The sequence below is a fragment of the Chrysemys picta genome, chromosome 18, assembly GCF_011386835.1.
Source record: "Chrysemys picta bellii isolate R12L10 chromosome 18, ASM1138683v2, whole genome shotgun sequence".
In the NCBI taxonomy this organism is placed as follows: Eukaryota; Metazoa; Chordata; order Testudines; family Emydidae; genus Chrysemys; species Chrysemys picta.
In genome coordinates, this window is record NC_088808.1 from 20,606,605 (window position 1) to 20,894,962 (window position 288,358).

The 288,358-nt window shown below is 43.5% G+C and overlaps 5 protein-coding genes across 13 annotated transcripts; 4 read left to right on the plus strand and 1 right to left on the minus strand.

Annotated features, from left to right (window-relative positions):
- The first annotated feature begins 34,970 nt into the window (after nucleotides 1–34,970).
- On the plus strand, nucleotides 34,971–62,652 carry TMEM250 (transmembrane protein 250). Its single transcript, XM_005299476.5, has 2 exons — nucleotides 34,971–35,110; nucleotides 42,500–62,652. Exon 2 carries the CDS (start codon nucleotides 42,633–42,635, stop codon nucleotides 43,050–43,052), a length of 420 nt encoding a protein of 139 aa, XP_005299533.2. The 5' UTR covers nucleotides 34,971–35,110; nucleotides 42,500–42,632; the 3' UTR covers nucleotides 43,053–62,652.
- NACC2 (NACC family member 2) lies at nucleotides 34,976–161,956 on the plus strand. Of its 5 annotated transcripts, none has more exons than XM_008169469.4 (6): nucleotides 34,976–35,110; nucleotides 134,287–135,213; nucleotides 146,775–146,942; nucleotides 150,738–150,843; nucleotides 151,549–151,646; nucleotides 155,037–161,956. In XM_008169469.4, the coding sequence occupies exons 2-6, from the start codon at nucleotides 134,349–134,351 to the stop codon at nucleotides 155,534–155,536; spliced, it is 1,737 nt and encodes a 578-aa protein (XP_008167691.1). In that variant the 5' UTR covers nucleotides 34,976–35,110; nucleotides 134,287–134,348; the 3' UTR covers nucleotides 155,537–161,956. The 5 variants fall into 5 exon arrangements, with proteins under 5 accessions (XP_008167691.1, XP_005299534.1, XP_005299538.1 ...); XM_005299477.3 differs by lacking the exon at nucleotides 34,976–35,110 and adding an exon at nucleotides 75,916–76,412; XM_005299481.4 differs by lacking the exon at nucleotides 34,976–35,110 and adding an exon at nucleotides 125,886–125,980.
- Nucleotides 161,957–185,266: 23,310 nt separating this feature from the next.
- Nucleotides 185,267–187,935, plus strand: LOC135976465 (SRRM2 protein homolog rsr-2-like). The gene is made up of 2 exons (XM_065572124.1): nucleotides 185,267–186,193; nucleotides 187,315–187,935. Exons 1-2 carry the CDS (start codon nucleotides 185,653–185,655, stop codon nucleotides 187,827–187,829), a joined length of 1,056 nt encoding a protein of 351 aa, XP_065428196.1. The 5' UTR covers nucleotides 185,267–185,652; the 3' UTR covers nucleotides 187,830–187,935.
- Nucleotides 186,221–189,749, minus strand: LOC135976464 (uncharacterized). The gene is made up of 2 exons (XM_065572123.1): nucleotides 187,101–189,749; nucleotides 186,221–186,601 (listed from the first exon to the last, which is right to left on the minus strand). Exon 1 carries the CDS (start codon nucleotides 189,436–189,438, stop codon nucleotides 188,053–188,055), a length of 1,386 nt encoding a protein of 461 aa, XP_065428195.1. The 5' UTR covers nucleotides 189,439–189,749; the 3' UTR covers nucleotides 186,221–186,601; nucleotides 187,101–188,052.
- Nucleotides 189,750–238,821: 49,072 nt separating this feature from the next.
- Nucleotides 238,822–274,414, plus strand: UBAC1 (UBA domain containing 1). 5 transcript variants are annotated; one of them, XM_024106288.3, is made up of 11 exons: nucleotides 238,826–239,195; nucleotides 248,424–248,544; nucleotides 252,989–253,062; nucleotides 255,780–255,887; nucleotides 257,298–257,405; nucleotides 257,695–257,797; nucleotides 259,283–259,391; nucleotides 260,940–261,171; nucleotides 264,523–264,609; nucleotides 265,695–265,833; nucleotides 268,318–274,414. In XM_024106288.3, exons 1-11 carry the CDS (start codon nucleotides 239,058–239,060, stop codon nucleotides 268,431–268,433), a joined length of 1,335 nt encoding a protein of 444 aa, XP_023962056.2. In that variant the 5' UTR covers nucleotides 238,826–239,057; the 3' UTR covers nucleotides 268,434–274,414. The 5 variants fall into 5 exon arrangements, with proteins under 5 accessions (XP_042710311.2, XP_023962056.2, XP_042710310.2 ...); XM_042854377.2 differs by lacking the exon at nucleotides 265,695–265,833 and having other exon boundaries at nucleotides 238,822–239,195; XM_042854376.2 differs by lacking the exon at nucleotides 257,298–257,405 and having other exon boundaries at nucleotides 257,680–257,797.
- The last annotated feature ends 13,944 nt before the right edge of the window (nucleotides 274,415–288,358 follow it).

Below are 288,358 nucleotides of genomic sequence, written 5' to 3' on the forward strand. Positions count from 1 at the left end.
GGACAGTGACGCTGCTTCAACACACTCTGCACCTCCACCCCGCCCCGGAGACGTTGACTGGCTAGCTAGATTCCGACTGCCCAGGTCACAGCGCACTTTTCCAAATGTCCAGTTCGTAAATGCTCTTTGCCCAGGGAAATCTAGACTTTTCATGTGAGCCACACTGGGGACTGAAATAAAAGAAGTGTGAAGAAGCACAAGCGTGCAAATGTGCGGATTCACGTTGGATTGAGGCACCTTTGAAAATGTAGTGCTGGGGTTCGTTTTTCATGAATCCGAGTATTCATCCATATTGAAGGGTAAATCCTAATCTGGGCAACAGAGCATTAGAAGAAGGATGTTTCCCTCTTGTACCCATGTTTCCCGGGTCCTTTCTCATGTGGAGGCTTCCATTTGTGTGAAAACCAGCCACATCTAAGTAGGCGCAGGCCTTTGCTCTTCCACTGTGGCTGAATATTAACCCCACGCGGTCACTCTCCTCCCAACAAAGAATGAGAAGGTATTGCTCCTCCCTGAGGCCTCGTTAGAGTTCAAGTGCCCAGACTGCCAAAATAAACTGGATTACCCTGGTCCAAATAAAGCCAATAGGTTCATTTGTGCAAGAGCCATGTATATGCACAAACCTTAATTGCTCTCCAATCCTACACACAATGGCTGGGCGCCAAGGGACTTTAAGAGGCTAAAGTCTTCAAGAATTTGTGTGCTGCTGGAATATTGCTTTTTTCAGAGCTCCCGTTTGAGTTTCCCTTGTGAGAAGGATCAACAGTATGTAGAAAAGGCTGATTTGCAAAGAACAATTTCCTTGTCAAGCCCTAAGTTCAGACTTTATGGTTTTTTCCTTTCCCCTATTTGAGGTCTGCCATGGATTCTTCCATTGCCGCTCACGGTCCACACGTCTTAAAGAGAGCAAGCTATTCCTCCAGCTAACAGAAGAACTGGCATTAGCTTTCCCTTGTACTCTGGGAAATTCAAATCAGGGAGTTTCATTTTAGTTTTCAATTCCTATATGTGTTCACATTTCAAAAAGTCAATCCACCCTCACAGGGAGCAACACTGCGGGTCCGAGCTGGATCGGGCTTAGAGGCCTGCTGCAGGATGCTCGTTAATAGAACTGGACTTTGGGCCTGTGCTGAAAAATCTCAGCTTTCATATAAAAACCAACCAACCAACCAACCAAGAGTCTAGCCCTTTCCTTAGCAAGAGACAACTTGGAAAATTTAGGCAAACTGATTGCAAAGGTTGGATGCAGTTTGACTCAATTTTTGTAGCCAGAGGCTGCCGTGGAGCTAAAGAGTTTGCCAACACACATACCTGCATGCAGGCTTGTAGCATGTCCATTATTTGAGGAGTGTTTCCCAAAGAATCCTCCCCCCAATCTGTAGGCTGGCCATTCAGGTGCGGATTTTCAAAGGGGTCTAAGGAAGTTAGGCTCCTAACTCCCACTGAAAAACAATGGGAATTGGGCACCTAACTTCCTGATTCCTCTACATGGCCATGGAGCAAAACCTACTTTCCACCAGGCACTGTAAGATAGGGAGCAATGTCGTGAGCCTATAAAACACAGGGGGGTACACGGCTGGCAGCAGCTGAATTGTCACATTAGACAGGATTCCTGACTACACTTAGCAGGAACGTGATGCAGGCCATTCCATGGAGGATTTTCCACTCTGTGCTAAGCACTGCAATTTATTGGTGTTAGCCAGGTTAATGTACTATTACTTTGCATATTTATAATATTTTATTACATCTGTTCTTAAGAGTGGTATCACATTGAGGCAACTAGGATTAATGGTGCCTCTGTCATATTTACATATTTACACGATTAAAAAGCAATATATCTTTTAGACAGCCCAGTGCATGGGTTTGCATGGCAGATGCAGTTCCCAAACCAGTCTGTAGCCTTCACTTTCCAATACTTGTTCTGAGCATTGGTGTTAGTCATTGGTATTGACTAAGTTTAACCTGAATAAGGGTACTGAAGTGGGATCCTTTTTCTAGAGGAAAATCCTACCCTCCCTGAATTGCCTGGGGGTGGCATGGAGCTCATCGTCATCATGAAAAATCCTAAAGGGACCTGGTCGTCTTGTAGATTGAGTATCAATCAAGTGAGGTTCTTACCCACGAAAGCTTATGCTCCCAATACTTCTGTTAGTCTCAAAGGTGCCACAGGACCCTCTGTTGCTTTTTGTAGATTGAGGGCCACCTGGATCCATCTCTAGCTATACCTGTGAGGAGCTCTGGCTTAATATTCGGGTTATATCCATCATTGGTGATCTTATCGTGCCACCAAAGCTTTTCATGCCCACGTGATCGCTGGTCTTGTAGTGGCATCTCTTGGCAAACGCACTTCAAAACGCATTGGTCTGCCATCCTCACAATGTCCATTACCAAGAAAGCTGCCGAAACCAAACCTGTGCTGATGGAGGCGGTTGCTGGGTTCTGCTATGAATCCTCATTTCTGACTTGTCCTGTCACTGACTATGGAGCAGAGAAAGCCTCTTCAATTCCCTAGTTCTGATTTGGAACTAGCACTCAAATGAATATTAGGATGGAGACCTACTTGTCTATCACATTTTCTGGGGTACCACAGTCCCTAGATTCTTCTTTGCTCAGGATGAGGCCCTCTGCGTGCATAGATGGCTCTAGTGCTGTGCAGTACAATCATCACCGCTCCAAGCCCCTTCCCCATTCGGCCCAGCATGGCCACCCCAAATTTCTGAAGTGCAAGATTTCACTCTATGTATTTAGAAGAACTAATAACTAGGGTTTGGCAAAAGTACACCTGGCCTTTTAGGATGTTTTTAAAAGTTTTCAAGACTTTTTATCCCTTATGTTTGCACCAGAAGTAGCAATACAAAGATTTTCTCACGGCATTTCCAATTGGGCTGTAACCAGGGTTCACCAGAAGTCTTCCATGAAGACTGTTCTCCTGAGGTTGCAAGCCTGGCTTCTTAGAACGGAGTTTCTTGGACTGCATAATGTAGATTGCACCTTAACAAACGAATTTAGACCAAACAGGCTCAGATATCGGGATTAAGCCTGGGGCAGCCTCCGTTTACAATTAACTGACCCCTGGCAATTTGCCCATTGCTCACATTAATCATGGTATCATCACCACTGCTGACTGGGATTATCGTATTGCATGTGTAGGACTCCTGATGTCTTCTGAAGCAGAAGGTTTGCCAGGGAGGTAGGTTCAGCCGAATCATCTAGACATAGGCCCAAAAAACAATGACTCCAATCTGTTCCTATAATGAGCTGAACCAAATCTCTTGATCCAAAAATCTCCCCTAGCCATGAACTGTGGTGGTGGGGGTGTTTTTATAAAGGGTTGGCTGTCTGGCCCCAGGTTTTCATGGCAGATCACCATGAGGATTAGAGACAACAGAAAATGCCTGTTCTTCACTCACAGCTGTTGAAATGTTAGCACCCAAAAGAGTTGAAGCAGAAATGACAACACAGAGCAAACATAAGTGCTACTGTGTATTGCACATAGTCCTGATCCTGCTATAAAGATGAATGATCTTTAATGGAGTATTTTTGTAATTATCTAACAGTTCTCCCAAGAGAAATGAATTTCACTGCACATTTGTGCAGCAGGTGTCTAAGAAAATAGGGATTGAACAAATCTGATTTTAGCTGTAGTGTCTAAAGCACAGTGATAAGACATCATGCAAAAAGGTGAATGATGTAACCTTTGATCGGGATTTTGCTAGGGTAAGTAGTACAGGATCTGATCCCTAGTGCACTGATGTTCAGTAACTGGCATCTGAAGGCTTGAATCTCCTCTTACCCCAGTGTAACTCTGTTGTCTTAATTGGAATTACTCCTTATTTTCACCGGTGTACGGGAGATCAGAATCAGGCCCGATATCTATGACACATGAAGATCAAGTCTTCAAAGATTAATTAAACATAAATTCCAACACTCCTGAGGCTGAATTAATATTTAGCATTTATGCAGGGATTTACATGTTCAAAGCACTGTAGAGATCTTAATAAAGTACTACTGAAAACACCCCTGTGAAGTAGGTGGGTAAGTATTATTAGAGCAAAGTGAGGCAGAGCGCTGCTGTAACTTGACCAAGGTCACCTGGTGAGTTAGTGACAGAGCTCGAATTAGAACTCGTAGCTTCCTGATTCCCATCCCTGTGCCAATTCCACTCATTTTCCTTTATAATGGTCTATTCATTTATGCTCTGGACAATTCCACTGTAGACAGGGTGGGCAAAATACAGATCCCTCTTCTCACTGCATTTGTGAATGAAAGGTGCCCAAACCTCCAGCTTCCTTCTAAATCCTCAGCCCTCCTTATTGCCATGAGATGAACGTCACACAGAACGGTTTAATCTCTCAGGATCTAATGTTGCCTGGTTGATCAGGAGAGTGTTAATAATATTGGCCTAATCCAATTAGACCCGTTCCGTGGTCCAACAGAGCAAAAGGCAGCAGCCCTACTTAGTAGAGGTTTCTTTCAAGTCCTTTTGCATGCAGACGGAATGAGACGTGAAGATAATGGATGACACATTTGATCTGAGGCGGTTCTGTTCTCTGACTTTGCTAAGGCAGTTGAAGGGAAGAAATGGGCAGATCAAAGTACCTTTGTCCCTCTCCTATAACTCACTTCACTTCGCCCCGGACTTAAAAGAAAGTATAGGTTCTAAATCACCTCTACCATCCCAAACTTAATTAAAACTGCCAGCATCTAATTAAACCACTTCATTAAGTCGCACATTGATAGTAGGTAGAGAAAAGATAGAACAGACTTAATTATTTAACACGACATAGGGGAAACAGACCAAACCAAAGCATGATAGCAGAATACCAGATTTGGTAGCATTGCTTATCCGCGGGCAGGACTTTCCCAAATGTACTTCCAGTTTCCTGCTATTCCCAAGCAGGGCCAGTGTTCCAAGGGTGGAAATGAGCAGCAAAGTGGTGATGTGCTTTGGGGAAGATTTTCTCTAGGTGTTCAGTCTTTAGTCCCTGATCCAGCGAAATGCTTAGGCTGGGATTTTCAAAGAAGTGAAATTCATCAAATTTCCATGGGCTTTGGGTGCTTCACATATGCAAGCAGTCAAACTGACTTCCAGCACGCCTACGGTACCCGCCTGCTGCAAGAAGCCTAGGGCCACTGGGATGCACTGATGCACTCTGGGAAGCTGCAGGGAAGTAGAGTGTGGTAGTGTGTACAGAAGTCACAGCAAAACCAGATAATCTATTGATCTGTTTCACAAAGTACCTGGAGTTCCCATTTCAAGACAGGTGAAGCAACAATAAAGATTGTGGGAAAGAGCAGCTAATCGCAGAGCAAGTAAAACAAGAGAGGAAAAGGAAATCGGGGCAGGTCTGTTGTTCTTGGCAACGCTTGTTTATTATCTGTACAAACATTAAAGCTCCTTGAAATGGAATGTCATGAAATTCCCTCCAGCTCAGGTGGAATTTCCAAATATGTTAAAAGCAGTGCTTCTCAGCCAGGGATACGCGTACCCCTGGGGGTACCATGAACTCATCTAGAGATTTGCCTAGTATTACCACAGACTACATAAAGAGCACCAACGAAGTCAGTACAAACTAAAATTTCATACCGACAATGACTTGTTTGTACTGCTCTATGTACTACACACTGAAATGTAAGTACGATATTTATTTTCCAATTGATTTATTTTATAATTATATGGTAAAAATGAGAATGTGACTGAAAAATGGCTTACTATGAGCTGTGACACTTTTGTATTTTTATGTCTGATTTTGTCAGCGAGGTGAAACTGGGGATACACAAGACAAATCAGACTCCTGAAAGGGGGACAGTCATCTGGAAAGATTGAGAGCCATTAGTTAAAAGCATCTGAGACAGTTAGAGCACAAGTCCCAGGCCAAAGGGGCTTTGGAAAATCCTACCCACCAGTGCTAGTAACGTAGGCCATGGTTTTCTTTGCAAATCAGGCCCTTCTGAGGTCTCAAATTGGGACCCCAAAAATAGACACCCCCCCCCCCAAATTAGTGTCTTTGGAAAATCTTGGTCTTATTAATTACATCTATGGAAACTCAGTGTCTGTCTGTCTCTATCTAGCTCTTTATCTGAGGTTTGTTAGAAATGGGCTGATCCCACACTTCAGAATGGAACAAATCCCCTGACCTCTTTCAACTCCCAGAAATCCAAATTCCAATCCAGATCTGAATTTTGCAGTTGGACCCTGTATCCAATAGGGATGGCTGCATTGAAGTCAGTAGCAAAACTCCCTTGATTTCAGTGGGGCATCTCACCCCAGATGTGAACAGCCCTGAATTTTGGAGTATGGAATGTTGCTTAAACTTGTTCAGTCTATAGGTAACTAGATAGGGAGATAATAAAAAATAGAGATAATAGCTAGATGATTATAATCTGTCCTTCACGTCTATCTCTTACCTATTTTCTCAATTTTCTCTCTGTGTTTTAACTTATCTGGACAAATTCTCATGTATGAACTAGAGCTGTAGTCCTAAGTGATCCATGGGCCGGCATTCTACTAGTAAGATGAATGGCAAAGTCTTGTCAATAAATCCATGAAGACCCGAAGCCCAATGATGAACATTCAGAGGGAAAAAGCAATGGTTAATATCTTCAAAATAGGCCCCAGAGCCTTAGAGTACAGAGAGAGAGCAAAGCAACAGTGACCCTTGTTAATCTTTTTATTGGCTCGAGCAGCTATTGGCACCTTTCGTCAGCCTAGAATTTGCAAGTCTTCCGGGAGCAATGATTGCACAGTCAGGGGTCTCTTTAAAAAAACCCACAAACCTTTCACTCCTAAAATGGGACCATTCTTCCAAATGAAAATTGACATTTTCGTTTGAACTTCACGACCTCTAGTAATCACACTAATGGCCGTGGCTGGGTGGAAGAGGGGGAGTTGGCTGTCTCAGGACTGCTGGGCCTGTACAGATTCCTAAAGGCGAGGCTGGGAAGGAGGATTTGAGAGGTTGCTAACGTGCTCTAACTGGCCAAGGCAGTGTGCATTATTTCTGGATGAAGTAGAGAAGCTCCCCTAGCCTTTCTTCTGAGTCAGACTTGATCAGGGATATTGGCAAAGGGGTTGGGAAAGCCATCGCTGCAAGTTCTCTCCCTCCATCCATCCATCCATCCGTGCCGAGCCGTAAAAGCTAACGAGTAGCGCATAGATCTGTCTGGTTAGCAGAGAGGGTGTCAGGATTGGGCAGCTGGCAGCAGCCTTCTGAGGCAGATGCCCTGCATTCATTCGAAGGTGTAGGGAGGGAAAACATAGGGGTCTGGAACCTGCATTCTTATTCTCTCAGGCCAAAGGCAATACTCTGGCTAGGCAGCTCCAGTTCTGGTGCCAGCAAAGGTCCTTTTTATGGACAGGTGGATGTCAGCAAGCTCATCTTTCTCTTCAGTCTCTCTGATTAGGTCTCCAATCCCTGCTCCTCTCATCTTCTCCCCATCCAGCTCTCTGTGTTCTCCCAAACCTCTGTGAGATTGGGGCCTTGCCTGGCTGGTTCTATCTCAGACCAAACACACATACAGCAACATGCGGCCGTCCATGAATACTCCGTGTGTGCAGTGGGAACTGGGGGACGGGGCTATCCCAAATCTTTTACTCTCTACTGGTTACCAACCTGACATTGGATTGTTTGTTTTTTAATTTTTGGCCTCTGAAATTTTACACCTCAGTCCAGTCCCTCGGCACAGTGAAGCCAAAATCAGATGCTCAATTGCGGCCTCTCTGAGGGTAAAATTTGGGACTAGTGGGGAGTTTATGGGCATAGAATCCTAATGGTGGCAAAATACCCAAACCTGATAAAGCTAAATCCTTGTCTACCTAGGGGATTTGACCCAATTCCAGCTGTTGGTGGCCAGCCACTGGGTCAGCTGCAATGGTGCAAATCCTACAGCAGGGGTAGGCAACCTATGGCATGCGTGCCGAAGGCGGCACGCGAGCTGATTTTCAGTGGCACTCACACTGCCCGGGTCCTGGCCACCAGTCCAGGGGGCTCTGCATTTTAATTTAATTTTAAATGAAGCTTCTTAACCATTTTAAAAACCTTATTTACTTTAACTAAACTATTGTTGTATGTATATATTATAGTCTTATAGAAAGAGACCTTCTAAAAACGTTAAAATGTATTACTGGCAGGTGAAACCTTAAATTAGAGTGAATAAATGAAGACTTGGCACACCACTTCTGAAAGGTTGCTGACCCCTGCTCTAGAATAAGTCACTATTTGGTGCACTTTACCGTAGTTTCCAGCACGGATAAGCTCCATTCATGCAAATTGCAGTTCATATTGTTTTACCCTAACTACACTAGTGGCTGGCACTGGGGGCAGCTAGGCTAGTGGCCTTCTCATGGATGGTTGAAATCCTCAGTGTAGAGCTAGAGTGCCAATGTGGTCCAATGGACAGGGTACTAGCTTGGGATACAGGAGGACTCGCTTCTAGGTCTGGCTTTACTGATGACTTGGTAACATCGGACAAACCACTTCAGCCTGTTTCCCCATCTGTACAATGGGTACAATTGTACCTTCCTTTGTGAGATCTAGACATGAAAGGAGCTAGATATTATTACAGGGTAGATGTAAGAGCACTTTGAGAGAGAGACCGGAGACCAAAAGTCTGAGAGGTTTCTCCTTGGCTCAGAGACAAAACTCTGATAAGAAAAGGGACGTCACAGCTGCAGGTGTTGATACTGTGCAGTGCCTTACATTTAAAATATTAAAGTCTCTAAACTGGGAAGCAATATGGTCTGATAACAAGAACAGGGGACTGGAAGTCAGGACTCCTGGGTTGAATAGTCCCAATTCTGGGACTGATTAACTTTGTGACCTTGTTTGTAAAAGTACTTTGAATTCCCTGGATGAAAAGTTCTATATAAGTGCAAAGTATTATTGTTATTGGGGAGTTTATATGTTTCAAATGAGTAACCAGATGCGCTCCAAATGAAGTGAATTGTGCAACCAGTTAATAATATAACTCCTTCAATATATACTTTGCACAATGTCTGCCGTTCCAAGAATCCTCTCAACATCTTATCTTACAATAAGAGAGAAATATCCTGGGCCCAGTATTTTTACATTTTCAGAATAATCAGGTTAAAGGAAAAGTTCTTCATTCTTCCAATTTACACAAACCTACCACACATCAGAAGCCCCCGTCAATCAATCCCTTTAATACAAAGAACTGATTTTTAAGTAGTATTGAATAAATTTAAATGAAGTTGCTGCTGTCTAGAGGTGTTATGCATTGCTTCTTAAACCAGTTCCACTAAATCTCCTGATGGACAGCTGCAAAAGCACATGACTCTTTCAGGAGAACTTGCAATTAAGCTTACATGAAGGCACGTCCTTCCTTCTATTAGAGTGAGAGGAAGGAGGGTCTTGTGGGTAAAGCACTGCACTGGGATTCTGGAGATCAGGACTCAATTCCTAGCTCTGCCTTTATGTGCTGAGGAAGTCACTTAATCTCTCTATCCCTCAGTTCCCAACAGGGGCTAATAGTAAGGGCTTTCTTCTGTCTTGTCTATATAGAATGTAAGCTCTCTGGGGCAGTGACTGTCTCTCACTAGGTGCATGGAGGCTAGCTGGGGTCTTTAGGTGCTGGTGAATACAATTAAATAATAGCATCCAAAGAAAGGGAAACCAGGAGTACAGGGTTATGGAACAAATTCTCTTTTGAGGGTACTACATTCCAAACAGTGCTCTCCCGCAGGAAGCATGGCTTTAAGGATCTGGCCTAGTATTAATTATTGACCCAGTCTGAGAAAAGGACCATCACTATGGCCTGCATAGAAATGAAGCAAGGCTGACAAAACAAACCCTCCCTTCCTTGCCATTGGCCTCACCACACCGCTTGCATATTAAGTCTGGGTGGGCTGGCTGGTCTCAGGAATGCCCTGCTCAGCATGGGGTTTCCTAAAACCAATCCATTCTCCATATCACAGCAGCACAGGAGAACCTCCCTAACGGACCTTGTTAGGTTTCACCTTCTTTTATATGAGCCAGACGAATTCAGAGGAAATGGTGGTGTTTTGCTGCACTCAGAGCAAGCTAATCAGAGATGGGCCTCGGATCTGGATCGAACCTTTCCCAGAATCTGGGGCGGTCCTGATCCGGGGTTTGGATGGAGTCCATCTGAGCCTTCAACCCCATGATATGTCAATTGTTTCTGTCGACCTAATGTCATACAGAGAAATGTATTGTACAAAACCCTCTAGTTTCAGATAATGGGCAAAATTCTGGTGGTGTAAGCAGCTGGAAGGAACTCCAGTGACTTCAATGAAGCTGCATTCATGCCAGCGCTGAAGTTAGCCCCTTGTGTGGGAAGCAGGGTTGGCTAGTAGTCAGAACACACAACTGGCTCCTAAACACCCAGGTCTTAGTTGCAGACAGTTCCTCCAGGCCACTTAGGGCCAGATTCTTATGGGGGAGGGGGAACAACTCATGTAGTACAATGCTGCTAAACCAGAGTGATGGCACCAGATTCTGACCCTGAACCTCTCTCTGCTTCCTCTTCACTAGTTGTAAAATGGGGCTAACCCTTAGTTTTGTACGAGCACTTTGAGATCTTCAGACCTAAGTGCAAATGATTATGATTTTTAGTGTATTCTTGTAGATGTATCAGGAATAGGCTGTAGCGAAAGATGCAAGATGGTTATTTTATTATTTTTAAATACCTCATTTAGTAGGTTAATATTCTGTGTTATTTTAGGCAGCTTTTTCCATACATCTGCCACCCAAGCCTGTACAGATGTTTTAGGATTCTTTAATCCTGACAAAGGACTTAGTGTTAAGGAAAAATAGGTTACATAAAGATTCTTATCTCCTTAAGAAATAAAGCATGTTTTGTGCATATTGTACACAAAACAAGACTAAAATAGAGACAGAATATTCTGGGGCCACTTACCGGATGTCCACATGTGAGGGCCTTCCTTTTTTTGTTTGTATAAAGGTCTCTTTGCCAATGTTACAAACATGACTGATGCACAAATTCGGGAGAATAGTGAGTGGTCTGTCACCACTCTGAGAATAGAGAAAATGGGCCAAATGTGATAGATAAGTTGCTAGCAACAAATATTTGGATCAGTTCTACTTATTGGGCTAGATCCTTGGCTGGGATAAGTTGATACAGCTCCATTGACTTCAATGGAATTATGTTGATTTACACCCACTAAGGATCTAACCCTGAATGTTTAACAAAAGAGAAAAAATAACACTGCTATGGCACTTTTGGGGGCTTGTTTTTCACAGCAGCTGAATGTCTATTAGCTTCAATGCATGCAGTGTAGCTGTGTCAGTCCCGGGATATTAGAGAGACAAGGTGGGTGAGGGAATATCTTTTATTGGACTAACTTCTGTTGGTGAGAGAGACAAGCTTTTGAGCCACATAGAGCTCTTCTTCAGGTCTGGGTGTACCTCTCCCAAAGCTTGTGTCTCTCACCAATAGAAGTTGGTCCAATAAAAGATATTCCCTCACCCACCTTGTCTCTCTATTGGCTTCGATGGAAGTTATGGGTGTGTATTTGAGGAATGAATTTATTCCTAACTAATCAACCCCCCACAATATCTTCATAAGACAAAAGAGATTATCTCTGTGTTACTGGGGGGGGAGGGTAAACTGAGGCATGGACAGGTTGAGTGGCTTGCCCGAAGCAAACTCAGCAAGTTAACGATGGAGCTGAGAATAGAATCCCAGAGTCCTGACAACACTTCTTCCCAGCTGAATAGTTTTATCTAACAGCAGCCAGCAATATTACCAGCTGCAACACAGAATGGATGAATAATTAAGCCCATATGACAATATACCTGACAACAGATAATGTAACATTAAATGGAACCATCGGGTTTCCCCGTTCTCAGTGTTACTTTCCTCCCGCAGAACAGAACACCGTTTCAAAACATAAACCTCTTCTGCTAGCAGCTCTTACTCCCAAATTACAGCCACGCTCCCTGGGAAGAATGGCCTCTCGTTATTTCTTGCTTGTTGTGAAATATGGCAGTGAGCGCAGGCACAGAAAGGAGGAGGGGTTGATATGTAATCATAGGTGCTACCCAGCAGGCACATATTGAGACGGTTAGACAGCCGACTTATTTTAAGACTTTAATAATCAAGGATATCCAAGGCTTTGTCCCGTCCCATGATCTGCTCTGCTACAGATGCTGTGGGACATTTTAATCTAGCCAGTGACCTCGGATGCATCTCGAGTCCAGCTGAAGGAAACAATGGCAATCTTACGGGTGTGCCGCATATGAGGGAAGTATGCTTCCTGTCTGCAGCTGGGCTGCAGATGATTGGATTTTCTCTCACAGTTGAGCCATCAGAATCTCTTCAGAGAAACAACGAAGCAGGTGTTCCTTCCAGTGAGGAAACAAGCAAATGGGGAGGGAGTCAGGATTTCCCAGTCTCCGGGGAACAGGCCTGGAGAGACCAACAGAGAAGCCAAGAGAAAAAATGTGAGGGTGCTAGTGTATTAGAGTGAGAGGAAGTGAGAGGAGATCCTGAGGAATGGACATTTCCTGGCAGTGGAAGGATATCTCCAGTTCGACCATTGTGCTCAATAGAGATGAGCCTAGGCCAGAAAATTCTGGGGACCAGATTTGGAAATTCATTCCCCCGCCCCTGCAAAGTTAAAGGGTGCCCAGATTCAGGAGTGGGGTTCGTTTAGGCCCATATCTACATTCCCTGCCGTATATAAGCAACATATGAAACGCAGATCTGTGTCGCTAATGTACTCCTCTCTCTATAAATATGTCCTTATGATTTATCTTTCATTTACCCTTAACAGGCCTAGTTCTCAGAACGGGGCTTTTTAATAATAAAGTGCAGGACAGGTCTGTCGCATCTTACGCTGAGGTTAGGTTCCGTAGTCAGCGCGTAAAGCAAAAATCGCGTATATCAAAATTACATTGAGTGTAATGGCGGGCGGAATCGCCCGCACTACAGGTACAGTATTAAAATTGTTATTTTTCTCTTTTGTTTTTGTTTTTGCCGACCACGTAAAGCTGAAATCGCGCATGTTAAATGCGCAGAAGATGCGACAGACCTGTATATCAGAGGCACCCGAATTCTGCTGAGGTTTTAGTTCAAAGGCTGTGCAGGGGTGGCATATGCTAAGTCAGATCAACAGGTAACAGAGAAAGGGTTTGACAACATACTCCTTGGTGCTCCTATTCCTTCTCCCACTGGGCATATTGTATATTGAACAGAGCACCAACCCTGGAGATAAATGACAAAGAGGATAGGAGCTAGCAACTCAACAATGTTATGTTCTGGCCAAGAACGGGATTTACGTATCTCTCTAGCATCATTATATTAATAATTTATTTATTATTATTATTTATTTTATTGTTCCAGTAGTGTCTAAAGGTGCCAACTGTGTTCAGGCCTCCTTTGAGCAAGGTGCTGCACATACACATAACAAGAGATAGTCCTTGTCCCGAAGAACTTACAATTTAAATAGACGAGACAAAGGATGGAGAAGAGGAATGATTATTATCCCCATTTTACAGATGGAGAACTGAGGTCCAGAGAGAGTAAGTAGCTTGCCCAAGGTCACACAGCGAGTGAATTGAATCCAGATTCCCTGAGTCTGAGTCCAATAGCTTACCCACAAGACCATCTTTCCTCAGCTAATGGTAGTTTCAAGGCACCTATTATTCTGCTACCTAAACTTCCTCCATAAAATCAGTCACATGATTTGGATTCAGGTATTTTGCTTGGGACATGAATTTTACTTGGTAACTGCCCCGACTGATGAGTTTTATCTTGGCTTGTTGAGGGCAGCAAAGGTCACCCCAATCTATACTGCTCTTTCAACAATGAATTGTTAGCGGCCCAGGATTGACGTACAGTATTTCATCCTGTAAAATTGACAAACTCCTCACATTTTTGTGACTCCCTGATTGATCCAGCCCCGTGTAAATTACAGAAAGGAGTCACGAGCCTCCTGCGCCTGATGCAGACCATCAAACGAGCACAGGCTCTTGCTGCTTTAATTAAAACTTCGTTTAATTAAAAACCTTGAAAGCTTTATTAGACTCCGTAATTGATTTCATTTTCCTGTGGAATTCTATTACAAAATACTTCCAGCTCCCTCGCTTCTGAAGCCCAGCACCCAGAAAACTCCCCACTCTGAGCATCTACTCTTCCTTTTCGAAGGCGTGTTGTTTAGAGCAGTGGTCTCCAAACTTTTTTGATCACGCACCCCATCAGTAAAAGATTTTTGAGCAGGCACCCCCTGCTCCTGGCTGAACTGTTGAAGCAAAAAAAGACTCCCGGCTGAACTGCCGAGGGAGGGGGGGGAAAAAGCGGCACTGCTCTGGCGGCGCTCCTCCTGCTGCGCACCCCGAAGGATCCTCTTGCACACACCCCTGGGGTACGTGCACCCCACTTTGGAGACCACTGGTTTAGAGTGCAATCAAACGAATACTTGGCCAGCAAAGTCCAAGAGCCCACAAGGTACATGACAGGCGATTCCTGACTATAAAAGAGACCTGCTTCAAAACTTTCGTTCATTTAAAATCCAGAGCGTTCCCCTCATTGAGCTAGCTGTGCGTGCCACCAGAGTCCTCTCATTTTCACACATTATTCTGGCAATGTCATGGCTGATCACATATACGCACCATGGCTCTCTGAATGAATTTATCCGAATCACCTTTTGAAGTGAATGAACTCAGTCATAGGCTTATTCCCAGAACGATGAAGACCACAAAGATTACTTATCAGTTCGGAGTGGCTGGCTGGCTTCATTATTGACCTTCATGTGTTGAGCATGATGGACCAGTCTGTGCCTGGGTTGGCCAATGGAGTCAATGGACTGGAACTTGATTTGAGGTACCCCATAGATTTCAGTTTCAGTTTTCATTTCATTCATGGCTTGAGGAGTTTTATAGGATTTCCATAAAGGTGCTGAGTCTGCGTGATTTGGGCGTGCAGGGCCCTTATCTTGATGTGGAGCAACCGAGGCCTATACTCAAGGACCCTGCCAAGGATAAGAAGCCCATCTCCCCACCCTGAGAGACCCGAGATGGGTTTATCCGTGAGCTTTCCCTTTATGGGGAATGGTCCCTGAGGATGTTTCAGATGAGCCAGTGAGCTGTGCTCCTCTCTGCTGCCAGTGGATGAGCTCCTCTGTCCAGGTGGGTGAACAGCAGCCAGAAGTTTCCTTTCTGCTTTTACATGCTAAGCAGGGCTTGTGCTGGGACAATATTTGGATGGGAGCCCTCCAAAGAGCACATACTCTGGTGCTTTCACCAGAAAATGATGGTGATGTTTAGTGAGTGGCCATTTCCCTAGTGAAATAGATTCCAGTTCACCGTGTGCCTAACTTTAACTCATTAAAGTCAATGGGACTGCTCACAGAATTACAGTTAGCTTCTCCTTAAGTACCTTGCTGAATCTGGACCTTCAGGTTCAACCAGTGTCCCAGCAAGATGTTAGGTGGCTCTGTGCTGCTGAATCTAGTGTCTTTTGGATGAGATCCAGAACCACGGATTCCATAGTGCTTTCGGAAGGAGCAGAGAGGTGCATACCTTGGCATTCAAGGCAAATATTGTGATGCTTTAATCTTCTGTCTCCCTATACAATGCTGCAGTTTCAAGAGGATTTGCTGCTTGCTGCTTTAACTAATGTGTAGTGTTGCTGGGCACAGTTACAGCTGCCATACTTCACCACAGCAAAGGTTGCATTTGCATGGTAGGTAAAACGGTTCCTGAGAAGAGTTTAGAAATAAAATGCTTTGACATGCTTTAGGATGAAAGGTGCTGTGGAAAGGTCAGAGATTGCTATTCTTCATAGGGGCTGTATTAGCTGGATACTGTAAAGTCTCATTATGCCCCACCATTCAGCAAAGCACTTAAGCATATGCTTAAGTCCCATTGTCCGTGGGATTTAAGCATGTGCTTAAAGTTAAGCACATGATTAAAGCCTGGATACAGTCAGTTATTTAAGGTTGCGCATAGCTTTAAGCATGTGAGCACTCAGGGGCTTAAAGTTAAGCATGTGCTTTGCTGAACCCGTGCCTAGTTGTAAAACCTTGCCCCAGGCCCCAGCTTCCCCCTGGCACTAGCTGGCTAATGCTTTAGACTCTGTCAGCGAGATGCTTGGCAATATAAGCTTCCTGGCCAGGACGACAGGAATCAAACGGGTAAAATAAGAATAATAAAAATAAATAAATAAAGAACCACCCAGCGCACAATGATTGTTTGATCTATATTTATTTCATAACAGCCAGAATTAATAGGATACAGGAGTCAAAGCAACCATGGCAACTGAATGCAGAAAGGGGTGTCCTTGTAAATAAGTGAATTCATAAATAACTCACAAGTGCCGATATAAAAAGTCAAGGGAACCTAATGCAATGCTAATGCAATTCAAGTTTTCCCTTTTTTACATGCAGTATTATAATATTAGGTATGCTGTGGTTTGCTCTGTGCTACAAGTGTCAGTCCTAAGATAATAGAACTTGCTAATTGTAACTTGAGCTGGGGGGATGATTGATTGAGGGCTTTGGGGTTTTTGTCTTCTCCAAGCTCTCGCTAACAAAAATGTTGCATCTTAAGAGTTGATCAGCTGTGAACAATTGCAATGAAATAAGTTAGGCTCGGATGAGTAAACCTTCCATTGCCGTGTTTTTAAAATGAGGATGTTATACCAGAAAGGACATTTACAATCTGCAAGCAGGAATCTGCCTGAAGTACCTCAAATAATGAACTGAGCCAACTGAAGGTTGCTGTTTCAGCAGCATGGTGCTTTCTCTCATATGATTTGGTGGTTTGGTTATGTTAATCTATCATTACATCTCTCTCTTTTGTTTGGATCAACATGGACTTAGAGCTTCAATAACCAGAGAGATGCTTGTGGCATGTGTCCAGCTATCGCGGTCAAACTGTCTAGTGGTAAGTACAGGAGTGTCAAGTCTAGCCCTGTGTAAAACTCTGTGTTTTCCCTTCACATGGGTATGTGCAGTCACTTCTATCAGTCTTCATCCATGTAAGGTTTGCTGAGCCCTGGCATTTGCTTTGAGTGTGAAGTTCAACAAATCCCACATCCAAACTCGGCCCAAAATGTTACTTTTAATCTGATTTTATGGCAAAACGTGGTAAAACTGTGAATGTGTAATTTCCAGTTAGAGACAGGCCTGAGCATATACCTGGAGCCAAACACCCTGAAAGCATGGGCAGTTTGAACGCCTCACTCAAAGTTATAAATGGTACTTGTCTTTATATTGGGCCAAATCAGCACCCCAGAGCTGGACACCCTAACCTTTGGGGGGTATAAGTGCAGAGTCAGGCCTAGCAAGTTGGGTGCCAAACCATAAAATCAGTCTCACTTCTTTTCAAACCGGCCCCAGGTTTGGTGTGAAGATTCATGCACCTTCCAATGAGCCTGCTTTGAGTTCTGAGTGTGTAACAAAACCCCGGGGTTCAAGGTAACGTTGCATATGTTTCATGCAGCTCAACTCAGGACACCTGGGTTCTATTCCCTGTCTCTTCATAGCAAATCATTTAACATCTCTGAGACTGTATCCCTATCTATACAATGAGCATAATAACTACCTACTCCATGTGCAAAGCATTTGAGATCCTAAGATCATAGGTCCTGTATAAAATAATACTTACACTTGCAGACTGATTTTCAAAGGCATCTTAGGGATTTGGGCACCTAACTCCATCCTACATTCATTGGGCATCTCGCTCCCTTAGGTTTCTTTGGAAAACCCAACAGCACAGCATAACTGAAAAAATAGCTTTTTTTTTTTAAAACCAATTTCAGATTTTTTTTTATTCTAGTATGATGCACAATCCCACAGTCCTTGTGGGGGCTGAATGGAAGTGTTTGAAATAAAACGGTTATTTCTTACAGGTCTGTCGCATCTTACGCGCATTTAACATGCGCGGATTCAGCTTTACACGGTCGGCAAAAACAAAAAACAAAAAAAAGAGAAAAATAACAATTTCAATACTGTTCCTGTAGTGTGGGCGATTCCGCCCGCCATTACACGCAATGTAATTTTGACTATACGCGATTTTTGCTTTACACGCAGAACATAACCCCAGCGTAAGATTAGACAGACCTGTATTTTCAGAACTGCATCCAAGCTGCAATGTTTGTATCTGGATCCAAACTTTCCCAGAATTTGGAGGCGTTCAGAATCTGGGGTTTTAGACAAGATCTAACTACAGGTCAGGTTTCAGGACAGAGTAAATATTCTCTGCCCAGTTATAAATCCCTGAAAAACTGGGTTAGTAGTGCAAACATTGACATAGTCTTAGCAGCTGAGGTTTAGCATTTAGGGATCCTGTATTGGCTCTCCCATGGGAGTAAATTTACCTATGTGGGTCATTCCACTAAATTCACCTACATTACTTGTCAGTAAAATTGTACATGTGCTTGTGTTTGCAGGATTCAGCCATTGGTATTAAACATAAGTACATTTGGAGAAGCTTGTGTCTGATAAATTGGCCCACTGGATCTTCTATTTCTTCTTTTGGGACCACTTTTATTGTAGGACTTTGAGTATAATGAGGCTGCTAAAATGTTTTTCCCCCCCATACAGATGTTCTGTGTGTAAATAAAGTCAAAGAGACTCTGAAATATGTTAAGTGACAGAACTTTATTATGTAATTGCTGGAGCCATGTATGTCCTACTATACGAGAGAGACAACGCCAGGATCCTGGGCCAAGGGAGGTGGGGCTAGTGCAGAAGCTCAGTTGGCAGGAACAACCTGCAGGGTTCGGAGTCAGTATCAGGGTCAATTAGGGTGACCAGATGTCCTGATTTCATTGGGACAGTCCCGATTTTTGGGTCTTCTTCTTCTTATATAGGCTCCTATTACCCCCCCACCCCTGTCCTGATTTTTCACACTTGCTGTCTGGTCACCCTAGGGTCAATAGTCAGGCTGAGGGTCAAGCTGAATGGCAGAGCTGGAGACAGGTTGGGGATCAGGCTAGGGTGACCAGATAGAAAGTATGAAAAATCAGGAGAGTATAGGAGGTAATAGGTGCCTATATAAGAAAAAGCCCCAAATATTGGGACTGTCCCTATAAAATTGGGACATCTAATTACCCTAGATCAGGCTGAGGGTCAAGACCAAGTATCAGGGTCTGAATGGGTGTCCTAGGGTTTGATCCAGGAGTTCAGGAACAGGGACTACAGGGTGATCACGACAGCTAGTTACTCAACTGCATGGCTACCTGGACACTTCCTGGAACGCCCCTTGGGTTTATACCAGGTGGGGAGCAAATCAGGCACCATGAGGCTGCTGTCTGTCAAACCCCTGGAGGTGGGACTTCCTGTGGCCTATGTCCGCAGCGGGTTGTGGGTCGGGGACCACAAGCTGGTTAGTGGTGGATGCTGCCTGGCAACGCTGCGGACTGGGGTCAAGATCTGCTGCACTTTACAGACAAGATTGGTGAAGTCATAACTGGCATTGGATCAACTTCCGCTGGTGAAAGAGAGAAGTTTTCAAGCTCCAAAGGAAGTCCAATAAAAGAGAGCACCTCACCCGGCTTGTCTCTCAGAAATGTATTCGGTAAGGTTCCTTACACCAAGCCGCATAGCGTTTTCCTAAGCTGCAGGTTGAATTCTGCCTGTAGCCAGTGCAGATTTCACCTGTGTAGACAAAATGTAGCCTGCCAAAGGGGCCAAGGATTAAAAATAATTTTCCCAGCAAGAGCCAGGGGAGGGTTTTCACCTTCCTAATATTATGCCTCTGCAAGTGACCAGTATGCGATGTTGTAACAATCAGGGTTTAGCACAGTGGTGCTCAAACTTTTGTACAGGTGACCCCTTTCACACAGACAGCCTGTGAGTGCAATCCCCCGCTTATAAATTAAAACACATTTTAAAATATTTAACACTATTAGAAATGCTGGAAGTGAAGCGGGGGTGGGGTGGAGGCTGACAGCTCGTGACCCCCACGTAATAACCTCACAACCCCCTAAGGGGTCACAACCCCCAGTTTGAGAATCCCTGCAAATCTAAGTTGATTTCTTAAGCCTTGCCGTATATGTATGGAAAAGGGAACAAACTGAAAGCAATATATGTTGATAGAAAAGAGAGACAGAGGTTGAGTTTGTATAAATAAAGAGGACTACTGATGTGGCCCAAACACTATGCTCCAGTTGAAATCTGCAGGTTAGGAGGATCCTGGAACAAGCAGAAAGCACCCAAATGGGGGCAGCAGAGGTGATGTTGAACCGCTGGCTGTGATACTGAGGGGATGGTCCATGCGGTCCACCATGCTTTTGGGGATTGCTCACAAGACGCGAGGCTGGAGGGTAAGATACTCTCTGGGAAGGCTGACAGGCCTCCACTCTGCTCCAGAGACTCCATCCTTGGTCTAGGAACTGGGAGGAGACTCAGAGCTGTCCACGCTTCAACATGCACGGTGAGGACACTAGACCAGCGAGGGTTCTGGCATGCTGAAATGTAAGATATAAGGTTCCTGCTGTGTTTTTCTTCCCTTTCCTGCCCCCACTATCTTCCTCCTGTCCTCCCTCTTTCTCGGCTTCTGTCGTGATCTCAAAATCAACAACACTGCACAGCACCAGCACTGTGGGTTGAGGCAGCCACTCCCCTGGCTGAGGAGGGCCAGTGATGAAGGGACAGATCAGATGGAGACCAGTCAGATGGATCCCCGGATCAGGGAAGCAAGACAGGGCTCAGAGATGCACCAGTTTGTGATCAACCTACCTGCATCAATTCCCACGAACAGCAAACAGAAAGGTGAATTCCCCCACCTTTGCTACCCAATTCCCTCATCTCCCTTGTGTCCGTCTCTGTCTGTCAAAAGAAGGAATAACCTTAAACAAGGGACTCTGAGTTAAAGATCCAACAACAGTATTAACCTGTTCTCTTCTCCAAAAAGTACTGTTTAATAAACAAGGGTCTCGAATTAATATCCACTCTCTAAAGAACTTTGCCAAGCCTTGGATACGATGGTCTGGAACCCCTTTGTCCTTAACCTCGAATGTTTCATGCAGAGTTTTCCTTTCTTCCATCTTTTATGTTTAACAAACATTTAGACTCTTGCAAGAATTTTGCAGCATGTTCACCAAAGTGACTGAACAAATTAAGGTCTCAGTGCTCACAACCCCTCCCCCCCCGAACCATGTTTAACTGCTTACTGCTTTCAGCAACCTCTTGACTACTTAGCCTCATTTTTAATCTATGTTGGCAGAGCACACTCATCCTAGAATGGAACATCTTTTTGGCAGGAGCACCCCCTGGTGGCTCAATGTTAGAATGTCTTCTAACCAAATAATTTCCATAAAGTATTGCACATTTCAAGGGACTTCATTTTTTAAATAATTATGTCTTACACATATGGTAGTGCAGCCTCTTGAAAATATTTACGGCATTGGTAACATAAAGATCGTGATCTTGGAGAAGTCAAAAGGGGAGAAACTTATATATGGAGGGAGAACTTCTGTCAAAAGTCATTGGTAGGGTATTTGTTCTGCAGTTCCGATACCCAGGAACAAAGGCAAATGTGGCCTACTAATAGCAAATGGACCAAAACCCAGGATCCAAACAACACCAGGTTTGAGAAACCAAACTGCATCTAGATAGAAATTTTGGAATTAGCCCCGACTCTCTAATGGTTTGAACTATAATGGATTGAAAATATCAGACCCAAATACTCCCAAACTTTTCTATTCTATTCTCTATAAGTTCTTATACCATCTTCATCCTCATAGTATCCGAGAGCCTCCAGCAGTGCTTTAACCAGTGTGACAAACATCTGCCATGTTTTGTTTGTTCACTCATCCTCTCCCCAGGGGGAGAAGCACGTACAGTGAAGCATCTTGTTTTGGTAGTTGAATGTTTGGATATCTGGACCTGAATTTCGCAGCTTGGAACCATCTCTCTTAACAACCTGAGCAAAACACCTGGAATCAGAAACCTCTCAGTTCTAATCCCGGCTCAGCCACTGATCCACTGTGTAACCTTGGGTAACGCACTTCATCATTCCCTGCCTCAGTTTCCTCAGCTATAAAGTGGAAATAGCAACATCAGCCTATCTGGATTCATTAGTTAATGAGCTAAATTCACTGCTGGCTTGAGCACAACTTCACTGACTTCAGCTGAGTTACGCTGGCTTCTGCCAACAGTGAGCTGGGTCTGAAGCTTGTTAAATGCTTTTGGAGATGCAAAGTACATGCTAAATTGTGTATTACTGATAAAATAACAGTGACCTTTCACACCAATGGACAAACAAACTTCAGTCAATGCAAAGTAGGGTTGAAAGAAAATTTTCCCATGACAATTTTTTTCAGTGGCAAATGGCTTGTCAAATGAAATTTAAAAGCCCTTTTGTTTTTTTATTTCATTTGAAATTTTTCAGCAAAAAACAAAAAGTTCAAACTAAACTGTTCCAAATTTTAGTTTGGGTTTGCTCCTTCCCACCCCCATTTTATCCTCCTTTTTCCCACTGGAAAAGTTTCGTTGTCAAAAAAAATCTTCTTTGTTTGTTTTTAGTTTGGGTTTTTTGTTTTGTCGGAAATAATTTTTTTTTTTAATTTTCCCGGGAGAAAAATAAATTCACTTTTTTGCCCAGCCCTAATCAAAAGTCTCCTTCCAGGATTCCTGAGATGCTGCAACCTCCAGTGCTGAAAATGATGCTACCATGAGCAATAACGGCAAGAGGTAAGAGTGAGCACTGACTGATGCTCTCTCATAATGATGCTTAAGAAATATGGGCATATCCTGATTTCTATTGATCTCAGGAAAATTAATGCTATCTCTAAATTTGACATTTATCCAATGCAGAGTAGATGACCTTATTGATTAGTTTTGGGTGGGGGAGAATCAGAGCATCCTTAGATTTTAACTCTTGTGAAAATGCATCTTTTGCAATCCCAGGAGGTTTGTTCTGGCTCTCTTACCAGCCTCTTTATTTTGCAAGGGGTCCTGCCCCTTTCCAACGGTGACTGGACTAAGCCTTGAAAAGCAGGATGCGCCATAGCATGATGTGGTGACACCCTACAGATCCACTAAAAAACCTCAAAATCTGACACACCAAAGCCAGGACTTGTGGTTTATCTCCACCAGGTATAGCTGATGGGAAGGAAACCATATTTGGCTTTGTACATTTGAAAGCAACCATGTGGTTCTAAATGTCTACCATTCGAACACCTGAAGTACAGAGGGAGTATTCCCTGGAGGTGAAGGCTAGAATCAACTTGAATATCTCGGTATCTGGGTTTGTGTTTCTCACTGGCTGTTTTTGCTACAGGGAGACATTTATGAGGACAAAATAAAGTGAGATCTGGTCTCATCATGAATATTTGCACCATTTAGGGGTTAAAACCACCTGAGAGGATCAGATCTCATGTTATTTCATCTCTATAAGTGACTCCTAATGTGTTCCTTAATTATCATCATTTAGCTGCTGCTGCTGCTTATGGTGGTGATGATGATGATTTATTTGAGTTCCATTAGCATCTATGAGCCATGGACCAGGACCCTATTGTGCTGGGTACTGGATAAGCACAGAACAAAAAGATCGTCCCTGCCTCGAAGTGTTTCCTGTGTAAGCACCAGCACCACGCTGGGCGTGCTCCCCTAGGCGTTACAAAACATGTGAAAAATGTAAACACAGATAGGAATACTGGAAACACCAATGCAAGTGTGTAACGCCCTGGACATCCCTACTAGTGCAGATGGGGGGAGGCACCAAGTGTCAAATCCGAGTTCTGCCACTGATTCATTGTGCAAGTTCATTTTGCCAAGCTGGCATTCAGAGGGCATCTTCGAAATGGATTAAACAAGGGGCACAAGAGCAGTTCCTTTGCAGGGGTCAGGGAGGCTGAATTAATGAATGGATGAGAAGTGAATGGAGACCCTCTGATGAAAGGTACTTTAAAGCATTGAAGTATTATTGCTCTGTGTTCTTTTGGAGGAGCCTGTTGCTGTATTTGAGTGTGCCCAGTTCACTCGTGGGGAACTATTTTCTAGAGAGAAATATGCACTAATAAAAGTATATATCCCAGTGCAATCAGCCTGGCTCACTCCTGCTATGTCTACACACCGGGGTTCTCAAACTTTTGCACTGGTGACCCCTTTCACACAGCAAGCCTCTGAGTGCAACCCCCCTATACATTAAAAACACTTTTTTGTATATTTAACACTATTATAAATGCTGGAGGCAAAACAGGGTTTGGGGTGGAGGCTGACAGCTCATGACCCCCCATGTAATAAACTTGCAGCCCCCTGAGGGGTCCTGACCCCCAGTTTGAGAACCCCTGGTCTACAATGTATCTTCCCAAATTCTCCCCCTGTTGCCCTACTGCCAGGTTAGCTCCATCAATGGTACATGAAAATCACTGGGCAGACAAGGTGGACAGGTGCAGGGTTAAATCGATCTAACACTGCTAAATTCAACCTAAACTCATAGTGTAGACCAGGGCTAAGAAGCATGATGCTATTCCAGAAATAAGAGGCACCACAGAAGACAATGCAAAAGCAAGAGTGGAGAAGGATGCAAAGGGAGCAGTTGGCCAGAGGTCCGGGCAGGGTGAAGGAGTAGTATGGAAAGGAAGCAGAGATGTGGGCAAGATAAGCGGGAATGGAACCTGGACTGTGAAGACAGGCAGCTTGTGACTCTGAGGCAGGCTACATTAATGGGGGGGTGAGGGGGGGAACGCCCGATGACTTCAGCTGGAGTTGTTGGATCTCAGCACTACTGAAAATCAGTCTCAGGTCTGGACATCCAAAAATCAGAGGCCGCTAGGGAAAATGTTGGTCTTAACATCGCCGTTCCTCAGCCTCCCACTCTGTAAAACAAAGATAATAATCCCAGCTTCACAGGGGTGCTGGGAGACCTAGCTCATTACTGTTACTGCTGACCGGGCCGTTAAAAGTCCAGTCAGTGCCGCAGCAGGGCTAAGGCAGGCTCCCTGCCTGCCGTGGCTCCACACGGCTCCCGGAAGCAGCAGCAGCATGTCCCCCCTCTGGCTCCTACATGTAGGGGCAGCCAGGGTGCTCTGAACATATTGCCCCCACCCCAAGCGCCAGTTCCGCAGTTCCCATCGGCCAGGAACCGCAGCCAATGGGAGCTGCAGGGGCGGCACCTGCGGACGGGCAGTGTGCAGAGCTGCTTGGCCGTGCCTCCATGTAGGAGCCAGAGGGGAGACATGCTGCTGCTTCCAGGAGCTGCTTGAGGTTAGCGCTGCCCAGAGCCTGCACCCCTCACCCGCTCCCATACCCCACCCCCCCTGCCCCAGCTCTGATCCCCCTCCTGCCCTCCGAACCCCTCAGACCTAGTCCAGAGCACCCTCCTGCACCCCAAACTCCTCATCCCCAGCCCCACCCCAGAGCCCGCACCCCCAGCCAGAGCCCACCCCCCTCCCCCACATCCCAACCTCCTGCCCCAGCCCAGAGTCCCTTCCCACACCCTGAGCCCCTCATTTCTGGCCCCACCCCAGAACCTGCACACCCACCTCAGAGCCTGTACCCCCTTCCACACCCTAACCCCCTGCCTCAGCCCAGAGCCCTTCCCATACTCTGAACCCCTCTGCTCCAGCCCACAGCCCCCTCCCGCATCCCTGCCCCAGCCTGGAGCTCCATCCCACACCCTGAACTCCACATTTCTGGCCCCACCCAAGTTCACACCCCCAGCCAGAGCCCTCCCCCCCCCCGTACCCCAACCCCCAAGCCAGCCCGGTGAAAATGAGCGAGTGAGTGAGAGTGGGGCGAGCGAGCGACAGGGGGAGGGGGGAATGGAGTGAGTGGGGGCAGGGACGGGGCAAGGGTGTTCGGTTTTAATAGCACTGTTAAACAATAGAATACCAATTGACATTTATTACATTTTTTGGGATGTTTTTCTACATTTTGAAATATATTGATTTCAATTAGAACACAAAATGCAAAGTGTACAGTACTCACTTTATATTATTTTTATCATAAATAATTGCACTGTAAAAATGATAAACCAAAGAAATAGTATTTTTCAATTCACCTCATACAAGTACTGTAGTGCAATCTCTTTATCGTGAAAGCGCAACTTACAAATGTAGAATTTTTGTTACATAATTGCACTCAAAAACAAAACAATGTAAAACTTTAGAGCCTACAAGTCCACTCAGTCCTACTTCTTGTTCAACCAATCCTTAAGAGAAACAATTTTGTTTCTATTTATGGGAGATAATGCTGCCTGCTTCTTATTTACAATGTCACCTCAAAGTGAGAACAGACGTTCACATGGCACTTTTGTAGACAGTATTACAAGGTATTTGTGTGCCAGATATGCTAAAACATTCATATGTCCCTTCGTGCTTTGGCCACCATTCCAGAGGACATGCTTCCATGCTGATGATGCTCATTTAAAAAATAATGTGTTAATTAAATTTGTGACTGAACTCCTTGGGGGGGAATTTTATATCTCCTGCTTTGTGTTTTACCCACATTCTGCAATATATTCCATATTATAGCTCTCTCGGATGATGACCCAGCACATGTCGTTCGTTTTAAGAACACTTTCACTGCAGATTTGACAAAACACAAAGAAGGTACCAATGTGAGATTTCTAAAGATAGCTACAGCACTCGACCCAAGGTTTAAGAGTCTGAAGTGCCTTCCAAAATCTGATCGGGACGGGGTATGGAGCATGCTTTCAGATGTCTTAAAAGAGTAACACTCCAATGCGGAAAATCAACCTTCTGCTGGTGGCATTTGATTCAGATGATGAAAATGAACATGCATTGGTCTGCACTGCTTTGGATCGTTATCGAGCAGAACCCATCATCAGCATCGATGCATGTCCTCTGGAATGGTGGTTGAAGCATGAAGGGGCATATGAATCTTTAGTGCCTCTGGCACATAAATATCTTGCAACGCAGGCTACAACAGTGCCATGCAAATGCCTGTTCTCACTTTCAGGTGACATTGTAAACAAGAAGCGGGCAGCATTATTGCCTGGAAATGTAAACTAACTTGTTTGTATGAGCGATTGGCTGAACAAGAAGTAGGACTGAGTGGATTTGTAGGCTCTAAAGTTTTATATTGTTTTATTTTTTAATGCAGTTGTTTTTTGTACATAATTCTACATTTGTAAGTTCAACTTGCATGATAAAGAGATTGCACTACAGTACTTGTATTAAGTGAATTGAAAAATACAATTTTTTATTTTTACAGTGCAAATATTTATAATAAAAATAAATATAAAATGAGCACTGTACACTTTATATTGTGTTATAATTGAAATCAATATATTTGAAAATGTAGAAAACATCCAAAAATATTTATATAAATATTATTCTCTTATTAACAGCACAATTAATTGCAAATATTTTTTTCAATTGCTTGACAGCCCTAAATAAAAGGAAACATATTTTGCAGACTCTTACATTTTAGATTTGCAGGGAACATCGATTACATCTAACAGGTAAGGTGCAGATTTGATCCTAAATCGCTTGAATACAAATTCCTTCATTTGTTGTATTTTAGCTTCATAGATGATGTCTTTTCAATACAATGAAGTTTAGATGAGGTGCTGTTGGGTTCAAGAGTAATTTAGGGTGCTGCTGGCAATCTGCAGGGAGAACTGGTTTGGAACATGCTATGATGACTAGGTTGTTGGTTTTTTAATCCTTCGGAACTTTGTCCAACTTTTAAGAGTAGCCCCTTGGGTCTCTGAGTCAAATTCTGAAGCCCTCACTCTGGATTCACTTCATGGTACAGTAGATACAGTGGTAGTATATTATTATTTAGTTAGTATTTATTATTTATTCATTTCCAGTAGTGCCCACAATGTGCTAGGTGCTGTGCAAATGTAAGAAGGCATGATCCTTGCTCCAAAGGAAAGATGAAAAAATTTGAGGATGACCACTGGAGAGAGTATATTTCATATTAAAGCACTTTACAAAGATTAATTAATTCTCAGAACACCTCTGGGAGGAAGGTATTTTACAGCTAGGGAAACAGGCAAGAGGTTAAGGACCTTATTTTCAGAGGCATGAGCAGCCACAGCTCTCCCTTCCTTCACACGGAGCTATTTTTGAATGCTTAGCACCTCGGAAAAACAGGACCTACGGCCTTGCTTATAGTAGCAGAAATCAGACACATCTTTCATCAGCGGTAACAAGGGTGGAAGCTATTACACAGACAGGGGTCAGGCCTGTTGCTACGTGGCTGCAGTAGAGCTCCTCCAATCGAGAATTACAGGTGGCAATTTTGCAATTGTATATGCAGCCTAAATGACATGACCAAGGCCAAAGAGAGACAGTATCAGAACCAGAATGAGCACTCCAAAATTCTTGGCCCCTAGTCTGGTGCTCAGCCCACCAGGCCACAGCCATAAAATCATTCAAAAACAGAGCAAATGCCAACACTAATGTATGAAACATTTCACTTTATAATTCATCATTAATCTATATGGTCATCTCCTTTATTTTATTTAACATACCAGACAGTAATTTATCTAAGTAGTGTGCCTCCTTGATAGACATTTGAAATCTTCAGTAGAAACAATTTTCCAGAGGAAATTATAGCAAAGAAATTGTTTCCATTACAAAAGGGTTGTGGCATCTTAGCTGTTACTTTCTTTCCTCTCAACCTAGAAAGCATTTCTTGCATTCTTGTCTCAGTGCACTACCTTAACGTCCCTTAATGTGCAGTACCATAGTAATTCATCATTACCCAGCCTCCAAATTATTCTAGTGTTGATTAAATTAGTAAATGCAATCACAATCTGAAGCAAGTTAATTGAGAGAATTTATTTGGCCCTGACAGTTTTATGCATGTTTGATTAAGTATTATAAGGTTTGTTTTTGATTTTGCATAATTTAACTTTAAATCCTGCACTTGAGGGGAGGGGGTATCAACTATTAATGACCAAAATAAACTCTTTTAAGATGCATATATTTATGATTTATTTCTAAATGCAATATCTTCCAGATTTTTTTTGTTCTGTTGCCAAAGTGACAAATATGTTTAAAGTAATATTTTGAGCCATTCGGTTCACGCTATAAATCTTCAGAAATGTATACAATTCATTAAAAGTTTTGAAAGAAGTACAAGTTAGCATTTATATTGCAACAAGTGACATATAAATGTGTATGTTTGTCTTCTAAGCATGCCATAAAATATATCAGTGCTAGCCGGCCACTTTGACTAGTACTAATGGCCTGCTCTCGGGGCCGATGATAAGTTTCATCACAAATCTTCAATCCTGTCAACACAAAACTGTTCAATCAACAGGAATATGAGTTGTGTCTTTAGTAAAATTAGCACAGGAAAGAAATACAACCAATAGCCTCACCAAAGTGCATGTGGATGGGTTCTATTTGGACTGAACTTACGAGTGTTTGTTTAAGATCTGATCTCTTATCTCTTTGAATATCAAAGCTTCAATTCCCACTTGGCCCTAGGACATTATATTTATGAGGACACTCATTCGTTTAAACAGCAAAGTGGCCAAAATACCACAAGGAGAAAAGTGGATCCTACTGTCTGCTTTTTGTAACTGAGACCTGAAACATAAAAAGTTGCATTTAAAATACATCACTGATGTGGCTGCTGCCAGGAGTTACCCCTTCTGCTTTCATTCCATTTTGGTTCCTGTAGTTGCTCAGTAGAACTGGCTGAGGACTGGACATTTCTAGAACTTATCAAAGGCATTTCTTAATCAGTCAGAGGGGCTGCCATCTCCCACCCCACTTATAGCACCCGGATTCAGCAGCAGCCCCAGCATTTTCCAAATCAGAAGATGGGAAACCAAGACTGGGATGGGACAAATCTATTTTCATCATTTTGTTGTTATGCACTAGCTTGACTGAATTTTACTTCTCTCGTTCCCTCGCTGTGGGCTCCAGTTCCTGAGAGTTAATTCCAGGGAATGACCGAGGGAGATAAATTGAAGGCTGCTGTCTTGCTAATCTTAGTCATTGAGCAGACGTTTCCAGTTTTGTGCTATTGGGAAAATCTATGGACTTTTCACCTCTCTTCTCCCTCCCACCAGAAGGTATGTGGGAGAAATAGAAAGGGCAATTTGCTAAGAGTATAAGGCTGTCCTATTACCCTTGCTATAATTTTCTCCACAGCATACATCAGGAAGCCTTCTCTCTCTTCCTATATGCAGAATAAAAATACTCTCCAGTGCAGACATAAGCCGAGAGAATATTGCAATAACCCATAAGACAGTATGTGCATTAGTAAGTTATTGTACACTGCTACAAAGGGTATGGTCCTGTGCTTTCAAAGCCCATGAGTGTGGCTGTAACCTCTGATGACTGGCCTGGCTTATTGGTACTATCAGGTGGCTCAAACTTTTCTTGCTCTTTGCCTTGTCCCATTAATTGGGGTCAGTGGTCGTTGATCTTTGTCTCCAAGTGTTCTTGTTGTGTGTATCTTCCAAGCTGACACCAACCTTCTTCATGTACTCCTTCACCATCTCAAACCACCTTTTTCTTGGTCTTCCCATGACTACTAGATCTTGTACTCTCTGGCCAACATGTCTGCATCTCATTGTCTCACGTGACCCAGCCATCTTAGTTGATACTCTCTCAGCTTTTCCGGGACCATGGCTTGCACAGGCTCAAATTATTATTATTTAATGTTGACATTGTGGTAGAGTCTAGTGGATAACCAGAGCAGGGGACTGATGTGAGTTTTGTATCCTTCCATACTGGAAAGTAGTTCCTTTTTCAGGACTAGAGAAAATAGTAGGAAAGACATTTCTTTTTCCTACTGTTTTTAATACAGAAACTTCTTCTGACCATTCCAGTTGCATACAGACACCATGTGGAACCAGGCCAAGGCACAGCCCTACTTCTGAAGGCCTTCTTCCAGGCCACAGCACGTTGGTCAGTTCTTGAAATCACAGAATGAACTGTACTGAATCGGTGCTTAAATGTATTGTGGTTTAGTGTAGGTCAAATCTTGGGCCTAATCTACTAGAAAATGGCTTTTCAATCATGATCTTTGTAATGCTTGACCTTTCTGAGTGGCTCTATATGCTAGGACAACTTAAGCAGTAGCATCCTACTTAATATTCTATCTAGTTTGCTCCTGATAGAACTGTGCTTGGTGGTTGTTACAAGGAGGAGGGAGAAAAACTGTTCTCCTTAATCTCTGAGGACAGGACAAGAAGCAATGGGCTTAAATTGCAGCAAAGGCAGTTTAGGTTGGACATTAGGAAAAACCTCCTAACTGTCAGGGTGGTTAAGCACTGGAATAAATTGCCTAGGGAAATTATGGAATTTCCATCATTGGAGATTTTTAAGAGCAGGTTAGACAAACACCTGTCAGGGATGGTCTAGATCAGGGGTCGGCAACGTTCGGCACGCGGCTCACCAGGGTAAGCACCCTAGCGGGCTGGGCCAGTTTATTTACCTGCTAACGCGGCAGGTTCGGCCGATTGCGGCCCCCACTCGCCACGGTTCGCCGTCCCGGGCCAATGGGAGTGGCGGGAAGCCGCGGCCAGCACATCCCTCGGTCCGCGCCGCGCCCTCATTGGACCGAGACGGCGAACCGCGGCGAGTGGGGGCCGCAATCGGCCGAACCTGCTGCATCAGCAGGTAAATAAACTGGCCCAGCCCGCTAGGGTGCTTACCCTGGTGAGCCGCGTGCCGAACGTTGCCGACCCCTGGTCTAGATAATACTTAGTCTTGCTATGAGTGCAGGGGACTAGACTAGATGACCTCTCAAAGTCCCTTCCAGTCCTATGATTCGAAGGGGCCAGGCGGATATCAATTCACTGGAAAGGTTACACCTATTGCTCTCTTTGAACGTGGGCAATTCCCCCTCTGCCCCTTCTCCCCCCGACAGCACTACATGTTAGAAACTCCATGCCTCTTACGGGTTGTCACAGGGCACATCATGTCTACATTTCCCCCCCTAAAAATGTCATGGGGTTGCTACCACTGGTACAGAATCATCAAAGACAGCAACAGTGGGAGTGCTAATGTATTATTATTACAGTACTACTATTTATTTGTATTGCAGTAACACCTAGTAGCTCCAGCCATGAACCAAGACCCCACTATGCTGGGTGCTGTACAAACACAGACAATGAGATGATCCCTGCCCCAAAGCATTGGCATCCACTATCATTTTAACCACCATGTTGTGCAGACATGCACTGAGCAGCTTGAACACAACACATGGCTTAAAATGACAGCAGTCTATGGAGCATTGCCTACAGTAGCACTCCCACCACTGTTATGGCAGCAATAGTAACTGTAGCAACATTGTGAAACTTTAATTTAAAAAATATTGTGGCATAGACAGCTGAAGAGCATGATCTGGCCCTTTCATACTAAGAGGAGGAATGTGTTTTCCCCATTTCCATACATTAATTTTAAAACTCCTAATTGTAAGAAGTGTTATACAGTGGGGGAGGGAAAGGGGGGGGGGACTTATAGCAGGCACCCTTTGTATTCACAATACAACTTGTAGAGGGCCAAAGACCTATTTGTGAGAGTATGAAAGGTCAGAATAGAGCCCATAGGACAGAGTTCCACTCGTCTTTGAAAAATCAAATCTACCTGTTTTGGTTGGGTAGGAATATATTTTTGCTATCGTGCTGTGGTATTGTATGTTTTAAGAAATTACATTTTATTTAATCTAAATTTAGCCAAATATGTTGTCCAGTGGAACCACTCTAGAAAAAAATGTTTTGCTGTTGTTTGACAAATACAATAAATCTGATGAAGTGGGTTTTAGCCCACGAAAGCTTATGTCCAAATAAATTTGTTAGTCTCTAAGGTGCCACAAGTACTCCTGTTCTTTTTGCTGATACAGACTAACACGGCTGCTACTCTGAAACAAACTTTACTCTTTTTCTTGTCCCTGCTCCACCAAACGCCTACACAAACACATGAGAAATGCAAGCATGATAAGGAAAGATCCTGGGAAGCCAAAATACATTTTATTCTAGTAGTCACTGATGAGGTACATACTTTTATCTATGCCAGAATGGGGTCTGAAAGAGCATTGCATATATCTTGTTTTGAGCAGGAGTCTGGGTCTTTTTATTTAAAAGAACTTCCAGATTAACACTGCACACAAATCCATACTAGGAAACATATTATAATTATTGTTGAAATTTCATTTAACAATTTTCCACAGTATGGTTTTGACTAAATAAGGATTTAGTAATGAAACATTTCAAATGTGAATGTATAGAAAACTGAAAGTTCATTTCAAATTGTTCACTGAATGAGGTGGAAAGGCTGGGGTGTATGAAACTGAAAAAAGGTAAGGAGCTAAATGCATCCCTGGTGTAACTTCACTGATTTAAATGGGAAAGATGCAGCTCATTATTTTTGTATATATGTATTTGTAAATATATGTATATATTTATGAAAATACAAAAACTAACAAACAATTCCAAAGATTGGGAAAAGTCCGCTTTCTCTGCGAATTTCTAAAAAGACCACTAAATTAGTGACTTCGCCTGACTCTTTCCTTGTAAGGTGTCAAGTACCGGGGGTAGCCGTGTTAGTCTGTATCTTCGGATGTTAGTTGCATCCGAAGAAGTGAGGTTTTTACTCTCAAAAGCTGATGCCCAAATAAATCTGTTAGTCTTTAAGGTGCCACCAGACTCCTTGTTGTTTTATCTTGTAAGCGGTGCCACTCCAGTTCTTACAAATGGGAATTTACAAAACATGAACACCGCTTGTACGTTTCAAACGGTTCTGTTCCTGTAACAACTGCCCCAGCCTTGGAGAAGATGCAGTGCGCTGTGGGGAGGGGGGGGCGGGCCAGCAGGTGGTGCCGACGAGCTTCCCAGGCGCTGTCCCCCAACGAGAAGAGAGCCCGGGAAAAGGGAGGCGAGCCTGGCTGGGCTGCGCTTTGCTCGCTCGGTCCAGGGTGCAGCCCGCCGGCCCCCGAGCTCGTGGGCAGCGCGCGCATCAGCCAGCGCCCCCCGCCCCGAAACGCTGCAGCTCTGGGCGGCCGTTCATTAACCCTCGCCTGCTGGGGGGGGGGGGGGGGGAGGAGGAACCAACTGTGCTCTGCCCAGGGGAAACGGAGGGGCAGCCCCGGAATCGGATAGCGAGAAACGGGGGGCAATAGAATTAGCACCCCCGCTGGCGCCAGCACTGCCCCCACTTCCCTTGTTCCTCCAATTCTTACCCTCCCCTCGTTATTGCCCCCCATTCCCCTCGCCCTTACCCACTCCCCTCCCCATTGCCCCCCAGCCCCCTCGTTATTGCCCTCACTCCCCTCGCTCTTACCCACTCCCCTCCCCATTGCCCCCCAGCCCCCTCGTTATTGCCCTCACTCCCCTCGCTCTTACCCACTCCCCTCCCCATTGCCCCCCCAGCCCCCTCGTTATTGCCCCCCATTCCCCTCGCTCTTACCCACTCCCCTCCCCATTGCCCCCACCCCCCTCGTTATTGCCCTCACTCCCCTCGCTCTTACCCACTCCCCTCCCCATTGCCCCCCCCAGCCCCCTCGCTCTTACCCACTCCCCTCCCCATTGCCCCCCCAGCCCCCTCGCTCTTACCCACTCCCCTCCCCATTGCCCCCACCCCCCTCGTTATTGCCCCTCACTCCCCTCGCTCTTACCCACTCCCCTCCCCATTGCCCCCCCAGCCCCCTCGTTATTGCCCCCCATTCCCCTCGCTCTTACCCACTCCCCTCCCCATTGCCCCCACCCCCCTCGTTATTGCCCTCACTCCCCTCGCTCTTACCCACTCCCCTCCCCATTGCCCCCCCAGCCCCCTCGTTATTGCCCCCCATTCCCCTCGCTCTTACCCACTCCCCTCCCCATTGCCCCCACCCCCCTCGTTATTGCCCTCACTCCCCTCGCTCTTACCCACTCCCCTCCCCACTGCCCCCCCAGCCCCCTCGCTCTTACCCACTCCCCTCCCCCCGTTATCCCCCCCCCCGCCTGTTCTTGTCCCTCCCCCGTTACCCGGGCGACAGGCTCCTCCCACCCTCGCGGCTCCTCTTTTGCTGTCTTAGGGGAGGCGAGGCGCTCGGTGATGACATCATCATTCCGCGCCCCCCTCCCCCCCAGTCGCCTCTGCCGGTACCGGTTGGAGCCCGAGCGCCGCTGGCCCGCACATGCGCATAGCAGCGCTTGACCTCAGGCCCGGGCCCCTCCCGGGCCCGGGACACCTGCCCCCAGTAGCGGCGGCCACTCGGCTCGGGACCATGGGCAGCGCGGTGAGTGTCAGCCCCGGTGGGCGGCTGCTGGCGGCGGGGGGGGAGCCCTGTGGCCGGTGCCCCCGAGGGAGGGAAGAGGGTGATCGCCCAGTGACCCACCCCCCTGTCCCAGCTCCTGGCGGTGCGGGGCTAGGGACCCCGGGGCGTGGGGCTGCGTCCCTGCCCCGCTTGGCTAATAGCCCCGGAGGGGCCTTGGCAGTGTTGTTAACTGACCACTCCGCCTTGAACGGCCCCGTGGAGTGTGCGTTACCCCTAACGCGAAACAGCCTCTTCCGCCTGGGTTGAGCTGGGACAGACCCAGGACCTTCCCCAGACCCGAAGAAGAGCTCTGCGAATCTCTGTCACCAAGAGAAGTTGGGCCCATAAAAGATATTGTCTCACCTACCTTGTGTCTCATTTGTGGACCAATGCTCTATGTATGCAGTGTTGTTGTAGCTCTGTCCGGCTCAGGATATCAGCGAGACACAGTGGGTGAAGTAATATCTCTTATTGGCCCAACTTCTCATAGCCCTGGTCTACACTGGGGGGGATCGATCTAAGTTACGTAACTTCAGCTGAATAATGTAGCTGAAGTCAACGTACTTAGATCGACTTACTTTCAGCACAGTGAGTCGACTGCTGCCGCTCCCCTGTCGACTCTGCTTGCGCCTCTCGCGGCGGTGGAGTACAGGAGTCAAAGGGAGAGGGCTCGGGGGTCGATCCGGCAGGTAGTGTAGATATACCCTTAGTCAGAGAGGTAGGCGCTCAAGCTACACACAACTCCCTTTCATTAATTTATCAAATTCTCTTTTTGAACCCAGTTATGCTTTTGGCCTTCACAATGTCCCCTGGCAAGGAGTTCCACAGATTGACTGTGCGTTGTGTAAAGAAGTACTTCCTTATGTTTGTTTTAAACCTGTGGCCTCTTAATTTCATCTGGTTCTTATGTTACGTGAAGGGGTAAATAACACTTCCCTATTCACTTTCTCCACCCCACTCATGGTTTTATAGACCTCAGTCATATCTCCCCATAGTTGGGAGGAGGGCAAGGGCCACAGAAAGAATGGAAAAGAGTGGGGAGGAAGAGATGGGAGCAAAGGGATGTGGAGGAAGGTAATGGGTAAGGCCTTGAGGTAGTAAATTTGGCAAGGTGTGTGTTTTGGGGGAGGGGGGCTATTGTGTGTTAACCTTCTTTAAGGGGGGTGGCCCTGCCCACATTTGCTTGTTCTCTGGATGGATATTGCAGTAGCTTATTGCTCCTGTGCCACTCTGATATCAGGCTACTGCTAGGAAATGTCGTTCTGTCCAGTGCTATGTTGTGGTTTGTGGCTGCACCAAACTGTTTGCTCATCTCGCAGAACCTTCTTTGATGGTGTGAGTGTGCTCTGCCAAATATGTGTGTGCGTATAACGTGTTCTTTGGTGTCCGTGTGTACATATAATGGTGTATGTCTGTATATGTATATATTTATAGGAATATACGTATTGCCAGACTGGATCACCCACAGCCCATCTAGTCTAGTAGCCTATCTGATAGTGGCCAGCAGCAGTTGCTTCAGAGGAAGGTGCAAGAAACCTCATATTAGGCACATATGGGAATATCTGCCCCTCCCCCACCATTAGATCTCCTAATCTCTTAAATTAGAAAAAGCATGAGGTTTAATATCTCTGCAAAATGTTGTTAACTCCTGATCTACCATCATTATTTTATACAGTTTTATCATGTCCCCTCTTTATTTGTAAGGTTCATAATCCAAGTCTTGTTAATCTCCTTTCAGTTGAGAGTTTTTCCAGGCCACTGATCATTCTCATCACTCTTATCTGAACTCCTTCCAATTCTGGATTAGCCTTTTTTTTTTTTTTTTTTTGCTGGGGGGTTACCAATACTGCACATGGTATTATAGATGAGACCACATCATTGATTTACAGAATGACATTGTAATACTCTCTGTATTCTCCATCTCAATCCTTATGCGTCCTAACATAGTGTTTGATTTTTTTGGCCATAGCTGCACACCGAGCCAAGGTTTTCATTGGCCACAGTGTCACCCAGATCCCTTTCCTGAATTGATGGTCTTAATTTAGAATCTTGCAAGGTGTATGAGGAGTATAATTTTTCCCTCCAATGTGCATTACTTTTCATTTATCTACATTGAACTTTGTTTGCCGTTGTGTTGCCCATTCACCAAGCTTGTTTGGGTCCCTCTGAAGTCCCTCACAAGCCTCTCTGGACCTGACTAACTTAAATAATTGTGTGTCGTCTGCAAATTTTGCTATCTCACTGTTTACCTCCCTTACCAGATCACAAATAAATATATTAAACAACACTGGACCTAATCTAGTGTGATTCTAGTAGAATTGGTGTTATAGGAGGTAATTACAGCATTTTCATCATGAGCACCCTTTATATATAGAGAGAATAAAATGTGCCAGCTTGATTGCCTTGGAGACTGATGCCTCCATTTACCCACAGAATGGGATCATCATGGGCAGCACTTTATATATGTGCACATGCATTCCCCCATCTACCTTGGCTAGCAGGGAAATGTCTGAAAGGGACTCAATTTTCAATGACATTCAGATCTTTAGCCTGACACCATGCTAAAGGGTGCCAATGGTGGTGAGGGTTTTTGTGTTGAGAGCCTGGATCCAGACTGGCACTGAGCCAGCCAGATGGGATGATCTTCTAAGCCTCTGAGTTGAAATTCCTAGAACCACAGTATCAAATCCAGAAAGGGTTGACTCAGCTTTTCATCCTTCTGTGGTAGATACTTCCTTGCAGCAACAGATCTCTTTTTTTTTTTTTTTTTTTTTTTTTTTTTTAAGGTCAAAATCTTCAAAATACAGTGCATAAAGTTAGGTATCCAAATCCATAGTTAGGAACTTAAACTTTCAGGTGAAGGTGCCTAAATACAGATCTAAGTGCTTAGCATTAAACACTGAGATTAACAATTTTCACTCTATGTCCTGTAGGGTCTGTAATGTGCATTAAACGTACTATAGTAAGAGGGGGAAGTTGCCTAACAGTTCCTGGGGAAAATTTCCATTCTCCCTCTTTTGTGCAAGGTACTGTGCATCAGCTGGTTGATCGTTTCTGTCCCTGTGGCAGTTGTAATTTCTGGAGGTGGATGAATTTAGGCCCATATTAGTTAGATCCGTGTGAATAGAACCTTGCACCTGTTCTGAACTTTAATGATTTCAGTGGGCCTTCCTCCACACAGATCCAGCACCTTTTGGGAAGAAAGGTGCTATAGATATGTGAAACATAATTTGTTATATCCTTGCGGAAAACTAGCATTAATAACATGTTAAGGCTGAGGCCAGGTCTCCACTATAAACTTACATCTCTATAACTATGTCATTCAGGGATGAGAAAAATCTAAACCATGGTGTAGACAGTGCTATGTTGACGGGAGGGCTTCTCCCGTTGACATAGCTACAGCCTCTTGCACAGGTTGATAGACTATGGCGACGGGAGACGCTCTCCCATTGGCATAGTAGTGTCTTCACTGAAGCGCTACAGCAGCACAGCTGCACCATTGCCGTGTTTTAAGTGTAGACCTTCCCTGAGAGATCAAGCACCTAAAAGTCTACAATTTCAGAGTTAGGCCCTAGTCATGAAATCACTTATGCACTTGCTGAACTTTAAGAGTGAGTAGTTCCTTTGAAGCTACAGCTGGAAGCCTGACATTAACTCCGTTCCTTGAGCTTATACCTTAATAGAGGTCTCTCTTCATAACATTATAAATTATTTTTCAAATTGCTGCCATGTATAGTATAATATAAGACAGCCGTGTATGCAATAAACTACAATATATATGTGCTTCAGACTTGGCTTGATATTTTTGGAAGTCTCAGTGAGATAAATAAAAAGACAGTTGTTTCAGTAGTTTGGAAGGTTCAAGTCAGAAAGATGAAACTTATTTTTTTATTTTTTAGATCAGCTCAAACCTAGAAAGTTGTGGAGCTGTGAAACACCCTAGCAACCTTTTTCACTGTACCTAGCAAGTTAGGTGGCACTGGAAAATATCAAATATCATTTCATTGCAAGAGTTAAATGGCATCCAGAAAAACCAGCGGATTATCGACCTTTTGCTGAATGGATGGTTATGCCATTAAAAATGTAATACTCTTAAAAGTTTACATTTCATCTTACCACACCCCCTCCCACAGCTGCTCCAGTGTCTGTGTTAATCTTATCTAAGAGCATAGACCCATTAAAAGTCATTTATGTTTACATGATGGGCACAGCAGCATGCAAATGAGAACAAGCTGTTGCTGTTAAATGACCCGGTCAGCTCAGCTGTTGAAGCATATCTCAGATTAACCTGCTGATTGTTTCATGGGGGAGGCTAACAATTCTTCCTCTATGACAAGGCTCAGACATAAAGCCAGTATCTTAACTACACCCCAGCATAATACCATGAAAAGGGGGAGTATTCATGGGCAGGGCAGGGTAGAGCAGATTCAGAAATCAGGTTTTAATGCTCTGACACTTATACTTACGAATGTACTTACTCTTAAGTAGGTAAAAAGAACAGGAGGACTTGTGGCACCTTAGAGACTAACACATTTATTTGAGCATAAACTTTCGTGGGCTACAGCCCCCTTCATCGGATGCATGTAGTGGAAAATACAGTAGGAAGATATAGTTCAGTAGGTAAGTAGTTCAGTTGACTTCAGTGGGGCTACTCATCTGAGTAAAATTAAGTAGGTGCATAAGAGTTTGCAGGAACAGGGCCTTAGGGAAAGATTTTAGAATATTCAGTAATGTTCCAATTAAAGGTATTCAAGAAGAGATCGTATTTTTAAAAATGCAATCAAAAATAATATATAGAATGTTGATACTGCAATATCTAATACATGGATATACCAAGTTCTACGTTTTGTAATTTGTCCATTCACAATATTTTTATTTTTAAAAAATCACTTAAAAGCAGTATAGTATGTGGAAGCACATTGTTACATATACTGCCATGTGTATGTTTGTTATCTAGAACTTCATCTGTTAGAAAGATACTTCATTTTCTTAATCACAAGATTAAGAATAATTCATAATAAGATTAGAATAATAATGCTTTGCATCTATGTATTGTCTTTCACCCAAGGATCTCAAAGCACTTTAGAAACTTGAATTAATTGTATGTTATGGGCTTTTTCTGTAATGTTTGTCATGATAGTACCTGAGCACTTTACTAAATTTGTTCCTATAACCCTCTTGTGAAGTAGGGAATTATTATTCCCATTTTACAGATGGGAAGCTATAGCAAAGACTGGGGAGGTGACTTGTTTAGGGTCATATAGGATGCCCCTGATAGACCCAGGAGCAGACCCCCAGATCTCTCAAATAACTTAATCACAACACCATTAATTTTCCTCTCTGTTAAGCCTCTGGGTCATCCTGTGCATTGGTTATTGGGCAGAAATTACTTGGGGATTTCACCTTAAACAGTGCACCAATACATGGCCCTATGCAATAGATCAGGATTATCATCTCTACACAGTTAACTGAGGCAGAGAGTGGTTGTAACTTGCCCAAAGTCACACATTGAGTTAATGAGGCTGTTGTGAGGTTTGTAAAGTACTTTAATATCCTGGCATATAAAGTATTATAACCTTATAATTAACTAATAGTAGCCTTAGTAATAATAGGAATTAATTTCAAAGAATGCTCTAATAATAAAGTGAAATTTCTTGTTAGTCCTAGCAATGATAGTATTTCTCCTTCAGCAAAAGAAAGAACTTTCCAGGCCTGTGTGTCTGAACTTTCTCCAGCTGTGAGATGCAAAGTAATAACAAGAAGCAATGTTATGGGGTGTGGAAGGAGGCTAGGGAAGTTCCCCATTATTTAATAGCATTGTCTGATTAGGGTATTGTCATCTGATAATTCCTGGAAGTTGGCACATTAGAAGCATGAGGTGAAACAGAGAGTAGCTAACAGACTAATGCTCATCACTGTCAAATAATAACAAAGGTTACATGGAAACATTTTAAGATTATAAATCATAAACACTGTGTAAGACTAAGGATATTTCATTTATCTTTGTAGAAAATGAAGGGAGAAATAAGGTAGGTAAATACCTTTTAAAACTATGGAGCACAGGGAATTGTGATGACAGTGAGCCCTCAAGGCTCATCCAAGTGAAGGGAGGTACATCCTGTACAGTGTGAAAAAAACACATTGCTTTGTTTTTCTTGCAAAATGTTCCATTGTTTTCATTTTGTTTGTTGGAAACATCATTCTGGGATGTATTAGCAGGAGTTTTGTAAGCAAGACACAAGAAGTAATTCCTCCATTCTACTCCACGTTGATTAGGGCTCATCTGGAGTATTGTGTCCGGTTCTGGACACCACAATGCGGGAAAGATATGGACGAATTGGAGAGAATCCAGAGAAAAGCAACAAAAATGATTAAAGCACTAGTAAACATGACCTGTGACGGAATATTGGGGAAAAAAAGGGGGGGGGGTGTTTAGTTTGGAGAAGAGAAGACCTAGGGGGGCATGATAACAGTTTTCAAGTACATAAAAGATTGTTATAAGGAGTAGGGAGAAAAACTGTTCTTGTTAACCACTGAGGATAAACCAAGAAGCAATGGGCTTAAATTGCAGCAAGTTTAGCAGTTTAAGTTGGACATTAGGAGAAACTTCCTAATTGTCAGGGTAGTTAAGCACTGAAATAAATTGCCTAGGGATGTTGTGGAATCTCCATCATTGGAGATTTTTAAGAGCAGGTTAGACAAACACCTGTCAGGGATGGTCTAGAGAATATTTAGTCTTCCCTTGAATGCAGGGGACTGGACTAGAAAACATCTCGAGGTCCCTTCTAGTCTTTCAATTCTGTGATTCTGTGATGCTTAGCAAAGTTTAAAAATTAGCAGGAGCCCAGAATTGCTATTGTCTGTATTATGCCCTGTATTTATTGCACAGTACATTGAAAGCCTCACTTGAATAGAGTGTTACTTATAAGTGAATAAGGATCAAATGAAAACCCATGCATCAGTGGGACTACTGACATGGGTAAGGACTGCTCATTTTGCAGTATCATGCCCTGTTGATTAAGGGGATGTGCTATATGTTAATCAACCTTGCAAAATTATTATGAAAATATACCAGCTCAGAGACACAGTCCTCTTGTTTCCACTCCATTACCATAGTGAGATTGATGATCGGTTAATATTATAACCTAGATACCACGCTGATTGGGTGTTTTGTAATCATCTAGTTAGGCAGCAATGGAAAAAAATTATATTTTACTTGCCCCTCAAAAAATACATTACCCCAAGCCAGTGAGTGAGTCGAGTTTTGCAAGGTGGCTGTAAATAGCAGCCAGGTTGGAATAGATCCACCAGACTCTCTTCATCTCCCTCTGGAGTTTTTTAAACGTGTTTTCCTTCTGTTCCTTCCTGCAGGCCTGTTCCTTCCTGGAAATTCAGCAGAAAGTTTCCATTCATAGGTTGCTGAATCTTTTCCATATTAATGGATGACATTTGGTATGCGCACTGCAAATCCTGCTTTGGGACTCTGTGAACTGTGGGGTGCCTGATGCCTGTAATCCCCATTCCCCGCCGTGTCCGTTCTTTCCACGGCCCCCACACAACATGTCTGCATTCAGCCTGTGGCCCAGTAAGGACCACTCACTTGGTGCGCACCAAGTACAACAACTTCGACATCTATCTGAAATCCCGATGGATGTACGGATTCATTCGTTTCCTGCTGTACTTCAGCTGCAGCCTGTTTACCTCCATCCTCTGGGTGGCGCTCTCTATCTTGTTTTGCCTTCAGTACCTGGGCATCCGGATCTTTCTGCGTTTCCAGTACAAACTCTCCATCATCCTCCTCTTGTTGGGGCGAAGGCGGGTGGACTTCAGCCTCATGAATGAACTGCTCATCTATGGAATTCACGTGACCATGCTGCTAGTGGGGGGGCTGGGCTGGTGTTTCATGGTGTTTGTGGATATGTAAATAAAGTGAGCGCATGTGGGCTCAGGAGGCGACTCTTACTGTACCCCAAAACCTATGGATATCTCCTTTGCCTTTTTTTAAATATAAATTTATTTATCAGTGCTAGTATTTTGATAAATTCATGTACCTGTCTCTGGAATTGGGTTTATTTTTATTTTTTTGAGGGCTGGGGTGCTGCTTAATTCCAATCCCTGATTGCAAGTGGGCTACATTCGATTTTTGTTTGCACAGTGAAAGCTACATAAATTTCCTTTCAGTCCATAGGAGTCTAGCCTGCTGAACTATTCCAGTGGGCATGGAAAGGGCAGTGATTTAACTGGAGGAGGGAAGCCAAATAATTTTGCACCCAGCCCCTTTAATCCATCTGTATCCTCTTTCCAAAATGTTCAGTGATGTCCTACGCAAGTAATATATTCCTATCTACCCAGTCTTTTCTCCCTCTGTGTATTCTGGATTTGCATTATCCTTTGCTAAACATATTGGGCCAAATTCATCAATGATTTCCGTAGACTTACACCAGCGATGTGTTTGGACCATTTTGATATTGTATTTACCACAGTTTGCAGTTTTGATAGCTTTGAATGGCTTACCCCTCTTTAGGCATTTAGGGTGGGATCTTCCAGAATCACTTGGCATTGACATATCATTCCCATTTGAAGTAATGGAAGCAGAGTTAGGCCCAGTGCTAAGTGCTTTTGAAAATTCCACCCTCAGCAAATAAACCACTGGAAAATGATAGGCCTAGAGTAACTCATCTCCATCTCTTCCTTAATGCCTAACATATCTGGACCTGATTCTGATCTTTCTTACTTTGGGTTTACTCTAGTGCAGGGGAAGGCAACCTATGGCACGCGTGCCGAAGGCGGCACGCGAGCTGATTTTCAGTGGCACTCGCACTGCCTGGGTCCTGGCCACCGGTCTGGGGGGCTCTGCATTTTAATTTAATTTTAAAAGAAGCTTCTTAAACATTTTTAAAACCTTATTTACTTTACATACAACAATAGTTTTGTCAAGGTTCCTTCTCCACTCTGAACTTTAGGGTACAGATGTGGGGATCTGCATGAAAACTTCTAAGCTTAACTACCAGCTTAGATCTGGTTTTGCTGCCACCACTCCCAAGTGCTAACTTTCCCTTTCCTGGGTAGCCTTGAGAGACTCCTCCTCCTCCAATTCCCTGGTGAACACCGATCCAAACTCCTTGGATCTTAAAATAAGGAGGAATCAATCATTTCCCCCCCCCTACCCTTTCCCCCCAACAATTCCTGGTGAGTCCAGATCCAATCCCCTTGGATCTTAAAACAAGGAAGAATCAATAAGGTTCTTAAAAAGAAGGCTTTTAATTAAAGAAAGAGGTAAAAATCATCTCTGTAAAATCAGGATGTAAAATAACTTTACAGGGTAATCAAATTCAAAGAGCTCAGAGAAATCCCCTCTAGCCTTAGGTTCAAAGTTACAGCAAACAGAGGTAAACACTCTAGCAAAAGGAACATTTACAAGTTGAGAAAACAAAGACAAAACTAACACGCCTTGCCTGGCTGTTACTTACAAGTTTGAAATATGAGAGACTTGTTCAGAAAGATTTGGAGAGCATGGATTGATGTCTGTTCGCTCTTGGGACTAAGAGGGACCAGACAACGCCCAAAACAAAGAGCACAAACAAAAGCCTCCCCCCCACCAAGATTTGAAAGTATCTTGTCCCCTTATTGGTCCTTTGGGTCAGGTGTCAGCCAGGTTACCTGAGTTTCTTAACCCTATACAGGTAAAAGGATTTTGGTGTCTCTGGCCAGGAGGGATTATAGTATTGTTACCCTTCCCTTTATAGTTATGACAAGTTTAGTTATATATTATAGACTTACATTTTAACATTTTTAGAAGGTCTCTTTCTATATTACTGGCACGCGAAACCTTAAATTAGAGTGAATAAATGAAGACTCGGCACATCACTTCTGAAAGGTTGCCGACCCCTGCTCTAGTGTCTTCACGGAAGTTACTCCTGAATTGCACCAGTGCAAGTGAGATCAGACTATGGTGCCCTTCATCTAGGGGAACTTGAAAACTAACCAAAATCGGAAAGTGCAGCATTGTGAATTCTTAAATATTATAGAGGAAATATTCTGGCTTTGCCACCAGTTGTGGTAGAGGAAGATCAAGTCATTAGAAACTTTTTCTGATGATTTAATAACCGAGAGACAAGTTCTGATCTCAGTCACACCGATCTTAATCTGGGGTGATTCCCCTGAAATCAATTTACGCATAACTGCAACTGAGTTCAGAGCCTGGCCCAAAGTGTCTGTTCAGAGTTACCAGCATTTACTCAAAACAAACTTAGAATGTTGTCCCTTTCCCCATTTTTCTGTAAGGAATTGCAGATTGATTTCTTACAAGAAGGTTGGCTACAAAGACCAAGACCTGTTTCTGTTTTCAAACCATTGTAATTCAGTCCACTGAAGTCAATGGAGTCATGCTGATATAAAGTTAGTGTAAGTGAGATGAGAATTAGGTCACTAATGTATTGAAAACATTTTTGTGGTCCAGTATTTGTATTGCCTTCAGTAGTGTTACTTCATAGGGTCCAATACATACTCATATGCAGAGGGAAAGGGTGCTTTTACATTGCAGCTTGTGGGGACAGTACCTTTTGGTGGTAGACATTTGGTTTTGCAGATGCAGAGGGGGGATGCTTCTGTCTGAAGCCTTAATCTAGAGCAAAACCAGAAATTATCTATACAGTCTGATAATCCAATAATACAGACTGACCACAGGTGCTGATTAAGGCAGGATCCTGGCAGAATAAATCTTAGATCAGCACTGCAGGAGCTGAGAGATGTTTCTATGGGAGCAAAGTGGTTTATCGGTGTTGTGCCATGAGCCATGTTCTCTTGATGCTCCTTGGTAGTTGCCAGAACTCTGCATGTAACTGTTCCCCTTGGGCTTTGTTCTAGAAGAGTTCACCCAGCTGCTCTGTTTATTACATCTGCCTACCCAATCTTCACTCATCACCCTTGCGTCTGAGCACCTTACACATTCTTACTTTGTTTTACCTAATATCTTAGGTTTAAGGCTAAGATTTTGTCATGAGTATTTTTAGTAAAAGTCACAGAAGGCCACGACACACAATGCTGTTGGGATTTGCAGCTGCTCCAGCTCCGCCACTGCTCCTGAGGGGCTGACCCAACTCCGGCTGGCTGCTGGTCAGCTGTTCCGGCGGCCCTGGGGTTAGCCACTGGTCAACTGTTCCTGCAGCTGCGGTTTGAGCAGCCCCAAGGCTGACAGCTGCTCCAGCCCTGCCCCAGAAGAAGTCCTGGAGGTCCCGGAAAGTAATGGAATCTGTGACCTCCATGACAGTATCACTGCCTTACTTATGTTTCTTATAGACGAGTTTCCAGAATTGCTGGGAGGAAGGGAGATCCTCTGTGATGCTTCCATTCCCCAATCTTCCCACCCAAAACTGTGAGGCCCAGATTCTGGGCTCCAGTGCGCAGACCCTTTCTAGCAAAGCTCCATTGGGTCTCTGGGGAGGGTGGTTCCCCAAATGAGAGAACAATGCCCCGTTATCTCCATTCTCCATGCAGCTCCCAGCCTAAGGGAGTAGGAAGGATTAGAGATGGAGCACTCTGGGCACTGACTATCCTAGCCTCCCTGACAATTCATAGGGAGCCACTGCAGGCAATCTAAGTTACAGCAGCCATGGAGCTGCTCTGATTTACAGCAGCCCTCAAATCATCCAAAATCCCAGAGGTGCAAAAGTCAGGTAAAGCCACTTGTGCTCCTCCCCACTCTGCCTGGCTGACACATCACAGAATCTGGCTTTAAGTCAGGTGGAAACTCTTGGCAGAGGGGATCTCTTTCAGTGCTTATTTAAATAACAGCCAAAAGAGGGGTCAATGGAGAGTGTGGTGGTGTGCGCTCTCGATTTCCCCTCACCTGTTCCAACTTCCGCATGAGCTATCTACAGCGGTCCCAGTCCTTGTTGATCCAGGGAGCCAGGCACCAAACATGCACCCCTATGTTTCAGTGCATTGCAGTGTTCCTAAAGCACCACGCTGGCCCTCTGTGACCAAAATTGGATATTACGTATCAAGTGAATGTCCTTCTAAAGTCAAGTAAAAGGGTAATGTTTATCAAATCAAGGAAAGGAGCAGGCCAACCAAGGATAAAAGGTCACATAAAAGATTAAATGTAGATGAAAATGGTGCCCTATATATAAAAATGATCCCCCAAATTGTTTCCTACACCCAAATGTCTGCTGTCACAATGCACTAAAGCTTCACTTACCAAGACCTGACTTCAGGACTCTGTGATTCTCCTGGAAAGGTGGATCACTTGGAAGGCTGTAAATGCATGGTGTGATTACAGCAGGCGAACAAGTAGCAAGATTCCTAGGTTCTATTCCCAGATGTGTCACTGTATTGCTGTGAGCTTGGGTAAGTCACTTAAACCGACTCATTTTCCATATCTGTAAAATGGGGATAATACCTACCTTCCTTTGTAAAGTGCTAGTGATCTTTGGTTGAAAGGTACTAAATACACAAAGGGAAAAATATTATGTCACAGGCACTAAGCCAGTGCAAGACTTTGTATTCCTTACAATGCATAGGTGATAGTGACGTTATCAGCTGCAGCTGGGGAAGCAATGACCTTTGAACACCAATGTTGGCAGGTAAGAGGAAGAGGGAGTGGTTTTCAAATAATTTGTTTTAAAATGTGTCAACTTGAACATTTTAGGTGTACATGAATAGAATAATATTTGGCACCTATATAGCACTTTTCATCTTCAAAGTGTTTTACAAACACTAGCTAATTAATCCTCACAACATCCCTAGGAGGTTGCTGAATAAGTAAGATCTTGATAACGATTTGGGATTGTAATCAGTTTTTTAATACAGGAATTTTGTTTTTAAGCATTTAAGTTTACTTTCAATTAAAGGTTTTTCGCAAGGAGTTGAGATGTTCAAGGTGACCTACAAGTTCAAGGAGGTGAAGGCGGGCTGTGAGGGAGAAACCTGTTAACCAAGCCAGAGCTATATGATGGACAGAGTAAATGACACAGTAAAGCAATTTTTTTTCATAAAGCTTTCTTCATTGCAAAAGTCCTTTTAAAAAAAAAAATTATCAGAACAGACCAAATAATAAAACGGGTAAAAGCTGGAATTTATTCCTATGTTTTTAGGAGGGTCAGACAAATAGCCAATTAATGTTAGTTGCCAGAAATATTTTAGCCTGAGCAGGTATGTGCAAACCCTACTCCACTGTGGAAATCAATTTTCCCTTGGATTTATTCCCGTTTCCCAAACTCACTCAGACATGAGAGAGACGTGGTCAGATTAAAAATAATTAGACAAAAATAGTTCATCATTATATTACAAATAACACTATAGATAATTAAAACTGAAACGATTTGAAAAATTTAATCAACTTTTCACCATTGGTGCTGTTTGCTTCACTTTTCCAATTTCATCTTGGACAATGAAAATAAACTGGTCACTTTCACTTTTGTTTTTAGTTAGTTTTTTGTTAATCCTGTCATGCTGCTGCTTTGGGCTATAAATACTGCAGATTAATGTTTATTTGGTTTTAAAAATGCTTCCAGGGGAATTTTAAAAGAAACCATAGAAGCAAGACAAATAGAAATAAGTTTTGAGAGAGATTATTTTTACCAGACGTACATATTGGGCTGTATTTGATCTGACAATGTCCCTTTGGGGCCCAATCCTGCAGTCTTTGCACATCCCAAACTCCCTTTGATATCTCCTTTTCAGGTCATTGAAGGTTTCAGATATGCAGGGAATGGAAGACCTTTATGTTTTTGAAGCAAGAACTCCCAATCTGTTACAATCATCCTTGCCCTTAAGTCTGCTGTATGTGTGGTAACAAAGTCGCATTAGCTCTGCCCTTTAACTGATGAATGTACAAACTACAATGCAAAGTGTTTGATTTGCACCATGTTAACCTTTTGAAACATGGATACAACTCAGTGTCTTGAGTGCCTGTTGAGTTCTTTATGAAACATGCCACCTTCATTAAACATTTTTTCTAAATGTCTGAACGGATTGGTTGTTTAAACCAATGGGAAAATGTTAGAGATACTGTTTTACAAAGATGCTACCACTCTGCTCTGGTATTGTTTGACACCCACATTGCACAGATGTAAATTATTACAGCAGGTGCGAGGCTGTAGAGAATCAGGCCCACTGTAATTAAGCCTCACAGACATCCTTGTGAGGTGAGTGTAATTTATATTGATTTTTATAGCTGGGTAAATTAACGATTAGGAAGGTTAGTCACCAAGGAGTTACTGGGAAAGCCAGGAGTCTTGACTCCCAGTCCCTTGCTCTAACATGACATGTCTTGCCATATCCCCTTGCAGGTGTGGAGCTGTCTGCTGTCCCTCTCCTGTGTGGAGATGAGACTGCACTGCAGCATTGTGATCATGATTCAGCAGTCAGTGAAGGCCGTGACCAATTGTGGGGTTAATCTCAGTTGATGCAAAAAGTGAGAAGTGCCAGAGACTCAATATCATCTACTAGGGATGTTGTTATTGCTACTGATTTTACATAGAAGGTACATCCAAGATAGATGCTGAACATGATTTGTCTTGGTCTACACGGATTGGTCAGTTTTGTGGAATGTTTTATAGCCAATGAAGCCATGGGCTCCAGAGAGGCCAAGCATGGAGAGAGTGATTGCAAGCAGGAAAAGATAAACTTCTGAAGCAGCATTTATGTGGCTCCAGAAACCCAAAACCTTCCCATAAGAGGCACAAAGAGGCCATAGCCACTGCTACTGCCCAAAGGCTAGAATATCAGCCACAGACTTGGGGGAGAGGAGGTTTCCGACGCAAAGCCAGATTACTTAGGTTTAGTGCAAGGATGAGTGGATTTTACCCTTAATAAATTAAACTACAAAAACAGCCTTGCATGCATGACTATTTGACTCATTGCCTTACACCCACTTCGCAGAATGGTAAACAAGTACACCAGCTGCAAGACCTAGAGAATGTGGCCAGAAGGTTGTAAAGGGCTTTGAAAGCTACTGTATTAAGTGCAAGACATGGATTTTTTTTTTATTTATTTATTTTGGGCCTCTCTTATTTCAAGAGGAAGTAGGAACTCATTTGCCCCACTCCCAAAACCAACTCAAGCCACCCCACCAATTTTGGCTACAAGAACATAGGTTTGGAGAAACTGAATGAGAATGATGGAAGCAAAATGGTGTACTGGCATCAGAGTGGTGTGTGTGAGCGTGACCCATTCCGAGTCATGTACTGTGCAGGAAGACTAATTTAAGCAAAATTAATGTGTGCTCTCTGAGCATATACCATGAAGCTGAGCATTTCACTTCTCAATTGGTACATTTTTAGAGTCATGCTGCTTTAATCGGCGATAATGTGCTATTTGTGTAAGAGAGCAAGCTCAGGCCAGATTCTGGTTGAGTTACACCAGTGGAAATCCACAGTAACTCCACTGAAGGCATTGGAAATATACCAGTGGAAGTAAAATCAGTATATGAGCCCTTCGTTAAGTGCATTAGTTGGTGAAAAGCTAATTTAATTCTGCCCCATGTTCTTAGACAAGTCATAACTTGTATTTATACAGCATCTATCATCCTAAAGCATTTGACAAACTTAACTAGTTGATATTCAAACTGTACACGGGGGACCATGTCCTCTGCTGGTGTAAATTGGTGTAGCTCAAATGAAGTAAGTGGAGCTAAACCAATTTGCACCAGTGGAGGATCTAGCCCTGGGATTACTTCAATCATCTCCTTGCTGTATCCAGCTGCTACATTGTATTAAAAGACAGCTAAAAATACATGAACTATTTTCCTAATGTTATTCATCTATGCAAGCAAGCGGTGTAGTTGCCATAGCTTAGTTACATGATGACAGATGGAAGAGCGGGTGTCCTGCCCAGTCATTAATGGCTGGGGAGGTGCCACAGTGGCTTCTATTGAGACATGGTCCACACTGTGAAAAAGTTTGAGAATCCCTTCTCTGAAGCATCAGGTGTTGGCCACTTCTGGAGGCAGGATACTGGAGTTGGTGGTTCTTGTGTCTGATTTGGTACAGTAAATCCTTTCGTTTCTAGTTAGTAGATAGGGCAAGATGTAGTGTGGTGCAAGCCATACAATGGGATAGATAAAAGGAGGCATTTGATCGACTAATGAGTTTGGAGCCCTGTGGGTGTGCTACATTTATAAGACTACCTGTGCTTGAAAGCATGTTACCCATGGTCTTGTGACTCCCAAAGCACTTGAGAGATGCAACAGTCTTAGTAACAACCCACTCCTTGTCATGTGGGATTGCTTACAAAAGCCCCGTATATGCTAAGGAAATTCAAACCATTGCAACCATGTTGATGTTAAGTTTACATGTTGCAAGATCAAGCAGCACTTGTGCAAGCCGTGCCTTGCAATAGTGTCTACATTACGGATTTGCACGGGGGTAATTACATCAGTGTATGAATTTCCTTTTTGTAGACTCGGCCCGAGAGCCAGATTTATCTTCTAGGCCTATACCCGAGTCAGGGGCTGAGTTGACCCATGCCAATCAAGCAGAAACACTAGGAGGTATTGCCACAACTGCTTCTGGAGCGATTCAGCATGTAGTCGGGGGGGAGCGGAAGGGGGTGTTTCTATTGCACATTCCCTTAGAAAGATGCAGTGTGGATGGTGCAGGGCAAAGCCCTGCTTTCTCCCTGCCATGTTGTGGGTGGTGGAGCCCTTGGGAGTGCTAACAGGGAACAGTCCCTGTGCTTAGAAGAGCTGTGATTGGGGCTGACCCCTGTGCCAGGAAATGCAAGGGGGATAAGGTTCCTTGTGCTCTCTCCTACTTGTTCATCCCAAGCAGGGACAGTCTGGCCTGTAGCTCACCTCTGAGCTATCATTCCCAATTCAATTAACCCCCGGGGAGCTGCAAGGTTTGGGGGTATTTTTTTCCTGGAAGCTGTTAAAAGTAACAAGGTGTGTTTACTCCCAGGAAAGCTTTTAGGGAGGCTCTTGCACACTGAGGCAGTAGTTAGAGTGAAGACACTGCTGGGAAAAATGAAGCCTTGTTATCTTTTAACATCTTTGTTTAGCCAAACAAAGTTTCCATAACCTCTGGACAGCTATGTTGCCAGGGGGAAAAAAACCCTCTCATCTCATTTCTTCACCAGCCAACTCACCGTGTTAATTTTCTCTTCCTGCATCAAAGCAGTCCTCATTCCCAGAAAATGTCAGTTCAAAGCAAAGTTTTTGTCCAGTAATAAGCCAATGAAAATTGCGAAGTACAAGATATTTTTATTCAGCTACTAAAAACTGTGCTTAAGGGATATCAAGGGCTGGGGTTGTCAGGGTTTGCTCTGAATTTTTGCTGCTTTGGTGGCTCTAAATCAGAGTTTAATCCCCGATGCACACTAATTTGGGGCTCATCTCCATGCAAAATTGTACCAATTTAACTAAAGGTGTGGTTTTAAAGTAATTTAGATAAGCTGGTGCAAACCCCTGTGCGGACACTCTTAAATCAATATAAATCTGACGGGTCAATTTATCTTAAATTCTATCCAGGGGTTTATCAACTAAATTGATTTAAAAACCGTTTTAACTTAAACTAGTGCAGCTTTCTTGAGTAGAGAAGGCATGAGTCAAACCAATGCAACCTCTGCATGTAAACAAGGCCTTATCTCCGAGTTTGTCTAGTGTCTGATAGAGTAGGGGTGGCCTCTCAATGTTTAACTTGTAACCTTCCTTCCGTTATAAACAGTCATGGTGCTACTACTCTGAAATCCTCAGAAAAGACCTTTCAGACAAGACCTTTGTTGGTGAAGGGAGCAGGGGAGAAGTGCGGGTGATTCAGAGCGGATAAGGAGAGCCGAATAAATAGTTGAACTGAACTAGCCTGGATAGATACCACATAAACCACTGGAGACAAATACTGAAGTCTTTGCCCAGTTCTTACTCAGGCAAATCTCCCATTGGCTCCAGTGAGAGTTTTTCCTGAGGAAGGATGTCAAGGTTGTACATGTTAATGAAATGAACCACTCTGCCCTTCAGATTTCCTGATCTTTTTGGGAATGTTCCTACTGAGTAAATTGCTCTCAAGGAGTGAAGACATTTTTATGAAAATTTTGCCAAAAATTAAGAAATTGAAGAAAATCACAATCTGTTTGCGGCCATCTAAAAACGAGGTGACGGTTATGAAATAAATGATTTGTTACAAATTAGTTGCTCAGCAAGAGGGAAAATTTGCAGTTAGGTGGGCAGGGGCTTCCTTGTTATTTGCCAAAAGCAACAGAACAAAATCAGTACAAAATGGAATTCCAAGCTTCTAAAACTATTTAAAAAAAGCTTTACGCTGCCCCTCAAATATGGTATCACAATTATTTATTCCAGTATTAAAGATACATGAAACCTCATCGGGGGAGACAGTAGTTACACACTCGGGCCCTTAAAGGATCCATCATTACTTCTATCCTAAGCCTATATTTCGCCCCTTTGTATCTAGCAATTGCAGCATCTATACACCTTCAATCCTGCTCCCGTTGAAGTTTATGGCAAAACTCCTGCTGATGTCCGTATAAGCGAGATCGGGTCTATGCTGGTCTTGGACCTGTGCTGTAGGAAAGCACACAGGCACCAACCAATAGCAGAGGTGGAAAATGAGACTTGTAGAGCCTATGGATGAAATCCTAGTTCTGTTGAAGTCAATGGCAAAACTCTCTCCGACTTCAATGAACCCAGGATTTCATCCTATGTTTCTCTCCAACAAAACTGCTTGTTCTCTGGAAAATGACTAACGCATTTGTAAACTGCTCACAAGGTCAGATTACAGCATGCATATATTCATAGCCATCTCTTTTCATCAGTATATAGCATAAAAAAGAAATATTGGGCCAAATCTTGGAGTCCTTACTCCATTTTTACCCAGGCCAAACTACCACTAACTTCACCACTGGTATTACTTGCACGTTATTTCAGTGCACCCTGGTGATTCTTCATGTGTTTGGGGCAGAAATGCCCGTGGTGTTGTCCTTTATACACTTTCGCAAATGGTCGCTGGAAGGGCTGGACAAAAACATTAGAAAGACACTTTTCTGAGATGGAAACGTTATTGGGAGACATCTAGGGGACTGGATAATCTGCTGCACATACACTGGGCCTTCAGTGGGGAAACAGTTTTGCTATTCAAAGTGAAAAATGAACCCACAGGGTTGAATTCAACTCTTGTGTACACAAATGCAATTCCACTGTGGAGACCAAAGGCAAGATATAATAAAAGGCAAGTGTGACCCAAACCTTCAAGAATCAGCCCCAGTGCCCCACCATGGAGAAATGAAAAGTAAAGCTCCCATCTTCTCCTCCCCTTTATTATTTGGCACAATATAAGGAAGTTACTGAGGAGAAAGAGAGATGGGGAAATTGTAGGGCTCATTTACAATTTGATGTTGATGCATTTGTGACCTTAAGCATCTTTTGTGTCCCTTGTAGCACATGTTCCAGGGGAGTAAGTAGGAGATGGTTCAGTATTTAAATGTTTATTCAGCATTTGCCGCAGAGAGAAAACTTGCTTCAATCTGCAGAGATGCCAATTGATTTTTTTTTTTATATATTTTATTTTGGAAGCAAGCCAAATACTGGATGTTATGAAGTCTTTGGTGGCTGCTGACTGCTTGTTCCATACCAAGCATAACTTTGTATATATTTTTATCATCAAACTCGGTCCCATGCATCTGAATGTGCAAACAGGGACTGTGGCTACAGTGCTACTCCTCCAAGGGGAAACTTGTTCATTTTCCTTGGCCATTTTGTTTTACAGATTTTCACAAGCTAAGATGTCCTTGCAGTGAGAACGAGACAGCAAGGCATGCAGTCAGCTCATAACAAGAATAACAAGTTTATTTGATGGGAACGGCAAAGTCCCTAATAATGGCTCCTTTAGTCCCTAATAATGGATCTTAACATAACAGTATTTGCCTATCTTAAAAGGTTACAATGAATATGGGATATTAAATTAGTTTTTCTTCTTTTGTGGCCATGGGACACATTGAATATTTGTCAGTGAAAGGGTTAACGCACTTCCCAGCACAACAGAAAGCCATTGGGCATGAATGTCTATCACAAGTGTAACTCCATTGACTTTAATGGGATTGCTCCTGATTTAAGCCCTGCTACAGAAAACTCTATTCAAGAAAGCACTTCAGTGCATGTTGTACTTCTGTTGAAGTCAATTGGAGTTAACCAAGTGTTTAAATGATTTCCTGAATAGGGATGCACTTAACTCAGTGCTTTAGTGCTTGTCTGAATTGAGGCCTTATGCTAGTGCAAGTGAGAGGAGAATCAGGCCCATTATCTCGGTTTAACTGCTACCCTCACAAAGCCAAGGATCAGTGCTAATGAAAAGGAAGATATCTTAGGAATATCTGACAAATATATGTACATTTGGGGACTGCCAGCCTTGAATTCATAATATGGTGCAATGTATTGAACATGACAGCGCTCTGTGGAGGATAGAATAGATTAACTACCCTTGCTGAGTCAGCAGATAGGACAAGGATTGAGTGGATGGCAAAGGCCAAACTAGCCTTCCAGGTCAGGAAAGCAGCCAATTGGTGGAGCTATTTGCATGTGTGGGTAGGAGAAACTTGTTCTGCAGCTGTGAATTCAGTACATTCAAATAGCAATCAATGGACTTGGAAAATGAAAAGAAAAAAATATATAGGTTGAGATTTTTAATGCAAGCTCCTGTCAATTTCATGAGGGGCTATGTGGCTAAATCCCTTTGCCAGCATTGCAAATTTGAACCACAGGATTTGGCTTCATGTAGGTTCAGCCAAAAGCACGATATACAGTAGCAGTAATAATTAATATGGGTACAGTGTCTTCCACTGAAAGGTCTCAAAATGCTTCACCCTCAATTATTATTGAATTGAACCTCACGACTTCCCATTTGAAATAGGTATTGTTAGCCTCATTTTACAGATGGGGAAGAGAGGCACGAGGAAGAAGGTGATTGGTTGGTTTAGGCTTTAGCCTGGGGCATAAGACACCTGGATGTAATTCATGGCTCTGCCGCAGACAACTTGGATGGATAAGAATATTTCCTGTGCTCCACCCTTAGTCTGTCTTGTCTATTTACACTGTTAGCTCTTCAGGGCAGGGGCTGTCTCTTACTATGTGGTTGTACAATGCTGAGCACAATGGGCTCCAAATATCAGGTAGGGTCTCTAGGTGCTACTGTAATAAAAATAAATAACTAAATGACTTGGCTAAGGTCACACAGGAAATCCTTGGCAGAGCTGGGAATAAAATTCAGACGTCCTAGTTCCCAGCCCTGTGCCTTAACCACAAGAGATTCTAGTTGTGTAGTGACTGGGAAGGCAAAATCACCAGTCGTTGTGCATGTAGGAGTAGCAAATTCCTATCTTTTTCAGTTCCAAATTTTGCTCTCTTTCTGCATCCCGGTTTTTCTTTTCTTTGTTTCTAATAAAAGCATCAAAAGTGACTATGGATGTCTTTTTAAATGTTTATGGTCATGTTATCCATCAGATACATATTTACAATCATTCATTAAATTAGGATGTACGTTTCATTCCTCTTTCTTAGAATATTAATGCCTACTCGTGGCTGAAATACCATATGAATATTCATTAACAAATCAATCAATTCCTCTGCCAGGAATGATGTCATCTGAGCAATAACTGGAGCAGTAATCGAGCGCACTATGAAAAAGCAATGAATGCCATCAGATCTAATGTTTATTGAACTGCTTGTGGGTAAATCACAGTAGGGTTTTTGTCTGCTTTTCTGTGCATTAACTGGTACTCTAATTCCTAACTATCCACAGCTACGGCATGCCCGTTCCATCCTTACTAGGAGCATGTAACACTGTGGAGCTGCCAGGTGTTAAGGATTTGCTCAGCTACAATGAATTGATCTGCAATGATTCCAGGGACTACTTGGCTAAAAATCTACCTTACAACAACATGGGCACTAAAGGAGAACTTGCATTGCTATCAAAGCTGTTATATAGTAGGAAAGGGTTAGCATTTTCTTGAAATTAAATGGGCCTATGTATCCTTACACTGGCATAACTCCGTGCATTTCTTTGGACTTGCTCGTGGTTTATAATAAAAAGAGAATCAGGCCCAGCGCCGCCTTAGTGTTCTCTTGTCTCTTCTCGAGAGTAAAACTGTGTGTCAAATACAGAATGTATACAACAAAGTCATGTGCTTTGACTGGACATTGTTATTCAAAATTTTATTGTAATAGAGTCATAATCAGGACGCTGGTGTAAATATGCAGAATGCCTTTGGCTACAGCCTACTGTGGAGTTATGCCACTAATCGGCTGAGGATATGGCCCTAAATAATTAAAAGCATCCCCCTGCTCATGTTGAAATCAATGAGAGTTTTTCCTTGACTTTGAAGTCAGCACGGTTGGAAACTAAAATTATGTGTGTCAGGGATCCCTTTAGAAACCTTTTCTTTTAAGGGTTTTTGAATCAATTTTTAAAAAGAAATGTTATCCTTAATATCTTCCTCTTGACCAGTGCATTTAAAATCCCTCAGTTCCATAAAACCAAACAGAAAGAGTGAGTCTGATTTTAGCTAAATGTTTTTTCTGAAATGATTTTGATATGAAAGTTTTTCATTGAAAAGGGCTATTTTTTTCCTGGACAAAGTACAAGGTCACAAGAGGGAAATCAAAATGAATCTTTAGTATTTTGGCTTTTTTTTTTTTTTTAAAGATTTCCTTTTTTATTTTCCTCTTGTTTTCTGCTTGTTGAAAGAAACAAATAACCTAACTTTAAAAATGAACAAAACTTTGGCTGGTATTGCATGTGCCACATACATCTGGTCTTATTGGTTTTCCTGTATTGAGAAAAACACTTTTAGCCTGACTGAGAAAGTAGTATTTTAAAAAGACTGCATTCTGATCATTCTTTTCTGGGGTGCTCAGATACTGTAGGGATGGGGATTGGGAACAATATAGGATCCATCCTAAATAGAAGGGCATTCTTAGAATGTTTTTATCAAAGATGCTAAAGTCAATAGAGGCTTGACTGGATTTATCAGCTTGATGGGATCCCACTTTTACAAAGGAATAGGACTCAGGAGAGAACTCTCACGGCTGAATTTCTTATATAGTAGGGTCCATTCCATGGATCTAGATTAGCTTCTTTGGAATTGTATTTGGGTGTTTCTAATTTGAAGACACATTAGCTTGAACCAAGTCTTTACTGCTACCAATATTAAATCTTAGCCTTTTATATCTTTAGAGCACTGTACAAATGTTAACAAATTCTCACAATACTCCTTCTCTAAGGTATCACAGAAACTAGGGAAACTGAGGCAGCAAGGCAAATCACTTTCCCAAAACTACACGAAAATTAACTGCCAGAGACCAGATAGGAGTTAGGAACTTCCTGGCTCCCAGACCCAGGTTCATTCCTCTAGCGATCATGCTGTCTTTCTGTGTTCAATGCACCTCTAGTGTTGTTTCAATGTGCTTGGTACACCACAACCTTCCCTTATGATTTCAATGGGACACTGAAACAGGAAGTTAGGCAGAAGCGATGTTGTCTCAGCCCAATAGGTGGTCTTGGAGCACAACAGCTGAATAAAAACACGAGCAATGAAATGACTGGTGGCACTTGTTATTTTCTGAACATTAGAGGGTCTGTGTCAGATCCAAATGTTAATTAAATGTGGCTTTTTGCAAAATACATTGTTTATCAGAGTACAGACAGAACAGGAATGTGAATTGATTGTACTGTTTGTTTTTCTAAACTGAACAATGTAACCCTGTCAGTTCCCTCAGATATCTCTATGCATAAACGCCTCCTTAATGAATATGATTGTCTTTGTTAACGCTTCTGAGCACAGCCACAAAGAGCTGCAGAAGCGAGAGCCGGCCCCTGCGGAAAGCCATCTACCTGTATCATTATACAAAGCTAGGGAAGGCGCTCTTTTTCCCACTGATCATTTCTTTGTACTGGTTGTCTCGCTACTAAAATATATCTATTTGGCCTGATCTTGTGAATTGCAGAGCACCCTCAGTCTCCCATAAAGTCAGTGGGAATTGAGGGTGCTTTTGGAGAGACAAGGTGGGTGATATAATATCTTTTATTGGATCTTTTGTTGGGGAAAGAGACAAACTTTTGTGCTTACACAGAGCTCTTCTTCAGGTCTCTTGGAGGCAGTCTTTACCTTATGTGATCAGGCTCTCGGTTTCCTTGGCTTTTTGCAGCTATTTAGGAACCATGGAAAGAATGCTTGTTTTTAAACAAATATTTCTCCCCAATGTACAGACTGGTTAGGCTAGATAGGCCCTGTTGAAACGGATTAACTTGGACAGAAGCTTGTTGTTCTTTGAATTGTGTCCATTGGAGTAAATGGACTTGCACATACTTAAATCAGGTCTGAATCTGACCCATTAACTAATTAAGCCTCACAATAGCAAATATTACTATCTCTGTTTTACAGAGGCATAACCTGAAAACCAGAGAGGTCAAAAGACTTATTTTCACACAGTGAACCAGTAGCAGAGTTGTGAAAGAAGTCAGGAGTCCTGATCCCCTGGCTTTTGCTCTAATCACTAGACATCAGTCACTACAACCCTGTGTAAGGATCCCTGGGACTGGAACCAGGTCTGTGGAGCCTGGGACAGCTGGTATTCCCACATTGCTACTTGGAGGGCATGCAGCACTATATCCAGGGAGGACTGTGGAAATTAGGTGCTGCAGGAAGATCTGCCCAAAGGATCCCGAGTGACATTGTGGCCCTCTGATTGTCCCATAATCACTATTTAGCCCTGAAGGGTGGCCCAGGAAGTTGTCTGGACAGTCACATAGACTTCTGGCTTGCTGTGACTTCAGATCAATCTTTGGCTTCTGATCTCCAGTCTCTGATCCCATCCAACTCTGACCCTGGCTGTTGCCTCCTGATTCCAGCTTGGAACTACCTCTGATCTCTGACTCTGGCTTATTGATCCCTGCTGACTGACTACCATCTTTTGGCCATCCTTGATGTGTGGATGCCAGCCCAGCTGGGACCGCTAGGCCAAACTGCCTTCGCCATGGTCCCTTACACTCTGACAGTGTCCCCTTCATTTATTCTAAGAAATAGTCTTACCTGTTCAACACTTCAGGGAATTCAAGATTACCACTTTTCACCTCCAGTACTTACCCTGGAAGTGAAATGATCAAAGCATGTATCGTTCTTCTGACAACAGCGATTTACTGCATCATCAGATGATAAATGTTTTGAACGAACAATGTTCTTTTAATGCAGCTCAATAAAGTTAAAGGGTAACACAGGGCTGATTATTTCGGTCTTAATTTTTCCACTCTTATCACATAAATTAAAGTGTGTGGTTTCCTTTCAGGAATTTTACATTAGCATGTGCTGGTGGCACTTAGCATTGTTGTCACCAAGACTGGAATATCAAGGTAAATTACAACTGAAGTGCACACATGCACACAGAGTCACACTGACACACCTCTCCCATGGTTTCTTTTGTCCTTAAGAACAGGAGAGCTTGCTACATTTGAGAAACCCATTTATATTATTGTCCAGTATTGGAGCTGATGGACAGAATTCACACCCTAGAGCTGAAGACACTCCAGCTATGGAGTTGATAGTATTTGAAGGGCTAGTTTCAAAAGAATACACAGTAGAAGGGGAATCTGAAGAGGGAGAAGGAAATATATTCTTCAAAAACGCTGTGGGTAGCTTACAGCTCTCTGGGAAATCTATAGCTAATTGCCTCTTTAAAGGTGACTTGAGCTGCCTGAAATAAGGCTTTGTAATCATGTTTCCATGTATCTAACTCACAGGATGGTAAAGGGTTGAAAAGAATCAGAGACTGAGCACTATTTATGAAGTGGTCTCTTTTGAGGTACAGGAGAACTATTACCCCGGGTAGGAAAAAGCCTGGAAGAGTGATGGCTTAAGGGGTCCTAGTGTATCAAGATAATTGGGTGTAATAGCAGAAGAACCCTGCGATTTTTTAATTTTTCTTAAAGTTCTGATTTGAGTGACTATGGTAAATATTCTGATCTCAGTCAATGCCTAAAAACCCCCATAAAAGTCATACCTGAGCTGGCAGGAAACAAAGGTTCAGATACTGCCCAATTACATGCCGATGTAATGCTACGTATCTGAGTTTCAAAATCCCCAAACTCTTTGAAATGTATGATCTCAATTACAACCTAATGGGGTAGAAGCTGAAATTGATGAGAATCATTGCCTGGTCATTGTAATATGAATTAACATGATCAAAATGAACATATTTCCTTAGGGATTTTGTTTATTGTTTCAAAGTCTGCATCAAGTTATGTAATAAACAACTTTTCTAAACTGCCAACATTATTCATTTTGCTGGCTGAATGAAGCCACCCAGATTAACCCCACATTTCGATTTCTTGGGAGATGTGCAAGGTATTGTTTATTTCTACTGCCTTTCTACAGTAGTTCTCATCCAAGGATCTCAAAGCACTTTACAAACATTAACTAAGGCCTTGTCTAAACACAAACTCGCACCAGTTTAGTTAAACCAGTGCAAACCTCTCTGTGGACACGTATTTCAGTTTAACTGTGGCTTCATTTCAGTTTCATTAATCTGTTCCTAATCAATTTAATGTGAAGCAAAATAAGAGCATCTAAGACTTCCTTTTGCACCAGTTTAACTAAATGACAATTTAATTTAAACTGGTGAAACTTTGCATGTTGACATGCACTAAGCCTCACACACTTCTGCTGTAAGGACTTCAGGACTTGACTCATTAATTATTAATACTTAATAAGTATTAGATCAGATTCTATCACCCATACTCATGCTGTGTAGTATCTTATTCTGTGAGTAGTTTTATTGAAATCAGTAGGGATTTGCATGGAGTAAGGTGTTACTCAGGAAGTAAGGATGGTAGAATTTGACTCTTGGTGTTTTTCATTTTCAAATTTAGTACTAATTAGCTGGACCAGGCCAAAGATTAGTATCGCTGGGGCTTTTGCACCAAAATCTACATAATGAGAGATGATATTTTTTATCTTATTTGCTGTTGTAACTGACATAAAAAACATTAGAGACTGCAAATAAAAGGCCTCCTTACATAAAAATCTCCATTGCATTCTGTGGGAATTTTTATTGAGTAAATACTTCAGGGTTTGTCCAAATGTAGTGATTTTTACTTCATTGGAGATGATCTGTTTAAAAACAAAAAAACCCACAAACAAACAGTTTGTACTCCATTTAGTGTCCTATTGTGGCTGATTGCGTCTGATAATAGCACTTAACCACCATTTCAACAGACTTGTAACATGAGTAATCTCCATAGGAATGTCCCTAGCCTCTGTTTGCCAAAAGCTGGGAATGGGTGGCAGGGGATGGATCACTTGATGATCACCTGTTCTGTTCATTCCCTTTGGGACACCTGGCATGGGCCACTGTCAGTAGACAGGATACTGGGCTACATAGACCATTGGTCTGACCCAGTATGGCCATTCTTATGTTCTAAGGTCATGGTCTGGCTCAAAGAACTGAGACACCATCATAATGCCAATTCTGAATCTTGGACCTCCTGAGGGAATTCTGAAAGGCTGACCAACCCCCCCCCCCCCCCCCCCCCCCGCCCAAAACAAAAAACATTTCTGGACCTAGACCTTCTGTGACCCAAGACAGCTGAAGGCCCAGCTCTGCAGGCAGCAGCGCAGAAGTAAGGGTGGCAATACCAGACCAGGCCATCCTTACTTCTGCACTGCTGCTGGTGGCGGCTCTGCCCTTCAGAGCTGGGCTCCCGGCCAACAGCCTCTGCTCTCCAGCTGCCCAGCTCTGAAGGCAGCGCTGTTCCCAGTACCACAACACCTCCTACCATAACCTTGCGGCCCTCCTCCCACAACTCCTCAGGGCCGCCTGGGGAGGGGGGCAAATGGGGCAATTTGCCCCGGGCCCTGCAGAGGCCCCCACAATTATATAGTATTCTATAGTATTGCAACTTTTTTTTATGGAAGGGGCCCCCGAAATTGCTTTGCCCCAGGCCCCCTGAATCCTCTGGGCGGCCCTGCAACTCCCTTTTGGGTCAGGTCCCCAACAATTACAACACTGTGAAATTTCAGTTTTAAATAGCAGAAATCATGACATTTACAACTTTTAAAATCCTATGACTGTGAAATTTACCAAAATGGACTGTGAATTTGTTAAGGCCCCAGCCATACAAGAGGTCAGACTAGATGATCTAATGGTCCCATCTAACCTTAAACATTAGGAAAAAAAGAGAACCAGTTCTAGGGAATCAGGGATAATTATGGGCCATCCATTTGTTGGCTGCTGCTGAAATGGTGTGCCAAGGTGACAGGAATTGCCAATTGCTGGTTTATGAATAATGTCTGTTAGAATCTGAATAAAGATAATTGCTGCTGAGCTCATCAAAGCATTTAACATCGGCCTCCAAGCAGTCTGATGGAAACAACTGTCATTAAAAATGTGGGCTGGATTTGAATGAAGGGTCCCACCACTAAGGCTCTGGATATCACAGTCCCCTGAGGCACCAACTCCTCCCCCCTGGAAGGGATTTTCGTTTTGTAGGAGGACCTTAGAGGTTATTTCTACTCTTTGAAGATGAAAAGTACCATATTGCATTTATAACACACCAAGAAACTCATTATCTGGGCCAAGGTAGCCAAAATTTTTCTGCATGTATGACAAAGGAGAAAACAAGTTTGTTTGGGGTTTTTTTTTGTTATGCAAGTATAAGAGGATGAAGACCAGAGGGTTTCTAATAAATACTCTGCTATCTCATTTGCTGCTGATGGGGCACTGATCCTAATTAATTGTACATGGTCATAACATAGATGAGATGTCCTCTCCACTTTCATATGAATGCCAGTTATTGTTATGCAGCACTAATTAAATGTTCCATCAACATAAAGGTTTATCTTAGGGGGTAATCTTCTTTCCTTGCCAGATTGCATTGCAGCTCAATACCAACCTTGGCTATACAATGTAGACTGCGGGCCTGTTTCTCCAACCTAGGAAGGACTGACACTACACTCAAAATCTGGTTCAGGTTCTTTTTCTCAGGACTTCACATTTATTTCTTCCATATAAAACTAGTATAGCACATCAGTTGCCCATCCCCTTAAACTGGGGTCTTCTGCAGGAGCTTCTTTATTCCTTATAGGTTTCCACTCTGCAGGCCACTTGCCTTAGAATCACACTCTGTTCCAGGGCTTGCCACAGGAGTCATCTTACTGCCTATAGCTTTTCCCCAAGGTCTCCTGGAAGAACTTTCCTGCTCCCTGCAGCTTTCTCTCCAAGTGGCTTACTTGTTGGCTTTGATAATTACCTGATCCCTAGCTGAGTAATCTCAGCTAGGAGGTAGCTGATCTGTCTCAGATGAGGCTGGGCCCAGCTCCCCTTAAAGGGACAGCAATCCTGTGACATGTATATCAAGCTAAGGAAGCAATATATTAACTACTTTCAGGGAGAATTTAGATCCCAAGTAACAAATGTGTCCTAACTTGGCAATTAGTCCGTCTTCCAAATTCCTCTGAAGAATTGCTTATGAAACATTAAATTATTCTGACAGACACCTTGTCTTTCTTATAGCATTCTATTCCCTAGCTACTTTGGTAGCCTGGAGCCATACTGCTATCTTCACAACACATTTCTCACAATTGCACAGTTTCTAGCGAAGAGTAGAGTGCTGATATACCACGTAACTTGCTAATAGATGAAAGAGATCGTCATGACCGGCTCTGTTCAATATCTTCATTAACGACTTAGATATTGGCATAGAAAGTACGCTTATTAAGTTTGCGGATGATACCAAACTGGGAGGGATTGCAACTGCTTTGGAGGACAGGGTCATAATTCAAAATGATCTGGACAAATTGGAGAAATGGTCTGAGTTAAACAGGATGAAGTTTAACAAAGACAAATGCAAAGTGCTCCACTTAGGAAGAAAAAATCAGTTTCACACATACAGAATGGAAAGAGACTGTCTAGGAAGGAGTACAGCAGAAAGGGATCTAGGGGTTATAGTGGACCACAAGCTAAATATGAGTCAACAGTGTGATGCTGTTGCAAAAAAAGCAAACATGATTCTGGGATGTATTAACAGGTGTGTTGTGAGCAAGACACGAGAAGTCATTCTTCCGCTCTACTCTGCTCTGGTTAGGCCTCAGCTGGAGTATTGTGTCCAGTTCTGGGCACTGCATTTCAAGAAAGATGTGGAGAAATTGGAAAGGGTCCAGAGAAGAGCAACAAGAATGATTGAAAGTCTTGAGAACATGACCTATGAAGGAAGGCTGAAGGAATTGGGTTTGTTTAGTTTGGAAAAAAGAAGACTGAGAGGGGACATGATAGCAGTTTTCAGGTATCTAAAAGGGTGTCATAAGGAGGAGGGCTTAGCCTCTAAGGATAGAACAAGAAGCAATGGGCTTAACCTGCAGCAAGGGAGGTCTAGGTTGGACATTAGGAAAAAGTTCCTAACTGTCAGGGTGGTTAAACAGTGGAATAAATTGCCTGGGGAGGTTGTGGAATCTCCATCTCTGGAGATATTTAAGAGTAGGTTAGATAAATGTCTATCCGGGATGGTCTAGACAGTATTTGGTCCTGCCATGTGGGCAGGGGACTGGACTCGATGACCTCTCGAGGTCCCTTCCAGTCCTAGAATCTATGAATCTATGACTGTACCTCCTAAAATATAAGGACTGAGGAGAATTTGTAGGCCGCTTCACCAATTTGCTAAAAAGACACATCTTTGTACTGTTAAAACCATGCCTTCAAGTACTTCCTTAACATCATTATTCACTTGGGTCACAGCATATCATTAACAGTTATGGAATGCTCCTAGTAGAATGTTTTCCAGTAGTACAGCAATATCTACTCCACAGGATACCGGCCAGCTGGAATTTTGGTGTCTATCCCTTGCTAAGACTGGGCACCAAGGGTAAGAATGTATTGTACATTGAACCTGTAAGTCTCCTATTGAACACTAAGGGATGGTGCTTCAGTTACCTTCCTTGGAAAGTCATTCCACTGTCTAGTCAACCTCACAGTTAGAAGTGCTGTCAATGTCTATCAAAGTTTCCCTTTAAGTAAGTTAAACCAGTCTCAGGTCATTACTCCTCATATCCCCTATAGTGTGCCTCAGACATAGCCTTCCACTATGGTGTTAATATTCACGAGAGTGTAGACAAAGAACTGAACCAGAACTCCAGATCTGAACTCCCAGATCTATAGACCCAAAGTTTGGACCCAGATCTGAACTTCACAGCTGGTCTCTATATACTTAGATTGTAAGATCCTTGGGACATGGACTGTCTTTTTGCTCTGTTTGGACAGTGCCTTGCACAATGGGGTCCTGGTCCAGGACTAGGTCTCCTAGGTTCTTTGGTAATACAAATAATAGATAACAACAAATACATAATGAGCTGAAACAAACCCCAGCTCCAAAATACCCTGGCATTTGAGAACATTCAGATCCACACCCAGACTCTGAGGCAGAGTCCATCTCTTTTGGAATTCATACTGTAGTTAAAAGCAACAGAGGGTCCTGTGGCACCTTTGAGACTAACAGAAGTACTGGGAGCATAAGCTTTCGTGGGTCAGAACCTCACTTCTTCAGATGCAAGAATGCAAGATGCAAGACTTGCATCTGAAGAAGTGAGGTTCTGACCCACGAAAGCTTATGCTCCCAGTACTTCTGTTAGTCTCAAAGGTGCCACAGGACCCTCTGTTGCTTTTTACAGATTCAGACTAACACGGCTACCCCTCTGATACTGTAGTTAGTATTGCTTTGAAATGTTACTTGTCTGTACTCTATGTTCCAAGCTAATTCCTGGTGAAGTTGTATGGTTATTGTAGAGTTACACCAGCCATGAATCTTTCTGGAGAAGCCCATAGAATTCATAAAATATATGTCTGCTGTGAGCAGTGACAGGGATTGAGAATTTTAATTTGGTTGTAATTTTTTTAATGTGCTTTCTCATTGCTTTTTTACAGACTACATAATCTATCTAGACCATTGTCTAGAAACAGTAGTTCTTCCATCAGGCAGCTTTACATTCTCTTTAGAAATAAAAGTAGGAAACAAGATGTAAAACATCTTAACCATGTTAATGTCTTCAAGACTACTGATAACTTGGGGAAGGAATATAGATCTTCCTAATGTTTTGCAGTGAGTTGCTGACACTGAAGAAGTTGTACCCACAAAGGGGTTAATAATGGATGGTATAACTGCAAGATTATTTCTTTTGCTTCACTAAACTACGGTTCAGATGAGAAAAGTTAGCTTTTCCACTGCAAGAATATAAATGTTGGGTATTTTATCAAATTTCTTCAGCCCTCAAACCGTTGCTCAATTTGAAATGCTAGATTAAAAACAAACACAAAGGCAACCAAGAAAGAAAAAGAAAGAAAATATTTTTCTTCTGCCCCGGACCACTTTGTGAACATTACAGAAAATGTTGCCTATTTTGTTTCCTCTAGTCTCTGAATCAATCTTTTGCATTAAGTTCAGCGCAGCAGTAAATAACCATTTCTTTGTCAGCCATAAAAGATTATTAAAATGTTCAGGGTTGATTGGAACGAAGATTTTTTTTTTGTTGAGGCACAGGACTGGGAGTCAGGAGAGCTGGTTTTTGTTCCCGGACACAGTAGAAAGACCTCTGTGAGACCTTGGGCAAGTCACGTAGGACCAGATGTTCCAATGCTGAGCACCCACAGTTGGGGCTAGGCTTTCAAAGGTTCCCATTTAGGCACCTAAATAAGGACCCAATTTTTCAAGAGTGCTCAGATCCTAGCAGATCCCATCGTGACACTTGTGGCCAGATTTTCAAAGGAGCTCAACACAGCAGATGTCTAGCTCTGTTGAAAATATAGCCACTTATTCTGGTGCCTAAACAGGAGCTGAGCTCTTCTGAAAATCTGGCCCTTAGGGCTTGATTATCAGAGTTGTGAGCACTTACAGCTTTGTTGCAAGTCAAGGTAAGATGCAAGTAGCTCAGCACCTCTGAAAGTCAGATCCTTAATCTCTCTGGGGCAAAACCTCTTCATAAATTAATAGATTCAGAGGCCAGAATGGACCATTGTGATAATCTATTCTGACCTTCTGTGTAACATAGGCCACATGGAATTTCCCCAAAATAATTCCTAGAGCAGATCTTTTAGAAAAACATCCAACCTTGATTTAAAAATTGTCCGTGATGGAGAATCACCACTGCCCTTAGTAAATTGTTCTAATGGTTAATTACTCTCACTGTTAAAAATGTACTCCTTATTTCCCGTCTGAATTTGTCTAGCTTCAACTTCCAACCACTGGATCACGTTGTATCTTTCTCTATTAGATTGAAGAACATATTATTAAATACTTGTTCCCCATGTAGATATTTATAGACTGTAATCAAGTCCTTCTCCTTGTTAAGCTAAATAGATTGAGTTCTTTGGGTATGTCTACACTGCAGTTAAAAACTTGCAGCTGGCACATGCTGGCCAATTCAGACTTGGGTTGTGGGGCTGTTTAATTGCAATATAGATGTCCGGGCTCTAGGACCCTGCAAGGTGGGAGAGTCCCAGAGCTTGGGCTGCAGCCAGAGCCAAAATGTCTGCACTGCAATTAAACAATCCCACATCCCGCAAGCCTGAGTCAGCACAGGTCAGCTGCAGGTGTCTAATTGCAGTGTAGACGTACCCTTTGAGTCTATCACTAAAAGGCAGGTTTTTTAATCCATTAATCATTCTCGTGGCTCTTCTATGAACCCTCTCCAAGTTATCAACATCCTTCTTGAATTGTGGACACCAGAACTGGACACACTATTCCAGCAGCAGTTGCATCCCAGTGCCAAATATAGAAGTAAAAGAATTTATCTTTCTTACTTGAGATTCCCGTTTAAGCATTCCAGGATCACATTAGCTCTTTTGGCCACAGCATCCCACTGAGAGCTCATGTTCACTGATTATTCATCACAACCCCCAAATCTTTTTCAGAGTCACTGCTTCCCAGGAAAGCGTCTCACATTCTATAAGTATGGTCTACATTCTTTGTTCCGAAATGTATATATTTACATTTAGCTGTATTTAAATGCATATTGTTGCGTTTCCCCACCTCTGCAGCTCAGAGGTATGATGCAACAGACTGATGTAGCTCTACTGCTTGCGGGGAACGGGGTGGTATTTGTGGATCCCCTGCAGGTAAACCACACCTCCTTTTTGCCATGGAGCATAGGGATTCCTGTATGACCCCCACAAGTGAGCAGGACTGGTGGATCTGCTGATACGTGGATTCACTTGCAATCAATCCATCCACCCTCCCCCAGCAGAAGTGGTTGAAGCTTCCTCAAGAATTCATCCCCTTGCACCACTGGCCAACCCTCCTTGCATTAAGCTTAGCTTCTTTGCCAGGGTTAAAGGCAGAGGAATTAGTCATCGGTGCCTCAGTTTCTTCATCAATAAAATGGAGATAATACTTACCTCACAGAGGTTGTATGGCTACATTAATAATAATAATTAATAATGTATTCATATATATTAAGATCCTTGGATGGAATGTATTATGGGAGGACAAAATATTATTATATTTTGAAGGCAATGCACAAAAGGGACATTCCACTAATTGGCTTACCTTAGAATGAGATTCTGGGGCATACTTCCCATGTACCTTTTAAAAATACAACAACAGTTTTATCTTGCATGCCAAAGAAAGTGTGTTTGTCCTTGCCTGACACTGTTTTTTAAAGTGTTGGGTGTTAATGAAATTCCTTAGCCCTAAGCCCTTCTGAAACATCAAATGTTGATTTAAAAAATATTTTTTCTCCAGTCTTTAAAGCAGCATCAAAACTGTAAAGGTTTAAAAACAAGAGAGAAAGAAAAGAAACTTCCAGGTGCAAAAATGCTTTAACATGATCTCATATGCAAAATGGGGTGGGAGGAAGGATTATACTTTATTTACGTATGTATTTACATTTGGAACTCATTGTAATCATAATACTTTTGGCCAAAACCTGTTCACATTATTCACACGAGAAGGCTCACTGATTTTAAAATTCTTTCAGTTTCAGTAATATAGGGAAGCAAATCTAAATATTTTAAAATATGGAGTTAAATTCTGGCTCTGCTGAAATCAGTGACAAAACTCCCATTGACTTCAATAGGACCAGGATTTTACCCAGGATCTGTAACCTCTGTCTTTCTTACAACTATTTTATGCGCTATTAACTTTGTTAGAGTTGCTACATAGATGGAAAATAAATGACATATTTTAGGCCTGATCTACGCTACACAGTTAGGTTGACGTAAGCTGCCTTGCATCGACCTAGCTGTGGAAAAGTCTTCACTTAAATTTGGCTCCTGCCGAACATAAGTGCCTTTTTATGCTGATTTAGTCACACCACCTCCCCAAGCTGCCTCAGGGTTGGTGTAATTAGGTCGACACACTGTCAGTGTAGATACTGCATTGCTTATGTCCACTGTTGCTGGCTTTCAGGAGCCATCCCACAATGCCCTACACGGACAATGCAATTGAAACAAGTGCTCCTGGTGAAGACGCTCACCACTGACACAGGGAGCTTGGCTTAACAGAAAAACCTTCAGTGAGCTTAAACACAAAAAGGAAGCTTACAAGGAGTGGAAACTTGGACAGATGACTAGGGAGGAGTATAAAAATATTGCTCGAGCATGCAGGGGTGTAATCAGGAAGGCCAAAGCACAATTGGAGTTGCAGCTAGCAAGGGATGTGAAGGGTAACAAGAAGGGTTTCTACAGGTATGTGAGCAACAAGAAGACGGGTCAGGGAAAGTCTGGGACCCTTACTGAATGGGGGAGGCAGCCTAATGACATGATGTGGAAAAAGCTGAAGTATTCAATGCTTTTTTTGCCTCGGTCTTCACAGACAAGGTCAGCTCCCAGACTGCTGCACTGGGCAGCACAGTGTGGTGAGGAGTTGACCAGCTCTCTGTGGTGAAAGAACATGTTAAGGACTGTTTAGAAAAGCTGGACATGCACAAGTCCCTGGGGCCGGATCTAATGCATCCGAGGGTGCTGAGGGAGCTGGCTGATGTGATTGCAGAGCCATTGGCCATTATCTTTGAAAACTTGTGGCAATTGGGGGAGGTCCCAGACGACTGGAAAAAGGCGAATGTAGTGCTCATCTTTAAAAAGGGGAAGGAGGAGAATCTGGGGAACTAGAGACTGGTCAGCCTCACCTCAGTCCCTAGAAAAATCATGGAGCAGGTCCTCAAGGAATCCATTTTGAAGCACTTGGAGGAGAGGAAGGTGATCAGGAACAGTCAACATGGATTCACCAAGGGCAAGTCATGCCTGACCAACCTGATTGCCTTCTATGATGAGATAACTGGCTCTGTGGATATGGGGAAAGCGGTGGATGTGATAAATCTTGACTTTAGCAAAGCTTTTGATACGGTCTCCCACAGTATTCTTGCCAGCAAGTTAAAAAAGTATGGATTGGATGAATGGACTACAAGGTGGATAGAAAGCTGGCTAGATCGTTGGGCTCAACGGGTAGTGATCAATGTCTAGTTGGCTGCCGGTATCAAGCCAAGTGCCTCAGGGGTCAGTTCTGGGGCTGGTTTTGTTCAACATCTTCATTAATGATCTGGATGAAGGGATGGATTGCACCCTCAGCAAGTTTGTGGATGACACTAAGCTGGGGGGGGAGAGGTAGATACGCTGGAGGGTAGGGATAGAGTCCAGAGGGACCTAGACAAATTAGAGGATTGGGCCAAAAGAAACCTGATGAGGTTCAACAAGGACAAGAGGATGAAGCTAGGTTGTTTTCAGTGGTGGCAGATGACAGCACAAGGAGCAATGGTCTCAAGTTGCAGTGGGGGAGGTCTAGGTTGGATATTAGGGAAAACTATTTCAGTAGGAGGGTGGTGAAGAACTGGAATGGGTTATCTAGGGAAGTGGTGGAATCCATCCTTAGCGGTTTTTAAGGTCCAGCTTGACAAAGCCCTGGCTGGGATGCTTTAGTTGGGGTTGGTCCTGCTTTGAGCAGGGGGGTTGGACTAGATGACCTCCTGAGGTCTCTTCCAACCCTAATCTTCTATGATTCTAAGTGTGCACACACACACAAGCAATTTAATATGTGCAGTGGCTGTATGCTGATGTAAATTTAAGTTGACTTAATTTTGTAGTGTAGACATGGCCTTAGCGTCGGCTAGTTTAAAGCAGTTCTATGACCTGGAGAATTTTGCTTATGTATATAAAACTTAAAATATAGATTCATAGATTTATAGATTATAGGACTGGAAGGGACCTCGAGAGGTCATCGAGTCCAGTCCCCTGCCCGCATGGCAGGACCAAATACTGTCTAGACCATCCCTGATAGACATTTATCTAACCTACTCTTAAATATCTCCAGAGATGGAGATTCCACAACCTCCCTAGGCAATTTGTTCCAGTGTTTAACCACCCTGACAGTTAGGAACTTTTTCCTAATGTCCAACCTAGACCTCCCTTGCTGCAGTTTAAACCCATTGTTTCTGGTTCTATCCTTAGAGGATAAGGTGAATAAGTTCTCTCCTTATGAGATGATGAGCATAACTTGTGGCTTTGACATTCATCACTAATATGTAGGGCCCTACCAAATTCACAGCCATGAAAAACATCACAGACCAGGAGATCTGGTTTCCCCCCCACCCCCCGCTGTGAAATCTGGTCTTGTGTGCTTTTACCCTATACAATAGGGATTTCATGGGGGGAGATCAGCGTTTCTCAAATTGGAGTGTCTGACCCAAAAAGGAGTTGCAGGGGGAGGTCACAAGGTTATTCTAAGGGGATCACAGCACTGCTACCCCCACTTCTGTGCTGCTTTCAGAGCTGGGCCGCCAGAGAGCGACAGCTGCTGGCCGGGTGCCCAACTCCGAATGTAATGCCGCACCTACAGCAGCACAGAAGAAAAGGTGGCAATACCATACTTTGCCACCCCTACTTCTGTGCTGCTGTCTTCAGAGGTGGGCGGGCTGAGAGTGGCGGCTAAGTAAGGGCCCAGCTCAGCAGGTAACAGCGCAGAAGTAAGGGTGGCAATACCATACCATGCCATTGCCATCCTCACTTCTGCGCTGCTGCTGGTGGCAACCCTATCTTCAGAGCTGGGCTCCCCGCCAGCAGCTGCCGCTCTCCAGCAGCACAGCTCCGGAGGCAGCGCCATTGCCAGTAGCAGTGCAGAAGTAAGGGAAGCAGTACCGCAACCTCCCCCACAATAACCCCGTGATGCCCCTCACAACTCCTTTTTGGGTCTGGATCCCTAAAATTACACTGTGCAATTTCAGATTTAAATAGCTGAAATCATGAAATTTACAGTTTTTAAAATCCTATGACCGTGAAATTGACCTCTGGGAAAATATTATGGAAAGATAAAATTATAGCTGACTTGTAAGATTAGCAGAGTCCTACATCTGGTGGCTATGTTCACTGGGCTAACTGCTATATTGTTTTACACCTTGTCCAACCCCACATACAACAACAATTGACTTCCCAATGGGTTTGTACAGGTATAACTCTGCAGATGTTTGCCTACTTTGTGGGGGGCATCCTCCCTTGAGACTGAAATCTAGACCTTAAGAAATTGTAGACAATTTATCTATCAAGGTCTTTGTCAATGGCAAAACTACCATTCACTTTAATGGGAGCAGGAATTTTCTATGACTCAGAAAGGGTCTTTCCTCTGTACTAAGCTTGTCTCCACTGGAAGGCACTCTTTGCATGTTACAGAGTATGTTATATCATTCATACCTCCCTCTTTTTTAATTGCTTTAGAGTTATTTCACAATGTGATTTAGAGTTACTTACCAGACTCTAAGAGAGAGCAAACCTTGCAAATTCTTACTCATATGAGTAACCCCTACTGATGCAAGTCAACGGAACTAACAAAGGTCCTGGTCTTGCAAAACATGCATGTGAGTAGTCCCCTTTCAAGTGTGGAAAGCTAAGCATATTCAGAAAATTTTCTCAAATGGGGGCCCAAATGTCACACATCACCTCCATATTGGTGCACATACAAAATTCATTCCCCACATGGGTGGGAAAAGTTAGAGGGAACACTGATCAGGACCCCACTGTACAAACACAGAACAAAAAGATTGTGCCTGCCTTAAAGATCTGACAATCTGAATATAAGACAAGAGACAACCAGTAGTTATAGACAGGAGGGTACAAGGAAACAATCTTTTGCTTGGATTACTCTAATAGGAACCTTTAACAATCAAAAATTTTCTTTTAAAAGATGAGGCTAAGACAAAGAGTTACACAGAAAATGTTCTCTTTAGTTATTGTAAACACAATAAGGTTGGGGGGTTGATTTTTTTAGGATTATTATTATTATTTTAGATTTAGTAATTTTCTTTATCTTAGCCTTCAGATCATAATTGAGTTCTGGTGGAAAGCTTCATCTGGCCAAGATAATAGACTAACGGGAATGTTCTTATAATATGAAATATTCCCATGCCTTTGGTGATCCTTGTAGTTCTTCCTTGAAATTAATATTTTGAATGAAATTTCTCTTTTTTGAGAGATGGGCAATTAAGAATTTGAAAATCTTGTGATGCAGCTGTCAGCAGGATTTCACACTTTTAGATAAAAAGATCAGAAATATTTTAAATTAAGAAAGAAAAAATATTAATTAGGCCTTGATATCATAAACATTTATGCATATGTATTACTTTATGCATGTGTCAAGGGAGGTTACTCAGTTAAGCATGTCCCTAAGCATTTGCAGAATTGGAGCCTTAGTGAAGGGACGTTTTAAGTCCAGGATAAAAAAAACACTGAGAACATTTACAAGTTTTGGTTCAAAATATTTTTCTGGATATTTTAAAAAATAAAACAAATCCTGAATCAGCAAAAAGCTTCACTTATTATAGATAACTGTTATGTGCAGTCCAAGGGATAGATCTAGGAGCAATGACATGAACTTGAGCAAAGGAAAATTCAGGCTTGATACAGGAATGCATTTCCAAACAGAATAACCGTATTAGACTGTGGGCCAATCTTCCAAGAGATGTGGTAGAAACCTCATCGCCTAGGACATTTAAAACTGGACTGTAGAGAATAGGTAAGAATACACCATTGAACCAATTCTGTACTGGCTAGGGGAATTGACTAGCTGAGCTTTCAGGTATTTTTCCACTTCTGATTTATGAGATTCTATGAAAATGCTATTGTGGTAGGTGCACTACAAACACAGAACAAAAAGACACTCCCTGCCCCCAAGGAGTTTACAATCTAAGTAAAAGACAAGGGACAAGAAATGGATACAGACAGGGGGGGCACAAGAAACAATGAGACAATATTGGTGGTAGGTAATAGTCTCAGCACACCAGCAGCCTAACTAGTCAAGTTTTTATAGGTATACTGGCAAAGCAGAGTTCTGAGTGGGGATTTGAAGTTGGATTATGAGGTTTCTTTGCAGATGTTTCTGGGGAGTGCCTCCCCAGCAAAACAGGCAGCACGGTAGAAAGAACCCAGGTGCTTTTTAAAAACTTAAGTTTTCATCAACCCCCGTTTTTTTTTTTAATATGATATGACTAAACAGCATAATTAATACATGCAATGATAATGAGCACATTGTGCATTAGGGCCCAGTTTAGGGATGGTCAGGGAGTGGAAAGCCTGTTGACTTCAGTGGAAGTTCCCGGCCCACAGGGCTTGCAGAATAGGGTCCAATACTGCAGCGTGGGTTCCTACCCTGAGTAGGCGCAGGGACCTTTTGAATACTGGGAAGCCGAGGTGTGCATATTTGACATCCTCTTTCCCCTCCCCTTTTAATTTCCCTGAAAAATAATAAGCGCTACATTTAAAGATCAACCCCCTGTGATCCCCGCCCGGCATGTCTCCATGTGCCGCACAGACACAGACCCCCAGCGCCCGCTGCCCCCAGCCTGACACTCTCTGTGGGCTTCGTGGGGGACACGCGTGACGGGGATCTGGCAGCTGCATCCCCTGTGCATGGCATGTCACAGCAGAGTGAACGGGCGATGCTAGCCCAAGCCCCAGGGTTAGGGAGTCCCTGGCTCGGGGGAGGCAGCTCCCCGCTGGGGGCCGGGAGCCGGGGAAAGCCGTGGCGCCAGCAGGGCCAGGGCTCCGCCAGCCGGCTCCAGCCCCGCGGCCCTTGGTGCTGAGGGTCCGGCTGGCCGGGCGGGCCGGGGCCCGCGATCAGCCCCGCTCCCCGGCTGCGCCCCGCGCCCCCGCCCGCCGGCCCGGCCCGGCCCTGCCCTGCCCGCGGGCTGCGGCGCTCGGCGCTGCTGGGCGAGGTCAGGGAAAGTCCATGTGAGGAGCCGCTGGAATCACTTCCTGCCGCCGAGCCGGCCGCCGCCGCTAGGCCCGAGGGAGCCGCCGCGCGTCCATGGGCAGCGAGCCCCGCAGGTAACCGCCCGCCGGGAGCCCCCTGCCCGCCGGGAGCCGGCCCCGGCCCCTGCCCGGCAGCCCGGCCCCGGGCTTCGCTCCCGTCCCCTCTACCCCCCCGCCCCGGGCTTGGCTTCGCTCCCCCTAACCCCCCCCCCGGGCTTCGCTCCCCCCTAACTCCCCCCGTCCCAACCTATCCCCCTCGTTCCCCCCCCGGGCTTCGCTCCCCTCCCCTCTACCCCCCCGCCCCGGGCTTGGCTTCGCTCCCCCCTAACCACCCCCCGTCCCAACCTATCCCCCTCGTCGTCCCCCCCGGGCTTCGCTCCCCCCTAACCACCCCCCCGTCCCAACCTATCCCCCTCGTCCCCCCCCCGGGCTTCGCTCCCCCCTAACCACCCCCCCGTCCCAACCTATCCCCCTCGTCCCCCCCCCGGGCTTCGCTCCCCCCTAACCCCCCCCCCGTCCCAACCTATCCCCCTCGTTCCCCCCCCGGGCTTCGCTCCCCTCCCCTCTACCCCCCCGCCCCGGGCTTAGCTTCGCTCCCCCCTAACCACCCCCCGTCCCAACCTATCCCCCTCGTCCCCCCCCCCGGGCTTCGCTCCCCCCTAACCCCCCCCCCGTCCCAACCTATCCCCCTCGTCCCCCCCGGGCTTCGCTCCCCCCTAACCCCCCCGTCCCAACCTATCCCCCTCGTCCCCCCCCGGGCTTCGCTCCCCCCTAACCCCCCCCCATCCCAACCTATCCCCCTCGTTCCCCCCCCGGGCTTCGCTCCCCTCCCCTCTACCCCCCCGCCCCGGGCTTGGCTTCGCTCCCCCCTAACCACCCCCCGTCCCAACCTATCCCCCTCGTCGTCCCCCCCGGGCTTCGCTCCCCCCTAACCACCCCCCCGTCCCAACCTATCCCCCTCGTCCCCCCCCCGGGCTTCGCTCCCCCCTAACCCCCCCCCCGTCCCAACCTATCCCCCTCGTTCCCCCCCCGGGCTTCGCTCCCCTCCCCTCTACCCCCCCGCCCCGGGCTTGGCTTCGCTCCCCCCTAACCACCCCCCGTCCCAACCTATCCCCCTCGTCCCCCCCCGGGCTTCGCTCCCCCCTAACCCCCCCCCGTCCCAACCTATCCCCCTCGTCCCCCCCGGGCTTCGCTCCCCCCTAACCCCCCCGTCCCAACCTATCCCCCTCGTCCCCCCCCCGGGCTTCGCTCCCCCCTAACCCCCCCCATCCCAACCTATCCCCCTCGTTCCCCCCCCGGGCTTCGCTCCCCTCCCCTCTACCCCCCCCGCCCCGGGCTTGGCTTCGCTCCCCCCTAACCACCCCCCGTCCCAACCTATCCCCCTCGTCCCCCCCCCCCGGGCTTCGCTCCCCCCTAACCCCCCCCGTCCCAACCTATCCCCCTCGTCCCCCCCCCGGGCTTCGCTCCCCCCTAACCCCCCCCCCGTCCCAACCTATCCCCCTCGTTCCCCCCCCGGGCTTCGCTCCCCTCCCCTCTACCCCCCCGCCCCGGGCTTGGCTTCGCTCCCCCTAACCCCCCCATTTCCCTCGTCCCCCCCCGGGCTTCGCTCCCCCCTAACCACCCCCCATCCCAACCTATCCCCCTCGTCCCCCCCCGGGCTTCGCTCCCCCTACCCCCCCCGTCCCAACCTATCCCCCTCGTCCCCCCCCCGGGCTTTGCTCCCCCCTAACCACCCCCCGTCCCAACCTATCCCCCTCGTGTCCCCCCCCCCGGGCTTCGCTCCCCCCTAGCCCCCCCCCGTCCCAACCTATCCCCCTCGTTCCCCCCCCCCCCCGGGCTTCGCTCCCCTCCCCTCTACCCCCCCGCCCCGGGCTTGGCTTCGCTCCCCCTAACCCCCCCCATCCCCCTCGTCCCCCCCCGGGCTTCGCTCCCCCCTAACCCTCCCCCCGCGTCCCAACCTATCCCCCTCGTCCCCCCCCCCCCGGGCTTCGCTCACCCTAACCCCCCCCCCGTCCCAACCTATTCCCCTCGTCCCCCCCCCCCCCGGGCTTCACTCCCCCCCATCCCAACCTATCCCCCTCGTCGTCGTCCCCGGCTTCGCTCCCCTCTACCCCCCCGCCCAGGGCTTGGCTTCGCTCCCCCTAACCCGCCCCGTCCCAACCTATTCCCCTCGTCCCGTCCCCCCGCCCGGGCTTCGCTCTCCTCTACCCCCCCCCCGCCCCGGGCTTGGATTCGCTTCCCCTATCCCCCTCGTCCTCCGCCCCAACCTACCCACAGTCACCCCCTCACGCACACCCCCGGACTTCGCTCCCCTCTACCCCCCCCCGGTCACCCTCCGTCCCGCCCCAACCTACCCCCTCGCCACCCCTGGCTTCGCTCCCCTCAACCCCCCCGCCCCAACCTACCCCCCTGCCCCGGGGTTCGCTCCCCTCTACCCCCCTGCCCTGGGGTTCGTCCCCTCCTTATCCCCCCCCCTCGGGCTTGGCTTCACTCCCCCTAACCCTCACCGCCCCCCTGTCCCAACCTATCCCCCTTCACCTCCCCCGCTTGGTTTCGCTCTAGCCCCACCTGAGTCACCCCCGTGCTGCACCTGAACCTACCCCCCTCTGCCTCCCCCCGAGTCAGCCCCCCGCCCCAACCTACCCCAGTCACCCCTGGCCCCCCTGGGCTTCAATTCGCTCTCCCCAACCCCCCCCCCCCGCCCCAACCTACTCGCCTCGCCCCACCGGGTGTCACTCCCCTACCCCCCTGTGTCATCCCCCTGCCCTGCCCCAACCTACCCCCAGTCACCCCTCGCCCCCCCGGGTGTCACCTCCCCACCACCCCAGTCACCTCCTCAGCCCACAAGTGTTTGCTCCCCTCTCCCTCAGCTCCTCCCTCCCCCCACCATATCCCCCAGTAACCCCCTTGGCCTACCGGTGTTTGCTGGCCTACCGGTGTTCGCTCCCCTACCCCCCGAGTCACTCCTGTTGTCACCCCCTTGCCTCATCGAGGTTTGCTCCCCTACCCCCTTGAGTCACCCCCCCTCCTTCCCCCTGGAGTCATCCTTCTCCCCCCAGTTCTTGCCCCAACCTCCCCCCATCATCCTTCTCCCCAACTTACCGCCCTAGTCACTCTGCTCACCCCACTGGTGTTTGCCCCCCCCACTTCTCTCTGAGTCATCCTTCCCCAGGGCTGGCCCCAGGCTATCCCTCCCCCAGAGTCACCCTCCCTCCTCTGGGGCTCACCCCCCCCATGAGTCACCCCCACCCCTAGGGCTAGGCTCATCTCGCCCCCCCATGAGTCACCCCCACCCCTAGGGCTAGGCCCACTTCCCATGGGGCTCGCCCCAACCCCCCCCATCATCCCCCTTGCCCTACCGGTGTTCACCCCCTCCTACTCCCCCCCCAGAGTCATCCTCCCCCGGTGCTTGTCCCAACCTATCCCCTGAGTCACCCTCCTCCGCTTCTCCCCAATCTACCCCCCCAGTCACCCTGCTTGCCCCCCACTGTTCACTCCATCCTACTCCCCCATGGAGTCATCCTCCCCTGGGGCTCACCCCCTCCATCATGCTTTGCCCCACCAGTGTTTAACCTCCCTCCCCTGGGGATTGCCCCCCCAGCCACCCCCACCCCTAAGGCTAGGGCCACCTCCCCTGGGGCTCGCACCCTATGCTACACCCTCCCCCCCATCACCCCCCTTGCCTGAGGTTGCCTTTCATCCTCTCCCCTGAAGAATCAACCTCTTTTTCCTCAAGGGAGACTTGTCCCCTAGCCTATTAGGGGTGGGCAGTTCCTGCAACTAACTTACACCTGCCCCCAGAGAGTCACCCCCTCAAAGGGTGTGTGTGTTATATTCCTACCGCTGCTAAAGGGAGACTCATCCCTCCCCTGCTCACCCTATTCAGCAGACTTGGTTCCTCTATCCTCCCCCCTAAGAGGGCAGCCATCCCACACCTATTCCCTGGTCCCTCTCTCTCGAGAGGGGACTCACCCCCCAGCCGGGTGCTCTCTTCCTAACCTACATCCCAGAGGGGATTCACCCACCTCCCCACCTACCCTGCTCCCAATCCACAGCAGACTCATCATGATCCCCTCCCCACCATCATCCAGAGGATTTGCCTCTTCCCCCTCTGATGTTCTCTCCCACCCACAGGGGCCTCGCCCCTGCTTGTCCCCCAACATGGGGATCACCCCTCCTCATTCTGCCCCTTCTAACAGGGAGCTTGCCCCACCCAGCCCTCTCCTGCACCAGAGGGTCTCCCCCCACCTCCTATGCTACCTCCGGGGGGGGGGGGAAGAGCTCCCTCCCAAACGGGACCCAACCCCAACATATTCAGTCCACAAACCGGGGAATTGGCCCCACCGATTGCATGCGAGTGCAGTCCTTTAACAGCAGACTAACCCCTACCTGTCCCCACACAGTCACTTCTACCAGTCACCTCAGGGATTAACCGCCTCAGAGGGGACTCTGCCTGCCCCTCCAGCTGGGACAATAACCCTTCCATTGCCCAAGAAGGAATTCCTCCTTACCTCTCCCCCCAGCATGGGGGTAGCGCTTGCCGAGGCCCTCTCACCCTCCATCCATGGGCTCAGTCCCAACTTACTCCCCCATATGGCCGTCACCCCTTACTCCTCCTCATCCAATGGAGTCACAGGCCCAGCATACTCCCTTACACACAGCGGAGTCATCCTAATATCCTTATTCCAGGGGACTCGTCCCAATTCTCCTGACACCTTATCTTATTGGAGTCTCCCCCCCCCCCCCCCCCCCCCCCCCCGATCTCATTGGAGTTGCCTCTGTCCTAACCCTAGGAATTTACCCTCCCACACCCTTTACCTGGAGAATGCATCTCCTGTCATCTCCCACATCTCCTACCCCTGAAAAGCCGCTCTCCAGTACTACAGCTGAGGCACCCCTGCATGCTCCAATCCTCTCACTGTTGCAGGGGATTTCTCCCCACCTCTGCCTCCCATCTGATTCACCTGCCCTCCCCAGGGGAATAAACCCAGTCCTGAATCCCCATCTTCCCCCACGTCCTCCCTGGGGAATTCCTCCTGCCCAAGAAACAGCACAGAGACTTTTTTTTCTTCACCCTGTCCATTGGGAGTGATTTCTTTTTTTTTTTCTCTTCACACCACATTCCTCTTCTCCAGGGGTATTGTCTTCTCCTTCCTTCCGCCCTGCCCTCAAAAGAACTGATAGTCCTCTGGTGCATTTGATAAAAGGATTGTGTCCAGTTGCACATAGTAATTCATTGTTCAGTACAATGCCCAGCACTCTGCTAATGTTTAACAAATAGTTACGAGAGGTACTGTATTTTAATCCACTCTGTAATTTGGGGGAAACATATTCTGGACTTTGTCTCTCAACCTCCCCAAAAAATGCCTTTGAGGTTTTACTGCTGTTTCCTGCTGCTGGCAGGTCCTCCTTTTAATCCAGTTAGTTTATTGATTCAATAAAATATAAAACAGTCTTCTGCCCCATGTCGCTAATTCAGTGAGCATTCAGTAAACAGGTTTTTCTTTCCCATTTTTTTTTAATATAACACATGCAATAGATTTTAACCCTGATACTGAAGGAACAGGCACAGTAAATATTATAACAAACCCCTTAGCCTTTCATGGAGTCAGGGACACAAACATACATTAATTACTTCAAATAACATGATGAGCTGTGCTGTCTTTCTTAATGTCAAATTGCAGTTATTTGGGGATCTAGGTAAGGAAGTGTTTTGTGTAACAAGGGGTAAGGCATCCATTAGTATAAGAAGGTGATATTTATTTTTTCTTTTATTTTGTTTGCTTGGGGGTAGGGGGGAGAAGTTACTTCCCAGAGCACCCCTCCTCTCCTAGTATTGGAGCTTTCCTGGAAAAGATGCTGAATATTCTGGTAGAATTTGATTAGATCCTATGGTCTTTCCAAGTCCTATTCACCTAGCAAAATGGATTTGAGAAATAGGTTATAATTAGAAACACATTAATGAAGTGGCTGCAGTACTTAGTTGATTTTAATTTCTAAGTGTTTGTATAGATGTTTGCACTCCTTCTTGGTACTGAAGGATTGTATGGTTTGAAGGAAAGGGATTTAAAAAAAACCCCACCCAAATGCATAGTTTATGAATAATGGTATAACATTTTTGCAAAAGATGCTATCATTCAAATGACTGCAGTTGTGGTTTTTTGGGGGATGTGTGGAGCAGACTTGTATTATAATATTCCAGTATTATTTTATGCTATATCACGTGATCAGCAAGACGCAGGATGTTAAGCAGCTTGTTGATGTATAAGTGTGGAAAAAATAGTGGTACTTTATTGGGTTGGGATTTGTTTTGGATAAGTGCCTTTCTGAATGCTGGTGTGTTATGGTACATACTGCAGTAGGCAGCATGTTGTAGTTAAACTACATTTGCTCTGTTCAAGGACTTCTCCAAACGTCGCCACTGCTATAGGAAAATAAAATGACAGCAGTACATTCTGTACTTCAGTATGTGAGACTCACCCATATGTATTAACAGGAAAAGTACAGGAACACTTAAAATGAAGTCTCCATTACATACTGCTTCATTAATTTGAATATTTACTTGTGTGTTTCCTCCTTTCAAAAGGCATTTGTGAGATTGTGAGTAGCTTGATGCACTTCATGCTTGCCAAGTGTTTGTCTTGTGTCCTGAGTAATTGATGAGCTGGCACGCTGTATTACCTTTTCAAACTAAAATATTAAACAGTAGTAGAAGTTGAAATCGGTAAACAAAACTGAATTATTGCTGTCCTCTCAGTTGCATATTGGCTTCTAGAAGAGTGGGTTTCTGGAATCATGTATCTAATGTGATTCTTGAAACAATCTAGTCATACTTCATACAAAGCGTTAGGATCTTGATGCTGTGAGATGCTGAGCACCCTCCAGGCCTATTAGATTTCAGTAAGAGCGAACAATGCCCAGCACTATCCGGAAGCAGTGCTACAATGTATAGATGAGTATAGGTAAAATGAAACACAAATACAAGCCCATTCAACTGCTGAATATCTACTTTTAAATAGCTTTAAACAGACTAAGGCTAAACCTTTTGCCTTTTACTTGAATATACGTTGTTAGCCAGGCCTAAGACAGTCAGCACATATCCTCAAGCTATGAACAGTAGAGGTAATAATAGCTCAGACTCTAGTGAGAGGCAAATACAAGATAATTAGGGATCTTGCCCTTATTTTCCTGGGAATAAATGTCATTCCATGGTCCACTGAAGATTTCATGCCATTGTGTAAAAACAACAAATATTCTCAGAATCGAGGTTTCATACGGGGTTATGTGAAAGAGGGGTGGTGGAATCAGAATGCCCAAGGGAAAGAGTGAACTTATGGGAGTTGAAATCTTTCTTCCTTGCAAATTTTAGCAACTTTTTAAAGTAATGCATTTTCTTTAATGAAATGTGAATTTTTTTCTTTAGTTCAAAAATAGACAAAAGGGCATAGAACAGTATTAAAAGGACATTCGGGTTAAATATATAATATATATTTCAGGTAAACATAATTTTACAAAACAAATTTAATTATCCTAGTTTATAAAACACTGTGGATTCTAAAATCTCACTTAATTTTGCACCATTAATGTTTATGCTTTGAACTTCTCTTAAATTGGACCGTTGCAATAAACAAACAACTGACCCAGTCTATAGGAAGTTTAGTCTTCTGGTTCTCCTGCACTTGCACAATACTACAGTGTTTGTTTTGCAAACACTGTAAAGGAGCACTGAAAACTAAACAAAAACATTTCCATTAGAATTTAAAGAAGAAAATGCCAGACCTATAGACATTTCTATTAATTGTACCTTTTGAGAAACATTGTTTCTATAAGACTTAAATTGGTGGCATAAATTCACTTGATGGCAGCTTTTTAATGGATCTTGAATTGTGATGTATTAGAATGAAATGTAAGATCTTGCTGTGGATAAGAGATGAGTGAAAACTTCCAGTACTAGAGTCCAATTTAAAGTTGTCTTAATAATTTTGTTCATAGAGTTTAAGCTCAGTTGTTCCAGCTTCCCAAAGTTTGATCTTGGAAGAAGCCTTTCTATGATTGTGTTGCTTATTACTAGCTACACTAATTCTCTCTCTCTCTCCCTCCCTTCCTCCCTCTCCTTTTAAGGGTATAGAAGACATGTAAGATAAAACCATATTTAGCATGTTGACAACATGTGATATACATAAGTACTCCTGCAAGTGATGGTGACCACTTCACACTTACATATTTTTTAGGCTATGACAATGCCTTTCTGCAAAATGAAAGCAATTTCACTCCACTATTTAATAATAAATCTGATCTGCCTGGATTTTCCTTACCCTGGGAATCTTTTAGGCCTCCGACAGATTTCAGTTTATATGAAATGGTGCCATTAGCACCAACTTCACGTCAGGCTCTAATTCTGTAAACTCTGTCAGCCCAAAGATGTGAAGAGCACTGTCTTATTGCATTAATTGGCCTTTTCATGTGGACTCTAATCATGGATGTTCAAACTGGTTTGGAGAAGATAAGAATGCTCCTTCCCTCCGAATCTTTGTCCATTTCGAGGCCTGGACTCAAAACAAACCTCTCTGTAAAGTTCAGATTTTAGCACGAGGTTTCAGTTAGGATCAGGCAGCAGTGCCGAGAGACAAGATGCTGTTTTGTGGTATATCCAATTGGTTTTCTGAGAAGTGCCAGAAATAGCACAAGAGCACTTGTTCAACTCAGTGTTGCACCCCCAAAGAAATCTGGGTTAGCTTCAGAGAAACTTCCACACTTGTGTATGCTTAGTCCAATCAGATTGCAAACCATCACTGTGTGGAATGGAAATATTTATTTTAGACCATCTTCTTATAAAGTACGATTTCCCTGCCAGGTCTCCTGGATGGTTTCTGCTCTGCTGTGTACGTCTGCAGATATGTACTTTTTGGATGCTGGCTTTATTGACACAATAGTACTTAAATTGGTACATGGCTCTGTGACACAATAGGCTGGTGTGTTGCTAAGTATTCATAGATTCTAGGACTGTAAGGGATCTCGAGAGGTCATCGAGTCCAGTCCCCTGCCCTCATGGCAGGACCAAATACTGTCTAGACCATCCATGATAGACATTTATCTTACCTACTCTTAAATATCTCCAGAGATGGAGATTCCACAACCTCCCTAGGCAATTTATTCCAGTGTTCAACCACCCTGATAGTTAGGAACTTTTTCCTGATGTCCAACCTAAACCTCCCTTGCTGCAGTTTAAGCCCATTGCTTCTTGCTCTATCCTTAGAGGCTAAGATGAACAAGTTTTCTCCCTCCTCCTTATGACACCCTTTTAGATACCTGAAAACTGCTATCATGTCCCCTCTCAGTCTTCTCTTTTCCAAACTAAACAAACCCAATTCTTTCAGGCTTCCTTCATAGGTCATGTTCTCAAGACCTTTAATCATTCTTGTTGCTCTTCTCTGGATCCTCTCCAATTTCTCCACATCTTTCTTGAAATGCGGTGCCCAGAACTGGACACAATACTCCAGTTGAGGCCTAACCAGAGCAGAATAGAGCGGAAGAATGACTTCCCGTGTTTTGCTCACAACACACCTGTTAATACATCCCAGAATCATGTTTGCTTTTTTTGCAACAGCATCACACTGTTGACTCATAGTTAGCTTGTGGTCCACTATAACTCCTAGATCCCTTTCTGCTGTACTCCTTCCTAGACAGTCTCTTCCCATTCTGTATGTGTGAAACTGATTTTTCCTTCCTAAGTGGAGCACTTTGCATTTGTCTTTGTTGGAGCCATTGGATTGCGGATAAACTTAGCAAAGCAATCTTACAAAATGATGTGACTTTACCATTGGCTATCTCCCTACAGTGCTTGTATTTAAAAATACCCAGGTCTGACAAAATGAGGTTAGAATGGAGATTCAGCCATAACTTTGAATTTTCCCAGATTTTGAATTTAAGCTGGGGCAACCTGTTAGCAGTAGCTTTCTGTGAAAATAGAGGGGTTTAGTGAGGTAGAAAGCAATAATAGCTTCAGAGAGCTCTAGTGATTATATAAGTCACAAACCACTTCAAGGGACAGTTAAACTGTTTAACATTTTAGATTGATTTGACAAAACTCACGCAGACATAGAAGAAAATGGAAAGTTAAAGGCACGTCATTTCTTCTACCCAAACACTGAGATCTTTATTATTTATTGTTTCCTTTGGTTATTTAAGCTTTCTGTAACACCTGATGGCCAGGGAAAGTGCTGTGCATTGCAGTTGTTCAGTCCCTTAGGGCTTGGCTACACTCAGCGGCAGTGCTGTGAAGCGGGAGTGTAGTCGCGCCGCCAGCGCTGCGAGAGAGCTCTTGCAGCGCTGTAAGTACTCCACCTCTCTGAGGGGAGTAGCGTGCAGCGCTGTGAGCGAGCGTGCAGCGCTGCAGGCACTGATTACACTGGCGCTTTCCAGCACTGTACTCGCTGCGCTCAGGGGTGTGTTTTTTCACACCCCTGAGCGCAGCAAGTTGCAGCGCTGTACAGCGCCAGTGTAGCCAAAGCCTCAGGGCTTGTCTACACTTACATTTTATAGAGCTCTAACTTGCTGGCTCAGGGGGGTGAAAAATCACCCCCCTGAGTGCAGCAAGTCTGAGCGCTTTAAAGCGCTAGTGTAGACAGACTCCCAGCACTTGGAGCTAATCCCCTCGTGGAGGTGGATTACCAGGAGTGCTGGGAGAGCTCTCTCCTAGTGCTCACACGCGACCACACTCACACTTCAAAGCGCTGCCATGGGAGCGTTTCCGTGCCAGTGCTTTGAAGTTTCCAGTGTAGACATACCCTAAATCTCCGCTGGTGTCTATAGTATGATGCCAGCCGAGCAACTCTTGTGAATTGCAGCCTTACGGTCACTCAGGGACCGTCTCTTCTGCATTGCTTAGGGCAGTTCTGTGAAGTCTTAGCAGTTCAGTTAACCTTTGCTCTTTATCAGAACTTCACTAACTAGGTTTGATGGAAACACCTAAAGTTTTTCTTTCTCAAGCACATTGAGAAATAGGTTAACCATGCTAAAGAGGGCGAGGCTCTTCATTTTCTTTCTACCTGACTTTATTTGCAAAGTGACAGGAATTTTGACAACCTTGTGTCTTTTTTAGCAAATCAAGTGTCATGCCACATTTGCCTGTGGATGAGATCATTTGCAAAATATGTTTCCCAGCTTGCTTCAGGCATAATTCATTGTCAACTGTAATTGCTCATTTGCTCGGAACTGTGATTTGTTAGCAAGTTTTAAGTTCAACTTGTTTTTATTTAAAAAAAAATTAAGCAAATGTTTGAAGGCAGAGATTTAAAAAATATTAATTTGTGCACTGTATTTATCCACAGCTGCTGTTCTTAACTTGTTAAATGACATGATCTTACAGAGGGGTAAAGAATCATGCCAAGACTTGTGATTTCTCTTAAATGGGGACAGAGGTAATAACATTTCCTACTACTTGGCCAGAATATGTGACATAGATCAGTGCACAAAGGGAACTCTCTGAGCTTGGGTCTCCCCCTTCCTTATGGCGGGAGACTGTGGGCATGTCTACACATACGTGCTGCAGCACGGTGAAGACGCTCTGTGCTGACGGGAAAGAACTCTTCCGTCGGCATAATAAAACCACCTCCACAAGTGGCAGTAGGTGTGCTTCTCCCGCTATCATAGCGCTGTCCACACTGGCGCTTATGTCAGTGTAACTTACGTCGCTCGGGGGATGGTTTATTCACACCCCTGAGCAACATAAATTATGCCTACATAAGCTGTAGTGTGCCTCAGACATAGCCTCAGCCACCTCTGTGATATCATGCCCTTTCTCACCCTCCCCCATCATTGCAGACTGGGTGGAGGTTTCTTCCCAGAATACAGGGTCTGTGTGAAGGGAAGGGTGGAAACTTGAAGGCCTGATGTGAGGCATGGAGGAAGGGCTGCGTGGGAAGTTGGGGAGCGTGCACATTTTCTCCCCCAACCCCTCATAGCCAGGAGGAGTCATCATGATCATATAGTGTGACCTGCACGTTGCAGGTCACAGAACCTCACCCACCCACTCCTGTAATAGATCCATAACCTCTGGCTGAGTTATTGAAGTCCTCAAATCTTGATTTAAAGACTTCAAGTTACAAAGAATCCACCATTTACTCTCATGCGGACCAGCAAGTGACCCATGTCCCACGCTTCAGAGGAAGGCGAAAAACCCCAGGGTCTCTGCCAATCTGACCTGGGGGGAAAGTCTTTTCTGACCACAAATACTAGACCCTGAGCTCTCCAGTTTCATGGAAATTAGGAAAGATAATGCAGCCTAGAACTGTTATCTTTTCCATGTGGCTTACCTATTTGGGGGTTCTAGTGACAGGGCAGGCAGAGAGGAGGCACTGGCAATGTGCCTGCAAAGAAGTTACACTGCTTGGGGGTGCTTGGGGTAGGATATGGTATGGAAGTACAGGACCTCTATGTCAAAGGCCCTGGCTTCCCATATATTTCTGGCAATCTGCAGGGGAATTCCCCTAGTACCACACTGCTGCCTCACATGGTTTTCACCATAGAGGGATATGATTTGGGACAGTGATGGGCTGTCAGTGACTCTGATTCATGGGAGGAAACAGGTTTTTTGGTACACTTACTGAGACTTAAAATACCTTGCAACCTTATTGAAATACTGTGTCAGTAATAGTACTTGGCATGTATTTTGTGCTTTCCATGTTCAGAGTACTGTCCAAAGAAATAATCATTTTCTTAATCCTCTAAATGGTCTGGAAATTTTACTTTTTAGAAACTTGCACGCAAAGTAAATTTTTGTTTCCCTTCCTAACCAGAGAAAAATGTTTCAGTGCATTTTTTCCCCGGGTTCGTGGGGATCACTGACACCAGTCCAGGAGTCACAAGCAACCCTATAATAACAAACCAGTATGCAGGCTCAATAAATTAACACACTTTTCAGCAGCAAGAGAGGCTGATTTTAAACTTCCAAGCGATAATTATAAAATCTACATTTAAACAAAAGTAACTCGACACTTTTTTCTTTTATGAAATGACTTCAAAATATTTTTCAAAAGTTTTTCTTTGTGTATCTTTTCAAAATCTTTCCAGCTTTAAGGGGTGTTTAAAAACATTAACTGGAAAAGGGGGGAGTTCATAGTAACATTGGGAGTCTGCTGACTTCTGGGTTAGTGGCACAGTTCCCAAATACTGCCAGTTTGCTTTGGAAGTAAGTGCCAGGAGTTAAGGGCAGCAGAATGTAGGGGGAGGGGGTGACTCCATCAAAGTGACCATATATAGTCATTGGGATGAGATTAAATACTTTACCTCACAGTGACATCCTAACAGCAATAAAGCCAATATGGGGACCTATTAATCATTTGTAAAAACAGCAAAAAATTCACCTCACTTTGTAGCAACTAATTTGTAGCAATCAGAGCTCTTTGAGGATTCTATTGATTTAGGGAGAGGAGCCAGATGTTTTCCATCCTTGGAAGTCTGGAGGCAAAAATTCAGCAGCAAACTGAAGAATAGCATGTGCAAAGAATTGTAAGTTAAATATGACAGAGCCTGTGCTCTCTCAAGATAGTGGGTTTGAACACTTGTATGGAAAGGGATCGTGTCATCCAGCGCCAGCAATGATTTCTTTCCATAAATGCTTTAACACCACAATATTTTATTAGAGAGACACGTGGCAGCCTAAAGCTACGTACTTTGTGTGTGGATATGTGTTTTGCATGCCAGTTCCCTATGTCACAGGATGCTATAGTTATGTGATGCACTAGAGAAACCAGAGTTAGGCTTGAAAATATAGCCCCTTGTAGAGGTGTCAAAAAGAACATGTTGTAGTGTCAATGTAACAATGCCAAAGTTACGGTGGGGATAGCATTTCTCTTCTGAGTTCCTGTCCCTGCAAGGTGCTGAGACCCATATTCAAATTATGATATGACAGATACAATACCACACAGGTGCATTAATACATTATTGGAATTACAGAAATTTCTGTTTGAAAGACAACATCTGTGTGCTGGAAAGACTTGGTGGGTTATGTTGGTTTGATAATGCTTAACATCACTTGGTTTTGAAAGCTAGACATAACTAGGTTTGGCAAGTAGTTGGATTAAATACCTCCAAGGGAAAAAGGTCTATGGAGCATTGTGTGCCAGCCTGCTGTCTACAGGGTGCGGCTAGTCATTTTAGGGAGAGAACAAGCAGATTCTCCTTTCTGTTGGATGCAGAGGTTCGTGGTTCAGTTCCTTGATGGAATGGAATCCTCACAAATAAGGATAATCCTTCTTTAGATGTTTGCTTACTTGGAAACCTTTCTGTATTTTACACTGAGCACATCAAGCTGTATTTATTCCTGTGTAATGAACTTATGCATACCTGTTTTTATTATAGTTATGGTTGAGATGGCACTTTTCTTGAAAACCTGTGTTTTCACAGCTTGCATACAATTATAGTTTGTGCTGAAATTTCTCATGCTGGTTCTCATCCTAGATGACTTTTGTTCTGGGGACTGGACATTCAGATAAAGATGCATCTCTGAAAGTTTTACACCATTTCTGATGCTCCAGTGTAGCTCCATTTGCACCATCAAACATGGGTATAAATACCTGTTCCTGCTCTACGCTACTGTATCATCTAACCTTGGTTGTACAAGGGAGAAAAGACCTAAGTGTGTGTGACTTTTATCTTTACATACTTATATGATCATACAACAGGGAGAAATACTAAATTTACTGAAAAGCATAATGTAATAGACAATAATAATAATAATAATAGAACTCTCATCCTAAGATGCTGCTCTGTAAATAAATTAAACTGTACAGTGCAATGTTTTAACTGTCCCTTTTTTTAACTTTAGGTGTACACATAATACTACGTGTTCTGTTGTCTTGTAATGAACAATCTTATTGTAGTGTGTCTGTGAAAGGGACAGACTTAAAGTTGCAACCTTAACTTCGTTTTCATGGAAGAGTCAAGAAATTCAATCTCTACTTTAATGCAACATTAACATAGTTTCCAACATCTAATTCATTTCCCATTACAGCACTAAGTTCCTCCTGTTAAATTTTGCATGTTGATTTTTTGTTGTTGTCAGCAGTTTTTTTATTCTATGTTTCTTTTCTTTTCTCATATAAAACCATTAGTGTGAAAGAAGATTTAAAAGATATACATTACAATTAAAATGTTAATGAAATCTGCATTGTGCTACTTTTGAAACCATGTAGACATTAATCTTTGTTGGTCTTGAGTATGTTAACTTTGTTGATTTTTATTCTATACTGACCCCTGCTGAGAAAGTTGTTCTATAATTGTTTTTTTTTTTTTTAAAGAGCAAAGCTTTTAAGAAAGTAGTTGAGTGTATTACTTTGGCTTTCTATATTGCTTTCCATAGAAGGTAAACAAAGAGAAAACAGCGTCATAGCCAGTTATGTTACTAAAAAAAATATTTTGGAGGGCTGTCTTCTATTTCTGTCCCTTAACTCTTCCACTCTATAAGCTGTACCCACTACTTTACCAAGTTTGCTTTTGATGAATGGGGCTATTATGACTTCTTCCCTAACTTCTGATTAAGAGACAAAGCTTTGACTTTTGTTTTAATTCAGATAAAAAAAGACAGAAATAATCATGTTTTGAAATGTAGCAGAGGGAAGGAAAAACCTTGAAAATGTTGTATAGTTTGAGATAATACATTAAATTTTGTTTACTAATTACTTGAGCCTGATAGGCACTGCTCACCAGCAACTCCTGTTAATTGCAATTGAAGATGCAGATGCCAGGTGCTTCTTGGGCAAGGCCTAAGTATCCCACCAGTAAGTGGACAGCTCTTTCGGGGGGAGAGTGGTGTTCAGTGGCTAGAACAGAGGACTTGAAGTCAGAATCCCGGGGTTCTGTTCTTGTCTCTATTGTTGACTCCCTGACAGGACATGGATCACTACTCCTGTTCTTCAGTTTACCCAAGTGTAAAATGAGAATAGTAATATGGGGTATTGTGCAGATTGTTTGTAAACTGTTTTAAGGTCTATGTGGGACGGTTATAATAGAATGGCAAAGAATTATTTGCAGTAATTACCTCATCTTTTCCTCCAAAATAGTGAGGAGTTTGTGTTTCTTGAGGTTTTTCAAGAGCCGTGTTAAGTGATTATTAGGGTTTCTTCAGAGTACACAGTATTTGGAATGGAGCCATCTTTTTTCCTGTTCTCCAGAATAGACTAAGGAGTACGATTGACTAATGTACAGGCTGTGTAACGAATCGAACCACAGAACTTCTTGACTTACCAGACAGTTCCTAGGAATCTTGCCATGTCCTCTTCAGTATAGCAGACTGTACTTGTTCAGTTTAACATTATCAAGCCTCTCCATCATCCAGAACACTCTATTGTTTAGTCCCAAATTTAAACATATTAAATTCTTAGAAGTTCTTTTGTGAAGTTTTGTTTTATATAATTAAGTCTTGAGTCATCTACACCTATTACAGGATATTAGAGAAGTAGTAAATACAGATCCTTTGCTAAAGAACTGAACTGTCATTCTCAGCATCAGGTCAGAGTATTGAATCGATAGGATGGGTGTGCTGCTTAATGAGGCAATAATGCAGTTCACGAGTGAATACACAACAGAGTCAAAGGATGAATACATCCTGATGAGGGAGCTGGATTATTGCGGAGTAAAATGGAACACTCAGCCCTGTTACCATTTATGCTGCAAGCATGAGTAAAACATCCTAAGCCGAAATCTGCAAACTACCGAAGAGGAGAACTGGTTATCTCCCATCTGCTTTGGGTGAAGCAGCAGAATCTCCCTCACTGTGGTCTTCACAAGCTTGTTTTGCTGCGGAAATAAATCTGCGTTGAAGACTTTAAAGTTGTGTATGTTACTGTGTAATCCTCCAAATTAGGTGAGCAGCCATCTTGGACTTGCATGAGGCCTGTGACATCTTCAGGCCTTCTGAAGAAAACTTCAGTGATTTCTTGGAGGAGCGATCGTGTCTTACCCATGTGTTGTAATGCAATGACCACGTTGTTGGCATTTAATCCCCAGTGCATTTCATTTGTTAGGTATGAGGTATTGGCAAGTTTGGGCAATCAAGTTTCTTTGCTGGAATCCAAAACCAACTCTTCAGATACAATATTTAGACATTTTTTAATCTGCAAAAGGGGGTAGAGAATTCATTCATGTTAATTGGTCTCAAGTGCCAAATAGAAAGCATGGGGAATTTGCCTAGCAATCTGTAATTTAAGGATTATGGGTATAAAAGAGAATTTGGGATGCGGATCTTGAGGCTGCTTGTAGTTCTTGAATGTTTGAGACCTTAATGGAATAAGGGAAGTTGTTCACTTCATACCCACTAACAAGTGTGCAAAAAGGGGTAAGGAACAAGTACAGTTATTTGTTACATGTTCTCAGGGCCAGCACAACCCATTAGGCGACCTAGACGATCACCTAGGGAGCTACAATTTGGGGGGGGGTGACCGTGGCGGTATTTCGGCGGCGGCCTCTGTGGGGGGCGGCATTTCGGGGTTGGACCTTCCGCTGCCTAGGGCGGCAGAAAAGCTGGCGGCGCTCCTGCCTGTTCTGCGTCAAGAGTGCAAAATATAATATGAAAAGCAACAGGAATTGCCAACAGAGTTTTGATACAAGAAATTCTCAGTTTGCATTGTGCCCAGGCTATGTAGCTCAGCTGTTTAATTTTAGGCTTGCCTTTATGAATGGCCAAAAATGTTTATCAGGATTTGAAATTGGCTTATGCCTGTAGTACCTGCTAAGGTTCTGGGGGGATGGTTGATGGTCAAGGGAATTTATTTTCCTGACTGATTCTGAAGATGATACAGGCAGGTTTGAGGACACTTGATTTCAAGAGTATTTTTTGGAATTGTATCATTTTAAATTCTGCAGAATACAGTCTTCGTAGTAAATTGAGTCTGAGGTCATTATATTGTACATACAGTTAGAAATATATTTGTCCTGCTTTGCTAATAGAAGTATGTGATTTTATGTGTGGGTTAGTCTGAGGTAAGATTTAGCTCTTGATGTCTTTGAGTGTGTATTTAGATTTTTACTCTTGACCAGGGAAGTTTAGTTCATTTTTAAATGACTGGTTATGGTTATTAAATCTTAGTCTCACATTATGCATTTAACATGAGACTGTATTAGATTCCTGTTGTTATGGGTTGATAGATATACTTGGTCTATACTCACATCTGAATGGGACGTTTTCCTATATATTTGGTTAAAGAGCATACTTCTAGAACTCTTCTTTTTAGGTTAAGTTCCTAGCCTAATGAGGTACATAACCATGATGCTGGTAAGAAGTGTTGAGGTCTTTTGTGACTGGATAAGATACACCTAACCCTTACGAAGAAGTTTGTGAAGCTGTTTGCTGTCAGAGAGGATATCTTTTTTTCCTGCACACGTTGTCTGTAGTATGCAGTTACACGGGAGAACAGGTTCATTCAGTCGGAGGAAAGTGGTGGTGGTTGTGCAGTTTTAATTTCTTGTGCTCTGGAAACGGTTTCGTGATCAATTATTCGGTGTCTGGTCACATTGTCCACTTTTACTAAAATGGTTTATTACACACGGAGAAATCTAAGGGACAGTGGTGAGCTAAAACAACCTGGCAGAGAGCAAGTAACGTGGGTCTAGGTTCTGCCTTGCTTATTCTGGTTGAGGAGTAGCATGGTTTAGGAGCAGTCCCATTTAGATCAGTGGCAAGGTACTACTCAACTTGAGCAGGGATGGAAGAATCTGGGCCAGTTGGTATGGCCTTGTATTACAACTTAAGTTCTTGATCTTCCCTTAATTTATACAGTACATCAGGAGCTCTTGTGAAATCTGATGTGCAGTAGCATCAACACAGGAAAAAGCTCTGCCTTCTGTGAAGCCAGACTGTTGCAGTATAATTTGTTTTGTAAGATTTTGAAAGCCAGTGTTGCAATATGTAACAGTAGAATAGTGGGAAGATGGTCAGGTGGTTCTTAGGGCTTCAACAGACAGATTTCATGTCTGTGTGTTTTTGCAACACCTTTCTATAAAGGGAAACATAATTTAAAATATGATTACTTAGTGTTGTAACAGTCTTCTCAAACGTTTTTGCATTATGCAGAGATCATTATCAGAGGCTGATATTAACTTGCAAAGAATATTATGCAAATCATTCTCCTGTTCTTCTAAAAAGAAATTTCCTTCATAATGCAAAGCGTGACACAAAAAATGTGCAGAAGCTTTTGGCAAAATTACATTTAGAAGATGTAACAGTTTTTCTGCTTACTAGCACAATCCATTTGTGCCTTTCTACTGGATTTTTTCAACCCCAGATGATAAAGTGTGAATTTTAAAATAGCGGGGGTTGGGATATTGCACGTCTTGGAGCTGGTAATGGACGGGAAGTTTTTCCTTTCTAGGTGGTTCTGTATCCAGCCCAAGTTGGTTCTGACCAAAAGTTGTTGTCATTTAATGCAGTGGTGGGCAGCCCACACGCGGCCCGTCTGGGTGATCCGCTGATGGGCTGCGAGACAGTTTGTTTACATTGACCTTCCACGGGTACGGCCGCCCGCAGCTCCCAGTGGCCCCGGTTCACCGTTCCTGGCCAATGGGAGCTGCGGGAAGCGGCACAGGCCGTAGGAATGTGCTGGCCGCCGCTTCCTGCAGCTCCCATTGGCTGGGAACGGCAAACTGCGGCCACTAGGAGTTGCGGGCGGCCATGCCTACGGACAGTCAATGTAAACAAACTGTCTCGTGTCCCACCAGTGGATTACCCTGACGGGCTGCGTGCGGGCCGCAGGTTGCCCACCACTGATTTAATGGCTGTTCATTGCTCTCTGAAGGTCCCATTCCTAATGGACAGATGCCTGTATCACACCACTACCAATAGAGCATGTAACTGATCCATCTTTTTTTGTTAATGGTAAAATGTACTAGTACTATAAAATTAACACATTATTAGTAGCCAATATTATTGTTATAAACATAGCCAGTTTAAACTACTCTAAAGGGTGAGGGGTTGGTACAGTTTTAGTAGCTCCAGCACTGAAGCCCTAATACTGCCTTGAACTTTGTACAGTCACATGCACAGAACTTGTTCCAAGATTGGGATCTTGGGTTGCTTATGTTCATTTCTCAAAGCATCAGCACGTTTTAGATGAAATCCTGGCCTCATTGAAGTCAATGGGAGTTTTTCTATTGATTTCAGTGGAGTCAGGTTTTCACACCTTATATTTTACTATAAATTAGCATTGTTCAGAGTTACTCCCTTTCATGGTATATGAACAAGTGTCTTTACTAAAATGAACTCAGAGGATCATTTTAGGAACCAGACACCGAGTTTGCCCCAACAATAGATTAATGGCTGATTAAAACAGACTCTTTTTAACAAACACTATGAACTACTTAAATAACTAAAATCTCTATATGGTCATGATTTACAATGGAGATTGAGAAGATATTTTCACTGTAAGATCCAATTTTTCAGGCACTTAAAACTGTTTTGAAAAACTCTAGCTTTTGGACTGAAATTTCACAGGCAATTTCTCAGCACATAAGTGACTGAGAAAGATCAGTAAAATTCTGATTGGCCATTGAAGTACCAAATCATGAAAAAAATGAGTGTTTTTTCATCTGCCAAGAAACTTTTCGCCCTGTTTTTGTGTGTATGGCTAGATAACTTGATGTTTTAAAATCAAACTAACTTAAATAGCCTGGAAATGATAACTTTCAGCAACTTCAGCTGAATGTTCGGACATTGACGGCGCTAACTCTAGCTGCAGAGTTGTTCTTGTTGTTAATGGATGAATACTAAACCTGGTTTATTTTCTGCTTTAATGGACAAAGAAATAGGCAGATACATCTGCATTTGTATGTTTAAAAGAAGCTCTTATTGAGAGAGCATCTGGATTGTCTGAGGGACATTCTGTATGAACCACAGAGCTTGGCTGGATATCTGCACTTATGCCTTTTGCCAACATGAAATACATATTTTGGTAGCACAGAAGAGAACTTTAATACCCTAAAAGTGGCCCCAGGGTGTGGATGTGATGTGATAATTATACTAGTGAGTGATTACAACAATTGGCTCTAACAATTGGCTCTGCCTCCTGCTTCCTATGGCCTGCCTTGGGCATCTCATGATAACAAATGCATCCCTTGTAATGCATCACTGATTGAATATTTAGATATACAGTGGGACCTACATAATTAATTACTGTGAAAGGAATAAATCCAGTTTAAAAAAAAACTTTGTGTCGCAGAATGAATTAAGGTAGTGAGATGTTTTAACCTAAATACGGTAGCAGAGAGGAATTTTTTATCTTCTGGGTTTGTGTGTTTCATAAATGTTTCCTTTTATAGACTTTAAAGGAACACTGTTAAGTATATTTTAAGAGTTGAACTTTAATTCTCTTGTGGCACGCTCATTGAAATGTTACATATACATTCCATTTTCAATGTGACAAACTATAAATCTCCCCTCTTTCTCTGCTTCCAGTCACGCATTCGACTTTGCATTTGTTTACTTCTGTAACACTGATAAGTAATCCTGGATATGACCGGCAGCCATACCATCAACTGCTTTTACCTTTCCAGATCATAACTTAAGTGAGGTTAGATGGAAGGCCTCCAAGGAACATCTGCAGCAGGTGCTAAAGGAAGTGGTGTTCATGATTCTTTAGATGGTGCGCTTTCCTCTGAATCAGTACTGAACCAGTGCAAAATCACTGTGCAAGGATGTGCGGTGTGGTTGGAATTGCTGTCTCTCAGCTAATACATACAAACCGAGGACCTGACTGTTACATATCCTTTTGCATTTAGTTTAAAAGTATTAGGTGTTAACCTTGCTTTCCTGGCTAACTTCTCACTTAGGCAGATGATTTCTGCCTTCCTAAATTTCCTGTGCATTTTCAGTTGGATACAAAAGTCCCCTTTTTCATAAGCTGTTGCTGTACTTTTGCAGTGTGCCATTAAACAGCTGCTTGTGCTGCACCCCAGAGGCAGTTACATTTCAGTACTGGGTACTATGATCCCTGCATGTCCTTTAAATTTTGTTCCTTCTCACTGTGCTGAAGCCCCAAATCACAAAATGCTGTTCCTGCATATAGTAGCTGTTTTTCTAATTTTCAAATGACCTTCATTTAAAATAAGTTATTCAGAATTCTAGATTATAACTGATTTTGATGTGCAATTTTGACCTAAAATACTGGACTTTTTTCACTTTTAGGGCAATCTGAAAATGTGCCAAAGTCCTCGACCTGTATGAGGAAAAGGTGACTGCTCAGTTGGTTTCATAGTGAGACATCACATTCTTTTACTCTAAATAATGTAGTCGTATTATCAAATATGGGGATGGAGGAGAAGCAAAACACTCACCAAACCACCCTTGGTAGCCAAGGAAGATGTTTCAAAATTCTTTTAAAATACAGGTGGTATTTCCTAGACTCCAAATTACAGTTTTTATAGGTGAGGCAAATATCTGTACCCAAGTCTGCAGCATATAGAAATAAAGTTTAACTTACAGTATTTCTGAGAAGGGCACTTGCAATATTAATTATCAAACTCTCCCCTTTGTTTTTCCCTATTTATGCTCCCCCATTACCCACTTTGCCAACACGCAGGCTAATAATGAGCTTAGTAGCACACATACTTTGCTGCAGGGAAAATCGTCCCACACCTGAGAAAACACACTTCCAAGGAGGGGTTGTTATCATGCATCCGAAGGCAGGTGATCCATAACAAAATATTTTGTTTGTGGATGCAAGGTGCTTTAATGACAGGTTTCAGAGTAACAGCCATTCTATATGCATCCGAAGAAGTGGGCTGTAGTCCACGAAAGCTTATGCTCTAATAAATTTGTTAGTCTCTAAGGTGCCACAAGTACTCCTGTTCTTCTTTTTAAGGTGCTTTAATGGTAAATATCTCAACTTGACCCACAATAAAACTGAAGTGTAGACAAGCCCTTGGCTGCTATACTGTAGATTATAAATCCCTACCACACCTGCATTACAACTGCATATTTTAGATGCAGTGCTATATATCATACATCTAAAAAACTGAGGTTAAAATGAGAAAAAAACATTCCTTTTGTGTGGGGAGGCAGGAAAAGGTTTTTCCTGACTAACAGAGTCCGAATCTCAATTGTTCATGCAAATTCTGAGCAGGATAAATAATTATTCCAGGCCAGTTTAATTTGTGAGTATGTGTAATAAAAGGTGTCTTGGAAATGAATTATAATAATGTTTAGCACAGGTTATTCTATAATGAATTACAGTATGATGCTTCTAGAAGAATGTAATTACTTTAGTAATTTTCGAGTACTTTCCCCCCTGCCTTTTGGAGTCCTCCTTTTTGGTCAGAGAAATCAAGAAAAATATATATATTTCACCATTGAAGTCAATGTGTTATTTGTAGTTGTATGAAAATTGCAGTTAAATTAACAGGACGACTACCATAGGTTCCATGTGAGATGATAATATGAGGGTTCCACAATCCATTATGAATGATTGTGACATGGAAAAATGGGTCTTTGCACAGATTCAGTGAAATTCTACAGTAGTGCCCCCACCCCACTCTGTGAGCTGTTCTCCAACTGGTCTTCTAATGGGAGTCATTACTCCCATTCTACTCCCTTGCTCTGAATCTAAGGGACAGTATATACCAATTTGTTTCTAAACAGCATAGAAAAGTAGCTAGGAGTTCATAAATCTTTACTTAAGAATCTAACCTCCAAATGGACAATTAAAATTCAGCCCAAAGAAGGTATTAAAACCTTGAAGAATTTCCTATGACTTATAGAAAATAAAGTTTCAAGAAAAAAATGATCTCATGTCTGGCATGGTGGGGATATTTTGTTTAGTATAAAATGTCTTCATTTCTTTTGCAAAGAATTAGATGAAACCCTTGGTTGTGGGTTTTTTAATATTTATTCTTGAAGTTATTCTTGAAGCATTAGAAAATAATTGAGTAAAATAAAATCCACAAGGTTTAAAATTACCTCTAGCTTAATGTTTTATTTAAAAGATTTTCTAACTGACATTGTGTTTAATGAATTAGGTCACACAGCTCTGAAGAGTGTTTTTTTTTTTTTTCTTCTCTTTACATTTAAATTTGGGACTGCTTTCCTCAGCCTTCAAAATTCAGACGTTGCTCTTGTGAACCATTGTACAGTATTACCGTCTCCATTTGCTTTGTCACTCCTTGTCTCCCGAGCTCAGAGAATCTCACTCTAATTATTCTAAATCACACTAGTGCAAATGAATATCCATGTTTGGAGGATTGAGACTGTGTTGTCATGGCAATTGCTGTAAGGTCATGAGAAACTCATTGATATTGTTCACTGCCTCTCCCAGGAGACTTCTGATACACTTACAAAACTATGAATTCTGGTGTTTTGTGTAACTACTTTCAAGTAGTTTTGAGATAATTCTGCTCCAATGATTCTTCGATAAATAACATGCTTATCTCTTGAAATAATTTGTGTGAAACCAGTTCTAGTGTCTGGGACTGCGCTTACAGCAGTGTCCCCAAAACAATTGCCATGTTTCAACAATCAGGTGCCCAGTTATGTCTACTCAAGATTATGCAAATTGTGCTCTTTACTATTTGGTAACTGAAGGGTCTACAAGTTCAGGTGAAATTAATTTTTGGCTGGATATCGTATGTCATGTGCTGACTTGTGATCTTTCTTTGAAAAGTAGGACTGGCCAGAGGTTGATACAAGTAAATGTTTTATACTTTGTATATTAGGTGACCTTTTTTTTCGAAGGTGGGCTGTTTATACATCACAAATACTACTGATTGTAACAGTTTGGTAAGTGTTGGTATATTGTTGGCCTATAGGCCAGCTCTGTTTACTGTGGATTGTAAAAAGAATACACTGTGCTTTGTTTTGGTTGGGAGAGGCCTTGTTTAGGTACTTTTTTTTTTTAATGAAACTTTTTTAATGACGCAAATCTATATATACCACTCTTTCATTAAATGCTTTTTGCCCAGTTTAAAAGCGCTTTAAAGGTGCTCCATGAACAGTAAGCTTTAAAATGACCTTTTTAAAAAAAATAGGTAGATAATGAGAGTGGGGGTTTGTAATGGACTTTACTGGACTATAGGTCCAATCCTGAATGTACTATGATTATCAGACCACTGTTGTTTTTAAATTACTTATAATTAAGCTGCTGGCAAATGCAAGGAAACCAAAGGCTAAAACTCCAAGAGTTCGTTCCCCTGGCCCGAAGTTTACAATATTCCTAGATACCATTTGGAAGTTCTTGAATTCCCAAACACAATAAGGTGAATTAAGGTTAAAGTTTCAGCCTTGAATCCCAATTTCTTTATTTTTGTGCCTTTAAGACCCCTTCAAAGTTAGTTTGCGTAAGAAATGACACTGTTGAATAATGTAGCCATTATAGACTAATGCAAACAAGATTTTAGACAACATTAAATACATTTTATTATACTGGACTCAATCATGTAGATGCTTCATACATGTTTTAACATGATGCCTCAATGTAATAATGGAGCTATTTAAACTTTTTTAATTGTGAAAGCTCAAAGTACAGAAATAAATGGCAAGACAATTAAAAAATCCCTCACAATCTGTGGTTAGAGATAGTCCTTCTCGTTGAAATCAGAGGGTGGTGAAGCCACAAAATGTTTGATATTGAATCATGTCCCAATAATAGAGCTAAAAGAGAAGAAAAATAGATGGAAGCAAAGAACAAGCAGGAATGCTGAACCAGGGTAAAAAAGGAGGTTCTGGAAAAGTGTGTACCAGTCTCCAAATCTGGGTGGACTTTATTAGTAAGAAAGGCTAGAGTTCAAAATTTCCCCCATTTCAAAATTTATTTTAAAATATTTTTTTTTAATTGGTTGAGTCCAAAAAGATATTCAAAACAGGTTTACATTTTTATATACTCCACTAGTTATAAATCTTATGCAAACTTTTCTGTAAGATTTCAAAATGCTAAGAGCAGTAATGACTTTTTAAAATGTCTTTATAGTTGTAAGACTGGAAGAAGATACTATCTTAAACGTATGAAACGAATCGCAAGCAGGTTCTTACACTTCATGAGCCATTCACCTAGCTCTCACAGCAAAATGAGGATGCTGAAGAGGAGATAGTTCTAGTAGTCCAGCTTACTGGCTGTGTCTGCAGCTTAATGGACAAGAGTACCAGGATCCGAAGCTAAAAGTACCACTTCAGCATTTATTCTGTCAAGCTTGGAAGAGTGGAGGAAAGGTCAAGTTGAAAACTAAGCTTCCTTTCTCAACTGAACTTTTGACCTAAAAGGCTCTCTAATTTACTGCTGACCTTTGATACTGATACTAGACACAAACTCTGTGTTTTAAGGAGACCATGTCTGAAATGGCGCAGGTGAGAGTTCTAATAGCTGAAAGATGACTTCCAAAAGGGGAGGGTTCTTCATCCTAGAACATGATTTAGTTTTTCCCTTCTGATGGCTACCTCCTCCCCCGCCCATTTGTTTGTGTGGGAGGTTTTTTAAATTGTAGATCGAAGTCCTCCTCCAAACCTTGGGAAGAAGCTGCCTCTGACGTTGTTTTCCAATGCAAAAATTACTTTTATGCAGGCAGCTGATTCAGAGCTGCAGAATCTATTGGGATGACAGTGACAGCCTAATCCTACAGTACTGAAGAACTAGTTAACTGACCATGTTCCACATAGGGACCTATCTGTGTCAGGACCTCTAGAAAGTGTGAGATCAGTCCCCCAGTTTGAGCCCTCCATAACTTCACACTCATGTGTCCACTTATACTTCCAGGTCACTCAGCAAAAGTGCAGCATAGGCTGTTGAGGAGAGCTCCTAGCTGGAATGAATTCTGTGTCATAAACTTTATCCCCTTCTCCATTTGATCTTATTCCCCTTCTCACAGTGAAGTACTTTTCTTTTTAAATGCAGAGAATGAGTTGCTATATTATATAAGGAGATCATTGCCTCTTTCTAGGTAAGTGAAATAATGGAGCCCTTGATCCTGGAAAAACAATTAATTGCATCTTCTGTAATGTCTGCATTTCTTTGTAAACCTCAGATTATTCCTTGCATTGTCTTTTGTTGATCATTTGATTGACTAATATGTTCCTTTCTGCTTTAGTGAAAATAACATGTGAGTAAGCAGAATGCCCAAATTTCTGAGCTATGTCTTGTGGTGATTTCCTAATTTCCTGAGTTGAGTGCAAGGTTCTTGGGGTTTTCAGTCCTGTGCCAGAAAGACTATTTGCTCATATAAAGTTCTTCATTGTAACGGGGAAAAAATCAGCTTGATTACTTCCATGTCAGCATGCATGTCTAATGGCTTAGAAGTTATTGCAGCCATAAAATATACAGTATAGTTTCTCTCTCTCTCTCTCTGAAATTTGACAGGATTAATATACTGAGCATGAAATCTTAGTCAGAAAGTTGACCGTAAGTGATAGTAAAATTAGCTGCTGAAATTCTCTACTTATGGAAAGCATCTTCTGTTTTTCCTTCTGGGAAAAAATATCAAGGGAATGGCATGAGAATTGGAATGGTAGCTTTCTGCATTTCAAACTCTAATACAGATATGTCTGTTTCATCTCCCTCTAGAAATTAGAGAGATGTCAAATGCTTTTAAGCTCTGTGATGTATAGAATAGCCTGGAATACAATGGGTTTCTATAATAGTTCGGATTGTATAGATTTATCCAATGAAATGAACAGTGGTGGTGGTGCTGGTCTAATTCCATTTTCATTGGCCGGCTGGAGTCTGTAATGTCAAGTGTAGCGATACTGTTAAGATCTTGATTCTCTTCTACCCCTGCTTCCCCCCGTGTAAATCATTCTAATGCTTCTCTGTAATAGCATAAGAGAGGTTGTCAGGCTAAATTGGAATGTATAAAAACATATCCCCCTTCAAAGGTAAACTGCATTTGGTATTAGAAAATGTGAGTCTACTGGCTGAAGCTCTGAAAAAATTCAGTGTACAGTAGCAATGATATTTTGCTGTATGGAGATCCTCTCTTGGAGTGAATGATGCTCCAATTTACCTCCTGGCATGCTGGTTCTTCTTTCTCAAAAGCAGTGTCTTTCCAAGCACTAGAGGGTGTAGTGATGAGGTTGAAAGGAGTTGAGATCCAAGTGAGAGGAGATGTGAAAAAACCCTCTTGAAAGGTAACTTAATTGCCATTTTCATGGTGGTTTGTAGAAGTGTTGTTCTCCCTACTGTAAAGGGAAGCCTTCTGCTTTTGATTCAGCAACTTATTCTACCGTTCTCTTCCACCTTTTCGGGACGCATCATGACCAGATTTATCAGGCATGAAGATGCAGCAGAAAATTGGAGTAGAGAACAGCGTTCCTCCCAGCTGAGATGCAGAAATTCTCTGAAGTTGAATTTCCTTCTGAGTGGGTGCACTTACAAAAAGGTCACAGTGCCATGCTAAGTAGCTGATCTTACAAGCCAGTCCAGCTTCCTTTTGGTCCCCCTTCCATCAGACTTGTTCTGGGAAGCTAAGGTACGTTGCCCAGTTTGAACAGTTCTGAATCTGACTATACAAAGAGATGTAATCTTTTACCGTCTCAACTTTAAAACTCCTCACCAATGTTTTTGTTTAATAGTTTCTTATGTAATACCGAACATTTTATATCAATTGTAACTAGTTTTTCCTCTGCATAGGTCTATTTCTGTAAATAATATAAATGTTTCTTAGAAACCAGTAAGAAACTAGGGGACTTTAACATCTTTGTTATAAATCATAAAGTTAAAAGCAGCTAAGAGAGAGACTCTAGGTGACCTAGTATGCCCCCTGCCCTGTAGTAAATTTTCCAATGCTCTGTCCCATCTGTTAAATGCTGTAGGGTTTTCTTCACTGTTGGAGACTATTCCACAATCAAATAGATCTTAACCTAAGGATGTTTTTCCTGAAATTCTTCTATTTCAGTGAATTAATGCACCCATATTACTCCTGTTCTGGGCTGAACTTTGTCATAGGAACATTATTTTTTAAACGAAATTTCAAAATTCTACTACTTACAACTGGGATCGGCAACCTTTGGCCTGCAGCTCGCCAGGGTAAGCACCTTGGCAGGCTGGGACGGTTTGTTTACCTGCCGCGTCCGCAGGTTCAGCCGATCGCGGCTCCCACTGGCCGCAGTTCGCCGTCCCAGGCCAATGGGAGCTGCGGGAAGCGGCGTGGGCCGAGGGATGTGCTGGCCGCTGCTTCCTGCCGCCCCCATTGGCCTGGAGCGGCAAACCGCGGCCAGTGGGAGCCGTGATCGGCCGAACCCGCGGATGTGGCAGGTAAACAAAGCGGCCTGGTCCGCCAGGGGGCTTACCCTGGCGAGCCGCATTCCAAAGGTTGCTGATCCCTGACTTATAAGCATTGCCTTTTTAAATAGATTTGCATTGCATACAAGCTGGTTGAGTGTTCTATTTTCCTTAAAGAAACATGTAGAGAAGTTAGTCCATAATGTGCTTAGTTAGTGCTTTGTGTGTGAGAACTGCAGGATGGAGCCTTTAGTAGATTAAATGTGTAGCCTCATAATATTGCTATGGGTCCTTTTAAGCAGTTCCTGATAATCACTGATGCAACTAAATTTTTTTTACAGGTTTGTAAGATATGGATTTATAACATACCCTCCAGAGGCTCCTTTTGATTCCTAACAAAAGATGGGAAAAATAATCCAAACCATACGCTGTGTTGTTTATTTCTATTGCAGCGGCACCTAAGGACTCCAATTTGTAATGGTTGCCAGGAAAGGTCCCAGGATATCTTCCAATCTGGTCATTTCCAGGCTAGCCACCCAGTCAATCCAGAACCTTCTCTCTGTTTGTGAGAAGATTTGACCATGGGAGGAAAAACCGATGCGTTCAAATCTGAATCTTTTAAAAAGCTTTTAAAAACGGGTTCTGCTAGCATCAATACCTTGGTTCCTTGTCCTCCTGTTCAGGGATTTTCCACTCTTCTGACCCCAGCCCTGCGCGCAAAACTTGATTGAACTGGTTTCCCACCAGAGGCAAAACTCCTTAGCATACCCATTGTCCTGTGGTCAGAGTTCAGTCATTAACCTTGATGACACTCTATTTTCCCTGGTCTGGGGAATGCAAGGCATAACCTTGACAGCACATCGCTGATTTCACATTTACCGAGGTATTCTGGGATACATCAATTACATTAAACAGAATTTGTAAGTTATGCATAGAGCAAGACAAGGTAGGTGAGGTAATATCTTATATTAGACCAACTTCTGTTGTTAGAAGGTACAAGCATTTGAGTTACTCAAAGCTCTTCTTCAGGTCTGGGGAAGGAAGCAGAGTGTACCTTCCACCAACAGAAGTTGTTCCGATAAAAGATATTACCTCACCTACCTCGTCTTTTTCATAGTCTGGGACCAACACGGCTACAACAATACTGCAAATAAGTTGGACATAAGAATGACCATATTGGGCACTCCGACCAATTGTCCTTCTAGCCCAGTATCCTGTCTTCTGACAATGGCCGGTGCCAGAGGCTTCAGAGGGAACGAACATACCAGTTATCAAGTGATCCAACCCCTGTCATCCAGTCCCAGCTTCTGGCTAATAGCCATTGATGGACCTATCCTCCATGAATTTATCTACTTCTTTTTTGAATCCAGTTATACTTTTGGCCTTCACAACATCCCCTGGGAATGAGTTCCATAGGTTGACTGTGCATTGTGTGAGACATACTTTCTTATGTTTTAAACCTGCTGCCTGTTAATTTCATTGTGTGACCCCTGGTTTTTGCGTTATGTGAAGAGATAAATAACACTTCGCTATTCACTTTCTCCACCCTATTCATGAGTTTTTAGACCTCTATCATATCCTCCCTTAGTCTTCTCTTTTCTAAGCTGAACGGTCCAAGTCTTTTTAATTTCTCCCCGTATGGAAACTGTTCCATACCCCTAATAATTTTTGTTGCCCTTCTCTGTAGTTTTTCTAATTCTATATATCTCTTTGAGATGGGGCGACCAGAACTTTATGCAGTATTCATGGGTATACCATGGATTTATAGAGAGGCATTATGATATTTTCTGTCTTATCCCTTTCCTAATGATTCCTAACATTCTGTTTGCTCTTTTGACTGCCCCTGTACATCGAACAGATGTTTTCAGAGAACTGTCCCAGTGACTCCAAGATCTTTCTTGAATGGTGATAGCTAACTTAGACCCCATCATTTTGTATGTACAGTTGTGATTGTTTTCCAATAGGCATAGACAGATTCCCAAGATCATGACACTAGCTATTATAAAATTTATTAATGTGATATTTCTGTATCTTTCAGGTAATGTACTTGACTGCAATTTTATATGTCTGACATAGAAATTTGGTACTACTTCTCCTATAACCTTTGAAGTGAACCCCTCTTCTATAGTTCTTTGACACCTGAAGTCTATTTCCCCAGATTTGTAAGTAGACTAGCATACATCAGTGGACACCAGAGGCACTTAAGAGAGAGAGAGTGGTAGATGTTTCTGTGGCTCCATCTATACAGTAAGCAATGATGGGCATATCAATAGTAAAAAGATGCCACTTGAACTGAGAAGTACTGCAGAGAAGAATAACAAAATGGGTTGAGGGTCTGGAAACCACTGACTTACAAGAAAAGATTAAAGAACTGAATATATATAACTTAGTGTCACATTGTGGGGGTGACATAACAATCTATTAGTATTGGAAAGGGTCTTACACCAAGTAGGGCAAGAAATTCCTTGGGGTGGTCCAAAGCAGATAAAGGAAGGAGTAACATGATAACATTTAATAAAATCAAAAATGTAGGCAGGAAAATAGGAAGGATTTCCAAATAATGAGGTCTGTTGGACTATGGAATGGTGCTTCCATTGCTACCTGTGGGAGACTATCGCTCAAGTTACTGAGTTTTTAGATAATGTCTTATTTTGGAGGTTGGTGATGGTGGTTGAGTTTTTTAAGTGGTATCAGGCACCTAGTACTAGGGTGACCAGATGTCCTGATTTTATAGGGACAGTCCCGATTTTGGGGGCTTTGTCTTAAATAGGCACCTATTACCCCCCACCCCCATCCCGATTTTTTACACTTGCTATCTGGTCACCCTACCTAGTACCAGCATATCATGTTAATCTCTAAACTGAACTGGAAAAAGCACTAAAGAGCATGCTGTAGAGTGCGATCCTGCATTGGCCAGGATGCGTGATGTCACTTCCTTCTCTGATTTCTGTCCTCTTTTGAACTTAGTTGAGATATCAAAAAAGTGAGTATCTTCACTGAAAGAATTCAAGGGTCTGATAGCTCTTAAAACAATGTGAGAAATACAAATTTGTAGCACTGTTGATTTTTCTGCTTCCTAATCCATGTTGGGAAATACATTTCCTTGAAATATCAGTCTATGAACTGTATTGTGACTACGAACTTCATTTGAAACCAAGGCAATTTTTCTGTCCGGGTACTATGTAATAAACAGGTGGACATGGCTCCTCACTGTAGCTATCATAGAAATGGTGGTGTACTTGGGAAGAGTTAATTACAGAATTATCAAAGAATAAGGTTTTCCAGAAGAATGTGTTGTATAGCTCTAGTAAATGGTTACTGTCTGTAGACTGTATAAAACCTGTGGTATCTCAGACTTCAGTCCTACAAATGTTCCCTTCCCTCTTAAAAGAAGAAAAATTGCGGTAGGACTCTTTTTGAAATGTGGCTGCTATAATTTTTAAATGTTAATAATAAATTACCATTAGTATGAGGCTTATATAATACACACCTCATTATTGCTTACTCAGAATAATTTCACAGCCTCCTTATAGAACCTTGGAACTTTATTTGCTGAGTATAAAATATGCAGAAATGCATGAATAGTTTTAAGACTTGGTACCCTAAACTAATACAGTGTGCTTTTTTCCCTAAACCATGATTGAAGTCAAATTAACATATTTACCTTCAGTGCTCCCAGGAGTAGCATTAAAAAATTCAAGAGGTGATTCAGAATAGTTTCCCATTTACTATATTTAAAGCTGGATTCATTTCTCAATTAAAACCATGCAAACACTTGACTCCCTTTAACTTGGCAGTCCGTTTTCTTCTTTTGTAATTCTTTGGACACTTGTAGCATTATTGGTAGCCTTATTATTACCCCCCAAGTTCCCAAAAGATGATGTGTGTGGGTGGGGGGAGTGATTTAATGGAAATATTATTTGAAACCTTTATTATTAATGTATGTATTTATTTATTAACTCAGAACAAGGGAATGAGAGTCAGGGCCACCTGGGTTTCAATCATGACTCTGATTCAGGGTGTGACCTTGGATAAATTACTTAACCACTCTCTGCCTCGATTTTATCCTTAGGTGGATACCTACTTCCCAGAGGGTTAGTGGGGCTTAATTATTGTTTCTAAACCACTTTGACATCCTCAAAAGAAAGGTGCTGCGTAAATGAAACATAAGGGGATGCAAGTTTATAACATTAAAACGATTTTTACTTGTTTTACAACTAAATATGGAATCTAATAGTTCCATTATTCTTCCTAAACATTGCCCAGAAGACACTAGTTGTTGTCTTGCTTTTGCTGTGACTTATTTAGAAAGCTACAGAGTCAAGTGCTACAAGTGTCAAGTTTAGTGGTGGAAGTTGACACATCTAAGGCAGAGTTTCCACGAAGAAGCTTTTAAGAAAGATGTTGGGGGAACGAGAGTTGAAAAGGTCGCCTGCACCAGCAAGACAATTCAAGGTCCATGCCCGAGAGAATAAAAAGGCAGAAGGGACCAGGGAAATCATCAGTGTCTCTTACCGTTGCTGGAGAAGATTGTGAGGAGCTGACCTACATTACAGCCATCTCCTTAGCTGTTGTAAATTAATGGAGCTAGGCTGAAAGAAGCTATTGTGATGTACACCAGCTGAGGATCTTTCTCACCATATGCTAGAAATGCTGCTATTTCTTTTTTCCATTCCTTCTGCCAAGCTGACATGCCTCAGCTTTGGAACCTATTTCAGCAGCCTTTCTTAAGAAGTGGGTTAATAATAAGTGGTAAGAATTGTGTGGCAAAAAAGAACTTATTTTTGTGGGTTGGTGTGTTTTTTTTGGCTAATTGCCCTGTAAGTATTACACGGTGTTGCAGCAAACTTTCCTGGATTTCACAATTGCAATGGGTCTTGTCTAACAAGCCAGGAAGATTTTAAAAAAATAAATAAGAGAGACAAATCACTCCTACTTCTGTTTTTTTGCAGTGATAATGGTTTCTTTTGTGGTGAAAGGCTCTTTGCATCCAGGCTTTACCCTTCCTTCATTGACCCACATTAAAATTCTTTGCCTCTTGATCTAAGGATCTCAAAATGTGTCATCACCTTTAATAAATTAAAGCCAAGCAGCCCTCTGAGGTAGGTCACTATTTTAGAAATGGGTAAATTGAGGCACAGTGAAGTGATTTGCATAAGGTCACGCAGGATGCACTCCAATGCTTGTTGAAGTCAGAGAGTCCGTGTCAGCAGGGGGTTGAACACAGGAGTCTGCTACAACCACTAGACTAGACTCCTTGGTACACTTATGAAATGATCAATGTTAAGATAGGCTGCCCTTGCATAAATGAAAGTGCCCATAAGAAAATCCCAGTATAGGAGTAATTGCATACTACTAGGAATATATATTCTTTTTTCTGACAGTTAAGAGGAAATGAGAACATCTTCATAAAGAAAAGCCCTGGTCATGTCATAGGAGAAGTTAAGATTAAAATGGATGTCATCTCAACCCTGTCTTAGAAGTTGTGCTCTTTCTAGGGATGCAAAATAATTTAGGCCAAGTGTCCTGAGCTTATGTTTTTCTCATGAAGTGAATATTCAGAATCTGTCTGAGCTTGTTCTAATTGTATTGAATTTTGTGCTGAGGACCATTTTGTACTAAAGAGTTAGAAGCAGCATCTGCTTAGCAGCTTCAAGTCTGATTCTAATCAGTCAGTCCAATGGCATGACATATTCCAGATCAAAAGTACATTTGTCATTGTTCAGTCTCCCCCTTTCAGACTGTCCCATAATAAAAGACCAAGATTTACTCTAAGTTAATGGGCAGTAAATAAAAATCAAATTAAAGGAAATAAGTGTTTTCATGCACAGGTAGTGTATCTGTGGAACTCACTGGTGCAGGTAATCCGAGTCAGTGGTTGAACTGAAAAGGGATAGGATAATTTTATGATCAATAATATTTGTGTAGCTATTCTTCCTACTATATAATAGGATAGTAAAATTGCATGCCTTATAGCATACTCTGATCTCTCAGATTTCAAAAGTAACTATGCCTACTGCCAGTATACTACATCCTAACAACTAGCCATAGCCATTAGGATTGCTTTTTCACCTTCTTTGGAAGCTTCTATTATTGATTGCTGTTGAACATAGGATTACTGGGCTTGGACAACCAGTGGTCTGCTCCAGTAGGAAAGTAAGATTTGTCATGTGCGCCAGCAATTCGACAAGCAAGGCATACATTCTAGCAAATGGGAAACAAGGCCTTTTTTGGTGTTAATAATATGGGCATAGTAAGACGTTACAGTGCTGAAATACAGTAATTTGAGTATTGGCTACTAAAAGCTGTTGATTGGATGACGAATGAAAGATCTTTGAATTTTTACTGAATACCTTTATACTCTCTTGCTTTGAAATGAGATGTCAGTTTCATGGTTCTATCAAATTTAAGACCGTTATGGGGAGAAAAATGGGTTCAAACAGCTGATGTTTGGCTTTTGCGTTTTGTTCTTAGCAATCCCATTTGTCCAACACATAGTTCAGAGAAAGCACTTAGTTCTAAGGAACGCCACACACCGTTCCCTCTTACTTTTGAGGCTGGTTGCCCTATCGGAATGAGGACCTAAAAATGTATGTTTGAGAAAGGGCAGGGAATAGAAGACTACCACTGTCTTGTGTTATCTGCTTGGATAATCTGTATTCCAAATAAACGGGATAATGGCTGGAAGATCAGTAAGCTAGAACAAAATTGCTTGTTTGTTCACTTGAGACACACATTGGTCTAGCTAAAATTTGGTGGGCTGTGTTGCTGACCGGCACTGAATTTTTACTCCACTGTTTAAATTGCTCATTAGATTCCATCTGAGAAGCAACATAAAATAGGAGTAAACGGACTTGGCTTCACAAGTTTAGTGGTTTAAATATTTTCCCAGGCAGGAAAAAACATTTGCTGTTCAAGCAAAACCTATAAATCTTGGAAAGGGTCCCAGAGTGACACGTTTACCTGTTTAGATTGGTGCGTTTTGTAGAGTAGAAAAACTCTTTAATCCCCTGCGTAATTATTTTACTATTTTTAAGGGAAGTTTAAATGAATGTAAGGGAGACCTAGTAAGTGACGGTTGGGGACGAACCACAGTGAAAAGGGATCCATGTGTAATGATGATTGCTTCATTTTGTATCCTATTCATTTGAAAAACAGCCCCTTTACTTATTCCCACAGTCTAGGGGAGCTAACCACAATTATAGCTTTTGCTGACACATGTAGCTGGTTGCTAATCTCTCCTTAAAACTTACCAAAACTTACCAACTTTAGGTATTGCTCAGTTGATTTGATAGGATCGTTGAATATTTTAAAACTGTGGCCATTGTGTTAAAATATATTTCTAAAGTCCCTGGTGCAAATGTTTATTGTAATTTACTTATCAGGGAGTTGCAGCCATCTTTATTTTATGAGAAACAGTAGAAGGGATAACTCCATACTGAAGATTCCTTGATGTGGATGTGGTTAAAGCTTTGAAAATAGTGTCCTTGGAACTGCCACCCTGCTAGAATGTGTCATGGAATGCAAGACTCCTCTGTGGAGCTGAAGGACTAGAGCTCAGTTGACTTACTGGTAGGTAGATCTTGTAAGAGAGGTTGGGGACTCCGCCTTAAACAGAGGGAATGAGGGACTGGGATGGAGGAAGTCCTGGACGAATTCCTTAGGAGCAGCCAAGCATCAGGAAAAGACTTAATCTGGGGTTTGTTTTGTTTGGTTACAAACAAATAAAGCCCAACCCAGTAGGTGATAAGTTTGGACTTATTACGAGGTATACTGGGTTTGAAGCAGGATCAGAACTCACCTGACTTGCACGTGTGCATTACAAACTGAAGCAACCATGTGACCTTACTACTATTCCCCTCCTCTCTTGTCAAGATATGTCTTAAATTAGAGCAGTATCCTGGTCACTTACTCAGCTAGTCAGTGGGTGTGTCTATACTGCTATGTAAGCCCAGCCTTGAGCTCGGGCTCAAGACTAACCCACCTTACGTCTACATTGCAATTGTGCTAACCCAGGGCTTGGGCCCAGAGTCCCAGGACTCTGCAGAAGTGGAGGATCTGAGCTCGAGTTAAGCTGGGACGCAGGCTCCAAGCCCTATTGCTTTGCAGCAGAGATGCAGTCTCACTAGACTCAGGTCCCAGGCGACAGCAGGAAATATCCCACAATTCCTTGGGACAGCTTCCTTAGTCCTGTTTATTCCAATAATCTGCAATCTATTCTATTGAAAATGGAAGTCATGCCCGCCCTTTGCAAATGGCAGCAGCTGAGATCAGCGTTAACTCGTTCTCTTCTGATCATCAATCTGCAAACACACTGTCAAGAGAGCCTCCTGGACAGCAATGGACAGCAAACTGTCAAGCCTTTTGCAAAGCAAGCTGCTTTCTGGTAATGTGCAGGGTGGGCAGCAAAGTTTTCCCACAGTGCACCATGGTCCTAGGGCTAGAGAGGCCATGTTTAAGGGGAACTTTGGGATATGGTTACTTTGACTCAGGTCTGCACACTGCAGGGCGGACACCAGAGCCCTAGGTTCAGGCATGGGTTAGGAAAAGTCTTAACATAGGGTTAAAATACAATGTAGATGCTCAAGCCCAGAGTTCCATAACACGGTCAACTGACTCGAGTCACACTAATCCTGGGCTTATGTTGCAGAGTAGACATTCCCAGTGAGACTATTCACATGAATAAGGCAAGAAGAGTGTGGCCTACATAGACCACCTTTTCAAAAGGCAAAAGCGGGACACATGCAGGAGCCCTGCCCTTTGGCCGGGCTGGAAGCCAGAGCTGGGCCGTAATAAGAGCCACTCAGGGAGCCCAGGCCGCTCCACCTGCCCTGTGCGGCTCCTGGCCCGCTTGCTGTGCAGCTCTTACTAGTGCCTGGCTCCGGCTTCTGGCCTGGCCAGGAGGCGAGATCTTGGGGGAGGGGAGATAAGGCCCACCTCAGCCCCCACCCACCCACACCGGGAAGAGGCTTGCCACTGCTCCTGAGCCTCGGGCTGGTGCGGCACGGTACCGCAGGGAATCTGGCACAAATGCTGTCCTGGAGTCATTCAGCCTGGGGCCGAGACGTGAACTCTGCATTTTGGGACTGCCCCCCCCAATTCGGAACGGGTGCGTCACCCTAGGCCTATAAGTTAGTCTGAAAATCCTTTGGGGCAGAGACCATGTTTGAACACACATGGGGCTCTACACAGATATCATTAAGCTGTTTTGCAACTGCTCCAAATGTTTCTGTGCCTCCTTGTATATGTTTATCTCCTACTAGAGTCACAAGGTTCAGTTCTACTGTTTTATTATACATATGGATACGATTTTGTCACAGTAAAATTAGGCAAATTTCACAGGGCAGTCATGGTAAAAACATACAAAATCAGGGTATGGTCACGGCAGGGCTGAAGCTGGTTCCTGCTCACAGCAGGGCTGAAGCCGGTGCCCAGTCATGGAGATCTGTTAAAGTTATGGAATCCGTGACCAAATCATATCCTTAATTAAACACATGCCAGCCCTGGCCAATTCTTGCTTAGAATGTAGTATAATGGTATTTAGACTGGTGGTCGTTTCTTATCACTGGACTATCATGTGCTAGAGATTCAAAGGGTGGGTTTTTTATAGAACTAATAGAATTATTTTTCTTAATGCAGTATCAGACTTATGTTAGTGACTAATAAAGTTTTATCTCTTACATAAAGATGTGAAGAAGAGCTCTGTGTAAGCTCGAAAGCTTGTCTCTCTCACCAACAGAAGTTGGTCCAGTAAAAGATATTACCTCACCCACTTTGTGTGTTTCATACCCTGGGACCAACACAGCTACAACAACACCGCCTACATCCAAATGAGGGCACTTTGTAGAAATTGGGGTGGGGAGCACCAGGAACTGGCCTCTCTTGCAGATAAGTTCTTCAGATCGTTTTTGTTTTTTCTCCATGTTCTTTTTACTGCATCCAGTCACAGCACGATGATGCAATGACACATCACTGTATGACATCTAGACTAGTCATAATAGCCACCATTGTGCACAGTTCTCCTTTTATATTTTACTATAACTGCTGCTTGTGGATGAGTGTCTTCAGTTGACTGCGAGGCAAGTAGTGGCAGTGAACCAAGCCCCAACACTATGACATAGACCCAGTAAGGAGGTGGCAGGTATTATGGTGTAGCTACTGGGAAGAAACAAAAGAGGTCATTGGTACAACCCAGTATTCACTTAATGAACTGGTTGATGCAAGAGGTTCCGTCAGAGAGGTGCCTGACTTAAAACCCTGGTTTTATGTACAAGTGAAATGAATTTAGTGGTCTCATGATTTGCCATGTGGGTAGAAAGTCAAAACAGAAGAATATTTGGTACAATTTTTTTCATGTTTTCTCAGTGCTGGAATAGCAAGGACTGTGCTGAGCAGTATGAGGGAAGCGGGTACAGAATGTTGTTGCGCCATTGCAGACTTTAACTAGTGCTTGTTGGGCTTTTATGAACAATTTTAACTTACATTTTGAAAGAAACTAGAAAATAAAAATACGTGGCAATCTCCTGTGTAGAGGAAAATACTGCAATAACTAGTTTAAAGCTTCTCGGTATGAGCCCATTCTGCATGTCTCGCTGTCATTAACAATAACCGTTCATGAGTTATAGATATTTAGCTTGTTTGTGTTCTCTTAACACCTTTCTGTTTCATAACAGTAATTACCTTTTACAGTTTTAGCTTAAAGGCATATTGAACTAAGCGGTGGTGTCTGCCATCATTCCTTGTAATCCTGTAGCGAATCAAAGCAACTTTTTACAAAACAAGATTCTCTCACTGTTGCAAAAGAGCTTTGGGGAAATCTGGTTTTTGTGGTTAAGGATCTTACTCTGATGCACAAGGAAAATTATGTGTAGCTTTTATTTGGCCCAAAGGATTCTTACAACATTATCCGTATTTCCTTTAATTTGTGGGATTTCTAGTAAATGGGCTTAAAAATAGGTCTGGGCAAAATGCCAGGGTACATATGAACAGCAAAAAAGCTTTGTACACTCTGAGCAGCTTGCTTTCACTTCTCTCTACATGCAGATTGTATTAACTGTGAAAAAAGGGGTCAATGGTCACCTTTTGGAGTGACTTGTGATTTCTCTTCTGCAACTCCTTTAAGGTAGAAACTACGAAAAAGATGTTCTGACTCTGATAAAATCTGTACTGTTTTTTACTATACTTCAGTTGAAATGGAAACAGAAGTTCCAAAAGGAGGCAGAAGGAGGTTACTAGTAATAATCATAACACAAGAACTTTGGGATCAAAGTCTAACACCGCCACTATTGATGAGGTTTCTTTGCCCTGGAAACAACATAAAATTGAGAAAATAGAAGAAAAATGTAATGATTTTTTTTTCATCTGTTCATTCTCAGCAGTGTCTTCTAAGGGTTTGTCTACACAAGCATTTAGTTCATGGCAAGCTGGGGTGGTATGAATCTAGTCTGCCGTGCATTAACTGTCGATGTGAAGCCTGGTCATGCGCACTAACTGTGGTGCGCTTTTATCTACTCCTGGTTCAAATCAGGTAACGCATTGACAAATTACTGTTGTGCATTGGCAGGGTCCACAAAGATAGATAGCATTTGGCAGGCTAACGCAGAGTAGTTTTACACTGCAGCTTGCTGAGAACTAAATGTTTGTGTAGACAAGCCTTAAGACAGGGGAACATAGTGATGGTGTGATTATATTGCATAGATTCAATAGTAGTCTGACTTGAAAATCCGATTACCTTTCTCCCTTTGGTGATATTTAGCTTACTCTTTGCTTAGAATCAGTTAGTTGAGTTCAGATGATTGCAAAATGCTTGCTTTCTTGAGGACAGCCACCCAAAAAGCCTAAAATAATGGCATGGTGCACCAGTGAGTGGAGTCCCAGTGGTAAAATAAAGAAAAGTGAAAAAGTTACAAAGAATGTAGATAACAGTAAACCATCTTTCCTTCACCTTGATCTGTCATGTAGCTCACGCGTTCTGCTGTTTCCTAAAATTTGTCTTGCTGGAAGTTATTTTTGTCCTAGTTACTGAGATTTGGTTGATTTGATTTTTTAACTGGAGCTTTGAACATAGCTCTGTAAAAACATATTTTACTGTGCGCGTCCTGGATGCTTTCCTCTCCTATCGCTACTTACTTTTGTGGACACTGAGGAGGAAGGTTTTGAGCTTTTTCAGAGCAGAAACGTGCTATTAGAGTGGCCCCATCAGAGGAGCATTATGTGCCCCTGCCTAGTAGCAAAGCTAAAAATGTCCCTGTGGGGTCAAGTCTGTGGAGATAGGATTATGTCTTTGTTTTATGGGGCCCAGTTGCCAAGGAACTCCGCTTCTGGTGCTTTACATGGAGAAGAGTGTGGGCAAAAAGCGTAGATATCTGGGTCCCTGAGGTCACTGTTGTGCTAAAATCCATGCTTTTGTCAATGATGGTCTTGGCCTTCCATAAAATCAAGACCTACTTATGCCTGATAAAGGAGTAAGCTTTTAAAGAGAAATTATTTATGCCATTGACAGTAATGTAGTAATAATACTTTCTATCCAAGGATCTTGAATTGCTTTACGGATATTAGGCCTCACAGCATGCCTGTGAGGTAGGAAAGTATTGTTAATTCTGTTTTACAGACAGGCAAATCACTTCACCTCTCTTAGGCTATGTCTACGCTACAAAGTTAAGTCAATTTAAGTTATGTCGATGTACAGCCACCGCTGTAATTAAACCGCTGTTGCATGTCCACACTATGCTCCTTGTAGCAGCTCTTGCATCTACACAGAGAGCAGTGCACCCACTGTACAACTGGCCGCATGGTGTTTTGGGAAGGGTTTGCAGTGCCTCCTGTGGGAAAGGTTCAGCATCAGGTGATGCAGGTTTCTCAATCCCATCATTCCATAGACATCCCTACTAGGTTTTAGCTGCTTTTCAACTGCCCTGGTAACCTGTGAGCCAGCCATCTCTGCCAGAAAGCCTGGATCCTGCACTGCTCTTCAGTATTGTCTATAAGAGGAGCTCAATGAGGAGGTTATTCGGCTGAGGGAGGCCTTGAAGGAACATTTTAACACAGAGCCACAGTAATGCGGGTTGCTGTTGTGTGCTGAGCCTGGCATTGTTTGTTTGTACCGTGCCCTGAACCTGGTAATGATTGCTCTGTGTGTCCAACTATAACAACGCACAGGCACCTATTACTGTTGTCTTGATTGTTAGCAGCAGCCACCATGTGATGGAGAATAATAAAGATAAATTCAGTTTCCATAAGTAGATTTTTATTCCACTTCCATGCAAACGTACCTATGTAAAGCTGAGGTAAATGTCATACATGCAGAGGAAAGTATCTTTAAAGGGGATGGAACAGGGAATTCAAAAGCACATACACTAACGATGCTCTCACAGCTGGGTGTATGTGCGGCTGTCGTGTTTAATCACCCACGGGATGGAGTTTGGGTTGCCAGGCATCCAGTTTTCAACCGGAACGTGTGGTCGAAAAGGGACCATGACGGCTCTGGTTGACACCGGCTCTGGTTTGACACCGGCAACGGGGCCGTTAAAAGTCTGGTCGGTGGTGCAGCGGGGGCCTGGGGCTAAGGCAGGCTCCCTGCCTGCCCTGACTACACGCGGCTCCCAGAAACGGCTGCCGCCGCCAGGTCCTTGCGGCCCTATGGCACATGGGCAGCCAAGGAGGCTCTGCATGCTGCCCTCACCCCAGTGCCGGCTCCGCAGCTCCCATTGGCTGTGAACCGCAACCAATCTGAGCTGTGGGGGTCGACCCTTTCCATTAAACAGCATACTTACCCAGTCAGACACTCCTATTTAACTTGTCTTGAAAGACTTTGCCATGTCTTTTACCATTGGTGGGCACCTGCAACATCCATTTGTGTTAACTGAGCTCTGCAGCTTCAGAACTCCATACAGGAGCACTGGATTGACCTGATCCCACATGAGTGAGAGGCTAGAGCACTAGTTGTATCCAGATCCCCTCATCTCTATCTGGAATTCCCAGTCTCTCTTTGTGGCGATGGACTGAATCACAGGAGCACGTTCCTCCTGCTCAGTGACAAGAAGAAAAATTTGAAATTAAATGTTTTGTGTAAAATACAGGAAAAAATAGAGACGAAAAATGGAACATGTTGTATCTGCAGAGTCTCAGTAACTTAGTGGAAGCAGAGTTTTTCCTCTCACTCTTGCACAGCTGAGAACCATCGAATCTAGCAATCTAGGATACCTGTTTTCCCCTGAGTCTCTTGCCTCTTTTGGTTTCAGTGAACGTGACTTAGCAGCTTCAAAGATCTTGGAGGTAGAAAATTCTTCCATTTCTGGGACTAACTTTTCAGTCAGTGATTTCTTTCCACACAGTCCTGTAATGCCGAACTGGCAACCTTCAAAGCTCTAAAGCTGTAGTTGAATCCCAAATTCTAGCTGTTCTTCAAATTTACCTCCCTCACTTAAGATATAGTTCCCAGCTGCCCTGAAGAAAAAGGCTCCTGTTGTTTCATCCTAGCCCAGGGTTAAATTAGCAACTGCAGCTCACTGTAGTAGTGATAATCAACTCATTTTTTTTTTAATAGTTAACATGATCTGCTTGCCCTGGCGTTGGCTGCTGGTAGATGAAGGAAATCCTTAACTGTTTTAACACCACTGAGTATGAACTGTTACAGCAGTGAAGGACCATCCTAGGTGCATCTGGGGCTACTCTGCCCTGGTTGAGGTCTGTCTTGGAAGAGGGTACCACAGAGATGCCAGTTTGAAAAGAAACCCAGGCTCCAATGTTATGGCATACACAGATGCCATTGTTCTCCTCCCTCCCCAACTCCAGAGTTCAGTGTGGACACGAACCCTCTCAGCAAAATCACAGAAAATCCTGGGTTGAAATTTCAGTGTCGTAGCTGGTTCTTGGCTGTATGTTTCCTGTCCTTTGGGCCCTGCTCTGTTGGACGCCAATCTGGAAGCTGGCTAGATGTGTGAGTTGCTACTGTCAATTTACTGTGTTTCCCTAAACTTGCTCTCCTCAGCAAGCTACATCTTAGTTATCTTCTTAGTTGTCAGCAGGTGAGCACGTGAGTTAGCAATCTGTCTTTAGTGGAGATGAGGAAGAGGTTGGCACAGATCCCTTTTGGAACTAAGAAGAGAGATTTATGGTTCTTCTATAATTAGACTCAGTTTTACTTTCCAGCTAGCAGTGTCAGTGCAGTAAACCAGTGGTCTTCAAACCGCGGGTCGCGACCTGTACTGAGTGGTGGAATGTAAGGCACTGGGTCGCGGCGGCTCTGCTCAGGACTGCTGACCGAGCTGTTAAAAGTCCCGTCGGCGGTGCTGCCCAGCTAAGGCAGGCTAGTTCCTACCTTTTCTGACATCGCACTGCGCCCTGGAAGCGGCCAGCAGCAGGTCTGGCTCCTAGGCGTTGGGGACATGGGGCTCCACGTGCTGACCCCCACCCCCAGCACCAGCTCCGCACTGGGGGGGGGCTGTGCCTGCGGGTGAGAGCTGCGCAGAGCCACTTGCGTGCCTCCGCCTAGGAGCCGGACCTGCTGCTGGCCACTTCTGCAGTGCCAGGACAGGCAAGGAAGCCTGCCTTAGCACCCCCGCTGCGCTGCTGACCGGAAGCCACCCGAGGTAAGTCTGTGCCCCAATCCCCAGACTCGGAGCCCCCTCCTGCACCACTAACCCCTCATCCATGGCCCCAGCCCAGAGCCCTGCCCCCCTCCCGCATCCCTGCCCCAGCCCAGAGCCCCCTCTCACACCATGAACCTCTCATTCCCGGCCACAGCCCGCACCCCAACCCTCATCCCCAGCTCCGTTGGGTCACGGGCATCAACAGTTTTCTTCAACTGGGTCACCAGAAAAAAAGTTTGAAAACCACTGCAGTAGACGGATAAGGCCACGTTGGGTGATGGGAGAAGATGCAAGTAGCTAACACAGTGGTTCTCAAACTTTTGTAATGGTGACCCCTTTCACATAGCAAGCCTCATAGTGGACCCCCTTTTATAAATTAAAAACACTTTTTTATATATTTAACACCATTATAAATGCTGGAGGCAAAGCAGGGTTTGGGGTGACCCCCCATGTAATAACCTCGCGATCCCCTGAGGGGTCCTGCCCCCCAGTTTGAGAATCCCTGAGCTGACAAATGGCACCAATAGTCTCCACTTTCCAATTCTCCTGTTTTTGGCAGCAGGTACAAATCATTGGGTCTTTCTCCTGCTTTGGTGACTACTGATGTGGAACATTGTGAGATAACCAGAGAAAATATCTAAAAAACAGAAAAGGGGAAACATCTTTTGTTTTTCCAAGTAGACTGATGAAATTTGGCAAGGACACAGCAATATTGTTTATAGAAAAGAGTTCTGCAGTAGTACCTTAAATATGAACATAACTTCCTTTATTCTCCTCTTGCAAACAATCAGCCGATTAGCAGCAAGCCTTATAAATGGCAATAGCAAAGGTTGCTTGACAATGGAAGGTTTGGCACCTTGGTAACCTTCAGCCTGAAGAATTGACAGTAACTACTAGGTAATTGAGTCCAACTATGTAGTTGCACATCTTTTTCCTCTTCCTCCCAAGGTTATAGCGTGAACATATTAACTGGCAACGTAACCCAATACAATCCCTCGTACACATACATAGAATCCTCTTTGAGTCTTCCTTTTACAGATAATTGGTTTTTTTTTAAAAAAGACTTTAACTGCAAGACAGCAAATTTAATATTTTCAGTATCTTGGATGTGTTATGATTTACATTTGATTTTAGGCATAATTAGAAATGCAAGTAGAGCGCTTTGTGTTTTACCTCTGCTTCAACTATTTATGGCATGATATGCAAATTAACCAAGCTATGAATATTAAAGATTAGAGTATGTTACAAAGTCTCACTGTCTTTAATGAGTTCAGTAATGGGCACGGGGCTCTGCACACATTTTAATATGGGCGTATTTTATCTTTGTACTGTATTCTCTGATCTGCAGCTCTTCATTCCATGTTTGGTTACATCCCAAGAGACCATGACCATTATTTAAAACATCTCAAGCCCTGTATCAGCTGCAGTAGGTAGGTACTATTTTCAAATGTGCCCGTGACAAACACTACTGCAGCTACAAAAGAGTTTAGATAGATTATTTCATAGAGGCTGTTTCAGTTCTTGTATAGGTCAATCCGTTTCTTCTACTGCAGGGTTGTAGATGGATCTCTGAGAATATAAAAGTGCTTGCTGACCTTTCAAGGTGCTTTGCAGTACTGGAAGGGAATCTTAAACATGTTTCAGCAAAAATGGAACGCTTCATACAAAAATCACACTTATCAGAAAAAAATAATTATCAGTTTTTCGCCAATCTGACTCATCTACATCAAATTCTTATGGTCTCATACACACACTATAGTTATTTGAGAGAAAGTCTTGTCTAGTGGTTAGTGCGGGACTAGGAGCCAGGACTGATGGGGTTTAACTCTTGGTTTAACCATTTGCTCGCTAAATGGCCTTGGACAACTCAGTTAACATCTTTTTGTCTTGAAAATGGGTATCAGAGTTACACCAAAGGAGTTCTGTGAGGCTTCATTAATATCTATGGGCTTTGAGATCCTCAGATGAAACATGTGATATGTAGATGAAAATTATTAACTGCAAACACAGGAAGTGCCCTTTGGAGAACAAATTTAGGAACATTTAAAGTGTAAACATTTTGGCCCTGATTCTGCAAGCTCTTTTGCTTGGACAGTCTGCTCTGTGATGTGGTGTATCATTGATCCATGTGGACACAAAGGTCCAGCCACATACAGCAGTTTTCAGGATTGGGTTCTTAATAAGGAAGGGCTAGGAAAATACTGAGATACTCAGAAAAGCTTAATTTTTCATGAAGAATGGGAGGGGGGAGTTAAGTATGCCACAGGGAGAGTGCTTTTCAAATTTAAGGTATTTAAATTACAAATTTGGGTGAGGAAGATTGTCAGCAGTATTCAAAACAGCACTTAAATTCTTTTGAAATATTGTCGAGCCGTACTGTAGTAGTTAAGAAGTTTGGCACACAAGGATTTGGCCCAGAGGCAATTTACATTTTAAAAAAATCAATTCATCTGTATTTGAATAATCGCACATGTTTTTTTGGGGGGAAAAAACCCACTAGGATTATACTGTTTTAAGATACTTTTATGTTTAGGTAAAATTGGACCATAACATTTTTTTGGGTTGTTGACATTCAATTAATAGCTATTTGGCTTTTCCTACAAAAGTGTAATAGGAATCTATAGTGCTTTAACTTGCACCTGCTCTTAAAACAATAAAAACCTGATTTAGAACCTTATGATTATTAATCCATGTTCAATCATCTATAAACCAAACATTTTTTTAATAGGAGGTCAAATTAGTGCGTGATGGTAATCTACTTACAACATGAAATTGAAAGCCCAGAGATTTCCTTACCATTCTCCCTCCAATCTCCAGGCTTTTCTCTGCTATTTAGGGATAAAAAATAAAAAGTGTACGAATCTGATTTCAAAAAAATTAGGAAAATGTATCTCGTGCTTTAAGTAAATCTGGGTGGTTGTAGGGATTGCTGTGTCATTGTGTAGATTTTCTCCTTCCCCCTTTATAATATTCACTGGCACTTTTCATGGTGACAGGGCTTGTGATCTTGGCATCTGTGGCACACCACGAAAAGTTCTCAGACTCTAGGATTACCTCCGAAATCCTGTAATTTCCCTGTGCCTCTTGGTAGTTACCCTGTGGACTGTAATGGTTGTTTCAAGGTTGCCTATGGGGTGCATTGCAGGAATGCGTCTTGAAACTTAGTGCACTGAAATTCTGAAGGAGCCATTATGTTCTGTTGGGTCAGTAGAATGTAGATAACAAAGGCCAATGCATATCTAAAACCTGTAATTACTCAAATACTCAAAACACAGAGGGTTCTAACATGAACAGAAAAGTCAGAAATTGAAAGTTAAAGGTGACTCTCCCACCCTAGTCCTTGCCACTTTTACCTTGAGCTTGCAGCTCATGTGATTCAAAACCACACTGTGGTGATCCTTACAGTAACTAGACACAGTAAATGGGAATATTAATCTTACTTCTCCTAGCTTTTGTTGTGGCATATATACATATGTACCTCTCGACCCGTCTTTAACAGAGGCAATGTTTGTTTGTTACCAGAGTATCAGGGCTCTGGGGTTCTGTTACTCATGTAACTGGCAAATGACCTAACTTCTCTTCACCTGTTTTGCCATCTAGTGGATGTAGATCATGTGAATGGCGCAATAATGTACAAAGGCTTTTTAAAACTCTTTGAGATCATCTGGCTAAATGCAGTACATGATGTGTGAGGTTTTTGGTTGGATCTCCGCTCCCAAAAATCAGTACATAGAGATTCAGGAGAGCTGAACTTCTGTACTGTAGCACCAATATTTCATCCCACATTCAGTTAAAAATACAATCCTTGGAGGCAAACATTTGGATGTGTATAAAAAAGGTGTTGTAATTAACACTGTTCTAATAAGCTTTTCATGTGGTGGTTTGCCAACTTTGCTGTAATTTTGTACACAAGGTGTGTCCTAAAAAAGTTTTCATAACGTGGGTGGAAAGCACTGTATGTTGATCAGGTGCTTAGTACCTCACCTAAAATCTGGCACAGGTTTCACCATGTTTGCTATCAATTTAAATGCCTTTGATCAACAACCAGATGCACAAACAGTCTTTGAAATAAGAACAGGAGTACTTGTGGCACCTTAGAGACTAACAGATTTATTAGAGCATAAGCTTTCGTGGACTACAGCCCACTTCCGAAGAAAGTGGGCTGTAGTCCACGAAAGCTTATGCTCTAATAAATCTGTTAGTCTCTAAGGTGCCACAAGTACTCCTGTTCTTTTTGCGGATACAGACTAACACGGCTGCTACTCTGATCTGGAAGAGTAGAATGTAACTTCCCTTATGTGAACCTTTAAAGGCAAGCTTATATTTCCATTAATGATCAAGCTCATATGCAGTTGTAGCTTCACTTTATAGAGCATATTAAAAGTTTAATGTATAAATGCCTTCATTGGCCAAAACTTTTTGGCAGTGTTGTCTGCTTACACTGGAAATGTTACAAAAAGAGACAGTCTTAATAGCTTCAAAGAGATTTCTGCCCTTGAAGGGTTAATTATATTATGCATGTTGTTGTTGTTTTTTAGCACAAGAAAATAAACTGTAGCCAGAAGTAAGACGTGATTAATTTCAGACACATATGTAAGCAAAGTTCCCTTCTTTTATGTAGTTTGGTAACAGTAGACTATGCAGTAATTGAAAAGTAAAGGCAATTGAATTACAGGCTCCTGTCCAAACGGAGTGCGCCTTTTTTTTTTTATACAACCTCCATTGCATCAGAACTAGGCAGTATTCCTGATGTTCTCATGTGTGTTAATGCTGACTCACAGACTAACTTGCACAAGAAAAAAAAACACACAGGCAGCTCCACCATACTAGGTAATGAGCTCAAGCAAGAAGCAGCGTCTGATGTTTTGTAAGCTCTCTTAATTGACCTTTTAAGACATGTACTTATTTTAAGGTTTTTTGTTCCGTATTGCCATGATGGTAGAACTGAGTCATGCAAGATATATACTGCTAGCAAATGCTGTTGTGTAGAAGGAGTGAGGGTAATAAAATTCAGCATGACACTTGTCTTTGATGTGTTATGGATATGAATTAATGTCTGTAATGGAATGCAGGAAAGGCACACTTTTGCAGAAAGCATGATAATAGTAGACCGTGTTCTCTCTGGAGATGCTTATGTTTGTGAGTTAGCCTGGGACTTCAGAAGCTTTTATTAGATTGTTAAAATTAAATTTTGCAAAATAATTTTATTTATTTTATATCTATGCCTCACCCTCTCCCTTGTAGCAACCTGCAAAAATTAAATGTTTTGTTCTCCAGATTTGCTTGTCCTTGATTTGATAAGGTCTTAAAATCTGCGATGAATAAGAAAAAAAATAATTACAAAATAATTGAAATAGCATGCTTTGCCTTGATGAAATTACTGTACTTTTTGAGACAGAATCCAGTGTGACTGTATGACCTCAAGCGCTAGTGTTTCATTGAGGCTGTGTAAGTGACTCACCTTGCAGTATGACAGATCTCTTCGTAAATCTAATGCATGGGTGTCAGAGGCTGCTGCTGGAGTGCTTTGTAATTTCAGGAGGAAAGCTCCAAGTAACTCTTATGTTGGGCTTCTTTAAGAAAGGATTTGTGCCCACTTTGTTAGGCTAGATTACCAGCATTAATTTAATTAACTTCATCTTTTCCCCTCTTCCCTTGAGGTATGTGAACATCTAATGTATTCCTTTCTGTGCTCATTTTTTAAAATCATAAACCAAGTATATCTGTCCTGTGTGTTGCATATCTATTCTGCATGCGCTGTTTGTATGCTACTTATTAATATTTGCAAAATTAGTTTCCACTATCTTAATAAACCAGAATTAATCCTATTCACCAATTGTCACTTGCTGCTACACTAAAAATAGGGTGGATTAGCACTGGTTACTGCTTCCAACTCAGCATTTTAAAATAAATCATTACTCCTTTTTAATGCTTTGAAGCTACAGAAACAAATGCAGCCAAAAAAATAAAAAGATTCTCAATATGACTGTCAGTTGATTACTGAAGATAACCTTGTTTTCCTTCTCCTGACAGGGACTGGCATTAAATTATACTGGCATTTGCACAATTTCATGTTTGTGATTGAGTTCCTCGCACCCTCTTCGCTGAAAAGACAGTGACTTGTAATTCATGTGCTTTGGGGGAGACAAACAAAAACATGCAATGCTGTTTTATTTCCTTATTGTGGAGAATGGTATCCTTGACCCTCTTTTGTATCCCTACTGCCCCCGCCTACACGATACTTTTGATATTGGTATTCCCTTTTTGGTGGAGTTACAATGATTAGGCACTTAGAGACTATAATTCAGCCACCAAGTGTTGAAGTGAACTGTTGCATATTTTTCCTTAGTCTTGTATGGAAAGTGTATTTCCTCAGAAACGGTGGGGAGAAGGGTCCATGCTTCTGTTAACCATAAGTACCTCTCCAATTCCCTTGTGGATTTCCTAAGGAATTTAGGAGTAAGGGAACCTTACACAGTTAATTGGTTGAGGATGAGCCAAAGGAGAAGCATTTATTTTGGTGACCAAGTTTTAAAAGGGAATTAGGCATCCTGCTCCTCTCCTGCACCATTATGTTCTCAGCAGAGAAAATTCTGTTCATTTTTTCCTTCTGAAGCTGGTTCTATTGTTCCTTTCAAATGTGCCTCTTCCATGCTAGAAATCCCCTAGCAGCCTTAAATTGAAGGGTGTGATTTTCTTTCTCTCTCCTCATTTACAGAAGAAAGGGAAGTTTCTTTTGACCCATTGGGGCCTTCAAGGGCAGGACTTTTCAGCTATTTTCTTTTGATGAGAGTTTTGGCTGGGGATAGCTGTGAAAGCTTTTCTGTAGAGTTTTGTTTACAGCCCTCTGAGGGTCACTGAATCTTTTATTTTTCTGACGTCCAGCTGCTTTTCAGTACACCTTACTTTTAAGAAAGCAATTATGACAAGGACCTTTCTTTTAAAATAAATAAGTTGTGCTTTGGTTGTCTCTGAGCTTTATATGTTGTCTAAGGAAAAGACCATTTAATTACATTATTTCATTACTTCTGCTTCCTAAAGGAGCTGTGATGGTAGCATCTTGTTCTAGGTAGATAACTTTTTTTCCCTCAGGGAAAGTTAGTGTGGTCCAGACCACTTGGGCATTTAAACAAACAAGTCATTTAGAAGAAGCAAACCTTCAGCATCCAAAGTGCGTGTGTAGCTGCAACAGAGCAGTAGTGGGATATTCACAAAACTGTAACATGCCTTATGGCAAATAATGCCTAAACTTTTTAGGAATGTGTTAAGACTAGGGCTATGGCTTTCCTAAAAATATGTTTTAATGTAAACTTGTTTTGATAGATGCCTAAAAGTTCCCAACAAGGGGTTTTCAGCAAGAAAAGAAAATTACCCTTTTTTCAGTTGACTTTCAATCCATCTTAATTCTTTATTTTTTAAAAAACTTCAAATTTAGTTAAAATTTTCCCCATTTGAGCTAAAGTGTTGTGCAGAGGAGGTGGGGAAACTTTCTTGGTCTGATTGTCTTTTATTTAAAAAAAAGTTGAATCTAAAAGAGATCAAACTGACCACGTGAAGAAGAAACTGTATTGCCCTATAGAGTGACTAGGACTTGGTTACACAGAAGTAGCTCCATTTGGTGCAGTATTGTGAACCAGTAATTTACACCTTTCACTTCTAAGGGCATTTTCCTTCTATTTCAGCACAGGGAACTCACAAGGTTAATATAGTAAAAAACAAATTTTAAACAGTTCAAAGGACTTATTGGTCCTCTCTTTCTGAACAAAGAGTTTGGAGAAAGACCAGCATTACTTTGGAAACATTAGGTCAAGACCTGTCAGGTATAAGACAATGTTACCATTATCAGAAACTCTCAGCAATTTCTTCAGGCGTGTACAGTGACAAATAGCATTTGTGGTTTTTATTCAGTCTTCCAAGATTACTTTATGTTAGCTCTCTGTCCACCAGTTGGATTCACCATGGTAGAACATGGGTCATAAAAGGGTGGAAGAAAGATAGCCAAGGACCAGAAAACATTTTTCTGAACACTGGGCCAGGACTATTGCTTTGAAAAGCTTACTGGTCCTAGGGTGACCAGATAACAAGGGTGAAAAATCGGGACGGGAGTCCGGGGTAACTGGCACCTATATAAGACAAAGCCCCAAATATCGGGACTGTCCCTATAAAATCGGGACATCTGGCCACCCTAACTGGTCCTGACAGCGTTTGCTTTAGTTTTCTCATAGTGTTTCTAGACCTGGCAGGTCATGAAATATCAGAAATTAAAATTGTCATTTTAATTTGATTACTATCTTGCCTTTTTTCCACTTCAGTTTGAATTTGATTTCAGAAGCTTTTATCTCCTGAAAATCTAGAAGTAGAAACTATTATTTTATACTATATGAAAGACTGAGTCCTAACTCTAGTGGTTTGTGAGAGTCGTAGCTGCTACAAGAGGTAGACGTGGAGAAAAGGCAAGATGGTAATCGGAATGGTGCGATTTTAAAATTTGAATCCTTCATGAAACATCATAGCAACAAATGAATACTGTATATGGAATGCCACTGGAAGTCCAGGTTCTTGTCTATATTGCCCGACAGTTTGGACAATGGAGGTGTGAATGTCCGTGCTCATCAAAGTGCTGCGCTGCAGTTCCCTCTCGTGAACACTGCAGGTGCAAACAAAAACCGCCCACAGCATGTACACAAGAAAATTACAGCACAGCACTTTGGTGTGTACTGATTTCACAACCCCATAGTCTGAACTGCTGGGCAGTGTAGACATGCCTTAAAAACCGTTTCAAGCTCTGGCGATTCATGGTGGTTTAAGGTGAAGTCTTTTGTCTAGTTGTGTTCTTTTGGTACTTATTAAGGAGTGTATCCTGGACCATGGTGACCCTAATTTCCGGGGGTAACAATGTGGTGGTATCTTCTTGGCACGACTTCTTTCTTTTAAGAGAAAATACAAACAAAATCCTACTCCATCATAGCTAAATCCACCCAGCATTTCTAAGAGGTAACAAATATATTTTGAATTAAAATGGGGAGCAGACAGTAGGTTGAAGACTTTAACAGGCTTGTCATAGAAGATGATATTCTAGAATTTCATTGGAAGAGTGCCAATTTTAACTTCTTTTATTTTGCACCGCTAAAAGAAGTTACTTCTACTGATGTTATGGTAGATACAAAAGGTGGGTAGGCAACTGGGTGAGGTGGCAGATGAGGAAAGTTGCATGTAAATGTGAAGCTTTCAATGCTATACTCCAAATCTGACTTGATGTTGTTGTTTTTTATTTTAAGGAAACTCTGCTGTACGTTTCCCCCATAAGATGTTTCTGTGTGTTCATTCCATTTTCCATGCAAAATAATCTGTTTGTCTGATTTCCCCATTGACTCCATTAATTGATTAATCTGTAGGGTTAAAGGAAAACAATGCTTATCTACTCTAGAGTACCTTTTGTTGGCTACTTCTGTTTGTGAAGATCAGCCATCTTTAGCTCTTTCCATTCATGTGACATTGTCTAATTTTCAGAAGCAGGGGGATTGTGATTGAGTACAAAAAATAAAATAAAAAAGATACCATCTGATACTTCCCTAATCTCTCCTATATCTCTAAGGGAGCTCTTACTATAAGAAAAGAGAGCTCATTCTTGACCCAGGATTGGCTTTCCATATAGCCGTGGCTTCCTTCGTAGAAGGTTGAGTGGTAAACTTTTTTGCTTTTCGTTTTCCATTGCATGAGGACCCTTCCATTGCATGAGGACCCTGGGTTTGATACCATCCACTGAGATGCAGTTCTGCTGAGGTTTCTTCTAGCAAGTGGGCAACAACATCAAGAGCAGCTGTGTTGCTTCCCTGGGTTAAGGTTGCTGTATAGTAATGAAATCTCGTATGAGACCATGATCCCAAACGTTTCCTTTTCTCCTTTAGTCCAAGTAGAAGTGATGACAAGTGAGAACCTGAAATACAATCAGAAATTTAGAGGGAATAACTGGTGTGGGGACAATCTCAGTTTTTTCAGATAGGATTGTTTTACTTTTAAAGCGATGGGCAATTCTTGGAAGGGAAGATGGGGACAGTGTGGTTAGCGCATGAGACTAGGAGCCAGGAGATGTGGTGTCTGCTCCCAGCTGTGCACAGAATTGTTGTGTGACCTTGGGCACCACTCTGTGCCTTAGTTTCCTGATCCACAAAATAGGAAAAACTTGGCTCATGGTGTGTTTGGATTAAATTGTTAATGTCTTCTCCATGCGCTCTGAGATCCTTGGTTGGAAGGCTTAGAGGACTGCCAAGTCTTGTTATGAGGCCGCTGGTCCTGTAAATGTGTTAGTGTCTTTTGCTGGAAGGAAAAGAAAAGCCAGGCTTGCTTCCAACCTCTGTAATCTCAAAAGTGGCAGTGTTTTGCTTTGATTCTGCAGAGTCGAATTTAATGCACCAAGTATACATAGGAACGGTAAACACCAGGCATGCACACACTAAATAAGTGACTGTGGAGAGCCCCACATATTTGCATTATCTATAGCTACTTTTGACTAAAGAGGTGGCCTGATTTAATCTTTATTTTTTTTTTTAATTTTGAATTTTATCTGTGGCATCATATGAGCAGAGGAATTGGAACCAACCACAGAGCATTAATTGAAATAAAAAAACGTTCCATGCAGGAAACAAGTAAGAAAAGCAAGACCCCACCCCCTTTCCCAGAAAAAGCACCAGCATGCTCAATAAATGTTAAGGTAATTTAAAATTTGAATCTGGGAGACAATGTGACTAGGATTTCATTACTTAAGCAAATGGATTTGCTTTTAGTGGATGCAGCCACAGACTGAGAAGCTTTCCCAAGGGGTAAACGTTTTCCTGTGTTTGAAAAGCTTTCTTGTGTGTTAAGGAAGGGGGAGGGTGGCCATGAATGTTGCTCCAAATGCACTTAGGACTCTCGAGCATCTTTATTTAGTACTGATTTGGGCACCCCCAATATACATTTTTAGATGCTTGTTGCAGGGAGATTCTTGTCTAGGTTTTAAACCTTTCATCTGTTGTCGTGGGGCAGAGAGATTTGAGCCAGAGTGAAGGACTGAGCAGCCCCCTTAGTGGGATGGGCCGTTTTTTCTGGAGCAGATGTGCTTCCTTTGACTAATTTCTTCCTCAGGCTGGAGGAGTTAAACAGCAGCCGTGCCAGCTCTGCAGACTGTTTGGAATAGTTTAAATGCTTTGACACTCTGGATGTACTAGATGGCAGAGGAGGCAGTTTACAGCGTAATTCATATGCAAAACTGCACTATAAATTTAAAACCTGTCTCAGTTGCCGTGGCACCACTAAGCATTTCATCAGCATACAGTACAGTATTTCTGCCATCTTTGTTTGCATTGCAGTGACTCATCAAAAGTCTGTCTTGTACCAACACTGAGAGCATTCCTCTGGCACTGATATTTCTCTGTTTTTAAAGCTTCGGTTTGAAACTGGCATTTACTTCAGGTCCCTAATCAAAGGGCTCTATTCATTGCAGAGAGCAGCCTGAATGTTAATCTGCATCCGGCCTATTCATTTAGATGCTATGCACTGCCGTCGAGATTTGACTTGGTAAAAGCTTGAGCTACAGCAGATACAAACGGAGGTTTTGATACTATTTTTTTCCCCCCTGAACGATCTTCGTTGCCGCAGTTAGTGTAGCAGACGGAGGCGATAAAAAGGGACTTAAGAGATCCTTCATTGAGCAGCAGTACCTTGGATCATTCGTTGTTTAAGGTATGTTCGCATGGTATCAGATGCAGGGGCACAGAAGTTCCTTGCTTTGAAGAATTCTCTTTTAAACCATGCAGATACAATTAAATTGGCTTTGAGCATGTTCTCTTTTCTTCCTGTTCCTCAGTGGCTTTCCAGATAGCACTTTTTTTTCCAGCAGTGTGAACAGAGAAGTTCTTTGTAGGTTATTTTTCTTTTCAGAGGAGATTTAAAAAAAAAAAATTACCAGGTAAACTTCTTTTTATGCCATTGTCATGAGGATTTGGTGCTAGTTAAACACAGTTTACTCAGTACCATCAAGTGCAAATAATTTGAGATCTTCTGTTCTCTTAAAGGGGGAGGGCTGGGTGATGGTGGGCAGGAGATTCTTGGGGTGTAGCCTTTATTTGGGCTAATAAGCACTGACTGGCTTCTCTGGAATTTTATGCACTAAAATTACCTAATTTAATCTTACTATAGGGCTTGTTTCAGAGCTTGCCTCTTTCTGTACCGAAAAGGAGAAATTATTCTCATCCCCAAAAGGTGCTGATATCCTAAAACAGCACACTCTGTGCTGTTATTTGATGCAAAGTCGGATAGGCTGAAGATGTTTTTTTTTTTTTACTTGAGATTGTTCAGAGGCATTCTTGATAGTACTGTTTCTGATTTCAGAAGATGGGGTTGTTCCTATTACGGGGTGCATGTCTTGCCTTGGATTAGACTTGCATTATGTTACCTACAGAATCCCTTTTTATAATATGACCAGGAAGAGAACATAGGGCACTTGCTGGAGGGGGACGTATGTGGAGACTCTCTTGCCCTAGTCTGTATTTAAAGAAAAAACAAATGACTCGATGTGAAGTTTGCTGCAGTACCTTGGTTTTGTTTGTTTGGGCTCAATTACCCGGCTTCATTTCCATATCCTTTAAATGAAATGGCGCTTATAATTCCACTTAGAAGTAGTTTAACTCTGAATATTTTCTTTTTTAAAACAAGTGTAGGGGAATCATCTAGGATTGTTAAAATATGTTTTCATTACAGTAACTGCTTAGATAGAATGCTATATTTATTTCAGACAAAATGGCACATTGTTTTGTAACTATTTCATCTTGAGTTTCAGCAGGTATTTCTATCCATTTCCAAAGGTCTGTTGAATATTAATAGGGCTACTTTACTATTCATTCTTACTCTGTTACCATCCATATTATCCTGTTTACTTTAAACTCCAGAGGAAAGAACCAATGATAAATTAAAAAAAAAATCTGAGAATATTTGAATATTTAAAAACGTTTTAAAAAGTTTGTTTAAAAACAGCAATAAGTAATTTTATAAACAGTTGGTGTTATACTTCAACCCTTAGGTTTAGTTTTGAGTCTCCGGTTGTGTTAGGTTGTTTGTTTTTGTTTTTATTTGTTTGTTGCAGAGACCTGTCTAAAAATGCTGGGTTTTTTTCTCCCTGCCTTCTTCATTTTTCAGATGTGCCCTACTTTGGATACTTCTGCATTGCATGTCTAAGGAGCTCCAACTAATCCTGAGCCATGTCACAGATGTTGCACATAGAAATTCCCAACTTTGGGAACACCGTCTTGGGCTGCCTGAATGAGCAGAGGCTGCTGGGGCTTTACTGTGATGTCTCCATAGTTGTCAAAGGCCAAGCCTTCAAGGCACATCGTGCGGTGTTAGCAGCCAGCAGCCTGTACTTCAGAGACTTGTTTAGCGGGAACAGCAAAAGTGCATTTGAGCTCCCAGGTACCGTGCCACCAGCCTGCTTCCAGCAAATCCTTTCATTTTGTTACACTGGGAAACTCACAATGGCTGCAAGTGAACAGCTGGTAGTGATGTACACTGCAGGTTTCCTACAGATCCAACATATCGTAGAAAAAGGGACAGACTTGATGTTCAAAGTGAGTTCTCCCCACTGTGACTCTCAAACCACCATGATAGAAGATCCTAGTTCGGAACCTCAGAGCCCTTGTAACCAATTGCAGTCTGCTTCTGTGCCCTACGTCATGTCCCCTTCCATGCCCATCCCGCTCCTCACCCGGGTGAAACACGAAAATCTCGAGCTGCAACCCACAGCTGTGTCAGGCCTTCCTGCCAAGCGACCCTTGGAAGCCAGCACTCGGGATAGTACAGGAGGGAGCGTTTCTAACGCTGCTCCGCTCAAGTTGTCTCGTGTTTCATACTATGGAATGCCCAGTTTAGCTACTCTCATCCCAAACATACAGCAAGTGCAGTACTCCCAAGGGGAGCGGACGAGCCCAGGAGCCAGCAGCCTTCCAACTACTGATAGTCCCACTTCTTACCACAATGAGGAGGATGAAGAAGATGATGAGGCTTATGATACCATGGTCGAAGAACAGTATGGTCAGATGTACATCAAATCCTCAGGAGGATATTCAGGTAATAAACCAAAACATTCCCTTTCCCTAACCCCTTTGTTTTTCTCTTCCTCTTTAAGTTGCCACTTGGTCCTTTTCTCCTTTGTCCAGAATATATTTTTTGGACTGTTCATCAGGGTTTATTTTTTATATCCTGCTTGTTTACACATGAAGATTTGTGTTCGTGAATTTAATGCTGTTGAAAACTGCTGGCCTGACAGTCCAGGAAACTTGAATTCTCTATCCACAGAACAGGTACAACATCGGCAGAGGACAGTACAAACTCCACCACCACCACTCCACTAATGTGCCTCTTCTCGGAAATGGAGAGACCACATGTAGGGGTGAGAGTGTAGTGCAGTGACCATAGTCTATTTAATCCTTAGCCTCCTCCTGTTGGCAGTCTCAGCCAGGGACTCCATTTGTTTTGTGCTTTTGCAACATGGACACCTATCCATTAACTGCGGAACTGAGTGCGCCAACTAATTTCATATACAGTACGTCATCGAAGAGCTACCTCAGCCACTACCCATCTTGGTTTGGATTAGAACCGGCAATCTGAAGGTGAAAGGCTTTGTACCCAATTGCAAATCACCTCATCCATTTATTTCCCCCCTACTCCCTCCCTTTTTTACAAAAATCAATTACAATGTATGTTTACTCTCTCCATCCAAATACCTCAAATAAATCAGATTTCTGGTACATCAGAAAGAATTTAAACAAACCTTTCTCCCCCTATACCTAACACATATATCCTAGCCAAGATTTTTATCTTGTATGTTGTCAGTTAAGTTCCCTTTTTCCCTTCAGAAATAATTGATAGGACTAGTTAAAAGTCTTCATTAACCTAACTCAGGGGTCGGCAACGTTCTGCACGCAGCTCGCCAGGGTAAGCACCCTAGTGGGCTGGGCCAGTTTATTTACCTGCTGACATGGCAGGTTCGGCCGATCGTGGCCCCCACTCGCTGCGGTTGGCCGTCCCAGTCCAATGGGGGCGGCGGGAAGCGGCGCGGGCCGAGGGATGTGCTGGCCGCGGCTTCCCGCTGCCCCCATTGGCCCGGGACGGCAAACCGCGGCCAGTGGGGGCCGCGATCGGCTGAACCGGCTGCATCAGCAGGTAAATAAACTGGCCCAGCCCGCTAGGGTGCTTACCATGGCGAGCCGCGTGCCGAACATTGCCGACCCCTGACCTAACTTATCACCTGGTAGTATTGCACTGTGAAAGCATTAGCTAAAGGAGAACATTGTCTCAGCAATGAATTGCTAGACAAGGAACTACTGGGTTCTGCCACCAAGGACACACAGGTGTTTTGATTTTGCAGTATGAGTATATGAGGGGACATTCTCTTTTCTGCTTCCCTCACAAGCGATCAACTTTTCTGAAAAATAACCGTATTGGCCTTGTTCATCTTCAAGATCTTGAACTGACGTTTAGAAATGTCTCTGGTGCCTGTTTTGTTTTGGCTTTTTTGGAGGGCTAGAGAGGAGGATAGAGGCTATGTGGTAGCAAACACGTGGGGAATCTAATCTCCACAGCTAGCATTTCTCTCTGAGGCATTTCAAAAGAACATATTGGGAGATGTACGTTCTTTCTGCATTCCAAAAAGAGGCTCCTGGATGAACACAGTGGACTCTTAATTGGTGCTGCAGGTGTTTGAGAATGCAGCTTTGATTTGTATTCAGTTCCTGGGTGGAAACATATTTCATGGTTTTCTTGAGATTTGTCAAGCTGGCAACACAGAATTTTCTTTAGTCTGTGCTTAGTTTTCACTGTTACTATTTCCCGTTGTAATTGCTGGATCAAAAATGACTAATTTGAAAATATTAACTCTCTCACATATGCTGAAAAGTTGGCTTCCTTTCCTTGGAACTGTTTTATTTTTAGAGATGGGTAGAAAATGTTGCATTGACAACCTCTGTTTGATCCTGTTATGTCATTCATGGTGGTGGTAATTCTCAGCACCAAGACACTCCGAGGTGTGGCTTTCCAACCCTCTCCATAAAACAGACCCCCCAAAACAGTAATGTCCTTGCTGTACAAGTCTGTAAATGGATAGCTGAGAAGAAATCATTGCCATGTGTTTTACTGGAGGGGTAGGGGAAACTGTATCTTGTTTAAACTAGCCTTTCCACTCTCACAGCAAATACTGCTACTGGCAAATTTTGAGGGGTTTTTTTTTTTTTTTTAAATATTAGAACAGTCTCTAAAAAGCCAGTCTGCTTTTTCAGTTGCCGTTCCTGAGGAAAGAATCCAAATTCCTCGTACTGACAGTAAACTTTCAGACTAATGTATTCTAGGGAATGGTGTGTGCGCTGTATACTTGGTGGGATGGAGTGTGATGCATAGGATGTGTTTTAGAATTTCCATCTAACCGGACAGAGCTGAGGCTGTTTGCATGGATGTTTGTTCCCCCCGCAGAGCATTATGACTGAGTAGTGTTTTGTCTTCACAATGCTGAGCATTTCTAACATTGTTCTTTAGAGAAACAGGATTATACCCTTGTATACAATATTTTGTTTCTCAGTCATGGGGCCTATTTATATAATAGCAGAACAGAACAAATTCAATAGAAACACAGAAGACGATCATAGGAAAAACTACAGGATGGTACAGTACGCGACTACTAAGCCAGCAGGCTATTGCATATAACTCTTATTACTGTGTAACATTAAAACAGAGCTGCTCCACTCAGAAAATAGAAAACTTGAACAGCCGACTTGCTGGCTTTGATCATTTTTCAGTTGTCCAGCCTTTAGGTTGGATCTGATGGTCCAGAAGAGGAGTAATATTTTCTTTCTCCCTATGCAGATTGTGAGTAGGCTTCTGAATTGCTGGGTGAGGCATAGCCATGGGTAGTTTGTCTGGGGAGGTACAGGGGAATGACAGAGGAGCTCACACCAAGTAGGCGCTTGCATTGTCACCATTCTGTCCAACTTGAAGGCCAGGCAATGCCCCCTCCCCCAGGGTTATAATCTATACAATTCTAGCTAAAACATGTCTCTCCTGCTCAAGCACATTGAAAAAGGGTTTTCTGTTTTAACCACAGCTGTAGTCCCAGGCTGCCCCGAAATCTGGGGATGAGAGAGGGAAAGATTTAAAAAAGGAAATAAAAATTGAGGCTGTTCCATCCGATTATGGACTTGTGTAACTCTCACTGTGTTTTAATGACTCTGAATAAAAACCTTCCTTCAAAGGACACACAACAAAAAACCCTACAACATGGAAGAGCGAGGAAAAGCTAATCCTGCTCCCGGCACGTAGATCTTGACAATCTCACAAAAGACAGGGGGAAACAGTGTAAAATAGTGATTGCCAAAGTTTCCAAGAGCCTTTTGAGTCTAAACAAAAACAAAGCCAAAAAAAGAGCACGCAGCCAGATCATGCATTGAATCTCATGGGAAGCTTCCCCCCGCCCCCCTTCCCTTTTTTCTCTCTCCTAGCACAGCTTAGTGTCATTCAGAATGGTGCCAGGTATCCATTGTTAGGGACATTTGTCTGCTTCATTGTAAGGGGACATTTAAAGCTGAAACTCAAGTTTTTGTTCAGTGTCCTCTGTCGTCTTTCATCTCCATGTTGGGGCCTGGCTCTGCAAGGTGCTGAATGCCAGCGAAGAAGGCTCGTAGGATGGTCCTGGCCATTGTTCATTAGGTCTGTTCTGAAAGCAGTTGGGTATTGTAGAGTCTTGTTTATTTTCTCCTATATAAAAGCCTTTCTGAAAAAACAGACTGAATCTCTGAAACTCGGCACAAACCAAAGAAACAACATACAAATTCATGACCTTGGCAAAGGGCTTTGATGGTAGAAAGTCAGAGTAAAGCTTAAGCGTCATTAAGTAGCTGACTTAGAAACCAATGGCACGGTGTGGTGAACCATAAGGAATGCTGAAGTGCAAAAGAAACTGAAAATAAATCCAGGGGAAGGCTAACTCCCCTTCTAAAAACCATTGCAGATGTAAGAATTAAAGTTTAGCTGTCATGAAAGAAATCCCTAATTTTCAGAGGGAAATATAGGAATTGCCATTCTGCATCAGACCAGACTTCAGAAACTGGCCATTCCTCACATCACATTCCAGTATAGAGTCAGAGGATGTTAGAATTGTGTGTGTGTGTGTGTTTGGCTTTGGCTATTATTATTATTATTTATTTATTATCAGGATTTGCATAACTTTTGTGTGTGCATTAATAGCATTTCCATATAATGGCTTTTTATTCTGTAAATAGGTCTAGACTTGAAGAACATTTAGGCCTTAAAGAAACTAGTTAGACATTATATGGGCTCTAGCATTTGATTTGAGAAGTATGCAGCTAGGTAGGATATTAAACAAAACCAAGGTACTTATCGCTTTAACTATAGCACCATGGGCCTGATCCTGAAAGGATTTCAATGGAACTTCAGATGCTCATCATCTTTCAGTATCAAACCATATTCTTTTCAGTCACCTTACTGTTTAGCAGATGTATTTGATTTTATTCAGTTTCAACAGGCACAAGTGAAATTGCACCAAGTGTCTTTAAATCCTCACACAACGAATTGCTAGAGTATAAGGGATGGACCTGAAAGTTATGAAATACCAAACTGACATATGCATATTTCATTGAAAATTCATCTAAAATAGCTGTTATAGAATAAAATTGCAGTAATTAGCTAAGAGAATAGTTTTCTCTCCTGGCCCTCTGATTCCTTGACAGTAAGTAAAGAGGGCAAGAAACAATCCAAAATCTTTAGTGAGAGGATACATAGCATACTGTATCAAGATGATCCCAGACCAAGCTTAGAAAAGAAATGTTACAATTTAAACCACAGCCAGTAACAAGGATGCCGTGAACATCTTGAAACCAAATAATTGCAATCTTCATAAAACTGCTTGTTTTAACTGCAGTCATGGTTCTTTGAATCAATTGCCTCCGATACAGATCAATGAGTAGTCTGACCCTTAGGATCAGGCAGGAGGCAGTCAACAGAAATAATAGAATTAATCTATTTTCCTGGAAATATAAAAGAACACCAAACTAGGTACAAACATAGAGGAGATGGAGAAAAATGGGTCTCTGAAATGAACAGGGCATCACACTCATCAGACAGAGTTGGTCTTATCTGCTTCTTATTGTAAAAGTGGGAATACTCTAATGGCTGTGAGGGAAAAAGGGGGAAGGTGTAATGCTGACTAGAGGGTGTGGAAAATCTTTGGCTTCATTGGCTGCCTCCTGTCTAATCAATGTGAATTGTTCTGAACTTGTATCAACCAAATCACAGAAAACAACTTGCAGGCAAGAAATTCTCCCTCTTATTAAGGACTCGGCAGCCTGAGGAAACTTAAGATCCACATGGGTGTCGTTCTGCATCAGACCTTTTTTGGCATTAAACTTCTAGTCCCTGTTTCTTCACAGTAAAACACAGATGTTTAATTTTAGACTGGCAGATGTTTCACTCCTGTCTGAGATCTGAAATAAAGGCAAGATATGGGCATTTATAAACCAGTAATATTGTTCCTGTTCTTCCAGATGAACTCTGTGTATAAATAGGACACACATCATATCTCTACAGTTGAGTATACTGTTGCAAAAGGCACTATTAGTAAAACATGTATAGTTCTATGGTGGACTATATTATCATTTTTTCTTCTTGTGTGCACATACACGTGCGTGTATTTATCTATAAACATACATACCGCTTGCCAGTAAATCTTCTAAGAATCTGTGAAAATAGCTGCAGATGTTGGCTACTGTTTTCATGTCCGCTACCTAGCAAGTGTGACTTAGGGATTCTTGTAAACTCTTTGTTTGAAAGGCAACTTCTGACTCTGTGGGGAAGGGAGGGCAACTAGGTGTGTGCTTCAAAATTCCAGTCATCCATGGTAGGTGAGAAGAGGATGGTTTTGTGGACAAGGCAGTGGACTAGACCCCAAGACTTTTGGGTTCACACTTCCTGTGTGACAAGGATCAAGTAACTTCAGCCGCTCTCTCTGTTCTCTGTCTGTAAAATAGGAACAATAATATTTTCCTACCCTGAAGAAAAGTGAATGAGAAGAATAAGAAGAGAATCCAGACGAAAACCTCTGGAGTTGTGAACCTCCAAGGGGGAATTGGTATTTCTGCTCTTTGAGTTGGCAAGAGCCAAGAAGATATTAAAGTAACTGGTCTTTAGGGAGTACAGTCAACCATTTCAAATTTGGATGCCTGAAATTAGACATCAAAATCTCAGCACTGATATTCAGAGGTGCTGAGCACTTGCAATGCTCATTTGTCAGCGGGAGACACGGGTGCTGAGCACCTCTGAAAATGAGGTCACCTACTTAGGTACCCAAGTAGGCGTCTAACTGCATGATTTGGGCATCCAGGTGTGAAAATGTTGGACTCTAACATATTACTGTCATTCTTTCTGAACTGATGCATGTCCACTAGGCCCATTAACAGCCTGCCAAGAGAAATTTGAGGCCATGGTACATTGTTTGCTGGGGCCGCAGCCCCTCCCTTTTCACTCAGTTACAGATATGGGGAGGGGTCTGAGCTCGGGGTTCAGATACAGTTGTCCCCCTTTTACCTTTCTTGTCAGCCCTGCCAGTTAACCTATTCTTCATTGTCTAGGTCATCAGAATTTCATTTTTGCTTATAACTTCTACTTTTTTAAAGGTTTTTATAAGTACAGTAATTAATTTGTATTAATTTTTTAACATGACACGAATAATATTTACAAATGTATAGCCAGTTGGATTATTGTTTCTTACAACTGTGTAATAAAAGGTAATAATAAAATACTTCTAAAGATCTAATGGTTTGTAACAGCCCATTGTCAACTAAAACAGTGATGCTTAGAAATGGAAGACCTTACGTAACAGACCTCTGCGAAGCAGAGTGCATCTTAAGGGCCTGTGGAACAAAGGCACTCAGCACCACCAAGGAGGTGCTGGAAGGGTCCAATGCCGCAAGTTGTTGAGTGCCAGTAATTCCTATTAATTTCAGCACTTCCCGGGATTTGGCACAAAGTTTTCACCCAACCAAATAGCTTTGAGGTAGTTTTCTATACTCAAATCCTGGATGTGTCCTCTTGTAGTTCAGTTGCCGCATGTTATCAAACCCTTCCACGTTTCAGACCCAAATATATATTTGTGTAAATAAAATATATTGGTGCTGCTTCATAGCTACCACTGCCTTTTTAATTGTTCTTGTTTTCCTCTGCATTAGCTGGTAAGCTGCTTTCTTAGTCTAGTACAAAACTATATTAGACAATACTTCACATTGTTTGCCATTTCATTCAGAGGAAGAGGAGCAGCTGCCCTCTGAAGATACAAATTAATTAGACACGAATACTATCCTGTTCTGTAGAGCATAAAGGCCAAACAGACTTGCTTTCTTTGAAAACATGGGACCAAAGTGATTTGTACCCTGCTTTTTTATGCTACCGTTCTGTGTGCAGTGATTAATATACGTAGAGTTGAAGTACAGTAGCATTAAAAAAGACCTAAATCTTTGGTAAAGTTTGTTTAATCGTGTTTGAGTTGTACTAATTCTTTAACCAAAACAAAATCCACAAATGAGGTAAGTGTCCATATATAAATGAGATTTTTTATAGACAGGCAATAAGCAAGAGAAACAGTATTGAATTATATTAGAATGGATTAATCTGGATTGCACTGTGTGGGGTTTTTTCTAGCACAAATTTTGGCTGAGGTCTCATGACATTTAGCTTCAGAAAAGAGAATGTCAAGTCACCTATGGCCTTGTTGTTGGTTCTTATGTTTAAACACAGGGCACTTATAAATAAATCAGAATAATATTTTTTTCTGCCAAAATATCACTGACATTTCCCAATATTGTGTGTGCGTGTATCTCCAAAACCACAATTTGGGTAGGTCGGTGTTGTCTGTACTATTAGTTAAAGTTGTTTTTCAGAACAAGTAGCTGGATTTCAGGAAATGGGACTGACACCAGCTTCAGCTGGAATTAGTTACTCTAGGAAATTAACTAATACCAGCGCAGTACAGTCTCTTGACTGCGTTATATTGCTTTCTTTGCATTATTTATTACTGCAGTATCAAGACTGGCCGGCCCAAAAATTGATGTACCTTCAGAGTCACTCTGTGTGACATGCACAGAAATTTACAATCCACTGTCTGTCATCTGGTGCAGTTTGCTGGTCTGAATGTTGTGTACACTGTTTAACTTCCTGCAATTACAACAGTTAGTTTGAAAAAGAAATGCATAAAGAGTTGGAGAAAGAGGGCCTGGGTTCTATTCCCGGACTTGTTGTATGACTTTAGGAAAGTCACTTAACCATCGTATTCCTCAGTTTTCCATGTTACCAACTTTTGTAAAGTGCTTTGAAATATATGGATTAAAAGCATTCTATACATGCAAATACTTATTGTTGTTTGTTACTTCATTCATGGGGGGGATCGTCTTTTAGCTCTGCCTACTTTTAAAGCTGCTAACAAACTTTATCTAGCAAGATAAATTAAAATCACATCTATGTGATTATGGAAAATAGCAATTAACCACAATCTCTGTCTAAATGTATTTGTTTAGAATATGTAAATATGATAGAAACCAAAGGGTCTGCCTTCTGTTGTGAAATGTTTGTATTTTTGCTCTGTTGGCTGCAACTTTTCAAGGATACTTTCTCTGCAATTACACCAGCTCTTTAACCTGACTTTAATTTTATTTTTTATAAAGACACTAACATAGAACCATTTTAACAGCCCTTGTGAAAATTAATGTCACTATGTTCTTACCCTTTTAACAGCTTACGATCTGCCAGTTTTTAAAGTGGCAATAAATAGTTTTTGCATTTTTCACCCAAAGCCATTAATTAAAATAAAAATTGCAGCTTTAAATAAATAGTGCAGGGAGTTTTGTTTTTGTCTGTGTGGTACTTTATGCCTTTGCTCAGCAGTATAAACCATGACTGTGTCGAAAAAAATGACAAGCTGCTAGAACACTTCTCTGGCAAGCTTGCCCACAATTAACACAAGCAATATGAAATAATAGGCCTAATCTTTATCCCTTGCTGTGGCTCTTGCATTTCAAAAACATTGTGGCTTCACTAAAAAATAAAAACTGCTGCCTGATTTTGATATCTGTTGACTCCTAAATGTATGCTATCCTTTTCCTGAACAGCAGCTGTTAAGGACATCAGACATCTAACCTAAATGACCCACGTATCCTCTAATGTTGTGTATGGTATTTGTGCTATACCTGAATACTTCCCTGTCATAGGGAGTCATGCAAAGGTGTACAGTATATAGTGTTCTCTCATGGGCTCTAAATGGGAGAGAAGAACTGGACCCTTCTGTCCCCAGGATATATTTTTGCAGTGGCGGTTGTGATATTGGCGTGTGCTTATCTGAGCAATTTTGGCAAAACCAAAGGGACTGAAAGGAGACTAGAGGAGCTTTTGTCTGAATATTAGTGCTGGATAAAATGCTCTCCAATTCTTGATTTATTTAAATTTAAATACTTTTAATACTTTTCAGTTAATATTCTTCCCTTCTCAATGTCCAAAAGCCTCTTTAGATACTTCCACTGCAAGAACCAGCAATTTCATTCTAAAATCGTACATCTGAATATTTGGAAATTCTCCTCATAAGAGCTTTGAAACAGAAAATTATTTCTGTTGGTGAAAATTTTTTATGTAAGTGAACTGCACATCAGCATTACAAAGTACTTCTACTTTGCATAGAAAATCAGGCCATAGTGGTCGGAGAAATTATGCTTTAAAATATCATCTGGATTGTTTTTCCACTTAGGGTGACCAGGTGTCCCAATTTTATAGGGACACTCCCGATTTTTGGGTCTTTTTCTTATATAGGCTCCTATTACCCCCCCACCCCCATCCCGATTTTCCACATTTGCTTTCTGGTCACCCTACTTCCACTATTAGTTCCTCATCCATTCCTGGTAATGCCAGGCAGTTGTTCTGGGTGCACTGGTCCATTGAGATGAACTTTTTTAGGAGATACATCCTGATGCCATGATTCTTAAAACAAAACCACACACCTCATATAAACAAAAACTTTCCATTTTAAACGGCTTCTCACCTAAGAATAATATTGCAATACATTGGTACTTCGTATAGCCTTACATTTTGTTGGCTTTTACAACTTTTTGTCCTATAATGTGCTGTCACATAATAGAACATTGCAGGATATGTTCTAGTTAGAACACTAATTTCTTTGTAAAAGAGACCTTTCTGTTGTGGTAACTGTAGCAACAACTACACAAAAGTCCTCAGATTTGCTATTCTACCTGAAGAATGGGAAACATCAAAATAATGAGTAAGATACATTTAAGAGGCTAAGTGATTGCATGTTTGATCCAATGCTCTTGTCTATCTTTTTTTTTTTTAAAGAATCATAAATCTACACCCAATTGGACTAAGGGTGTATTTATCCTTTCCAAGGAGCAGTCCTGATCATATGTATAGAGTTTGACATATGTTATCAAAACCTGTTGATCAAGGTGTAGACCATTAAACAGTTGGATGTATTTTTATAATTTATAAATGCTTAAAATATATTGTAGATGATGCAGTTGGCACCTGTGCACATCTGTATGAGTCCTGTTTTGCTGTGATAGGTAATTTTAAGCATGATAATGGACTTCCATTATAAACACGTTTTAGAAAGCTAATCCTCTGTATGTTCACAAAAGCTAGCATTGTGCAGTGTTTGTTCGTAGTAAAACTCATTTGTTTGATCTTTTCAGTATTAACGTCTGCTAAAAGGCAGTGGTGGGCCCCATCAATTGTATGTAAAGAAATGTTTTAAAGGAAACCACAGCAATATCCTAGTATTTCAGTGTAATTTCTTTTTAAAGCCAAAGCTTAATAAAACTTGGGTTTTTTGGTGATGATGAGATAAAATTTTAGACACTTAGAAGTGGGAATGGGAGAGGAAAGGAAACCTAGGAATCACGTTTTGATTTAGGAAAAGTGAGTGCTGACTGATAATGTTGAGTTGCTAAGATTAACTTTTGTTGGTTCAGCGTGTATATAAAGTTTTTCAGCAGCAGAAGATTAAAGAAAAGTAGTTATAATAGGGAAGTAGCTACTAACCTGATTGGACAATTTATGGCCTATTTGGGAAACGTCTAATACATTTGCATAACATTTTATTTTTGGTTAGTTGCATACAATAGTTTGTGTCTTCTCTTTAGAAAGTTGATTCTGTATACTTATGCACATTTAGAGAGTGATCTCAGATGTTCAGAAATAGCAATTTTTCTAAATGATTAAAAAAATAAATGAAAGCACAATTAGGTTACATTAATCCCTCTCTCAGAATCCATTCAGGGCAAGGCTCCTGCAGGAGCTATTCTTTCCGAAAGCGATCAGGAAAAAAGGAAGGCCTTGGGTTTAAACTTAAGGACAAGAGAAGCTTCATTCTGAAGATCACAGATATTAGCCCTGCTCCAGCATAACGGTGCCCATTGCCTCCACGTATAAAATGATCATTCTTGTTGAGTAGATGACTGTTTTCAATAATAATTTTGTGAAAAAGATCTTGAATCATCAAAATCTAGCTGTGTTCATTTGGAACCTGCACCTTAAAAGCATTTAACGGTTCTCCCTGTTAATTCTTTTTCAAGTGGCTCAAGAGAAGCCAGAGCAGATCCCACTAGAGAGTCGTTCCTGTGTCCTCATTCGACGTGATTTAGTTGCTCTCCCAGCAAGTCTTATCAGTCAAATTGGATATCGGTGCCACCCAAAACTCTACTCAGAGGGAGATCCCGGAGAAAAACTTGAACTTGTTGCAGGTAATAACTTTTTTATTTTTTTACATTAGAATGATTGAAGATTAAACATTTTTCTTTTTAGAATTTACCCCTCATCTCCCTTGAACCTTAGTTGCAATCAGACATATTGTATGCAAATTTTCCCTTTTTGTGTATTACTATGAACAAATGTACCCATCACTAATCAGTAGGAAAAAAAACATAGAACATCTTAAATTTCCTTTAATTCACTGTTAGAAGAATGTGTCATTAGCAGGAGTTATTCAATTGAATTAATTTAGCATTTAATTGAATTCCCCAAGCTTGTATTCTTCCTGATTGGTATGGGCTGCATCACAACTGTATTTTAATTTCGCTTCACAGATGAAAAAAAATTAGTCTTTTTTTACCTGTCAAATGTTAAGATTTACAGAGCAGTGGAAGTAGGATTTATAGAAATGAACACACATTTAGACATTTTGGTTTTTAATTAAAACAACAAAAACTTTAATAGTGGGTAAAAAATTACACTGTTGGGCTTGTGGGTTTCTCCCTAGATATGAATTGCAAGAATCGATCCTAGGGACACATTTGGTGTATCTGTGGCAAGGATGAGGCTGTAATCTTCTGGCTAGTCACAGATGGAATTGGTCACTTTTTGCAACCAGTAAGACCATAGGACCCCAAGGCTAGAAACCAATGTAACATTGTAAGGACAGATACCCCGGATAGTGGAGGATGTTCAAGAAGAGGCAAGGTTTTTTGAAGCATTTCCCTCTTTCCACCACATTCTTCTCAGTCTTCTCTAGGTTCAGCCAAATCGAGCTACTGTTTATCTGGATGCATATTTTGGCTAGGCATTCAGAAAGCTGAGACATGGTACTGTTCAGGTTTGATATATTGGAGTTGTAGAGCTGGATGCAGATATAAAATATGCAAGACTTAAAACTGTCGTCCTGTCCTTTAGTGGCCATTAAACATCCCATGGCACTGTTATGTAAGAGGGATGTGTTGACCTTGATGTCCAGACCAAATTCCAATTTGGGTAATTACAGTCTACCTCCCTAAATGCCCATTGCAGTTTCAGTTGGATATGGTATTCTTTTCCACTTCCTGCCTCCACTGTTGTATAGTGTTATGAACTGCTGTCTTCTACCCCAGAAGTGACTCCATTCGGGTGATGTGGTTCCTATGTAATAGCCCTTACTAACTTCACAGGTTGTTGTGAGGATTAATTAATACCTGTCAAGTGCATTGAGTTCCTCTGACGGAAAACGTCACAGAAGGGAAAAGTGAGTTAGTACTAGCGATCCAAACCAGTTGTCCTTTCTTTCTGACCATTTTATATCTTGGATACAATACTATGAGTAGCGCACATTTATTTTCAGCCTGTTGTAGGAATGTTAATTTCAAAAATTAGCTAGCCAGATTTCTCTCTGATCAAGGACATATATTTTCTTCAATGGAAGGCAGAAATAAAATGCACCCACTGTACAATAGCATAAAACCCCAAGTATTTATTTTGTAGCTGGAATATTCATTTTGTATCTGCTTGCATTTTATGTAAGACTTAAAGCCATCAAGTGATGCAGGTTATTTTCACAGTGAGAACTGCAAATTGGCTCGGGGCATCTTTGCTTGATTTACATTTTTCAATCTGGAAAAAAGTAGATTCATATCTCAAATAGCGGCTGCCTGGGTTATTTTTTATTTATTAAAGTGAAGTTACCCTTGGTAGCATCTGGCTTTCTCTCTGACGGCTTCTCTTTTAAAATACTGTAACGAATAAAGGCTCAGCGGCTAATTACGGTTTCAAACTTAGCAAAAACAGATGGGGGTGGTTCTGACCAAAGTACATAAGAAAAATCTTTCAGTGAAAGTTTAGTAACCGCCATAGACTAAATATTTTCTTTCATCTCAGATTTTTCTTGCCATAATTGATTCTGAAAACTTCGCCAGATTTCTCTAGAAATGATCATAGTAAAACTGATTGATAGCGAGAGTGCACTGAGCATGGTCAGAAGCTGCAAGGTTCAGAAATCCCACAGTACCACTTGCTCTTCTCCCCTCCTTACCCTTATATTCAAAAAACCGTGTGTAAGAGGAAAGGAGCTAACCATCACCTGGTGAAAGATCAAGCAGTCATCTTACCGCCTGCGCTAGGACAGCACAGATGTTGTTTAGTTCTCCATTTCACCACAGAGGAAAAGGGTCAAACGCTGATCTTCTACACTGTAAATCAGGAGTTACTCTATTGAGCTCAATGCAGTTGCTCCAGGTTTACTCAGAGTCTGGCCCACTAGTTTTTTAAATATTCTTTTATTCTTAATTTTAAAGGTAAGTACAGAACTAACAATGCAAGAAGTAATTTTATTTCTCCCGTATATCTCGGCTTCTGCAAGAACTTAGTCTGTTCCAGCTCTAGATGTGACCTATATTTAAGCTTTATTTTAAAAAAAATAACTTTTATATTGTAATTGTGTGCGTGAAAAGAAAATCTGCACTTCCCCATCTTTGTGTAAGCAGGCAGATTCTGAGGCATACGGTAGGCTTGCTTTTGCAAGCTATGTGCTATATAAAAGTGTTTGCTAATGAAAGGGTAAGAGACCTGCTATAAAACACTGACAGTCTGGTTCCAAACCTCTGGATATGTAAAGCTTCCTTAGCAAAGTTGATTTCTCACCTACAAACATACTTTAAGCCAATATATTTGAGACCCAGCAATTCCTAGGCACTAGAAACTAAATTCCCAGCTCACCAAAACTACCAGCGAGGGTTGTGCTGTGTTTCTTGGAAATAAATGGATTTGTAAAATAAATCTCTCTCTCTTCCATGCCAGCCTCCTTTTTTAGTCTAAATTTATTTATCTAGTTGTCTTTTGAACCCTGTGATAGTCTTGGCCTTCACAACGTCCTCTGGCAAGGAGTTCCACAGGTTGGCTGCGTTGTGTTAAAAAATACTTTCTCTTGTTTGTTTTAAACCTGCTGCATATTCATTTCATTTGGTGAGCCGTAGTTCTTGTATCATGAGACGGAGTAAATAACACTTCCTTATTTACTTTCTCCACACCAATCATGATTTTATAGACCTCAATCATATCCCCCCTGAGTCGTCTCTTTTCCAAGCTGAAAAGTCCCAGTTTTATTAATCTCTTCTCATACAGAAGCCATTCTATACCCCTAATAATTTTTGTTGGCCTTTTCTGAGCCTTTTCCAATTCCAATATATCTTTTTTGAGATGGGGCAACTATATCTGCAAGCAGTATTCAAGATGTGCATGTACCATGGATTTATATAGAGGCATTATGATATTTTCTGTCTTATTATCTATCCCTTTCTTAATGATGCCCAACATTCTGTTCGCTTTTTTTGACTGCCGCTGCACATTGAGTGGATGTTTTCAGAGAACTATCCACAATGACTCCAAGATCTCTTTCCTGAGTGGTAACAGCTAATTTAGACCCCATTATTGTATATGTATAACTGGGATTATATTTTCCAATGTGCATTACTTTGCATTTATCAACATTGACTTTCATCTGCCATTTTGTTTCCCAGTCCGTAGTTGTGTGAGATCCTTTTGTAGCCGTTCGCAGTCTGCCTGGGACTTAACTATCTGGAGTAGTTTTGTATCATCTGCAAATTTTGCCACCTCACTATTTACCCCTTTTCCCAGATCATTTATAAACACATACTAGGAGACCAAGCCTCCCCTGAAGAGTTTGCAATCTAAATAGGAAAACAGAAATATTTTGTGTTGCATTCTGTAGTGGGATTTACACCTTTAGGGAAAATAAGGGTGTGGATTTTAAACTCTGTACACTTTAACTCTTGCAGGCTCAGGTGTTTATATCACCCGGGGGCAGCTCATGAACTGTCATCTATGCGCAGGTGTCAAACATAAGGTTCTTCTGAGACGTCTTCTAGCCACTTTCTTTGACCGGTATGTTCCTTTTTGACAAAAAAATTTAATTTGAGCCTTTTTTCCCCATACTTGTTTTTGCTTTTCTTCTTTACGATGGGTTAATCTGGAGCATGGGCGCTGACTTTTGTTTTTGAAGAGGTGTGTGTGTGTTGGGGGGGCTCTGCTAGTTTTGTGGGTAAGGTTATTATCAGCATATTTATACACTTCTTTCATATTCCAGTTATTGAGTGTGTGTCGATCATTGGTATCTTAACAATTTAATCATTATTAAAATAGTAATGAACTACATAATTACATTATCATGAATTACAGTATATTAAAATCATTGCACTCACCTCCGAGATGTCTTCACTAACGTCCCGGTTTAAAGACATTACGTCTCACTGTAGCTTTTTGGATGGGAAAGTGTCAACAACACTGTGGCTCATGGATGCCCAGTACTGGGTTTACAATGGCGCTGTGGCACCAGACCCACACGGAGAAGGGGCCCCGGCGCCCGGATTGTGTCCCCCACCACACACTGAGTCTCAGAGCAACCAAGGTGTCAGCGCCTCTGATCTGAAGTGCCAGCTTTTCTGATTCCGCAACTGAAAAATATACCGTTTGGTTGCTATCTGAAAGAGAATAAACTCAATAGGACAGTATCTCTCTGCATCACTTTAAGCTTTCACTCTTCCCTGAAGTCCTGGGTATAAAATCTGCATTTCTCTCCCTTTCTTGCAGGAACACACTTGCCAATAGCTGTGGAACTGGAATTCGGTCCTCCACGAGTGATCCCAGCAGGAAGCCCCTGGACAGCAGGGTTCTTAATGCAGTGAAATGTAAGGGAGAGAGATTTAAACCGTCTGACAAAAACAAAAGCCTAGGAAAGAGCTGCCGTTTAAACAGGGGAAGGCCATCAAGAGTGTATAATAATTGTGACTATATACATTGAAATTGGTAATGTGAAAATTCAAATCTTTTCACTGTTTTTAAAAAAAAATACTTTAAATTATTTGTCCAAAGTTAGTATTTTGTGTTTGACAATATCACAGTGTAAAACTGAACATTATTGTTCACATGATCTTGAATTGTGTTTGGTATTTTTTTAAATCGCTAATTTTGCAGTACAATACTTTTATTAATAGATGAGATTTTTTTAAAAGGGGGGTTATTTTTTCATTGGCTTAAATGCTTGATAACTGAAACAGTCCGTTTCACAAAGTGTGAAATAACTTTACTAAACTAGGGCTCTGAGCCTGCAGCCAGATTCATGTAGGTGCAGGGATCCACCCGTGCGGATCAGAGCCAAACCATATTTGAAGGGGAGATTTTCCATATGTGCCCTCGGTGCTTCTCTGTCTGCCCCTCCTTGATCCTGCCCATAGCTGTGCCTGAAAGTTGCAGTGCTTTATGGCCATGCTTCTCAACCTTTCCAGACAACTGTCCCCCTTCCAGGAGTCTGATTTGTCTTGAGTACCCCCAGTTCCACCTCGCTTAAAAACTACTTGTTTACAAAATCAGACATAGAAATAGAAAAGCGTCCCAGCTCCCTGTTACTGACAAATGGCTGCCGTTCTCATTTTTACCATAGAATTGTAAAAGAAAACCATTGGCTAGAAGTATCATTTCAGTGTGATACTGAGGCTGTTTTTCACTTGTGAGCCTTGTTTGAAGCCCAAGACCTGCCGCCAGGGCTGAAGCATGTAACTTAGGTTTGCAGGGGCCCCATATGGTGTGGGGCCTGGGGCAGTTGCCCTACTTGCCACCTCTTAATGCCAGCCCTGCATTTGTGAGCTGTCCCAGAGGACCTCTGAGTACCCCCAGGGATACACGTACCCCTGCTTCAGAACCACTGCTTTATGGCACACAATTTTTTGTTCTGAATGAGTAAATTGGCCACTGAGAATTAGAAATTCTGCAGTCTGCATCAGAACTTGTTAATGTGGATTAATCTATTTCATCATCTGGGTATAAGCATTTGTGTTTCACAGCCTATTTCCCTGAAAATGCTTGTTTATAAATCTTTTTTTTTATTTTGTAAGTAAAAAAGGGAGTCTTTCTGCAAATAATTACATTTTAAAAGGGATATACGTAAACAATAATAGCGTCTTTTTTTTTTTTATCATTTTTAAACTTGGAAACTGACCAAGGTTCTGTATAATATCAAGCCATTTATCCAGTCTGTACATAGAGGATCTAAAATCCATTTTAGAGCTGATAATGTAATAGGATTTAACTGTTTTAAAAAACTGAAACTGTCCCAAAAGGCCATAAGGTAAGACTCTATACATTTTAACTAATAAATAATGTTCTTTAACTTCAGTGATTCAATGTCTGAGATGCTAAGAACTAATTCCTGTATTTGTGATATCTAAATGTGGAGCACCAGCCAGTGGAGCTATGCTGATTGATACTAACTGAGGATCTGGCCCATTTTCTATGCTCTGAATATGGGAAAACTGATGATCACAATATAGAAATCCTAATAGTCATCCTAAAAAAAAGTTTTATACTTAAAAATATGTGCCTACAAGGCACAAAACAAGTGGTTAAAAATTTGCCTATTACAGTAATTCTTTTGAATACAAGAAGCACATTAGTAGAGCAAATGGTGCTTGATGTCGACTGCAAGTGAGGAACTCTGTGGTTTGGAAAAAGCTGGTCTTTTAGTACAGTGAAGCTCATTTAATATATGCTTGATGTACAGCGCAAGCCAGTGTCCTCTCATCCTTTCCCCTCAATAGATTCTGTCTGGATAGTAAATCTTTATGTAAATATCTCACTACAAAATGGACGTGGAGTGAATTTTTTTTTTTTTTTAGATTTGTTAAATAAATCTTTCCTTGCCCTAATTGTTGTTCTGCTGCAGAACTCTGAGGGCCTTTGAGCCCCAACTGCAGATCTGTAGGGCGTGGAGGGAGGCGAAGAGGTAGCAAAAGACATTGATTGATATGTAAAAGTCAGAAATATTGGGCTGCATTAATTATTTCCTGAGCCACAGATTGTTTGTGGCGCTTTACAAAGCAAAGCCGAGTCCCTGAGAAGGAAGAACTTTCCACTCAGTCTTGCAAAGTGCTGAGCACCTCCCAAGAAGCGCTGGGCGCCCTCCACTACTGCTGTAGGAGATGACAACACTTTCCAGGGGAGTTTTGATAAATAGCCATGGATGCCCTGAAATCATAGTACAGGCCCAAATGGATTCTGGACAATACGGCAAGACCCTATGTCCAGAAAAATCCTGGGGTTTTTAATTGTTTGTTACCCATTTAATTACCCATTATAGTTAAATGAAGGAATGAGTTGAATACTCCAAATATACAGTAAGATCTGAATGAAGTGATCACCAAGAAGTACAGGAGTACTTCTGGCACCTTAGCGACTAACACATTTATTTGAGCATAAGCTTTCATGGGCTACAGCCCACTTCATCAGATGCGTAGAATGGAACATACAGAAAGAAGATGTATATACATACAGAGAACATGAAAAGGTGGGAGTTGCCATACCAACTCTAAGAGGCTAATTAATTAAGCTGAGCAATTATCAGCAGGAGAAAAAAACCTTTTGTAGTGATGATCAAGATGGCCCATTTCAGACAAAAAGGTGTGAGGATACTTAGCCTGGGGACATAGATTCAATGTGTGTGATGACCCAGCCACTCCCAGTTCTGATACAGACACTGATGGTGTACTTTTACTGTCTTGATAATATCCCATTCAGCACTGCTGCAGAACTCTCTCCTTCTCCCCACAACAGGTTTAGTGATGATTTACCTCTAAATAAACGTCTAGTAAAATCCTATTAGAAAATCTGGGAGCAATTTAAGGCATGGACTTGCCTACTGGACAGTAGTGATACCATCTGGAATACAAACTCCCATGTTTCAGTGTGTAAGCCAGCTGGTAACTGCCTGGGTTTTAGCAATAAACTTCCCCTATGGATAAATTGTCCCATAATTGTCCATAAAGGGATTTCTTGTACCTTCCTCTATAGCATCTGGTACAAGTACTGGAAACAGGCTATTGGATTAGATGAACCAATGGTCTCATCTAGTATAACAATTATGTTCTTGTGATAAAACCGTATGTTTTCTGTCAGATATAACCGTAGCTGCATGTTATTAATGTCTTGTGGTACAGTGCTGAGATGGGACAAAGGCCCTGATCACACAAACTTCTTTGTGTTGCTTATGTAGTAGTCTTCAGTGAAATGTATCCCTGTCTTTGCAGTGTATTGTCAGAATTTTGCCCCAAGCTTTAAGGAAAGCGAGATGAATGTTATTGCAGCCGATATGTGCACCAATGCCCGACGAGTCCGCAAGCGCTGGCTTCCGAAGATTAAGTCCATGTTGCCAGAAGGGATGGAGATGTACCGCACGGTCATGGGCTCCACAACAAACAGTGTCCCCCTGGATCCGGAATTCCAACCCAGCACCGCTCAAGTCTTTGAGCAGCGAATCTATGCAGAAAGGAGGAGTGATTCGGGAACTATAGTCGCTTTGAGAACTAACACAGTAAATGTCGATCTAAGCAATGGATCCAACCAATCGTTTGAACAGAGTGAGGATGCCGAAGGGGCTGGCTCTGTTATACAGGAGGCAGCTGGAACAGATGCCGTGGCGTCAGATACCCAAAGCACTCCACAACCTTTCGAACAAGGGGCTGGCTCCACTAGCCGGCCAGAAACTCCAGTGAGAAGACAAGATGGTACTTATGGAGGGACTTTATAAAAGAGAGAAAACATTTTGTGACCTATAAGGGATCCGTAATACTAAAGCTGCTTGCATGCATTACTAATACAAAAAAAAATGTGATCAAGCCACTTACCTACTGAACTGCTACTGTTGCCTGAAAAAAATGTGATTTTTATTCTGCTTGTATTTAAAATTTATGAAGGAAATAATTGCATTCGTTACACTGTAAATGACTAGGTCTATGGCGACCTACTGAAAACAAATATTGGGCTCCTTTTTGATATTCCTGAGATTAGCCTATAAGATTGTAGCTTTTTTTTTTTTTTTTTTAAAGAAGGGGAGGAAAAAAGCTTGACACTCCCCGCTGCTGCGCCGCATCATCACCACCCCATGCATTATTCAGCTCCGAAGTAAAGCCATCATTAACTTCTTCCTCTAGAGAAAGTTTTACCGTCACTTAACAGGAAAGAAAGCTGTGTGAAGGTAGAAGTCATGTGACTTAGTCATTTTTGTCTGTACGATTGGCTCTAACAAGGCAGGGTGGGGTGGGGAATTGCTAAAAAAAACTTCTGCTGTTAAATGATCAGAGAACAGATCCTTAACATTGGTGTTACTAAGTGTGAGGCTGTAACCAAGGTCAGAGGGCTCTTCAGTGTCTGTCCGCTGATTTGTTGTTGTTTTTAGTTGCTATAGGATAGGGGTGGCCACACCTTTTATTTTATATTTGTATGAGTCGGGAGGACTGCGTGGTAATTGCAGACTGAGACCCTGGGTGTGATATTCTCCTGCAGTATGACTCCTGTCTGACTCTCCGGGAGCTACTCCTTCTTTCCCCCCCTTGCCAGCACGTGGTGTAGCTTTATACCACTGACCTTCTTGATTTGATCAGCTTCTACAACCTCACCTCCTCCTGCCACCTCTTTTACCTTGTGGCAGTGACGAGAGCAAACAGTCACTCGACTGGCCCACGTGCTGGGCAACCCCTTGGCCACCTCTTTACTAGGCTGATACTCCTTAATATTTAATTTCAGTCCAATCGCTGAGACAGGTTGTAGTAGTTTCAGAGAGAAACTGGACTGCAGAAATGGGAAAACAGAGCTAGATATAGATAGGTATGTTGTTTTTTTTCCTTTAAAAAGGTATAGACAAAGGTTGTAGGGGAATGATACTTGGAAGTAAGTGTAGCAGGCAGATGGAGTGAGCCTCAGTGAGAATTCAGCTATACCTGGTAATGGTTTGAATGAACTTCGTTTCCAGTGGTGTGTTTGTTACATGGCTTGGAGTGAGGGAGCGGTCTGATTTAACTTGTAGGCATGCACTAATAATAGCTATCCACTGCTTGGAATGCACCATTGATCACACCCTTCCTCGCATTGAGGTGCACAGGATAGGGTAGAAGAAGATTAAGATTCCCCACCCACCCATCACCCCTTTTAAAATTTAACTGGGCCCTGCAGGAGACAAAAGTCCTAGCTTTCAGGAACTAGTTTTCCCCAAGCCACACAGCAGAATGTAGTTGTCAGCTTGCGAGGATGCATTCAGCCCCTCCAAACGCAGTATTACTGGCAACTGGAACAGAAAGCCACCTCACTCTTTTTACTCTAAACAGAAAACTTTGCTCCAAAGAGACCATACTTGCTTGAAATAGCAACTCTTCCTCCAAAGATGCCTGGCAAAGTCAGACTGGCCTGGGTTGAAACACTCGGTTTCCTTGACAGCTGCCGCAGTCTGTAAGCTCCTGAAGAGGCCTATAGCCTGCCCTGTGTTTTTAACATGTAAAGTATATTAAATACAAAGGGAAAAATCTGCTTTGTTTTCATGATTTTTGGTTCTGTCCTTCCATGAAGTACTTTTTCCTTCTACTCTCTCACTCCAAATACCTCTTCATGGAAAGAGAATCCTGGGGAAATATTTGATCACTCATAAAAAGAAATTCTTTCGATGCCCTTCTGGGTACATTTTATGGCACTTTGCCTTCTTGGCCCTGTGTCTAACAGGACACTTCGGCATGCATTATTATGCAATAACACACACTGTGTTACATCTGACTGTTAGAAGCCTGTGCTAAGTGAAGGGGCAGCTGGTATGTATACAGGTATATGCGCAAGTCGTAATGGAAGTTTGTCCTCCAGAGCTATGTGCTCTCTCTATGTTGACTTCTTCTGAGTGCTTTCATTTTTGAAACCGAAGGTCAGACTAGATGAGAAAATCCCCAAAGTGACAGTAAACCTTTCCGAAAAGTAACGACATCCCCAGAACTTCTGAAAACATACAGAGTGCAAAGCATGGCACGCAGTTCCCGGATTGCGCTTCTCATTACCGTGCTTCTTACGTGAGTTCCATTATTAAGTTTGTACTACTTGCAGAGGCGAGAGAGGATTGCAAGGTTACCTGGATGGGAGTCAGGGAGGCTGTGAGTATGTGCTGAGGGCCAGCATGGAGACAGTGGTGTATGTAGAAAAGGGAAATACCAGGTGCTCATCGGCATGAAGCTGGTGCTTGATAATGCCAAGTTTGGAATGCTTTTAAGATTCGGGGGGAGGGGGAGTGATATGAAAGCCAAATACGGCTTGTTTTTGTTGTTTTCATTTGTTTTTACTGTGACTAAAATGCCTGCTTTAAAGTTATTTACAATTCCTTGTAAAAACAAAGTTTGAAACTATGAACAAGTGCTAAGTGCACAAATAGTCATCTGCGAAGGCTATTGATGGCTATTTAGAGTTGGTTTTGGTAACTGAATTCACAGACAGCGCTTTGCTCAGGGGTTTACTCCCCTCTCTATGTAAAAGTGGGGAAAGGGGGTGACCCAGCGTTTGGCCATTTTTTTCTTCAATACTTGAAGCTGTGTTTGCATCTTACTAGCAAAGTTCTCCAACACTTAAGGTGTTCCAACCTCCTTCTCGATTTGCCCTGAATAAAATACACAGCGGGGTCTATTCTACCTTACATCTTGTGTAGCTCTAAATTTTGTATGATTTGAATCTGGCTCTCTTGAGATGTAACTGAGCTGGTATTCTGCCCTCCCCAGTCACATGGATTGGTGCCCTTAAGACCTATGCAAAGTTGTGTGGCTGAGTGGGTATTGTTTGTGTGTATTAAAGAGTAGGGCATTTGTGGATCATATTTTCACTTTGCCCACCTCTGCAAATGAAAATTTTCCTCTTGCTATGTTTGAAATGCCCATTCTCTCCTACATGCGGTGCCCAGAGCTCGCCCCATGCTCTGTTTGCATGGTTTATCCAAGTGGCTGGCAGAATATCACACAGAGTATGCACCTTCTGAGCTGCATAGTAGATTGGTGCTTATGTGCCACTTGTCAAGATATGGCCCTAGGAACAAATCTTATTAGGGACCATAGAACTAGACTTGCCTGGGGCTGCTCTTTTCAGGGAATTGACTGGTCCAGTTCTTTAGCCATTTCACTGTCACCCCAGATAAATGCTGGGAATCTGCCTCGAATAGACTGACTCAAACCTCATGGTAGCACGTCCCATATGAAATGAGGCTTGGTGGGGCAGCAGTGTTCGCAGTGAGCCTCCGTTCTCACTGCAAATCCTTCAGCTACTTGGCAGAGTTCATTACAAGTCAGCAACTTTCCTAAGTCTGAGATTAAATGAGCTGGGAAATAGAGATACAAGATTTAAGTCTCTGCTTTACATACCTGCCCCGAGGAGTTCAGTCCTATCATCAGAATGACAGTTTAAGTACTGACTGTCCCTTTATGTATTTTTTCAAAATGATACTAAAAATCCCACCCCCTTTTGTGTGGCACTTTTAGTGTTTGGTAAATTTACTGAACCCTCCAACTGAGATTCACAGTTGGCTAAAGCTTCTCTGGACCAACCTAACTGCAAAATAAATGCACCTAATGCCCTGAATGGGGAGACCCTAGACTGAGTTAGCAGCAGAAGTACTTGAATGATATAGAATGGCTTAGGACAGAGAATCTGAAGAGAGTCAAGTTGCACAGTGAAAAAATATATATTTTTATATCTAGCACAACTTCCTGTAATTTCTTTTATTTTTTATTTTTATTATTTTTTTTTTAAATTAGAAAGGCAAACTTTTAAAATGTGAAGGGTGGAGGTTTTTTTCCTTGTCTAGTAGATGAGGGCAAGCATTTTGCACTAATGTTTCCTGTGTGTGGAGGATTAATGATATGTTTGAAAATGTATATGGATGATGATTGTATTCTTTGGGGGAGAAATAATCCCTTTAAAATACTGAATGTAAAGTGATAACAGAGCAGTCCATTGATTGTATGGGGCTTTCCTGAGTGCCTTAGAATTTTTTGATCATTTTTTCCCAGGAAAACAGATTAAGAAAATCAGATCATAACCAAATCCTCCCTCCTCTTTGTTTACGACACCCTTTTAAATCATAGAATTTGGGGCTGCTTTATAATGTGAATATGAAACTGCATTCATCTAGATCCGGTAGTACAAATCGAAGCATCAGTATTTATGGTATGTCTGCACCTTTATTCATATGCTTGACTATTAGCAATATTACATGTATATTATATATCTAAAGTTATATCAAGCACCTTTTGAAAAAACTGAATGGCATTTAAGCTTACAAGTTATATGCAGTTGCCATATGGTGTAGAACCCGGACTCTCTCCTCCTCGCTAGCTCAAATTAAAGAACAATGTCCTGATTACAGTTGCTGTGTAGAAGGGTAGCATGACCTTCTACTGTATCTCTATCCATCCTGTGTTAATACTGTGCGATTCCAGTTTTAGCTAAGATTCGTAACGAAAATGTTACCAACATATGATGGGGTTTCACGAACTGATAGGCAGTCACACCGTGCACCTTCTTACTGCAGGGTTGAATCAATGCCAAGCCTTCAATTTATTGGAGGTTGCCCAGTCTTTCTGGACCTGATCTCCTCACATATGCCGGTGTAAATCACTAAGGTCAATGGAGTTACACTGGTGGAAGTCCAATGAAATTGAGAAGAAAATCAGGCCCACTGTGTTTTCCTAAGAATGCTGCTCTTTACCTCCTGGAGGAGAGGGGGGGACTAGGTGACTAGGAAAAACTCGTGAAGAAATTCACCTTAGAGTCTCAAAAACCGAAAAATGGGTCCATTTTGCCATGTGTTGTGGACTGTTTGCTTTGACACTTCCTTAGCGAGTGTAATCTTTTTGCAGTCTGTTCATACTGAAGACTCTCCTAAGGGGGCTAGAATTATTGCTGTCTAAATTCCCAATGGATTCACGCTCAATTGCATACACTTTAATATTTCTCTTTCCTCTTATTCATTCTCTTGCATAGTGCAGTGCTTTAATATGGAAAGAGAAACAAAGGGTTAAGCTCATCTTATTACAGTCTTTTTTTAACAGCGACACAAAACTGGAATTGTTCCCTATTTAACACATGTTTAAAGGACCATAGCATTCTAGGCATGGTATTCTGCAAAGGACTGATGCATTTCCTCAGTCATTTTACTGCTAAGGTTTTGTTCAGATTGCTTATTTTTATGGAAATATCTTGCTGCAAGTGGAGAAGGGTGTATGGCCCATTAACCAACTGAAAACTTATAGACAACCCCTGTTTGCTTCTACTGGCAGTAAATTCTAAACAGAAAATTGAGAGTTCATAGCTGTCTTGGGCTTCAACTACTGTTTCAAAGTGTTCCTGCTGTATAAATTCGTCATTATGTCAACAAGCAAGCTCCAGACATGATTATTACCATGCCCAAGTTATTCAGGGCTTGCTATGAGATGGTTATAAAAATGAGGGTTTAAAAAAAAAGTAAATATAAAAAAATGTTGAAGTCTAAAGCACTCAAATTGGAAAACCTTCAAGTGTTCTGATCAGTTTCTTCCATTCTAAGCATTTTGCACAGGATTGTGATTTTTATGTCAAAATAAAAGCCAAAACTTGCAATACTATTTTTAGCAGACAAAAAACAAAACAAAAAAAAACCTAAGTATAAATGTATAAATATTTTTGACTTGAACATTTGGATGGCACTTGATTCAAATAGAACATTAATCCTTTGGACAGAATGTTTGGAAAAAAGACTTAAAGTACAAGGTTGTTTTTAAAGAGTCTGTATAGGGTATTAAGTAGTACTGTAATTCATGACTGTTAAAAAAAAAAAAAAAAAAAAAAAAAAAAAACCTTGCTGTGCTGTAAGAAAAATTTCACAGTACCACTGAGTTATGTTTCTCAGCTGTCTCAGCCACGAAAGACGCTAGCTTTTTTAAATTGTGCATTATTCACTAGTATTTATGTGCTGTTACTCCGTAGAGTTAAGACTGTTATTTTGTAGCCATGGCTGACACAATATATCAATAACTAAAAAAATAAATAAACCCCAAGAGTTCGGAGTGTGCTCATAGCTGTTTTCATATGATGAGAAATCCATTAAAAAAAAGAACCAGATGTGATCATTAATTGTAAAATTCACATTTACAAAATAATAAAGTAAATTAAATTAAAAGCTCTTGTGTGCCTAATTTTCCCCGCCCCTTTTGGAATGTGGACACCGAGGACGGTTCGTAATCATGAGTGGGTAGCTTGGCGGTAGAGAGATGAGAAGTCTCTGGTGACTGGACGAGGCTGCACGATGGTCTTTTGTGAATTTTGGTTTTGAAAAAAATGACTTAGATCTTGCGCTGAGAGGCGGGGGGGTGGTTTTAGAGCTAATTAAGTACAAACAAACATAGGGGAAGAGCAGCAAAATGACTGCTGGTTTTCTATGCCTGGGTATAAGTGTCTGATGCAAATCCATTGAAGTCAATGGAAAGATTCCCATTGACTTTGTATCCATCCCATAAAACCTGCAGTAAGAAAAACAGTTCTACAGTCTAACCTCTGCCCAGTTCTTGTAATATGCCTAATACTCGTCTAAATGGTCCATTCTTAGAATTAAAACAAAACAAAACTGTATGTCACTTTCACAAAGGCAATGACAGCTAATGGCATGAAGTTACAAAAATCCCAAATGTATACAATCTAGCATTGCTGTGGGTCCACAGGAATTTTATAGAGTTGTACATTTGAGTGGGTGTCTGAGACCTGCTTTGCATTATGCAGGCCTATGTGGATGGGTGTATGTAGGCTTGTTTAACTGTTTGTTTGCCAACAGGCAACTGGCCAACAAGAAGGGTGTCAGAAGTTTCGAGTAGAGATGCCTAACGTTGCTCCGTAAAGGCCTGCGACAGTGGTGTATAGTGTTGACTGTGTGTTTTACTTTTTAAAATGGACATTACGATATCGAATTCAGCACAGCTGGTATGTAAATAGGTTCTATTGGTATAGTAGTAATAGAAAAAAACATGTGCAGAAAAGTTCCATAAAGAGTATTTATTACATGAATACTCTGAAATCCTAGCTAGACATTTCCAAAAGTAGCATGGTGTGAATCACATTTCTGGATACACTCCTGTGTTGTTAGTATTTATTATTTGTATTGTACAGTCTGGGAGCCCCAGTCATGTAGCAGGACCCCATTGTGCTCAGCGCTGTACACACTCCATTTAAAAGGGCAGTTCATGCCCCAAAGTGATTATAAAGTATAGGACCAGATACAACAAATGGACACATGCAGGTGGGGGCGGGGGAGAGTACAAGAAAACAAGGAGAAAATATAGGTCTGCACAATCGAGCGTGCACGCAAACAGTCTACATGTCACGTTTGAAGTGGGCAACACAGCAAAGGGGGGAGTTTTAAGGTGCGATTTGAAGGTGAATGTCGAGGTAGCTTTCCCGAAGTTTACGAGGAGCTCCTCCCGAACATGAGGGGCATCGTGGGAGAAAGCACAAGGGAGCTTGTTTGTAACAAGTGGGCGATGGAGGCTAGGATTGTGGGCTGCTCTGCATTCCCAGTCAGTTTATATGGAGAGATTATCAATAAAGGGTCAATCTTTCCTTGCATACGCACAAAGGAGTCAGACAATTCAGGTGCTTTTGCTTCATAGAGCCTCTGCGGCTTGTTTTTGTACTGCACAGACAGGTAAACGGATAACGTTAGCTGACCGCAAACCGGGCCCAGATCTTTCACCACTTCAGCAGCAGCTGAAGCTTCCATTGCCCCGTGGGGTACAGAGCTCACAAATGTCTAGAGCAGTGTACGCACACCCTGCTTCCTCGTACCAGTAAGTTGAACTCCATTGCACTTGTCCGACGTGTTGCTGGCTCTATCACAGATTTGTCTCCTCTCTCGTTCCAATGGCAAATTCAGATGAATATGCACATTGCATACCGTATCTGCCATTCCTTGTCCTGGAACGCTAATGAGGTATTAGAATAACGTATTAATGGTACCATCCATCTTCATTTGCCAAAGAATGAGCCAAAAGAAATCCCCAGCGTACACAGAACTGAGAGTGTGCACAATGAAGTCCCCCAACCAACCCAAAATGAATAAATTAAATTAAGGACATTAATATAATCTAAAAAATCAAAAAGAGACGTGCTACAGGCTTTGATATTGCTATTGGCTTTCCATGGAAGGTACCCAGATACCATGGTGATGGGCAGTAGTATAAAACTAAGATCAATGGATCGGAGATAGCAATATGGGAAAACTGAACAAAACAAATTAAAGCTTTTCCCCCATACCGCTGAGCTTACGTTGAAAGCAAAAAAGGTTTCATTTATTAAGGTCCTGAGCAGGTAGTAGCACTCCAGGAGGGTCTCTTATCCATAAGGACCCAAGATTTGGCATTGGATATGAGTAACAGAGCCTGGCAAAAGTTAGAAGGGGGTGTGTCTGGGCATGTGGCTGGGCTTATGGAGAGAGTCAAAGATAGAAAATAACCAGCTGGGACTGTGATCATGGGAGTCAATAGTGCTGGAGACATAGTGCTGTTTGGCAAGGAGGGGGGCGGAACTGGAGGAGGAGAGAACAAATTTGTCTTGGAGGAAGTCTGCATGGTCCTGGGGCTTTTAGACATTGACTAAAGCTGCCTCCAGCTGTATGAGAAGACGGTAAATCCCATCTCAGGAGCTGCATTCCACAGGGGCATGCACGATCTGCCTCCTAGAACACACACTTCCGTCTGGTTTCTTTCGGGACAGTGTGTAGCTTGGTAAGATCATCTTTACTCCCGTCTGCTTTCAAAACCTGTTAGGGAAGGGGGGGCAGAGCCTGCCAGGCACCTCCCATTCTGGATGAAACTCCCTTTTGCACAGAGCCCCAATATAAGGTATATGCACCACATCAGCCCTCACTTACATGGGTGAATTTCACCCACAGTGCACATAACAAGAACACAAGAGAGATCGTTTTCCTAGTCTGTCGCTTTGACCATGTCACCCCCTCTTTGAATCCCTCCACTGGCTCCCCCTTCTATGGCTCACGATCAAGCTGTTGATACTCTCCTCCGATCTCTTCTGAAAGTGAATGGGTTCCACCTTCAATCCCCATAGAAGAGGGTATTTTCCAGTGAATCAAATGTGCTAGTGAGATGTTCCATTCCGCCTCTGAAAGTGAAGCATTAATGCTGTGTAACCTGTCAGCTGCCTCCCTTTGCCCACCATAGCAAACCCAAATTCTATGTCTTACCCAACCAGCATCCAGGACAGACCTGATGATGGGCAGTTTACTACCCAACTCACATTGGAGCAAATCTTATTGGTCCTGAAATGGCAGAGCCTTTGCAGGGTGCATCTCGCATCATACCGCCGGCCTGTTTGGGAGTGATGTACTGTCCGGTGGGAGGTGCCTGAAAGGGTTGCCATAGAGATGCATAGCTGTGAGGAGGGGCTTGGAAGGAGACGGAGAGCCATATCATTGGGCAGTCGAACAGCTTAGACCAACACCACGGAGGGCAGCTGACAAATTCTGTCTCCTGGGGAAGAGTTTTCAGGACATTCTGGGGTCTTGCTAACTTCATGTTGCTCCCTGTGTCCTGCTCTCTGCTGCTTTCCCTAGATTTCTTTCCAGCGCTACTGGAGAAAAAGTTAGTATCTTTCCTTATAGCTGCTCTCTGCCTCCCTCCCGAATCTGCCACTGATTCAGTGTGTGCCTCAGTTTACCCATCTGTAAGTGATGCTTCCTTTTCAAACAGGGTGTTTGAGGTTTGTTTCTAAAGTACCTCTGATGGAAAGGGGTAGAAATGCAATATCGCTATAATTCACAACAGAAAGAGTGGCTTCTGGGTAACACATCCTTCCCGAATTTGGTCAGTCTCTTTGCTGTCTTCTCCTGGAGTTGTTTGCCATGATTATCTGCACCACAAATGCCTTCTCTGTGGCACCACAATGCAGCGTTGATTACAATATTGAACTTTAAATTGTACCACTGCTAGTAACTGCTGAGATTTTGTATTTTCCAGGGGGGGCTTTTAGGATCCAGTATGTACATGTGCTCGCCTCCGGGAAATAGGTTTATAGATTCATTTACAGGAGTTACAAAGGTGAGTGTACTACATGGTGGGAACCGATAAATGTGTCGTGTTTGGTGGTTTTATATAGATTCCAGCCATGAAAAACATCATAACAAAAATTAGCATTTGTCAGGTCAATGTTCCTGCAGACTTGGTTTTACTGAAGATTATTTCGAGCTGCCCTCCACATCACCATCTTTTTTTTTTATTTGCTGCAGCAGTTTCTATGGAAATAACTTAAGCATCAGAATCTTTTCTTGTTTAAAAAAAATGGAAGTCACAACCCCGCAAACCCGCTCTCTGGTTCTTTGTCAGATTCAAGTGCTGAGGTTAAAAAAGCTGCAGCATCAGCCAAAAAAATGTGGCTTCTTTGCTTCACTGAGCACTTCATGCAGATTCATAAAGGAAAATAGGCAACATTTTCCAAAAATCCAGGCACCTCAATTACTTTTGTTGGGGCAGGAGCAGCTTTTGGAGTCCCTGGATACATGTGCAGGGGAGGCTCTTACAGGATCAGCTACACGAGGTGGAGAACACAACAGAGTCAAATTCAGAAAATCTGGAAACAGAGGGTTCCCTCCTAGGTCCTTGCCTTGAATTTTGGCCCAGGTTGGTAGTGTTAGAAAGCCTTTACTGGCCGATAGCTCAGTTTTCCCTGTGTGAAATGAATTTGCTGAGTCTCAATCCAGTTGCCCAGTGCGTGTACCTGAGGGGGTACATCAACTCATCTAAATATTTGCCTAGTTTTACAACAGGCTACATAAAAAGCACTAGCAAAGTCAGTACAAACTAAAATTTCATACAAGGACTTGTTTATATTGCTCCATACACTGAAATGTAAGTACAATATTTATATTCTGATCTATTTATTTTATAATTATATGGTAAAAATGAGAGTCAGCCATTTGTCAGTAACAGTGCACTGTGACACTTTTGTATTTTTATATCTGGTTTTGTAAGGAAGTCGCTCTTAAGTGAGGTGAAACTTGGGGGTACGCAAGACAAATTGGACTCCTGAAAAGGGTACAGTCGTCTGGACAGGTTGAGAACCACTGGCCTAGTGTATAGGTAGTAACAATCACCCATTCATATCATGCCAGATTAAAATGCAGCAGGCTGTAGCAATTGTTTATTAGCAATGGGTGGCACAATGGAAATTCCTGCTATCGATTGCACCTATCAATGCAACTCCGGCCCTCTCGTAGTGCCTTGGGCATGGGGCCCAGATGCTGACACAAAGGATGTTCTTGCTGTGAAAGATTAGGAGTTGGGAGATCTAGGATATGTCTCCAGCTTTGCCATGGCCCATGTGTTTTCCTTAGGGTTTTCTACAGCACCTAGCTCCATGCTTCAGTTTCCCCATCTGTAAAATGGGGATAATAATAATCTGCTTCATGGATGTGGGTGCAACTTAACTCTTTAATCCTAGAGTCAGAGACTTTAAGGCCAGAAGGGGCCACCAGATCATCTAGTATATCACTGGCCACCAATCCCACCCAATGCGCTAATGCTTGTAGAGCTCTCAGTGAACCTTACAGGTAGGGTGACCAGATGTCCCGATTTTATAGGGACAGTCCCAATTTTTGGGTCTTTCTTATATAGGCTCCTATTTCCCTCATCCCCCCCCCCACCCTGTCTCTTCCCAATTTTTCACACTTGCTGTCTGGTCACCCTACTTGCAGGAGGGTAAAGCATCACAGGGCTGCTTGGGGGATACAGGAGGAGAATGTGTGAGGGTTTCACACTGTTACTAGAAAAATGTTCTCCCGTTGACAGGGAATCAACCCAATTGGTCTGCGGCAGATCCCGTTAAGAAAACCACTAAGCACTATTTAGCACTGCTCATTGCCCATCAGTGGTAGATGTAGTCAGCATTTACAGTTCTACTGCTACAGTAACAGCATGGGGAAGTGCTTCCTTGGCAAGGCATTCTGGTCACCTCCCTGGGCTCTGGGACTGGCCCACCTGAGGATGCACTAAGTGCAAGGTTTGCTCAGGTGCCTGGCTGTTAGGGTTACCATATTTAAAAAATAAAAATAAAAAAAGAGGACACTCCACGGGCCCTAGCCCCACCCCTTTCCCAACCCCAGCCCTGCCCCAACTCCGCCCCTTCCCCAAAGTCCCCGCCCTAACTCCCCCTCCTCTCTCCCAGCCACGCGAAAAGGGCTGCCCGAGCGCTACCGGCTTTACGGTTTGCCGGGCAGCCTCCAGACCCTGTGCCCCTGGCCGGCGCTTCCCCAGCACAGCTGGAGCCCGGGAGGGGAAGCGCCCAGCCGGGGGCGCAAGGTCTGGAGGCTGCCCGGCAAACCATGAAGCCGGTAGCGCTCGGGCTTCGGGCAGCCCCTATGCCTCCGGACCCTGCGCCCCCAGCTGGGCACTTCTCCTCCCCGGCTCCAGCTGCTCTGCTCCTCCCCGGACTCAGACTTCGGCTCTGTTTAAGAGCCAAGCTGCCCAAGCCAGCGCTACCGACTTCAGGCAGCCCCCATCCCTCCGGACCCTGCGCCGCCGGAGCAGAGCAGCTGGAGCCGGGGAGGAGAGGTGCCCGGCTGGGGTCCGGAGGCAAGGGGGGCTGCCGGTAGCGCTGGCTCGGGCAGCTTGGCTCTTAAACAGAGCCGAAGTCTGAGAGGGGAGGAGCAGAGCAGCCGCGGTAGGGGAAGTGCCTGGAAGGTATTTTTCCCGGACATGTTCGGCTTTTTGGCAATTCCCCCCGGACGGGGGTTTGATTGCCGAAAAGCCGGATATGTCCGGGGAAAAAATGGACTTATGGTAACCCTACTGGCTGTCCACAGTCATCCTGAATGAACCAAACATCCCAGTGTCACAGTTTGTTGAGTAAATGGGAAGAGGTCAAGGGAGGCCTTATTCCACTTGAGGCCAAAGAGAATTAAACATTGTGTAACCGTGCCTCAGTGGGTCACAACTGAGGATGCCAAATTCAGGACAAGCTGCTGAGAAATAGGGTAGATACACCCCAAGACTGGTGGGTAACCCCCCCATAGGATATTCCAAACCAGCAACAAAAATAAACTTCTGTTTCACCACACTGGCTGACAAGGAGTCATAAAAGCAGTTTCAGTTTCCTCCAACATTCCAGTCCTTGTATTACCACTAAAAACACTGGATTTAAAGGTGAGTGGTTCTTTACAACCAGTCTCGTCAACTAAAAAGTTCTTCTGATCCCAAAGGACCAGCCACACACCCTTAGGTCAATATGTAACTTAGATCTTACCCAAAAATCACGCTGATGCCAATCCTTTAGTATCTAAAATCTAAAGGTTTAATCATAAAAAGAAGAAAAGAGATGTGAGAATTAAAATTGGTTAAAGGAATCAAATACATACAGTAATTGCAAAGTTCTTGGTTCAGGCTTGTAGCCATGATGGAATAAACTGCTGGCTTACGTTACTGCTTCCAAATCATTGGAAGGACCTCAGTCTATTGGTTAGAATGCTCCTATTAGTATAGTCCAGAGGTTTGGGCAAGAAAGAGGCAAAATGGACGTGTTTCCAGGGGCTTTTATAATTTCTGCCATGTTGAGGGAATCCCAGTGTTCTTACTGTGGAAAATTACAGCAACAAGATGGAGTATGGAGTCACGTGGGCAAGTCCCGTGTCCATGCATTTCACCTAGTCACAGCAGGAAATTCCATTAAGTGTAGATGAGCGTCTCCCATGGTCCATTGTCAGTTGAATGTTCTTTTGATGGGCCACTCAATTTGAATAGTCCCTCCAAGATGTGTTGGCTGCCTACCTTCTGGGTGTTAGCCCAGGAGCAAACCTTTAAAATCCAAGTCTAGAGCCAATACTTATAACTTCAAATACAAAAATGATACATGCAGACAGATAGCACAATCATAACCAGCAAATCATAACCTTTTCATAGACACCTCACTTGACAACCTTTGTACAAGATTTGCTGCAAATATAGTACAGTGGTTGCAACAATGATCTATGGGGCCCTGTTTTACTCTGATGATGTCACCCCTTGTATGGAATTTTTCGGAGTGGGACTGGCTGGCTGAGGGGATTGACGGGAACTGAGACCGTCACCTTTTGCTCATGGCTTTCAGCCTGGTGCTGCTCAGCAGTTGGCATCTGTTGGGTGGCCTTTGTGCAACGAGCTGGCTCTCAGTCCTCTTCCTAATGGACATCTGCCCACATTGCTCACCCTACCTTGACACTTGCAGGCAGCCTCAGAGACTCGAATGGGTCACATGGAACAAACTCCTACTGGAACGGAGGGCCTCAAAACCTCACTGCCTTCCACTCCAAGTGCAAGGAGCACATCCTCTTCTCTGCCTTCTCCGCTACAGACACAGAGCAGCATCCCCATTGAATGAAATTACCAGAACAAAATCCTGCACTGCACACACAATCCTCCGCCCGGGGAGAGGACAAGAGAAAGAACAAACCACATGTGTCAAATGTTAGTCACATTGCTTAATGCACTGCTGGAATGTGCTCGGACATTACAGTGATCATGGTGGTGGGAGAAAGAATAGAATAGAGACTGAACAAACCGAGAATCTTAATCATTGCATTTGCTTTCATGGTTTCATGTGTTTGTTTACTTTTTGCATTTCTCTCAGCTATGACAATGAAAATCGAGGAAGTCGGTGTCACTTTTGTTTATAGTCAGTTGCATTTCCTGGTTCTGACTGTTGCAGACAATGCAGGAGGAAATATTCATTTGTTTACAAAAACATCTGTTGATGCTGGAATTGTGAAAAGCCATTCCAAAGTTTCCATTGATCTTAGGGTTTTGTATAAGTCTTTTTAAAAACAAAATATAAATTGAGAGCTAAATTTAGCAGTCTCTTTATGGATGGAGTTCTTATCAGACTAATACTTTGGTAGCCTCCTAGGAAGTTATTTTAATTCTGCTTTAATTAAATTTGCCGTAGCAGTGCATACAGTGCCCGGGTGATGTTTTACCTTGAAGGTCATGCAGTAAATATGTGTGAATTATGACAATCAGACTAAAAGAACTGGAGGACTTGTGGCACCTTAGAGACTAACACATTTATTTGAGCATAAGCTTTCATGGGCTACAGCCCACTTCTTCGGATGCTGTAGCCCACGAAAGCTTATGCTCAAATAAATGTGTTAGTCTCTCAGGTGCCACAAGTACTCCTGTTCTTTTTGCGGATACAGACTAACACGGCTGCTGCTCTGACACCTGACAATCAGACTGTAGCACAAGTGTCTACAGAAATATTTTGGCCGCCACTTTTGTCTAAGCCCTTAATTCTGCAAATGTTCTGAGGCCGGAGAGCTGGAGAGACTGAGGCTAAGCTGGCCCCAATTACAGGACCAGCTACACCTGGGCGAATCGAGTGATTTCCCCACATAAAAAGAGCAGGAAATTGCCGTTAAAGGGGCGAAGCCCAGGACCCTGAACTATGTCACCGCTTTCAGGGGGGAAGGAAGCTGAAGGAGGAGGAGGGAGTGGGAGAAAGCTCTCCAGGTAGGTGAGAGAGATGGTAAGGGTCAAATGGGCTGAAAAATGTGTTTGGTTAGCCCAAAACAACATACAGCACAGAGAGAGAGACTAAACTGAGTTTGGGACCTAGAGGGCTTGTATGCACCAGAGGACTCAATACCTTGGACCCCAACAGGGAACTGTTTGAACTATTGTTGACATGAGTGAGTTCTTAAAGGGCCCTGAAGAGGGGGGAATCTAGGGTTGCCAAGTTTCTAATTGCACAAAACCAAACACCCATGCCCTGCCCCTTCTCCAAGGTCCCACCCCCACTCACTCCATCCCCCCTCACTCCATCCCCCCTCCCACTGTCTCTTGCTCTCCCCCATCCTCACTCACTTTCACTGGGCTGGGGCAGGGGTTGGGGTGCAGGCTCTGGGGTGGGGCCAGAAATGAGTGGTTCAGGATATGGGAGGGGGCTCTGGTCTGGGGCAGGCAGTCGGAGTGTGGGAGGGGGTGAGGGCTCTGGCTGGGGGGGCTCTGGGGTGGGTCCAGGGATGAGGGGTTTGAGGTGGATGAGGGGGCTCAGGGCTGGGGCAGGGATTTGGGGTGTGGGAAGGGTTGTGGGGTGTGGGCTCTGGGAGGGAATTTGGGAGTGGGAGGGGACTCAGGGCTGGGGCAGGGGATTGGGGGTAGGAGGGGATGTGGGCTCTGGGGTGGGGCAGAGGATGAGGGGCTTGGGGTGGAAGAGGGGGCTCAGGGTTGGGATGTGGGAAGGGTTGTGGGGTGTGGGCTCTGGGAAGGAGTTTGCGTGCGGGAGAGGGTTCCGACCTGGGGTCAGGGTTCGGGTGCAGGAGAGGGATCGGTGGGTGGGCTTCAGCTGGGCAGTGCTTACCTCAGGCAACTCCCGGTTGGTGGCGCAGTGGGGTTAAGGCAGGGTCCCTGCCCGCCCTGGCTCCACAGGGCTACTGGAACCAGCTGGCATGTCCGGCTCCTAGGTGCAGGGGCGGCCAGGCGGCTCCATGACCGCAGGTGTCATCCATGCAGCTCCCATTGGCCATGATTCCTGGCCAATGGGAGCTGTGGAGCCGGCACTCAGGGCTGGGTAGCACGCCGCACTTCCCTGATCATCCCTGCGCCTAGGGGCTGAAGGGACACGCCGGCCTCTTCCAGGAGCCACCCAGAGCTAGGACAAGTGGTGCGGACCGCAGCCGCCAGGGTCCCTTTTCAACCAGGCGTTCTGGTCGAAAACCGGATGCCTGGCAACCCTAGAAAAACAGAGGCAGGGTGCTGCAGTCCGATCTCCAGCCATGAGGGGGCACTTGGAAGAAAGTTGCCTGTGCTACATAACGGTATAGTACTACCCACAGTGTGCAAAGTTACACAAAGGAGTAAGTCTTTGCAGGATTTGGGCCTAAGAGTGCAAACTAGTAATGGTGTGTAGAATACCATTTATCGGGGCGGGGGATAATATGGCATTAAAATCATAAGCAAGAGCAGGAAAAAATAAGCTCAAATGTCGGTCTAGCTCTTGAAAAAAGATTCCTAAATCAAGCAAAGAGTGAGCAGGAGAGGCTGTGAGACCTAGAATTCTGTTCTCTGTAAATTTTGTCTGATTTTCTCCTCCTAGCCCAACTGGCCACAAAATTGTTGAAATGCTGCGTTTCCTCTAGTTATAAAAATATATTTATTAAAATTAAAACCCACCCAAACCTGCTAGCATTTGGGATTTCATTTAATCTCATCTCTGCGAAGGGAGAACACAAACTTGGATTCTTATGTACAACACATCCCGCTGAGTTATATAAACCATTTCAAACTGATTTATTCTAAATGAGTTGTTATAATCAGAATTTTCCTTATGAGCAGCTTTCTTGCAAACGTCAGTATTTCAGAAAAACCATCATATGGCTGCTCCAGTATTTCAAACTGATTACTTATAAACACCATTTCTAAAATTAGGTCTTTGGTGTGCGCTTTTGTCAGAGTGGGTGTATTATGATCTGCAGAGTATAAAAAGATAAATGAGTTATTTAACAAAGTAAACGATGTCACAGGAGAAATGCGGAGAGGGAAGGGGGGGATGGCCTTTTTTAAACAGCGATATAATGGTTGTTTCATTATACTGTAGAAACTCTATAAGCTTGAAATGGGCTAGGCCAGCAATCCCTAGCCCACCCCAGACAAACTGGTGGAACCAACCCACTGCAAATAGGAAAAAGGTTTCATCTGTTTAGTAGTGGTATTATGAAATGTCTGCCCTTCCTCTGCCTGTCCCAGGGAGACTGAAGAGCTGTGATTTATGTAGACTGCATAAGATTGTCAATCCCGTACCTAGTACGTCCAGGGATGTAAAGTGAAAGGAGCAGATGGCAGGACTACAGGCAAATGGCCTCTCTTTTTTTTTTTTTATTTGCATTTCAGCAGCACCTGAAGGGTCCAGCTTAGATCAGAGCCCCATTGAACTAGGCCCTGTGCAGATACAGGCCCTGCCTTGAGGATCTTACAGTCTACGAAGACAAAGACACAGTGGGAATGCAACTTGTCCCAGGGCACACAGCAGGGCAGTGGCAGAGCTGGGATTAGAACTCGGGTCTCTTGAGTGCCAGTCTAGTGCCTTGTTTCCTGGACTTTGATCTCAACAGAGCACCGGGAGCCGTATGAAACTCTTCCAGTACATAGCGTTGCCAACTTCGTAATATTTAAAAACTGGACACTCCAGCAGGCATGCCAGAACCTCCCCTTCCACACCCCTTCCCCCTGAGGACCTGCCACTGCCCCACCCCTTCCCTCCAGGCCTCACCCATGCCCCACCTCTTCCCCCAAGGTCCTGCCCCGGCCCTTTTCCCTGAGGCCTCACCCCTGTTCGCTTTTCTTTCACCCTCCCCCCATCGCTCGCTGCTCTTCCCCTCTCCTCCCCTCCCTGCATGGGTCAGGAGGGACTCACCTGCAAAGCCAGGGCTGGGAGCTGCAGCCACCTGATGCAGGTAGGAGGTGGTCCCGGCTGAGTAGGGGCTGGGGTGGATGATGACTCGGTGCCTCCCCTCCTCCCCCACCCGCAGTAACTGGACTTTGGGTGTCTGGTCAGTAGATCTGACCCCACACCATCAGGTCCCCTTTTTCAACCAGACTTTCCAGTCAAAAACCGGACACCTGGCCACCCAGTTCATAGGACTTGGGGCAACCTTTTTCGGTTGCCTTTTCCCCTCACTTGCCATCCCCTGAGTATTGGGAGGAACGTGCCACCCACGCTCCCAATGTAAATTAGACTGAGCCTCCATCCATGTTCATTTAGCCCTATGGGGCTGAGTGGAAGGATGATACCAAAGGGAATATCTGCTGCCACATCCCCTCCCCATCTGAAGACTTGATCCTTGCAGATCACCCACAGCAGGACGTCCTGGAATTGGAGGGCCTGAGGCTCTGCATTTGGGCTGGAAGGATTTCCCCAGGAAATGTGAGCTCCCGGCCTCAGAATTCTGCAGAAGACTGCAAATATTTTCTTCTATCACAATCAATATCTGCATGAATATGTATGATGTCACATTAAAATGATTCCCATGAATAAATTAAGCACAGGCAGATGAGTTACGAGGGAGCCCGTCTTAAGGCTGTTTACTTGCAAATACTGTATTTCAGCCATTAGATGTTTTTGGCATGGATGCTAGAAAGAGCGGATAGTTTATAACTTGGCCTGTCCAAAAAATTTATCTCTGTGTCCATGCGGCCACAAGTTCATAATGTTCCATCCAGGGGGTTGGGTTTTCCATTTTCCTCATCAGAAGTTATTGCTCAGTGTTAAGACTCTATGATCCACTTGTTTTTCATGTTAAAAGTCACTACAGACAACCAAACGTCCTCCCCCCGGGCTGAATCCTGTTTTCATGTGGACACTTTCAAGTGCTAGTGTGGGCAGAAAAGGTCATGTAAAAGTGGCTGCCTCTTACTCAGCCGGTGTGCTCATTCTGCACAGTCGGAGCCGTGGTCACTGACGTCAATGACCAAAATTAGTTTTTATTCCTATTAACCCTGCAGAGGCAACATAGCTACTGGAGGGGGAGCTGGGTTCTATTCCGGCTCCAGCAACATCATGACGAAACGGACTAAGTTCCAGATGCAGAACCTTTACCTTCAGACAAGGCCGGCTCCGGCTTTTCTGCCGCCCCACGCGGCAAAAAAAAGACGAGCGGCGGCACTTCGGCAGTTCAATTGCGCCGCTTCTTCTGCGGCAGGCCCCCCTCTCTTCCTCTGCGGCGGCAATTCGGCGGCAGCTCAAAGAGGAAGAGAGGGAATGAGGGACCCGCCGCCGAAGACCCGATACCGTGCCGCCCCGATACCGGACGGAGTGCCGCCCCTTTGTATTGGCCGCCCCAAGCACCTGCTTTCTTAGCTGGTGCCTGAAGCCGGCTCTGCCTTCAGATATGCAGCCACATGCCCCCACTGCGCACTAACTCCCCCTGTAATATACCTACACTCTTCCTTGCTGAATCGGTGAAAAGTCTTGTGTGTCATGCAGATGGACCGCCTGTGTTTCACGGGACTCCTCCCTCCCTCATCCCATTGACATCTTCTCTAAACTTTTCTTGGTGACTTGATCAACTCTCCTTCTGTTGCATGGCTCACTTGCTGTCACTGATGGAACTCTCTCCTAATACTTCACTTTAAAACACCGCCTCCCTTAGCACCAGGCCACGGCTGCTTTTCCTATCAACCAGTGAAAAACAGCTTTTCAGCCAAGGTGAAAATGTTCATGGGGAACTCTTGTTTTGGTCAAAACATTTCTGATTTTTGAGGGAAAAAACCAACCTTGTTGAGTAAACATTTTTGCCCTTTGACATTTGAAACTTCTTACTTGAAAACTGCTTTTTTTTCTTATTGAAAAGGTTGTGGAAAAACATTATTTTTCAGGCTTGGGTCTCATTTTGTGTGTCAAAAAACATATATTTTTTCAGGAAATTAAAAAAATATAGTTTTCAAAATGTCCCAAGCAGAATCCTTGGTGTTTTTCAGCCTGCTCCAAGCCCAGCTTGGCGGGGGCCGGCTTGCGGGTGATGCCGCATGACACCGAAAGGCAGACCTCCGTTTGCAATGCTTAGGCTGCTCACAGGGCTGGCCGGCAGAGAGAACATTGTCACTTGTAAGCTGAACACATGTGATCACGACTCATGGACAGAGCCTCACAGTGCTCCAAGTGGCCAAGCGCTTTTCGGGTGCTGCAGTTGATGGGCCTGATCCTGGGCAATATCAGGGCTGGATCCTCCACCCTGTGAGGGCTTGTCTATACAGGGAAATTCACCAGCATAACTGTGCTGGTATCATTATACCTCTGTCTTATACCGGTGTCATCCCCTCTTATTGCTTTTTCCAGTTGAGCTTATATTGCTACCAAAGAGACCCGTGTAATGTTCAGTCCTGTCCAAGATCACCAGTTACAATGGAACTTGTGGTCTGGGCTTTAGTCCCTAGTGGACGTCAGTCAACGATTGCCCACTGTGGTACAGTTCAGTAGGATGGGCAATTTGCAGTGTCAGCTCCCCAGAAAGCTCGGACTACCATAATAGACAGTTGTGCAGGTGAGCAGTGAAGCGCATTGGCAGAGTTGGAGTAGCTTAGCAGAACAGTGCTGCAGGTCAGGACTGAGGCCCATCAGCAGAGCTGTGTAGGAGCTAAGGGTAGAATGGCAGAAGGGTAGGTTACCGCGTGCATTCGGAGAGGTGTGTGGGGACGTTTGTGCAGTACTTGGCTCATGGCTATGCTAATATTATCCCTCACTTTCTGTAGCACCAAATTCTGCTATAGAGTTGAGGGAGGGGATTCTTTTTTTTTTAAAAAGGGCTTTGCTGCAATCACAGTTGATTTACAGAAGGAAGGATCTGAAGGTGAAAGGGCCGACTTCAGCAAGTCTTCGGTTTCTTGAGAATCCTTCCTGAAGGAAACATGGTAGAGGAACTTTATTCACTAAAACTTTACACCGTCAGTTAACTTAGTTCTTCCACCACATCACTTTAGGCTTTTAATCACTGGAGTCATTACAGATCTATTCCTGATGCTGTTCAGTGTCCCTCTTTTAATACATTCAATAATGATAATGTAGTATTACAGCCATGTCTGAAATTACCATGCGCTGTGCTCCCGAGAGAACCCTGTAATTGACTAACAACTTGAGATGAAAGATGAGGAGAGATAGACCTGACATTCTGGAGATAAATCAGAGAGCTAAAGATTCTTGAATTTCCAGGAAAAAAAAATCATATTCTTAAGGCTTGGCAATGACCAGTCATTTCCCCCCACCCCCAAAAGCAAAACTGATTGGCAATTGTTCCATCCATTACAGCCTCCGCTGAATTGCAAAGATTCTGGCGGCCTCTTGTTTCTTTATTGATGGGTGCTCATCTTTTTGCCCAGCGAGGTGCAAGTTTTGGTTTTGCAGAAGTGTTCGCTTTGCAAAAGCCCAGGGCTGTCTCAGACCCAGATCCTTCTATGTCCTGTACGTCTGGCGTAGGGGATAGTTCCGATAAATGGACCTATCCTAACTCTCTTGATGGTTCAATCATCCAAAATACGTATCCAGCTGCTGAGTAGACAGTTTCTTAAAGAAGCTGATTGGTTGAGTTCACACTGGGAAAAATTGTTCCAGATCAGTTAATCTACCTAAAAATCTGATCCCTTTCTACACTGCCCAGGTCTGTGATATCTCGGGTGACGTGTAAATGTATAGACATCCCTTGCAATCCCTCTTTGGGAGATGACGTGATGTAAAATGTAGGAAAGTTAGGCAGGGGAACTTCTAGCTGTTATAAGGATGCTGGCCAGTGAAGAAACTGCAATGGCTGCCTTGCGTTAGATGTCGTCTTCACTGCACCAACCTGCTCCCTTGCACACCACGGCGTACCTGATTTCACGTGCACACTCCAGTTACCCCAAAGTTCCCCAAAATCTTAGCTGAGAGGATGTCTGGTACCTTCACTTGTTTCTTTCTCCCACTTGTCTCAGGCCGTGACATCTCCATTTGACCTCGTTGTCTCTAAGTCTCCCCTCCATTACACAAACTCCTTTGCCTTTTTTTTCACTCTGAATTTTGCCAGTCACTCCCCTCCCCCAATACATTCAGATCCCACTTTGTGTCACCTGTGAGTGATGGAGTCCGCATAGCTCATGAATATCAAACAGAAACTTCTGCTGGAAGTGGCTGTGAATTCTCAGAGAGGCACCAGCAGGTCCTTTGTTACATTGTTATAGATACATTATTTATTTAAATGTGACTTATAGGCCTTACTTTTTTTTAATGCCCAACTGATATTTTATTAACATACTATAAATGTCTTATTTAATCTAAATGAAATCCTTGTTTGAGACACTTACTAGAAAGTGTGAATACATTTGATTATATTTCAGCTAATGTTTACTTTGCCCCATCTCCTTCTTGAGAACCAGGTTTAAAGTATAGGAATGGCTACACGAGCTGTAACCGCCTTGTCTGTTATATGCCCAGAGAGAAAATGGCCAAGCAGCCAGTCTGAAAAGAGACCAAAAAACCGGATCTTTGTTCTGATCACTGCCTGGCATCTTCCTGCAGATGAGACCTTTTGCAAAACACGGAGACTCTTTGCAGTTTATTCTATGATATAAGCTCTGTTGTAATTATCTGGGGTTCCTGGTAGGGCTCAGGACCCCAGCCGTGGCCTCACTGTGCTAAGCACTGTACAGACCAGTACAAAACAGACCGTCCCTGCCCCAGGGAGCTCACGATCTAGGTATCGCACAGGATCTGACAGGTGGATGAAACAGACAAACAGGATGAGGATGGGTAGAAGACAAGGTCATAAAACGGGTGGGCAAACTTCAGCCTGGGGGCCGCATCCGGCCCTTCAGACGTTTTAATCTGGCCCTTGAACTCCTGCTGGGGAGCAAGGTCCAGGGCTCGCCCTGCTCCGGCACTCCAGCCAGGGAGCGGGGTCAGGGGCTTGCCCCGCTCTGCGTGTGGCTCCTGGAAGCAGCAGCATGTCCTCCCCCTCCGTCTACTACATGTAGGGGCAGCCAGGGGGCTCCGCACGCTGCCCCTGCCCCAAGCGCCGCCCCCGCAGCTCCCATTGGCTGGGAACCGAGGCCAATGGGGGCTGCAGGGGCGGCGCCTGCGGATGGGGCAGTGAGCAGAGCCGCCTGGCCATGCCTCCGCATAGGAGCCAGAGCAGGGGACATGCTGCTGCTTCCAGGAGCTGCTTGAGGTAAGCGCCGCACAGAGCCTGTACCCCTGAGCCCCTCGCACACCCCAATCCTCTGCCCCAGCCCTGATACCCATCCCGCCCTCCAAACCCCTCGGTCCCAGCCCGGAACACCCTCCCGCACCCCAGCCTGGAGCCCCCTCCCGCACCCTGAACTCCTCATTTCTGGCCCCACTCCAGAGCCCGCACCCCCAGCCATTTAAGTCGATGGGGAAATCGGAATGGGACTAGGGTCAGGCCTCTTAGTAGCCATTAAAACTTTATTTTTAAAAAATGGCTTTTTGGTCCTTGGCAGATAGGAGGTGATAAGAACGTTGCAGAAAAGGAAAAGCTATAAATAGCAATGGGTTAGACATACTCTGAGCTCTGGCTCCTGTCACGTGCTGAGTGTTTGTAAAAATATATAAATAAATGCAGTTCTTCGAGTGTTACCTACGTCTTTGTGGCATAAAAGCTGCAGACTGTTTGAATGGCAAAAAGGGATCAGGGGGACCCGGGTGGCTTGGAGAAGCGACATAGGCAGCACCAGAACTGACTCTTTGTCTTTAGAAACCACTTGGTGGAAGGGGAGACGCAGGACGAGAGAACATCCCAGGAGGTCCATTAATGCTACAGTGCTGGGAGGTCCCATGGGTAGCGTGCAGTTGCACCTTCTGGCAATGCCCTACAGAGGGCAGGCTTTGCCAGCCCAAGTAATTGCTGTTGGCGTCTATTGTTTGGGGTTGGTTATTTTTTCCTCTCCTAATATTGTGATTGTTGGCTGTCCGTAGCTTTACTTAACACAGTCCTGATTATAGGTCTTGGCTCTAGTTAGGGGAGGTAAAAAAAAAAAAAAAGATGGCTAGTTGGTCAGACCAGGGGATGAATTTTGTTTATCACGTTGAGGAAAGAATGCGTTTGTTCTAAGAATCACGGAATCAGAGACATTTTGCAAGGTCCTATCTGGCAGTTGAAAGGGCAGTTACCAATACAGAAGAGAGTATTTGGTCCATATCCGCGGCTGGTGTAAACCAGGTTAGCAGTAACCTACACCAGCGGAAGCTCTGTCTCTTTAAAAACACAGCTGTACTAGCCGTTCCCAAGCCAGGCTGGCCCATCCCCTGCCAAGTGTGCGCGACCCCTGGAACAGTAGCTCTTTGTGGGGAAGATTGCAAGGTTGAGACGGATTCTTCTCACTTTGATCCTTGATGTACAGTCTGCAGCATAAACCTTTGTTGTCACAGGACTTTATCTGCCCATAAAAGGGGAGCCATTCAGCGCTCAAGGCGAGTTCCTTTTCTTTTTTACAATGCTGTGCATATTGATGAGAGACTAAATAGCTCTGGGAGGAGCCAAGCATGGTGCAGGCAGATATATGGGTCAGCTCTGCCAGGACGCTTCAATCCTGACCAGCAACTCCCTGCTATCAGAATCCCAGACTTTCTCCCAGCTCTGCTGATGCCCCTCAGTCCTGAACCGCAGACTCCCAGCTGTTCCCATCCTTGGTATTCACACTGCTCTGCCAGTGCATCTCACGCTCCACCTCTCCCCGAATACTCCCAGTCCGTGGCCTCTCCTACATAAATGCTAACGATTGTGCTCCATCATACATGTGATGTGCTTTGTTCCACAGAGGGGCACCCGTTACTGCCTCAGGTGAGATACCAGCACACTTTCCTTTGGTCCTCCTTGAACTAGGATGTGAAGGCAGGTCCCTGCAGGTAAAGGGGTCATACACCAAACTATCTCCAGCCCTAACGCTCCATTTGTGAGCAGAACAGAGAGCAGCTCGGCCTCTTTGAGAATCTTTGTGAGACAGGGCTGGAAAGTGCATTTGCAAATTGCAAATCTGCTGCCCTCTGTTCAGTATTGATGGAAAGCAATATCAGCTTCTCATTTGCTCCTTTGTGCTGGAGCTCATGAAAACATCCTAGCTCCTGTCGAAACCAGGTCTGAGCTTTTAATGTTGCCCTATATAAGATGATGGCTCTTTTTAACACTTCCCCAAACAGTCTTTTTTGTAGACAGGTTGGTTTCTTAATGTAGAATCCACGTTATGAGGAGCCAGAGAAGTTAAGTGTCTCCTTAAATTCAATGACTCTATTTGGGCTTCGACATGCAAATCCTGATGGTTTCCCCGGGATCATTAACAGAAAGGAAAGTGGCTGTGTCTAGTGACACATGGGGTGGAGAGAGAGTGAGATTTCACAACCATCATGGCCTTGCCAGAGGCAATCCTCAACCACTGTACAAAATTGAGGGCAAGTTCATTTGGCACGTTTGATCCCGTGTGGGGGCCTTTTTGTGTGATACTCTGCATGTTTGTGTAGCTGGATTTGCCAGCCCAGGAGACTGATTTGGAATGAGAGCTCCCAGTGCTAGGCGTTTCCATTATCTTCTCACGAAATGGCTGTTTTCTTGGGTTACAGTTTATAGCATGAGCTAGCCCGGGCAGGAGAGAACCATTCCTAGCTTTAGCATGGGAAATCCTTGGAGCTGTTGCCAGCACATTGTTATTAATAATTCAAATAGCACATTCTGATTCCTGTGCTGGCACAGACCAGCAATCAATCCTCTCTGGTATCCAGGCTCCAACTTGAGAAGAGCACGACCCTTCTCCCCCACAATAATGCCTGTCATTGTTCAGCGCTGTGCTGGGCGGAAGAATTCTTCCTCGCCTTCTTGATTAGTTTTAGAGATGGTTGGAATTTTTTATCTGAAACTTTTTTTTTAAAACAAAAAATGGCTTTTGGGGGTCTAAAATGGAAATTGCCACTGGAGATGTCTTTGTTCAACCAAGTTTTTTTGGGGGGGGAGTGGGGGGGATTCATTGAAAAAATGAAAACCAAAACAATTTGGCTGAAAAGTAAAAATATTTCCATGTTTGGTTTTCTGCCACCATTTTTAAGTCACCGAAAACAGATTATTTTGGGTTTGCATTTTTTCAACAAAAATATGAAAACTTTTTTTTTAACCCAAACAAAAAGTTGTAATTTTCATTACGTTTTTTCAAAGGAACAAAAGACGTTTCCCAAACAACCCTACCTGGTTTATGCCCTCATTGGCCCTTTTCATTTTTCTGATCCTACGGGCCAGAACCTCAAATGGTCTAAATGAGCATAGTTCCATTGGCTTCAATGAAGCTACGTTGATTTGCATCAGCTGAGGATATGGCCCTAAAATTAAAGGTTATTCTTTTTTCATATGAATGTCTTTTCCTTTTCAAACATGGAATAAGCTGTTTGCCTTCAGAATATCTTACAGCTGTGAGTTCCACAAGGTGATTTTACACAGACCAAAATAGTGTTTACTCTCAGCCATTTAAAATACTTTGCCTTCTAATTTCATCTCTTGACCCTTTGGCAAAGAGCAAATAGTGGCACGGAAAAGGATTTTCCATTTAGTTTTTATTAGACCTCCTTAATGTCTTGTCACTGTTCCGTGGTTCATAAGCCGCTGTGACTTAAAACATAAAGCATAAAACAGCTGCAACCAGTGGTGCTGGAAGTCGGGGTACTGGGGGTGCTCCCTCACCCCCTGGCCTGAAGCAGTAAGAACAAACACCAGATACATGGTTTCCTTCATCAGCACCCCCACTATAAAAATTGATCCAGCCCCCCCGGGCTGCAACTAGAGTAATACATTCCAAATAAAATAAATTAAAACTCTGAAAACCTGATGAAGATTTGGGGTTAAAAGGATATATTGGGGGAAAAAGGAAAATCCGTCTCTTTAAACCTCTTTGTGAACCTCATCACTTTCCAAGTTGACAGTTAGTTAACGGGGCAGATCGGCCCTGGACCTGCAAAGACATGTCCATGTGTTTAACTTCAGTCAATGGAGCTACTTGTGTGTGTAACGTTAAGCACATGTCCAAGTCGCTGCAGGATTGGGGCCCGGCTTTGGAACCTGGGCTGACTACAGAGGCATGTTCTGGTGTCTGAGAGTCTCTGTCTTCTGAGAGCTCGAATTGGGCCAACCCGTTGGTGATGAGCTCAGCGGCTTCACAGCTCCTGGCCTGAGCAAAACGCAAAAAGAGAGGAGATGACAGATTTGGAGGCTGACGTCCCCAGAGATGGCCGAAGCGGCAATAAACCTGAGGGAGAGGGAACATTAATATTTGTATTGATATTTATAATACAATATAATCCAAGTACTGTACTATAAAAGTCTGATTGCAACCATTAGTCAAAGGTAAACCACTAGATCAGTAAGACAACCCCAGCAAACATTCTGTCTGAAAGCTAGCGCTGGCAATGGGCATGAGATTATTGGAGAGTCTGGATCTTGGATGAGATCAGGCTTCTTATCACTATTGGTATCACAATAGCACCTAGACGCCGCAACCAAGAGTTGGTGCCCACTGTGCAAGGTGCTGTACAGATCCTGCCCCAAAGAGCTCAAAGTCTAATTAGGCAAACCAAGGGGGAGGAATCGTGTTAGCCGCGTGTTACAGCTGGGGACCTGAGGCTAAGCGACTTGCCCCAAGCATGTTTTGCCCCTATGGCGATGTGAGCCTCCAGTAGCAATGAGGAGTCCAAAAGAACCTCAGTGCTGCTGACGAACTTCGCAGAGGCCAGATGCCCTTGAGAATGGGACATGCCGTAGACCAGCCAGTGCTTTAAAGTGCTTCCTGGGGACAATAATACTTAGCCACCTTTGTAAAGTGCTTCGAGATCCATGAAAGAAAAGCATCGTGTAAGTGCTAAGCATTGTGGGCCAGCCCCTCAGATGGTATAAATCACACTGAGCGACACCAGCCAGGCAGCTGTTCCTAGAATTATTCAGGGTTCGGGATTTCCGAGCAATTTCTTTCTTCGGTTTCCTCCCGCAGAACTTGTTTTCTTGAGTATCCTTGTCAAACGAGGCCCAGTCCTCCCTCGCTATCTCAGCTAATGGGGAACCCGGGACCAACACACGCAGAGATGATCCAGAGGCAGAAGCACGTGTACCTTGGACACAAAACGCCTCCTAAGGGAGGATGCTCAACTGCAAATCATAGCCTTAGGATCTGGAGGTGTCTGCTTCTTGCTTTCCTTATTTCTTTACATATGAATGACTTGTGAGATTTATGTCAGAAAGGAACGTTGCGCAGATGCCATAAATCACTGCAGAAGAACGTTCACTGTATCAAAGGCTGGAGAACACTTCATGGAGTTCCTTATTTATATGCATCTTTTGCACCCGGCCATTTTATAATAGACTGTGGAGCGGCACTCCAGCACGAGGGATGGCTGATATATACCGCTCGTGACAGAAAATACAAATAAAGGGTAATGGGGAGAGCCACAGCATTTCCTAACACACACAGTTATGCCAATATTGTTCTAAGGCTGTGACTTGGACCCGTCAAAGCATTGAATTAGGATTGCCACCGCTCCTTGTGCAGACCACACCTCTCCGACGCTATTGTAGGGCAGTTTGTAACAATAATGCCATGACTTTTGGTCACAAACAGGCAGGCACATCTCAGTGACCATGAGATGTGCAAACCTACAGTCCCAAGCCAGCAGTACTCATCAGGAGTGACCCTACAATAACAAATGGGATCTGCTGCTAATTATGAATCTGTCTGAGCAACCCTACAAAAACAAACCAGTGAATGCACACACCACACAGACATTCTGGGAAGGGGAACAGATATCAGCATCAATGGAATAATTGCAAAGAGCAAGCAAAACTGATTATTTGATAAATTATAGAACGTTTCTTTACAACGTCTTTCTAAACCTTTTTGTTTTTAACAGCTGTCGGACAAGTAGTTAATAAGCAACTTTGCCCTTTCTTCCTAGCAACTCTTTGGCCTGGTCTACACTACGACTTTAATTCGGATTTATCAGCTTTAATTCGAATTAACCCTGTAACCGTCCACACAACGACGCTAGTTAATTCGATGTAAAGGGCCCTTTAAATCGATTTCTGTACTCCACCCCAACGAGCGGAGTAGTGCCAAAATCGATTTTTACAATTCGAATTAGGGTTAGTGTGGCCGCAATTCGATGGTATTGGCCTCCGGGAGCTATCCCACAGTGCATCATTGTGACCGCTCTGGACAGCAATCTGAACTCGGATGCACTGGCCAGGTAGACAGGAAAAGCCCCGCGAACATTTGAATTTCATTTCCTGTTTGCACAGCGTGGAGAGCACAGGTGACCACAGATACCTCATCAGCACAGGTAACCATGCAGGCTGATAATCGAAAAAGAGCACCAGCATGGACCGTGAGGGAGGTACTGGATCTGATCGCTGTATGGGGAGAGGATTCAGTGCTTGCAGAACTTCGTTCTAAAAGACGAAATGCAAAAATTTTTGAAAAAATCTCCAAGGGCATGATGGAGAGAGGCCACAATAGGGACTCAGATCAGTGCCGCGTGAAAGTCAAGGAACTCAGAAGAGCCTATCAGAAAACAAAGGAGGCAAACGGTCGCTCCGGGTCAGAGCCGCGGACATGCCGCTACTACGCCGAGCTGCATGCAATTCTAGGGGGGGCTGCCACCACTAACCCACCTGTGTTCGTGGATTCTGGGTCGGGGATAGTCTCGACGCCTGAGGATTCTGCCGATGGGGTAGAGGAGGAGGAGGAGGAGGAGGATGAGCTTGCAGAGAGCACACAGCACTCCATTCTCCCCAACAGCCAGGATCTTTTTATCACCCTGACTGAAGTACCCTCCCAAGCCTCCCAAGCCAGTACCCAAGACTCTGACCCCATGGAAGGCACCTCAGGTGAGTTTACCTTTTAAAATATAAAACTTGTTTTAAAAGCAAACGGTTTTTAATGATTACTTTGCCTGACTTTGCATTCGCGGTCAGTTCAGCTACTGGAAAAGTCTGTAGCTATTGGAAAAGTCTGTTAACGTGTCTGGGGATGGAGCGGAAATCCTCCAGGGACATCTCAATGAAGCTCTCCTGGAGGTACTCCGAAAGCCTTGCCAGAAGGTTTCTGGGCAGTGCATCTTTATTCCCTCCTCCATGGTAGGACACTTGACCACGCCATGCTTGCAGCAAGTAATCTGGTATCATTGCCTGACAAAGCCTGGCAGCGTATGGTCCCGGTGTTTGCTGGCATTCAAGCAACATCCGTTCTTTATCTTCTTGTGTAATCCTCAGGAGAGTGATATCACTCCTGGTAACCTGGTTGAAATACGGGAACTTAATTAAGGGGACAGAGGTGGCCGTTCCTACTGGGCTGTTTGCCTGTGGCGGAAAATAAATCCTTCCCTGCAGTTAGCCAAGCGCAGATGGGAAATTGGCCCTGAGTTTTTCGCGTTTGGCTAGCAGGGATCTTCCCTGTTACCAGCCACGCGGTGGGGGGAGGGGTACTGTGATCATCCCAGAGAATTCATGGCGAGGGGGGGGGGGCGGCGGTGGGGGGGGGATTAGTTTGGTGCCTGTAGGGATCTTCCCTGATACCAGCCACGCGGTGGGGGGGCGGGGTACCGTGGTTAGTTTGTTTTCTGGTGCTGCTGAATGTTAACAGAAAAACCGCAGCACTCTACTTGCCCAGACAAGCCCCACCACACTCCCCCACCCCCCCCAACTGGCTGAGATTGGCCAGGCTTCTGCAGCACTCTACAAGCTATGCTTGGTATGTGGGAAAGTAGGGCGCAGAAGCTGTAAGAGAATGGCTTACCATGGCCGCATGCAAGCAGAATTCTGTTGCCCAGACCTGTGATCTCTAGCAGCAAAGCCACAGGCACTCAGCATTAAGAGGCAAAATGCGACCTTGCACAGAAATCACATGTGCTATGTAATGTGAACAGTGTTGGTCACCGTGAAAGAGTATAAGCATTGTTCTGCAAAATGTAGCTTTTAAAACAATTCTCTCTTTTTTCCCCTCCCTACAGCAGCTGCAAATTCCTCAAGCCTCCCTCCTCCATCCCGAAGGTTATCACAGATAAGGCGTCGTAAGAAGAAGACGCGAGAAGAGATGTTTTCTGAAATTATGCAATCCAGCAGGAGTGACAGAGCTCATCTGAATGAGTGGAAGGAAACAGTTTCAAAGTATAGGAAAGAAGTCAGTGAACGTGAGGAGAGGAGGGACCAACGTGAGGACATGAGGGACCAACGTGAGGAGAGGAGAGACCAACGTGAGGAGAGGAGAGACGCTCGAGATGAGAGGTGGCGTCAGGAAGACCAGAGGATGAAGGAAGCAACGCTGGGGCTGCTCCAGCGTCTGGTGGAGGTTCAGGAACGGCTGCTGGAAAACAGACTGCCGCTTCAGCCCCTGTTCCACCCTCCCCCCTCCCCATGTTCCGTATCCTCCTCACCCAGACGTGTAAGAACGCGGGGGGGGAGGCTCCGTACACCTTCCCATTCCACCCCAGTAGACAGCCCAAGCAAAAGGCTGTCATTTTTTTAACCTTTTCTTTGTGGCTTTTTCCTTCCCAGTAATCCTCCTCCCAAATACCACCCGGGTTCCCTCCCTCTTTTTCTAATCTATTAATAAAGAATAAATGATTTTTAAATGATAGTGACTTTATTTGGTTTGAAAGAAAGCTGGGGGAAGGGGGAGGGTGGGTTCCTTACAGAAAATCAGTCAATAAAGGGGGCGGGTTTTCATGAAGGAGAAACAAACAGATATTTCACACTGTAGCCTGGCCAGCCATGAAACTGGTTTTTAAAGCTTCTCTGATGCACACCGCTTCATGGTGTGCTCTTCTAATCGCCCTGGTGTCTGGCTGCGCGTAATCAGCAGCCAGGCGATTTGCCTCAGCCTCCCACCCTGCCATAAAGGTCTCCCCCTTACTTTCACAGAGATTGTGGAGCACACAGCAAGCAGAAATAACAATGGGGAGATTTCTTTGGCTGAGGTCAGAGCGAGTCAATAATGATCTCCAGCGGCCTTTTAAACGGCCAAATGCACATTCTACCACCATTCTGCACTTGCTTAGCCTGTAGTTAAACAGCTCCTGACTCCTGTCCAGGCTGCCTGTGTATGGCTTCATGAGCCATGGCATTAAGGGGTAGGCTGGGTCCCCAAGAATAACTATGGGCATTTCAACATCCCCAACGGTTATTTTCTGGTCCGGAAAGTAAGTCCCTTGCTGCAGCCCTTTAAACAGAGTTGTGTTCCTGAAGACGCGAGCGTCATGAACCCTTCCCGCCCAGCCCGCATTGATGTTGGTGAAACGTCCCTTGTGATCCACAAGTGCTTGCAGCACCATTGAAAAGTACCCCTTGCGGTTTATGTACTCGGTGGCTTGGTGCTCCGGTGCCAAGATAGGGATATGGGTTCCGTCTATCGCCCCACCACAGTTAGGGAATCCCATTGCAGCAAAGCCATCCACTATGGCCTGCACATTTCCCAGAGTCACAAACTTTCGTAGCAGCACCTGAGTGATTGCTTTGGCTACTTGCATCACAGCAGCCCCCACAGTAGATTTTCCCACTCCAAATTGATTCCCGACTGACCGGTAGCTGTCTGGCGTTGCAAGCTTCCACAGGGCTATCGCCACGCGCTTCTCAACTGTGAGGGCTGCTCTCATCTTGGTATTCTGGCGTTTCAAGGCAGGGGACAGCAAGTCACAAAGTTCCATGAAAGTGCCCTTACGCATGCGAAAGTTCCGCAGCCACTGGGAATCGTCCCAGACCTGCAACACTATGCGGTCCCACCAGTCTGTGCTTGTTTCCCTTGCCCAGAATCGGCGTTCCATGTTTAGAATCTGCCCCATTAACAACATGATCTCCAAAGCACCGGGGCCTGTGGTTTCACTGAATTCTGTATCCGTGTCCGTGTCCATGTCCTCATCATGCTTGTCGCTGCGCTGCCGCTGCCGCTGCCTCCTCTCCTCGTTTTTCTGGTCCTGGCTCAGCATAAACTCCACGAGAACGCGCGAGGTGTTTACAATATTCATGAGTGCTGTCTTGACCTCAGCGGGCTCCATGCTTGCCGTGGTATGGAGTCTGCAGTGTTCACCCACCCAGGAAAAAAGGCGCGAAAATGGTTGTCTGCCGTCCGTTGCTTTCATGCAGGGAGGGAGGGAGGGAGGGAGGAAGTGAGGCTGTACCCAGAACCACCTGCGACGATGTTTTTTGTCCCATCAGGCACTGGGATCTTAACCCACAATCCCAATGGGCGCGGGAGACTGCGGGAACTATGGGATAGCTATGGAATTGCTACCCACAGTGCAACGGTGCAGAAATCGACGCTAGCCCCAGTACTTGGACGCACACCACCGAATTAATGTGCTAGTGTGGCCGCATTCATTTCGACTTTATACAACCTGTTTCTCAAATCCGAATTATCTAAATTCGGATTAATCCCGTAGTGTAGACATACCCTTTGAGACGCTGAATCTCACCATGTGAAGGTGCAGTGAGCACTGTCTCATTTCTACCTAGGTCCAGAGCCCACTGCAACTGTTATAATCGAATAGAATGTCTAGACCCACACAAGCCAGCCAAGCAAGCCTGCCATCCAGACTTGTCTGATCCCACACTGGGAGCAAGATGTTCAGATCTGGCACACGGTTAGATTAAGGGAAATCTGGAGAATGTGACTATCTGAGCAAGGTATGTGTTGTAATTGTGGGGTGACCACAATAGGCAAAAGGAGGACACATGCAAGAGCCTTGCCCCCCTCTGTGGCCCTGCCCCTACACATCCTCTTTCCGCCAAGGCCTCACACCCTGGCTAGGCTGGAAGCCAGAGCCGGGTCATGGTAAGAGCTGCCCAGGGAGCCTGGGCTGCTGTGGGGAGCCCCAAACCCTCCACCTGCCCCGGGTGGTGCATGTAAAATAAAACCGTAATCGTTCATTCCCTCCCAAGCAGAGCGCAGCCTGCAGCGTCAATGCGTGGGCTTTGGAAACAAAAAGAAGGCAAGCAGGAAGCCTGGGCATATACTAGGTCCTAGTGGCACTAGGCCTGCCAGCCACCCCCGTGGGGGGAGGACCTCTCTTGGTTATGCATGTGTACAGCCTTGACCCCTGATGGGGGCCTCTAGCTGCTTCCGCCTTACAAATAATGAATGCCAGTAATTTAACTATTGTCCTGCCCAGAATTCTGCAGACAGTTCGTAGCACCCCCACCCCGGTGCATGGCTTTGCTGGGAAAGAGAAGTAAATTGACATGCTGAAACCATGACTCTCTTCATTAGAAATTCAAACACATTCGTTTTCAAAAGGAAACTAACCAGCAATTTCAGCAGCTTGATTTAGAGGAGAGGTTTGAGTGGGAGTAGTAAGGTGCAAATACCATGAGGCTATAGACGGTCCCGTGTCCTCACCGGAGGGGGCAGGTTGTGGGTGCAAGGCAGGGTGTTCATGCCACTCAAGCTTAATTAAACAAAGCAAAACAGGGGATGGGAACGATTAAACCAGCATTGTTTGTTTGAAATTTCAGGTGCACATTTTAATGTTCGCTTTAAGTCATCAGAATGGGGAGAACAAAACAACTTTACTAGGATCCCCTTTGGCTATTCCAGTACTGCCACTCAGTGCTGGTAAGAGAGGCGGCTTCTGGGATCTAGTAAAAAAATCAGTCTGTGGTTTGCTCCTGCCTTTCTCCAGCCAGGGATATTGATCCCCACCAGGAAGACAAAGCCAATAATGAGGGAGAGTTCCTCAGGAGAAGCCCCAGTAATGGCCATGTCCTCAGGTAGATGCAAGAGCCGGTGAAGCAGGCAGTGGCGTGACAACAACTAACAAATTTATGAAGCAGATCTGCAACCGGAATTAAGGTAATTAACTTGCGGTCTTTCTCTAAGTGTCTCACACGGAAGGACGCTTCACGGATGGGATTTTAAAAGACTGAGCCATGTAATTTCTGGCTGCACATGACCTTTTCTCCTCTCAGGGCTTGATGGCAGCTTCCACCAGTGCTAGTGGGGAGGGGTTCGGTGGGTGCAGAGTGAACAAATGGACAGCTGCGCGCTCCCCCGGATCCTGAACCCACCAAAGCCCCTCGGCTCTGTTGTGCTCTGAGGTCAGACAGGTGGGGAGAGTGGCTAGGTGGGGGCAGATGGGTGCTACTGTCCTTCCTCCATCTGCAAAGTTTCTGAGCCTGTGTTACCCTAGGAAGCTTTCACCTCTGCACCATGAACCCTCCCTAAAGGTGGGACTTTGAGGGCAGTAGGTGGTTCGGAAGCCATGGCACCTGGTTCTCGAGGGAAGTAGGCATGGCGAACATTGTGGGGGCTCTGAAGATGTCTTCTGGCTTGAAGGGTCTAGCTCCCCAGGTGTGGAGGATGGGAAAGAAGACTCTGCAAGGAGGAGCTCAGTTTCCTGACATGGGGCATTTGCAGCAATTTCCACCATCAGAACAACAGTGGATGGCAATCAAGGAAAGCACATGGATATTGTGGAAACCTGGCTCTGCTCAGCCAGGCCTGAAAGAGGTCAGACGTCAGCTGACCCACTGTTGGTTCACTTGCTGAGGTGCAGCCACTGCATTTTGTAGCCTTGTCTGCAATATGGCTCCCCAGACCAAGGTAAATGAAATCCATGTGCTGATTAAGGAGATACAAAGGCACCTTTGAAATGTGGGGAAGGGTTCTTTCTTTGCACTGTTACCAAGTCCTGCTCGGCTTTCCCAGCCCAGCAGCTCTCAGTGAGTTGGCGTCAGGTGCGAGACATCATCTCTACCTTTCTGCTGGTTTATAGACCGAGTTACTGAAGGCCAAATCCCCCTTCCTCTTTCAGCCTTCTTCCTCTTCTTGCCTTCTCACTACTTAACAGTCTCCACCACCGGAGTATCTGAGAGCCTTTCAATCCTTACAGGATATTATCCTCACAATACTCCTGTGTGAGAAGGACGTATACTTCCCAATTTACAGGTGGGGAATTGTAGCACGGGGTAGATTGAATGACTTGCTCAAGGTCACCCAGGAAATCGGTGGCAGATCCTAGGTCTCCCAAATCCCACTCTGGACCATCTTTCCTACACCCTTTTTCTTTCAACCTAACAAAGTCTGTGCTGCTGGTTTCTCCCTAAATTCTGGCCTGGCCTCTGCATTCAGGGAAGGGATTGCTGGTTGCCTTGCACAACCCAGCCAGTGTTAATAAGACATTCTCCATAGAGGAAATAAAATGAGTCAATATACAGAAGCAATTCAATTCTGCAATAGCAAAGTGGCAATTCTGCAAAAGGAAAGAGTGTTTTTGTGTCAAGGATAAGACTTCAACTGTGGCTAAGGAAAGGGGTTCTTCTGACCTGATTATGTCTAACTTCTCTGTGCTAGCTGCCTACATCAGGCTTTCTCTCGCACATTTAGCATTCCAAACCCCAAATGAAGTTTGCTTCCGTTTTGAAAAGAAATTAGATCAGTCTAATTCAATGCAACGATGAAAAAAATGCCGAGCCGCAAATTAAGAAGACAGCTAAATCCGGGAGGGGATGTGATCCTTTGGACCGATACAGAAGTTACAATACATAAATTATTGCGCCTAAAAGCTTCTATAATTTAACTTCTATTTGATTCACCATAAAGTACCACAATGCCCTCTGCATCTCATCGTTTGATTATACATTTGTGCCAAGACACAGCCTATGCTTAAAATAACATTACTGGAATAGAGATGGACAAGAGAATTCATCTGAATGGAAATCAATCTGATTAGAAAAGTAAATTATCTAGAGTATATAAGCAGCATGTTGCAGCTCTGAACTTTAAAAAACTTTGCTGCCCTTTTTGTTTTTTAACATTTTTTTAAAAGACGTGTCACTTCCCGCAATGAATGATGGGTAATTGTCTCAAAATAAATGACCGGGTCTGATCTGCCATTCCTAGTCACCTACACCTGTGCAACATGCCATCAGCTCAGAACGTATTCACATTGATGGGAGTGTTACACATCCACTTTGCAGAGGTGTCAGTGTTTCTACAAGGTGCCAGGCAATGGAGCAGCAGGCTGTAGATATGCCAAATGGCCTGATGCCTTCTGCAGACATGCACCGAAACGGAGATTTTTGTTGACAGTGCTGTTCTAGTCCCCAAAATGACCCCTTGCTCACTGAGCAGATCTGCTCCCAGTGGGTACCAGAGTCAGAGCCACGGACCTTACTGACTGAAATACGCTTTTAGGGCTAGTTTCCCGGGGGGGAGGGTTGCAGCAGCTCATTTTAAGGCTGCTACATGGAATTCACAGCCCCGAGTTAGGCACCCTGGCGGTACGATGCATGGAGGGTGTCAGGCGCCTAAAAATGGGATTCATGGAAGCCAGCACACTGAATGGGGAGCTGCCCGAGCTAGCCAGTAGGAAATGCTGGGGCCTAAGCCCCACCCCTCCAACATAGTTAGGTGACTAACTCTGCGCTAGGCGCTGTACACACGCATACTGAGACACACCCCTTGTGCCCCAAAAAGCCTGTGATCCAAAATACACAAGGTAAAGAACGGGTGGGGAAACAGAAACCCAGAGATCGTCATCTTTCATCTGATGAAACACCTGCCTATCTCCAGTGATCTTAATGGAGCCTAACCCACTAGGGACTGTACTGTTCACTGTGCTTTGCAGGCACCTGCTCCATCAGTAATATTGGCCTAGCTCTTGGAGTACTCTTTGCTAGTCAGCTAGCTAAGGTAATGTCAGACCAGGGCACTTTGTTTCATGTAGGTCCTGCTAATACGGTAGCTAATATTTTTACATTTTTTAATGAGCAGTTGTGGGTATTTTTTAAAGGGGCGGTTTAATGCAGAGAACATTTTATAGTTATTGCTATAGCCAGTGTAAAATGGGATTCATTCATTAACTAGCTGATCCTGTCTGCATAGCTAAGAGACCTGTGATATGAAAGCCCTCTTCTGTCACAGTGCTAATGATGTTATACATTAACATGAAAGGGGTCCCTTTCTGCTTTCCAAGCAGGTGTTGGGCATGACGAGTGATGTATGACTGACATAATCGCCGAGGGCAATGGAACTGACACTTATTTGTGGTACAGGCAACAAGGGAAAGTTTAACTGCAGAAGTGGCACAAGAACAAAGACTCACGCAGAAGATCAAAATGAAATTCCCCGACAGGTCCAAACTCTGCCCTCTGCTTCACCCATGCAGCCAAATGGCTGACTGATTGTACAATGTAAGGGGCTTTGTCTACAGGCACTAGTATATACTTCTAGGCAAATAAATAAATAAACAAGGAATCTTCCTTTCAATGTGGCACAGTTTCTCTAAGGCAGTGGTCTCCAAACTTTTTTGATCGTGCACCCCTATCAGTAAAAAAATTTTGAACACGCACCCCCTGCCGTGCCGGCTCTACCATTTTTGCCAAAGGGAAAAAAAAAGCTGCTTGGACTCCCGTCTGAACTGATGAAGCAAAAAACAAAACAAAAAAAAGCAAGCGCTCCTCCTGCCACGCACCCCCAAGGATCCTCTTGCGCACCCCACTTTGGAGACCACTGCTCTAAGGATTCCCTGCTGGGAAGACACCCTGGGATGAGAATCAAGGTTTTCTTCAGCAGATGAAACCCTGCAGGCCTCTCAAACTTTAGCATTCTTCAAACCCCTTTGTGCTAGGTTAGACGCCTGCTGTCTCCCTGGAAGTCAATGGAGCTTGTCTGTCTACATCAGCTGAGGTTCTGGTGTGTGTGTCCCTGATGTTGCTCAGGGCGAGAGGAGGAGAGAAGCAGTAATGCATTGTCAGGATGAAATCGCTGGGAAGAAAACTGTAAAATGCAAAATAATCCAACGCACTAAAGGAATAAGCCTGGAGTGGAGTTTTTCCTGTGCAGCAAAGCAAATTGTGCATGCCATGCAGGGAAATTGAAGCATTTTCAAGTACTGCCCTATGCCAGTGACACTGCCATTTCACTGGCATCTCTGGGCAGAGGAAATCCCCTAAAGCCAGTGGAAATACATGGGTGCAGAACTGTTGTTTTATCTGGTGGGGCAGCAAGATCAGGCTAAGCAGGCCTCATTGGAGGCCAGGTCAGGTCACACGTGGTTCTGTGTTGGACTGATTAGCTGTGGGATTGGAGAACTACCCTCCCTTGCCTGTCCGGCCTCTTTCTTCTGAGCTTCCAGGACTGTCTCAAGCACTGCCTGAGAATGTATGGATCCCCTCGCAGCTTCTGCCAGCTTTTTGGCTGGCAAGGCACTTAACACGTAAGGCTAATCACAGGAATTACTGGTGTCTCTCAGTGAATCATGCTGCCAGTTTCCCTCAGCCCCCGAGTGTCATTGAGCCGCATTCCCATGCTGGAAATCTGGGTTCGAATCCTGGGTCCAGATTTCTCTCGCTGCCTGAGCTGAGCGGGCTGAGGAAGGCAGCTTGTGAGGAGAGGGAGGCGGTGTCATGCCCTGCTCAATAGCGGCCCCTCTGGGCAGCCGAGGCGCAGCATCCTCAGCTAGGAAGATGGCGGTGGTGTGTGGCAAGGTGGCCCAGTTGGGAGTGGTGGTTAGTCCAGGCCCAGTTGGGAGTGGTGGTTAGTCCATGGGGCGCTGATACGCTCAGCTGGACCTGCTGTCACTTTCACTGGCTCATCTGGCCTGCTAAGCACCAGTCTGGGATGTTGGGCTGGGCCCTGAAATCAGGGTCATTCCCCCTTTTCAGTCACAACATGGTTAACCCCAGTTGTAGGCGGAGTAGGCAAAGAGGGATAAATCAGACTTTGACGAGGATGCAGAAGATGCCCCAGTGAGAAATGAGCTCACACAGGCTTGAGAAACCAAGTCATCTGGCTGCATGGTTGATGTATGTGCTTGAGCAGAAGGAGAAGAGGGCTGAGACATCATGTGGAAGTGGGTGAGTTGAGAGGCCTGGGGCTGAACTTCCAGCATACGCTGCTATCCTATGAAAATTAACCTTGGGCTTGAATACAGGCTGTGTGTTACATCGATAGCAGCTGATTATTAAAAGTGTGTTTATTCCGTGTCAGTTATCATGTAATAAGATGGTCGAGTTGCACGGTTTGCTGAGCTGCAGTATATTTTATAAATGATCAATTGGTGTTTAAATCCCATGTGATAACTGTCTTATTAAATCTAAATTTAATGTGTATTTGGGAAACCCTAATTTAAAGTGTTTCTGCAGGCACCAGCTGGTGTGCTTTCTAAATACAAATGCAATAACATAATTCAGAATTACATCATAAAAGTAAGTTATAAGAGATTAAAATGCACAACTATGTTCTTCAGTCAAGGCAGCTTTTATGTTGTTTCTCCTTATCCAGACACAAATCAGAGCAGAAGCATCTCGTCCCTGATTAAGTGATTTTCCTGATACACTGGGGGGATTTTTTTAATGGCAAACAGGCATTCACTACAAGGAAGTTATAACAGATCAAAAATAGGCAGTTCTTCCTTCTTTGATGTGCTGTGAGAGACAAGTTAAAGCCTTAAAACATCCCTGGAATTATTTTTGCACTCATTGAACTTTGATTGCGTAGTGGTACTGTAAGTACTTTAATGAACTAGTTAGTGTATGTATGTGCTCATCACTGCTCCACCATGTGCCATAGGCACTATACTACTAACAGTCGGTGCAGATTCTCCTTAGGTCAGGCGGGAGGGGCCTTGGCTTTTGGAGTAGGAGGAACTGCAGAATATAATAATATTATATAAGCCACAAATAAGAAGTTCCGGGGTGGCAATGGAATTGTTATAATGCTGTTCCAACCTCACGTCAGTTTGACTTTGTATTCACACTGGAATCCTCTTTTCTAAATTTGCCTGCAGAAAAACAGTCCTGCGCTTATGTCCCCTCCTTTCCTCACCGCGGGATACACAGTATTTCGGGACAACTATGGGAGTTGGCTGCGTTTCAGTGAGGGGTGAAGAGTGCCCAATAATATGACACGTTAGATCATCTTCCATCCCAAAGCATTTTGAAACTACCAGTGTAAGTGTAGATATTGCGATTGCATCCGCCTAGACGATCAAGTTAAGCATGTCAGTCTAAACATCTTACTCATTCGATAGCCGAGGGAAGGGCATTGTGCAGGTCCGTGAGAGAGCCAGGCTGCACTCGCAGATGGGTGCAGCCAGCAAATATGCCGCCTACATCTTCCTACAGGCCACAGCAGCAAAGGGGAGTCAGGAAAGTCCCATTTACAGTCATTAGCCACACATCTGATCACTCCACAGCTGAAGTGATTGAGCTTTCCCCACAGATGGCGCGGAAGGTCAAATCCAGGGGGCTAGACTGTTGGATCTGTCACAAGATTATGTTTGAAGCTTGTTCTTGCCACCTCATTTGCCACCTGGAGCGTAAGTGATTCTTTGTTAAGGAAAATCTTCAACGCTAGCCAAAATGTCAGTTCCACAGTCATTTACCCAGGGAACCTACAGACAAGCCGTTGTCCCATTATGGCCAGCTCAAAGCTGGGGAATTAGAGGAATAGGTGTGACAATGGTACGCACCAGACCAACTTTTCTTTAAAACCCACTCAAATATAAAATATACTTAAGTGCATCAATGGTCTTTTATAGTTGCAATAAATCTAATATCTTTACAAAGACCAGTATTTTCTCTCTACATTGAATGAAACATGAGATTCCTTAATAGAGAGGGAAATTAAAATCTAGTTTTATTGCAGTTCCTGTAACTGGTATCTAAGCTATTAATAATCAATCCATTCTTGCTTAAAAGCTAGCATTTATCATGCCAGCTAAGACGAGCTGATGGGCACTGGGGGGGGAAGCCCAATTGTCTGCAATTACACTTTGAAAAATGTGATCTGTGCTACTGACCACCCGGGATAAATGATGAGAGTTTTTTCAAGGGGGAGGTTTGGATTTTTTTCTTTTCCTATAGATCGTTTAGATGCCAAGCTAACCAATACAAACATTTGCCATGAAGGCGCTACCAAACAATGGGTCTGTCCCCAGGAAAAAGATGGATGCCCATTTGAGCTGCGCGGCTGAATAGCACTCACTGAGTTTTATCTTCGGTAAACAGAAGTTCGGGCGGTTGTTTTTTTTAAGGAAAGAGTTGTCGCTCTTGGAAGCTGCCTCAGCTGGAGGCTACAATGAGTCCCTTCTCCTGAAAGGGTGTCCACAGAAAGCGTGCTCAGAAGCCAGCATTTCCTACGCTTTAGATTCTATTCACAACAGCAGATAAAAGCTCTCCAAGCAACCTGTCCAGCCCAGGAGATTCTGAGCGCTGAGTTCATAGATTGTGTTAACTTGGCTGCTGGTAAGCTATGTGCCTGGAGCGGGGCATAGTGCAGCAGGAGTCTACCCAGCTGGGCTGCATTAGGGCTTTTCCTTTTCTGTTCCCACGTGAGTTTGACGCTTGTGGATGTGGGGAACTAAGCTAGAGCCAGATGTTTCCCAGCCAGATGCTCTGAAACTTTCCCCATGCAACTCTACCAACGAGTTTCACTCCTGGGTCCTGCTATTTCCGTCCTTGGCCCCCAGGCAGCGCTGCCAATGCATTGCCCCAGGCCCAGCCTGCAGCACATCCTCCTATTCCTATTTGGGAAACCATGCAGCGCTGCCAAAACACCTCCAGCCTGACCCACAGCACCCTAGGGTGTTTCCTCCTCAGCCCCCCCGCCCCCCGCACACACGGGCAATTTACTAGCATCCTGACCTGCAACTGCCCAGCCTTTGCACTTGGGTCTCACTCTGCCTGTGTAGCTCTGTCCTGATCTCCAGCAGCCCCTGACATCTGATCTGAGCGCTTGGCCCTGTACACAGTTTTTCTAATGCACTTCGTTCCTGACTTGCTGCAAGCATCCCTGTGCCAGTGCAGATTCTGTGATGTGGCCAGGACTCTATCGTGGATCGAAATATGACCACTGCGCTCTTTGTCCCGTGTGAGCATAGGCTGGATTTGAGCGCTGGTTTCTAGTGGTGAAAAGCAACTCTATTAGAACCACTGCACGCTCTAATGGCCACATGATCTCCTACAGCAAGAAGGAAAGACACCCACAGATATATGTGTTAAATGGTCTCATGTACAACCCTTCTGTAAGGTCGGTATTATCAGCACTATTTAACAGATGGAGAAACTGAGGCAAAGAAAAGGGAAGTGACATGCTCAAATGCAACAGAAGGAGTCAGTGTCCGATAGGGTGACCAGACAGCAAGTGTAAAAAATCGGGGCGGGTTGGGGGGTAATAGGCGCCTATATGAGAAAAATCGGGACTGTCCCTAAAAAATCGGGACATCTGGTCACCCTAGTGTCAGAGCCAGGATTGGAACTCAGGAGTCCTTGGTACATGATCTCTGGTCACTAGCCTGCATCCTTCACAGCTGTTGGCTTCAGAAAGCACCATGTTGCGTTTCACTAAAGGCTCTGGCTGCACGTAGATATTAATGTGCATGAAAGTGTGGAATTAATTCTGCTGCACTGTGTAAGGTGAATGAGCTAACCATGGGAAATAGGTACCCAGAGGCCCTGATCAACACAAGGGTCCTGCCTAAGCAATAAATACCTTCTTGCAGGACTTAGATATGGGGCACTTGACGCTCCAAAATGAGGCAGAATCTCTCCCCTTCACCGCTTCATGCAAGCGAGCCTGGGCACTGCTCACTTATGTTTCCAGCCATGGAGCTCTCAGCCGAAAGCTGTCTGCAGCACTCTGTAAACACCCACAGATCCGCGCAGCGTCAGCGCTTTCTGCCAAGATCCTCTAATCCTTCGACAGCTTTCTTTGCAGCGTGGCAGGCGTGAGCTGCTGGAGCCGGACTAGCACCAACACGGGCTCCTGATTCTTCTGGAAGCGATGAACAGTGCAGAGATCAGGCTGGCTGGAAGAATGTACGGGGCCGGGGGGGGGAAGGGGTGTTTACTGGGGAGACTAATCCCTCCCACCCACTCACGCCCTTCAGGAATCCTGTGCAAGGTCACGAATGCAGATGGGTTTGAAGTCCTGGTACTGGGTCACTTGCTAAGCTGGGCCAACCAGAAAGAAGCTGCATGTCCCAGGAATGAGCGAGGAACCAGACTCTGGGCAGGTGCCACGCTGCCCGCTGGAGAGTTCATTTGGCTTAAGGAGGAAGAAGCACACAGAAGACCCAGTGCTTTGTGGCCCAGTGGAGTTAGTTCTCTGACGGTCTGTAACTCTAGGCTGTGCAAGTCCCTGGCCTCCCAGTCCTTTGCTGTCTGTGCTGCTTACTCCCATAGCCAGCATCAAACCAGCAGGGCCAGGGCTAAGTGCTTCCCCTTCCACCTCTCCCTACTTCTATCCAACACTCCCGCTCAGCAGCCCACCCCTCTCTGCGCTGTCTTCTCCTCATTTCTGCCCAGGCATGTGTAACAAGGAGATGCAGATGGCCCGTGTTGGGAGCAAGCTTTGGAACTGGACTGTCCGTGAGTGCCCATGAAATCCTTGTGCTAAGGCATAAGAACATAAGAACGACCATACTGGGTCAGACCAAAGGTCCATCTAGCCCAGTATCCTGTCTGCTGACAGCGGCCAATGCCAGGTGCTCCAGAGGGAATGAACAGAACAGGTAATCATCAAGTGATCTATTGCCTGTTGTTCATTCCCAGCTTCTGGCAAACAGAGGCTAGGGACACCATCCCTGTCCATCCTGGCTAATAGCCATTGATGGACCTATCCTCCATGAAAGTATCTAGTTCTTTTTTGAACCCTGTTATAGCTTTGGCCTTCACAACATCCTCTGGCAAAGAGTTCCACAGGTTGACTGTGCGTTGTGTGAAAAAATACTTACTTTTGTTTGTTTTACATTTCAGTTGATGACCCCTAGTTCTTGTATTATGAGGAGGAGTAAACAACACTTCCTTATTTACTTTCTCCACACCAGTCATGATTTTATAGACCTCAACCCTATCCCCCCTTAGTCATTTCTTTTCCAAGCTGAAAATTCTATTGCAAGAGCCTTTGGTGAGGGACCTTGTCAAAGGCTTTCTGAAAATCTAAGTACACTGTATCCACTGGATCCCCCTTATCCATATGCTTGTTGACCCCCTCAGAGAATTCTAGTAGATTGGTGAGATATGATTTCCGTTTACAAAAAACATGTTGACTCTTCCCCAACAAATGATGTTCATCTATGCGTCTGACAATTTTGTGCTTTACTATAGTTTCAGCAAGTTTGCCCGGTACTGAAGTCAGGCTTACCGGCCTGTAATTGCCAGGATCACCTCTGGAGCCCTTTTTAAAAATTGGTGTCACATTAGCTAACCTCCGTTCATTTGGTACAGAAGCTGATTTAAATGATAGGTTGCAGACTACAGTTAGTAATTCTGCAATTTCACATTTGAGTTCCTTCAGAACTCTTGGGTGAATGCCATCTGGTCCTGGTGTCTTATTACCATTTAGTTTATCAATTTGTTCCAAAACCTCCTCTAATGACACCTCAATCTGGGACAGTTCCTCAGATTTGTCACCTAAAAAGAATGGCTCAGGTTTGGAGATCTCCCTCACATCCTCAGCCGTGAAGACCGATGCAAAGAATTCATTTCGTTTCTCTGCAATGGCCGTATTGTGCTTGAGTATCTCAATATAATATATGGAGATATACACCTATCTCATAGAGATGGAAGGTCATCAAGTCCAGCCCCCTGCCTTCACTAGCAGGACCAAGTACTGATTTTGCCCCAGATCCCTAAGTGACCCCCTCAAGGATTAAACTCACAACCCTGGGTTTAGCAGGCCAATGCTCAAAGGACTGAGCTATTCCCCCCTCTTGATCAGCCAGTGGCCCCATGGGTTGTTTAGCAGGCTTCCTGCTTCTGATGTACTTAAAAAAAAAAATTGCTATTACTTTTTGAGTCTTTGGCAGCAGCCCTTTCAGTGTGTCTCCCTAGGTGGTGAGTAGCTGTGCCTAAGATCGCCGCGGGGTATCTTTAAAGGTGTTTGTATGTGGTGCCTGTGACTGGAGACAGAGTGTCAGAAGCTGCCAGACGGCCAGTGTCGGCTCTGTCTTACTCTTGCGTACTTAGTCCTGATACCATTTATTGGCACCACAATTCTATTGCATGCAGCGGGCCAGATCCACGCTACTGACATGGGGGGGGCGGGGGCGGGGATTTGCACCTCTTGCTATCCATAGGGAACGCTGCATCAGTGAGAGCATCACCTTGAGGTTCCAGACAGTTTAAAATTTGCTTCAAGCTCCATCAGCGTCCTGCTGGTGGAGGCTGCCCTCTAAAACCGCTCATCTTCAGCCCGGCCCCACCTTCTCCCAGCCAGTCTGGGCCCATCCCTCCCAGGCCAGGATGGCTCATGCTGACCAGCTGCAGAGGAGATTACACAATACACAATTTAAGCAAATTTACCATCATGAACCAGGGAATGCATCCGTGTCTGCAAATCGCTCACCATATTTACTGTGTGTCCAGTATCCAGCTGGCAGGTTATGGCACATGCCACTTGCCAAGAGCAAAGAAAACCTCTCCAGCTGCATCACTAAACCCATTAGTGGTCAGAGGCAAAGTGGAATGAAATATTGCATTTTACTGTCTAGTTATAACCACACGGGGCAATTTTTCAAGGGGCTGAGGGAGTCTGACTTTAATGCGATAATAGTTCTTCACAAGGAGAGCTCAGAATGTATCACATGGTCACGGGAACCTAAAGGGACGTTTAAAACATAACCTAGGAAGCCACGTTAAGGGAAAGCAGCTGCATAGTACGGGTTTCAGAGTAGCAGCCGTGTTAGTCTGTATCCGCAAAAAGAACAGGAGAACTTGTGGCACCTTAGAGACTAACAAATTTATTAGAGCATAAGCTTTCGTGGGCTACAGCCCACTTCATCAGATACATAGAATGGAACATACAGTAAGAAATACAATATATATACATACCGAGAACATGAAAAGGTGGAAGTTGCCATACCAATTCTAAGAGGCTAATGAATTAAGATGAACAATTATCAGCAGGAGAAAAGGTTTTTTTAATTAATTAGCCTCTTACAGTTGGTATGGCAACTCCCACCTTTTCATGTTCTCTGTATGTATATATATTTCTTACTGTATGTTCCATTCTATGCATCCGATGAAGTGGGCTGTAGCCCACAAAAGCTTACGCTCAGATAAATTTGTTAACCTCCACATACTATGCAGGAGTACTTGCGGCACCTTAGAGACAAAGTCAGCAAGTTAGATGGGCCACTGTGACTTGCCTTAATAGCATGCGTGCACTTTATTTAAGGACACTTTCGAAAGCTCCCCCGTATGTGGCGAATGCTCACTTGAATCCCGCTGAGGTTATAGCGCCCCCTCCTGGAAGGTTCCCATACAGCCTGGGGCAGCAGAGCAGCCACCCTGAGGCGTATCGATCTATCAGACTCACTTCCAGGTACTAGCCAGCTGAGAAGGGCGTCCATACTAGGACTTGAGCTCAATCTATTTATCTGTGGGGTTGTTCTTTCATTTGTCTGAGCAGAGCAGTTCCCCCAGGCTAGAACGGACCACGCTGGGATTTTATTAGATCCATGTTGCACCATGCGTTTGTTCGGTAAAACCATTAAAAACCTGCGGACACCTCCTAGAGTCAATGGGTGAAATCCTGCCCCTGTTGAACTCAATAGCACAACTCCCAATGACTTCAGAAGGGCCAGGATTTTACCCACAGGATAAGGTGGGACTGGTCCCTTCAGAACATTTCCAGGGCCTAGGTTTGAATAACTCCAGCAAGAGAGATTCTGCTTCTGCTTTGTGAGACGATCCTCGCAGAACGCCTGTATGATAAAACTTGGTTATTACATGGCATTTTTCATCCGAAGAATGCAAAGCACTTTACAGAGGTAAGTCAGGATTATTATCTCCTCTTCACAGGTGTGGAAACTGAGGCACAGAGTGGCGTGACTTGCCCAAGGACACATGGTAGGTTAGTAGCAGGGCTGGGACTAGATCCCAGCTCTCCTGATTCCCATTCCAGTGCCCCAACTACTGGACCTCGTGTTCAGTAGCAAGTCTTCTTTGCTCAAATCCATCATGTTACCCTCTAGCTATTCCTTCTGAGCCCACAGTCTACAACTTGGTCTCCTTGAGTTGCAGACTGCTACCATATCCACTCTTAGCTGTCACTTCGCCAGGCAATATATGTTTAGCCTTTCCTCAGCAGGTCTGTATCTGCAAGCTCTTAACTATTATTTTTTGTCCTAGGTGGGCAGTTATTTAAAATTTTATTAGAAAATGTTTAAAAATAGATGATACAGAGTGTTGAAACTTCAGTTATTAGTCATCGGGGGTAACATACAGAGTATAGGGGGACGTTAGTATTTTGATATTGGATAGCACATAACAGGTACAGTCTGCAATATCCCCAATGAGGGGGTATAAGGTGGATGAATCAAGGTACAGTCAGCGAGCAGTGAGGGTACATCACTCATACAGGAATTACAGGCAATCATAGGTATAAATAAGCGGGCCGGGTAATGGGGATAGGATGACCGTCATATGATGGAGTTCAGTTCGGTTCGACGGGTTCAGGGGATAAGGTCCAACAGAGGAAGTCTTCAGGTCTCTTCCTCATTGTGGGTGCGTACTACAATCAAAAATCAGAATCATGAGCTCAGCTGGAAAACCCAGAAAAGCCACATGGACAAGAGACTGTAGGTAAGTGTCAGTCTTCCACATATTGCACTGGCCTTGCTGAATTTGAAAATCCCATGTTGCTTTTCCTGCTGCATGGCACAAGGATGATGCACACATGATTAACATGATGCTGGTACTTAAATTGGTGCTTATTTTAAAAGCGCCTACAGAATTTTAAAAAAATTAACCCCCTCCCCAAATTCCTTTATCCACTTGTCACACTAAAACTAAACTAAGATACTATCATTCTTGAAAGGCCCCTATTGTATTTACCTGTTATGCATTGATTAATGAGCTTCCAAGTCATTCAGTAATTTGTTTGTACAGGTGTTAGAATGCTTTGTTTATAGCTGACAAAGAAGATCCAAACCCAAGTTTCTGGCTTTAGGTCTATTAGTTTTAATTCTGTATTTTACAGGGGGTAGGAGGAGAGGGGGCTAGGAATTGATTTGCTTGATTTAGTGGTATTAATGAAGCATCTGACCATAGATCTCCGGCAGTGATATTAAACTTGCCGTGATAATTCTCCAGACTCCAAACTTTTCAAATGAGTTTTTTGCCATTTAAAATTAATAATTGTTCTGTCTAGAACAAGGATAATGAAATGCCTGCTCATCCTCATTATCATCAGCCTTGTGATTTGTTGTTTTCTCTGTAATAAAATTAACCAGTTTAACTAATGGATGCCAAAACTTGATCATTAGAGCTGAGCAAATAATTTGCAACAACGAATTTACCCATTGGCTTTGCCTTTTTTTTTATTTGCTTAGGGCTAAATTGAGGCTTAGCCATAAGCCCCAGATAAAGGGCAGCGCATTGTTGTTCTGCTCCAGGACCAGGCCAGGAACCAGATTGTGACTCCAAGAACTCAATGACAGGAGTGTGGATGCTGGTTCCAAAGACTCCATAGTGCAGCATATGTCACGTCACTCCATGGCATGTCCCTCTTCGTGCCTGACCCAACTCCCACTGAAGCCAATAGAAAGATTCCCATTGACTTTAATAGATGTTGGACCTGGCCCCTCGACTGACGTCAGTTGCTCACGTCCATTCCGTATACCACTGTCCATCTAGCTTTTTTTTTTTTTTTTTTTACACAACACGTAATTCACCCATGGAATTATTATAAAGGGTGTTTTCCCCTCCTTACAAGGAGGAAGTTTATTAAACAAAGTTGCAGCCGGCTGGTTTTACTGTGGCGGGCTGATTGGATGATGGAGGTAAACGCCAAGCACTGGCTCTAATCTAATGGAGGCAAGAGATAGAACAACTTCTAATACTTCCAGATCAGTGCCAATATTTAGGAACAAAGTCATATTTCTTAACCACTGTGCTTGCATTTATGTTTGGAGAAGAACCATTCAAAATCTGACAGTGACCTTGGATTGATATCGCACCTTTCATCCAAATAGATTTTCATCCAAAGTCCTTTACAGATGAGGGCCCCGATTCAGCAAAGCACTAAAGCACATGCTTAGCTTTAAGCTTAAAGTCAATGAAGTGTAAGCACATGCTGCTTAAATGCATTGCTGAATAGGGGCCTATTTCTCAACCTTTTTGTGCTGGTGACCCACTTTGGACTTAAAAAAAAAATTGTGACCTCCTTATATTAAGACTTGAAAAAATGTTGACCCCCCCCCCCCCAACCTTAAATATCATTAAGTAAATTAGGAATAATACTGGCCCATCAGTGTTAATAAACTAATATTTCAAACCTATGCAAATATAGTGAGTAATTGCAGTTCCTAGCAGAGATTGTGTCATTAATAGTAGTAGTCTTCCCGCAACCATGTGAGCTCACTGCTGCTTCCTGTCCAGACAATGTTTGTTGTTTTTCGCTGCTAGCAAATAGCGTGTGTGCATTTTTCTTCTTGCACAATGGATACACTTTTAGAGGGAGCTCAAGCAAGTACTTCCCAGAATGAAGGAGCGAGGAAGGCGAAATGCAGCAAATACGGCTGCTGCTATTTAATGGATGGCCTTACAACAATCAAAAATAAACCTTGTTGTGTGGTGTGCCGTGAAGTGCTAAGTGCCGAAAGCATGACACCTTCGAAATTCATTCGGCATTTGGAAAGGAAACATCCGCAGTTAAAGAACAAGCCTTTTGAGCTCTTTAAGACACATTTGAACAGCTTGAATAGCTGTCGAATACGAGTAATGTCAGTAAGAATGCTCTTGAAGCTTCAGAGCTCGCGTTGCCCAAACATGTAAGGCACATACAATAACTGAGAATCTCAGACTTCCTGCGGCACTAGACATGGTTACACACATGCTTGGCCAGGAAGAGGCAAATAAGCTTCAAGCTATTCCTTTATCAAATGATACAGTTTTGAGGCGCATGAATGAAATGACTGCTGACGTTCATGAGCAGTTGAAAGCAAAGCTACAAATGGTGTGAATTCCTCACTGTTCAGTTAGAACAGGCTCACCACAGTTCTTCGCTTTCGTTCGATATAATTCAGAAGCTCCAGTTGAGGAAAACATGCTCTTCTGTAAAGCGCGGCCTAGCCATGTGACTGGTGAATGGCTGTTTAACATGTTTGTTGAAGCTGCCGAATATTTTGAAATCGATTGGGGAAAATGCATTGCTATCTGCAGGGACCGTGCCAAAGCAAGGACTGGCAAGAACAGTGGGCATGTTGCAAGATTAGAAACAATTATGCCGCCGACAACGTGGATCTATTGCTTCTTACATCAGCAAGCACTTGCTGCAAAAGGAATGCCTTCTGGGTTGTGTCAGGTCCTCGATGAGGCTGTAGAATTTGTGAATTACATAAAACGCAGCTTGCCTGTTTGCAGCTTTCTGTGATGAAATGGTGCACTTCATAAAAGTCTTCTCTTGCACACTGAAGTGAGGTGGCTCTCCCGGGGAAAAGTGATAAGCAGACTTTTTCAACTGGGAGCTGAAAAACTTACGTTCCTACAGCATCCAGGGTCTCCTTTTGCTAAATTGTTCAGCGACCCATCATGGCTTCTTCAGCTGGCTTACTTAGCAGACGTCTTCAGTCATCTGAATGAGTTGAAGATGAGTTTTCAAGGACGACACAAAAACATAACGGTGTTGGGAGACAAAGTGAGAGCCTTTGGAAAGAAGCTTGGAGCCAGGTCCGCTCGGCTTCAGAGTGGAAACTTTGAGTCATTTCCTCCGAGTTGCACGTTCATGAAATTGATTGACAAGAGGGAGAAACAATTAAAAACCATTATGATTGAACATATATTTGAACTTAAAAAGCAGCTCCGGGATTACTTCCCGCCTGACAACGAAGAATTGGGCAAGAGGTAGCTAATTAATCTGTTCAACAAAAGAGTAGTCGAGTTTGCCGAACTTACAGGAAGCCTGCAAGATAAAAACTGACCGAGCTTTCATCTGATAAAACGCTTCAGTGTTCATTTCGTTCAGAAGGCAGGTGCACATTTTGGATGGCACAGAAGCATTAGTATCCTGAAGCTTTGAAAGTTTTGATCCCCTTCACAACTTATGGGATTCTCATAGATGGTTGCAATGAACCATCGTTATCTGTGGAGAGTAACCCGCTGCTGAGTGTTTCTTCAATTCAATCCAACATTAACAAAAATTAGCTGCTACAAAACAAGCACAAGTGTCTCATTGAAGGACTCTGTAAGACTCATAATTTGTTAAAAGTGAACCCATAGTTTGTTTCTGTGTAAAAATAAACTTTGATCTGGCACACTGATATGCCTCACTTGTGACACCCCCCCCAAACCCGTCTCACGACCCCCCAACACCCAGGTTGAGAGACACTAGCCCTAATCCAAAAATCATTGAAACAATAGAAAGATTCCTATGCACTTCAGTGATCTCTGGATCAGTCCGTATGGGTCAGTGGGACTCCATGTGGGGGTAAAGGTCTGCATGCGTGTATCTACTATAGCGTCAGATCCCATATATCTAAGTCTCTATCTACAGAGATTACTGCAGTGTTAACAAGCAGGCAATAAAGATGGGTATCCTGCAAATCCATTATTGTTCCTCATGATAGTGTTTCACATCTTCATACCCACTCATCCTTGCATATTATTTGCTGCTGTTATCAACATGAATGAACTCTCGAGCCATTACAGCTATAATTAGCACGGTACATGCCAACAGGCCGCGTGTAATAGAATACGCCGCACTAGCTGGGGACTGCACAGCAATTACAGCGTTGCAAAGCCCAGCACTTTCTGCTCACTGGGGGTTGTATTGTTTTCAGTTAATGTTTAAAAAGTGCTTTGCTGATGAAAAGTGCTCTCGGTCAGATCCTGATACCCTTACATGGAGAAGCATTTGAATCCCCAAGCAGATCTGTTCACTTCAGTGGGACAACTGGTGAACTAAGGTTCTAATCACCAGGAGCAATGGTAAAGTATCACAATTGACACCTGTATAAGTGCTAATTTATTATTATTTTAACCATTACTATCCAGATAGTCAAACTCAGGCTTGAGAGAGGAAGGACAGTCCAGCGGTTAGGGCGCTAGCCAGGGACTTGGGATACCCTGGTTTAATTCCCTGCTCTGCCACAGACTCTCTGTGTGACCGTGAGCAAACCACTTAGACGCTCCATGCCTCAGTTTCCCACCTGTAAACTGCAGATAATAGCACTGCCTACCTCACAGTGGTGTTGTGAGGATAAATACATTAAAGATTGAGCAGTGCTCAGATATTCCAGTGATGTGGACCAGATAAATATCTAAGATAGACAGGTTTCATGGATGAATTCATCCTTGATGTAACTCCATCAAATTCAACAGAGTTACAGCAGAGACGAATTTGGTGCCTTTGATCTAGAAAGTGTTTAAACTTGCTTAACTACCCCCTAGAGTGTAAACACCTCCACTGCACACTGCAGAGCCCTGTTGCATGGTCTCTGTGTGGGTATTTTCATTGAGGTCAAGAGGGTCTCCTTGAGCAGAGTGAGCATGGAATATGCATTAGGAATCAGCGCTGTGAACTGGAGAGGAGAAATGTGTCTGTAATGAAGATTTGAAAGTATAAAATCATGGAGTAAATTGTCCAAAGGGGAGGGTCACCCTTCAGCATTCTGTTTATCACACTAACATCCTCACACTGAGAACTGTACGGCAGATCTCCTGTGCACCAGGAGAGACAAGCATTCTGCTGGATTTAAGAGTTCCTAGCTTTTCATAGCATGCAGCAATTAGAAGGAAGGAGAGATTAAATTAGCACTCCTGAATCACTCTCACTGGATATGATTGAACTAAATAAGATTAGTGAAATAATTCTATCCACTTTGGGGTTCTGTGGTTACTCTTCGTTCATGCAGTGTGCTAAAAACAGGGGACATATTTTATACTTATCCACCAAAAATCCCTGGCGTACTCACTGATTTCAGTGGAGTTACCCTAAGGATGAATTTGTCCCACTTATGACCTGGCATCAATCAGCATGGGCTTTCATAGGGCCAGCAAAAGACACCTCCTTAATCCGTGGACTGTCCCTCTGCCAACTCTCAATGTCATGTGCAAGCAATGAAGGTGCAAGTGCTCTTCACAATATAATAATCCTTCAGATAATTTTTTGAAGTGTAAGGCTTCTAAAGACAGGGTCACTGCCATTCACCCCCAGGTAGAACCTATATCTTCCTAGCATCACATCCTCCACAGAGATGAATAAGCAACATATTGTTAAACTTTGGTGTGTGTCTCAGTTACAGATGATGTTCTTCTGCTTAGCAATTAGTAGTTAGCTCTGATGATTCTCTGAGCAATCGGTGCTGCTGTTCACTTCTCTTTCTTGACGATTTTTGCAAGCAGTCCTGCAACCAGCCAACCTCTGGTTTCCCTTTGAATTGCATCATGAATTTTGCATTGCGTCTGACACTTCAGCCAGGAAGACTGACATAAGGAAGGCAAACCTAGCCCACACTGATCAAAATGGCAGAAATTAACCAAAGGAGCAACGTGCCCTAGGCACAGTCACTGAACAGGACTGAGATGCCTACAGCACAGCCAGATAATGTTTTCCAGTAGCAAACTCCTGGGTAAGTAAAGAAAAACATAGCAAGAGAACTTTTTAAAAAGGCCACAGGTAAAACACAATTGGTTTACGGAAACTATCTTGTATGTTTCAAAGTTTTTCGAAATTTCACCTGCTGGGCCTGACTTTTCCTGCAGTACCAGGGTGTAATCTGTACTTGACTTCATCGGAGTTAGTCCTGATTTACGCCCGTTTAAATGAATCCATCAGTGAATCACTACGAATACGAAACAAGGGCTGTAGATTTAGTTTTGTATCTTTCAAGAGTTGCCCTAGGGTATCTTTGATGAAGTGTTACCAGATGAGTAACCAAAGCTAGCAAGTCACTTCCTCACTTTTCTTGAGATACTTAAATTTTAAAAATTTATAATTCTATGTATTTAATTATTTTATATATAATTTCTAAGCAAAGAGATTCCCTAAAAGGACTTTTCACACATGAGGAGCATGAGATCAGTTGCTCATCAGCTGACCCTTTGTAGGGTTATCAATAGATTAGGAATGCTCACGAGAAGTGACAATTACTCTTAAATAAATTCCAAAAGACGATATGTAAATACTCTAAACTTGGCAAATATCTAGGGGAGGGGGACATTCAAATAATGAGCTAACAAAAGAAATTTGGTCCGGCACAATCTTTTAACAAGAATGGACTTTAAACTTATGGTTATTAGCACGGTTTCATTGTATAAGCAGTTAAAGAAGCTTCAGAATGTGATGCAATTAATTTTTAAGTTTATATTACACATTAGAACACAAGGGGCCATTAACAAGGCAGTGATATTAAATTTAATGTACTTGGAAAATTGGACAGTGTGTCTGTCCCTACTGAGTATATTCCCAGGTGGCAGAGAGGGGAAATAACGATAGAGGTATATCTCATCTTGTCAAACAGGCGTAATGGCCATTAGTCTATGTTTGAGGGACAGGCGAACATAACTTTGTAGGGAAGATATTAGTCATCCACGAACAGTAGGTGCACATATGGGAAATTGTTAAAATACCATCAGATGGATGAGAATTCCCAGGCACCATAAAAAATAGAAGGTGGAGCAATGGGCCAATTGCATCATTGGACAACCATGCAAGGAGAGGAAAGTAAGAGATACAAAGACATCCCACTGAAATACTGCATTCTCCTCGGGTGGTGCCTTCACTAATGGGAAAAAAGAGGCGTTCTCACCTCCTGTTAACTAACACGAGGCAAAGCCCTAATAATGACAAGGCAGTTTGTAGCTTTCACAAGTGGAAACAGGTGGAGGTAAAGACTATGGGGGACCCTGGGTTTACTTCACTCTGCCAACTCACGGTAAATTCCAACTGCCTTGTCTTCACTTGGATTTTATGTTGTGTTAGTTACTATGTGTTAACTAATATGAGCTAAGAACACAGCTTTTTTCTCGGTGAAGACAAGGCCCTAATCACGTAATGAGACTTCAGGTCTGAAGCAAACAAGAACAAAAGATACGTGGTTGTGAGTGGGCTTGTTAGAATAGCGGGAGGATCAACAGGGAGCAGAAGGACTGAGGTAATCTCCTGCAAGAAGACAGAAAGCAGAACATGGAGATGCAGAAGATCTCATGCTGAAATAATCCTGGTAGCTTTCTGACTGCTGCTACTTATTCTGTCACATGTGCTAGAAACCACCTCCCTTAAGTAAACCCCCTGCTTTAAATACAGCACCCTAAAATGTTCTCTGTGCTCCCCAATGTTTGATCATTAAACACCAACTCAACCAAGCAACACATTTTTTCCCCCTGATCCCTTGTTTGAGTGATGGTTGCAGACAACTTTTGCTGCGTTGAACAAGTAGGTTCATTGATCAGTTAGTTCAGCCCTGCATGGGATCAAGGGGAGGTGGGATGCAGGATCCAGTCAAATCGAACAGTTGAGACGTGAAACCACCCATCCATGAGATGAAAGGTAACTTGGAAAGTCCTTTGAAATGCAGACCAGAAGGGTGGTCTCGTGTAGACCAATGGCTGTGAGCAGAGTATCGGAGGAAGTGTAGCAGGATTATGGAAAAGACAATATTTAATGAGCTGATATGACAGTGCAATAGTGAGAGATGTGGGGGAGAGAGGGAGAGATTGCTAAAAACACAGCTATGCATGGCTCTTAGGGAAAAGATAAAGGAGGATGTCTGAAAGTAGAGCATCAATATAATTCAGACCCTCCTGAGGGAATATATAGTTACACAAAGTGAAAGCGGCTGGTAATGAGATAGTGCGGGTCTCCCTCCAGTAAAGTGACAGAACACAACCTGCTGAATATTGATCCGCATCCGGAGGGGGGTAGCAAGGTTCACTGACTGTTGGGAGCAGGGATCTGAGTCTCAGGTCAGGTGTGGGGAAAGAGACGGAAGGTGTTGGCCATGCAAGCAGAAAGGAAAAGGCTGTAAAGGTGTCACGGAAGGCCCCTGGATCAGATGGGCGGTATGGCTCACATGTGGAGGAGATGGGCATGGCGAGCTGCTGTTCTCCATTCCAGATGTGGGTTCTTTTCCCTGGAACTGAATGTATATATGACCATAAGAATCTTCCTCTGCAGACTCTTTGCGCAGAACTCTGGAGAACAATGGGAGCTCCAGAATGTAGCCCCGGATTTGCCAATCATTTTGCGATCATTGCAGAGGGGACATGTTGGCCAACTGCTCTACAAACATTTGTTGCACTAGTGCTTGCAAACCTGCAAGACGAGGTGGACTCTGTCAACCAAAGGGAAGGGGTGACTCCAGTGCCTAGAGTACCATAGAGACAAGCGTAATCACTCAGAACTGGAGTGGTGCGGGAGCCAGTGCCCTGGAGTTTCCCACGGGTGTTTTTTTCAAGGGGATGAAAAATCTCTCTTTGCCTCAGGCCACTTTGTAGTTCTCACACAGGTAGATGAAAGTGTTGAACTCAGGGATGGCCAGCCAAATTCTATGTTTGCTCACACTCATGTAAATCCTGAGTAACTCCGCGGGTATCAACTGAGGTACTCCAGATTCGCAAGGGAGTGGGAATGACAATGGAATCTGGCCTTGAGACTCCACAGTTCCGTGCCCCCATCTAGAAGGCTAACAGGTGACATTGTGTTAAGAGGAATAATGACAAGAACCGAACTTCTCAGCCCCAAGTCTGCACCGCAGCAAACGAGATTCAGATGAATATAAGGAGAGTCTGAAGTGTTTCCTACCTATAACTTTAAATTAAAAAAGCAATGTACTGTTTATTGGTTCTTCCAAGTGTCTCTGGAGTGGCAGCTCATAAAGATCATATTATAGTAGAAGCCATTATGCAAAGAGTTTACTATATATACATTTCTAAATGCTTCAGCAAACAGCAGCCTACTTACAAGCAGAGAAGGATAACTGGTTCGTTTGGGGTAACAAATGATCCTTGATTTGATTTTAAATGCAATGACAGCAAAATTTATTTCTTATTTAATCACTTTCCTGAGCTGTTGAGGATGCGATGGTATTAAACTGCACAATGCAGTATATGACTACTGAATCAGTTGAAATAGGCATAAGAATATATTATGTTTATAGGGTAGAAAAAGATTGTACAGCAATGCATATAACGAAAATGGGTATTTTTGTCATTTATACAGTAGCTTATATCATTATTTCTTCCTGCTTCCAATTTTTTGGTAATAAAAATACAGGGGATGTGATTCTCTTTGCATTACAGACAAACCATCTTGATTCTTTATTAAATATTTTTATTAATCCGAAGTACCACAAAGCTTTTGAACAGATAAATCAGGCTCTGAATAGTCATTTCCCCTCTGCTATGGCTCTATAAAGTGGATTCATTTATGAGTGCGCAATACCAGAAAAGAAGGCTTCCATATTCATGAATATACTCCCCTATGTTCTTTTTTTTTATATCCCTGTGTACTGTGCAGAAGTGCTAGTGCTAACGAGATAGCTGTTCCCCAAAATAATATAGTTCTTGGTAATCTGTTCCATAATCCCTCCCTGGTTTTGGGTCCAGTTTAATTAGGAATTACTGTACAGATATAATTCAAACAGCCCTTACTTTGAGAATGCAGTTGCTTTTTATGGGTTTCCATGGCTGGAAATATTGCTCTGTCTTTCAATGCAGCAATCCCGAGTACTGATGGGAATGAAAAACCTTTGTCTTCTGACTGAACATCAGAGACAGTCTAATCTACATAGCCTTGTGCTGCAAAGGAGCCTTGGTAATGCGGGGCCATGTCCTGCACCGATTTTCACCCCCTCGCTACTTCACCGGAGTAAAGAGGTAAATAAGTCAGCACTGAAACGGCCCTTCAGGGACGTGTTAATGCTGGAGTCATTCCAGTAGGGACTACAGCCCCATTCAGTTCCACCGTGGGCTGTGTTGTACTCAACTGTATATATCATAAGCAGAAAGGTGGCCAATAAAGGGTCCCTCATCATCTGGAAGGATGTTTTCTTCAGGCTGCTGGTCCCACCTCTATAGCCCTGCCCCATGGCGTGTGGCACACAGGTATTTTAGTAGAGATGACCCAAAGCGTTTGTGCAGGATTCCGAGACGTTGACACAGAGTGGGTGAGTAGGTGCAGTGTGTTTCCACAGAATCATGTGCAGCGGAGATGGGAAACATTCATGGTGCTCACCCTAAATTCTGCATGTATCACTACTAATTTCCTCCTAAGGGCATTGGACATAGTTTTGGCTATACAGGTCCCTTTAAATACCATGCAGAAGGCAGTTAATCTTACAAACATTACTTAGCATAAAAGAGACTGTGTCTTGGTGGAAGTTTTAGGCTCCACTGTCCTGATCTCATTTCCCTTTCACATTGCCCTCTGCCTTTGTTTGTTCTCACCAGCCACACCTGTACGGGTTCACTGTATTTCCATGAGTTGCCTCCTAAGTTACAAGACTGCCCAGGGTGGGGAGCTGGGCAAAAATTTTTGGATGAATATTTTATGCACTGAAAAACGCTGTTGCAGGTCAACCAAAACTATTCGTGAATCTGGGTTGAATTTCACTGAAGAGTTTCCACTGAAAAAAAAATGGGGAAAAGTATTTAAAATGTTTAAAAAACGTTTTGACTTTTCATTTTGAAATGACTTTTCCTTTCAAAACGTAGCTAGATTTTCTTTTAAAAGAACCCAACAAAATAAAGGGTAAATAAACATCTGAAACAAACTGAAAAAAAAACTAGTTTTGGGTCAAATGAAACATTTTGTTTGACCCCAAATGAATTTGTTTTGGATTGGCCGCAGAATTGAAAAATCAGTGAAAATTCAACCCGCTCTACTAGGGAGTTCTTTCAATGAAAGTTGAACTCAGCAGCACTCAGCCTTTAACAGCTGCTGAGTCATTAGTCATCAAAGAAAGCTGCAGAGAGTCACAAAGTAATTAAACCTATTTAAAATACAGCCAGGTGTGTAAACAAGTTTATTCTATTTTAACAGTTAATACCCAAATTAAATGGACTCAATGAAGGTTACAGTAGAAGCGGTGTTATTTAGGCTCCTTGGGAGACCTGGCATTTTGCAGTCTGGCTCTGTTAATGTTTACACAAACCACTAATCTGTCTGGTTTCTTTTCACTTGCTGTTTTCCCCTGAGGCAGCTGCCATATTGACATCCATGTCAGAAAGACGCAGAACTTATTGGTTTTGCTTCATAACGGGTGCAATGCTCCTTGCTGACTTGTGAAGGTTTCCACGATCTCTGCACCAAGGGGATTTGAGTTCAACTTACGATTTTAATGCAGCAGCTGACTAACACGTGTTTGCTTTTGAGAAACAAGAATTGCAGAGTTCAGCTAAAGACAGCATTCCTCAGGGAACTCTTGACTGCAGCTGGCGGGATGGCCATCCCCTCTCACCAAGTGTGATAAGCTCAGCCAGTCTAAGGCTTTGTCTACACTGGCACTTCGTCGGCAAAACTTTTGTCGTTCAGGGGTGTTAAAAAAACACATGGCGCCGAACAACAAACGTTTTACTGACAAAAAGCGCTCTCCTGCCGACAAAGCCACTGCTGCTCATGGGGGGTGGCGGCATTTTTTGTCGGCAGGAGAGTGCCTTTAGCGGCCTGGCTGTAGCGGCACGGCCGTATCGCTAAAGCCTCGTCGTGTACCATAGCCTAAGACCCCAAAGCTGCACCATGTTACTTATACTGCCTGGGGCCTTTTGCAATGAACCTGAAATTATGCAACATAATTTAGGGTAACAAAGACCGACCCTGGTCGTCGGCGGGTGGGATCAAACCTGGGATCTCTGGAGCTTAGTGCATGAGCCTCTACTGCATGAGCTAAAAGCCAGCTGAGTATTGGCTAAGGTGTAGAGCAGACTCGTTTTTTCTCTCTCTCTCTAAGTGGTTTCAGTGCCACTAGATGGGACAGAACACCACACCCAGAAGGGATGTGGGTTACATTAGCACCTTGAACTTCATACTTCTCCATATAGAAGAGTGCTGGAAAATATGCTTGTGTGGTGGATTTAGCCATATGATTCTCTTTCTGTTCACTGCACCTTTACATTTCTACTGTCTGCAGAAAGCCATTCGGTTTTTTACAGCACCTAGGGTAATGGGGTCCCGGTCCATGACTGGTGCTTCTAGGTGCTCCCACAATACAAATTAATTATAATAATATTGTGTTCAGATGCCACCTACTACGGAGGAGTCAGACATGGTGCAGTCTCTTACAGAGAACTCCTGTTCACTCTTAATTTGCTTTTCTCTTAACATAAAATAAAGGGGAATATAGTAAAGAAAGCATCTGAATGGCAAAACATAACAGACCGGCTCCACAGCTGATTTAAACTGGCATCTTTCCACTGATTTTGTTAGAGTTTTGCTGATCTCACACCAGCTGCTGCTCAAAAAGGTGTGTAGAGGTGAAAAGAGCTTGAACAGACTCCAGCTGGTTCAAGTTTGGTGAGAAAGCCCAAAACCAGATGTGCAGCCATATTCTGATAACACAGTTGAGAAGCACCATACCCCATGAAGGGGTCCATTGATTTCAGTCAGGAGGAAGGTACTAAGAGGCTACATATAGCACAAGATCAAGAACCACTGGTTGAAAATCACTGGGTTTGTTACAGAAATGAAACAGTGCTATGCTATGGTGCATCTTCATGTGTGTTGTGGGATTCAGCATTCAGCACTGGGGAGATAACTGATAGGCCAGCAAATAAATATACATTCTACCACCATAAAATCACAGCTGTCCCCGGACATGAATTTTTCTCTAGTTTTAGTGCTGGCATAAAGCTAAATTATGATGCTTGTCTGCATTAACACAAATGTTCATCTCCGTCCTCCCCATCAAAAGCACGTCAGCCAATGGTTCTGCTTTATTGGCTGGTGAGACCTAAGAGAATAGAACATGAGGAGGAGAGTTGGATCAACCCATATGTTTTTGAAATCATGGGCGAGAAAAGGTTCTTAGCCATGTAATTGTAGAATGCTACTTTGTCTCTTATAGCCTGGTGTCTCCTGGAAGCATTGGTACCTGTATTTCTACCCGTAATGAATTCCCATCCATTGTATGGGAATACATATGTCAGCTGTAGCAATGTGAGCGTTGTTTATGCTGGATATTTTCCCAAGACAACATTGTAACCATCCTTGAATCCTCATAAGTGGATGAACTGAGCAGCATGATGGTTCTGTACATCAGAGGTAAGCATGGGCACCTCCAGCCTAGAGATTCGTTTACAGTCCCTTTCATTCCAAGCTTTCAAAGCGCTCTGAAAACATCCATCAATGTGAGATTCATCTCCCCATAGAAAGGTGGGTGAGTATCATTATCCCCATTTTACAGATGGGAAAACAGAGGCACAATGAAATTAAGCTCAGATTTTCCAAATTTCCCTCTAACTCTGGTGCCTCAACTCTTGGGGTCCCAACTTGAGAGACTGAGGGTCTGATTTGCACAGGTGCCGAGCCGTCACAGCTCCCACTGACTCAGCAGGAACTGCCGGGGCTCATTCCCTGTTAGTATATAGACGTGTTTGTTAGCTTGAGTTAGAATTTGGGGTTTGAGTTTTGATACATTTATATCCTTACTAATATGTGTGAACAAAGACACTGTGTGTTGCTTCTGCCTAACAAGATGGGCTTTATAGCACAATGAGAAGAGATAAGGAAGAGAGTTAGTGTTGCTGGGTATGATGGGAGGTTAATATACGAGTGTGCACCTGAAGACTGCCTCAACTCCTATCTCAAGGCAAGGTCAAGCAACAAGTTGGGAGGTGCAAAGGGGGATGGAGGAGAGGCATAAGAAACACTAGAAAATCAGAGAAAAGGTGACCCTGGTTGGTACATAACCTCACTCCTTACCCCTTCCATGGGGCACAAAGGAGGTGGTACTGAAGCCCCCAGGCTCACAACCCTCCAAAAGGGAACACGACCATAAATGGTAAGGGGTGGTGCCAGGGGCATGCACTACGACCATAAATTGTAAGGGGAGGTGCCAGGGGCATGCACTACAGGTATGATTATGCCTGCTAAGAAAGAGGAGAGGGACAGGGAAAGCTCTGAGGCGTACTGAGCTATGGACATGCTTGCGATTAACCCCAATAAACATCACATTGCCTGCACTTCAGACTCTGGTCTTCTGCTTTCTGCCTGCGTGACAAGAACCAAGGGAGGGCGAGGGGAAAGCCATAACGTTCCCCACTGAAATCAGTCCCTGGTTTTCTAAAACAAGTTACACTCCTGGGTTGCTGAAGTTGCGTGCACTGCACTCCAATGGAGGGCAAGCTGTGCAGTCCACTGGGTTTCCACCCATCGAATGGAGAAACTTTTGTCCACCCCTTAAGGGTTCCATATGATTTCCACTGGCAGGTGCAGTTTTGAAGAGACACTCAGCACATTCTTCCCAGTCATTGCTGTTCCTGTCTGGTCTGTGCTGCACAAAGGAGGTGACAGCTGCTTTCAGATATAGCCCTTCCTTCAGCCCTCTCTCAGGGGCTGTAGGGACTCCTTGCTTCTGCTGGGATAGACCCAAGAAAGAATCTAGCCCGCTGCGTGAAAGGCAACAAGAGATCTTTGGATGAAAGATGCTGTTGTTAAGGCAAATTGTTATTAGTGTAAAGTGCCTTCCATTCCTTTTTCAGGACAAAAAAATGCTATTTAAACACCTGCTTGGAAAGGACCAAAAGCATTTTCTACCTTTTCAAAATAACATTCAAGGAAATCGGCAGCTAGCGATTGTAATGGAGATGGATGACAAGGCGTCTGACTTCCCCCAAAGCATTTCAAGCAACGTACTTGAGAAGAATATGAAGTGCTGCTGTTCTCTAAAGATCGCCACACTGTGGCTAAATTATTAATGACTAGGAACGATTTCATATTTAATCTACAGACTATTAATTACACCGCAGAAGAGCAACACACCATCCCGAAAGCCCCTCTCACAAACTGAATAATTTAGTGGTGGCCCATATTTTAACCTGATGTCAAGGAAGACAGTGACACACACCCCTTCCATGAATAAACTGATGGCATTTTGGATGGAGATTAATGTCCCCAAGGTAAATGGTTTTGAGGACTTTAAAGCATTCTCAAGAGCTGGTGGTGCCCAGTTCCCAGGTGAGCTCTGGCTTCAAAACAGCTATTGTCTAACTGGTCTCTTGAAGTGGATCTCAGAGAAGTTCATCAGGAGGCATAGATGGACTCTTGGGTTATCAAGTCATTTCCTCTTGGCCAGCACAGGAGAAGCTCTCCAAGGGCAGAGATTGGAGCACCTTTGCTCATATCCGTGGTGCCGTGTTAGTTTATGCCAGCTGGGAATTTAGCCAAGTCTGTTCCTGATGTTGTGTATGAGTCAAGTGATGGGCTAGGGAGACTGCGCTGCAGGTTGATTTAGTGAAGGAAAAGACCCAGTGGGCCCAAACCAGGGAGGTACTCCATGTCTCCCTTGCAAAGCCAGGAATATCCTCAGTTCCCATGGAAGTCAATGGGGAATTGAGACTGCTCAACATCTTGCAGGAGCTGTTCAGTGTCTAGCAGGGCTCAGGACCATTGCTGGCTGGCAATCAAGGGAGCGGACTGGGTGTGCACTGCCAAGTGGGAACTCTGGATTCAAGTGGCGGCCTTGTGGCTTTGCGCCCCAGACCAGCAGGTCTCTAAATCAGCTGTTCTCATACCGCGGTCCCAGGACATCTTGCTGGTGGTCTGCAGAGAGCTGGTCACATAGTGCTGGCTCTCCTCCTTGCTTCCAGCTCCCGAATTGTACCGATGGGCAGCTAAAAACACGCAAAATACTCCCCCAGCATCGCTTCTCCGCGAGAGCAATGGCTGCCATCACCACGGGGACGGCACGAAGTCACCAGTGGGAGGGGCGGCGGTCTGAGCTATCAGTTCTACTAACTTATCAAGCTGCTGACTCCTGCTTCCACTCTGCTGATGGCCCTCGTCTGTCTGGGGGTTTGGATCGCCAGCTCTTCCGCATCTCCCTCCAGCCTCTCTGTGCTCTCTCCCATGCTGCCCCTCTCCATCCCCATCCCTGGTTCTCCAAACCTGTCTTCACTGGCGTGCCCGCAGGTCACTCCTGTCTGGCACCGGTGAGCGGGGCCAGTGGCTCTTCTGTTCATTCTGTTGCTGTACCCAGCCTTCCCACCCTGTTTGCCTGATTTGTCCCCCTGTCTGTCAGGTAGATGGGAACACCCTGCAGCCAGGACTGTCTTCTTTGTTCCATGACTGTGCAGCACCCTGATCCTTGACGGGGTTCCTCGGTGCTCCCCCAAATAACAACCTATAGACTAGGCTGCCTAATAAAGACCCACTTGGCCCACACATCATGTTTCCCTCATGGGTTTGACAGCTGCCTGTGACCAGCAGCCTGAGAAGAGACTGCAGCAGGGAGGTGGGGGAAGGGTGCTAAGTATCTCCGGTTGCTGTCAGCTAAAGCGAGAGAGAGAGCAACCCCCTCAGTGATCTGCAGCAGGTCAGCTTGGCAAAGGACCAGCTGCACACGGTGTTCCAGCTGAGCGGAGCTGGATTTATATGCAGAGAGGCTACCGGAGCAGTGGAGAGCCAGGGCGGAGTGTTCACAAGCACTCCCTCAAAACACAGCCTTTGCTCACCTCACCTCAATAGCCGGCATAGGGCTGCTCTTTGGGTCGCCTGAGACGGGCAACGCCAGGCCAGATCCGTGGTGCATTTGCAATAAACAGTGAAACGGGAGGTGTGCTTTGATCTGTGCTGCCCCAGAGCTGGTTCAAGCACCTGTTGGGCATTGCGAAGACCAGGCCTCGCTTTAGCTTACATTGTAGCTCTCAGAACTACAGCCCAATTCCTGAGGTCACAGAGTCAGAGAGTTTAAGGCCAGCTAGGCTGAGCTCCTGTATATCACAGGCCACCTCCCCCAGCTAGCACCCTCACGCTAAACCCAACAACCAGAGAGAGACCCAAGTATCAGCCCGCAGGAGACTAGCCTGTGACGTGCCACCGGCAGAGAAGAGGAGGAGCCGAGAGGCACCAGGGAGCCTGAGACCCCAGCAATGGCAGGGAAATGATGAAGTGAGAGAGACCCAGATAATCCTGGCGAGTGGCCCCCCACTCTCCTGCTGCAGTAGAAGGCGAAAAACCCCCAAGGTCCCTGCCAATCTGACGTGGGGGGGGGGAATATTCCTGCCCAACCTACCCAGGGCAATCAGACCCTGCGCTTGTGAGCAAGAGCCAGGCAACCTAGTGCCTGAGAGAGAGAATGCTGAGGGCCATCTTAGAGCTCTGGCCCACCCCACCCAATGGCCCATTTCCAGCCAGGAGTGGGCACCCCTGATGCTTCAGAGGAAGGAGATAAAAAAATCCCTCCCAGAATATACAGCGGGTGGGGGGTGGGGTGGGGGAGAGCCCTTCCTGACACTGCAGATGGCCAGCTGAAATGCTTACTCAGACCTCACTTTCCTGGTACCCAGTGTGGTGCAGGCCTTTCCTCACAACATCCCTCCTCCCCAAAACAAGAGGCAATGTTTACCCTGCCCCCCCACACTCATCCCCTCTCCCTTGGAGTACTAGTATCCTCCCTGGCACCACTGGGAGAAAGGCCTGGTCAGGATGGGATGGAGACCTTATTGCACGAGCTTCCCTACTTCCGCTAGCATCTCTGAACAGCAGCTGTGTGGACTCCCTTCCATCCTCGTCAGCCCAGCCTCAGCAAGGTTGCTGCAGAGCTCCCACGTGCCTCATGCTGGTAAGACCAGAGGTTCTGGGCACCCTTTAGGATTGGGCAAATGGGAGTGTTACCTGAGCAAAGGCTTTTGGTGTAATCTGATAGATCTCCTTGTCCAGGCTCTGTGTGTGCTGTGTAAATGCTACAGCTGTTGTTGTTTTTACAGATGTTAACTTGTCCGCCGTTAGTGTTAAGCTCGCTGATCACTATTACGGTGATTCTAGGGATGATCATTAAAACCTGCAATGGGCTGTTTAATAATAATGCTTAGAGCATGCAGTTTGCTTCACATTATGGGGAAGTTTAAGCATAAGCCCAATTAAGTCCCTGAATATGCCCAGTTGTGCAAACTACAGGCTCCCCTGGAGTTTGGCATTCTGCTAGCAAGCCACTTCTATCCCGAAGCCAAATTAAAATCCTATTGTGCCTCTGCTGTTCATATTTCATGCTCTTGTTTCCAACAATTAAATTGTGACATTTAGCCAAACTTTATGAGGAAACAAGACCGCCTCCTCTACCAGCTGAGAGGAGAATTCCAGTAATCAACCTCCCTTGTGGCTCCTAGACACTATGGTGATGGTCACAATACCAACTGCCGGTGACTGGATTAGGTAAAATGATGGCGAAGGGGGGGTGGGGCGGCTACAGAACAATTGTGAGCTTTTTCTTTTTTGTGTCTTTTTTTTCCCCGCAGATATAAATCATTGCCCCAGATCCTCAGCTGGTGGAGATCAGCGTCGTTCTACTGACGTCAATAGAGTGAAGCTCACTTACACCAGGTCAGACTCTAGCCCCAAATGTATTTTCTCCTGATCTTTAAAAGCAAAAAAGTTAATACTAATACTTCTGACTTACATTGCTGGACAAATACTGAGGACCTGGTTCTGCCACCCTTCCTCACCTGGAGAAGGTGCTTACTCCCTGAGTAGCTCACTGATTGCTAATTTGTCCTACCAGCCCCCACAGCCCAAGTTCCTGTGAGCTAGGGTTATTAATCCATTTGGGGGGGGGGTTCTTTCTCTTTCAGGTGAATTTGATGCTGGTGAAAAATAACAGAATGGCAGCTCTGGAGAGAGAATTCCTCAGTAGCCAAAGACAAGGTATACCCTAGGCCGCAGCAGTGCAAGCTATCCCGTGCCACCTTGCTCGGCCTCACTCCTGGCCTGGATGGAGGAAACCCCTAAGTAGGTGAGAGGGGTGTCGCCTCTCTCTGACCCAGTGAATCCGTGGCCTCTCTGCTGAGACAGTTGGGCTGGTGGAGTGTGGTGACGTAGATACTCGGCTACAGACAAGGTCTGAAAACCACAAAGCCATGTCGCTAAGCAGCCACCAGACGGAAATAACTTTTGGTCCCAACCATCCTGTACTGGATGGCAGCTGGCGAGATAGACGGGAAAGTGCTGGTCACAGTCCCCTGTGCTATCCAGACTCCTTTCTAACCCTTGTGTTTCCACATGCAACAGTGAGTCTGGGGTGGAAAGATGGGTGTTCAAGCAACATCCTCCAGCACTTTGTATTTCCCCTTTCAAGCCTGACATGTCTGGGGCCTGGATCTGATCTCACTTGCAAGGCAGGAGTAATCCATGGCAGTCAGCAAGATTCATACAGTCATAGAGTTTAAGGCCACAAGGGACCAGGGGCGGCTCTAGCTTTTTTGCCGCCCCAAGCACGGCAGGCCGCCGAATTGCTGCCGAATCCGCGGGACCAGCGGACCTCCCACAGGCAAGCCGATGAAGGCTGCCTGACTGCCGTCCTCGCAGGGACTGGCAGGGTGCCCCCCGTGGCTTGCCGCCCCAGGCACGCGCTTGGAGCGCTGGTGCCTGGAACCGCTGCTGCAAGGGACTAACTGACCATTCAGTACTTGGCTACACTTGTGAGTTACAGCACAATAAAGCAGCCCCGGGCGCACTAGCTCATTCCCTGTCCACACTGGCAAGGCACATAGAGCGCTCTGACTCCACGGCTACAGCGCTGCTGGTACTCCACCTCGGCGAGTGGAATGACGTTTGCTGCGCCCCTGCTGGAGCGCCGCGGCACCAGTGTGAACGAGGCGTTGCATTACTGCGCTGTGATCAGCCTCCAGTAACGTCCCATAGTCCCTTTAAGTCAAGTGGCCACTCTTGTCATTGTTGTGAAATCGACTGCAGGAACGATCCTGCTTTGAGCAGGGGGTTGGACTAGATGACCTCCTCCTGAGGTCCCTTCCAACCCTGATATTCTATGATCTATGATTTAATGCGGAAATGCTGTTTGAAAGCTCTGTTTTGGAGAAGCCGGCTGCTTATCAGCTCCAAAGAAAAAGCAAACATTTACTGTGTGCTTTGAGTGAGTGAGAGAGAGGCGGGGGGAGGGGGGGAGAGGTCTGAACTTACCCCAAAAACCCACTCTCTCTCCCCCCACATACACACAACACACTCCCTGCCACACTCCACCCCACCTCCTACCCCATTTGAAAGGCACGTTGCAGTCACTTGCATGCTGGGATAGCTGCCCATAATGCACTGCTCCCAATGCCACTGCAAGTGCCGCAAATGTGGCTACACCAGTGCGCAAGCAGCTGTCAGTGTGGACAGACTGCAGCGCTTTCCCTACTGCACTCTCCGAAGGCGGGTTTAACTCACAGCGCTCTACATCTGCAAGTGTAGCCAGGCCCCTAACACCTGCACACTTGTAATTGTAATCAGGTAGCCCCATGCGTCTTCTGATTACATTGAAGCAAGCACACACACAAAAAAGTGTTTAGGTATGGCACATGGTGTGTCACAGAGGGCCTGGACTCCAAGTCATAGGCTTGCAAAGGCTACCTGATTCCTCTTGCATGTTTTTAACTAGATGCCAGCTGTTCTTTAAACAATCTCTTCCGAAGGTAATAAGACACACTGCTGAAAGGAGCTTCTCTCGGATAAAAAGGGCAGAAATTGATATAAAATGATCTGTATTGCCTGGAATTCTGACTAGATAAAACCAGATTGGGGGAAGGGAGAAAACAAGCTTGTTTAAAAAAGAAATGACTATTTGGTCACTGCTTAAAAGTTGGTACTTAGAAATTCCATGAATTTTAAAATAAAGACATCATGAGATTTGAACATTCTTTGAATACACACAAAGTGCGGTATCTAATACCTTCCTTGCCAATTAAAGAGCTGTGCTAGGAAGCAGAGTATGTTAAGTATTATACTGATAGAGTAGTTAAACAGGATAATAGAACTGTGTTTGTAAGGGCTGGAATCAAGGTATAGAGACCGTACATAAACAAGGTCATTACCAACCATGGTCAGCAGAGAGAGAGAATTTCATGAATATCTCCACAAAAGGCTTCATATATTTATAACAACCCTGCAAAATGGTTTGGAACACAGTCAGAGGGCTTTCAGAATGATTCTGGGAGTTAAATATCACTGCACAAATATGTTTTACATCACTACAGCCATAAAGCCAGCTTCTAGGGGCTCTGAGTCAAAGTGAGGCTGGAGCCTAGAGTTCTGCACCCCTTCATTGATTAACCAGAACAGGAGATGGCAAACGGTTTTGGGCAGAGCACAATGAAGGCAAATAAAAAAGGGTTTTGAGACAATGGGGTGTAAAAATAATTGTCTAATCATCATGCTGATTCTCTATTTGCATTATGCTAGCACACACAGGTCACTTGTGGCCCCATCGTGCTGAGCACTACACAAAGTCATACAACTGCAGCGGCTTGAAAATTTTCTCAAGGAATGTTTTTCCCTGGGAAAATGCTATTTCATCAAAACCAAATTTTTCCATGGGATTTTCAATGAAATTTCATTTTGGAATAAAAAGTGTTTTGATAAGATTGAAGCAGAACACTTTGACCTCAGTCAAATGGAATACTTATTTTCAAAGGACATTTGTTTGGAAATTATTTTTTTTATATTATTACTTATGATGATGTTGTTTTAAAAAATCCAAACTGGAAAAATAAGGTTTTGATTTTGTTTACATGGAATGTCTTGATTGACCCAAAATGAGATTTTTTTTCAAAGATCTTCGTTCGTGAGACATTTTGATTTGGTTTTGGTTCTTGTTCCAGTTCGGAATGGAAACAAATGTTGAACTGTTGGGATGTCCCAGGGGGTAGAAATTCCAAGTTTTGACCAGCTCTAGTCACAACATCTGTAATGAGATCTCAGATACTAGAGATAGGAGCTAGATTCTCAGTGTTAGGATTTATATACACTGAGGATCTGGATCACAAGAATCTCCCAGAAGGATCATCTGGTCCAACCTACTACATTACACAGGCCAGAGAATCTCACCCAGTGGTTCCCTCATCAAGCCCCTAAGATTCTTGATGGATTTTTTTCTGCCTGGGGGCTCCCTGCCTCCTCCATGTGCAAACAGAGCCACAGACTGAAATGAACATGGTTTTTGTGTGTGTGTAAGTTTCAGTGTACTGTTCTCTGGCAGGTGGAGTAGAAAAACAGAGGAAGGAGGGGAGCAAGAGAGGATGGGCAAAGGAACTTATTCTTTAGCATGTAGGAGAGCAGCAGACAGAGGGATGCAAATGTCAGGAACCTCCATGGCTGGAAATCACATAGAAGGAATGAATTGGTGAGTCCACCCTCTTGATATTACCAAGTAAAGATCAACCGCTAGTGGAAACATGCCCTGCTTCCCAAGCTGAGATGTAAAGTTAAGAGCAAATGAAATTCATGTCCCTGCCCCATGTTGTAGCTGATGAAGATGACAAAAAAGACAGACTTTTCCAGATGGTTTGAAATGTACATCAAAAATGGAGAAATTAATCTGGGCACTTTCCCCTCACCCATGTGTCTTTAACGGACTAACCTCACAGCCAAGTGAGAGGGTTCCTGCAAGACTCAGGACAGATAGAGGGTATAAATAAAGTTCACAGCCAATCAGTGGAGGCTGCTGATACCTGAAGGCGGGTAGAATCTCCTTCAGGATAGGGAGCAGACAGGACTCAGCAGGAATGAATATAGAGTAGATTCCTTCTTTAGGCTGCTGGGCCCAGGCAGATCCTGTGGTTCTCTCTGGTTCCTTTTGTTACAACACAGGGTCACTGAGAAGTCATATAAGAAACTGCTGACTACATGACAGCAGCGTACAAAGATGCTGCTCAGATCCAATGTACCAATGGTAATGCATATGATTCAAAACAGCATAGTCAGAGCAACCCTGCATGCCCCGAGGAGCCACCTCTGCAAGGAATTCAGACTCCGTGTAAAGTAATTGCAAGCGATCACCATCCAAAGCATATTTATTGCTTTAATTTCAATAAATAGGTATTTTGTATTTACGAAAACTTTACTCTGCAACTGCTGCAAAATCTGAAACGAAGCGATACAGAAGCAGTTGGAGCACTATCCATAATAAAATGCTAATTGCAATTCATAAATTATATTGGGCTGCACAGGACCATTGAGGAGCCCTGAATGAAATGTAGTGTTCAATTTATCCTATGCCTGCTGCCAACTTTGCTGCCAGCCTCCTCCGTGTCCCCCTGTGTTATTTTGTCATTTCTGTACTATCACCAATTCATCACAAAGGCAACTGAACCCTCCAATGTCCACCCCCCAGGTGCCTGTGTCCTCGCTACTCTATGACTTCTAAATTAAATTGTCAAAACATATTACAGAGAAAAATATTGTGAAGGGAAAGTTCTTTACCCCTTTATCCCATCCGAGGAGCGAATCTGTTTGATTGGAGGAAGACAAATTTGCTTCATTATCCTTCCCACTAGCATATTTCTTCACTCAAAGCCATCAGGAAAGATACTGCGTGCTGAAGTCTTGAAATAAATTATGATCTTCCTGCAGTAGGTGTGTGTGCCACAGAGACCCTTGGCAATGGATCCCCTGTTCTTGGCAAACAACTTTCACTTCAGACCTGCCAAACTCACTACACCAAACACATATCTTGCTGGGTATTTATCCATAAGGGATATCATGGGAGGTGTCTACAGAAAGCTCATAACTTGTCAAAACTCATAATCATACCAAGATGTATGTACGGGTAATATTTAAGGAACAGTGTGTTTATATTCACGGTATGTTTTCTGGACTTGGAGTTGATGGTCGTGGCCCAGTCATGCCATGGGGAGTTGTCACTCTGCCCTGTCTGGCCCATGATGCAATATAAGGTTCAATTGCTTAGTCTTTTGCAATACTAACACATTGAATGGGAAACCATCAGAGGCCACGACAAAGAGTCGAAACCACTTAAAGGTAAAATAGGAACATTGCAGCAAGACAGGATTCGCCCTGTTTGTGAATAGAAACAATAAACTGTTTCAGTATCACAGAGTGAGGGGAAGGATGCTCTGGATTCATTCACTGAGGAAACCCTCAGTGGGGAGCAGGGATGAGAGGGGACGTTCATGGATGCTTGGATCCTGGGTTGTCTGAAATCAGCCAGCTCTTCAAAAGACTGAACTTTCAGGGGAAAATCAGTTGTATTAGATAGGAAAGGAACCACTCATAAGTGTAGACCCAGATTCACGTTCTATGTTTTGTTTTGCATTGTTGTGACCACTTGTTTCCACCATTCTCTCCTCTTTCTAGTTATTTCTTTATTCTTTCTTAAATAAATCTACTTTTCCTTTACCGTAGGTGGTCACAAGTGATGTGTGGTTCGCAGGAGTGGGGGCTTATGGTGAAACTGGTAAATTGGGGCAGACTGCACCTTTGGGGACAAAGGATCTGGAAGTTCTGTGAGTAGCCAGTGACAGGGGCTGGATATCACAGGGGGGTGATTCAAAGAGATTCAGGGATTGGGGTGCACCTAGTGTTAACCTGGCAAGGCAAGGGAAAGGCTGGCCTAGCCCAGAGGAGTGTGCTTGAGTGGCGGAAGGACTGGCAGTGTCAGGGAGCTGATGCTGAGCTACTACAAGCAACACTCCCTCTTGCTGGAGGTGGGCGGGGGCGAGAGGGCGCGAGAAAGGAGCCAGTTCTCACCCATGCACAGACTCACTATAAGCCCCTTGATGGGAATGTCTCGCACATGGGGGAGTCCCCAGCTGGTTCCTACACTGCCCTTCTTGGAGCATCTGGAACAGAGGGTATGCCGGGAAAGGGAGCAGCCATAGCAAAATGCACACTAGGTATCCTCAGCCAGTGGGTCATCTCTAGGGGACCAGAAACAGTTTGCAGATGTTAGAGCAGCCCTAACGCTGCTCTGACTTGTACTTGGCACCATGAAGAGAATAAGGGAGGTATCACTAACTCCCTGATAGCTCCCCTCCTCTCTGTTGGGACCATTGTAAGGTAACATCAGAGAATCTGTCCCAAGATGTGTAGCAATTATGGCCTGGATACCCATTGAGAAGCACATGGCATAGCTCAAGAGGGGGTTGCAAAGGTGGGTGGTCTTTGCACTCCCTCTGTACACGTCTGGTCCTTTGATGTAATTTAGAGCAGCCCCCAGGCCAAATCCAAGTCACATTAAATCAACAGACGCTTTGCGACTTTCTTTGGTGAGATTAGTATTTGGCCCAGTCTCTGAAATCAAGGAGATTCTTGCTGCTGGAAGCAATCACCTAAAATAATTGAGCCAGAGACATAAAATGGCAGATGTGAGTTCTCAAAGGAAAAAAGACTTTGGTTTCCACCTTTCGTCATTCAGACATTTGGTTTTTTAAGTATGGCATATTGGTAATAAAAAGCAGGTAACACACTGTGTACTGTTTGGCTTTGGATGATATTAACATAATAAACATATTATATATTTATTCTGCTAAAGGGCAAATAAAGCAGGTAATGTCCCTCCTTTAAGCAGACTATTTTTAAATGCTCAGAGTCCTTTAGCCTTTATGATGCATTATCCATCAGTAGCCAAATTGCCCTGTATTTGCAACTTTATGGGCACATTTTATCAAGCAAACAGGGGCTGCACTCAAAGCATGGAAATAAACCATTCCACTTCAGTTTGGTATATAATGTTCATGTGCAAAACATGCCCAGAAAAAATCCTTTTCTCTGCTGCGGTTCCACACTCCTCTCCAAACGTGCCTTAGCCCTTGTGGAGAAGGGGCTATGTTCACTTGAAGTTGTTTGATATGAGATGTTGTTCTAGGATAAATGTTGTTAAGCGAAATTGTATGATGGGGTATGTTGTTGGCCGAAACCTAGAAGAACATATGCCGCAGGGTGCCCGGAGACAGAGGCTCAGAGTCCGGGATGCAAGCTCCAGCCAAGGTCTCATTTGAAACTTTGGGGAGTTGAATTTGAAGGATGGTCGGCTGGCTCCTGAGCAGAGAGGGAGCAGGAACCCAGACGGGGTTAGGGAGCTAAACTGTGATCAGGAACGGAACCACTGCCAGGCTTTTAGAAGCTTAGACTTTCCCTTTAGGAGAAGGAAGTAGAAGGGTAACTGCTCACTACTGTTATGTTTAATCTGGTTACTTACAAGTTTAGCAGTTTTTAAACCCAGAAGACAGAGACATAGTAAATCAGGGGGGTTTTGAAGAGAGCCATAAGAACGGCCATACTGGGTCAGACCAATGATCCATCTAGCCCAGTATCCTGTCTTCTGACAGTGGCCAATGCCAGGTGCTTCAGAGGGAATGAACAGAACAGGTAATCATCAAGTGATTCATGCCCTGTTCCCAGCTTCGGGCCCTTGAAATACAGTTAGGAAAAGCAGCCAGAATCACCCGATAGCCATAGGAAAGTGTCCTGAGAGGAAGCTTAGAAGTGTAAACGACTGTACTGGTGACCCAGAGACACCGATGTTCAAAAAGGTGTGTGCCAAGGAAGGGCTGGGTCATCACAGTCCAGCACCAATGGTTGTGTCAAAGTCAACACAGCTTAGACTGGCGTAGAGCTCACTGCTGAATTTAGCCCACTGTGGAAATCGCCAGAGTGTTTCATTGTTTTTAAACGTCTCCTAACAAAATATACGGGTTCCTCCTGGCTTAGGTGAGAGGAGCTGTGAGGACCTCAGCTAGCTGCATTGTTCATTCAGAATCCAAATTTTCATCTTGTCCCAGGACTGTGGAACCCATACAAGTCCCAGTGAAGAATTAACACTGGTCTACAATTTTTGAGAAGTCGTCTGCTTCAGAGATAAAATGTGCTATTTATTATGTATTTTGATGTGCTGAATTCAAAGATGACAATCAAAACAACTGATTGGCTACTGTTTCTAAGATATTTAAGTTTTTACATTTTATGACTATGTATATTGTGTAGATAGTAGAGTTTTAATCATAAATTGTAAACCTAGGTCTTTTCATGTGTTTATAGTTGCTTTACATGATAATCTTTCACCTGTCCTGTTTATGTAACACTTTAAAAATCAGCAAAAGGGTTATATAAATAAAATTTATTATGAAACAAAAGGCAAAAAACTATTATGTACATAGTTTAGTCCTATTCAGTGTCTACTTGGCTTGTCTCTGGTATTCATTAAATGGAGCATCTCTTGTCACTGTCCAGCAATAGTCTGCAAGCATTGATGGGCTCCATTTGCCCTGATAGCGTTTCTCCATTGTTGCAATGTCCTGGTGAAATCGCTCGCCGTGCTCGTCACTCACTGCTCTGCAGTTCGGTGGAAAAAAATCTAGATGAGAGTGCAAAAAATGTATCTTTAGTGACATGTTGCAACCAAGGCTTTTGTATGCCTTGAGGAGGTTTTCCACCAACAACCTGTAGTTGTCTGCCTTGTTGTTTCTGAGAAAATTTATTGCCACTAACTGGAAGGCTTTCCATGCCGTCTTTTCCTTGCCATGCAGTGCATGGTCAAATGCATCATCAGTTCACGAATCTGAGGACCAACAAAGACACCTTCCTTTATCTTAGCTTCACTTAACCTTGGAAATTTTCCACGGAGATACTTGAAAGCTGCTTGTGTTTTGTCAATGGCCTTGACAGAGTTCTTCATCAGACCCAGCTTGATGTGTAAGGGTGGTATCAAAATCTTCCTTGATTCAACAAGTGGTGGATGCTGAACACTTTTCTTCCCAGGCTCCAATGACTGTCGGAGTGGCCAATCTTTCTTGATGTAGTGGGAATCTCTTGCACGACTATCCCATTCGCAGAGAAAACAGCAGTACTTTGTGTATCCAGTCTGCAGACCAAGCAAGAGACCAACAACCTTCAAATCGCCACAAAGCTGTCACTGATGTTGGTCATAGTTTATGCACCTCAAAAGTTGTTTCATGTTGTCATAGGTTGCCTTCATATGGACTGCATGACCAACTGGAATTGATGGCAAAACATTGCCATTATGCAGTAAAACAGCTTTAAGACTCGTCTTCGATGAATCAATGAACAGTCTCCACTCATCTGGATCGTGAATGATGTTGAGGGCTGCCATCACACCATCAATGTTGTTGCAGGCTACAAGATCACCTTCCATGAAGAAGAATGGGACAAGATCCTTTTGACGGTCACAGAACATGGAAACCCTAACATCACCTGCCAGGAGATTCCACTGCTGTAGTCTGGAGCCCAACAGCTCTGCCTTACTCTTGGGTAGTTCCAAATCCCTGACAAGGTCATTCAGTTCACCTTGTGTTATGAGGTGTGGTTCAGAGGAGGAGGATGGGAGAAAATGTGGGTCCTGTGACATTGATGGTTCAGGACCAGAAGTTTCATCCTCTTCCTCTTCCTCGTCTGACTCAAGTGAGAATGATTCTGGTGCATCAGGAACCGGCAGTCCTTCTCCGTGGGGTACTGGGCGTATAGCTGATGGAATGTTTGGATAATGCACAGTCCACTTTTTCTTCTTTGACACACCTTTCCCAACTGGAGGCACCATGCAGAAGTAACAATTGCTGGTATGATCTGTTGGCTCTCTCCAAATCATTGGCACTGCAAAAGGCATAGATTTCCTTTTCCTGTTCAACCACTGGCGAAGATTTGTTGCACAAGTGTTGCAGCATATTTGTGGGGCCCACCTCTTGTCCTGATCTCCAATTTTGCAGCCAAAATAAAGGTGATAGGCTTTCTTAACCATAGTGCTTATACTGCGCTTTTGTGATGCAAAAGTCACTTCACCACAAACATAGCAGAAGTTATCTGCAGTGTTCACACAAGTACGAGGCATCTCTGCTCACTTTGGCTAAACAGAAATGTGTCCCTTTGCAAAATCAAACACTGACAAATAAGAGAGCACGACACTGTATGATTTCTAGAGCTGATATAGGGCAATTTGTTCAGCAGAGTGATGTAAGCTTCGTTATGATTGCATCATCCATGACTTCTAGGAATAACATGATGCAATTCATATCATGTATGATGCAATACCAGCTTCAGATTGCATCATTCATTGTTTTGCCTAAAAAGCAAGTCCTGTCCAAACCCAGTCATAGGGTTATTCAAAGATCCAGTCAAAGATGTATTTTAGTCATTTCTGGTTTAAATTGAGATCCCTTCCCTTTATAACTCACTTATCCTCCGCCATTCCCAAGTCAAGGGTCGTATATACTGACCCAATAGCATATCTTGAAAACTAGAGCCAATCAACAATTTTAAGCATCATTTTCGTTCTCAGTGACCCAGAATTAGTAAAGTTTGACTACGTTTTTTCAGAAGCATTTTGGCTGTAGAGCAGTGTAATAATAGGAAAGATAAGAAAAGTATGACTGCTGGTTCCTTTCGGGAGGGAGATTGATTCTGTTGCTGGCAACCACAACAGGCCTGGCAAAGGCTGAACCACAGCAGCAGGTGTGCACAGACGTGTAATTGCGAGAATGCTTTACGTTAGTAGAAAGTAGGTGTGAAGGGTCAGGTCCCAGCCTAATGGAAGAACATCAAGGTGCCCGGGAAGTCTTGGGAACCAAAGGGCTAATCTACCACCCATTGAAGTCAATGGGAAAACAGAGACTGACTTCAGTAGGAAATGGATCAAGGTCCAAATGTGCTGTGATGAGTAAACTGCTACGGGTGAGGGAGTGGGGCATGTGTTTCAGCACCATGGAGAGGGGCAGTGAAACATACACAAAACTTCAAACTCCCCCCCACACACACACCCCTGAAAAGAAAACATAAATGAGCTCCTTCTGCTAAGAATTGCCCAGGTAAAAGCACCAGGCTGAACCACAAGCAAAACCACAAAGTGCTTTTGTATCTATTAGTATTTGGTTATTTGACTTGTATCGATGAGCAGAGACAGTCTCTAATGAGAGAGGATTTCTGGCACTGTCAGCCAAGGGTGGTTAGCCTGGGAATGGGAAGGAGGGATATAATACTGCAATGTCACAGCCCTTCCTTTCTTCTGATTTTAGATCTCTTTTGTTATTCCATTAATAATGGAGGGGATCCCTGTCAATAGATGTGAAGGTAAAACCAGGCAGCACATTCAAATACCTGATGGGGTAAAGTAATGGTCTTTTATATGGGAAGACAATCTATTCATCAGCTGGAAGGCTCTTGCAGTCTCTCCCCAGAGTTGATGGTAGGTGGCAGGAGATCATCTAAGGGGAAATTTGCTCCCTCTTGTGGTCTGTTAAAGCCGAGCTCTCAGAGGCTTTAGGATGGTGTGCAAGATGCATTTGCTTAATTTGACTTTGTAACTAGGGCTAATAGCTGGGTGTGTATTTATTGGCTTGAGGGACATGACAGTGGTGGGGAACAACTAGTTAATTTTGGTTGCCAATCAAGTTTGTTTGAATTTCTATAAATTTACCCACATATTTTCATTATGCATGTGATACAGAATACAGTAGAACCCCTATTTTATGAACTAATTGGGGACTGAGGAGTTCATAAAATTTAAAAGTTCATAAAATTGAACATCTCCAAATTTTAGCAGATAGGGTACATACATTGCACTATGATATACTACATTAGACACTTCAAGATTCTACTGTGGAAAAAGGTATGATGTAAGTGCAGCATGTATTATTTTTTTTATAATTGTATTTATTTATGATGATCTTGAGATGGGAGTCAGGCAGAGTGAAGATGGAATAAAACGGTGTAAAGACTGCTTTGGCCATAATCTTTTCAAGACAAGACCATATCATCCTAAATATACACCAGTTGTTTAGCATTCTGATTTTTGCTACAATCACCTTCACCCTACTATGTATATATTATGACACTCAGGGACATGGTGGGGAATGATTGTAGCAAAATTGTCTTCAAAAGAAATAAATAATAATAATTAATAATGATGAATAATAAAATCCCTAGCTCTTAGTGCATTTCATCAGTTGAGCTGAAAGAACTGATACAGGTTTGGTGTGCAATCAGAAATGGGGTGCACCACAGTCAATAGCCATATGCCTGCGTACAATTGGAGAGATACAATGGGCCTTTCAAAATTATTGACCAGACCCCTTACCTTGAGAAAGAAATGTTCAGTGCACAAACCCACCAAGCCACTAGGAGTGTTTGGATTTATTTTTTCCAGAAAGCTTCATCTGCCTGTCAGCCACACTTTATATTTCCAGTAATCCTGCCTTCCTTTTAAAAAAAATCCTAAATACAGTTTATTGTCTCCCCCCAATGGCCAAATTGAAAACTTCCTGTAAAGTCCCATAACTTCCAGGAAGTTTGTAGAAGTAGATGCCCAAATGTTGATAAAAGTTGATAAGGTGCCACAAGTACTCCTGTTCTTTTTGTGGATACTGACTAACACGGCTGCTACTCTGAAACCTGATAAAAGATCCAGTTACCTATACATCAGAGTTTTTTAAAACAGGAAACCGATGTGCCTACTGAAATGGAAGAACACAAAAATAATATCCATTATTGCACTATGTTTCAAAGCTACTGTTTTCAGTCTTTTACCCATCTCTGGGAATATCATAGTGCAAATGTAAGGCATAATTAACAATAATTTCAAAAGGAAAGAATTGACTGTACTTTTCCTATGTTTGTCTCATACTCCTCATCTTTTTATTTTTTCATTTAATAACCTACATGTGTTTCTAAATTGTCTGTTCTTCGTAAATTGGTCTGATGTCAATTGATTTACGATAACATTTTTTCTAGCTTGATGTATTTAGCCATGTATTTCCTTTAAACTGCTTAGATGTGTTTAGAGCATAATTTAGCTCAATTTAGCATAACTTTTTTCATCATCTGGAAAATGTTCTTTTTTGTTTATCTAATCCATCATCTATCTGCCTATCCAGGCATTTATATTGAGCCCATCACCATAGTATCTGATTACCTAAGGACAGGTTATTTTGTTCTGGGAGTCTGTAAGAACCAAAACTTCAGAAAATATATGATAATTGAGTAATAAAAAGGAAGGGTGATGTTTGAACATTTGTAACATCTAGCTGCTATAAAGAATTCACAGATCACAACATCCTGCATCCGTCAGAAAGGAAGATAAGTATCTGTCTACATAAGGTACATATCCAGCCCCCCTTATTGTAATATCTTAGTGCCTCACATTTTTTAAAAGTGTATCTGTCCTTACAACAACCATGTGAAGCTTGGAAGTATTGTTTTATTTGCAGGTGCGGACCAGAGGCACAGAGAGACTAAGTGAGCTGCCTGGATCACACACAAAGTACATGGTGGAGCAAGGAATTCAACTGCACTCTCCAAAGTCTCAGGCTAGAGCCCTAGCCACTGAACTACCCTGCCTCTCTGTCCATTCTACAGATGGGGAAACAGAGGCACAAACAGGTGAAATTATTTGTTCTGAAATTACGGAGACTCTTTTACCACCTTCATTACAAAACATGGTCAAGTGGAATTCTCCTAAAATGACATCATCTCTTTTATTCATACATCAACAAGAGGAAGATTAGAAGACTCAAAGGGCTGAGTGTTAGGGTATCTCTGACACCTAAGTCCCAGCTTTGAACCCAGCCCATTAGTGGTAGGGTGGCTGCCTGTGGGACTTTGTCTTGTAGTTGTGAGAAGAAAAAAAGCTGAGAGAGCTAGAATAGACAGATTACAGTGGGTTATTTCCTAACTAGGACTACAACTCCCATAATGCACTTGTGGTTTATTTTTTTTTCTAACAGAGACTACTACTCCAACAATGCACTTGGGCTTCATTTCCTGACTAGAACAGGAGTACTTGTGGCACCTTAGAAACTAACAAATTTATTAGAGCATAAGCTTTCGTGGGCTACATATGTTATATATATGTTATGTTATATGCATCCGAAGAAGTGGGTTGTAGCCCACGAAAGCTTATGCTCTAATAAATTTGTTAGTCTCTAAGGTGCCACAAGTACTCCTGTTCTTTTTGAGGATACAGACTAACACGGCTGCTACTCTGAAACATTTCCTGACTAGGACTACAGTTCCCATAATGCATGTAGGGTGTTTTTTTCCCTAATAGGGCCTACTACTCCCATAATGCACTTGGCCCGTTTAATTTCCTGGCAGGGACTACAAATCCCATGGTGCACTTGCAATTCACTTGGAAGCCCCTTGTATTCAGAGAGAGAGGATGTGCAATTCCCACAATGCACTTTGTTTGAGGAGAGTACAACCCCCACAATGCCCTGGGACTGCAACTGTTTATAATGCACCATGTCCTTTTCTGGGTGCAGGCTTCAAGTCCCATCAGAAACCAGGAGGTTTCCCTCCTCCCTCCCCACCTCAGGTAAAAAACTACAGCTCCCAGAATGCACTGGGCTCCCGTCTGGAGTAAGGTTCCCAATTTTAGTTGGCCATATTCCTGGAGGTTTCATCACATGACATAATCTTTAATTAAAAGTAATCTTTAACCTCTGGAGAGTTGACAACTGGAGAGGGAGGTAAAGGGGGAACCTACAGCTCCCAAAAGGCACCTGGGCCCGCACTTCTGGCAGGCAGCGGAGGGCGGAGAAAACTACAAGTCCCAGCATGCAGGGCGTCTTCCACTTCCGGTGTTGTGTGACACGCCCGCAGGCCGCTGAGGGCAGAGAAAACTACAAGTCCCAGCATGCAGTGCGGCCCCCCTTACTTCCAGTGCGGTGCGGCTGGCGGAGGCCCCGGCGGGGACTGCGAGCGCACGCAAGGCGGCTGTGACAGGAGCTGCCGTGGGAGCCGAGGGCGTGTGTGAGGCGGGGGCCGCAGAGCGAGGAGCCGGGCCCGGGCCCTGCTCCCGTCCCCGGGCAGCCGGCCGCTGGAGCAGCAGCCATGGCCGCGGGCTGGTGAGGGCGGCCGGGCGCGATGTTCGTGCAGGAGGAGAAGATCTTCGCCGGGCGGGTGCTGCGGCTCCATGTCTGCTCCATGGAGGGCGCGGAGTGGCTGGAGGAGGTGCCCGAGGACACGACGGTGGAGAAGCTCAAGGAGCGGTGCTTGAAGCACGTAAGGGAAACCCGTGCCCCCCCCCCCCCCGGGCCGCTGTCCCCCTCCCCCCCCGGCAGGGGAGCGGGCCCCTGGGTATTTATAGACCCTCTGCAGGCTGCCGGGGGGGCGGGGGGCGGGGGTCTGCAGAGCATTGGCAATAGGCCCCGAGTGTGCCCGGGGGCGGGGAGCTTCAGTACCCTCCACCCCCACTGTCTGTAGCCAGCCGGGGGGGGCGGGGCTCATAGTGCCCATAGTGCCCTCTGCCTCTTTCCCCACCCCAAAAAAGAGAAGCTCCCTTGACTGTATTTAGTGTGTGTGTGTGGGGGGGGGGTCCTGCATTAAATACGCTTTGACTGCAGTTAATTGTTGCACGTCCTTGGTGGTGGTGCGGGGCTTGTAATAAGTACGTGCCTGGGGGGCCCATTAAAATCTTGAGGCTTCATACACTATTTGACCTCTGAGCCTGCTGGCCCAGGTAAATATTGCTGTTGGTAGTAAATATTTCAGATTTTGTATGTCCCTCCCCCCCATGTCCTGTATATAGAGAGTTGTTTTCCATTCCGGCTCCCTCCTTGCTATGTTTGTAATTGTCCCCCCAAAACTGAGGCATGGTGCGTTTCAGCCTATGAGATGAACACCTGCTTCAGAAAGTTATGAGTTCATGGGGGGCGGGGCGGGGAGAATGGGGTTAATATGGGAATTGCTCCGCAACCTTTAACTACAGGAGTTAGGATTCATGGGACCCTTAGATTACATATTTCTAGCTCTTATACTCACAATATTGTATGGGTTGGCAGATACACCTTGTGAGAAATTGCCGAAGTGGTTTTGGATGATTCCCTACAAGCAACTGCAATATTTGTTCCTTGGTTTTCTGTATTTTCAGAACAAACATAAAGAACAGGGGTAATAACTACAAGTTCTTTGAAGTTGACAGTGGGGTACTACTTTGTCAGAAGAGTACTACCTACTACATCACTACTGCTTCATTGGTGCAGTAATGTTGTGGGTTTCATGTTCTCCTTGCCTTCAATCCATTAAGACTTTCACACGTCTCACAGTCCTTTGCCCTTTAGGAAACTGATTGCACTGAAGAGAGAATATGTAAAGGTGCCATTGAATGAAATTTGGCTGAAACAGAGGGTTTCTTCATTCTGGTTTGCTTATTTACCATGCATGTCTTGTTGGTGACAGGGTCTGGGGCCGTTGTTCATCAAGTAAATGGGTCAATTTGTTGGTGGGTCTATTGGACTGAAATTCTAAGCTTGTAATGACTGTTCTATTTTTCAGTAAAATGTGACAAATACAGTAACCTATAGGTTTCAGTGGTAGTCGTGTTAGTCTGTATCAGCAAAAAAACCGAGGAGTCCTTGTGGCACCTTAGAGATTAACTAAATTTGTTAGTCTCTAAGGTGCCACAAGGACTCCTCGTTTTTTTTATAGTAACCTATAGGATCTCAGTACGTGAGAGAGTTACCATGGTTTGTCCCAGAAGCTGCAATTCCTGGGCCAAGACAGCATGTTCAAGTTGTCTGAGCCAGGAACTCCTGAGTTCTAACCTTGACTCTGACACTAAATGGCCGTGTAACTGAAAATGGGGCGGAGGGGGAGGGAGTAAGTCCTTGCCTGTTTCTCATAGGAGTAAAGGATATTAGCTTGCAAAGCACTTCTCCTCTTCAAAATGTTATAGAAATGTGAAGCTTTGTGTCTCTTAATAATAATATATATATACACACACGATATGAGAGCAAGCAGTTATACCAGAATTCTATAATTATGTTTACACTTTATATTGCTTACATAACTTTAAGTAAAGGGTTTTGTCTCTTAGATGTGTCGTAATTCCATTCCAGTAAGGGTGGCCAATGAGCTAAATGTAGTACACAGAAATTTTATAAAGCACCCCCTCACTATTTTATTTTAAAATATGGAACCCCTGGAAGCTACAGGTCTCAGCATGCATATTCCAACTTGATGCAAAGGGTCATCTGCTCAGCTCATAGCATGCTAGGACCTGTAGTCTCTGTATTTGGAGAACAGCTTCATTTTATCCAGGGTGGGTGTGGCCCTTGGTAAGGTACCAGTGCAACCTTTGGTTGGGAAAATTAGGGTGCCTCTGCATTCTAGAATAGGTGTGGAACTACCACATCCTGCAGAGCTCATGGAGAATTCTCATGTTGCTATCCTTATTCAGCCCAACTGAGTGATGAAGTACAAGAGTGGTGTGAGGATTGCCAAGCAGAGGAGCACAATGATTGCATGTGTAAGTGCAGATCTGAAAGACCTTTAATTTTCAGGAAGCCTAATTGAAGAAGTGCTTATAGGTAATGTGAGTCGGGGCAGAAGACAATTGATAACTAGGCAGTGGTGTTTCATCTCATTCTGTCTGCTTCTTAGTGGTAATGGTGTGGATTTGCATAACCATTATGGATAATATATAACCTTATGAAGAGGAAAAATGGAAATGGAAAAATCTTGTCTAGTGATCACAAGCATATTGTAATGAATCTTGGTAGCACCTTCAGATAACTGATGCAGCCACCTCTAATGTGATGCTAATTAATCTGTTCCCCAAAGCCCCTGCAAGCACTATTGCTGTGAGTAGTAGAAAGTAACATTCATTATGTAGTCCTACTTTGGATAAGGAAAGGAGGCATTCCATTTCTCCCCCCTTTTCCCCTCCGGTAGCTTCCAAAAGGTCACAGAGCTCCAAAGTTGTCATTAAGTATCCTGATGTCTTTTCCTAACTAATTCTGCACTCAGCTCTTTATCCCTAATTATCTTTTCTCTTGGAGGGGTTTCTGTTGCAAGTGTTTGTGCCAACAAAAGAGAAACATTTCCCCCCAGTTATCTGTGAACCAAGGCCCTACTCCAGCAAGCTGCTCTGTGTGGGAAGATGCCTGCCCTTGTGTGGAGCCCCTCAAACTTCAGTGGGGTCTCGGTGCCATGGTCTACCTACACACATCATCTTGCAAGATGAGGACCCAAATTTGCCCAGTTCTGGTTTTGAAATTGGCAGTATTTAAAGAGATTTTTTTAAAGGTCTGTTCAACCACACACAAGTGGGCATAATTACATTGCACTTGAGCAGTTGGTAAGTTGGCAGTTCAGGAAATGACACTATAATTGGTGCAGACATTTTGGAATAATTCCTATGAGCAGATGTTAAGCAAAGAGTAGGGTACACGAGTCTAACATGGGGGATTTGTCATTTTGAAGAGGTGAACAATATCTTCATCATTGTGACGGATTCCCAAAGAGTTGTAGCCTACTTGCAGGTCAAGCTCCTCCCAGATCAGTCTCTAGCTAAATCCTTAAGGTGGTCTGGCTGGATGTTCAGTCTTTGTCCACCATATGTTCGGTGGCGTGATAGGAAGAGACAATGGCACGCTGCAACCAGATGGCCCTGGAGTCAGATTGTAGGTGTGTAGTGCAAATTTTAACAACCCACACACTGTTGTTTTGCTTTTCTAGTTACAGCAACAGAATTTCAAACAAAAATTTGTTGAAAGTAAAAAACACACAAACTCTCAGCAATATCTTCTTGTCTACCAAGGAAAATAGCAATGCAAGCAAATATTAAGGTTGCGTGCCCACAATTTTGCATACTCTAAACAAAAAATTAAAGATTAACTGCAGCCCTTGGATTCCTAGCAAGACGCCAATATGATACCAATAGTTGCAAAGCTCTGTAGTTTAATGTAAGCTATCTCTCCTAGAGTTATCAGCCCCATATTCTTTCACAGAAGAGTCTTAATCCAAGGATTTGTAAAAGTAGCATCCCTATGGTGTTCAGAGATCAAACGAATCACTGATGGTCTCTTCTCGTGCATTTTGGGTACCTCGTTAGATCAATTTTAGGAGCTTCTGATTGATTCTAGATTCTAATGCAGTCTTTGGCTTTAGATCAGCAGTTAACATGCTGAAGGACTAGTTGTAAGTCACTGGTATGCAAAGCAGAGCTAAAACAATCTCACTGCAGCCCTGTTGATGTGTTAGAGGTGTTCAAAAATAATTTAAATCAGGAGCTGAAGACTTGTGATAAAACTGGTGCATTTTGATGTATAAGAAGAACATAACGGCCATGCAAGGTCACACCAAAGGTCGGTCCATCCAGCCCAGTATCCTGTCTGCCGACCGTGGCCAATGTCAGGTGCCCCAGTGGGAGTTAACCTAACAGGTAATGATCAAGTGATCTCTCTCCTGCCATCCATCTCCACCCTCTGACAAACAGAGGCTAGGGACACCATTCCTTATCCATCCTGGCTAATAGCCATTAATGAACTTAACCTCCATGAATTTATCCAGTTCTCTTTTAAACCCTGTTATAGTCCTAGCCTTCACAACCTCCTCAGGCAAGGAGTTCCACAAGTTGACTGTGCGCTTTGTGAAGAAGAACTTCCTTTTATTTGTTTTAAACCTGTTGCCCATTAATTTCATTTGGTGGCCCCTAGTTCTTATATTATGGGAACAAGTAAATAACTTTTCCTTCTTCACTTTCTCCACACCACTCATGATTTCATATACCTCTATCATAGCCCTCCTTCGTCTCCTCTTTTCCAATCTGAAAAGTCCTAGCTTCTTCAGTCTCTCCTCATATGAGACCCGTTCCAAACCCCTAATCATTTTAGTTGCCCTTCTCTGAACTTTTTCTAATGCCAGTATATCTTTTTTGAGATGAGACCACATCTGTACGCAGTATTCAAGATGTGGGCGTACCATGGATTTATATAAAGGCAATAAGATATTCTCCGTCTTATTCTCTATCCCTTTTATAATGATTCTTAACATCCTGTTTGCTTTTTTGACTGCCGCTGCACACTGCGTGGACGTCTTCAGAGAACTATCCACGATGACTCCAAGATCTCTTTCCTGATTAGTTGTAGCTAAAATAGCAATTAGTTGTATGTATAGTTGGAGTTATTTTTTCCAATGTGCATTACTTTACATTTATCCACATTAAATTTTATTTGTCATTTTGTTACCCAGTCACTTAGTTTTGTGAGATCTTTTTGAAGTTCTTCACAGTCTGCTTTGGTCTTAACTTTCTTGAGCAGTTTAGTATCGTCTGCAAACTTTGCCACCTCGCTGTTTACCCCTTTCTCCAGATCATTCATGAATAAGTTGAATAGGTTTGCTCCGAGGACTGACCCTTGGGGAACACCACTAGTTACCCCTCTCCATTCTGAAAATTTACCATTTATTCCTACCCTTTGTTCCCTGTCTTTTAATCAGTTCTCAGTCCATGAAAGGATCTTTCCTCTTATCCCATGACAATTTAATTTACATAAGAGCCTTTGGTGAGGGACCTTGTCAAAGGCTTTCTGGAAATCTAAGTACACTATGTCCACTGGATCCCCCTTGTCCACATGTTTGTTGACCCCTTCGAAGAACTCTAATCGATTAGTAAGACATGATTTCCCTTTACAGAAACCACGTAGACTTTTGCCCAACAATTGACGTTCTTCTATGTGTCTATTTTATTCTTTACTATTGTTTCAACTAATTTGCCCGGTACTGATGTTAGATCATCTCTAGAGCCCTTTTTAAATACTGGCGTTACAGTAGTTATCTTCCAGTCATTGGGTACAGAAGCTGATTTAAAGGACAGGTTACAAACTATAGTTTACATGTTTACTATAATTTTACAAGTATAAGTAAAGGAACAAACAGTTGAGCTCTCTAATGACCACACTGACTGCAGGGCAGGTGACGAGATCATGGATTCTAAAAGCACTCTGAAAACCCTGAGTTAGATTAATACTAATGTTTACAAAGTACCAAAGAACCCATTGAAGTCAATGGTAAATACCTTCTTTTAGAAGGGAAAGACACTTGCAGAGAACAGAGTAAAAATGCTTAGATAAAAATCTCATTCAGAAAGCTCTGTTTTCATTTTTGTGAGCAAGATTGTGGTTATTAAATGTTTTGCTTGGCCTCAGTGAGTTGCCTGGGTGAGATGAGCGACTTTATCAATCTTGTGGCTTCAGTGATTTTAGTTTCTCCCTTTCCAACAGTTCAACTGTTACATTCCCTGTTTCCCCTGGAACAAATGAGAAGCCTCTAGATGCACTGATGTAATGTTATTCTGGGAGTCTGTCACTCTGGGTCACTGAACTGTTCTCGCGTGAAGATGAGCCAGTTGAAGCTGTGGATGGATTCGTATTTTGTGTCGCAATGCTAAAATAGCCAAGCAGGGTAAAACGCCAAGCTCCTTTCTAAAGCTTCACTGGGCTACATACATTCAGAGGCTAGATGCTTACATTTGCTGAGTTTACCAAAAGCTTAATCCTGTGCAGTCTTTGATACCTGGACAAAAAGGGCCAGATCCTCAGCTGGTGTAGATCAGGAGAGCTCCATTGACTTCAATGGAATTTTGCCAATTTACACCTGCGGTGGGCCTGATGCACAGTCTTAACTTACATACTGGGTGCTAGGGAATGGTTTTCCTTAATCCGATCAGATTTTTTTCCGAGATAGAGGAGAATCCCTGGTTTTGTGTCAGGCTTTGTAAGTACGCTGGCATTGCTGGGCACTGTTATAATCTAACTCCTGACAGCATTTCTACGGCAAGCCCAGGGGTTTTGAGTTTCCGGTTTCGTAATGAGAACGCAGTGACATATGCTGCAAAAATATCTTCAAATGATCCAGTACCCTACTTCTGTTTTTAACAGTTGGTGCATTTCTAGACATAGGATACTAGGAGGAAAAATTAGACGTACTGTGAATATTTCTCAGATCAAGAAGAAAAGCTACAGAAAACACTGTTCAGTCTAGTGGTTTACAGCCAAAAGGGAGTCTAGAGGCTAGCTCTGGTATTGATTCCATTGAGGGACCTGGGGCAAGACACAGAAATTCTTTCTATATTTGTGTGTTCTTCTGTACAGCAAGGAGTTCTTGTGGTGCTTGGTGTTTGCAAGTGCTGTGAGATCCTCTGACAGGTGCAATAGAGGTGCAAAGTATCACTACATATGATAGTGTGTGAGCAAACAGTGATTGCTAGATTAGGCAGAAGGCTTGTGCATTTAACACTCTTTCTGAAGGAGACACCTGCTAGCGGCATTACAGCCTTCAGTATTGCAAGAATGTTTTAAAAACTCAGTGTTCGTTTTCTTCAGCCTTTTAACTTGAAGGCCTAATTGCTATTATCTGAGCTGTCAGTCTTTCCCCCAAGTCTCTCTTTTGTCTGTATATTGGCCCTAGTGCCCAGAGATTTCACCCCTGAGCAGTGTGATAGAATCTGCTCTTACAGCAGTGTAAATCCAGTCTACGTGGTGTTTTACTGATGTACTTGAGATCAGAAACTGGCTCACTGAATGCAGATCTTCATTAACTTCTACTGTCCTCACCTCCAGTTCTTCTGAAGGAGCTGCTCAAAAATGTCATCTACTAAAGTGAAATTGTTGGTTCGGCTTTAAAGGAATTTTCTTAGCAAACGCTTTCTATCTGTGGAATTAGGAAATGTTTGCTTTTATTAGTGATAGAAAATTGCAAACCATCTGCATCGCCCCAACCCATAGAATCGTAGGACTGGAAGGGACCTCGAGAGGTCATCTAGTTCAGTCCCCTGCACTCATGGCAGGATTAAGTATTATCTAGACTATCCCTGACAGGTGTTTGTCTAACTTGCTCTTAAAAATCTCCAATGATGAAGATTCCACAACCTCCCTGGGCAATTTATTCCAGTGCTTAACATCCTGACGGGCGGTTTTTACTAATGTCCAACCTAAACCTCCCTTTGCTGCAATTTAAGCCCATTGCTGCTTGTCCTATCCTCCGAGGTTAAGGAGATCAATTTTTCTCCTTCTTCCTTGTAGCAACCTTTTACGTACTTGAAAACTGTAATCACGTCCCCTCTGTTTTCTCTTCTTCAGACTAAACAAACCCAGTTTTTTTCAATCTTCTCTGGTAAGTCATGTTTTCTAGATCTTTATTTTTGTTCCTCGTTTCTGGACTTTCTCCAATTTGTCCACATCCTTCCTGAAATGTGGCGCCCAGAACTGGACACAATACTCCAGTTGCGACCTACTCAGCATGGAATAGAGCGGAAGAATTTTCAGTAGTAAAGTAACAGAGAGAGAGAGAGAAGTTTGCTCTTGAACCGTGACTGCTCCGGGGTGCTCAGACTGAAATGAACATAGGACATTATTTACAGTTCAAACCTATATTTCTCAGCAGTACATATTTTTTAAAAAATCCGTAGAAGCTCTGAGTATGCACATTAGGGAGGCAGTGGCTGATAATCAAATGCTAACAATTCCAGTTGAGAAACCTACCACTTTCAAGCAGTATTTCAGCATTGGCCTTATATTTTTCATATGAAAAGTCTTAAGGGTTTTTGGACTAATTTGTCACTTTTTAAGGAGAGAGGAACAAAATTAACCTTCTCTGATAATGTTAAATTAATGGTCTCTCATTGTCATGTTTTCCAGATCACCGGATTAAATAAATTCTCATAACGTATTATATCTTACCAAATATTTCTACCTGACATTTCTTTCAGATTTTTGAAGCCTGCTCCTGTAGCTATTACATGAGTAGCCTACTGACTTCCAAAGGACCATTCATATGTGAAAGGGCTGCAGGGTTTGGTCTTTGAAGTTAGCTGTTTCAAAAAATTGTTTAGAGCATCAGTCAGGCAGCAGGAACCTAGATATTGCTTTTTTCCAGCTTTTAATTTTAAAAGCATCACTATGATAGATCTGAAATCCTCCTTTTGGATGTTTTCCCCTCACAGCCAGGGCACTTGGCTATGTAGGAAAAAAACCTATTTGCTTGTTCACTACCACAGTGAGTATTGTGTTACACCATGACTCAAATCTCAGTTTCTTTAGTGCACATTCTACTCAGTGCATTAGCCTCTGGCATATTGTCCTACTACAGGGGTTCTCAAACTGGGGGTCAGGACCCCTCAGGAGGTCGTGAGGTTATTACACGGGGAGTCGCAAACTGTCAGCCTCCACCCCAAACCCCGCTTTGCTGCCAGCATTTATAATGGTGTTAAATATATAATAATATGTTTTTAATTTATAAGTGGGGGGGGTCGCACTCAGAGGCTTGCTATGTGAAAGGGGTCACCAGGACACAAGTTTGAGATCCACTGTCCTATTACTTAAGCTATGAAGAGACTGGTAAATGCTGGCACAGTTCAAATGTGGAAACTCCCCTCAATACGAGGTACAGTGATTCATGCAGTAGGCTTATTATTCCTGTTCTCTGATGCTTAGTATTTATCATTTTCTCTAGTGTGTACCTGGGAGCTTAGAGGATCCAAAAAGCATAACGCATCATAAATTGATCCATGCTACTTCAGAGAAGGTGCTGACAGATACAAAAACAGTCTTGGAGGAAAATATTCAAGATAAAGGTAGGAGAGCTCTATGACTGAACCTCATTCATGCAATCCTAGCCTGTAAGCCTAGTAACATGAGACTGTATTTAATTGTGAGGTGCATGCCAAGTTCTGACCTTAATGCCTATTCTGGGTTCTGAGACAAGGGCGCTGATAAAATGGCTAAAAGGTACAGGAAATAGAATGTGTTTAGACTATCATATGTTTTTGTTGCTTGCTGCAACATTGTTTTTTTTAAGAAATAAAAACATGAATTATATACAGTAGTTGAGCCAGTAGATTAAATGATTTTTTTATTTTGTAAATTTGTTTTAAGACAGACAAAAAAAGGAACTAGAGTTGTAATCAGATAAGTCTAATAGATTCAAACAATGCACAACATTTACCCTTTGCAATTGTGTTTGAGGATGGTAAACACAAATTAGACCATTATGAATACCACCCCATTCATACTTTTATTTTGAATTGGCTTTTGGATATTTGGTAGGGCTGTAAAGCGATTAAAAAAATTAATTTTGTTTGATCGCGCTGTTAAACAATAATAGAATACCAATTTTAAAAATATTTTTGGATGTTTTCTACATTTTCAAATATATTGATTTCAATTACAACACAGAATACAAGGTGTACAGTGCTTGCTTTATATTTATTTTGATTACAAGTATTTGCACTGTAAAAAAACAAAAGAAATAGTATTTTTCAGTTCACCTAATACAAGTACTGTAGTGCAATTGCTTTATCACGAAAGTTGAACTTACAAATGTAGAATTATGTACAAAAGAACCTGCACTCAAAAATAAAACAATCTAAAATTTTAGAGCCTGCGAGTCCACTCAGTCCTACTTCAGCCAATCACTCAGACAAACAAGTTTGTTTACATTTGCAAGAGATAATGCTTCCCACTTCTTGTTTACAATGTCACCTGAAAGTGAGAACAGGCGTTCACATGGCACTGTTGTAGCTGGTATCGCAAGATATTTACGTGCCAGATGAGTCATGTGTCCCTTCATGCTTCAACCGCCACTCCAGGAGACATACGTCCATGGTGATGATGGGTTCTGCTTGATAACAATCCCAAGCAGTGCGGACCGATGCACATTCATTTTCATTATCTGAGTCAGATGCCCCCAGCAGAAGGTTGATTTTCTTTTTGGTGGTTTAGGTTCTGTAGTTTCCGCATGAGAGTGTTGCTCTTTTAAAACTTCTGAAAACATGCTTCACACCTCATCCCTCTCAGATTTTAGAAGGCACTTCAGATTCTTAAACCTTGGGTTGAGTGCTGTTGCTATGTTTAGAAATCTCACATTGGTACCTTCTTTGCGTTTTGTCAAATCTGCAGTGAAAGTGTTCTTAAAACGAACAACATGTGCTGGGTCGTCATCTTAGACTGCTATAACATGAAATATATGGCAGAATGCGGGTAAAACACAGAGCAGGGGACATACTGAACACCTTGGGGGAAAATTGTATCAAATTTAATTAACGCATTATTCTTTTATCGAGCATCGTCGGCATGGAAGCATGTCCTGTGGAATGGTGGCTGAAGCATGAAGGGGCATACGAATGTTTAGCATATCTGGTACGCAAATATCTTGAAATGCCGGCTACAAAAGTGCCATGCAAATGCTTGTTCTCACTTTCTGGTGACATTGTAAATCAGAAGAGGGCAGTATTATATCCTGTAAATGTAAACAAACTTGTTTGTCTGAGCGATTGGTTGAACAAGAAATAGGACTGAGTGGACTTGTAAGCGCTGAAGTTTTACATTGTTTTGCTTTTGAATGTAGTTATGTAACAAAAAAACCTACATTTGTAAGTTGCCCTTCCACAACAGAGATTGCACTACATCATTTGTATGAGTTGAACTGAAAAATACTATTTCTTTTGTTTATCATTTTTACAGTGCAAATATTTGTAATAAAAAATAATATACACTTTGATTTCAGTTACAACCCAGAATACAATATATATGAAAATGTAGAAAAACATTCAAAATATTTAATAAATTTCAATTGGTATTCTATCATTTAACAGTGCGATTAAAACTGCGATTAACTCCAAAAAATTAATCACGATTAAAAAAATTAATTGCGTGAGTTAACTGCGATTAATCGACAACCCTAATATTTGGCTATAAGTAAATAAAAGTAATAGATTTAAAAAAAAAAGAAAGAAACCACCTTTATCGGATCACTCCAAGTCAAATAGTGGGGTTATGTTGCTTTCTGAAGTTTTTATTTCAGCGTCTCAGTTTTATAGCGCTGTAGGCTTACGGTGTGCTTTGCTGGTGTAAATCAGAATGGATACCTAGTATAACTCCGCTGGTTATAGTGGAATTGCTCCAGGTGTGTGTTTAGCCTGTAGAATTAAAATGCAAAAAGGCTTAATGTGAGACAAAGGCAGGTCTAAAGGTTAGAGTAGTCAGGTAACTGGGTTCTTTTCATATTGGGCACATACATTTTCAGAAACTCCCATTAATTTAGGCCTCAACATGCCTGTCTCCTCAGCTCCCCTTCCTGTAAATTGATATATTAATGACCTACATCACAGGGGTACTGGAGACTTAATTAAGCCAATGGATTTAAAGAAGAAGATTTGGAAGAGAGGTTCTTTTTGTAAGTGCAAAATATTCGTATGAAAAGCCTAAAGGGAAAGCATGCGATGTGACCTGAGATCTTTCAGACTTACCTTTATCTGTCCAGTAGATTTGCTCCAGTTATAGCCATTGGTGGGCAGTCACCTAGTCTAAGCAGAGCGAGCTGCTCTAAGCTGCCATTTGCACCTCAAGTAGGGGTAAACTTCACAGCTGCAGGTAGTGGCTTTACATGCATAGACTAGGGATTTGCACTGGTGCAGCTGTACAGGTGGCTGGCTACTCATAGCTATAATTAGGGCAAATCCCCAGGGTAGAGAACACCATAGGTGGTTTGGCTCTAGGTTTTCTTTCCAGCCTCTGGTTTGGCAGGGAACTCATTGCTACTGGATTCTTGTGGTGGAGCAGTTGTTGTCACTTTTGCAAACAGCACAATCCATTTTAGGGGAGTTGGGGCCACAAGGAGCTCCTTTCCTGGGGGAGGCGGGGAGCAAAACTAGGGATAAGCGGGTTTAACATGTAGATGAAATGTAACTAATGATGAACCATGTTCTGAATTCTATTAGAACTGTAAATCCAGGATAAAACTGTTGTTTAACTGATGTCAGAATTTGGCTGCAAAGGTCTGACTTTTTAACTGCACATATTAAAATAAGCCATTTCCCAGCGATATCTCAGATGATTACAACTGAAAGGATTGTTCAAATCTAACTTTTCAGCATTTTATTTACTCTTTGTACGTCACTCCACCTGACCCATAGACCAGTCAGCTTAACTTTGTCCAGTGATTTAATTGTCAGTTTAATTTTTTGACTTTTATGCCCTAATATAGAGATGCAGCAGTTGGATTGCTTGCACTAGCATAATGCTGGAGTGCATGAGTTGCAAACAGAAGGGGAATGTTTCTATCTAAAAACGGTTAAATCTGGAAAATCCCTGAAACTGTGCAAAGAATGCAAACAAAACCCCATTTCTATTAAAACCTTCATTTTACAATTTCTAATGTGACCGATGTTGCAACCACATGCAATCTCTCTGGGGACTGTATTGTATTTATCACTGTGGGACAGGGATTGTATGCAACTCCAGTGGGGAGGGTTGTCACAGCTCCTCCAGGAACCAAACACAGTAAGGGGTGACTTAGGTGAAACCCCTTTGGAGAGGTGCCACCCTCTGGGACGGCTGGTACATACTGGTGCAAAGTGGATTTTCCAGAGACCCCCAAAGAAAGGGTTTGGGGCATAAAAAAGCTGTGTTTAAACTGACTCGGGCCTTCTTTCTGATCCAGCAAATGGACAGGACCTTCTGTCCAAGGGCCCCAACCCTCGTGGAAGGGTTGGGAAGATTTTGGCCCCATAAGACTGATGGGTGACCTCTGGTAAGCTTTTTGCATGCATATAGGAAATTTCATTGGTGGTTTTTTGTTTTATTTTGTTTTTCTCTGTAATGCTTTTACCTCAAGAATAAAAGTGCTAGCTCAGAAAGAGCTGAGCAGTACCTTGTAACTGCTGGCATTATGCTGTTCATGGCCCTTGGGGGGAGAGAGCAACGCACAGGGGCTGCTGGCAAAGTCTGTCAGGCAAACTGGCTTGCAGGGTCATCACAGTGGATGGTGGGGGCGGCTATGCAGCCTTAAAACCTCAGTCGGCAGGGAGAGAAATACAGGTCTCCGCTTAAGAGAGGTGCATCTGGGAGCTGGAAGCTCTCAGTGGGTGTCCTCGAGGGACCATGCAGGGGGAATACAGGAGCAATTAGCCCCAAACTGACATCCTTCATTTTACAGTTCGTAAATTTTTCGTTCTAAATTGCATGACCATGGCCCATTGCATGTTACTTCTAACATATTCCAGTATCTTCTCTTTCTAGATGTCTTGTTGTTGGTAAAGAAGCGAGCTCCCCCTCCGCCTCCCAAAATGGCAGAAGTCTCAGCAGAGGAAAAAGTAAGTTCAGAAGAGTTGTAGGTTTTTCTAGTCTGCATTTCCCCCCTTTTTATTAACAACTTGGAAAAGTGTAGCTGTGGGTGTTCACTATGTATTTATGGAGGCAAATGCATCCATTTAATTAAAGATTAAATAAATTAATTTCAGGAGGATTCATGTTCCTTTGAAACTTCCCAGAGAACACCATAAGCATTAGAACTGTAAATTAACAGTAATGTTTGCCTCAAACAGGATAGATACGCTCTGTGGAAATGCTGTAAGGTTGATCTTTGAATGTCTAATAACAGAATAAATCTATTATTTTAGGTTGTACCCTCAGATAGATCTGCCCTTTAGAAAGTTGTGTCTAGCTGCTCTAATTTGTCTTTAGCGACACTTGGTCTCTGGCCCTGTAACCAGGTCTCTAGGAGTTTGTCTACACTGGAGCTGGGAGCGAGCCAAAATAGCTGTGGGGATGTTGCAGCACCAGCAGGGAGCTCAGATCCAGGGGGTAGAATCCACACAGCTATTTTTAGCGCATTAGAGCAAGCACCACTAGCACAAGTCTGTTGGCTGGAGCTGGAGGGCTGGCTCCCAGCTCCAGTGTAGACATACTCTGGGGCACAAGCATTGGCCCTGCTAGAACTTCAACTTTATCTCCAACTGGGATAACAGTGGGTTGCTTTTTTTCCCCCTCGGGGTGTAATTGTTATTACAGTGGGTCCACGTTCTCCAAAAGGACATTTCTGCCCAGGTGGTGCTGTAGCTGCCATCATCTGCAGATGTACTGAGCTGTGCCTTTGCTTGTCCTTGTGAATTGCTGGAGGTCTGCTTGTATGTGCAAACCTGTTTTTCTCTTCTGCCATTTGCTTCCTGTAGGTAGCTCTATTTCCCTGTGCACTGCCCCTCTGGGGTCTTGCTGTGCTGCGTGTCACACCCCCTTCCTCACACTGTCCTCTGTGCATCTGTCTTTGGACTTCAAGCCTTCCATTTTTGGACTGTATGTTGAAAATTTGGAGCTAGTCTAGGGCACTGTATTTACAAACAATGCAGCGCTTTCAGTATTAAATGGCACATAAGGTGTTCACACAACTCACATCTCCCTACTAATTTTGAACAGAGGACAGATATGTTTGAAGAGAGTGCCCTACATGGAAGGAACATTGTGACGGGTTTGGGCCCTTTGGGGTGTCACCTGAGGTGCTGGGATGCCACTGAGTTAGCCTATTCTGCCAACTACGCCACTGTAACTGTGGCTCACTGGGCCACAGCTGAGGATGCCAAATTCAGAACAAAGTGCTGAGAAATAGGGCAAATATAACCCAAATCTGGTGGTGATTCTTTCATAAACTATACCAAACCAGCCACAAAAGTAAACTCCTGTTTCACCACACTGATTAACAAGAAGTCCTAAAAGCAGTTTCCTTGGGCATTCCAATTCTTGTATCACCACCAAAAATATTGGATTCAGAGTGGTTCTTTACAACCAGTCTCATCAAATGAAAGGTTCTTCTGATCCCAGATGACCAGACACACACCCAGGTCAATGTATAGCTTAGATCTTGCCCAAAAATTATGCTGATGCCAATCCCTTAGAATTAAAAATCTAAAGGTTTATTTATAAATAGAAAGAAAGGTGAGAGTTAAAATTGGTTAAAATAATCAAATACATACAGTAATTGCAAAGTTCTTGGTTCAGGCTTGTAGCAGTGATGGAATAAACGGCTGGCTTAAGTCAAGTCTCTGGAATATATCTACAGCTTGGATGGGTCACTCAGTCCTTTGTTCAGAGCTTCAGTTTATAGCAAAGTTGCTCCAGAGGTAAGAAGCAGGATTGAAGACCAAATGGAGGTGTTTCCAGGGCCTTTTATAGCTTTTGCCATGTGAAGGGCATCCCATTGTTCTTACTGTGGAAAATTACAGCAACAAGATGGAGTTTGGAGTCACATGGGCAAGTTCCATGTCCGTGCATTTCGCCTAGTCACAGCAGGAAATTGCATTAAATGTAGATGGTCGTCTCCCATGGTCCATTGTCAATTAAATATTCTTTTGATGGGCCACTCAATTTGAATAGTCCCTCCAATATGTGCTGGCTAGCTACCTTGTGGGCGTTCCCCAGGAGCAAACACTTGAAATCCAAGTATAGAGACAATACTTATAACTTCAAATACAAAAATGCAGACAGATAGCGTAACCATAACCAGCAAATCATAAACTTTTCATAGACACCTCACTTGATAACCTTTGTACAAGATTTTCTGCAAATATATAACAGTGGTTGCAACAATGATCTATAGGGTCATGTTTTAATCCGATAATGTCACAAACGTATCATAGTGGTTAGAGCATGGGACTGGGAATGGAGACTCCTGGATTCTATTTCCTTCCACTGTGTGACCTTTGAGTCAGTTCCTGCCTCTCTGTGCCTCAGTTTCCCCGTCTGCAAAATGGGGATAGTTAAGTGAAAAGCATTATGTGGCCCTGTGGAGAATGTGGGAAAATTGATTTATTTTTATGAAAAATGTGACACAGCAAGTCTGATTTGGCCCTGTGATTACGAAGTATTAGTGCTATTAACCAATTGCACTTCTAGTCAATTCCCTTAGTCACAAGTTACTTTACATCACTTGCTTGCCTACAAGAGAATATGAAATCAGTCGGCTATAGCATAATTTTTATTACTGTATTCAGTGGATAACAAATTACAAAATCTGACCATGCTTCCTTTTCTTGGTTAGAGGAAGCAGGAACAGAAAGCTCCCGATAAGGATGCTATTCTCAAAGCAACAGCAAATCTGCCCTCTCGCAATGTAGATCGCACTGTGGCCCACCACAACATGAGGGATGTAAGTATAGTGCTTTTTATCTCATTTAATTTACATGCTAAATCTAGATTTCCTCCCTGATTTAACCCTTCTCTGCCACATCCATAGGTTAGTTCATCTTGTCTTGAAGACTTCACTGAAACTTGGGCCTATTGCTTATTTCTTTTGAAATAAGTGAAAATGTATGGTCCATGTCTCAGGTTAAAAATAATACATTGGGCAGGGGGAAACGTGCTTAATATACCAGTAGCATAGGTAATTTAACACTGAACTTTAAGAATCAAATTAAGGTTTTCCCTGTTTATGCTGTGTTTTACTTCTTGCATTTCTCACTGAATGATAAAGCCTAGGCACTTTCAGATTCTAATGCACTAGCACAGCAGTGCAAAGTTTGGTTGGAAATACTGCCGAGGAATGTGGTGTTTGTTGTTTTTAAAGAGAAGTATGATCTTCATTCCCTGGTTTTTGGGCATTCTCTCATACATGGTCATAATAGTGAAACTGCCCTATACCTGTACAAAATATTTACCCATTTTGTTCCATGTTTTTCACCAAAGGAATTTAAAAAAAAAAAAAAATGTACCTGATCTTTTGTCTTAGTGGCTACCTACATGGTTCTAATAAAGATCTTAATTAAAAGACCAGTGTGATTATAAACTGTTCCCCGCAGAAAATAAACTTTAATTCCAAGTTTCTACTGCATTCTGGGTTACATTAAGGTTCCATTTGTAAAGGATTAATGAATACTTAATAGAAGTCTTAATAAATGGGTTAATCAAATGTTAGTCTAAAAGGTCAGTAGGTTGCTTATAACCATCTATAATACCTCATGCTGATATGCTTATAACACCTCATATACTTAAAGGGTTAATAACATAATACATCTATTGATCATTTAAGGTTCCATTTATAAATAGCTTATTAAATGTGACTGCATTTTGTTTGCATAAAAATGTTGATTATATGTGGAGTTTGAGGCAGCTAGTTTTCCTCTTGTCTCTATTTTCAAAGTTTAAAAATGCCCCAGCACTGTGAAGCTTTCAAAATGCTGAAGGATCTTATGAGTATGTGTTCAATGTGTGTTCAACAGAGAGTGTGACTTGCTTCTTCAGGTTTGATACTGCCATGTGCATGAAGTAGCAAAGCCCTATGTGCAGAGTACATACTGTTAAATAGTCAATAAATAAAATATTGAAAAATTTTCTTAAAAAAAAAAAAAGTTAAATGTCCCTAGCACTTACTATTAATTAAAATGAAGCCTGGAAAACTTAACATGTTTAGTGAGCAACTTGCCCTGTTGTATATGGGATACACTAAAAATATTTCCAGATGAAGGAAGGGAAGCCGTGACACATCGGTATGACAAGTCGCAGAAGAAGCTGGTTGTAGGAAGAAAATGACACTAGCCAAGTGTCTTTCATCCCTTTATAGAAACCGGAGTCCCCAGGCCTCAAAGGAACTCCACAGCATCTGACCAGAGGCCCACTGACTTCTGTCTGCCCACACAAAGCTCCTTACAGGGCTGGGACCCTGTTTCCAGTAAGAAATAAGCTTTCTGAGCTAGTGTCATTTTCTTGTGGGACTAAAAGCAATGGAAGAAATAAATAACCCTTCCTGCATGGCAATTCTTGCTCTATATAGCACTCCACGGGAAACATGCCAACAGTTTTTTGATAGGCTAAACACAGTGAAAGCAAAGCCATAATAAAGCAACTTTCTCTACAGGGGGCAAGGGCATAGCGTACAGACTCTAACAATAGATGTATTAAGTGAAGATGGCTATTGGTAGCTTCCTATCTAAATGTTTTGACAGTTTCCTTTCTTGCAGTTCCAGACAGAGCTCCGGAAGATCTTAGTTTCACTTATAGAAGTTGCACAGAAATTGCTAGCACTGAACCCAGATGCAGTTGAACTATTTAAGAAGGCAAATGGTAAGAACGTGTCCCCAATGTGTTTTATGGAGCCATGTTTTTACTAGTCTTGTCAAGAAGTACCCAAAATGTTTATTCATCCTATTACAAAATGCCTGTAGCCATACCCACCTTGTACTGTGATTCCTTCTTATCTCCCAAGCTAAGCAGAGGTGGGATGGGTCAATACATCAGTGGGACTCTTCTGAGGAATACTCAGGTGCAGAGGAAGGAAGTGCTGTTGGATATTCAGTAGGTAACACTCTTCCCTCTTACTAATCAGTCTCAATTTGATGGCTTATTTTTAAAAAGATGCCTGTCCTATACTTAGGGCCCTACCAAATTCATGGCTGTGAAAAACGTGTCATGGACTGTGAAATCTGGTCTCGCCCATGAAATCTGGCTAGTGTAGGGGAGGGACAGGCCTGGAGCCTCTTACCATACGCTGGTCTCCAGATGCTGGGGCGGGATGGGATTTCCTCTTCCCCTGCAGGGACCGCTCCTGGGACCGGGTCAGACCCATCTCTGGGAACCTCCCCCTGCTGCAAGTAGCTCAGCAGAATTCTCATTGAATTGAATTGGGGAGGATTTCATCCCTTGTGTATTGGTTTTTGTTTGAAAAGCACTTTGGGATGAGAGGTACCATGTAAATGTAAAGTTATTCCTAGTACAGTATAACTACTGGAAAACTTCACTCAAACTGCAGTTCTAGGGATGGTGAGGAATGGTTTAGGGTGTAGGGCACTAAAAGGGTATGTCTACACTGCAAAAAAACAAAACAAAAGTATGTTCTTAACTCCGGTTGGCTAACCTGTGTTAGCTTACGGGAGTTAAATAGCAGTGAAGACTTGGTAATTTGTTTTTTAACTTGGGTTAGCAGCTAGAGGTAAAGGCTATAGAGGACCATAGGGTTGAACTCAAATTGCTAACCTAAATTGCCATGTCTTCAGGGCTATTTTCACCCAGATTAACCTTTTTTTTTAGTGTAGACCTACCCTAAGAGTTAGGATTAAATGGAGAAAAGGGAAAATGTAGGGTGAATATAATGGAAAACTTCCTGACTCCGGGATTTATTAGGGCCTGATCCCACCACATTCTCTCTCTCTCTCTCTCTCTCTCTCTCTCTCTCTCTCTCTCTCTCTCATATAATTCTTCACCGTGTCTCATAGAAGTCAGCAGCACTGTTTGTTTGCATAAGGACTGCTCATGTCTAAATGCTTGAAAGCTCAGTCCCAAGTGGAATAGAACGTTAAGGGTAGTGAGGAAACCCACTCCCCATCATTTGAGACGTTGAACACTGTTCTTGACAAAGCCCTGGGAACAATCCAGCGTTAGCTGAGCTGACGGGGTTAAACTAGAAGACTTAATAGGTTTTTCTCTCACTTTCTGATTTGCTAGGGTGGGAATGGGAAGACTAAGGATTCAAATTTAGCAGATATCTTTCCAGATGGAGCAGGGACTTATTTTGGCTTGAAATCCTAACCTGAATCTGTGTTTTGTCTGTAGCCATGTTGGATGAGGATGAGGAAGACAGAGTGGATGAAATAGCCCTGCGCCAGCTTACAGAAATGGGGTTTCCAGAGAGCCGAGCTGTCAAAGCCCTTCGGTTAAACCAGTGAGTATACGCAGCACTCAGCGTACAGGATTGCTAATTACTGAGATAACTGGTGCATATTATTATTTGGATAATAATGCATTTGCTGTAAACCCCCTCTTGGGACACCTAATCCAAGACGGGGCAAAGCACTAGCACAGGGAACAACCCTGCTCAGGGTAGAAGTCCATATGGGTGGGGAGTGGGTGTCAAGTGAGAGAACCTTACTCTGCTGCTGACTGTGCTGGACTTGTTCTGAGAATAAATGGGGGTCTCTGTATTTGGCATCATTCATGAGTATTAAATTCACACTCTCAATTTAAAAAAAGAAAGAAAAAACCAGTCCCAATCCTTAAACTGCAGAAGAAACATTTCACGCTGACTTCTAAAGCCATTTTAAATTATTCATTTCTATACCCACATCCAAACAGTGATATCCAGGGCTGTTCCTTTCTTCTTAGGTTATAAAATTACTTGTGTGACTGTGCCCATCCCATCTCTGGATTTTTCCTTTCTCTGCTTTCCCCAGGGCACAAATGGGGGAGTGATATGCTGGTACTATCCCAAGCTTCCCCTACTTCAGATACCAAAATGATATAAGACACAGCAGATTATGCAGAGGTTCAAACTATGATCACAGTGATCTCCTTGGGCTTGGCTCCTTTTCAATGGAGTTCAAATGCTCATAGGCTCTGCTTGGTAGGGCTCAGATGCTGTTTTGGGCTCCAGGGATAAGTGTGGGGGAAAGAAGGGGAGATGCTCACCCAAGCACCATCCACTCCCAGTACCAAAATGAGCTGTCCCTCACGGTAAACTGTGTGTGATGTGCTTGCTCTTCTCCTTATTTGCATGCTTTGATTGACAGTGAAACAGTTCCCAGTGTTGACATTTTAAATGATAGTCACTGGGTATTGGACTTAATACTCCATAGAAATGAACGGGGCAGTTCACCTCTCTGGGCTATGGTTTCAGGTTCTGTGGAGACTTGGGCAGACATCACATTGTTAATTGCAAAGTGAGAGTTTCTTCTGACCTGTAAGGGGAAGAGTGACTTTCTGTGTTTGAAATGGAAGCAAAAGCATGTTTAAAAATGCTAGATTGCGGCTTCAGCTCATCTTGAACCCTGGCTTTCCTCTATCTCCATCTCACCTCACCTCTCCTTTCACTATTAGCTCAGGAGAAATCAGTTTTGTGGTGTCCGTGGTATTTCAGGAACATCCTGATACAAACTAGCTAGTGATTCTGAAAGTCCTAGGAACAAAAGCCAGATCTGTGTGGGATGATGATTTACTCACTGAGTCTGTCTCCCCTGCAGCTTGGGAGTAAGCCTCCCAGACTCCATTGGCTTGAGTGTAGACGTTGCTGCTCGGGCTCTCAAGCCCAACTGATCCCCTGGTCTGAGCTCAGGTGGCTAGCCAGTGTCTCTGCTGGAGCCACAGTGTCCACACTGTGAAGCTAGTTGGAGTCTATCTAGCTGGGCTCGGAGGCTCGCTCTGACCTGCAGAGTAGAACATACCCGTTGAGCTTTGCTGACTCCCCATAATGGTTTCCGTTAACTTTGTGTCTCAGTATGTCAGTGACGCAGGCCATGGAGTGGTTGATAGAACACGCAGATGACCCCACGGTTGATGCACCGCTTCCAGGTCAGACCTCATTAGAAGCTGCCTCTGAAGTGGGTGCTTCCTCTGCTGGAGCAATTGCTGGTCCTAGTTTGGAAGCTGATGGGGAAGAGCCCAAGGATGAGCTGACGGAAATATTCAAGAAGATCCGCAGGAAAAGAGAATTTCGTCCTGACCCACGAGTATGTCTTGTCTGTCTTTTACTCTTTACCCAACAAATGTAATATGAAGGAAACCACGGGGACACAGTGGACTCCAAATAACCACGTTTATTAACTATATGCAACATGTCAGGTCTGGATACCTATATACACTGCTGCTCTGGGAGGGTTCTGGAGGCTTTTAAACACAGAAGATATTGAGGACCATTAGAGGACTCTTAAAATATTTAAAAGGATACCGCCCAGTACCTATATGCTACAGTCTCTAACACAGGTGCATCTAAATTACCAGTGTTGTTAGGTCTGCCCCAGTGTTGGGGCTAATCTCTTGACGTAGCTGTTTGTAATCATGATTTGCTCCCACTACTAAAGCCAAGGAAATAATGTAGTTGTGTGTATTGGTGAAGAAGCACCATAGGATATTAATTATGGTGCCCTGAGGACTCTTACCGTAGAAGGGAACAAAAGAGCATTTAAGCTGAATCTTGAAGAGTTTGCAGAAGTGACTGTGAAACATCTCCAAGTTGTTTATCTGAACTATTATAAATATCATGCATAGAAAATTTATCCCTGTTCAGAACAACTTGTGTGATTATTTCCCCTTAAACTCACCAGGAGGTGCTGTTTAGAATTCAAGATAGATCTGCTTTTACCACTAAAGGTTTCCTGAGACTTTGACAAGATCCATCAACAACTTAATAGCTAATGTTAAGACATGAGTAAAATTACTTACGTCTGAAAAAGACCTTTTAAAATATTCAGATACACAGTTCTAAATATTTAATGCACACCAGAACTAAATCTAATTACTAGAACTTGCAAATGCACGTGACAGCATGTGTTTTATTGCCAGAAAACCACAAGCCTTGGATATGGAGCATGAAGTACAAGTTTTAAAATCCTGTCTCCCATCCCCAGCATCCCAGTTATCTGGCTCCATACCACATCCTGGCTGTGTTCTCATGACTTGCATGGCTGCATTTCTGTTGCACCAGTGGAAATTCAGATCTACTTCAGTGAACTCTAGATTTTCACCAGTGTAGTTAAGAACAGAATTTGGCTTACAAACTCTCCTTTCTGCTTCCCTTTAAATCTGCAGTTGTTCCCTTGGGGCTTGCCTCCTCTCTCATATTTCACGACACATTTCAGATTCTGCCTGCTCATTTCTTACCTTTTTCATTCTGCCGTTTAGTAGTCTAATCTAAATCATGACTATTACAGGCAATTAACCTTCTTAAAAAGACCAAGCTAAATACACTTGTCTTGCCAGCCTATATTTCAACTGTGCCCACCATTTAATGTCCCAGTCACTAAATAACCTGGCTCCAATTTGTCTGTTTGTAAATTTTCTTTCTGTGCATGAGGAAGGTCACCTGTATATGAAATCTCAATTTGCCTACATTGCAATGAAATAATGTAGTGATGGAAAGTGGACTAGTTCCAGATCAGTGTTTAGGAATCATTATTTGTGTAGCACCATAACATCTGGAGTATTTGGCTTTGTAAGAACAGTTAGTAAAGGAAGCCTTTAACCACAGGAGTGAAATCCTGGCCTCACTGAAGTTAATGGGAGTTTTTTCCCTGGGTGGATCCAGGTTTTTATCCTTAGGATAGAATCCTGGGTTCCTTTTGCCTAGGGCAGACTAGATGGTGGCTGGGTTTCCTAAGATAACTGTTGCCAATAGATATACATACCTTTCTACTTTTCTGAGTTGCATACATATAGGAAACAGGAATAAAACTATCCCATCTCTAGATACAGAAATGAAAACCAAAATATCTGAAGAGGAGTACGATGGGATATTAGAAATGACTGATGCAGACAGCAGCCTTTCTTGTCCTTATTCCAAGGCTTGTGTTGAACCTGAAGGAAACCGTGGGCTACAACCAAATGCTGCTTAGTTACATAGCTGGAACTCACTGAAGTCAACCTGATTTGACCCTGTGTAACTGAGAGCAAAATCTAACCCTGCAAATGCATAGTGGTAAAGGGAAAATGGAAGTAAGTTGATTCAAAGCAAGTAACTTCTGTCCTTCAGTACAAAACAAGTTACTTTCAAAACTGGATGTGAGAGTTAAAGCAAACTCTTCCATTTGACATGTGGTTTAGACTTTAACCTACTTCTTAAGAGACTCTCTAGCCTGGCTTCTGACCCATCACAACCCTCCCCTAAATGTCACATTGCCCAATCTAAAATTAGTGCCACAGCCTGCAAATGGCACATGTACTATAACTGAACTCCTAACGCTGTGAAAACCTCATTTAAAAAGAGGGAATTCTGATATTAACACGTCCTGATACAAGCAACTAAGGTGTGTGACCAGAGAAGAGCAAGAAAGGGAAAATAACTAGTTCTTCCAGTGCTTGTTTGATTTGTAGGAGCTAGGTATGGGGAAGTTCACCTCTTACATGCTGGGGGCTGCATTTCCTTATATATAATTTTACGTTGGTGCTGCTGTGTTTGTCCAGAAGTTCCGTGTAAGTAGTAGGTGCAAGGGTGGAGACTGCTGCCAGATTACCAGCAAAGAGAGAGGCTTCTAGTGAGAGGAATCTGTTCCCCCTCTGAGTCCCAAGGATATTGGCGTGGAACAATATTATAACGAGGGATCACTCAATCATTTCTCTTTCACCTGAGCATTGGAACAGTGCAGTAATACTTAGTACTCTTAATCTTCAAACAGCTCTGCAAACATTTTTCCTCACAATGCGCTAGTGAGATAGGTAGGTCTGAGTGCTCTTACTGATGGGGGGAGGGGAAACAGGCAATGGAGATGAGTGAATTGCTCATGGTCACAGAAGGAATGTGTGTTAGACATGGGAGTTCCTGCTTCCCATCCCATCCTGCCTTTTTAGAGCCAAATCCTGCTCCTGGTGACATAAGCGGGATTTTTGACCTTTATTTCAATAGAAGCAGGATTTGGCTGCTGCTATTTTATTATTATTCACTTTTATTACAGTAGTGTCTAAGGACTCCAGTCATGGATCAGGGCCTGGTTGTGCCATTGGATTGGAAACAGGCCACTTGTAGCCAGATGGTAGACCTTTAAAATCTCTTGAATCTTTGCTTGCCAACAGTTTGCACTCAATAAAAGCTTTTTAGGAAATAAAATAGTCAAAAGGGAATATATTCTGCTATATTGTCCTCTGTCACACAGAAAATCCCATTGGCTCCTCTGGTGAGGAGAATCTGACTTAATAAAGCCAGTTGGGATGCTTAAAACCGGGACCATCGCCTTCTGCTCTTTTGCTGTATGTGGAGAAGGAAGAGCTTTTCTACAGGAGAAGGGATACGATTCATTCCTTGTGTGTGTTGTAGCTACCATGGGCCAAGCTAAATGCTGCGTGTAATAAGCTGTGTGTTTCTGATTTAGGCTGTCATTGCCTTGATGGAGATGGGCTTTGATGAAAAAGAAGTGATAGATGCACTCAGAGTAAACAACAACCAGCAAAACGGAGCTGTGAGTATCCTGTTATTTTCATTCCTAATTGCTAGGATGATCATTTGCTCAGTTGAGAATTCTTGATCGCTGAACCGCATGGTGCTTGGTCATATTTTTAATTCAAACTAGCCCCATTTTACACGGCCTTGCTCTTCATATTCCAGTCCTAGCAGTTATTGGAGTTGAAGCAAACATGATTAAATATTGTGCATCTTTGAAACTAACTACCTACACCACTGGAAAGCAGTCACTTCTGGGCTGGAGAGTGGCAGTCAGCCAGCATCCCGCACAGTGTTGAGAGAACTGCTTGCGGAGTGGAAATGTTGAGATGGAGAACTTTGGCCAGGGACATGGGAATTGGTGTTTGAGGTTCTCATCTGAAGGAACATTTCTCCCTCCCCCCCCCCCCCCCCCCCCCGGACACACACATGTGCGCGCACATAGAGGAATACTGAAGGAAAAAGGGCTGAGATGACCACGCTGGGATTTTGAGATGTGCTCCTGACAGTTAGCTCAGTGAGCCTGCCCTCCAGCTTTGGATTTGAGAATCCTGGAGGGTTCTGGTGTAGGAGGATGACGTCCTGGAACAAGCTGTAGATTTCCAATGTGATCTACAGAATGTCACCTCATGTGGGTTTGAAAGCCAGAAATCACTTTTACTGCTGTATCAGGCTCTAGTCCAGCTCCTGCTGGAGTAATGGGAGCCTTGCAGTTGACTTGGAGCAGGACCTAAGTGAATAGGACCTTAGGGGGGAGGGATAGCTCAGTGGTTTGAGCATTGGCCTGCTAAACCCAGGGTTGTGAGTTCAATCCTTGAGGGGGCCACTTAGGGATCTGGGGCAAAATTAGTACTTGGTCCAGCTAGTGAAGGCAGGGGGCTGGACTCGATGACCTTTCAAGGTCCCTTCCAGTTCTAGGAGATTGGAATAGCAGTTAATGTGTTAATAGATACATGGTTTACTCTTTCAAATTGCATGCAGGGATGATAAACTTTGTCTAGGATGTTCTATCTTGTGCCTTATTTACATGCGGGATTGAAGTCTCCCGAGCTTGCGTTTTAATGGAACTAATTATAAACTTGTCATGCCTGCTGACTTTTACAGTGTGAATGGCTGCTGGGAGACAGAAAGCCATCTCCAGAGGATTTAGATAAGGGAATTGACACCACTAGCCCTCTCTTTCAAGCCATCCTAGAAAACCCAGTGGTACAGTTAGGGCTAACGAACCCTAAAACGCTGTTAGGTAAGTACTGTCCTGGCTTCTGACAAAGAAGCATTGCTTCCACAGTTGCTGACAATCAGAAAATACTCTATTTAAATAAAGCTAAGTGAATAGATGGGGGAGGGTGCAGCCTGACAGCTTGCTTTGTAGTGCTGATGCCATGTGGGCAACAGGGGCTTGGGAACAATCCTGGGGCTGTCAGATATGACACTGAATCTCTGATTTCAACCTGCCACCATCTAGAATGTCATGGCTGCTGGCTAGAGTAATCATGTGGATCTAGGAGACTCGGCGCACCCAACGTGGCCAGAGTTTGGCAGGGAAAATGTAGATCTCTGCTTGGTATCCTGGGGTCCTTAGCTGCAAAAAGTGTGGAAGAGAATGCATGCTGTAGTACAGCTCACTGTAGATTGAAGTCTGCTCATTACTCAGAGGGCAGTGGTTGGCTGAGTTTAACTGAACTGAAAGCTGCCAGCTAAGGACTTGTGTGTGTGTCCTGCCAAGGCTGAAATAACAGCTATGGACACATGCTTCACCCTTTTTGGAGGTTTGCGCTGTAGAGCATCTGTGTTAGCTCGGTCAAAAGGCATCTGTGGCTGGGAAAGCCACATCACTAATGAACCCAAAAGAGACTGAAATGTAAATCTGTGGTTGATGGGTTGCTCTGAGGAAACTCCGCGCAGGGAGATATTTAGTAGGGAGATATTTGGCCTTTCTGCAATATATGAACATGCTTAATCTTTGGCCTCAGTTTTACCTAGACTTATTTAAAGGCATGTTTTAAAACATAGATTGCATATGAATACCTTTGCAGTGGATCTTTTGAACACTTACGTTTACTGTGAAGTTTCATGGCTTTTAAATAATGCAGGAGCAGAACCTGCCCACCCTGATTTCTAAACAAGTGGCATCTTCGTTTCAGAGGGAGGGTTCCATGCTGCACCGCAGGATATAAAAATAGAAAATGAAATGTCATTGTACACATGTATAAAGCTTGGATGAGCATCGAGCACGTACTGTAGCTAATGATACCTCGGCTTATTGCCAGTGTCATGCATTTTAACATGAATATTTGCATTGAATTAGAAAATACCTAGTTATGAAAAAAGATCAAAAGTCCTTCTTTAGTTCAATATATTTTTAATCTCTTGCTTCTCCCCAAAAGAGGAGGAAGCATGGTCTAGTGGTCGAAGCATGAGAGCTATATTTTATTCTCAGTTCTGCCAGAGACCTGCTTTGTGACCTTAGCAAAGTATTTATAGTCTGGCATTCAGAGGTGTTGAGTACCTACAGCTCTTGTTGACTTTATTGGGAGCTGTGGGTGCTTATCACCTTTGGAAAATTGGACCATTAACTTCTATGCCAGAGTTTGCCAGACTGTTATGTAAATTGTTACACTGACCTTTAGGTGACTTCTGAAAAGGTCAGACGTGTGTGTGTGGCCCATGAGTGAGTTCCAAATTTCAGCATTCTAACTCAGTGGGAAGCTAGATGTCTGTCGGACCCATGTCCCAAGCATCTGTAAACTATTGGATCGAATGTTCTTGTTTCTTGCCGTTTTTGCAACCCAAATCTTGCAGCAATGTGTTAGTGCATGAGAACTACAAAGTGGCACTGACTTGTCTGTGCATCATCCAAGCTAAGTGAAATGGAAAATAAGTTAAAATAAACAGTCAAAAGTAATAAGTGGCATAATCTTGGGATAGAGGGGTTGTTTGACACAGGTAAAGAGAACTATTTTTAGTCATTTGGGCCTAGGTCATCCTTCCAAAATCTACAAATGGAGGGGACCCTTCCCCCAGCACACACCATGGAAGTTGGGGTCTACTGTTTCCATGGCAGCATGCATGCCCTTGACTCCAGTCCAAGGTGAGAGGGCAGCGATTAGGCTGGTGGAGGAAGGAGCTTGCTGGCTGGTGGGATAACACATTATTCCCCCTTTAGCCCTAGAGAACTTTTCCAGGAAAGAAGGATCGTCTTGTGGCCAAGGCGCTTGACTGGGACTCAAGAGATTATAGTTCACTTCCTGGCTCTGCCATGGGCTCCCTGTGCGACCTAGGGGCACACCTCTGTGCCTTAGTTTCCCCACCTGTAAAATGGGGATAATGCTTTACCTCACAGGGGCGTTGGGAGAGTAAACTCATTGCTGGAGGCATTGAGGTACTGTGGTGATGGGCACCATAGGAGTACCTAGGTAGAACATAGTACAAAAGCCAGCTGTGTTATCTCCTTCTCGTCCCCCCAATAGCCACAGCCAGGAGGAGTCGCTGGCAGTGCTGCTCCAGTGCAGTTGTGTGGCCAGGGAAGTTGGGGTGGGGAGAAGGCCTCTGTGTGGGTGGCTCTGGCGTCCCAAGATCTGTCCTGACCGAGTTGTGGTGATCAAAGCAAGTCGTGATTTCTACTGCAATTTAAACTAACCTTTTATTTTGTAAAACATCCAAAATGCTCAATATTTGCCAAATAAAACATCATGAACTGAGTTTTGCCACCTCCTTTTCTCGGCAGCCTTTGAAGATATGCTTGAAAACCCCTTAAACAGCACTCAGTGGATGAACGATCCAGAGACGGGACCTGTCATGCTACAGATCTCTCGAATCTTCCAGACGCTGAACCGCACGTAGAGGGGAATGCCGATCCACTGTGCCACTTCTTGCTGTCTCTAGCTTCATGTTTCCTGAACAAGAGGGAACATAGATTTTTTTTTGGGGGGGGGGGGGGGAATGAAGGGGGGTCTGAGGGAAGAAGGTAGCGGAGGAAGCAAAATATCTTTTTGTTGTTTGGATAGGCACCTCTCAAATAAGAGTGTGTGTAGTTATGGCCATCCTGAAGTTAATAGCCTTGTGGATTTAGTGTTAGTGGAAGAGGTTTGAAGACTTGTTCTGGGTTGTGTTTTTTTTTTTTTTTTTTTTTTTTTTTGCTTTCAGGTGGTAGGTTGAAATATATATCCAAATACAGGAACAAGCTTTGTGAACACAACTGAGCATCTGATTGGCGGAGAAAGTAATATGATGACATTGCCTCATGTTTCAATCTTCTTGCTCAAAAGGCCTATGACAGCAGTTTTACTAGCCGGTGGTTATAGCATCTGGCTAGTGTTTACAAAAGGTCACTGACCACTATCATAGGATAGTAATCATACTGTTCATCTCTATACAGTGTTAATTTATGTCTATATCAAAATACAAAATACTTTTTAAATTGACACTTAGGAATTTGTTTTTAAAATAAGTCCAAATGTTGAGAGAACATGTTTTTATCCAGACTTGTCTGTCTTGCATTCTAATTTAAACAGAATAATTCATAGATGGAATTTCTTCAATTAATAAATAGCGTTACTCTTTCCTATTTATTTTCTGCGTTAGTGTTGTTCCAGTCCTGCAGGGCTCATACATTTGCAGATCTCACTCAACCAGATTAAAGATGCAGTATCTCCTTTCACAAAAATGTAACTTGCCATTCCAGCACTTTTGGTTCTCACGTGCTACAGTTCAGAGGTTTGTCCTGTTTTAACAGATCTTAGTTTGAAAGGTGACCTGTTTCCATGCAGTTTTCCATTTCTGAATGTATATTTTAGGAAAAGAATTCTGTGTTGCAGGCATCTTTCTTTTCAAACTCTGCTTGCAATGCCAAAAGCCATGAACTTGCTTGGGTTTTAATTGAATGATCACCTGCAAAATGAAACAAGAATCCATACAAAAATATTTAGGTTTGTGTCCTGTTTTTGCTTGCTTGCTTGTCTAAAACACACTTGAAATGATTGCCCTCTTCCAAATAAGGAATTTTCCCCTACTTGTTCTGTACCTTAGAAATATCAGGAATGTCAAGTCATGTCTTCCCTTCTCTTTATTGGAAGACTTGCTGGAGGTCTCAGATGTGTATTGTGAGTTTTGTCAGCCTGCCAACTAAAGGAGTACAAAGGGCTGAATCTCGCACACAGATCTTTTCTTCCAACTGTTTATGCTATAATTGAGTTACACAGGTGATAACAAAATTTTTAAATAGTTGGACTAAAAATCATTTCCCTTTCCAATCAAGTTTCACTTGCTTGGTATCTGCAGTGTAATAAACAAGTCCTCCATTAGTCTATATTTTCTGCCAGGAAAGACAGGGTAAACAAGACCTGGATTTAATGTAAAAAGTATGCTGAGAAAATAAAGCATTTAAGCTTTCATTACACACCATAAAGGTGTGTATGTGTTTTGCGAGAGGATATTCTGCATATCTTTGCAGGTCACCTTTTAAAGTGATCTTACTGAGGGCTTTTAGATTCAGACCTAAACCACACAACAAGTTTTGGCCTGATCTTGGCATCTGAACTGTAATATTATGCAGCTGAGACACAGAAGTTGCCAATTTTGCATAATTAACATGCTGGGTGGGGAATTCAGTCACTCACTCAGATCTGATCTTTACGTACTATCCCAGTTTCATTTTTGGCTTTTGTAATATCCCATTAACAGTCTATTGCACTTAAACAGATTTCTGTAAGGTGCTTAGATTTCCAAATTCAAAAGTAACCATTTTCAGCACCCCCATTTTTCTTTCAACCCATTCTTGGCATCATCTAAACTTAATTGCAATTTTGGTTTTAAAAACGGAGTCAGATCCTTCAACTCAATAATTACTCAAATTAGTCCTATTTGATTTCAGTGCAACTACTCACGTGAGTAAGGGTTATAGATATGATATTAAGAATAATATTTAAACAAGTTTCCTGATGCTAAAGAATTTCAGTTGTTGATTCGATCAGTCTTTCTGTTTTGCAATGGTTTCCTTGAAATACTACCTGAGGATGTTATTACTTGAAGTTCTAAGCATTTGAGGCACTGAAATGTATGGTATTCCCTCTTCCATCCAAGTTCTTGTAAATAATCAGTGCTTGTTTCTACAGGACAATATTAGGTAGAACCACCATCATGTGATTATGCTGATTTCCTTACTAAACAAGAATTGTTCCAGACTGTGGTTCTGAATGTATTGGACACAAGTTGTGACAGCAGCATGTCCTGTAAGAACTTATGGTCTGATCATGTTCCCATTAAGTCGTGTCCAAGCTCCCATTAACTTCCCATGCTGTAAGATCAGACACTTTAAAGTAATTTATAAACCGAGATTCCACAAAGAACTCATGTACTGTTTTTATCTACATATCCTTCACACTTCAGCCTTCTCTTTCAAGGAGCAGAATGGTTCACATTTAGACTGTGAAAGTTCTGCCGCTTGTGTACCTCTGCATTATCCCCATGGCAATGGACTTGAGTTAGATTGTATGGTTTCATCACTGTCTGTTACTGAACAGGGTGTATTTGTTTCTATGTCAGGCTTATCTAGGTGACACAAGTAAATCAAAACTGCACCCCTTGGCATGTCAGAACAGGTTCAATACATCTTTTAAAATAGTTTTCAATAGAATTGCAGTAGAGAAACTGAAATAAATGCAGACAGGAATACCCTGTGTATCTGCTTTCCTAATAAAACGAATATGGCAACTAGAAACCTTATGATTAAAGGAATACTGCATCTTTAAAAAACCTAAAAAGTTTGAGGATATGCATTTTTAGAACCTATTATTTCAGAGCTTTACACCTGTACAGTATAAATGTAGAAGGAGAGAGGCTGGTTATCATTACAAAGTGTCCTCCAGCCTTGTTTTTTTCATATATTTTTTTATTTTTAAATGCTGCTTGTCTTTTGAGAACACAAGTTTCCAGTGGCCAATATCTGGGACTAGTGGAAGGTGTTATGGATTTAATCTTTTTCAGCAAGATTTAGGAGTGAATAAAGATGTACTTAACTATGTCAATTCAAATGTAACGTAGAATGCCACTTACTGAATCAGTTGATTCAGCTCATTAATATGAATGTCTGACACTAATCCATGCTGTGTGCTGCCGGTGACTCTGGAGCTAGAAGTCCAGTGGCACGTCCTGTGAGCTGGATGGGTTGCTACTCCAACCAGGTTACTATTGCTTTTTAAGTCCATTGTGGTTGCAGTTGTGGCAATTCTCCTGTGCTTTCTAGAATTCTGATAGCCTAAAGATCCCTACATTGACTCTTAGGCTGGGATTCAGCATTTGCAGGGGCTGGTCTCCAGGTAGTGTCATGATGAAAGGATTGTGGGTTCAAACCTGAAAAACCACAAGAGTCATGGGAGTAGACACTTTTTTAAAAATCAATGGGATTACTTGTGTGAGTAAGGATTTGCAGGTTTGAGCCGTGTGCTTGCATGTCTAAAGTCCCGATTAAAGCTAGCGAAGAGATTAGCAGTGGTGCTGGCTTCATTGCAAAGTGTCTCATTGCACCATCAGAACTAGGTCAAGGGAAAAAGTGGAAGATAGATAAAACCAAGGAAAAATGAGGAAATGGGCCAGGTAGGTGGATTACCTGCTGCAGTATTGACTGCTTATAATTATTCTTCTGCTAAGTCTATACTTGCCCCATCAGTTGACAGAGACAATCTCTTACCTTTTGTTATGTGTGACTCTTGAAAGCTAGCTAGCTATTTATTTAAATAAATGTATATGTAACTTATAATTTTGTCATCACAAAGCTTTGATATTTTTAATAGAAATGTTCTATATAGAAGTTTGTTCTCAGGGCTTCATATTTATACTATCTTTACAGGGCGATGCATTTAAAGGGATGTATTTGGGATGGGGGGTGGGAAGCCAGTTGCCACTTTGCAACTTAAACGTTGGTTAGTCTTGACCTGTGAGACCGATTAGCATGAGACTCCTCTGAGCCACCATAATGGGCAAGTCCAAAGAATCCACCATTGTTTCTTCTTCAGTCTCTTGAGGGTGGTGGAAATGGTCACACAAGAATGCACAGCCGCTTTGCACATCGTTGCCCTTTATACAGTTCCGAGGACACTTCTGCTTTGTGTGTATCGATGGAAGTGGAAAGCCGATTCACGCAGATGTCAATACACCTGCACTCTGCTAGGAGTGCAGGAACACATGGCTGCAAGAGTTCTGAAGTTTCCAGACAATTGCCCCACATTTGGCCACTTGCAGCCTGTCACAGTTGTTCCCCAGGACCTTTGACCCCATTTTACCTGGAGCCAAACTTGACTTCTCGGGGTGGCTCTTGGTATCTGAGAAATGGTTGTTTATTCAAATGCTTTTTAGTTGGAGCAAGTTGCGGTCTTCTAGCATCATGATCCATGAGGTGAGAATGATGATTGTATTCTATCACTGTGTCAGCAGATCTTGCCTTTTGAGTGGGCACATAAATTGTTCCCAGTAATCTGAGGTTCAGAAGTAGGATGTACAGGATAGTGAGAGTGTTAGCCAAAAATACCTCATTTTTCTGCTAAATAGAGTGGCATTTTTTTATCAGTTAATATTTACTCCTAGGACTTTATAACGAGCTGATGGAATAACTGCATCCACAGCTGGACATTTACATCCACAGGTATGTCGGATAAGATCATTTAAAAGGGATATAAATCCTCATGCTTTGGGGCGTAACCCAACCACTAACTGCATCTTCATTGATGGGCAGATTATTCCTCTGAAGCATTTGGTGCTGGCCATTGTTAGACTAGCTCAGCCACTAGTCTGAGCCAGGATGGCAGATCCTATGGAAGAAAAGCAAGCAGTGCATAAGTTTACATGTACATGGTTTAAAAAGTCATGTTCACTTGTATCCCAACCTTTTGTCCTAACACAAGGCATGTGTTTAACATGTGGTGTACCTTTTGCTCTAGGCTTAAAGAACTTACATGCAGATCCCTGTTTGAAGCATACAAACTTTAATAAATGTAAAAGCATTAAATTCTTATTGAATTTGGTTAGTTTTTTTTATATATATATCATGTTCTGGACAGGGGGAAATTGTGCTAACATTTTAAACTTAAAAACCTACCAAATGAAATGTGTGTTGTCTTGTTGCAGCAGGTAAGAAAGGCGTGTAGACCTTTTTTTTAATTTGCAAGTTTATTTTTATTATAGTTTAATGAACTGTACAAGAATGTGATTTGCCATACAGCACTGACCACAAAGTAGCACTAGTGAAGTTATACTGTAAGGTACTATGACTTAACACTTTTCATTTCATCTGTGTATAGAATGGGTACAGTACATAGTTTTTATATGGAATTGACACTGATGTGTGGCATGCACAGTTGTTTTTAAGATGTAATGTTACTTTTATGAAGTTTAACTTGGGTCAATATCAACAAACCTATAGAATTCAGGGTTCATTCTAAAACTTACTAGCATGGGTCAGTAATCTGCTACACAACTGCAGAAAGATTCAGCAACAACTAGTGCTAATACTAAACATTTGTCACCCATTTTTGCTTTAATACGATCATCTGACCAAAAGAAAATCAATTCTGCATTGTTACTAATCTGATCCCTTTCAAACAATCAGGCTGTTATCTGCGGAAATGTATTTTGAGAGGCTATCACGAGTGTTCGTTTGATGTGGCTTTGCTGGTAACTATTACCCACGTTAGTATGGCTAAGTTGGACCCATGAACGTGATTAGAATGAACGCTGAGTCTTTAAACCTACACACGCGCACTCTTGAGAATGATCTGGTAATGTGTGTTGTACATTTATAACATCTTCAAATAAAGTTTTTTGATTTATTACGAGCTGTTTCTAAACCTTTTGAAAAGTATCATTGGGCTGACAAATCCAGGTTACTGACCAGTCTGTATCGGAAGGATTCTAGAACTGTGTGCCTACTGGTAAGCGGTTCATTAACAGACTATCTTTTACTGACCAGTTCTGCTGGTAAGCAAACCTGGAACAAAGAGTGAGCAGCACTGTCTGATTCCAATAACCATTTCTGCATGTGAGAAATATTCCTCCTCCTCCTTCTCCTTCCTATCAACTTGGCTCCTTCAGGGTAAAATTCACCTAAAGGCTTAAATGGAGCATAGACCTTGTGCTGGCCTTCTGCGTAGTGGTGAATGTTTGCTTACCAGGGATTATCCTGAATCTCAATTCATAGAATCATAGAATATCAGGGTTGGAAGGGACCTCAGGGGGTCATCTAGTCCAACCCCCTGCTCAAAGCAGGACCAATTCCCAACTAAATCATCCCAGCCAGGGCTTTGTCAAGCCTGACCGTAAAAACCTCTAAGGAAGGAGATTCCACCACCTCCCTAGGTAACCCATTCCAGTGCTTCACCACCCTCCTAGTGAAAAAGTTTTTCCTAATATCCAACCTAAACCTCACCCGCTGCAACTTGAGACCATTACTCCTTGTTCTGTCATCAGGTACCACTGAGAACAGTCTAGATCCATCCTCTTTGGAACCCCCTTTCAGATAGTTGAAAGCAGCTATCAAATCCCCCCCCCCATCCTTCTCTTCTGCAGACTAAACAATCGCAGTTCCCTCAGCCTCTCCTCATAACTCATGTGCTCCAGCCCCCTAATCATTTTTGTTGCCCTCCGCTGGACTCTTTCCAATTTTTCCACATCCTTCTTGTAGTGTGGGGCCCAAAACTGGACACAGTACTCCAGATGAGGCCTCACCAATGTCGAATAGAGGGGAATGATCACGTCCCTTGATCTGCTGGCAATGCCCCTACTTATACAGCCCAAAATGCCGTTAGCCTTCTTGGCAACAAGGGCACACTATTGACTCATATCCAGCTTCTTGTCCACTTTGAGCTGAAAAAAGTCTTATCCAACATGCTCTGCACTCGCGCAACAGACTGACTGGAAAATTGTGGGCTAGAAAGAAATGGAGCTAAAGTAAATAGGGGTAGTGCGGAAGCAAAGTGGGATGCATCAGTACTACCACTTGCATATGAGTTACCTAAAATGCTTCTCTTACTCATGGGGTACCAGTGCTACTGCGGCTTATCTGGGAACATATTGGAAGACTTTCTCCCTAAGTTTGCCTGTGTGCGGGTCCCTTGGAGGCTGCTAAGCAAGAAACGTAGCTGTGTCAGATGGTTACTCTGGAGAGCATCTGGAATGTATTAAAACTTTTACGAAATGTACAGAGGAGAGGAGTCAAGAGCATCTACAGAGAAGAATTGAACACTGTGCAGCATGTAATAAGGTGCCTGCCATAACCCTCAATACATCCTTTGCAGAAAGGAGATGACTTGGCTCCCAATTCCTATCAGGTATTTCTTCAAAATTCTTCCTCTCCCCTGCCTGTGCCCTATGGAACAGTACAGGTTAGAGAGTTTGAGGTGGCTCCAGTGAGCAACGGATTAGGATTTTGGAAAGATTTCCATTAGGAAGTTTACAAATATCCTAGATCAGCTGAACTCAAGAGAGTAACCTTGAGTAACTGTCTTGAGTTTGCAAATGACAAAAAAATGGGGAGGGGTAAATAAGGAAGAGGACTGGTCACTGGTTCAGAACAATCTGGCTCACTCGGTAAATGGCACAAAGTAAATGTACACTTCTAGGAACAAAGAATATAGCCCATACTTACAGAATGGGGAACTCTATCCTGGGAAGCAGTGACTCTGAAAAAGATTTGGTGCGGGGCATGGTGGATAATCAGCTGAACATGAGCTCTGTGTGATTCTGTGGCCAAAAGAGCTAATGCGATCTTGGGATGCATAAACAGGAGACTCTTGAGTAGGAGTTAGGGAGGTTCTTACCTCAGTCTTTGGCACTGGTGTGACAATGGCTGGAGTACTGTGTCTGGTTCTAGTGCCAACAATTCAAGAAGTATGTTGATTTAAATTGGAGAGAGTTCAGGGAAGAACCAGGAGAATGATTACTGGATTAGAAAAGATGCCTTCTAGTGATAAACTCACAGAGCTCTATCAATCTAACTAACAAAGAGAAGGTTAAGGGATGACTTGATTAGTCTGTAAGTACCTACATGGGGAACAAATATTTTATAATGGGCTCTTCAATCTAACGGAGAGAGGTAGAGCATGATCCAATGGCTGGAAGTTGAACCTAGACAAATTCAGACTGGAAATAAGGTGTACAGTACACTTTTAAAAGTGAGGGTAATTAATCATTGGAAAATTTACCCAGGGTCATGGTAGAGTCCGCATCGCTGACCATTTTAAAAACAAGATAGGATGTTTTTCTAAGTGATATGCTCTAGGAATTATTTTGGAGAAGTTTTCTGGCCTCTGTTAGACAGGCGGTCAGACCAGGTGATCACAATGCTCCCTTCTGGCCTTGGACTCTATGGAGCTCCAGTTCTTCAATAGTCAGTTATTTAAAAGTCTTCAATAATGTTTGGACTGCTGTACATGATTAGGTATTAGCACTTCAAACTGAATCTAAACAGGCACAGCAGGTTTTCTCTCACATAGCAGCTGGCATCTCGGTAACGTTTAGACATGTACAGAGTCAATGTTCATGAAGCACTTAAGTGCTGAAAATGGTTAAGTGCGATTATTACTACTGTTGATCTTCAGCAGTGCTGGCCAGAAAAGTGATCCTCTCTTCTGGCCCCAAAGTCGCAGTGCACTTCCTTGACTGAGACCTTGTGGTCAGAACCTGTGTTCTGCCCTGAAAAAGGATGGGAAAGATAATAAGTGCATGCCATGCTTTGTGGAGCAATCTGAGCCTAGTCCTTATCTCAGGCCTTATCGACAGCAGCAAAATTCAGACGCTAACAAGCCTTCACCCTAGGTTGGCTCATCCTAGGGTTACTCCCTGCCCTGTCCTTGCCTGCCCCCCCCTCTAGCGGGAAGAGAACCCTCCCCCCACCACCTTTACCCTGAATTGGAGCTAATGAGTAGAGATGCTCTAAAAATGAGGAGTAGAATCCGGTGTAAAATTGTTTGACCAGCTCAACTAATGTACACCATCTGCACGGGGCTCAAGGATAGAGCAGAATGAGTCAGCAGATGCTGTCCCTGTGAGGTCCTAAAATCTGAAAGTCAATCATAGACAGGTCATGGATACAGTCCCCTCAAGAGAGCATGTATCCATCTAATATCTTATACTACGCTTGATCTTACAGTTAAATACAGCGAACTTGCCATAAAGAACATCCAGAGGACGGAAAGTGTCAGCCAGTAGAAAACTGCTCTGGGATGAGGGTACTTCAGTAGTTGTTTAAGATGGGATTGCAATATCTGGGGTGGGGAAGGAGGATGGGTTGTCTTGGGGCAGAATAAATGGTATTAACTCCTCCTCCCCTCCCCAACCCCACCCAGCCCACCCCTCTCCCCCGCCAAAAATTCCTAACTCCAAATAAAACTTTGAGATATGATTGAACCTGGCCATAGCTCAAATGTCTTTTGGCCTGGAAGGTGACTTTCAACTGGAAAATATCTCCAGAGTGAATGCGGGCGCACTGGTGGAAGACCTGCCATGTAAGTACAGTGAGACCTGAGAATAGCCTCCAGTTGGCCAAACCCTTGTGTATCTAGTATCCCTAACAATCATGTGCCATTTTATATAAGCAGGCCAGAAGCAATGCGTCCTTTGAGATGTAAAGGACTAGACCGTACTCTACCAGAATACAAGTGGATGGTGTGGCTAATGTTTTCAAACCTGTGTCTAAACTTTGATGCCTAAACAGGGACATGGGTACCTAAATAAGTGGCCTAATTTTCAAAGATGCTGTGAACCCTTCGCTCCCCTGGAGATCACGGAGCGCTGTGGGTGCTCCGCTCTGGAAAATCTGGCTGCTTATTTGGATGCCTCATTATGGAACAGGGTCCTTAACTTCAGGCAGTTGAGTTTTGCAATCGTTGGCCTGTGATTCTGTGCAGTCTTGATTAGGCCCTGGTCATGTGCATTGTTACAAAGGTACAGAATTAACCAGATCAGTTATTCAAATGTCTCAATAGCATTGTTGTGATTAGACCGTTCTAACCTGTTTTATTAGACCGAGCTGAATATTCTGAAGATGACACCAGTGATTGCACAAAGAACTCTCTCATTTAGTCTGGAAAAGTCATGTACATCAAGCTGGGAGCTTGCTTAACTGGTTGAGCTTCTGATCACGTGCCAGCATGTGTGCACTGATGAAACCAACTTATGCCCAGACCATACTTAAGATTTATTCTTAGCAAATGCTATTTAAATTGCATTAAATGTATGTATTTAGCTGTAAATGTCTGCTGTAAATATCCAAGTGCGGCTGCTGGTGTACTCCTAAAGAAAGTGGTTTCATCAAAGATTTCCTTCTGTTATGCAAGAGCTGACTGACAAAATCCATGGAGCTACGGCTGAACTACTAATTGTAAAAATGCACAGTAAGAGTGAAGCACTTATCCCTTCGCTTTGAGAGTGTTTTGGGTTTAAGCCTTATATACTCTTCAACAACTTCCCCCCACATACACACACAGTTTTTTATAGTGAATTATTTATTCTGGTGCTTTTTGACATCCATCAATACTGTTGCCAGTAGAACAGCACCAGTTCTGAAAAGGCTATTTGAAGTAGTTGAATTACCTGAATAATACCAATGTGGAACTTACTAGATCTCCCATTTTTGCTCTGTCAAGGGCAGTGTGTATGGAGGGGATGGGGTGGAGATTAAGACAATTTTTGGATTCTTTGGTAACGGGATTTTTTCCGTACAGAAAGGGGCAGCAGTAACATTGCGGTAGCCAGAAAATGCTCACTGACACTTCACAACCATGTGACTGAACTCCATGCAGCCAGCGCGTGGAAACATAGTATTTAGCTCAGCTGTCCGACGGAAGACAAGGGAAATACTTTTAGTTCAGCCCTTCTGAATTCTCCTAAAAGGACACTGCCATGGTACTTCATATTCTGCCGCCTCTTAACAACAATACTGTTACAGCTGTGTTTCTCTCCACACAAACTTGCTGCTTGTTGCAACTGCTGGGCTTTAACGAGGTTCTCTTCTCTCTTTAATAATCTACAAGTCCTTTACAGAGGTAAATATGCAACTGTATGGATTTTGAACTTGGTTGCTCGTGTGTTTCTTTCCTCCCCAAAATAAGCCCCCAAGAAGGGCAAAATGCTCCATGAAGTCTATCAGTACAGTCCTGTACCTGTTCAGAACTCTGAAACTTCAGTAGAAAACCATAAGTGATGGAAAACATTGTAGCATCTTGGTCCTTGAGGTTGCTTCTCTTCCCAGCTGTGTCCTGGCTGACAAAAGCTATCACTGCCAGAAGAGGGAGGAGGAGGTCTCACTAGTTGAAATCCCGGAACAAAAAAGTTGGGAATTATCTTAGATCATTTTCCAACTTAGATGGAAGTAAAGTGTGATTGATTGATTTTTAATAACTGGCCACCCATATATTTGGGAACAGAGGAAGAGGTAGATAGAAAGGCCTGGTGAAGTACACAACGGAGGATCAATTTGGGCCCTGTTTTGCAGTGGTCTCCATACTGTTGGACCCATGTGCCCCTCCTCAGCTCATTGCAGGACCAAGTGTAAATTACACTCCCCATGGCCCCCTTGCTTGGGTGAAATGGCCCAAGAGTGAGATCCTTTATAACACTCTGGCATTCATCAATGTTAAATTTCCTGAGCGAATAAGTCTATCAGGTTTCCATCAGTTACTACTATGTCTATATATAGTTTCCCTTTCTAAAAATAAAAGCTCATGGTACTTGAGCAGTGTTCTATTCCATGACCCCTGGCTTCATATGAAAAGGTACATAGGAAAAACGGCCAGAGGCGTAGGGAGCCATGCATGTAGGCACTAGGGACAAGTCATTCTTGTGTGTAACTCCTCGTGCAAATGGCTCACTAAGAAATAAAAGCAGTTGAAATTACAATATTTCTTAATTTTTAGATTAGGTGGGAAGTCATTTTCACTGCAATTTCCTACCATCACTTTATGCTAAATGTGGAGCCTTGCACAGAATTTTTACTCACTAAAAATATTTCTTGCTGTCATCTCTGGCTAGGAGATCAAATAAACAAAGCCTGTGACTGAGAGATAATGAAGCTTCAGTATTTCTGGTTTTGTTTATCTGATCTTCTAGAAGAAAGGTACTCGCGGCATTGCTATGAGCAACAACTATATGAAATGCATCAAATAATTATGAAAATATTTGTTTCTGAATGTAAAGTTAGCACGACATTTGCTTTAGAGTAGCATCTATGTGTATGTATGTTAATATTTCTCTAGCATCTTTAGCCAAGGATCTCAAAGTGTTTTCAGACTTAGGAACTGATCTTATCAGCTTGTCCACGCAGGCATGAGCAAAATTCCCGCCTGTGCAGAGCAGACCTCAGGACTGGAGCTCCAGCGCCTTAGGCAGTCTCACAATGCCCCTGGGAGACAGGTCAAGTACCTCAGTGGTTAGAGAGAGGCACAGATTCGGTCGCTTGCCAAAGGTCAGACAAGGAGACAGTGGTGGAACTGAAGAGAGCGCTTGAGAGGCCTGCTCCCGGTGCTGCGCTTTAACCAAATGGCTCTGGAGACATAATCACCCTAAGGCCGTGGGAGGCTCTCAAGGGCTGGAACGTTGGGCCATGCCTGCATTTCTAAGCTCTGACCAAAAGGTGCAACTATCTGATGACTAGTGCATAATGCTGTATGTAACTAGTGAGTGGTCTGACTACAGGCCCTAACAGACAGGGTATCACAAATAGCCTCACCATCCTAATGGGCAGAGATGTCACTTCCCCCTCATCTCTCCAGCACACAGAGCAGACTGGGGCACGCGAGGAAGCTTGTTCCACTGGTCTCACTAGTGAATGTATTTCAGGGCCTAAACAGAAGGCTTCAGGTTCCACTCCCCTGCATGTGGCACTTTTCCAAAGCAATCCGTAGATCTTATTTTTTAAAGATGATGTGGCCAGGAGTTTTAAAAATAGAGCTTGGGACTTTTTATTCTGCGGTGTCTGAAAAAGGCTTGATAGGGTTTTGTTTAGGGCCGGACTTTGTTTTGTTTTTACTTTCAGGCGATGTCTGATCTATGCGCTGGGGGTACGATCCACTGCTCATGTACGCATGTGCTAGCTCTCCTTGAACTAGCGTGAGTATAAATAATAGTGAAGCCGCGGCAGTGCGGGTAGCAGCAGGGGAACCATGGCACATACCCGTACAGCTCAGCCTCCCACAGCTACGCTGCTTTTATACGTGTGCTGGCTCCATGAGAGCTGGCGTCAGTGTGAGTACATGAGCAAGGGCATCACACCCCTATCTCCGAATGTAGATGTAGCCTTAGAAATATCGTGACTCTCAAAGCTGCTCTTCCCTGGTTTTGCTGGAGGACCTCTTGGGGAGGGGTGTGGGTGTGAGAGTGAGTGAGTGCATCTGTACAGTGAGTTCTTGCACTCGAGATGGGTGCGGCTGCTCAATCGGTGACAGATATTTCCTCCAGAATGTGTGTTAGTCATTGAAGTAAAGCAGGCATGAACAAAAACTAGCAAACCAGAGTGTTAAGCAATCTAACAATCCCTTGCCCTCTCAGCTGTTGTGATGTGCTCATTTCACTGTCATTCATGACATTCAGGACCGATGAAACCTGAATTTCTAACACACAAAAACCCATTGGGCATGGGGGGAGACAACTGCCTGTCTTTAGCCCCCAGAAAGAAGCGTAAGTAATGGATGTAAGCCCAATTTCCCACCCTTCTTGCAGCTCCCCTTTAGAGCTGGCTGTCTCTTGACAGTAAATGTAAATGCTGGGTGTGTCCTGCTAGCATTTGCCCAGCAGGGGGAGATGTACTAGAAGAGAGCAAAGCACAGCAAGGGCGAAATAACACACGTTGCTGCTAAATGCTAGCAGAGAAAAGAGATCGCTGGGGCCAAAGAGGAGGACAGGCAATGAATGGAACAAAGGTGAGCGGTGAGGTGAGGAAGTGATGTGCAGTTAGTCTGGGGAATAATCCAAAATGCACGAGGACAGAGCAGTTTCTCTTTCTGGTTGGACTAGAATAGAGGACACACGGCCCTAGACTGTATAAATGTCTAATGATCTGAATTAAATGTTAAATTTAACTTCTCTTGCCTAGCTCATAACAAATGCATCCCTTTATATGTGTGTTTCTCTCTGGACACAGGCTGAAAAACTCGCAGTGCTATGAAGATGGTTCTATTAGATATTTTAAAACAAAGCCCTTAAAAATTCAGTCCTTAAACTAGCCCAGGTGAAACAAAGGATTGAATGAAGTGTCTGGGGAAGTAGTCTTGTAACAGTGTCACTTAATACAAGGTATTTAAACTAACAGGACAATATAAGGGATTGGATGCTGATTAAGCTGCATAAGGAAAATGGAAATATAGTAAATGATACTGGCTCACGAAAGCTTATGCTCAAATAAATGTGTTAGTCTCTAAGGCCTTGGCTACACTTACCCGGTAGTTCGACGGCTGGAAATCGAACTTCTGGGTTCGACTTATCGCGTCTAGTCTGGACGTGATAAGTCGAACCCGGAAGTGCTCGCCGTCGACTGCGGTACTCCAGCTCGCCGAGAGGAGTACCGCGGAGTCGACGGGGGAGCCTGCCTGCCGAGTGTGGACCAAGGTAAGTTCGAACTAATTCGAACTAAGGTACTTCGAACTTCAGCTACGTTATTCACGTAGCTGAAGTTGCGTACCTTTGTTCGAATTAGGGGGGTAGTGTAGACCAAGCCTAAGGTGCCACAAGTACTCCTGTTCTTTTTGCGGATACAGACTAACACGGCTGTTACGCTAGATACTAGCATGGTTACAGAGCTAACTGCCCCCTCAGCCCGGCTCCCCACATGCACTTGTCACCCAGTATTTCTCATCAGTTGAGGCATCCCCCTGCAGAACAGGCCTTAGCCAAGCAATGCCTTTTGTAAATGAGGGGTCCCCAGGAGCGCCGCCAGCTTTTCTGCCACCCTAGGCGGCGAAAGGTCCCGCCGCCAAAATACCACCGTGGTCACCACCCCCCAAATTGTAGCACCCTAGGCGACCGCCTAGGTCGCCTAATGGATTGTGGGGGACCCCCCGGGCTGGCACAACCCATTGTTGCTAAGTGTGAACCCTCAAACCTTCCCCTGAGCTGAGTTCCATTCTCTGCCCATCCCCTGAGTGGGGTGAGGGTCCCCTCTGGCAACACCCCAGTGACGCCTGGCAGTGGACTAGCCCTTTGACCGCCTAGGTTTTCACCCCGTGTGGAGGCTGTGGGGCCCCTTTGTTCTGTATCTGCTGAGTAGAGGTGAGCCGTTCTTCCTCCCCATCTGACTCAGGGACATTTCTATTGGGGATCTGGCTGTATTTTACTCTCGGGGTGGAGCCGGATAGGTGCACAGATAGCTGGAGAGTGAATTCAGTCGCATGTACATTTTACCTCCCCTTTGGGGCTATAGCCTCCTGATTAGCCTGCTGCATTGGAGGGCCAGCATCCCAGCCCTCCTCTGGCCTGAATATCAATATGCTCACCTGTCATGGCTCCATGCCAGTGGCTGAGCCTATTGGTGTCCTGACCCCTGGCAGCTAGAACACCTCAGATCTCTGGTCTATTTGCTCCCACCTCAGTCCAGTGCTCGTCCTTGGTTCCTTTCCTGATGGTCAGAATACACTGGATTAACTGATGTGGTCAGCTCTTGAGAGTTTAGCTGCCTGTCTGCATAACTCCACCTGCTGACTTTTCTTGAGGTGCTTGTAACTCATCCTTCATGTCCATCTTTTCCCTCTTCTCTTCCTGGAAAAGAATATAGGGCTGGTTTTCTTTTTTTTTTTTTTTTTCCCTTCTGCAGTATTTGCTTTCGCTGCTCTTGGCACTTCACCACTGTCCCCATCTCACTGCTGCCCCTGTATATGTCCCATTTACTGCCACTAACTACACCTCCGACTGCTTCTGGTCCCTTGAAACAGCCTCCCACCCCCCAGGTCTTGGGCCTTTAGCCATCTGGAATCATGCAATTCTCTCACACTCAGAATGGCCCCTGGGTTGCAGTATATCAACAGTGATTATCTCAGCAGGTCTGACTTCAGTTCAGACCCTACAGTTTTGTTCCCTCTAGAGCTATGATGATAGTATCCAGAAACCAAACAGCCCCCTTAGAGCAAAGTATTTAGAACAAAAGCATTTCAGAGAAAAGACCTTAAAACAATGAAGCAGGCTATATGCATGACTGCCTTTCCCTAAGGCTTCTCCTTTCCTGGATCTAGGACCCAATGCTTTCCAGTGCCTCCAGAGTCTCTCCTCTGTCAGCTGGTCTCTCCCTGGGCAGCTCCGGACAATTGACCTCGTTTGTCCTGGGGAAGGTTTTTTAACTGTTTCCTGTTCTTTTGATCTCCAGTCCCCCAGCCTGGCAAAACAGCTGTGTCACTTTGGCCTGGAGTCTGGAATTAGGCCATTGTCGTTCATGTGTGTGCTGGGGTGTTCTCATCTGGGGAGCGGTTTCCTTGCCTTCCTGTTTGTTCTTCCCAGAGCATCTATTAAGCGAGATCAGTGCATTTATACAGGCAAGTCTTACTACCCGCTATACAATAACTTCACTGACCAGGTCACGTGCAGTGTTCATCAAATTATTACATCTCCGTATGCTTAGGTGATTACGTGGCAGCTCCTCATCCATCTCATATACCCACCTTTGCTTATGGGATCAGAGTCAGTTAACACTTCCTTGCCGCTCTAATTATAAACTGTTCAATTACAAAGTAAACAACACTGAAGTGGTATTCATCATTGTACCTACTGGACAGCACATGCCTGCATAGTTACATACAATACATACAGTAAACAAGCTTAGTTCTGGCTTTGGTGAAAGGCTTACCAAAGAAGAGTGCGTAAGATGCTATCAATAGCCATTTTAGAAATTTCATTATAAAGGGTTGGTGTATTATAGATACTTGTATATTGGTGAACAAGCAGATATTACTCAAAGTAGGTTTGCATTATTACTACCATAATGACTCTTAACGCTGGATGCGCATGATGCGCTAAATCTTCCAGTGCTTCATTGGGAGTTTTGACTGTAAATGAACTGCAGGATTTGGGGACATAAGTCATGCCTAGGGCACGGCCTAGGAAATAGCCAGGAACAAAATGGTAAAATGTGTCACATGATGTGGCACTTGCATCTGAGATCAAAAGGATTTCACAGCTTCTCATGTGGAAAATGATCCTCCGGGTAGTTTCTCACGAAAAAGGATGTTGTTTTAATCCTCCTTCATTTTAATGTCTGCTTAAGGAGTGATTTATCCATGGCAGGGTTTACCTAAAGCTTCCATTGTTAATACTAAAGCTTTCCCTTCATTATAACTGCTAATAAATATTTGATGGTGAAATTCACAAATTAGGTGACTGGGGCACAATAGATTACTTAGTTATTTCTCACCCCTGGGGGCAGAAATGTCAGATTGATGGAACCTGTCCTGAACAGATGGTTGCTTGTCTCAGCTCAATTTGTGAGGGAGGCAATATAACCCACCACCCAGTATTATCAGGCTTTCCAGCCATTCAGCTGATGTTGTTTGCATTTTATTTTTCTTTTCTCAAAGGAGCTGGAGGACCAGGATTTCATGATTTAACATGCAAGACCTGCTGCCCTGAGCCCTGCACATGCAGTGGTTGGGCTGTTGGTGTTGCCAGTCAGGTCCTGAATCACAAAGAAGGAAGAAGGTAGGTTTTACAGGCTATGACAAATCTCTCTCCTGTTTTGGCCCTTTCTCTCCCCTTGGGGTTAGAGCCTAAGCCAAGGGAGAGGAGTAACCTTCACCGATGAACCAGTGTGTCAGTTATTGAGTGGCTGTCACTGCGGAACTGTTGGGAAGCCGTCAATAGAGGTTGCTATGCTACCACCACTAATAAGAGTCAGAGGAGGAAGGGTGTGCAAATAAAAGGACAATAATAATAAGTGTTGATATCAACAAGGAGCTGGGATAAGCACCTGTTTCAGCCTGGTGCATAAAATCAAAAGCCCTTAAAGAGACCGTCAGAAAACCTGGGGCCAAACATAAGTTTCATGTAAAAAAAAAAAAAAAAAAAATTATAAAACACGCTTTTAAATGTAAGAAGAGAATCTTATGATTGGACTTACGGTTCTGCTATTCCCCTGTAGCCAAGTATTGCAGCACTGTGCTAGTTCATGAAAACCAGAAAGCAAAACTGATGAGTCTATATACACCATCCAACATGAAGGTTGATTAAAAAGTCAAGCAAGTATTTAAAATTGTTTTGGTTGTTAATAACTAAAACTAGTGCTGGGAACATAGACAAGGATTTTTTAAAAATCTTCTGAATACACCTAATGGGGGTATATCACATTGGCAAGAGAGACAATTTGACTTGCTAATTGACAAAGTCATGTTCTTTTAGAGCAAACTTTAGCTTTTCTCATGAGTTCAGTGTGTAACTTGTCTGGTTTCAGAGTAGCAGCTGTGTTAGTCTCCTCTCAGAGTTGGTAAGACAACTACCACCTTTTCATGCTCTCTGTATGTGTGTATATATCTCCTCAATATATGTTCCATTCTATGCATCTGAAGAAGTGGGCTGTAACCCACGAAAGCTTATGCTCAAATAAATTTGTTAGTGTCTAAGGTGCCACAAGTACTTCTGTTCTTTTTGTAACTTGTCTGTTTTACTTGGCTGACTTATCAGGCAACTATCACTGCAGTAATAACTTTAAACTTTCTTCACATGTTTAAAGACATGATTGTTTGTCTTAACACATTAACACAGCTAGGGTGACCAGGTGTCCCGATTTTTATAGGGACAGTCCTGATTTTTGGGTCTTTTTCTTATATAGGCTTCTATTACCCCCCTCCCCCGTCCCGATTTTTCACATTTGCTGTCTGGTCACCCTAACAACAGCAGAGTTTCCTCTTTCTAGATATATAGCTTCCTAGTTACTGTTCCATCTAGTCAGGGCCGGCTCTAGGATTTTTGCCGCCCAAAGCAAAAACAATTTTGGCCACCCCCCCCTTTATTTAATTACCCCACCCCCGGCCCCGCCTCAACTCCGCCCCTTCCCCAAATCCCCAGCCCTGCCTCCTCCCCCCAGGCTCTCAAGCCTAGGAGGGAGGGGGAGAAGCGGCACCGCGCCACGGCCACTCGGAGTCTCCCCCTCCCTCCCAGGTTTGAGAGCCTGGGAGGGAGGGCGAGTAGCGGCGCGCGAATCAGCTGTTTCGCGCGCCGTGGCAGCAGCAGCGGAGGTGAGCTAGGGCGGCCGGGGCACATTTTTAGGGGCGGCATTCTGGCGCCGGCCATGCCGCCCCTAAAAATGTGCCGCCCCAAGCACCAGCTTGTTTTGCTGGTGCCTAGAGCCGGCCCTGCATCTAGTTTAATCCTGTACATTAATTTCTCTAGACTCCAGAAGCCATCTCTTGTTTGAAAGGCTAGAGAAATGATGGTGCCAACATGTTGTTAAAAAAAATTCAAATTATGATCTGACATGCATTCCTTGAACACCTGGAGCCTGATTTTTCTCATTGTCCTGCATCTTGGGTCGCGAAAGGTACCAAGTTAGCATGGTATTGTTTGTAAATGATGTAGGGCAATTGAGAACCAGGCCCTCAAACTCTAGTTGTTGTTTTTTCTTCCTTTTTTCCTTTATTCAAAGAAATCTCAATGTAAAAAACAAATCTAACAGCTAGCCCGGACGAGTGCCCAGACTCCACCCCTCGCACACACGGACGAGCTCCACGTCCCGCACTATAAAAAGACTCTGCCAGCGACAGTCACGACTTGGGGTTCAGTTGGAGCAAATGACAATTTGAGCATGTCTGCCT

What these genes read in the sequence shown, in the direction of transcription:
- TMEM250 (XM_005299476.5), top strand. Translation starts at nt 42,633, where the DNA reads ATGCCTGTAATCCCCATTCCCCGCCGTGTCCGTTCTTTCCACGGCCCC.
- NACC2 (XM_008169469.4), top strand. Translation starts at nt 134,349, where the DNA reads ATGTCACAGATGTTGCACATAGAAATTCCCAACTTTGGGAACACCGTC. An exon ending in ATCCTCAGGAGGATATTCAG is followed by an intron (nt 135,214 to 146,774) that starts GTAATAAACCAA and finishes TTCTTTTTCAAG; the next exon opens with TGGCTCAAGAGAAGCCAGAG. An exon ending in CTAGCCACTTTCTTTGACCG is followed by an intron (nt 150,844 to 151,548) that starts GTATGTTCCTTT and finishes CCTTTCTTGCAG; the next exon opens with GAACACACTTGCCAATAGCT.
- LOC135976465 (XM_065572124.1), top strand. Translation starts at nt 185,653, where the DNA reads ATGCAGGCTGATAATCGAAAAAGAGCACCAGCATGGACCGTGAGGGAG. An exon ending in CCCCATGGAAGGCACCTCAG is followed by an intron (nt 186,194 to 187,314) that starts GTGAGTTTACCT and finishes CCCTCCCTACAG; the next exon opens with CAGCTGCAAATTCCTCAAGC.
- LOC135976464 (XM_065572123.1), bottom strand. Translation starts at nt 189,438, where the DNA reads ATGAAAGCAACGGACGGCAGACAACCATTTTCGCGCCTTTTTTCCTGG.
- UBAC1 (XM_024106288.3), top strand. Translation starts at nt 239,058, where the DNA reads ATGTTCGTGCAGGAGGAGAAGATCTTCGCCGGGCGGGTGCTGCGGCTC. An exon ending in AGGAGCGGTGCTTGAAGCAC is followed by an intron (nt 239,196 to 248,423) that starts GTAAGGGAAACC and finishes CATTTTCTCTAG; the next exon opens with TGTGTACCTGGGAGCTTAGA. An exon ending in CCCACCACAACATGAGGGAT is followed by an intron (nt 255,888 to 257,297) that starts GTAAGTATAGTG and finishes ATCCCTTTATAG; the next exon opens with AAACCGGAGTCCCCAGGCCT.